Source organism: Ursus americanus, chromosome 1, assembly GCF_024610735.1.
Source record: "Ursus americanus isolate L20-20 chromosome 1, mUrsAme1.1.p, whole genome shotgun sequence".
Lineage (NCBI taxonomy): Eukaryota > Metazoa > Chordata > Mammalia > Carnivora > Ursidae > Ursus > Ursus americanus.
The window spans coordinates 87,328,461-87,607,165 of record NC_142127.1 but is presented as its reverse complement, the minus strand read 5'-3'; the positions used below and the strand labels follow the sequence as shown (position 1 = coordinate 87,607,165).

Below are 278,705 nucleotides of genomic sequence, written 5' to 3'. Positions count from 1 at the left end.
CACACACACACACACTCCTTTTCCCTTATCTTTACAAAAACAACAACATACCGAACTCCCTACTGGTTACCTTGCTGTTTTCTCTTAATAATGTGTCTTAGAGCTTATTTCGTGTCTATACAAAAAGAGCTTCCTCGTTTTGGGGGTTTTTACAACCAGATAGAATTCCATTATATGGATATGCCATCATGTATTTAACCAATAATGTACTGATGGACTTTGGGGGTATTTCTAGTTATCTGCCATTATAAACATTCCTGGAACGAATAATCGCACACAGGTGCCATTTCACACGTAAATAAGAATAAATTCTAGAAGTAGAATTGCAGGGTGGAAGAGTATATGCTAAAATGAAGCTTGTAACTGCAGGGGACGAAACCTGATATCTAATAGATTAAAGATGGCTCTTGCTACTTGTCTCCACCACAGTGACTGACCCACGCTGATGTCTCAAATCTGTCTCTTCCACCCGACAGTAAGTTCTAGCAAGGCAAGACGCTGTCTGTCTTATTTATCCTCTCATCCTTGGCATCCAGCCCCGTGCCTAGCCCATAGTGTCCACGACAGCTGGGAAAGGAAGGGGGAGAGGAAGGAGTGGAATAGAGGCTAGGCCTTGGGTACAGTGACTCCACGGGAGCCACGCTCCCCCAAAGGCCCCGATTCTATGACCTAATAGAATAAGAAAGATCAGGGCCTTTCTAAAAAGTCTCCAAAGTATACCAGAAGGAAAAATGAGAGTAACTCAACCCCAAGGTCAGGCCATAAGAGAGTGAACGCGCTTCCTTCTGAGATAAAGAGCTGTCTTAGGTGCCAATCTTCTACTTGGCCCGAGTGAGAACAATATTGTGGAAGCCAATCTCTCTCTATTCCGGGAAAGGAAAAGTTGAGCTAGAGTTAGAAAGATGGTCCGTCAGGGGAAAAGATAATCAACCCTCTGGCCTTATTTCAGTTTTAACTAGATCCACATTTGCTCTCCAGCTTGACAGAACGATGCTGAGAGATGCCTTTCCTTTTCATCCAGATATTCCCCAGATGGCTTCAGGAGTCCCTGAATGGTATGTTTGGGCACAAATAGGCCCATGGGGTTTTTAAGAGGACTTACCCCTAAGCAAATTCAATAAAAAAAAGTGGCAAGTCCTTGGCACTAGCTAGAATCTTCTCCTAACCCAATATCGAGGCCTGATGCACGTTCCAAGAGTGGAAACCACCCGGAGGCCCTCAGTATGTTCTGAGTGTATGAATGGCTGAAGACAGAGGGAGAGAAGTGTGGGAAGACTACCCCAGGGATCTGAGAGCTTCTTCCCTTCCCGACCCAGTAAAACCAACCAGGCTTGAGAGGAGGAAGGAGAAGAAGAAGGACAAAGCAAATGGGGTAGGAGAGACCTGCTCCTGACTGGAGAGAGGTGGGTGACCCTGGAAGGGCAGCAGGAGAGCGGAGAGGCAGGAAGTTTTCTGCACTGTGGTTCGGTCCGACCGAGGGTGGGGCTGGGAAAGGAGGGAAGTGGAGGAACGGGAGGAGAGAAGAGTGGAGGGAGAGGCGAGGCGAGGAGAGGGGACGCAGGAAGACCTCCAGGGCTACTAGGCCGCTTCTCCCCCAGGCTGAGAGGAGAGCATGCCTCAAGCTCCCTGGATCTTCTTCGTGGAAAAGGCAGGTCTTCCCAGAGGAAGACCACAGAGGTCCCTGACAGGCTGCCTCCTGGGAGGTTATGGAAACAGGGGCTGTGGGCAGGCCAACTGGAGAGGCGTTTCGGCGACGGTTTGCCCTGGTATGTGAAAAATTTTTCCTGCTTAGATAGTTGGCAAACATTTTAGAGGCAAAATGGAATTTATTAACAGAAAATATTTGTCAAGGATTGCTCCTTCCCCCTCCCTCTGTTCTTTTCTTCCTTTTCTTCCTTTCCCTCTTTTTTTATCTTCTTCTTCCCAGGGTGGAGGACTTCATCAACGAGGTTCTTTCATCTTCTTTTGCGGTTTGGCTCTTCAGGCCTGGCTTGAAAGAAGAGGGAGCTGGCATTAGGGGAAATGCTCAGCCCTCCATCTACAGGATGGCCGCCTTCTCTCCATGCAGCTGTCAGCCTCCTGCCCCCAGAAGAGCCTGGACTGACGTGGAATTGTCCTTCGGAGGAATTCCTTCCGTTCACACTGGTGTGGGCTTGAGGCCCCACAGACCTGGGCTTGAATCCACAATCCACCACTTATTAGCAGCGTGGCTTTCATCTTTTGGGGCCTCCATTTCCTCAGGAGTGAAAGGAGGGAGTATGATCCTTACCTCTTGTCCTTGTTAATGAGGATGAAATGAGAAAGTGTATGTTAAGTGTCTGGAAGAGAGTCTGGCCCAGAGGAAAACCTCAATGGATGCTAGCTCTGTTGCTTCTGGTAGAGGGCAGAGAGTCTGTGGTAACCTGTTCTCACAGTTACTCGGCCAAGAGTCAGAACATGGCAGCGGCGATGGGTATCAGTTAATAGGAAACCTACAGTCAACCAGAGGCAGCAAAACACGTGATGTTTATCAAGGGTTCACTAAGGACCAAGTGATCTAAATGTTTTATCAGCATTATTTAATCCACACTCCTGTCCTACCATTATTCCAAGGTTAATAGTAGTAGGGTGGTTGAATCAGCATTTGAACCCAGCATTTGAATCTGGTTCTCCAACCCACTTTGTTAACCATAACGAATGTTCCATCCCTGTGGCAATGAAAGGGAACCATGGAATAAAATCACTCTAGAAACTGAACAGGCTTGACAGATCAGCTTTTCCAGATTTGTTTGTAGAGGAGGAAACTTAAGCCCCGGGAAGGGAAATTCTCACCCAAGACCATGTAGTGGTAGAGCCAGGACTAGCAGCCCAGCCTCTGGAATCTCAGGCCAGTTGTCTTGTCCCTGAGAAGAGAGGAATGGTCAATGTTGCCGGGGAGAGAGACTGCTGGTTGGCCACCTGCCCTTGAGAAAGGCAGGTTTTCCCTTAAATCCTCAAATTTAGCCCACAAACCAAACCTTTTTTAATCAGCTTTGATTGGGTGTCTGCCATGAGGGAGGCATCGGGGAGGGCATGCACCATGGGGGAGACTGAAGATGGAGGACCCCTCCTGTGTGGACCTGGGAATGGGCTTCCGGCCCCATGAAGCTCATCTCTGATGAGCTGGAACAAGGCAGCTGAAGGAACACGGAGCAAGAAACCAATGTTAGGCTCTGTGTGGAGATCTAGAGGAAGGGGGACCTGTGGTGTGTCTCCTGAGGGGTCAGGAAAGACTCATTTGCAATAATCCTAAGAACCCAAGGGCTGGGCTCCATTTTCTTCCCATCTAGTCAGAGCCCAGCCTCACCTGTACACACAGATATAGCCAACCAGTTCTTAAAACATTGAAAACATCTGTACCACTTGGTAAATAGCCTCTATCCTGAGCCCCGGTAGTGCTCTTGGCCACCCCAGTGTCTCCACTGACCCCTTTACACACACCCCCACCCCCGGTCCAGCAACTCAACGGTTAACACTTGCCCCAGCAGAGCCAAGCCTTCGGAGTTGGCTGTTACAAATGGTTTAGGACTAAATTCATTCTTACTGGTTGTTTTTTTTTTTTTCTTTTTAATATTTATTTATTTATTTTAGAGACCGAGAGAGGGCAAGAGGGAGAGCCTGAGTGGGGGGAGGGGCAGAGGGAGAGAGTGAACTTCAAGCAGCCCCACACTGAGCCCCCCAGGCGCCCCTCATTCTCACTGTTTTTAACATTTGAATGTCACCTCCTGCTGACGCTCCCCAGATGGAATGAGGCATCTAAACAGAGCCACAGGGGCCCATCCCCGGGGGCTCCCCAGAGGACAGTTCTCGCTGAAGAAATCTGAAGGGGGAAGAGATGCAATTTAGTGGCTGGGAGAGTGTGGGTTTGGACCAAAGCTCTGATTAAGGGGCAGTCCTGCTGCGTGCTGGGGTTTAAACACAGGGTTCAGGCGCCTCCCACGTCCCCCTGCCCTCCGCTGCCCCCGGGGCCCCTCCTCTGCGACGGCCTCGGAAGGCCAGCCCGGTAGCCAGCGCCGCATTATTAATACTCCTTGATCTGCCCGACTCCCTGCGGCTTCCCTGCTGGCGGCGCCCTCCCTCCCCTCATTGCACACGCTTGGGGCTTATGCTCCTAGACAACACGTGCTGCAAGAATGCAGGTCAGAACAGCCACACAGGGCTCCCCAGCAACCCACCGAACCCTCTGCCCAGCACGGGCCTCCAGAGGTCAGCCAGTCGGGGCCACGGTTTCACCAACACGCAGACATTTTGCAGAAGAGGCTCCATACCTTGCCGGGGATGGTGTCCCGTGTCTTATGACAGGTGGGAAAGGGTTCCTAGGGTCCCCTCAGCTCCCCCGCCCCCACCTTCCAAGGGAGAAAGAGCAAAGTGGGATGGGAGGGGGGTGAAGCCAGGCAGGCCCCTTCTGCGTTGCTGTGGAAAGGTAGACGGCAGCTCATCCCACCGGCTCTGGTTCACATCCCTGTTCTTCCCCTAAACCAGCGGTGTGGCCCCCGACAGCTTATCTCAGCCTCTCAGAGCTCAGCTTCCTTGTCTATAAGACAGGAATCACAAGAACGACGAGGCCTTAGAGGGATCAGATGAGGTCTAGAGGGAAGGCCTGTGCCCCTGTGACTATTGTCAGCGCCCTTCTCTTCCTTCATCATGTGAAGACGGACAAGGAAACAAAAACTCTGTCCCAAGCTGTCCAAATATGCATGAAATTAGCTCAGGAGTTTTTTCTGCCGGCTAGAGACTTTCTCACAGGCCTTCACCTGTCTTTTCTTCCCTCGGGTTCCCCACCTCTGGGCCCCCCTCCCCGGGACCAAAACAATGAGAGACGCTCAGACAGTCAGGAGATGGTTCTGGAGAAGGAGAAGGCAAGCAGACATCTCAGAGGGGTGATCTCTGCCATTTTGTACTCTGTTCATATTAGGAGCCCCCCAACGTTGAGTGTTTCACCCGAAACTTCTGCTTCTAGGAAGATTAAAGGTACAAGGACACGAGACACATACACACAGATATTTGATGCCTATATTGATTTGACATTCCAGTTGTGATATTATATATGGAATATATAATAATTGTGTATAACATATTATACATATTATAATGACATAGGTTGTGATACAATAATATTCAATACATATTATATATCCTATATATAATATAATATTATAATATTATAATAATATAAATACTATAATAATAATATATAATATAACATATCATAACCGGAATGTCAAATAAACAATGCTGAACAAATTAAATAATTAAATAAATAAGTATTTATTACTAGAATACTATCAGGCCATTAAAAAATTAGGTTTGGGGGGCGCCTGGGTGGCACAGCAGTTAAGCGTCTGCCTTCGGCTCAGGGCGTGATCCCAGCGTTATAAGATCGAGCCCCACATCAGGCTCCTCCGCTATGAGCCTGCTTCTTCCTCTCCCACTCCCCCTGCTTGTGTTCCCTCTCTCGCTGGCTGTATCTCTCTGTCGAATAAATAAATAAAATCTTTTTTAAAAAATTAGGTTTGGGAAAATAGAGAGAGAGAGTCTTAAAATATTAAATACAGTGAAAAATCAAGACATAGAACAGTATTTATGGCATGATCTCAAATATCCAACAGATGTTTGAGTACAGAGGAAAGGCTGGAAGGAAATTCACCAGAACGGGAAATCTGGTCAATTCTGAGTGTTGGAATTGGAAGAGAGTTTTGTTTTCTTCATTACAAAAGTAATCCATGGCCATCGTAGAAAATTTGAAAAATGCGAAATGGTATAACCAGAAAAGGTTGGCTTTATTTTCAAAATATTTTAAAAGAAAAATGGTTGGTTTCCAGTGGCCTCACCAAGAACATCAGTGATCGAAACGATGAGCTCCTCTGCTACCTGCTACCACCTCCAGCATTTGCAACACACACTTCACCCATGCAGGCACACGTGCACACACGTACATGTGCACACGTGTGCACACATGCGTGCACAACATGTTCACATACGTGTGCGCACGTGTGCGCACCTGCTTGTGCACACAGGTTCATGTGTGCATGTGCACATGCATGTTCGTGCCTGCACTCACCCGTGCCTGTGCACGTACATGCGTGTGCACGCATGTTCACACATGCATTCACATGTGCCCACCCTGAGATTTCACCAAGGCATGCGGTGAAGTCCCCTGCGGCCAGTGCAGGAGCCTGTGGCTGGGAAGAAGCTATCTCCTGGAGGGAGGGGAATAGACTCCTGGGAATTCGATTCCTCCCAATCACCATCTTCATTCAGAGAGATGAGCGGAGAGTCTTTGCCAGAGAAATTAGAGCCAATGGAATGGCAGGGTGGCTGCTGTTTTAAGAAAAATAGAAGCAACTGTCTGGGGGGACTTGAGGGTTCTCGCTCCCCAGCACCTGTTAGGCCAGTCCTCTCTTGTCCCATCACAGACAGCTCCGTGGCTCCGTGGCTTCCAGGAGCAGCACGTATGTGTTGTGATGGCCCACCTGCAGTCCGGGCAGGGCGTGCTGGGGACAGTGTGCCTCTGCTCCACATGCCGTCAGCGAGGCATCTGGACCGGGGGGCCCCAGGACGGCTCGCTCACAGGGCTGGCATGTTGGTGCTGGGCACTCAGCCAGGGCCGAGGTCTGGGAGCGTCGGTTCCTCTCCACATGGGCTCCTCCTCCCCACGGGCGGCTTTGGCTTCTTTGCGGCATGGTGGCTAGATTCCAAGAGCCAGCATCCCGAGAGACAGGAAGTGGAAGCTGCCAGCGTCTGAAGGCCGGGGCCCAGATATTTGCACTGCACCCCGTGCACGCTGTTCATTTGTCACATAGTCACAAGGCCAGATTTAAGGGATGGGGAGACATCCCACCTGTCAAGGGGAGGTTGGATCAAAGAATTTAGAGGCCGTGTTTTTAAACCGCCACAGAGGGGCACAGACAAGATCTCTTCTTGGGGGGCTTCCTTCAGGCCAAGCTGTTCACGTCATCATGGCACTCACGAAAGATGGGCGGGATGAGAAGTTCGTAGGGTGAGCCATATCACACCACATCCATAAAGAGGCCGCCTGCTCTGGCCTGGGAAAAGAAAGCCCAGTATCTCTCTTTCGCCCACCTACCCGAGGGGCCAACAGAATGGATCCCTCCAGCCCCTGGGCTCTCCTCCTTCTGTCCCCTCTGTCCCTAGCAACGCTGATCCACCTCCTGTCCCTGACGATCCTCGGGGCCTGTGTGAGCAAAGAGAATGTGCTGTGACTCCTCAGAATATGCTAGAAGCCAGATGGCAGGAGAATCAGGCCACTTCTCTCCAAGCGAATAATAAAGGGGACAAGGGAGCTAACTGTGCTTTGTCCAGTCAGCGTGCGGCCCTGTGGGACTGCCCTTCCGGTGGGACTGTGACTCCCTAAACCGCTGAGAGAGGACCTCGCGGATGGAGTGCAGCCCCTCATACTCAGAGCAGGACCCTGAGGCTCAGAGCAGGAAAGGGGCGGGCCTGGAAAAACGGGGCCCAGCACCCGGTTCTCCGGACCCCAAGCCCAGTGGCCCGTCCACCAGCCCATCTCTTAGGGCTCATCTGTTCGCTGCTGCTTCGGGAGCTCCCAGGGCGAGGGAGGAGCTCACCTTTGATGAGAATGTGTTGCTAGCCCAGAAAGCCCCACCGGGGGCCAGGGCGTCTGCACATTTCCTCTAGGAAGCCAGCAGCTGAGAGATGTGCAGAGTCGGGGTTGTCTGGCCCCCATCCCCCACCCCGATCAGCAGCGCGCTCAGCCCCACCCGAAGCGAAGCTGGTCTGACGTCCCCCGTGCCATCCTCTGTGAAGGCGGGGACCGTGCTTTCTATGACATGACCTGACACCCAATTACAAGAACGTGTTGCATAAATTCCCGCTAGTGGAAAGGATGGGGAAAGCTGTGGCTCCTTGTGCCCCTTCTCTCTCACCCACAGCAGCCCGCGTGCCCCTCGCCCCTCAGGGAAGAAGCACCGCCCCAGGCTGGGAAGATGGGGCACCTGAGTGCAGGGGTCCATCCCGCGCGCCGGGAGCGTTAGAGGCCTCCCACGGCCATCCAGCACACCCCGCCAGGTCACCGCACACACGGCTGTGCAAGTCGGAACCTGCCTTCGGGCCCCCAGAGGAAGGAGCAAGGGAAGGCTGACAATCTGCATGGGGCCAACTTGCCCAGACCTGCCCTGCAGGCTGCAGGGACCCCGTGCCCCTCGCCCTTCCCCCACCTGCACACAGAGCCGGCCCTCCCGAGAGTTCTGGTGGAGGATCTTTAACAAATATTTATTGACTATTAGGGATGTGCCTAGAAGGATTACAGAGCCTGGGAAAAGAGTGAAAAACCAGGCAAACCAAACCCCTGCCCCTGTGAAGCTAGTGATCTCAGGGAGGAGACAACGTCAGGTCAGGGGTGGTGAGCTCTCTGGACAGGAAAGTAGAGAAGGCCAGAGAGGGCCGGACAGGCTGCTTGCGATGCTCCGATCTGGGAAGACCTCTCAGAAGAGGTGACGTTCGGGCAGAGACCAGAATGGAGTAAAGGACCCACAAGGAGAGCTAGTGGCAGCAAGACTCAAGGTGAGGAGGGCGGAGCGTCACCGCCCCCTGTGGGGAGGGCCATGGTCCAAGGCTGGAATGGCACCGGGATAGGGAGGGGGAATAGGAAATGAACCTGGAGAGACCGAGAAGGGCTCCTGCTCTCCCTGCACCGGCGGAGAGCCTTGGAAGACGGACTATGAGTCAAGCGTTTGTCCTACTCCGTCCTCAGAACCACCCTTGGTGCGCACACAGAAGTCACCAGATCACAGTCGTTAGCGGTGAAATGGGATTTGAACCCAGGACCAAATGATTCCACAGCCCATTCTGTCTCCACTGTGGCTTGTCACCTTCTGTGAAACAGGCTTTTTCCTTTTCAACAACGGAGGCACTTCCATCTAAGCAGTGACTGAATGGAACACATTGACCCGTGGTCTGGGCTTTGGACAAACCATGGCCAATGCCTGCCCTTTGGGATCAGTCCTGACCCGTGCAGACGACAGAGACTGGCTCTTACCTGTGCGCTGACCCCTCACCTCGGCCTTCTCCCCCGGGCTCCCGAGGGGCTGTGGTTCGTGTAGCCATGAGGTACCCAGAGGCCAGAACAGAGAGAAACAAGACTCGTCGATAGGCCCGAACCCTCCCTTCCTCCAGGTTCCTGGGCTTTCGAATCCCCTCCTTTGGAAGTGAAGGAGGACTGAGGAAGCAGGTGAAGACCATCTCAGGGACGGCATCAGAGAAGCAGAGAGCACACTGCCATGTCTGGAAGCTCAGCGAACTCTGTGTCAGTTCTGCTGTAACGCTCTGGAGACCTTCATTTTCTGTAGGGAAGGTCCTTGAGAATCAAGGTCAGGGAAACACAGACTACTTGAGATGGGATTAGTCAACCACATCCTTCCTCGTCCCCCCAGAGAAGCCCAGAGGATGGTCAAGTAGAGGCCAGGCCTTGACCTATCTAATCAGAAAGTTCCAGCATCCCAGGCAGAAAGCACAGGCTGAAGCCAAGTTCCTTTAACTCAGCCAAAATCCCCAAGCACCAGGCCTTGTCTTTGTCCCGTTGGGACATGAAAAAGGATTTGAGGAGGGTTGCCACTTAGTACAAAAATTACTTTCCCTTCCAATTCTAAAGATTCAAGATATTTTTTTTCTACTCATTTCATAGGGAAAACCTTACACCAAACTTCCTTCCAACATTCCTCCATCCTTCCTGTTCTTCCCTCGCTTGCTTTATCGTCCTCATCAGTGTTTGAGTGCTCACACTCTCTCCCTCTCTCTCTTTCTCTCTCCCTCTCTTCTCTCTCTCCTTTTCTTCCTCTTTCTCCTGTCTTTCTCACTGTCTCCTTCTCTTTCTCCCTCTTTCTCTTTCTCTCTCCCTCTCTCTCTCTTCTCCTCTCTCTTCCCTTTCCCCCTCTCCCTCTCTTCTTCTATCTCTCTCCCTTCCTCACTCCCTCTCTCTTTCTCTCTCCCTTCCCTCTCTCTCCCTCTCTCCATCTCCCCCCCTCTCTATCTCTCTCCCTCTTTTTTTTCTTCACAATGCAATTCATTCAATGGAATACTTTTCTTTGAGGCTCAGGGGGAATTTTCTGACATCGGGGAACGTGGCCAAGGTGTATGTTTTTATCTGAGTTCTATCTCAAGAATGCTTCGCGACCCTGTTCCTCTGACGATAATCTAATCCCGTGCAAGAGCAAGAGCCCCTTCTGCTGGGACACTAGCCTTGAGAGAGACAACTAGCCGCTATCAGAGCCTCCTCCCTGGTTTTTCAGTTCAGAGGCCACATCACACATCCCCAGGCCATTTCTTACCAAGCAAAAATTTTAGAAGAACCATGTTTCCCAAAAAAGAAATAGGACGTTTTTAAAGACATCAATCATAAAATGTGCTCTTAGCGTCTGAAAAAAATTAGGCACTGGAGTAGATCGATCTGGGGTAAAGTTTTCAGGTTGGGAATAAGAGAAACACACGTAGAATGTTCAATGCTAGCAAAGATGCTAAACGCACGTCAGCTTCACGCGTCCAAGTGTTTTTCTGATTCAGTGCATTTAGGAGTGCCCTCGGTCCCCCTTCGAATAAACACAGGGAGTAGTGAAAAATGCTTTGTTATCAAGCAGCCCTGCTTTCAAATCCTGACTCAGCCACTCACCAGCTGTAGATGTAAAATACTGCTCTGAGCTTTGGTTTCATCTCCAGAACACAGACAAAAAGTATCCAGCTCTTAGGGTTGAAAGGATTCAATGAGATAATGTCTTAAAGCCTTTGCTAAATGTTAATTTCCCTCCTTCCCACATCCTTGCTTCGGGTGCGGCAGAGAGATCATTCCAACAGGTATCGCCACATCCTCACCACCAAGATTACAACCCTATTGAGAAGACAACACTCAGTAATGTATAATGAACTGCAAATTAGTGGGAGACTGGAGGTAATCAACACGCAAAACGGCACGTCAGAAAGGGGATGGCCCGGTTGGGATCACAGAGAAGAGGGACCTCGAAGGATCGACCGTTAGCAGGAGAGGGGAGGCTGGTGGCTCAGGCCCAGGTGGGAAGGGAGAAAGAGGGCGGGAAGACAGGCCGGACCAACCGGGGAGGAGAAGCCACGGAGGGGTGCCCTACAAAATGCCCCGGCCGGAAGGTGCAGGGCGTGGTGTGGAGACATGGAGAAGCCAGGCAGAGGCAGGTGTGCGTGAGTTCATCGGAAATGAGCTTAATTGCAGGGTCTGCTATCATGAGATCAGAGTTTTATGGAATGCTGAAGGCCTCCTCCCTCCCCAGACACGAGGCCCCGCAGGAGGGGCACGAGCAGAGAATCACGAACAGAGGAGGGAAGGGTAAGGTTCCCCAGGGGCTCGGATGTGGGGGACACAGGGGAGAGAAATCGCCGATGAGCCCGGGTTTGAGTCAGGATAGCAAGGGAAGTTTGCTGCTGACACCAGAGACAGAAGGTTCTTGGACAAGGGGATGGACTGAAGAAGAAAGCCTTGCGGTCAGTGGGGGGGGTAGGGGGGGGTCTGCAGGGAGACAGGCTTGCGGGTCCCCAGGAGTGCACACCCCTGTGGGGCGGTCTACTTGACTCTACCCCCTCCTCCCGCTTTCTTCCAGCATCTTGTTTCCTAAAACCTCAACGGAATTCCTAACTGGGTCTGCCTGGATGCAGGACATTATGCAAGTGTCCAGAGGAAGCCAGAGCGTGTTTTACACCTGTGTTTCCCGAGTCTTAGTTGAGTCCCCGAAATAGTCCGCTAGTGGTCCCTTCAAAGGGCTCGGACTCCCTCACCTTTTTGCAGCAGAAAATGAAGAGTTTCTGGAGAGCACGCGGCCCCACATCAGGGCAAGTATCACGACTCACGGAGAGTCAAATGCTAGAGAGAATTCTAGAATCCGAAGGCAACTTGGAGATGTTCTTTTATGTGCTCTTGAGAATACCCTTCACCAACTTTGTGTATTCCAGACTTCTCCCCCCCAGTTGGGAATCTGTCGTTTCTCCTTCTGTAAGATACCCTTTGATGAGGGCTCAGAGGTCCCTGGGAGGCACCCTCTTGCCCATGCCTTCTGCCTCCGGGGAAGCCCACCCTTATCTACAGCTGCAGTTTACCAGGACTCGCCTAGCATCGCTGTGTGGGATTCTGGGCACCGGAACAGTGAGCAGGCCTGGAGGCAGCCAGCATCAGGAATCGAGGAAGAGAGTTCCAGATGGAAGCAGCAGAGTGTGAAGATGCTTGACTGCAGGCCAGCCCCGGGGCGGGGGGAGCGGGGCGGGGGCTTGGAATGCCCTAAAAGGTTCCAGACCAGTGGAGAAAGGCTGCTAGGAACGGCTGAGAGCATCGGCACGCAGACCCAAAGGAACGTCTGGTATTCAGCCCCTATGTTAATAAGATCTGAGGAATTACAGGCTCCCCTGGATGGAAATCACCCTCACCCTAAAATTCTCATGTCCACACTTCAGCCTCCTGCCAAGATCACCAAAGCAGTGTTTCACGATCAGAGATGGAATCTGCCAAAGCTCTTACAGGTCATTTGTTCAAGACCCCCTAATACTTCCATTGCCTTCTACGCAATGTCAAGAACAACAACAACAAAAAAAAATCAAACTTCAGCCTTCTCTGAACTAGAAGGAAACAGATAAATGCAGGGAAAGTAATGTATATTGATGAAATAAATAGAAGTTAGAGAACAGAAAGCACTTCTCAGGAGTGTGAGAAGGGGTGAAGTATAGACCACACCCTCCAAAGTGAGTCTCAATGTTCTTTGATGGAGACAACAACCACACTAGCCTCTTCCTCATCTATAATATGGGGGAAACCATTCTCTACCTTGCATTATTGATATCACAGAGAGTGAAGCCCACTCTAGATGCTACAGACCTTGACATGTCAAAAGGACCCTTCACCCCTAGATCATCTTCCAGAAGTCCTAGATGAGTAAATGGAGCCAGCGCCATCTATAACATGCTCCCAGACTGTGCTTATCCTTCTGGCTACCAACACCCTTCCTGCTTTCAGATGATAGCTTATTTCCTTCACCAAAGGAACCATGACTTGACCACTCCCAGAACTTGGTGTTCCCAACCAAGCACTCCAAGACAGCTGGAGTCCAAGGATCCACGGATCCCACCAAGTCCAAGATCCCAATAAGGTCCAAGGATCCCACCAGCCTCCATCAGAGCTCCCAGGTAGCAAGGGCAGACTCATCCTGGAGACAGGACCAGCCCCATGCCTAAGCCAGGGCAAAGAGAGAGCCTGGAGGGCTGGTTTAGAGCCAGAAAAGCTTGAAACATCATCTTAACTTGTGTGTTTGAACTGCAGCCTAGGGAACTCTGGAGTCCTGATGAGGTGTTTCAGTGGGGAACAGGGGTAGGTCAGGATTAGTTTCGGGTCCCCTACCCCTGCCTCGACCACGGTAGTTCTGATGTTACCCATCTTATATACTAGGGTTCCATGTATGCTTTTGTTTATAAAAGGGATCCTGTGCTTCTAAAAATGTTTATAGAACATCTGCCTGCAATAATATATCTTATAGATAAAGAAACCAAAGTTTAGAGAAGAAAAATTAATTGTACTCAAGACTTCTTTAGAATCAAATACCAAACCCAGCGGAGGCATTCTATTGAGAAAGTGCCCATGCTGTTGACCCCAAACTATGTGACATGCACATCAATCCTATGTCTCCTTATATTTTTGCTGAGCTCTCCCCCTTTCCTAAGTACTGCCGGGACAGGCACAGTGCTCTTTAGGAAATGTCCTCTGTGTATCCTCACTCGGGGGCACCGCAGACCCTCCCTTCAGCTCTGTTTTGTTCATCCTCCATCATCAACACTCTGTATCATTGGCTGATCTAGACTCTGAACACCTCAAGGGCAGGAACCAGGTCTGAGTCCATGAATCTGTTCAGTCTCTACACAAAGCACAGTGCCAGCAACAGGAGAAGCTCAACAGATGGTCCCTGAATGATGAATGAATGAACGAATGAATACTTATCCTGCACAGACATAAATCCCCTGGTTTCTCTTCTCTGAGTAAGTTAACTTCCTCCACAGTCCCCCCCCCTTCTGGGTTACAGAGGCTAATGCTGTAAATTCTCTAAGAGAAAACTGGGCAGATGTACTCGGGAACATTTAAAAAACTAGGCTGGCATTGGAGAGGAAACAGCCAATATATTTAGCTACCCATGGCATGCCAAGGCCTTATTGAGACAGAAATAAGCACTGTAGGAGGAATCTCAATTAAATATTTTTCTAAGCCGTCAGTTCTGGGCTTTGCCTGAACATGGCTGTAGAGCAGGGGTGAAGCATGGGACAGAAAGCCAAGAGGACTCTGAGTGGGGCTTCTGAACCATCTTGGAGCTCAGCTGCCTGCAACATAAAGCTGGTGACTCCAGGGGTAGGGGACTGGCCTCCCTTCCCTAGTCCAAGGATCAGGACAGCCTACTTTCAGGTACTTTCCAGCATCCCTTACGTTGGAGGGATGCAGCCTCTCCTCTACACCTCTTCAGAAGAGGCGCCATATATCTGACATCTTCCTGTGAGGTGCACCCAAGCATTTCCAACGGTCAGCGCTCCCTGGGAATCCTGCCTCTTCGAGACAGTATTCCGGGAGTCACCTGAGGGGAAACAATGACATTTTGGGGCATTGAACTCTGCCGTGCGTCCTTCTTATCTTCGTTAAAATACACAGAGGCAGGAGGATGACCAAAGTGACTGGGGCACGGGGCCGGGCCCTCGGGCCGAGCAGGGAGGGTGAAGGAGGGCACCTGGTGGGGGCACAGGCCGTCCAGTACAGAAGGCAGATCCATCTGCCAGGGTGCCCACATGTGAGTCATAACAAACATCCTCCTTTCTTCATATTTCAAATCATACTGTTTTGAAAACAGCTTTTCTCACTTAAAAATGTATCATCAACCTTTTTCCCATGTCACTGAGTGTTCTTTTATAACATGGTTTTTAACATCTCTATGGCATCGTGCTCTCATCTGCAAGTCAGACTGTATTTAGCCAACCTCCAGCTGTTAAGCATTTAGATTGTTTCCTATTATTATGACGCTAAGACGAACACCCCCGGGGGTGCAACGCTGTGTTCACTCCTAATCGGTTCAAGAAGCAGGATGGCCTGGTGGTTAAGATCAAGGGCCTCGCAGCTGTTCTCCCGGATCTCGATCCCTTAGCTCAAACGACATAACCTCTCTCGGCCTTCTTCTCTTTGTGAAATGACGATTTGCCCGTGGGAAGTATGCGTAGTACTGGCAGGATTGTCCTGATCATTACATTAGCTATTAAATACAAAGTGCTGAAAGCGATGCCATCCCTGACCCTGTGTCATGGGGGAGAAAGTACTCAAGCTTTAATTACAACGCCCTTGGGGTTTATTTCTTGAAGAAGAATTTCTGGATCAGCAATTTTATACATTTTTAAGGCTTCGGAAATGTCTTGACCAATGGGCCTTCTGAAGGATTCTACCAATTTATATCCCACCAGCAGCTTATAAAGATGTCGGGTTGCCCACGGTCTTCCACATCTCTTCTTTTAAGATACCCAAGATGTCTGCTCTCACCAGCCCGGACTTCTCTATAGCTGTAGGATTGAGCACTACTGATTCCTTTTTCCTCGAAGCCCTCTAGTCCCCGGTTCTGTCCCCCGGAGCTTGCTGGCTTCTCCTTCAAGGCCTCTGATCTGCCTCCATGTCTGTTGTTCTGCACACTCCCCCAGGGCCAGGCAGTACTGGGGGTTTCCTCGGTTCCGGCCTCAGCGGTTCTCAATCCTCTGTCCACATTCTCTCTCTTGGAGGTCTCATCCCCGCCACCCACACCCTCAGCTTGCTAATTGACACATCTTGTTCTCACTCATCATGAATGTCCCAATCCCACATCCCCACGTGGGTGTCCATCATCTCAAATCTTCAAGCCCGATGCCAAATCCGCCATATCCTGCTCCCTGTCACCCACCTCTTTCAGGCAAGCTCTTGGTTTCCATCTTCCTGTCACCAAAGCTTGAAACTTCAAAGATACCTTGGATTTCTCCTCCTCAAACATCCAAGCAGTCATCAGACCAATCTATCATTTTTTCTCAGTAGCTCCTAGTGTGTCTCCCCCTTGCCATTTCCAACGCTCTCTCCCTCATTCAAACTTCTATCGTAAGGCAGGTCGTCTTGTCAACCAGCTCTCTCCTTCTGCACACTCCTTCCTTTGCTCAACCCTAGAATGGATCTCTCTAGACGCCCAGGCACGGCCCTGCTCAAGGATCCCTTGCAGTTCTTGCTGCCTGAATAAAGCCCACACTTCTCCACTTGGCATTCAAGGACTTCAAAGACCTCACCCGACCTTATATTTCCAGCTGTGTCCTCTGCACATTTTCTTTTGCAATTCTCTTTGCCTGGAATGTCCATGTGCTTTAATTCCTATCCATCCTCGAATCATTCTCTTCCCTGAAGGCTTTTCCGATCTAGCCTGCAACAATAACTCGTTTTAGTTAGGACAGCTGCGCGACAAGTAATGGTTTGAGAAGCACTCAAACTGTACAACCACAAGGATATTTGTTGGCTCCCGTTAAAGGAAACCTGTAGGTAGAGTAGCCAGTGGGGTCAATGGCAGCAAACACTCTTGCTAACCAACATCTATTTGTCTCTCCCTCTTTCCTAACAGAACTTAAATTTTGTTCAAAACCCCACCTCTCCTTCACACAGCCATGGGCTCCAGGGGGCTGACCTCATTCTTAACTTGAGTAAGCAGTGATTAAGGACATAGGTGCTGCCATCTGAGTTCAAAACTTAGCCCTGCTGCTTCCTAGCTGTGTGGTCCGTGGGTAAATTATCTAAACTCTATTTCCATTTCTTCCTGTATAAAATGAGAGTATTCATAGTATCTCTCCTGGAGCATTATGATACAGCACTTAGGAGAGTGCCTGCTACATAATCAAAGTTGTGTAATGGAGGGCTTGCTGTTTTTACCCCAACTAAGAAGACGATCATGGGGGCGCCTGGGTGGTGCAGTCGTTAAGCGTCGGCCTTCAGCTCAGGGAGTGATCCCGGTGTTCTGGGATCGAGCCCCGCATCAGGCTCCTCTGCTGGGAGCCTGCTTCTTCCTCTCCCACTCCCCCTGCTTGTGTTCCCTGTCTCTCTGGCTGTCTCTCTCTCTCTGTCAAATAAATAAATAAAATCTTAAAAAAAAAAAGACAGTTTTGAAAAAAAAAATAAGAAGAAGAAGAAGACGATCATGGCGTCCCCGGGGCACTTGTCAAAAAGTCATGAGGGTAGTCTGCTAGGGAACTTCGGGGGAGATTTTGCGAATTCTTAAGAAGGAGACACAAAGTTTCCAGACTGTGATTTTCTCTCTTGTGCCATGACCGAAGTCTGATGTCTGGGATGTGCAGCCCAAGGCCGACGGGCCTTGGTGTTGATTGAATGATGTCATCAGGGGCCCAGACTCTCTCGTCTCATTGCTCATTCCTTCTTGCACGTGCTGGCTTCTTGCAAGCAGCAAGTCGGCTGCAGCAGTCCCAGCCATCACGCTACAAGGCATAACAGCTACCAGAGGAATAGAGAGGCTTCCCCTTCCTGTGGCTCTGTAGGAGCAGAAGTTTTCCCAGAGGCCGCCAGGCAGACCCCGTTCCTGCCTCATGAGCTAGAATTGTGTCCCGTGGCCTTCCTTGAAGCAACTAATAGCAAAGGAAGAGGATTTTCTGTAGCTTGAGCAGAGCAAGTGTAGAGCTGGGAGAGGAGTCATCATCCCCTGAGACAACAATGCATTTTCCAAAAGCATCTTTACTGGCTCCTTGGTCCACCGGAAGTGGTATCAAAATAAGGGATATCCATGTAGGGTTCAAAAGACCTGGGTCCTGGTCTGCATACTGCTGTTAGCTAGCTGGTGGTCTTGAGCAAGTCACTGAACTTCTCTGGGTCAGTGTGTTCGTCCTTAGAGAGGGAATACATACCCCGCCTTGTTGTAAGGTCCAATGAGAATCTGTGAGAGAGAGCACTTCGTGAGCTTGAAGTTGCTCTACAAATGTGAAGGGTGTGAATTCCAAAGGGCTGTTGTCCTCTTTGACCAATCCACACTCTCAGGCAAGAGAGCTCTGAAGTCAGCAGCAGCTCGGGAAGTGAATCAGGAATCTCTGTCTCCGTCGGCGCAGCTGCTCTGTTGGGCTCCCACCTCGCGTACCCCACTCTCGCTCTTGGATCTGCAGCCCCACCAGGGGTCCATCTGTCCATCTCTACCCCCGTAGAGGCAGGGCTCTTTTGGACTGAGGAGTCTTTGTTTTAGTTTTCTTTCTTTTTAAAAAACATTTTTTATTTGAGTATAGTTGACACATGGTGTTACATTGGTTTTAGGGGTACAGCAGAGCGATTCAACAAGTCTATATGCTGCGCTACCACACAGAGTAGCTCCCATCTGTCACCGCACGACACTCTTATAATACCATTGACTCTATTCCCTATGCTGTGCCTTGTATTCCCATGACTTACTCATTCCATAGCTGGAAGACTGGATCTCCCACTCCCCTTCAGCCATTTTGCCCATCCCCCACTCCCTTCCCCTCCAACAACCATCAGTTTGTCCTCTGTATTATAGATCTGATACTGCTTTTCATCTGTTTATTCATTTATTCATTTGTTTTGTTTTTTAAATTCCACATGCAAGTGAACTCATATGGTATTTGTGTTTTCTGTCAGTCTTATTTCACTTAGCATAATACCCTCTAGGTCCAACCATGTTGTTATAAATGGTAAGGTCTCATCCTTTTTTATGGCCGCATAATATTCCATTTGGACTGGGGAGTCTTTAGGGAAGACTCCTTTGGATGCCCATCCCTATCTGCCTCACATCTCACTGTCAGGAGGGCTGTAATGTTGCATTTTCATCTAGAGGCTCTAGGCTATCTTTCCTTTGACCCAGTCTCTTGAGATCTGTCAAGGTTGGGCAGAGAAAGTTTTAGAGAGAAGCTCTTACATGCAAGACCTCCAGAGTCAGGCAGTCTCTGGGTTGGAGCCTGGACTTCGATGCTCAGTAGCTGGTTAATCTAGGCAAATCCTTTAGCCTTTAAAACTAGTTTCCCCATCTTTAAAATGGAGCTATGCATGTCTACCAGGCTGCTCTGAACAAACATGGGACCCACTCAGCACGATGCCTGGCAGGTAACAAGAGCTCAGCAGGCAGAAGGGAGGCTTTCTAGTCTATGTGTAACAATTACTGGGGAAACTTGCAGAACCTATCTCAAGCTCTTCTCCAGCCCTTGAGCAGCTGGGAGTCTTGGAAGAGAAGAAGGAGATCTGGGTCCCACAGCTGGCGCTTCCACCGTAAACTGTGTGCTCTTGGTCATCCCCCTCCTCACTGAGCTTCCGTTTCCTGATCTATCAGGTGATGGAGGCTGCCCTCTGAGGCCCCTCCTTAGGCAGATGCTCATGGACTCCTTTTTGTGGCTCCCAAGTTCTTCCATGACAAGACTTTCAGAGTCTCTTCCTATCTATCCGATTTTCAAAACTGGCTCCTGGGACAGTCCCAGCGTCCAGGCATTTGCTCCAGGGGGCTCCTCACCTTTTCCAGGTGTGAACACTACATCTCCAGATGGGTGCTGCTGCCACCCCTTCCTTCACTGCCATCCGGGCTCTTCCTGGGTTTCCCGGCATGCCGTCCCTCCCCTGCCCCCACCCCCACCCCCACCCCCACCCCCAGATCTCTGTGTCCTCTCACTTTTTGTGTGCTGCCAAACTTCCTGGCTCCCTCAGCCAGGTAGAAAAGCAGTTTAGTTCGATCTGATCTGGCACTTTCTTAGAACTTCCCCTGTCTCTGGCACATTTCTTGTGTTTGGGCAGGACTCAGAGAGCTAGAGAATTCCTCTCCCTCCTTAGCGTGGGTCCTCGTGTTGGCATGCCAACAGCCCCAAATATTTAAAGCAATCATGAAAATGAGCTCAGAGTCCCATGCCAGCTCCTTGAAAGGAATTAGGCTAAAAACAGGACAAAGGAAGAGGTGAGGCCAAATGGAAAATGCCATGAAAGGCCCTGCCCAGCACGGCCAGGGCCCAGAATCCTCCTCCCAGGCTCCATTCATCTGCAGCCAGGCACTGTGCTGGGCACTGGGGATGCAAAGGGAAAGGGATTGTCATGTCTGCCCTCGGGGAGCCGCCAGTCCAGCCGGGGAGCCTGCACCAACAGCCCAGCGCTCTACAGGCTGGCAAGGATGGCCAAGATGCCACCAGAGGTCCCATGGGGCCTCCAAGGAGGGGGCATCGGCTCCACTGGGGAAGGTCAGCAACGCATCTCCAAAGCCTGGGCCCAGGACTGACTGAAGACAGGCAGCCCCCAGGGTACGAGGCAGAGGACGTGCTTCCAGGCAAAGGGGAAGCAGCAGATAGAAAAGCACAGGAGCAAGAAACAGGGTGGAGGGAGGAACAGAGTGCTCATGCGTAACTGCTTCGTGAACTGCGGAGACCCCGCCTCTCCCCCGGGCATGTTTAGGCACATGGAAGACGTCGGACAGAGAATGGAATGAGACCCAGCCCTACAATTTACGAATTAAAAAAATGTTGTTGACAGAGATGGACACTTGGATGCCCAAAACCAGAAAGTCTTGAGCAGAAAGCCTTTCTGAGCAGGGGCTTTGAGGGCGAGCCAAGCCTGGCGTGTGTCCGGGAGGGTGGTGGGGCCGGAGCGCTCCCATAGGAGCACCTTTCCTGGGATCCATCTCGCTGGATTGCTGGAGGGGAGATGGGATTTCCCAGGTCACTTGAGTGATGGAAGGGAGTCAGCTTGGCAGGCTGGGAGAGCTGGCAGTGCCCCAGGCACCTGGCACAGCCCGGGGGAAGGTGCCAAGGTCAAAAGCAGATGCTGGAGTGAGTTGTGACGAAGGGAGCCCCAGGGCCTCCTGGCTACCAGGAGGAGATGGGAGAGCTGGGCCAGGCCCGGTGCCTCGTCCTGCTAGAAACCTTCACAGGCCTCACCGTAGGAGTGCAGAGTGTCGTGGGCCTTAATCTTGGGGAGCTGGACAGCCACAGGGCAGCCTCTTTTGGAACGAAATGAGCAAAATGGGGGCCTCTGGATGGCTCAGTCGGTTAAGCATCTGACTCCAGGTTTCGGCTCAGGTTGAGATCTCAGAGTCATGGGATTGAGCCCCAGGTAGGGCTCCCCGCTCAGCGGGGAGTCTGCTTCTTTCCCTCTCCCTCTGCCCCTTCCCCTGCAACAGTGCTCTCTCTCTCTCTAAAACAAATAAATAAATCTTAAAAAAGAAAAGAAAAGGAAAGAAAGAAAGAAGAAGAAAGAAAGAAAGAAAGAAAGAAAGAAAGAAAGAAAGAAAGAAAGAAGCGAAGTGAGAGTGACCCAAGCAAAATGATTGTCAGGTGCTATAAAAAAGGAAATCTGTTACGACCAAGACATCCACTAATAACAGTGGTGTTATTAGCATCATCACCACCGTTATTTATTTAAACGGGTCCAGCATTACTAAGCACCTACTGTATGCAGGCCTCCGGTAAGCTCTTAGGCACCTCATCTTCACAAGAACTTCAAGATATCAGTATCCTTACTGATTTCATTTTACAGAGGAGGAAACATCTTTCCAGGAGGCTAATCCAAGAGGCCCTGGAACTGGGCAGTGTATATTTAAAAATGGAAAGTGTTAAGGGCTGAATTATGTCCCCGCAGATTCGTAAGTTGAAGTCCTAACCCCTGGTACCTCAGAATGTGGCCTTATGGAGAGGTAGAGTCTTTAAAGAGGTGATTAAGTTACAATGAGGTCATTAGGGTGGGCTTGATCCAACATTACTGGGTCCTAATAAGAGAAGAATTGGATGCAGACAGGTGCAGAGGGGGACCATATGAAGACTCAGGGAGAAGCCCAGAAAAGAGTCTTCAGAAGAACCCAACCTGGTCAGCGCTGTGATCTTGGGCTTTTAGCCTCTGGAACTGAGAGCCAGTGATTTCTGTTGCCTAAGCCCCCGGGTCTGTGGTACTGTTATGATGGCCCGGATGGACGAATTTAGGGAGCAATGGCCCAGGAGTGCCTCAGAGGAACTAGAAGAATCAAGTCTGGGACAAGCATGTGGTATCCACAAAGAGGAGCTCACCACCTTTGCCTCGTCCTCGGCAGTGGGGAACCTGAAGACCCTTCAGCCTCCCCGGCTCCAAGGGTGACAGGCCCCAAATGGTTTGGAGCTGTGCAGAGCGACGCGAGTGATGGTTTCCTCCTTCCCAAGGTGAGGGCTCGAAGTCAATAGGATCCAAAACGGGGTTTAAAGAGATTAAAACACGAAACCTGGGGCACCTGGGTGGCGCAGTCGTTAAGCGTCTGCCTTCAGCTCAGGGCGTGATCCCGGAGTTATGGGATCAAGCCCCACATCAGGCTCCTCTGCTATGAGCCTGCTTCTTCCTCTCCCACTCCCCCTGCTTGTGTTCCCTCTCTCGCTGGCTGTCTCTCTCTCTGTCGAATAAATAAATAAAATCTTTTAAAAAAATAAAAAATAAAACACGAAACCTAAAACAAGGCAAAGCCGTCATGATCTCTCCACTCTAGAGGCCTTTATACAGCAAACCTCTATGAGACGTGGGGTCAAGGGAGCAGATCAATATATATACCTGGCTTGAGAAGGAAAACTGGTGCCCAAAAGGAATCCCCGTTCTCACATGAAATGCACTGGAGCGGGGAGGTTGGACCTCATGAGCGACATCTTTAGGATGGGTCAGTAACTGGGTCAGTTGTCACTATATCTGGGCTCCTGGATTCCTCCAAGCAAGTTCATCATTAAAGGAAAAGGCAGCGGGGTGCCTGGCGGGCTCAGTCAGTAGAGCGTGTGACTCTTGATCTCAAGATTGTGGGTTCGAGCCCCATGTTGGGGGTAAAAATTCCTTTAAAAAAATAAAATCTTTAAAGGAAAAGGCAAAGATAGAGTCTTCAGGTTTGGGTAATCAAAATTGGTCCAGTCAGAGATTGGATGGGAAAGAGGGTTTCGAGAATCCCGATCATCCCCTGATGTAGGTTCTGTGGAGACCCAAGTCACCCTAGCATCTGCAGTCGACATGGAAATCACCAGAAGTACAGAAGGGTGAAGCCTCCGGGTTGCAGAACAGTGGGGCCTGGAGATGGGGGGACGCAGGGGAGGCATCCTGAAACTTTAAGAAAGTTGGATTTCTGTGTGGAGAGCAGACCTTGAAATAGGTCCGGGCTACTAGGACAGACAGAAGGTTAGCCAAAGATGGGGATCTGAGACACTCTGGACGAGGTGTGGGCTTCGAAGGAGGAAGGAGATGGACCCCAAAAGACAGAGAAAGGTGCTTTTTCCCATGAAAAGTGTGAGACAGAAACTCAAGAAGGTTCGGTGGACAGCAGACAGGAAGTCTTCAATGAAGAGTTTAAAGCTGGGAGAGGGGCCTGTGCCGCTCGGGGGCGGGGCGCGTGCTGCACGCACACATGTGGGAGTCATGGGCCTTGCATGAAGGGGCTACCTGGTCAGACATCTCCTGGGAGGAGTAGGGCTAATGGAATCAGAGCTAACAACAGTGCGATTTGGAGAGAGCTGGGGGTGGGGGCGTCCCCCGCAGGCATCTGCCGAGGGGAAGGGGAAGCAGGGATGAAGGGTCAGGAGAGAGGTCTGCTGGATTTTCGATCAGACCTATAGTGTCAAGTTTCAGCTCCAGGAGTACCAAATGTCTCGTGTTTCTATTTTATCATTTCCACACCCGGTTCCAGTGAGCGGAGTGCACCATCTGCCCAGCATCGGGCCAAAGAAAGAAGACCTGAGAGGAAACTGCACTGGGACGCAGCGTGATGGGTCCGATATGCCTGGGATATGAGCTGAGACACGCGTGTCTTCACTTATCTAAGTATTAACATCCAGCTCCGTCCGAGGCAGGACGTTTCCCGTTTGCTCTGGCTGAGAGGCAGCTCCGAAGCGAACCAGGCTCCCGGGCGTCTCTCCCGCGCTCCTAAATCACGTCTCCTCCGCCTCCCCCGTCACTGCAAATGATTCTCGTGTGTTGACAGGTTATACAGTTCAAGACACGCCAGCAGCAGGAGCCCGGGTCTGAGCAAGAAGGACGCCGGGCCGCGGGGAGGCACCCTGAGATGGGCGTTCAGTGACAGGGGCAGGAGGTGACCTGCCCGCCCTTCCCCGCCGGCTCCTTCTGGGCCCCGCTGACGTGTCCTCCGCAGTCCCCGGGGGGCAGAAGCCCATCTCGGGCAAGTCACGTACTCTTTGGACCTTAGTTCCTTCGTAGGAAAAGCAGGCTTGTCATGCCTCCCTTGTAGGGCTGTAGGGAAAGTGAACATGTCACAGAGGAAAAGCCCCTAACACAGTGCCTGGCACACGATATCCACTCAAGAGATGCTTTAAATAATAGTAGTAACAGTAGGGGAGTCTGGCCGGCTCCGGCCGTCGAGCGTGCAACGCTCAATCTCGGGGTGGTGAGTTAGAGCCCCATGTCGGGCACAGCGCTTACCTACACTAATACTAATGGTGATGGCTTTCAGCATTTCGCAGAGATGACTAACTTAATCCCTCACCAGCCCGTAAGGCAAATTCCACGACTCTCTCCGCTTCACAGAGGAGGACACTAAGGTGCCCGGAGGTTTTGCAACGCACCATGGTCCGGGAGCTGGCAGATCTGGGACTCCAGCTCCGGCTCCAGAGGCTAGTTGTGAACACAGGAACCAGTTCAAAAGTTGATGCCGCGGTGGCCGGATGGCTGGGGGACGGGGATACGGAAATCCCCAGAAGAGCAGACGGAGCGCCGGGAATTCGGTAGGGGTAGGTGAGCAAGCAGCAGGCGGACAACCTGGAGGCTGGGAGGTCTCTCCCCGGAGCTGCGCAGGGAGCAGCTGATGTCAGTCGTCTCGTGTCGGCCCCAGAGCCCCAGCTTCACTACCCCAGCCGCCAGGGCCGCCTCCCTTACGGACGCAGGGATAGTATGCCGTAATTCGGAAGGGCAGAACTGGAAGGGACCTCGAGATCACCTAACCCTGAATTTCACATTTGAGGGAACTGAGACAAGAGCGGGGATGGGACCTGCCCAGGGTCACGTGGCGTCCGCTGAGACACCTGCGTCCAGGCCAGCCCTGGAGTCCCTGTACCCTGTGGCCTCTTCTTCACCACAGGAAAGTCACGTCTGGTGGTGGGGAGTGGAATGACGGCTGAAAAAGCAAGTGGGAAGAGCTGAATATATTGCACGGCAGATGCTTTACCAAGAGAAGGTCTTCCTTTGCCACAAGGAAGTTTCTATTTTCCTGAGCTCAGGGCAGTCACCGGGCCTTGCTCCTCCCCCACCGCGCTTGAAGGCACGGAGCGGTCCCTGCGGGGACAGGACCCTTGTACAGAACACATTGTCCTCGGGCCCAACAGGCCACTTGCTGTTCCCCGAACGTGCCTAGAGCATTCCACATTCCCGCCAACAGACATTTGCTCAGCTGTTCCCTCTGCCTGAATCCTCCCCCACCCCTGCCCTTGCTCCCCCATCAACACTCGGAGAAACCCTCCCCCGCTTCTCTCTGTGAAGTGACCTGACCGTCACAGCCATAGTGGCTGTCTGGGCTCCAGTGGATAAAGTCCCAGCTCCCACACCAGCCAGGCCCAGCTATGCATCTCCGTACAAGTACCTTACTGGTCTCCCTGTCGCCGTTTTCCCACTTCACAAATGAAGTTCACCGTCCCCTCTCCCTGCAGGGTTACGTAAAGGAGACCAACAGATGCACAGTAAGAACTTAGCACAGCGCCTGGCACTCCACAAATGTGCTTTCCCTGGGAGGTCCTCCGCACGCGGCTCCGATTCACGGGTGTTTGGGTTTGCACCTGATCTCCCTCCGAAGGAGACACCAAGCTTGCCGGCGGGAACTGGGCCAAGTTCCTCTTTCCAGCTCTGCTGTACCCCAAGCCCTGCACAGAGTAGGCACCTGAGAGCACGTGTTCAGTTGAAGCAAACTGGACACAAACAGGATTTCGACGTAGCCAGGAGCAGAGGGTTACAGCTTTTGTAAGAGGCCTGTGGTGACTGCTATTCCAAATAGGCTCAGAGGTTCGGAGTAGAAATGGAGAGCCGGGAACCGCTGTCAGCTCCCTTACGAGTTCTCTCATGGATGACAAAAGCAGCGCCACCCACCCCCATCCATCAAGGGCTCCCCATCATGCATGTCAGGTCCTGGACACTCGCAATCTCACGCAATGCTTACAAAAACCCTATGAGGTAGACACTCTTATCCCTATTTCCAGATAAGGACACTGAGGCTCAGAGAGTCACCTGGCAAAGATCAGATGTCAGGTGTGCCACTGAGCTGGGCTTTGGCTCTCGGGCTGTCCGACTCCCAAGTCCACACTCTTCATGCCAGGACTCTGAAAACTCCCTCACCATTTGCCCCAGGTGCCTGTTTCCAGATGGTCATCAAGCTAAGAAGGGTTTTTCCACTCTTATATAGTTGGGGGAGAAACATCAAAGGGAGACTAATATTTTGTGACATGCAAACATTATACAAAATTCAAATGTCAGTGTCATAAATAAAGCTTTATTGGGACGCAGCTAAAATCTGTTCACGTATGTACGGTCTGGCTGCGTTTGTACTGAAACAGAAGAGTTGGAATATTTGCAGGAGGGATTGTGTGGCTCTCAAAGCCTAAAATATTTACTACCTGGCTCTTTACAGAAGAAGTTTGCCGACCCCTGCTCACTGCCATGCTGCCTCTTACGGATAAACTTCCTGCAAAGGAAATTTCCCTTTCATAAAAGGCACCCATCCCTGTGACAATCCAGCTTGGTCTCGGATTCTGACTTCCCCTTTGCATGCTGGCTCCGGGTGCGGTTTGCAAGGCAGAGCTGAGGGCAGCCTCCAGACTCCGCCGAGCAGGGACAGGCCGGAGCAAGCTTGAAGGAGAAGGAAAGGGATTTAGACCCAGAAGTCAGCTCGATGTCATTAATGCCTTCACACACACACCCCCTCCCCGATTCATGGTTTCCTGCCACATCTTGTTCGGCGATGAACACGCCCGGGCCCCAAGCAGGGACAGGCGGGCCGGAACGCATGAAAGCACAAGGGCCCCATGCCCCACGATGCTTTATCAGGCTTTCCTCCTGGCCAGCCGGCAGAGGCCCCTCGGCAGAGCCCTCCCTGGGGCACCTCAGGCAATTCCCTCTTGACCCAAACCTCAGTCTCCTTATCTGTAAAATGAGAGAGTAGCTGGGCTGCTCTCTTTCCCACCTGCCCCACACACCTGCAGAAAGCAGGCCCTCCCCTTCAGATTGCATAAACACTCTAGGAAATTCTATGACACCACTTGGCCTTCCATTTCCCCCCGGAGGGGGGGGTTCCAAAGAGCAGATTTTGCTCTCTATGACAGTCCTTCTTTCGGCAAGAATTTTTGAGCACCGTGTGTCCAGTTCTGTAGGGCATAGAGGAAGCAAAAGTAACAGAAGCTTTCCGTTTGTTTCCAGATACAGAATGCACCGGATAAGAAGCTACAGAACAATCCAGCAAATTGAGATTCCGTGGACCAATGCTGAGCGCCAGTTATCTATTTGGCATGTTCCAGGTGCATTCATACCCATGCTTTTACTTAAGCTGAAACACGCTCCTGTGGCCCAAGCCGCCCTCCTTAGACCCATTTTCCAGATAAGGAAACAGAGACTCTGAGAGGTTGTTGAGATTAAGTGGCTGTTAAGAGGTGAGGCTAGGCTTTCAGTGCAGGTCTTACTGGTTCCAAAACCCGTGTAGTTTCAGAGAACAGGGCTGCCCCCTCCACTGGGGTGCAGTTGGGTGCCTCAATGGATGCAGGATGAGGATGTTAAGACAAATTTCTTAGAGATGAAAAAAAATTTGGGTTTTTTTGAGAGAGAGAGAGCATGGGGGGGCGGGCAGTAAGGGCAGAGGGAGAGATAGAATCTTAAGCAGGTTTCACGCCCAGCACGGAGCCAGACACGGGATTCGATCTCACAACCCTGAGATCGTGACCTAAGCTGAAATCTGAGTCAGAAGCTTAACCGACGGAGCCACCCAGGCGCCCCAAGAAGAAAAATCGTGACTGAGCCCTTACACAACAACAGAACGGTCGTTGGACCAGCGATCAAAAATTCTTCTAGACCCAGCTCTGCCTTTGAAAGAGCTCTGTCGCCCTGGGAGAGATCGTTTTCCTCCCTGAGTCTCCGTTTGCCCATCTGCGAAACCACAGTGGAGAAGCTGGACAAAATGATCTCGAAACACCGCTCACCTTCACTGCTTCTGTCCAGATGCTGCGCCAGGCGCACGATTCACTGTTCAGCTCTGGCTCTGAATCGCAAATCTCAGCCCTGATGCCAGCATCACAACTTTAAGAATGCAAAGAAACCCTAATAAAGCTCAGAGAGCTGAGCTATATGGGTTCAAACCACAAAACTAAGTTTAAGAAAAGAATGGAACCTAAGCACGTTGTTTAGATGGTGTCCTCCCCTCCTAATTCCATCCTGCTTGCATTTCGTGGAATTTGCTTTCCAAGAGTAATCTGGGCTTCTGTTGAATTTGAGTTTTCCATGCCTCCTGCAGCAGGAAATGAGACGGCATGTCAGAAGGGAAGCTGGGGTGGGTGGCAGGGGGAGGACTGAGGCCTGAAGGATGGGAAGGATTTAGGCAAAGCGTGGGCCCCAGTTCAGATGAAGAAAGAGGGCCGCCTGGCTGGCTCAGTCGGTACAGCGTGTGATTCTTGATCTTGGGCTGGTGAGCTTGAGCCCCACGTTGGGTGTAGAAAAATAAAATCTTTAAAAAAAATAAATAAATGAAGAAAGAAAGGGAGGAAAAGAGGAAGGAAAAGAGGGGAGGGGGGAATCCTGAGGCCTTTTGAGGAAACAGTGAGGTCCCCGGTTGACTTTGATGGGCATTATCTGGGGGGTTAGGAGGAAGAGACTGAAAATACAGGTGTCCTGAATGCTTTCAGTGAATTAAAAATGCGACTTGACACTCCAGTGGCCACAAGTACACCTAACACCCAGATCTTGATTTCTAATATCAATCTGCAGAACAAGGAACCAGGGCTCCTTGGAGAACTGGCTGATTCTAGGACTGCCGTGCAAAAACAAAAACAAAACAAAACAAAACAAAATACACACACACACACACACACACACACACATTATGAACCTGGAACATCTTATAATGCCAAAAATAAGGAAGTGCTAAACAGTATTTTTTAAAATTGTTAAACCTGCATTAATAGGGGTATGTCAAAGAGACACAGGAACCAACTAAAAGAGCTCCCAATGGACAAAGCTGGAAAAAAAAATCTGAGCCACGAAGTAAAGCAGTAATGATTTCTAACCCAAGTGTAAAATAGCCACGAATCTGCATAGATATAAATATATATGATATAAATGCGTGAATAAATACATAAATGGGGAAGAAGAGAAAAATGTCTCTTATAGAAGAATTCCACATGATTTATATAGATAATCCTCTCTTAAGGGCAGGGGAGCATAACCCCCCACTCTGTAAGGATGGGCTTCTCATAGTGACTTCCTTCCAAAGAGCACAGCGACGCAGAGGGGGAAAAAGAGTAACTTGTCAGTGAAGAAACTTGACAAAGATGGCTGCCTGGTCGCCATGTCCTCACAAGTCTCTTCCTCTTCTCATAAGGGCACTTGCTCTGTGGGATCAGGGTACCATCTCAGGTAACCTTTGTCATCTCCTCACAGGCCCTGTCTTCTACGTTTGAATTCTGGGCCCACACAAGCATCCAGTCCATAATGCTTCCATACAAACCAAACAACATGTGAAATTTTGTGGGCTGGAAAATAAAGAGATACCAGAAGAAAAAACAGCAAGATACTCACAGATTTTTAGTTAGAGATACATTCATGAGAACACTATTGTAATAGCGAAGGATTGGAATAAAACCAAAGATTCGTCAATAGGATGTCTGGTTCAAATAAATTCTGGTAGAGCCTACGATGAAAATACTCCACAGCAGTGACCAAGCAGGAATGAGGACGCTCTCCGTGTAATGCTGGGGAAACAGCGGCACAGAATACGGCTAAGTAAAACAAGGAGGTGTGTATCTATTTAACTTGCAAAACTTTTGTGCATAGAACATGGGAAAGTAGGTATGTTTGCATGCTGTCATATGTGCACAGAAAGTCTTGGTTATACAAGAAACCAACGGGTTGTGGGCAACGAGGAGGGAGCGGAAATTGGGTGATGGGGACAGGGCGGGGGAGGGGGGGAATTCTGTCTTCTGTTTCTGTTGCTTCACTTTTGATCATGTGACTGTTGTACTTATTCAAAAAATAGATTGGAAAAAAAACAAAACGAGATGATTTGTGGAAAAGTATTAACCTGAATAATAGTGACGTGCTACGTGAATATGACGAAAGTCAGAAAGGTCCTAGGCCAATAATTAGTGTCAAAAAACATGGCCAACCTCATTGGGCTGCCACAGCGCAGTGGAGCCCTGGTGGGCGGGTTCCTATTGATTGATTATTGATCACCCTTTAAATTTTATGGGCTGAAAAATAAACTAATAAAAGAGGAAAAAGCAGCAGAACTGCTCACAGATTTTTAGATGGGGAAGACACCAAGAGAGCGTCTAACTGGAGGACCTCACCGAGCAAAAACAAAGAGTCAGGGAAGGGAAGCGGCTTGTCCGGGCTTGTTGGCAGAGCGGCCTGAGAGCCCCTAGGCCCTGGGCACTCGTGCTCCTGGAAGATTTCCGTCACGTCCGTCACGTCCAAATGCACCCACACTGAGGCAACTTTGCCCGCACAATCTCTAAAGCAGATTTCTAATTTTGCTTTTGAAGTGGTTTGACTACTAGCAACTTTCTAAATTTATGGTTGCTTATGATTCCAGGGTATTTTAATAGTTGTGTTCCCTGGGATTCCTGCAAAGTCAGAAAACCTCAACTAAAAATTGTTTTCCCAGAAAATGTGTAAATGCTATATTTAATAGCTAATGAGGGTGACAGAAGGAGCAGTTTTAATTGAACACCTATTAATTTCGATCTTGCAGTTCGCTTATCCTATCTTTTTTCCCGGGACTTAGACGTTTCCGAAGTCCTGCCACGCTCCTAAGCAACAGGCACTGCGAGCTAATGGCACAGGAGGTAGGAACCCACACTCTCCTCCTCCCGGACCAATGCACCCCGTGAACATGGGTCTCCCCTACCCCAACGCCCCCCCGCACCCCCCCCAGCACTGGCACTGTCAGACAGAGGGCTGGCCTCCGAATACCCAGATGCTGCTCATTGGTGGACGTGATAGGAGCCCAGGGGGTCCCGCCCCCCACCCAGCCCCACCCCACCACCCCCGAAATAACTTGCCTCTTTCTGCACCTCCCATCAAACCTCCCCTTGACTCCATAAATCACCAAGACAGCACAAAGCCCCCTTCCGCGGTTTCCCAGAAGAATCGCGGTAAAGTGAAACCCGGGGGCAAGGGTGGTGTTCCCGTGGGCCTGAGCCGGGCATGGGTAGAAGGAAATGGAGAGGGTAAGCTAGGCACGGAGGGCGGATGCCCGCCAGGCCTTTGTTTGCAATAACAGCACCACCAGCCCTCCTGCGGCCTCATTTTCATTTCCACTTGAGGCTGGGGGTTGGGGAAGGGGGAGCGCTTTGGAGAGGGGGTTCAGTGCCGCAAGGTACTTGAGGAGGAAGGTGAGGAATGGCTGGAAGCAGCCCGATGGCCAGGATGAGAAACCTCCCAGACATAAAGTCACAACTTCTTTCTCCCTTTAGGGACCCAAGGGAAGACTGCACGGCAAGACAGAGTCAGATTCTGTCTGGTATACCGGATGTGGCCGTGCAGGGCCGGCCCTGTGACCGCTCTTCTCCTGCACCTCGAGAGGAGAGCGCACAGGAGACAGAGGCCCCCAGGCAGAGAGGCACTTACCCGGTCCTCGGCATGTGCAAGTCACTGACGGCATCCAGTATCCACTTAATTAATTCCTGCACTTGCTCCCTGCTTAGCCCACGTCTCTCGGTGAGCAAGCAGAAAGCCTTAGCTTAACCCTCTGGTCAAATCTCACAATTATGTTACCAGCTAACCCTGTGGCTTCTCTCTGGTCCCAGGTATTTTGCTAAGCACTCCACTCTTGTCTCATTTAAATCTCTGAGCAACTCGCTGAGATGGGGATCATTATTATCCCCATTTCAAACATGGGGAAACTGAGGCCAGAGAAGTTCAATATCTCCCCAGCATCACACAGCTGGGAGAGCCAGAATTATAAAAACCCAGGTAGTGGGGCTTAAGCCCACCCTCTGAACCAGTCCCGTCTACTGCCTTTTAACTGACTTCTGATGGCTATCGCAGGTGAGCTGGTGACCCGTGTTCACGCCCATCGTAGGATGGGAGACGACTCCTCCACTGGACCCTGAGTGGTCGTTCATGAATCCCCTATCCTCAGGGAGGCCCCGTCTCCGTTCTCACTCGCTACCACTCCCCCCATGGCACTTTGGTACTGTGCAGCTGCTATGAACTGACTTTGTACATGGTCTCCTTCGAGGCCCGTGGCCACCCTACGGGAGGGCAGGGCAGGCCTTTCCATCCTCACTCAACACATGGGGCAGTTGAGCATAACAAGGGGGAAGAGACTTGTCGAAGGTCACTGCAAACATCTGGCGGAGTTGGAATTCTAGCCCAGTTTTCTAAAGCCAAAGCCGTCTGCTCTTGCCTGTACGGCACGGGCACACCCAGGAGGGGAAGGAGACCCTCCAGGGTCCTTGGCTTTATGGCTGGTCCTTCTTTCACCAGAGGTCAGAAAACAGTTCTCTGGGATTCTCCATAATGACCGAGGGTGGCCATTCCTTCCCAGCCGAGACTCCCTCATTAATCATCTGTTCCTTCCGGTCTTGCAGTTCCCACTGTGGGCCTGAGGCTCAAAGCACAAACATGTCCCTGGGGAGGGTCACGTATCAGCCCCCTAATTCTTCCACCTGGAGAAAGTTCACATTCTCTTTGGGACAGAAAAGAGACCACTGACGGGGGTGAGGGAGACAGCTGAGGGGAGGGGAGGGGGCCAGCAGGCTGTATAAAACCTCTTTCTAGTTTTAACAAAGTTGGTCCAGCATGCTATAGACAGCGTGCTGAATTCAGGAAGTGGGAGGAGGCGGCCTCCACCTTGTGACATTTTCTTTGATCTTCTCTTCGGCTTTCTGTCCCTCACACTCACCTGGACCACCCATTCTCGTTGACCTAGCAGTGTGAGAGGATGCCAGGATTCAAGAGGGGGAATCACATGATCAGGGCGGGCTGCAGGGGACTTTCTGGAAAGGGCGAGTTCTCTGTTAGAGGCAGTCTGGCTGCAGATGAGGCAAACTCTTCATCCAGACCCTTAGAGGCAAAGGAATAATCCCCAAGGCTAAAATCTCAAAGAGGTCCATCAACTTTCGGCACAGCGAGCTTACCAGCTACCTGATGTGACCTCGGGCAAATTGTCTATCCTCTCCAGATTCAGTATCTTCAACTGCAAAACGAGGCTAGCGAGAGACCTACTGCCACAGTGTTGGGTGAAGATCCAACGAGACCATCTAAGCTCTCTGTGAACTCCAAGCCAACAGAGAGGCCATTGTTTCTCAGTCACTGATCGCCTGCACCCCTAACTGGCTGTTATGCACAAAACGAATATCCGATTCTGCCGTGAAATTGTTTTATTGGGAGAGATGAGAAGGCAATGAATTTTAAAAACAAAACATTGGCATAGGAGAGCTGCCTTGGAGAGCCAGGAGTACACTGAAGCCAATAGCAGTCTTGACAAAGAAATGCCAAGGCCTCTAACCTTTGCACCCCGCTTCAAAGGGCATTAGCCCCTGACCCACGGGTAACACAAATATTTTTTACTTCGATGTATTTCTTAGTTCAATACACTCGTCCCGTTTTTCCCTAGGTCCTCTCCACATTTATCAATATTATGGCTGCCTTTCCAGCAGTCGCCCTTAAATTTGGGTGTGATAAAAATATCATAGGCATTTGTTTAAATAGCCAGTTTCTGGGTTCTACGCCTAGAGACTCTGGCGCGGGGCTCACAAGTCTGCACCTGTGGGTGACCCCAGACCTGCTCCTTCAGAACGCCAGCTTCAGGTTCGTTGAGTCCCCAAGAGCACAGCCTGTGTCACTTAACTGCCCGCTGTATCACCAATGCCCAACACTCAGAAGATACTTGCTAATAAATGAGAAATGCCGGTAAGGCTGAACAATTACTTCTTGAAGGACAGAGTACTTTGTCCCCAGAATCATTGCACAACTTCAGCCTGTTGCAATATTCCCGCCCCTGCTTAAGAATAAAACTCCCACACGGGGCGCCTGGGTAGCGCAGTCATTAAGCATCTGCCTTCGGCTCAGGGTGCGATCCCGGCGTTCCGGGATCGAGCCCCACATCGGGCTCCTCCGCTGGGAGCCTGCTTCTTCCTCTCCCACTCCCCTGCTGTGTTCCCTGTCTCTCTGGCTGTCTCTCTGTCATATAAATAAATAAAATCTTAAAAAAAAAAAAGAATAAAACTCCCACAATATTAACCTTCCCATATTGAGTTTTTCTGACACCCCCAGGCTAGAGCAAGTGACCCCTCTTTGTGGTTCTATAGTTCGCAGACCATACCAGACCTTATCTTATATTCTATTTGCTGACTTTACTGCTAGTCTTCCCCTGACTTGGAGGAAGTTTGCCCCTTTCACTGAGGACAAGGGCTGTGTCCCCCCTCTTTTGTGTTTCCACCGTCTGGACCAGTGACCAGCACTAATCGGCGATCATTCATGAAGGAACCACAAAGGGTAGCAGTGGGATGGGGTGGATGGTAAACACTTTGGGATTGGAGAGGGAAGTGAACCCTCTGGGATGTCCCGTTACAAGCACCCTCTCATTCTAGGATGAGTCCCATGGCTGTGTGTGGTCGGCTTTCAAGGAATGGAGATTTTTAAAAAGATTTTATATGTTTATTTTAGAGAGAGAGGGAGGGGGTGAGGGAGAGAGAGACTCTCAAACAGACTCTCTCCTGAGCACAGAGCCCCACACGGGGCTCAATCTCACAACGCTGAGATCATGACCCGAGCTGCAACGAAGACTTGGATGCTTAACCCACTGAGCCACCCAGGCCCCCCAAGGAATGGATTGTTATCTTGGCCATGGTTTGGGGGTTTTGAGAAATTATTTCAAGGAGTGGGCATCAATAGATGTTCCTTTTAATGCTATGTGAAGGGTCTTTTCATTTTTCATAATAATTCTGACATCTTAGCGCAGGTGTTTCAATGGGCTCACATTGGAGGATCCCTCACACTAAGATCATATTCGTTTATGCAGCAGATCATCATAAATTGTATTGCTCCACGATACCCGGTTACCTCCTGTAAGAGGATCGTGCTTACCCACATTGCTCAACTGCCATATGGCCATGTGGCTTGCGTTGGCCAGAAACAGAAATCTGGGCAGAAATGATCAGAGTCACTTCCAGATGGACGCCATAAGAGTAGGCTTGCGCTCCAAATGCCCAGGTCCAGAACAAGGACGATGATAGGAGCAGAGCCCCCAGCCAACCCACAGTGGACAAAGAGTATGAGCAGGAAATGAACATTTCTGCTGTAAGGCCAGGCATTTGGGAGTTGTTACTGCCGCATAACCTGGCCTTGCCTGGCTCATGTCCAGATGCCCACGTCTCCCTTTTCTTAATCAATGAAAATGTGTACACACGACTAAGCTGGTTTTGTGATTTTTTAAAAAAAAAATCTATTTCTTAAGATTTTTTTAAAATTAATTTGACAGAGAGAGACAGCCAGCGAGAGAGGGAACACAAGCAGGGGGAGTGGGAGAGGAAGAAGCAGGCTCCCAGCGGAGGAGCCCGATGTGGGGCTCAATCCCAGATCGCTGGGATCACGCCCTGAGCCGAAGGCAGATGCTTAACAACTGCGCCACCCAGGTGCCCCAAAAATCTATTTCTTAAAATATGCCTCTGTGGACCTCAGTTTCTGTAAAGTGAGGGGAAAAAGAATAACATAATAATAATAACATAATAATAACAATATAAAAGATTAATTGAATGCTTATCATGTGTCAGGCTGAGCACTTTAGGAAAAGTATCTCTAAGGTTTTATCCTTACAACAAACCTAAGGGGTAGGTATTGATATTATCCTTGTCCTCATTTATAGACAGGAGACAGAGCTCTGGAGAGGTTAGGAAGCTGCCCAGAGGGGTAAGGATTCTAAGGATAATTAGTGATGTAATGCAAATGGTCTAACACAACAGCCCAGTCTCTTGACCTCTGTGCCACATCTGTGGGGTCATTTCTAAGATCCTGTCTATCTGGACCTGCTAACAGTCTGTGACATCACCAGATGGTAACAACTAATGCCCTAGGTCTTCAATTTTGAAACCAAGACCCATTTTCACCACTGCCCGAATCTTATAGGGTTAAGAAAATCATTTGTGCTGTGCTCTGAACATCTTCGAGGAAAGCACCGGAAAAATGGAGCGGGTATCCCCTGTTCACAGAGGAGAATGAGCCTCCCTCCAGGAGCAGAAGGTCCATTCCAGACACCTTCCTGTCCAAAGCCACTGCCTTGCTGTGGGAGAAGTGTGCCATCAAAGCAGAAAGCTTTTCTGCTCTTGCTAGATTTTTATAGAGAGATGAAAATCACCAGAGAAGTGGTGACCGGGGAGGGGGTAGTCTCTCTTGGGGAGGCCGGGGTGGGGTGGGGTGGCTTCATCATGTGGCTCTGGACTTGGGCTTGCAGCCTCTTGTCCCAGGGAATTTTGTTCATTCTACCCTACTAATCCTCACCACAGGCCCTTCTCAGCCCCCTAAGTAGGGTGCAAGGGATAAGAATTTTCCCAAGAATGGAAACCCTACTATTGTCATGGGATGGCATTGGTAGAACACATACAGGCTTTCTATAGCTTGTGCCCAGACCCTCCTGCTTATCTCCCTTCTTCTGTTAGACAAAAAGACTTTTTTGAGATGACATTTTTTACTCTCCATGGCCCTTTCTCCTGATGACCTGGCTTTTGAGAATGAAACAATTTCAAGAGTTCAACTGATCTGAATAGACACTGATTCCTTCAGAGGAACAGAATGTCAAACCAAGGGCCTCTAGAGTCTCTCAGCCCCTGGGCAGTAATGAATCTCTCACCCACAAAGCTGTGGCCAAGGCAATGCGAACTCCACCACGGCCTGCTGCAGATCCGATCCTGGGTTCTTGTCATGGAAAGAGCCCAGAATGAGGCTTTTGGCTCTGTTGTCATTGTCCAGCTCTTATGACTGTGACAGGTCACTTCCCTTCTGTGGGTCTGCATCTCCTACTTTTTGAAATGTTGGAGTCGGAGGAGACAGCCTCTAAGTTCGCCCCAGGCAATAGGATTCCAGGCTACCATGATATCTGTGGTTCTGGGGACACTGGCATAACTGTCATGCCTGAACAAGCAAGAATAGCATCATAGGTTTACCTCTTCCCCTCCACTTGCTCCTCCCTAAGTGTTATTGGAAGGTTGATGTCTCTTTAATTTCTATCCCTCTCCTTACCCACATCCAGCTCTCTTCCTGCCTCCACTACCAGTGTATGCAACCTATGTATGGATGAGGAAGTACACCAAGATGCCACCTAATGTCATCAGCCACTTTGTTTTGACCTTCGGCAGCCCTGGCAAAAAGACATGGCTGAATTGCCACTGGAGTGTATCTGAGAATGTCACCCACCTACTTTCACCTCATATTCCATTAGCTGAGTTAATGGAGATTTGGTTCCATTTTGACATTTTTAAAAGAGTAAAAATGCAAGAGGGACAAGACTGGGAATTTTTAAGGCCCTAAGCACTATGATCTGAGTCACCTGCGTTTTCCTATGGGAAAGCAATCCACTGACAGCTGATGGTCAGTGACATCAACAGGTCAGCTCCCTGCTCAGGCTCCTTGGACCACAACCCCAGTGCCCTCCATTCAGATGCTCCTTGTGATGCCTTCCTTTGGGCCACTAAATTCGTATTCCCTTCCCAGCGTCCTGCAGTGCTCCCCAGTCCCCCCAGCTGATCTTGGCCCTGACTCATTGGTGCTGACTCAACAAAGAAAAGCAGACCCCTCAGGCAGCCGGATGGTGGACCCGGGCCAGAGCCTGCAGGAGTGGGCGGGAGGGCAAGCAGAGGCGGGAAACCCATCAATCAGCCTGTCACCAAGTCTTTGCCGAGCCCCCCACCCCCACCCCAGGACTTGGTCCCATGCCAACCTGCACGGTGGGGTCCCAGAAGAGAAAGGGGAGAAGACAGGAGTCTTTATTCTGTTACAACTAAAGATACAAAGTTGGAGCTCTTTCCTTTTGGGGGTACCGGGGAATGTAACCCACCATCACTCCCAGGAGCAGAGCTTGAGGATGGCCAGTCAAGGCTGCCATAGTGGAGTGTTGGGGAAGATTGAAGGGGGCAGCCAGGGTAGGGCTTTGAAGCTGCGTTTGCAAAGCTTTGGATGTAAGATTAAGATAATGTCTGTGGTTCTAAAGAAAGAGAGAGGAAGCAAATGGAAATTATGGGGGGATTTTAAAGCCCCCAAACCCACACCCTTGGTATTGCCATCGCCACTAGCCCACATCTCTCTCCTGCTGGGTGTGGGACACCTCCTTTGAGTTAAAATATTGTTTTTAAAATGTCCCTGCTGAACTGAGCCAACTCTGCTATTCAGAAAGTGACTCTTGAACTCCATTTGTACCCAGGATGGCATTTACAGAGGGGAACACAGGCCCATGAGGGACTGAGGGGCACGGAAGAATGTGGAGGAGGCTGCACTTTCTAATCCCAGAGTCCTACGACCTGGAATCCTGCCTCAACAATTTACCAGTTGTGTAACTGAACTAGGGGCAGTGATTCAATCCCTCTGGGGCCTGGTCTCCTCATCTAGCCAAGAGGGATAAGGCAGCCCCTCCCCAAGCCTTGCTAGCCCTTCACGTGCATTTCCTCTAGGGAAATGCAGTGTGGGCACTGAGTGGAGAGGAGAAAGGGAAGAAATAAGCTCACGGTGGGACAGCACCAGGGACGACATCACTTTCTCACTCTTCTGGGCCAGACTGGAGCAAAACCCACCAAGGGCTCCCTCTGCTGTCCGTTCTCTACACTCACCGTCCTATAGAAAATAGGACATGCCCAGATGCCTCAGCCTGGCGCGCAGAACGTGCACGTGCCCTAGCTTCATCAGTGCTGTCCTGTTGGTTAACATTATCTCTTGAAAACACTCTTTCCTCTCCTTTCTGTTATACTTCCCCGAATTTTATGCCTTTGTCTCATGCCTAGGTTGGCCCTCCCATCACCAAAATCCTTCATAGTATGCGACTCTCAGAGAAGCTCTTTATCTGAAAAAAAAAAAAAAAAAAAAAAAAAGAATAAACATTCCCTGAAGTTCGAGCCAGTAAATAACAGAGGGAAAGTTGAATAACATGACTTCTGGGTCCAAAGCTCATCCTTCTTCCACATTATCATCCCCCTCTGAAGTGTGTGACCTTAGACATAACACTTAACTTCCCTAAGCTTCTTTTTCCCCGTCTGCAAGATGGGAGAAGCAATCACATTGACCCATGAGTCTGGTGTGAGAAGAAGGGGAGACCAGCAGGAGGAAAGGAGAATCGGCCACAGGAAGAGTGTGGTCAACACTAGCTACGGTCTTAAAGAAGTGTATTCAAGTACCTGGAAGTTCAGCATGGCTGGTGCTTAGAGAGGAAAAAGGACCTCACGATCGATAGGGTTGGAAAGGAGCCAAGTCATGAAGAGCCTCGTAAAATATGGTCCCACACTTCCCCAGTGCAGGGCTGTCGTGTGGACTAACTGCGGTTATATGGGTCGAGCCCTTAGAACACAGCCAGGCTCACAGCAAGGTGTATGATTAGGTATTTCTAATAAAACCTAAAAGTTAATGAATAAATGAATAAAACCAATCTGTTAATCATGACTTAGAAACTAAAGCAGGGAAATTTATGAGAACAGCCTTGAGTTGATGAGTTAAAAAAAAAAGGTGCTTGGAGAAAAGGAACATCAGGAAAGAGAAGATCCTCGCGTCACCCATATAATACTGGCCTTTGCATCTCAGCAAATTATACCATTTCTTGTGTGTGCGTGCTCACATGCACACGTACACGCACACACACAAACACACACAGCTCCCTCTCCAGAGGGAAGTCCCTCTCCTACTGGCTCCCTTCCAAGTCATACTTCTACCGAGCATCCCATTGGCTCTGCCCAGTGGTGGCGCCATTAGGGTGTCTCCCTGAATCAGTGTAACCTTTTGACCCACTTTTTGGGGGGCCGCGTTCTCACTTAGCTTCCCCCATTGGTTCATGTCTTCATTGCTCTAGTTACTCAATTACAAAGCCCAGTGTTTTGTGACAGTGTATTTAATACTTTCCTCCTTTAAAAATTACTAAACTTTCTAAAAAGAAAAAAAATTCTTGAGGACTCTGAAAATGTGGTTAGAGACCTGCACACCCTAGACTGAGACGTGCTTGATAAATAAAATCTTACTCAATTAAATATATTTTAATGATGCATTACCAATGAAGAAATTTTGTTTTTACAACTGGTAAAAATAATTTTCGATATTATTACCAAAATGAAAATACTAAAATTTTTTCTTCAAACTAGCAGATCCTAGAAAATACACCCAAGTCCATCTTGATTATATATTTGTCGCAAAAGACAAACTGTAGTTATTAACTCCTTTTGGTCTCTCTCTCTTTTTTTTACCTTAGTCGGCTTGGTCACACTATGGCATCCTGGAAATTTAAAAATAACTTGGTACTTACTAAACTGTAATTTTACACAAGCTCTTAACCATTTTATATATGCCCTCAAGATGAATATTCCAAACTTTGCTTACCTGTCAGGGTATGTTCCTTTCTCCTCTACATTGCATCGCCCCCTAGCGGTACATTTGATGCTTTGCAGCCAACACATGCTGACCAATTTCTCTGCTTTGAAGGAATATAGATTATCTGTAGATGAGTACTTTTCTGATTTACAGATTAGGTTCCCAAAGAATATATGTAAATCCACTGGGTTCTAATGCCAAAGTGCATTATATAAACCTTCAAAAATATCTAAAGTACTATACCTGACACCTTACGAAGTTTGTTTTCCAGTCAAGACACAAAACAGTGAATATGGTGATACACACGCCAAATGATTAGTTTCCCCCGCTGACATGTGTAGGGATACATCAATGTTTAATGGCAAACCGGAAAACAAAGGGAGCACCAGGCTTTTAGTAACAGAGAACAAACCATAGACCAAGGGGGTGGCTCTAGTTCAGACTGAAGATTTTTTTTTTTAATGATTAGCATCTATTATACTTAGAGTTGCTGAAACTTGTTTTAAGTTTTCCCTTCATAAAATATCTATTATTTAGAAATTAACTAATTCATATGCTTTCTAGCTTATATTGATTCCAACTTGGCGGGTCTTCTTGGTCAGTTGGCATTGACTTTGTAGAATTTATCAGTTCTCCTTAATTTTCTCTAGTCAGAATTTCCTCCAGAAATTCTGAGCATCATCACCTAATTATGTCGTGTTTTGTATCTTCCCCAATGGCCCAGAAATGCTGAAAAATGCACACATATTTTCTATATGTGTAACGATACAGCAGTCTCCCCTTACCTGAAGTTGGGCTTCCCAGTCACCCACAGTCAGCTGCCGCCTGGAAGCAGATGATTCTCCTACTGACATAGGGTCAGAAGGTCAGTGGTAGCCTAATGCTACATCACAAAGCCTAGGTCCTTCCCCTCACTTCCTTCCATCAGGTAGACATTTTAGCATCTCACATCGTCACAAGAAGGGTGAGTAGAGTGACCACATTCATCTAATTTTTATTACAGTATAATGTTATAACTGTTCTATTTTATTATTGTTGTTAATCTCTTACTGTGTATAATTTAGAAATTAAATCAAATCACAGGTACGTATGTGTAGGAAAACAGCCTATAGGGTCCAGTAGTATCCACGGTTTCAGGCACCCACCGGGGGGTCTTAGAAAAGTATCCCCCACGGGTAAGGGGGGGACCACTGTATACATGTCCCTCTTTATCCCTAACAATGCTTTCCTGCCTTAAGGTCCACTTTCTCAAATATTAAAATAGCTTTCATTCCATGGATTAGTGTGTGCAGGGCATATTTTTTTCATCCTTTTACTTTAAACCCTTCTGTTTCTTTAGTTTGTGTCTGTATCCTTTATTATGATTTCTTATTCTTTAGATCTGTCTTTCCTTAATCTTGATACTTTGTGTATGTAATCCAGCTTGACTAACTTTATCTGTCAAGTGGAGCATTTAGTCTATTTGTATGTAATGTTATTACTGATACATATACAATGTACACACACATGTTGCACATATGTATACACTTAATCTACCGCCTTACTGTGCACTGTTTGTCCTACTAGTTCTGTCTTATCCCCTGAATGCTTTTTAATTCTGTCTCCACAGTACTGTTAGTTATACATTGTTTCTTATTTTTTTACTGATTACCAGACATTACAACACATATTTGATTTGTAGTTTGACCCCTTTCTGAACAATGCAAGAACTTTATAACGTTTTAACACTATTTACTCTTTCTTGGCCTACATGCTGTTTCTTTAATACTATTATACTTTAATACTATTACCCCCAAATTATTGTTATTATATATACAGTCTATAGTCACTTGTATTTACTTACGGTGTTCCTTTTTGTTCACTTTCATTGCTTCGTGCATCTTCAAGTCTCCTCCTTAGATTATTTACTTTCTGTCCAATGGGTGGGTCCGCAGTAATAAAGCTCTGTGGTTTTTTTGTTTGAGATTGTATTTTATCTTCATATTTTAAGGATATAGTTGCTGGACACAGAATTTGACGAACTCTGGAGATATAAATTGTCTAGTAGAGTCTATTGTTACGAAGTTGACTGCCTTAGGGGCACCTGGCCAGCTGTTGGTGGAGCACGCGACTCTTGATCTCAGGGCTGTGGGTTCAAGCCCTATGTTAGGTGTGGAGATTTCTTTAAAAAAAAAAAAGGCAACTGCCTTAGTGCTTTTCCTCTCCTAGCTTCTTTTAAGACATTCCTTTTGTCCTTGGTATTCATAATACGTTATCTTTTTAGGTATGATTTTCTTTGTATTTATTTTGCCTAAGGTTTACAGGAATTCTTTAGTCTATGACTTTCTAATTTTTTTTAATTGGTTTTGGAAAATTCTTAGCCATTATCATCCGTCCTCTCTTTCTTCTTCTGGGACTCCAATTACACATATATTAGAACTCTTCATTGTATCACCTATGGCTCTTACACTTACTTGTTCCTTTCCTTTGTTTTTTGTGCTCATTTCTGCATATTTTCTTTTGATTTATCTTTCTAGTCACTGATTATCTCTTAACCTGCATCTCATTTGCTGTTAAATCCATCCATGGAGTTCCAGTTTTAGCTGTTAAATCTTTCAGTACAAGAATAGTCTTTTTTGTGTGTGTGATGAAATTCTAAGTCTTGTCTTTTACTTCCTTGTCTATTTTTAAGCAGTTATTTTTAAGTCATTGTCTAAAAACTCTATTATTTGGATACCCTATATATCTTTCTCAGTTTCCTATTGTTTCTCTTGGTTTACTTTCTATTTTTTTTAGTAATCTCTACACCCAGCATGGGGCTTGAACTCCCAACAGAGATCAAGAGCCGCACGCTCTCCCGACTGAGCCAGCCAAGGCGCGTCTTTTGGTATTTTAAATGAAACTGTCTTGTCTCCTTGTTATTTTTACTTGGGTGCCAGACATCATACACAAAAAAGTATAGAGACACCTTGAAGTTTAGGGTATCTTTTCTTCTCCCAGAGAGGATTTACATTTGCTTCTTGTGGGCAGCTAGGGCACTAGTAATTCTAATTAACTAAATCCAGTCTTTAAGATGACTTGGATCTCACCTTCATCCCCCTGTCGGCTTGTTTATTTCTTGTTCATTTCTCTCAGAGTGTAGGCTGCTGGGAGTCTTACTTCACAGTGAAATCTCACCAAATCAAAGGAAGAGCTAATACCAAAGCAAGAACCAGGGCAACTTCAGGAAATCTTAAGAGGTAGCAATTCATTGTCTGTTTCTTTGGATACTTCCACTAAAAGACTCAATTCCAACTAGCTATCTCTCTGTGTGTTTTGCTGCACAATCTATACATTCCCAGAAGAAATAATTTGATCAGTTATACCAGTCTGTGTCACGCGACCATCCTTTTGTGGCCAGAGGAAAGGATCCTGTTATTGGTAACTCCACTATAACCAACTGGAATGGAGGAGGGAAGTTGCTCAAAAAAAAAAAAGAGAGAGAGAGAGAGATTTGGAGAAACAAAAAGAACATGTCTTATTACAGAACATAAGAGGAAGGAGTAATAGATGACACAGGCTAGGGAACAAATTTGGAGAATATGATTTCAGCTCCAGAAATATCCAAACAGATTATTGTGAAATATCTGATTTGGTCAGGGTCTTGGCACAAAACAGATGGGATACTCAAATGGGGTAATTGAGGGGAACTGAATAAAAGGGACTAAGGTCAACAATGTGGGCAGGATTAAGAGAAATCATGAATGAAGCCCTCCAGGATCAATAACAATGGGGACCCATTACCACCTTAGGCCTGCAGGAGTAAGGGGAGAAAAGTGGGCACTAAATCTCAGAAAGAGTAGCTGTAGAGACGAAAAACTGCCTAACAGAGCTATACTTCCCCCCCCACCAAGATTTTATTTGAGAGAAAGAGAGACAGCACAAGCATGGGGGTAGAGGGAGAGGGAGAAGCAGACTCCCCACTGAGCAGGGAGCCCAACATGGGGCTCAATCCCAGGACCTGATCCCAGGACCCTGGGATCACAACCTGAGCCAAAGGCAGACACTTAACTGACTGAGCCACCCATGCGCCTCAAGCTGTACTCTTTAGGCCATTATATTTGAAGCAACTCTGCAAGGAGCAGGGGAAATAAATATCAAGACTCCACTTCCTTCTCAACTGCCAAGTCTTCTGCTGGTGCCTCCCATTTACTGAACCTAACCAGAAGCCAGAGAACAAGGGAACCCATTGCTACAGCCCATATACGGCAGGGAACCTCCTGGAGCACAGAGCTGGGTGGTAAAGGTGATATATCTGGAGAAACTCCTTTCTAGCTTATTGGTTCAGTGGCATAAAGAGCCCACAGTGATCAGAGACTGGTCTCAAGATTTCAATTTAAATAGAATTAAGGCTTTGTTCCCTGAAACAAACATTACTTCCTTAGGCACTAAGACCTCCAAATTCAAGGTCATAAGCAAGGGAAGCAAAAATGCCTTCAATGGGTCAACTGGCATTAATTCTCAATGGTGTGAGTCCCACTCCCATCCCTGCATTTCTTGATCCGTGCATCCTGACTAGGGGAAAGGCACCATATACTGTGTCCTTTAGGACAGTACCTAGTTCATCATGAGTTCACTTCCAGACGGTTCTATAGCTAAGCCTTTGGCAAACATGTCTATTAAGCAAGCCCTCTCTGGATAATGGGGCACATGGTAAAAATTATTTCTGTAAGTGTGAGCCAGTTGATGTACTTTCTTCACTTCCTTCAACTGGCAAGAGACTACACTGTATGGGATACAGTGATAGAGAAGGCGTTCTGCCAAGTTCATGAGCGGTGATGCTGGCAGACATACTGCAGGCAAGAAAGACAAATCCACACCCATAATACACATCTATCCCTAAGAAGACAAACTGCTGACTTCCGCATAATGGCAGGTATCTAAAGGAATCACTGGGCTACATGGTCCCCCTAAGGAATGGGGCCGTATTAGGGCTCAGCACTGGCCTCCCTCATTGCGGTTCGCCACTCCAGCAGAGGCAACAGACTGGTCACCCTTGGTAAGGGAGGCCCAGCTTTTTGAGCTCATACACAGGATCAATCTCTGTTATTATGATTTTGTTTCTATGCCTAATGAACAGGCACCAAGGTAGTGGCTGGGGAAAACAGACGACGGACCTCCACAGAATGGGTTATCTTACTTACCTGGCCTCGTGAGAGCAATATCCATAGTAGGTATTTTCTGGTGGGCATTTACACGGGATACAAATATCATCAACTCTACTTGTTCTAATAATTCTATCCACATATCTTTTCCTTTAACATCCTTGTCACCAATCCTTGACCCTTGTTCTTCCCAACTCTCTGACTAGCTGGCCATTGTCCAAGCCCATTGCGTAGGGAAAGAAAAGACCCTGGGACAGGTTTAAGTTGTGGTCCAAGTTGTTCTGCTACTTAGTCTCTATCATCTAGCAAATCTGAAAATTCCATTTTAGAATAGAATGCTGCTGCATGAATCTGATTTTATAGATCAGGTGACATCAAGTTTATAATGGGTAGTTTCAGTTGCACAGATCGATGATGCACGTTCGAGCATTCTACCAGGGTCCAGTAACAAACAGGAGGTACTTTTCAAATGGATAATAGATGTTAATAGAAGTAGTTAGCCCCGAACTTCTAGTGTACTGATTCTTTTGGAGCATTATAGAACATCTCTGCCATTAACCCTTCCAGTATGTTCGAATTTGCTAAGTCACCGACTAAATAACAAAGTGACTTGGACCTGCTCCAAAGTCCTTGCTTTCTCCAGTCTCACCTCAAAACTGATAGCCTTACAGGTTACTCAGTAAATGGGACAGAGAAGTACATCCAAATGTGCTGTTTTGCCTCCAAAATCCAAACAGATAAAACATTATGCCCCTTTCTTAACTGGGGCTAAGGTGATGAAACTTGTCTATCACTTCAGAAAGGATATCCCCCAAAGATGACCTAAACTACTGTATGCATGTCTACTGAGGCATGTAAGGTTCACAAGACACCCTGACCTCTCAGTCCAACTGTGTCCTTAGTGTAAGACAGAGAATATGTGACTTGACAGCCACGAAGCAAAACTAAAGTATACTGCTGTCCCCGGGTGCCTAGGTGGCTCAGTCGGTTAAGCGTCTGCCTTCAGCTCAGGTCATGATCCCAGGGTCCTGGGATTGAGTCCCACATCAGACTCCCTGCTTAGTGGGGAGCCTTCTTCTCCCTCTCTCTGCCCCTCCCCCTGCTTGTGTGCTCCCTCCTCTCTCAAATAAAATCTGAAAGAAAAAAAAAAAAAGATTAAAAAAAAATATACTATCCCTGTAATATGAAGGTAAGCTAATTTTGATTACACTGCAAATAGGGATGACGGGAAAACATTAGCTAGGTTAACAAAAATATGTCAGGGCCAGATGTGTTGATTTCCTCCAATATAGAACTATATTCAGAATCATAACTGGGGCTCCCGGGTGGCTCAGTTAAGCATCTGCCTTTCGCTCAGGCCATGATCCTGGAGTCCGGGGAATAAGCCCCGGATCGGGCTCCCTACTCAGCAGGGAGTCTGCTTCTCCCTCTGCCCCTCACCCCACCCATGCTTTCTCACTCTCCCTCAAATAAATAAAATCTTAAAAAAAAAATCAAAACCAAGATGGCTATTATGATACCATAGCTAGTGACAATTTCAGTTATTTGGTGGTACCATTAACCTGTGATTCCCCAGGGATTCCTTTTGTTCTACTATCTTGGTATATGTGTTTGGGGGCAGAAAGTACAATTTCTAGAGGTTTGCAGCATTTGACATTTCTAATCTAACAGCCCTCCCTCCACTGGCCAAAGGACAACTGAAGGTACAAGTTACTAAGTCTATCTATCCCATTCTATATCCTGAGGAGGGTGTAAAAAAACACAGGATGGGAATCATCATTCCGAAACCCACAGATGACTCGCTACATCATGTTATCATCTGACCTCCGTACACTCCTAGTCGGACCATGGCCAGTGGCCTCAGGTTTCCCTGGGGAAGAACTGGAGAACAGCTTACAGGACACCCTGTGGCCATGCTGTAGTGTTCTTCATTGAGCTGCAATTTGCAAGGTGGTTGAGAGACAAAATTCCAATGTTACTTTTAAATTAGATGGTTTAATAAGAACACAATCTAAATGATAATTCAAGTTTTATGTTAAAGACACTTTCCCTTCTCAATAGCCAATCCAATTTCCTGCTGGAGATTTTTCCTGTTGTGTGTAGTCTTGGGGAGACTGTCCACATACATGCCAGGGGATGGAAATGTAACCCCAATTAGGCCAATTAGATACTTTCTTCAGGTTTTTCACTCCTAAATGGTGTCAAAAAGACGAAACACAGATCTGATCCCCCCACCAGGGATTCCTTGAGAGGACTTTCAATATCTGCCAGTGATAACTAGAAAGATGCCCTGGTTTCTTCCCCTTACAAACTTAGTCTTTTTCTTCTATCCTGTGAAGCACTCTATAAGCTGCCGGTAAGATCTCTTCGGATTTAATTAGCCCGAGTCAGTCTGTATTGCCCACAACCAAAGAACTCTAGCTGAAACAAGTCAGACTTGGGACAGCCCTGTGAACCTGGCAGCAGGGAGTCCATGAGCTTTTCCTGAGGCTTAGTGCTCCGCCTTTGTGTAACTCCGCTCCGCTATCATTTGATTCAAATTCTCTGAAGAGAGTTGACTGGTTCCATTTACTCTTATCAGATGTCCATCCCTTTTCCCATAGTGCTCAGGGCAATCCTTTTATGATTCCTGTGCAAATGCAGTCAACCACGAATTTATCTTCCCCACAGCCGGGAGTAAACTGAAGAGAGATTAGTAATCTACAATGAGACTAAAATACCTACTTTAGTGAAGCACCTGGGAAAGTTATTGCTTGAAACAGCACAAACCTGACCCACCATGTACATACAGGAACACGAGAAGTTTACACACACGAGCAGCACAAGCAGACTGAAGACAAAAGAGCAAAGTAAACCCCACCCCTACAGGGAGTATCACAAGAGCCTCCGAAAACGTAATCCTAAAAGTGCTCCATGATCGGCACGTCATGTGGCCACATACACATATGCGCACGCATGCATGTCCACGCGCACGCACACATGGTGTGACACTGGCTTCCTGTTTTCAAGTTGTCTCCTTTCCTTTTGGACCAAAAACTGTACCTTAAGCGATTCCTCAGCCTGAACCCCACATCTTTTCCTCCTTCTTCAACAGAACTCCTCCTTCTATCACAGGCAGTTTCCCTCCCATCTCCTCTGACCTCACACCCTCACCACAGCACCAGTATCTTTGGTACTCCTCTCTCCATGATCCAGGATTCCACTTATCCTGGGTTCCTGGACCTTACCATTCATCAGTGTTCTGGAACCAAAATTACCTAATCTGCTGTTTGAAAGAAACACCATTATATCCATTTACAGATGAGGAAACTTAACGTAAAAAAAGGGGCAAACTTGTCCAAGGTCACTCACTAGCTAGTAAGAAACCTAAACTACTTCTGACCCTAGTCCATGTTCTTAATCACTAAGCTACACTGACTTTCTACTTGTTTCTAAATACATTTTAGAAACATTTTGCTGAGCTCTAAAATAAGTATATTGACCAGATGTACACGTTACTTTCAAACACTTTTACCATGTAGTTTTTCAAACCAGGAATTTGTAATTAAGTGTAATGAAGCATGCTGTTTTGCCCTGCTAGTGGGCTGAGATTGGCAAGCATGTCTTGTCCCTATTTCAGGGAGTGGTCAATGTATGCTGATCAAATGAGGTGTCTACCCTCTAACCCCCTTCTTCATAAGCTGAAACACAAAAATACCTGTGGGTCTTGGCTGTCAGCCACACCACTCACTGTCCTGACACTATTCTCAAAGGCTCTGGCCTACAGGGTTGACCCTGGCAGGACATATACTTGACCCTTGACTCATTTTGGCTAATTTATCCCAAACACATAATCTATTTCCCTGCCCTGTTGTTCAATCTTGGCCCAAAGTGCTAGCAACAACAAAACGGCTTTTGGTTTTCCTGAGGAAGACAGTAAAAGTAAAAATACGTTTAACTTCGTACAGACTGCTTGGTTCTGGCTGCTACATTTCAAAACTGCTGCTGCAGATGTATTATTTCCAATCTGAGTTGGGCCCTTGTAAAATCCCCTCTCAGCCCCAGCTCTTGGTTCCGGGATTTGAACTCTAGTCCTATCTCTAAGTAGCCCCCATCCTTCATCTCCAAGCCCAAAAGAAACTCACAATTAGATGTGTTTTGGCTTTCTGACTACCTGTGCATTTATCACAGCACAGACAAAAATATTTAGGATACAATGAGATAGCCCGTCTAGTGAGGAACATGTGCCTTATTCACCTTAGTATCCTGATGCAGTCGGTTAAATGGCTTAAAAACCGAAGGCTCTGAAAACAAGCGAGGGTTGCTTCCTAAGAGTAAAATGAAGGTGGGGATCTTTAGTCTATAGAGAGGCAGATTAAGAAGAAACATACTCTTTGGGGCGCCTGAATGGCACAGCGGTTAAGTGTCTGCTTTCGGCTCAGGGCATGATCCCGGCATTATGGGATCGAGCCCCACATCAGGCTCCTCCGCTGTGAGCCTGCTTCTTCCTCTCCCACTCCCCGTGCTTCTGTTCCCTCTCTTGCTGCCTGTCTCTATCTCTGTGGAATAAATAAATAAAATCTTTAAAAAAAAAAAAGAAGAAGAAACATACTCTGAGCTCATAAGGCAGCCTAGCAAAGTGGGAAAAACATGGACAAAGGAAGGAGTCAGAAACCTAATTTTCAGCCCTACCCTCACCACCTACCATAACCTTGAGAAGGTCACTATTTCCTATCCACAAAATATTTACTATTTCAACAGCCTTCTAACTAGCCTCTATGTTCCCATCTATTCTTTAACTATCATAAAAAACATATTAAAAGTACAAAAATTTCTAGTATTATCAATCCTGCAGCTAACCACACAAGGGTTCAAATCCCAGCTCCATCATTTACAAGTTATGCAACTTTCTCATGTGTGTAAATGGGGATAGTATCTACAATTCATAAAGTTGTCTTGGGATTAAATGATATTCAGTGCTCAGACTACACAGGCTCAACAAATGTTAAAAACTACCTCACTGCTTACAAATTCTAATGGTTCTCTATTACCTACAGCATCCCATCCAAATTCCTAACCAAAGTAACACAGAAGGCTTTCAAATAAGATTCTCAATTAGTAAACCCTAGCTCCCATCATATACTCCATTTTACTACCAGGCATTGTTCTGGAAACTGAAGCACAGGTTAAGTACCTGGACCACGTACTACAGAAGCAGTTTGGCTGAGCTGGTATGTATTAATAACCACAGGTACCTAATGTTTATTTAACTCCCTATGCTAATCCAAAATCTGGGGATTCTGAAGACTTGTGTCAAACATTTCCATGAAGTCTGAAAATCCTGATTTGTCAATTCAGGTCTTATTGCTACTGACCCACCAAACTCACTGATGTTTCACAGCACAAAAAAATCAGTTTACAGGTACCATTTTGTTACAAAAATGAGAGCCACACTTTTACTCATCAAATACTTAAGGCTACTATGTGCAAGGAATTATATTAGGTACTGGGGATACAATAATGAACAGAACTGTTGGCAGCAACAGTAACACAAACCTAGAGTTACTGCTATGGGTCTAATAAGGGCTTGACACAGAGCATTACCCTGATATAATGTTTGTGCCAGAGCCAAAGTGGAAATAAAGGTAAAAAAAATCTGTGAACCGATGTTATAGAGAACTTAAGCAAGCTAGTAATGGGCCAGAGTTATGGAAGAGAAGGACAGCCCATGAGAACCACAAAGGTTTTAACTCTATCCTAAGGACATAGGAAATTCATGTTTTCATCATGTATCAGATTTGCATTCCTCAAGAATTACTGTCTTTGGTGTATAGACAAACATACCTGTTGGGAGGTTCCTAAGGACTCCTTACCACAGATGGTAGCTTAAGACAGGGCTGAAAAAAGGCAAACCAGGAAAACTGGCAAAGAATTAAGTGATGGACTGAATAAAGGTGAAAAAAGGTTAATCATCACCATTAACTATTCACTACTTGAATTCCTCCACAAAACTTCATGTTTATTAGTGTAATTGACCATCTATATCAACTTGAGTAATTCAATCCTGTCCATCCTCCATGCAAACTGAAAAATGGAAAATGGTGTAGACATTTCAAAATTTGTCCTAAAATTCTATTGTTTCATATTGTTTTCTGAAGATGCTGATAAAACGTGTGGTCAGAAAAAACATCCATTAAGTTAGGAGGCAGTATAGGTCATCCTACCTTTAGAAACATAACAAAATTAACCATGATCCAAAAACAAAAGTCCTCACAATTTTAATTAATGTATCTCAAAAAAGTTGAACTGGCAAGGATACACCTACAGAAAGAAAGACACATATCCAACCTCTAAGACTTGTATTTTATGTCATCATTTGACTACAGGGGGGGGAAAAAAGGCTGTATTAGGATAAACCATCTCAGCACGCTTTTCCAATAAAAATTAGAAGGATTTTTAATTTCCAAGTCTTTTGAGAAAGCAAAACTAAAGCAACACAAATGGAAAGATCTAATTAATAAATTTAACAACTAGCCAAAGTAATTTTCTTACATAAATTAACCCATTTATTACAGGCTAGCAATGTTTCAAATGGTGGAGCTTCTACTGGTCTTTCAACTCCTTCAGTCTTCTGATGGCAGACTTTACTGTGACGGCAGAAGTGGTGCTGGAAAGAAAAACAAAGTTGGTTCTAACGTAATTAGTTACACTAACATGTGAAATGGCAAATGAGTAAATCCTGCCTCATTTTTACATTACAATCTTGATGATGATGATATCTTTTAACAATTAAGAGTCGTGTCTTCAGGCTTTTGCAGAATTAGACAGGCCACCTCATGCATATGATCTCTCAAGCAGCATTAAAAAAAAAAACAGGGAGGAATGAATGGTTGCAGGAGGCTGACCTAAACTCATTGAAAGGGAATGGACAGAACATCGGAAAAAACTAATAAATTCAAAAATGGTATCAGAAATGAGAGATACCAAGAAAACAGTGTCAAAATAGGAAGAACAGACTCAAGTGTATTTTGTAAAGACAGCTCAGAAAATTCTATCAGAAGATTCTGGAACTGTACCTGGAAAACCCATAAGCACCACATATGGTGGGTACAGGAATGCTAGTTCATTTAATCACAACCAAGAGCACGCTAGGATCCATTTGTCTTTTTGACCTCATAAACCCCTCACAAGACCCACTTATATAAAAATGATTATTTCAACACTTTCCAATATTTTACACTGCCGCAGTTTTAACTCAACTAAAATTAAAATTTCCACTCTTCAACCATGCTAGCCTTATCATTTTATACATGGGAGGCTAGTGTATTGGACGCACACATCTAAATACTGGCTAAATGAAGAATACCTCAGCCTTCAAGGTCAAAAACAAATTCCCCTGAATCAGAGACCTTCAATGGTGGCTTTAATTTCCAGAAATGGATTAACTCAAGACTCCACTCAATAACCAGCACAGGTAGATTTATCTCAGCAGCATCACCTGGCACTTGTCAAGGGGACAAAGCTGCCGAGGTCCAGCCAGTACTGTTTAGAATGGCAAAAGTGTCATGGTCCAGGTGGCCTCAAGTTTTCATATGCAGTAACAAGCTACCTAGCCTCATTTGTATAAAAACAGCTTGTAATACAAGTCAAGGTTCAGTATAGATTCAGTCCCACTAAAGGATCTGTACAGTATCATTATGCTCACCGTGATGACCCTTGGGACTCTATAAAAATCCAAAGTCATGTCAGACTTTTCTATTTCAGTAGTTTTGCTTCTATTCTTTGAATAACTGAACATAAATCATAACTGTCAGTGAGTCGTGAAAAGTAAAACAACAAAAAGCGTTCTTACCTTCACAGTCTCGTTAGGAGTTAAAACTAGCCCACCAGCGTCAAACCTGAAATTTTGACGTGATCCACACACTTTCAAATACCACAAAGAAAAGGGACTCACTTGTAGGTCCAGGCGCCGCCAGCGACGGTCTTCATGCAGGAGCCACAATGCCAGATCCCCACAGCTCGTCTTTTCATCTTGGTCTGTAAAAGACAATCCATTTTCTCTATGAACCAATAAAAGCCTTTTACCTCACTAACACCCAGGAGTCTAAATTACACTAGGAAATGGGTGTATTTGGGGGCACTTGCGTGGCTCAGGTCATGATCCCAGGGCCTGCTTCTCCCTCTCCCCCTGCCTGTGGTATCTCTCTAATAAATAAATAAAATCTTAAAAAAGAAAAAAGAAGAGAAGAGAAAATGGGTGTATTTTATGAGGTTCTATGTGTTCCTAGTACCCGAAGTTCTCTAATGCAAAACTGGCATTCGTCAGGTTGCTGTATTGCCAGTGCTGTCAAAGACACCCCCCCATTCCTCCCCAAACAGTACTCCTGCACACCATAAACACACACATTACAGGAAACTCTCCAGCAACACCAGTAGACAAAACTGACAAGAGTCATTTCCCACAAAGCAGGTATGGCTCAGGCTGGGGCTCCTTGTCAAATGTTTGACCCTTTGGTTCCCAAGTGTTAACGGAAAGCATTCTACAAACAGTTACCAACAACCCAGCACACTCTTCACAAACTTCCCTCAGCAGCGGGCTCACTTCGCAGGAAAGCCTCCCCCTCCCTCTGTCCCCCCACCGGAGACCTCCTTACTTTGCCACAGAAGGAGCAAGTGTACTTGGCGTGCTGGCTTATTTCAATCTTCTTCACCATTTTCCTGAGGGAGGCACCATAACGGGTCCCGTATTTACCCACGATTCCGACCTTCTTGGTGCGTTTAGCCTGAAAGGAGCAGAGAAACCAGCCATATTAAGACCCGGGAACGGAGCCTTTGCCCCCACTCCCCATCCCAAACACCATTCCTCCAATTACCCAGCCCCTGCCAGTGACCTAGGTCCCCCTCATTCCATCCTGCAAAAATCTGAGGCCAGAGCGGGCCCGGCACTCCGAGGGCACCCTGTTGAACCCGCCCGGATGGGCCAGGCGCCACCGAGCTGCGCCCGCCCCTCCGCCCCGCTCTGCGTCCGAGAAGGGCGACCAAGGCGCGAAGCCGAGGACGGCGCGGGACAGGGCCGGCGAGCAAACGCCGGGTGAGGGCAAAGATAGCAAGAAAAGGTCAGATGCGGGCAGATAGACCTCTAGGCCTCACCGGCACCAACACTCACCATGTCGCCGCAAACCAGGTCTGAGTTTAGAGAGGAAGAGACTCAGTGCGCAAGCGCAGTTTTAGGCGAACGGGCGGAAGTGGCGAATGGGAGGCCCAGCTAGGAACTGAACTCTATGGTCCGGAGGTTTGTTCGCTCCCGCGGCCTTCTGGGGAATGTGGTTTTTTTGTTTGTTTTCTGTATTAAAATTTTTACTGTTTAAGCGGTATAAAGAGATTAAATTATTTATCACAGGATTATTGCTAGGGATGGAAGGAGGTCAGTTCGTTACTTACTTAACTGGTTTCTTGTGTGATGAGTGGTAAAAGATGGAAATATTGGACGAGTGTTCTCAAAATTTAGTCACTCAAACACTGCATTTCCAGTTTTTGCTATACCGGTATTGAGTGTTTTATCATTTATTTTAAAACCGAGTCACTTTTTAAAAAACTTAACAAAGTGAAGTTTCGTCCTAAGCCAAAGTTATCTATGGAGTCCTGGGCGAATGTGCTAGGTGGGTATTTTTCCTCATACGCATTAAAATCAGCACATAAATTCTCAAACGAAAAATGTCCATTGATGTAGCTGTTGATATTGACCCCCACACTACACTTTAAAAGCATTATGGAAAATGTCAAATCCAGACAAAAGTGGGAAAAAATCGTATAATATACAAAGGCACATCTTTCAAAATATAATAATTACATCCCTTCTTTAAGAAATGCTTCATATGGGATATCTGGGTGGCTCAGTCGTTTAAGCGTCTGCCTTCAGTTCAGGTCATGATCCCAGGGTCCTGGGATTAAGTCCCACATTGGGCTCCCTCTGCTTGTGCTCTCTCTCTCACAAATAAATGAATAAAATCTTTAAAAAAAAAAAAAAGCCTCATAGACTGACTTGGGGAGGTTGTTTTTAATGTTCTAATTAAATAAAAAATACACACTTTCGCCAATTAAATTATATATTGTACTCCTTAGCATTACATTCTTGCCTTTGCATATTGAAAACATTAACCTCTCCTTAAAAACTACATCAAGGGGCGCCTGGGTGGCATAGCGGTTAAGCGTCTGCCTTCGGCTCAGGGCGTGATCCCAGCGATCTGGGATCGAGCCCCACATCAGGCTCTTCCGCTATGAGCCTGCTTCTTCCTCTCCCACTCCCCCTGCTTGTGTTCCCTCTCTCGCTGGCTGTCTCTCTCTCTGTCGAATAAATAAATAAAATCTTAAAAAAAAAAAAAAAAACTACATCAAGAAGAATGCTGCCTAGAGACACGGCGAGTGCCTTGTTTTGCACACCACTGCGACTGCGCAAACACATACCCCCCACTGAGAGAATAGGACGTGCTCAAAATCTCCCAGTTCCGCCACCGCCTCCAATACCCTCTGCCCCTTTTGGGTGAAGAATAGCAAGGGGCAGAGGGAGCAAGTTTCTCCTCCCTCAAGAGAGAGATGCACTGCCTATTGGGGATGATTTCTGGACACTTCTCCACCAAAACTGTGCCCTGCTTCTAGAAAACCATAAATTAAAGCAAAATACATTCCTATTGGTGCAAACAAATGGGACGGGTGGAAGAGGAGTTGAGAAACAAGCACTCCAGTCGTCCTCCTGTTCCGGTCTGTGTCTGCAGGTTGAGCAGGAGTGGGGTTCACACTTGGCCTGGGTCAGTGTATAAGCATGGCCAGCTTGCACTCACTGAGGTGAGCCCCCACCCCCACCCCGGGCTGGCCTTGTTCAGATCATCATTTAGCAAATTTACCACCCACCCCCATCCCCTGTGTAGCCTCCTACGTCTCTGCCCTTCAGGGGATCTGAGAGAGAGCAAGAGAAGATAGAATGCATGAGTAAGAATGCAATAGAGTGGCTGAAAATGAGACACTCCATAATAGGAGGAAATTGTTCATGCTCAGAGCAATTTTCTCAAAACTGAACAATTCTCTTTAAATAGCAAGCTTGAGGATGTGCAAATAGCACTCTCATGAAATCGGCTCTAAGTGGCTTCAGAGAACTGCACACAAAGTCTCGATTTGTCTTATCTGTGGGCTTATAAATCTCCATCCCCATTAGAGGACCATCAGATGCAGAGATTAACTATAATATGTATCCATAAAAGTCTTAGTGAAAATCTCTGCTGAGTCACCCCTGCTCATCGGGAGCCAGCAAAATTCACTTTCACCCTTAAAAAAAAAAGAAGTTAAAAGTTGCCTCTAGAGGAGAGTTCCTTTAGCTGTTGAGCCAACCAATTCTCTTTGGGGCAGTGGAACATTTGATTCTTGAAGGAAATCTGAGGTGCAAACATCATCCCCAGTTTATCTCATGATGGAGACCAAACGGGTTTATCCTGGAGTCCCAGGCCCCATGCTGTTCCTTTACTTTGTGCCCAAAGAGCCCTTGCTTGCCCTTCACTGAAGTGCCTGGTGGCCACAGACAAGAGTGAGTTTGCACAATTTTAAGAGTCCTGTGGGCCAACCTCCAACAGGGGGCAGTAGGCTCGGCAAGGGGAAGGCCAGCCATGCCAAGGCCAAGTCCTAAACACCTAGAAAGAATCACATGTCCGAAAAGAATTCAGTATGCGGATTCATTCCTTCTTCTCTTCTCTCCACACATTTACATTAAATTCATCATTCTAGTTGTTTGCTTTTAATGGATATTTCACAGGGCATTGACACAGGTCATGCATCCATCAGGATGGGAGGTACTTGGTAACTCTTAAAAGAGATAGGGTCATTTGATATGAAACAATGGCCAAATATATTATGTGACACGAGTCATATCTAATATGAAGAGTTTGATTCAATTTTTGTAAAAACAATTCTATGTGTATTTATATATTTATATGCATTGGGAATAAATTACCAAGAGCTCCTTCCCAAATTGTTTGTATTAGTTATTACCTGTAGGAAGTAGGGCTAAGAATAAGAAGGATGAGAATGCATGGCTTCCATCCTTTTACTTACACATTTTTATTTTTTTATTTTTATTATTTTTTAAGATGTTATTTATTTATGTATTTGAGAGAGAGAGCATGAGTGGGAGGAGGGGCAAAGGGACTGGGAGAGGGACAAGGTTCAGAGCCTGATGTGGAGTTCCATCCACGACCCTGAGATCAGAACCTGAGCCAAAATCAAGAGTCGGATGCTTAACTGACTGTGCCACCCAGGCACCCTGATTAGTCAATTTTTACATCAAATTTATAATAGTGAAAAGAAGGCACTGCAAAGCGCTGGAGGAAGGGGCAGTCTTTTCAATAAGCAATGCTGAGAAACTGCATATTCATATGGAAAAAAATTAACCTTGACCTTACCTCACTCCATGTACAAAAATAAACTGCAATTGGATTGTAGATCTAAACATTAAGAGCAAAACAATGAAGCTTCTAGAACATATATTCTCAACTGTGGGGTTATGGTTTACATGAGTGTTTATTCTGTAATATTTTGGTAAGCTGTAAATTTGTCTTGTGAATTCTTTTATGGATGATATTTCAGCCTAGAAAAGGGGAGCTAAAAAACAACGACAAAGAGTGCCTGGCACTCAATAAGTCAGATGAATGGGTTGGTGGGGTGGATGTGGGCAGAGGGTGTTGCAAAATCAAATAACTGTTGGCTGTCATAATACCCCAAACACTGTGACTCACAGGCTTCTCGATGTTTCTGCTAGGATTAGGAATCCACTTCCTTCGCTGGGACCTCACAGGAAAAAACAAAACCAAAACTGCAAGCATGACAGAGTGTTCCAACAAATTCTCTTTAAGCCTCCTTGACGTTGTTTTTTCAACCTTGTAATCCTACACGTGGCAAGAAGTGAGAGGATAGGGCAGGAGAGAAGGTTGGACTTCTTTTCACCCCTTTTGCGGTTTAAATTTCACCTACAAAGAGCTTCAGAAAGCACCAAGGTTCCGGGGCGCCTGGGTGGCTCAGTTGGTTAAGCGTCTGCGTTCCGTGGCTCAGGGTGCCAGGTTTCCGTGCTCAGCAGGGAGCCGGCCTCACCCTCTGCCCCTCCCCCTGCTTGTGCTTGCACACTCTCGCTCTCTTTCTCTCAAATAAATAAAATCTTAAAAAAGAATAAAAAAGGAAAGAAAAAGAAAAGCATCAAGATTCCAATAGACAAGAATGCATAGACAAGGCAAAACCCAAGAGCCAGCAGTGAGGGGACAGCACCTCCAGCTCTGTTTCTTAGCTCTCCCTCTGACCTAGAAAAAGGCTTGTGGGAAGCCAAGAAGGAAAAGACACGATTAATTCAGTACAGACGCATCAAGGCTTACAGGATCACTTGCTCCCTCTAGGAGTCTTCCTGATGCCAGCCCTAGAGGCAGAAATTAACCAGGGTCATCCAGGGTGTAATGACCCTGGTGAGGGTAGGCAGAGCCAGCTCCCGTGGGCCTGGGGGGCCTTTCGTAAACCCCTGTAAGGGGCCAACTGACGGCAGGGACAGGAAGTGGGATGAGATAGGCCCAGATTTTCTTCATTAGAACTGACATTTCCAGAAAACACAGTGGATGGTGGCAGGTATGTGTCTGGACTGACTGTGAAGTAAAGAAGGGAAAAGAGTTAGTGCAGAAATCCTTCCTTAAACCCAAAGCCAGTCACTCTCTATAAATAAGCCCAAGTGTCTTTTCTGAATCACACAGAAATGGCTGGATGGTTCTCAACAAATTCTGGAGGTACATTTGGGATGGTAGAACTTAGAATACACAGGCTTCATGGTATAAATAAAACTTGCTTTGGAGAACCTCAAGGACATCTCAGAGATGGCGAGTCTTTCTCCAGAGCAGCTGAAACTGAGGTTTAACTAGAGGCTTCAGACAGAGGCTCAACAGGCCATATTTACTAAGACTCCAGAGGAACAGTGATTTCAAACACGCACACCAAGTTGCAAGGACCAAGGGCCAACCCTCCCAACGGCAGCCGTCCATCTGACACCTTGTGGCTGGCCCCGAGGTGAATAAAGCAGAGATTTATTCCTTTAACAATGGCACCGATTCTCCCAAGTACCCGTTGCAGACTAACCACATCCCTAGAGTGAGGAGGAACTCCTAATAGGAGTAAAGAATGAGACGCTAGGATCTCATTCTCTGGTACATTAAAGAACTTGACCAAACTCCAGCAGAGCTCGTGAGAAAGCTGCACCCAATCTTCTTTGAGTGAGCAGCAGGCAAGTCTCTGGAAACGTCCACAGACTCACAGAAGAGAGCTTCGTTAGGCTCCTCAATCCTTGTGATGTCAGGGCCGAGACAGAGGCTGTGGGTAGGCAAGGAAGAAATGCTCCTTTCTGGAACTCTCTCAGCATCTAACTGTGATCCAGAATCTTTCGGCTTCCTGGGCCTGAACTCATGCCACAGGTTTTTCCCTAATGAAGTGACTGTGTCGTTTCCATTAATGAGCCACTAGGACTGCAAAAATCCCTGCAAAAGACTTGTGAGCAACGTTGAGGCAGGATTTTAGCATTTCTTTTCGTACAGATCCTGTCCCCACTGGCCCACCTCCCAACAGGCCACCCAGTGCAGGATCGACTGTACCCTTATCCAGATCCACACTGATGGCTGTGTCCATGGCCGATTGGTTATGGACGCCAAAGGCAGCAAACCTGAAGTGATATAGTTGGTTTTCCAGAGCACCCACTCCCGAGGGAACTTAGGACAATTTATTTGATGACACAGCAGTCATTGCTCTTAATTACTCTTAGACAAACATTTATATTTTAAGTGGCCGTTTGGGACAAAGTTAGAGTAAACTTTAGACAGACCCATTACTTGTCCTCTGGAAGCTTCCCACAAGTCACAGTCACTATTATAAATAAACTGGTACAGCTAACAAAATGTAAAAACAAAAGAGAGCTGGGGCTAATAAGGTAGTTAAGACTTCAGGTGGCCTAGAGGATTGCCCAGCCAGACAAGCATTCTCTCTCAGCCCTGTGACTCTGGATTTTTTCTAAGTAACACTGGGTCATTCTCGTTTCAGGAGGTGATAGAGGAAACCAAAGGCCTTATTATCTATGGAGACCTGGCACCACGGCGGACTCCTCCTGGCAGGATACGCCGATGGATAGCAGGCTCAGCTGCTGGTCTCCACAGTCCTTTCCAGAAAGACAGGAGAAGCTACTCATGCCCCTCAGACGTAGGTGTTCAGGCTGGATTTCCTGGGGAGCTCTGACCCTGCAGAGAAGCTCACAGCAGATCAATACAGTGGTTAATAGGAAGCTCGGTAACCAGACGCCAGGTTTGAGTGAGGAAGGCAGAAAGTCAGCCAGTCATTTCCCAAGGCCAAAGCCTCCCACAGGACATGGCCCCGCAGTCCGGATCGGATCATCCTGACATGTCAGTATGCCTGACCACCCCAGAGCAGCAGTGAAGGGGGCTGGGTGGCTCTCAAAGAACTCTCTTTCCGTTGGAGCTGTCTAGACGCCTTGGGAAGGGGACTGAAAGGCACAAGAAAATGGTGCATTCCAGGGTCTTGTTCTAGTTAGAACAGAGTTAGCTGGGAGCCTGCAGGGAGGCCAGCTCAGGTCTACAGCCAGGGCTGAGCTCCTCGGGAAGGCGGCCACGCAGTCAACTGCTCACAGACCCGCCGAAGCACCCCCGAGCCTGCTGGTGTAGGAAGTGTGCACCCACCCTACAGTGGGCTCCGGAGGGGGTGGCCTGGCTGGAGGTCTCGCTCTGCCACTTCCTAGCTGGGACCGCCTCGGCTCGGCTTCTGCATCTGCCCAGTGAAAATCAAACTACCTCCCTCCAAGGTGGGGTTCGCCGTGTCAATACCTGTCAAGCGTCGGGCCTGGCCCGGTGCCTGGCACCTAGTAAACAGTCCGAGAGTGAAAACCATCCAAGTCTAACAAACAAATGCACACGCGGTCGCGCTGGAGCCACTTGGACATCTTGCCCTGCCGCCAGGAAAGCTGCGCTAACTCGAAACCTTCCCTTAACCCTGGCCTGCTGTCCTTCGACAATACCAGGTAAAACAGCAACCCCTTCCTTTTTGAAACACTTTTTAAATATCCCCCTCCTGGACACCCATTTTGGTTTTCTTCCTCTTTTTCTTTGCTGTTTGGTCTTCTTTTTCTCTTCCCAGCCCTAAATGTTGGTGTGCTCTGCGGTTAGATCTTTTTTTCCCCAAAGCCACCTTACCTGCTCAATCTCACCCAGTCCCATGACAATAAACACCACTTATATCTGGTGGGAGCAGAATTCACAGCTCTGGTTGGGACCTTCTCCTGCCGGAGACCCAAATCCTACAGCCTACATAACCTAGCCCCCTGGATCTTGCCACAGGTTGGGTTTCCCAGAAACACACACTGTGTGGGGCACAAGGTGTTTATTAGAGATTGATGTCTGTGAAGGAAGGGGGGAAGTAGGGCAGGCAGAGGGAGGCGAACTGGAGCCTCAGACAGCCCAGCGGGGAGTGGGCAGCTCTGCAAGCAAATACGGGCCCAGCAGAGGTGTCCTGCCTCAGGCCTGAGTGCCCAGCCTTGTGTCCCCCTTGTTCAGTCATTGATGCAGGCTACTCCAGGAAGGGTATAAACTCCAACAAAGTGGCTTTCTGTGGACGGAGACCAGCTGGAAGCTGTGGCCAGCTGGAGGCTAGTTGAGCTCCCTGAACCTGGGCAGGAAGCTTCCCTCTGCGAAGGGGGAGCTGGGTGGGGTGTCTCCATCTCAAACTCAGCAAGTCCATAACCAAACCCTCGATTTTGCCCCACCATCCAACCTACCTACCCTTCCTCAGCTTTTTTTAAAAATCTCAGTCAATGGTACTACAAGTTTGCTCAGGCCAAATCCTAGGTCTAAGTGTTGACTTCTCCTTCTCAAATGCCTCTCGGTCAGTCCATCTCAAATTCGTTCAGCTCTGCAATCACAACGTATCCAACCCAAGCACGTCCCACCTCCTTCACACTGCCACTCAGCTGGGCCACACCCCAGTGTCACCCTGTGGTCAGCTGCAATAGCTCACTAGCCTCCTCTCAAAACTGTTCCCCTGACCATCCTTCCCGATCTATTTTCTACACACAAATTGGAGGGGTCTTTCATTTTTTAATTAATTTATTTTTTAAAGATTTTTTTTTTTTTTATTTTAGAGAGAGAGCGTGAGCAGCAGGAGGGGCAGAGGGAGAGGGAGAATCTCAAGCAGACTCCATGCCCGGTGTGTAGCCCGATGACGGGCTTGATCTCACGACTCTGAGATCACGACCTGAGCCAAAATCAAGGGTTAGCCACTTAACCTACTGAGCCACCCAGGCGCCCCTGGAGGGATCTTTGAAAAATATAATCAGATTGCCTCATATTGCTGTTCAAAACCAGTCAGTGGCTTCATGTTCAAAATTAAATCCGGTTCTTTACATGACCTACGGGCTCCACATCATCTGGCCTCCGTCTGTCTCTTCAGTGACATCCCCTATAATCTTCCCACAATATACCCCACACCCCTCACCACTCTCTAAGCCTGTGCTGGCCAACACAGGAGCCACCAGCCACAGGTGCACTTGAAACAAGCACTTACATGGGTCTAGTCCAAACTGGGAGGTGCTGTTAGCATCAAATACACACCGGGTTTTGAAGATTTAGCATGGAAAAAAAAAAAAGAGAGAGAGAGAGAACACAATAGAAAGTTTCTAAGTTTTTAATAGTGATTATATGTTGAACTGACAATATTTTGAAGATCCTGAGTTAAAGAAAATACTACTAATATGATCCTTCTTTATTTTTTAAAACACTCTTTTAAAACATTAAATTCACACGTGTGGCTTGTGTTATATTTCTATTGGACGGTGCTGCTCTAGACTAGGAGTTAGCATATTATGCTTTGCAGGCCAAATTGTGCCCACTGCCTGCTTTTCTACGGCCCGTGGACTAGGCACGGTTTTTACAGTATGTAACGGCTGAAAATAAATCAAAAGAATAAAACTTCGTGACACATGAAAATTGTATGAATTCAAATTTCAGTGTCCATAACAGAGTTTTATTGGAAAAGAGCATAATCATTTCTTTCTGGATTACCTATGATTGTTTCCGCCCTACAGCGGCAGAATTGAGACAGAGACAACCTGGCCCACAAAGCCAAATATATTTACTGTCAGACTACTGACAGAAAAAGCTTGTCACCTCCTGCTCTAAACGATTACCTCCTTACCATTACTTTTCTTTGTAGATGTATAACGATTCTCTCTCCTGTGCTACAACTTCTGCAAAGGTACGAGCTTTCTCTCTTGGTGAGTTACTGCCAGCCCCTAGAAAGCTGCCTGACACAGATCAGGTGCTCTATAAATATTTATTGGAACAGTAAATTTTAAAAATCCAGATTTCAGGGGTTGCATAGGAAGCACCTCGTTACTTTAAGAACATGAATTATCACTACTACAATCTGCTGTCTCTATTTCTCAGCCAGAAAAGCTAAGGTTAAGACCCCAGCAGATCCACACAGAAAGGCCAGGAAGGAAATGCTGCCCCATGGCCTGGTAACCCGCCGGGCTGGAGACAGACGCCAGCACTGCTGTAACGTCAAGAGGAGCACAAGCTCTAAAAACAAAGCATCTTATTTTATTTCCATGATTTTTAGATGCCTTGGTTTTTGCCCCTCTTATAGGGGAAACATAAAGCTGTCAAAGTTATCAAAAAATTCAAATCTCCTTTTCTTTACGGGGCTGCCCGTCGACGTGATTTCATCCACCGAGTCTCCCAGGTCCTGGGAATCACTTCCAGGTGCGCCAGAAGCACTTCCGGGGTCAAAGGATTCCGCTGCCTCAAGGAGCTCCATGTCGCTTCCCTCTTCCTCAAAGGACTGCTGGAAGAGGTCATAGATCTTCTGCTGCTTTGGGTCCTTCATTAAAGAAAACAAAAAAGTTAGAAAGCAGGCTCCAGCACCGACTCTCCCGGTGCCACTGGGGCTGGGGTAGAGACATGGAGGTGGGGGCTGCTGGTTTTACGGCGTCAGGTGCCGCAGGACGGCCCGTGCAGACCAGGGCGGCCGTACTGCCTGACATCATTTCTTCCCTGCTGCTTGTAAAGGAAGAAGGTAAAAATGGGAAGAAAGGGTGTGAGAGCAATAAAGAACCTGCTCTCAAACTATAATTGATGTTGGAAATGTCTTCTTCCTTCTAGCTTTCCAAATCGGTATTGAAATAGCTCCCCAGCTCTCACTTCCTGCAAAGCCCTTCTCTACCGAGGTTTAGTTAAAGTTGCAGTTCAACTGCCAAACTCGTGTGCTCAGCCACGGCTTACACCTAATTTTCGGAGTGGTTGATAAAACATACCCATACTTGATATATGGAGAAGTAGATTCCCATACTTGTTTCTGACTATCTGAAATCTGCCAATGATTAAAAGGCCCACCAGCTGCCTCTGTGCACTGACGGCCACGGTGTAGTGTTAAAAGCATACCCAGCAGTTACAACCACAGCACGCGATGGGCTCTCTATCACCCCTTTGCTGATCTCTCCCAAGTATGAATTCCCGACCCAGACCGTCTTTCAATCCAGGTGTACTATCAACATCTCCCCTGACATCCTGGTTCCGTTAAACTAAAGCTGTTTAAAATCAAAGCCATCTCTCCTCTCAATCCTACATCCTCAAACCAGCAATTCTCTCCGACGCCTAGTTCTGATGGTCTACTGACATTCTCCTCGTCTCCCTGGCTTGTGATCACCAGGGCATCCTGAGTGCCTGTCTCACACATCAAACCGGCAGCAAGTTTGCCTCTCCCATCTGTTTCCTCTGCAATGTTCCATAGACACACTCTTTTCCTGGGCCACAGCACTCGGTACCTGCACGGATTTGCAGTGGCTCACCGGTGCTTCCCACTGCAGGCCTCTCCGTTTCAATCCCCGGCAGGTCTCTGCCGGGCTGATTTCTGCCCTCGGCTGTGCTTTGACAGGATTTTCTCTTCACATCCTAGAGTGTGTCTACCTCATCAATGCTGAAGTAGCTTCCCTGGCTTTTCAGCCCCTTTATAATCAGGTCTCTATTCCCTCACTGCTCCTTAAGAGAAGCCCCCCTCCCCCTGCCGCTGCCCCTGCCGCGGCCGCATTGGTGATGGGAGACCCCTGAAACCTGACTGCAGCAGCAGCAGCCATGTGAGAACTCCAGATTACCCAGTGTACCTGCACCCAAATGCCCTCGCCTTTCTGGATCCCAGCCTTCCCGAGGAGGAGTGATATTAAAGGTCATTAAGGTCAGCCTCCCATGATCCACACGTCCTCCTCTAGAAATATCCTCACCAGCCTCTGTCTGAACAATTGCAAGGTTGAGGAAATGCTGCCCCACAAGGCAGCCTGTTCAAGTAAAATCACTATTAACCTGCATTTGATTATGGTGGTGGCAATGCCGTGCTCTAACTCAGAGCAGTCCTGATTAACGGAAGCAAGGTCCAAGATCCGATTAGTATCTCACTTCCCCTCTGGGGAGGCAGGCTGTCTTAGTGACACATAACTGCTTTTGCTTTAATCTCCTCTGAGGAGGCAACATTTTCTTTTTCTAGTAGTGGATGACATTTTCAGCCCATTTTAATTTAAAAAATGGATATAATTATTAATAAAAATAAGTATTGATAAGCGGCATTTGTATTAGAAATGTATTAGAAATTCTTAACTAATTCAGAGTGAGGGTAAAGGCAGTATAAATAAATGAGTTCTAAATAAACTCATTATTGAGTCTGAGAAGGTTGAGAATCCTTTAAAAATAAGGCTCCTTCTTTTCAAAGGGCATATAATAAAGTATAATATATAATAATAAAAATAAAGTATAATATAATAAAAAAATAACCAAGGCTCTGTGAAAATATTTATCATTCAACTGAATTAGAGAGTTCTTTTAAAAAGCTTTAAAATACAGTTGTTTCAAAATTAGGTTATTAACTGCTTACATCTATGAGGATAATTTATACTCTACATTAAAAAATATAATCTCTGGGGGTGCCTGGCTCAGCCGGAGGGGCATGCAACTCTTGCTCTGGGCGTCATGAGTTCAAGCCCCACGTTGGGTGTAGAGATTACTTAAGAACTTAAAAAGAATAAAAATATGATCTCTGAGTCTTATCTATCTCAATAATTATATTTGGAAGGAAGCCTTTAGCTGCTATCTCAGCGTAAATGAAAGCTCAAATCCTCAGACTCTCTAGTCTTCCTGTCACTCGAAGATTTTGCCAGTTTCACTCAGACTCTGATTCTGGGGAAGTTCCATGAAGAGAAGACACTTCGGTTTCCAGATGAGCTACTGTAAAGCCACCTTTCTGCATGAGGCTGGGTGAAATCCGCAGGCGTGAGCCCCACCTTCTCTCTCCGGACCCAAGGGCTGAGCAGACAACTTAACTCCACCCGCCCCAGTGGCAAGAAGCCATTTGCTGGTATTACCTCGTAGAAGTAATTAGTAGCTTCTGTCATTTCTGAAAAATTGGTCTCAGAAAGTCCGGCCTCACCCAGAACTTTAATCTTCTCTTGAATTAGGGGCCTGTTGGGGAAAAACGAGCTGCGGTGAATACAAGCTGCGCAGACCCAGTGGGCTGGTGAAAGGGGATCACCCTCCTGTGTTCACAGGACCGAGGCACGCTCTTCCACTTCTTTGCAGCTCTCAAGGCGCCAACGCCCAACCTCAAATATTTGCCTCCTCTCAGTTGTAAACCAATTTAGGGTTCGAGTCAATCAGGTTCCAAATTCTTTCTACTGGAAGATGTAGAGGAAATAAATGTCTCATTACAACAAAATTCTGAACCTGGTGCTGTTATGAGCTGCCCAGTGAAGGAACCCACAAATCCAAAGATGCGGGAGTAGCGACAACCTACACATTATGGCAAAGGTAAGACCCCTTCGTCATAAGGCTGGAAACAGACGAGTAGTGGAAACTAATGAGATAATCAAGAAACTTAGGATGGGATACATGGGATTTGGAAGGAGCACGTGGGGATTTTTTTGCTTAGGTACCAGACATGAACCCCGGGGTTGAACTGTACTTACAGCACTATAAGACAGCCTTACTGTACCAATACATGCCCTAAAGGGGCAGAGGGGGACACCACCGTCTCTCAGTGTGCCTTCACGGCCGGACGGAGTGTCTTACGAGCAAACCTGCACCCACACTTCATCACGATCAGCTCCCCCCTCCCTTGTCTCAGGCCAGTGGGAAAAGAGCCACATCCCTTTAGTCCTCATGCACCCAGCAAGCCGTGAGTGAATGGTGTGAAGGAGGACCAACATGTTCATGGTGGAAGTGGGAGGGCATGACTCCTGGGTCTTCTGCATGGGTCCCTGAAGACACTGGCAAGAGCAGAAGCGGTTAGGGAGCGAAGGAAATACATCCCTGGCATCAACCCTTGCTCACCGTCCCCCGTGGCCAGCCATACCAGAGGTAGTCGTCAGCTGTGCCTCTCGCCACGAGATAGTGGATGCTCACGGAGCTCGCCTGTCCGATTCGGTGCACCCGGTCCTCAGCCTGGAGCAGCACCTGTGAGGTCCAGGGATCAGGATGTATGCAGGCCAAGGCCTGAAGCATGCAGCCCCCTGCCCCTGAGCCCACCACACCCTCCCTCCTCAAAGGACTTCACTCCATGACCCAAGTCAGCAGGGAGAGCCTGTACCTGCAAGCAAGCTGCCATCTAACACAAGAGAGAACCAAACCAAACCAAACCAGAGTTCGGGGGGAGCTAGAATCTGCAGCCGGCCAGCGGTGGGCACAGCACTAGGTGCCGGGAGGAACAAACAGCACACGCTGACTCTGCTAGGAGGCTGTGCTGAAGGGGCAAATGGAGGAAGCCCGGCGCACCTCCATTCTTCTCACCGTGAGAGAAACCAGGACCTTCTCAATAAACATATCGCAGCCAAGGGAGAGGCCATGTATGATTAGGGGTCAGGTGGTTCTTTAATATGGTGGTAAGCCCTATAATAAATAACAAAGCCCAAGAGCATTGTTTCTATTATATATGTCTTCAGCCTCGAAGTCCACATCACGAAGCAGTGCCCTGTGTGGCCAATGCCACATACCTGCTGTCACAACTCTCCACTCAGGAGATAAGGCCAGTGGAACACCTACAGCACTTGCCTGCTGTGGCCACGTGGGCTAAGCAGCTTGCAGTGATGGCTAATACGAGGGGCACAGACGGGAAGGCCAGAGGCCTGGGCTACGGCTGCTGTGGCCACAGGCTCCCCTTCGGGGACAGCTGTGCACCTGAGCTATCTGTCCCCCATTTCCTCACAGAGGGATGACTCCTAAGATTCCTCCTGGCCTTCTAAAACTTCAGTATTCCCTTCGGTAAGACGGCGTCGATAATCCGACTACTTAGGAGACTGTCGTGAAGCTCTAGGAACAAGTCAATAGATGTGTGAGTCTCCGCTTCTCTTAAGACTGATCCGTGGGAAGTATAAACATGTTTCTGCGGCCTAACAGAAACGGATGGAAGAAGACAAAACTGGTGCTAGGGAACAGCTCCCGGGACCCTGTCTGCCCAGACTGACACTCGCTCCTTCCGTCCCCCCAGCCACGCACAGGCCTGGGGAATTCAAGGCTCCCGTGTCCCTTACCCCAGGGTTCCAGAACAGCTCGGCAAACACCACCAGGTCAGCCGAGGAGAAGGTGAGGCCCATGTTGGCCGCGGTGATGGACAGCACGGCCACGGCATGCTTCTCGAACAGCTGGAACTGCTGGCACAGGTCCTCTCGGTCTGCGGAGGACGTGGAGCCGTCGATGCGGATGTGCGGCACTTGCTGCAGGGACAGAAGGGGAAGGGAGAGGGGCTGCACGGGGCCTGGGGCTCGGCGGCCGGGCTCCGAGGACGGAGCTGCGCTGCTGTTCTGGCTCAGACCCACCCGAGCGCCTAGTCTTCACTTGACGCTGCTTTCGGAGCTGCTTGTCTTTTCATTTCAAATTGAAATTTGTGTTGAGAGAATTGTAGATTCCCATTAGTTGAAGCAAAAATACAGAAATTCCTTGCACATTTGGCCTCGTTTCTCCCAGTAGTAATATTTTGTTAAACTATATCACACCCAGGATATTGACTTGCATACAAGGTGCTGATCTTATTCAAAGGTCCTGTTGTATTTAAACTCGTGTGTGTATCCTACACAATGTCATCACTCATGTGGGTTTTCACAAATCTGCCTTCACAGGCAAGACACTGAACAGTTAAGGGGCACCTGGCAGGCTCAGCTGGTGGAGCACACAACTGCTGCTCTCAGGGTTGTGAGATCAAGCCCCACGTTGGGCATCGAGCTCACTTAAAAAAAGAAAAGAAAAATGAAAGAAGAGACACCGAACAGTTCTAACACCACAAGGATCCTTCTGTGGCCCTTTCACAACCACACCCACCTCCCTCCTGCTCCCTGCCTCACTCCCAAGTCTCTTTCACTTCAAGAATGTTGTATCAGTGGAGTCATATGGTGGGCAACATTTCACTCAGCGCCACTCCCTGTAGATCTAGCCAGGGCGTTGCGTGCGGTGGTAGCTCCTTCCTTTCCTACTGCTGAGTAGTGTTTGGTGGTATGCGTGTGCCACAGTGAGGCCTTCACCTCTGGAAGGACATGTGGGCTGGCTCCAGTTCGGGGCTACTACAAATCAAGCTGCCATGAACATCTGTATAGCAGTTTCCATGTAAACATAAGTTTTTACTCCTCTGAGATCAATGCCCAGGAGTCGACTGCTGGGCCGCATGCTCCCTGCATGTCCAGTTGAGTTTTATCTTCTTTTAAGGGGCATTTATCCATTTTTTTCTAATGATAAAGACAAACATTACAAAGGAAATACAAATAGCAGGACTGTTACTGATCTATTTTTTAAAAAGATTTTATTTATTTATCTGATGAAAAGAAAGAGCACAAGCAGGGAGAGTGTCAAGCAGAGGGAGAGGGAGAAGCAGGCTCCCGCTGAACAGGGAGCCCAACTTGGCGCTCAATCCCAGGACCCCGGGATCACGACCTGAGCTGAAGGCAGACGCTTCACCAACTGAGCCACCCAGGCACCCCTATTACTGATCTATCTTTGCCAGGCGCTCTCCTCTTAATGTATATGAAAATCTTTTAAACACAAAGTTTTATATCCTGCTTTTCTCCAATAAACATTATATTGTAAATAAACTATTAAAATCTTCTAAAACATGATTATTAATGTCTGTATAATATTTCGTTATGTGGTAATAGTATAATTTATCCATTTGTGTATTTCTTCATATTTGGGAGATTCTTTTTGTTTTTTAAAAATTTATTTATTTGAGAGACAGAGAGAGAATATGAGTGGGGAGAGGGGCAGAGGGAGTGAATCTCAAGTAGACTCCCTGCTGAGCATGGAGCCTGACTTGGGGCTCGATCTCACAACCCTGAGATCATGACCTGAGCTGAAACCATGAGTCAGACACTTAACTGACTGAGCCACCCAGACACCCCTGGGGGATTCTTCATTTTCACTAAAAAAAGATGGGATGGCGAACATCCACCAACAGGTGAATGGATAAAAATCAGGGTATACACATACAACAGAATATTACTCAGCAATAAGAAGGAATGTACTGATGACATGTGCAATAATAGATATGAATCTCAAAATATGTTGAGAGAAATCAAATTTAAAAAAGAGTACACACTGAATCATTCCACATTTATATAAAGCCCTAAAAATGCAAATCAATTTAGACTTGCAAAGCAGATCTGCTTGGCCTGGAGATGAGAGGGCAGGGAGAAACAGGAGGGATTACAAAGGGCACAAGGAAAGTCCTGGGGCCAACAGACACATTCACTATGGGCTTGAACTCTCAAATCTGAGATCAAGATCTGAGCTGAGATCAAGAGTCAGACGCATAACCACCTGAGCCACCCAGATGCTCCTTCGCTGTCTTGATTCTTACCAAACTGGACGCTCTAGGTGCAGTTGATTGCATGGCAATTATATCTCTATAAAGCTATTAGAATAAAATAAGTTTTAAAGGACAGGTTAAAATAAACCTGTTCATGGTTCTTTGCCCACATTTGGTTATTTCCTTAGACTAGACTACTAAAAATCAAAGTACTTTGGCAAAAGGGAGAGACTTAAGGATCCTGATATTATCGCCAAATTGCTATCCAATAAGTAATGTATGAGCATGTCCAGCTCACTGCACTGTTATCAATAGTGAGGGCTGCACATTTTTAAAACCTCTGCTGAGGTGATAGGTTAATTTTCATTTATCTGATTTTTTAAATGGAGTTGAATTTTTTCATATCTCAGGTTCTTAAAGGGTCCCATGACCTCCACGAAGTTAAGAACCATGGATCTACATTATTATGTTTTCTGGCTAAACAGACTCTAATTTAACAGTATACCTACTGACAAACATTTAGGTTTCTAATTATTCAATATTATAAATAATAACATCCCTAATCTTATACATTAATCTTTGGTCTCATTTTTTCCTTAGGATAAATTCCTGGAAGAGGAGCTTGGAAAAATTTGAGTGTGCATTAAGTTACTGGCAAATTGCCCTCCGAAAAGGTATCAAATGTACAAAAAAAAACCCATGGTCTAGCCACTGTGTATATGTGTGACAGAACAGATCCATAGTTTTAGGTAATTTAAATCAATTTTTTTTTCCTTTGTGATTTCTTTCATTGTTTTTATGATTAGAAAGTCATTCCCTATCCAGTGATCAGCTATACATTCACCTACAGTTTCTTCTAATGCTTTATGGTTTTAATGAGCTCTGATTTGTCTGAAATTTAATAAACAGCGAAGTCGAGTTTCATTTAAGTATTCCACCCAATTACTTAGCCAATTGCCCGAACTTTATTTGTTGAATAAATTAAGCCTAGGTTTTGATGACTCCTTGATTATACATTGTTTTTTTCTACTACAGGGCTATTCATCTAAAGAGTTATTAATACTAAAGAGAGGTATACATTCTATTCCACCCAACTGATCACCAGTTCTGGGACCAGCATGGCTGAGTTTTATAATAGATTTTAATATCTGGAGGCACAAGTCTATCAACATTGTTCTTCTTTTTCAAAGTTGCCTTAGATATCTCTCCTGCTTATTTTTTGAGACTCCTTTAGCATAATAATATAAAGCTCCCTTAAACTACTCAACTGGAATTTTTTATTCGAATTGAGTTAAACCTACGAATTCATTTGGGAAGGACCAGTATTTTTACAGTGTTTGCACTGGAGCATGGCCCAAGTCTCTCCAATTCCTCATTGGTGAGGTTACCCCTCTTGGTGAGGTTACCAGTAGGTACTTTATATGCTTTTATTGCTCTGAATAGGATCGTTTTCCCATTGTATTTACTAATTAGTTATAGCTGGTGCATAAAAATGGCAATTTATTTTAGTATATTTATTTGGAATCTAGGCACCCTACTAAACTCTTATGCATTCGGATAGTTTTCTAATTAATTTTGTCTTGAGTCTCTTTAATATAGTGACAGCTCTGATTTTTCCTTTCCAGGGATTATAGCTTTTAATTCCACTGGCTAGCTTCCTGCATCACACCATATACAAAATTCAAGCCCAGGTGGATTAATGAACTGCCTCTAAAATTTTCAGGAAAAAAAAAATCACAGGAGAAAATCTTTATGACCCTAAGAAGGGAAAGATTTCTTAAATCATTCATAAAAATTAAAAACCATATAGGAAAAACTAATAAACTTGCAATGTATTTCAGTTATAACAACTAAAGTAAAAATGAAACACTCTGCTCAATAAAAATTCAACAAAATGAAAAGAAAAACTTTAACTGATAAATATCCGGAATTTATAAAGAGTATTTCCAAATCAGTAAGAAAAAGACAAACCATCTAACAGAAAAACAGGCAGAATATTTACAGAAGAGAGCCTGAAATCACCAATAAGCATATAAAAGGACACAACTGTTAGTGGTAGTCAGGGAAATGCAAATTAAAATAAGAATGAACTGAGATTTCATTTCACCAGATTGGCAAAAGTAAAAAGTCTGATAATACTAAGTGTTAGCATGCAGAACAGTAGGAATTTCCAAATGCTGCTGGTGCGATTATAAATGTGAATTACCACCTTGGGGAGAAATCGGACGATACCTAGTAGAGTTGAAGACAAGCCTATCCAAAGGCTATGCAAGATCATGCCTGGACATGCCCATGTACATAGACATGCATGTCCGTGTGTGCGTGTACACACATGTATATGAAAGTATTCATATGATAGCAAAAACTGTAAATAAAATTCCGTGTCCCTCACCAGAAGAATGGATAAACTGTGCTACAGTCACCCAATGAGATACAATTCTGCAGTTATGGTGAATGAGCTTTAGTTATAATACAACAGAAAAATCTCAAAAATAACATTGAGCAAAAAGGCAAATTTCAGGATACTCACACTATGCTGCCATTTATGTACGTTATAAAATACATACAAGAGGAGACTGTATATTAAGAATACATACTTTTGGAATAAAGTATGACAACATGGAGGGAAGGACTGGGGACACTGGTTACATTCAGGGAGGAGGACGGAGAATGAATCAGAGGGCTGCTGAGGGGCCTAAGTATGTTATTACTTAAAATACACAGTTTGAAATAAATATAGCAAAACATTTAATTTGTTAAATCTGGGTGGGGGACACACAAGTGCCTGCTATATGTTTCTCTGTACTCCTCTCTCTGTTTGAAACATTACAGGGGTGCCTGGGGGGGCTCAGTCAGTTGAGCTACCAGTTCTTGATTTTTGGCTTGGGTCATGACCTCAGGGTCATGGGATCGAACCCTGTCTCGGCCTCCACGCTCAGATTCTCTCTCTCTTCCTCTGCCCCTCCCCCACTGCTTGCAGTCTCTCTTTAAAAAAAAGAAAGAAAGAGGGGCGCCTGGGTGGCACAGTCGTTAAGTCTGCCTTCGGCTCAGGGCGTGATCCTGGCGTTCTGGGATTGAGCCCCACATCAGGCTCCTCTGCTAGGAGCCTGCTTCTTCCTCTCCCACTCCCCCTGCTTGTGTTCCCTCTCTCTCGCTGGCCGTCTCTGTCAAATAAATAACCAAAAATGAAAAGGGAGGTGAAAATACAATGTGTTTAGCTGTTCTGATTTAATTCTACATGCAGAAGCTGGTGAAGATTGGGCAGCATTTCCATGTGAAATGCTATAACTTCACAAGTTTTGTTTCTTAATTTGATGTGTTTAGTTTCAATGAACATCCTTGGAAATCTTTCTGGATATCTTTCATTCAATGTAATAGGGCCACACACTGTACTGAAATCTGCACGTTGCCATGGATGATTTAGTAAAGCCACTTTGATGGTAATAAGGAAGAACAAGAGGAAGAGAGGAGGGTATTCACATAAATACTTGTTTCCCCACAAGAGAATTTCTGCTCCCTCCTTTCCTGACAATCTTATAATTATTTACACAGAGCCATGAAAGATCCACAGCTCCCAGTGGGTCCTTGTTCTTAAAGCAAGGCTCCAGGAGCAGCTGTAGGGAGCAGGGAAGAAGTTAAAGGACACCGCTGGGAAGTACTTTGACCCCAGTTTGGTCCTACAAGCAAGAAGAAATCTTTGGAAAATCTTCAGCGATGTTTCTGGAAACGTCATCTCACTTCTTTGGTTCAGATCTGCCCTCAACCTGCTCAGAACAACTCAGCAGCCGACACACAAACAAAAGAAGCATCCTGTGTTGAATTTCGAAGGGAGCTTACCTTTCTCTCAAGCTCTCTTGTAATTGCACTCAGGACTACCTTATGGTGTGCGAACACTAGAAACTTCTCTCTTCCACTTTCCAGGAGGTCCAGGATATATTCACTGCATTTGACAATGAGAGCACAATAAATTCAACATACACTTATCTAGTTGAAATTATTCCACTGCATCTTTAGCAGACACCTTCGAGGTGTCTCCCCTTTCCCTCCCTTTCTCTGAGAACTGACCTCTTGCCCTACCCTGCAGGCCAAGTCACCTGAGTAGAAGCAAAATTAGGAGCTGTGGGGAAGCCACCTTCTGCCACGTGCAGAAAGAGTTCTTCCATGCTTTTAAGTCGTCTCCCATACGCAAATAAATGAAAGTATCACTACATTTTATGTGTCTCTGATATGTTACTGAAACTTTCTTACTATCTGGGATCACAGAAGATAATTAACAGTTTTCACTTTTGCTGCTACTATCATTGTAATGTGTTTTCAATAGAAATTGAAATGTTGTCTAAGATCTGAAAATGCCTAGGCAGGGGATTACAGGATTCTTGACAGTAATCAAATTTCTGGAAGTGTAATATTGAAACGTAAGTAATAGTACTGGAGAGATGGTCAGGGAAAGCTCCCCAGTCCCCTCACACAGTAGATGGCAAGCTACATGGCCAACAACTAAATCAGTGGTAAGGGAATTTTTTTCTGAGGCAAAGGAAGATGGAGTGAAGAACCTTATTTCCTTGCTCTTTATTCTCCTCTTGATTTACTTCTCTCCTCCATCACTGTTTTTTTCTTGACTTCCCACCCCCATCTTTAGCTGTGGCCCCGAGGAAGGCAGCTAACGCCAGGAGCTGTAGGGGGATGGGGGTCACCCAGTCAGCAGACTCTTATGGCTTCCCTGCGATTTAATGCCCTGCAGGGGGTTCACAATCCCAGGACAGGTCACTGTTCCCACATGGGCAATGGGAAGGTGAGCCTCCTTGGACACAAACAGTAGGTCCAGGATATATTCACTGCATTTGACAAAAAGGACTCACTCGGCCTGAGGCCATCCTCACATGAGGGTATGTCTGGATACAGAACAGACACTGCCCTCCTTGGAGAAGGACAAATCTCAAAGGTTTCCTGTCACGCAGGTGGTGACCTGTCCTCTAAGCATCTAAGAATTATTTTCAAGCAACACTACGGCCAACCAGGGCATGGATTTGAGTTCAATTTGTGAATAGTTGGTACTAATAGAATCTACTTTAATTAGTTTGAGACATAAAATTTGCCATGATACAAGCAAGAAAGTTTATTGCTACAGCATCAGAAAGTCACAAGGCCATAAAATCAAGCTGGACAGCTCATTAACAACTATAGGTCCCAGGTTTCCTAGTTCCTCTCTCTCTCTCCATCTCAGATGCGGTTTTTTATTTCTATCCTTCTCAAGCCCCTAAGCTACCAGGCTGGAAATGTCTGCCTACCACCGTACCACTGGCTTTTCTATCAAAAGATGCCCATTAAAGTTAAAACAAACGAACAGCAGCAAAAAGGGGAAGAAAAACAATTAGCAGAGGAAACTGCGGTTTTAAGATTTATAATCTAATTTCCACTTACTAGATGTGTGACTCTGAGGCCCAGAAACATACATGAGATTTACTCCATTTCTCCATTTTAAAAATGGGGCCAGTTTGACTTACTTGACTGATCGCGCAAAGAGGCTGTAAGTGTGAAATGAGTTAGCAGATGTCGAAACTGGTTGGAAATTAGAAAGCACTAGACAATTTATCACGGAATTCTGAAAAAGTATGTGTAAGGTATATTACAGATGGAATGTTTGCACCCCCCCCACCATCAAATCCTGTTGAAATAATAACCCCCAAGGTGAGGTTAATGTGAGATGGGACCTTTGTGAAGGGATAAGGTCACAGAGGCAGGGCCCTCATGAATGAAATCAACATCCTTATAAGAGACTCCCCCCCTCCCAAAGAACATCCTCACCCCTTCTGACACTGGAGGACACAGGGAGAAGACGGCTATCTGCAAGCCAGGAAGAGGGCCCTCACCAGACACTACATCTGCAGCTGCCTCCATCTTGGACTTCTCAGCCTCCAGAAGCCTGAGAAAAAAATTCCTGTTGTTCAAGCCACCCAATCTATGGTATTTTTGTTACAGCAGCCAAACGCACTAAAACAAGGTAGTTCCAAAGTTTATTTAAGAGGTGCAGGAATGGCCAGATTTAAAATTTCTAAGAGAAATGGGTGGTTCTGGGCCCAGCACTCAACAGACCCTGAATTTTGTAGGTCACAAACAGAGACAGCAAGGAAAAAGGATCACACCCTTGCCATCTGTTATTTAGCAGCTTGTGAGAAATGGGTTGGAGGGGGCGATTCTGATGAGTTTCTGAGAGAGAAGTCTCCAGGTTGTAAAACCACATCTGGAGTTCATTAGTCTCCTAATAGTCTCATAAATGAAAAGGGCAGTGCCCTGAGGGTGAAGGAGAGCTGGCCAACATTCAGCAGTCTTTTGGGGGGATAGATCTTAGATTTGAATCATGTGGTGAACTCACTCTCTTACTGCATTTAGGGGTGCAGAGGGAGAGGCCGGAGAGGCTGGGGGATCTGGAGGCTGAGTGAGAGGGTGGGGTAGGCTGTGTGTGTCTCAATTTATCCACAGAGCTTGGTCCCCACAGCCAAGCTGGCACCGCTCAACCCACGCTAAATTCATTTTCATTGTAATTAAATCACTTGGACCATTATCCTGCCAGAGTCTCACATGAATGTTAAACAATAAAAAATCAGGCAAATGCACGTCATGAGAATTGCCTCAAGTTTCTACCACAGTGAATATTTGAACATGAGTGGGTTTTTCCTTTCTTTAAGAAAGGCAGACAATTTTTCAAGTCAGTGAATACATTTAAGAATAGGAATTATGACTTCAGCCTTAGTTTAGAAGGCGGAAGGAAAACTTAAGTGTGACAATGGCCAACTTGCCCATATCTTTTGAACAAACTTTGACAGTTGCCTTTTTATGTAGGTAAATAATGGCGGAGACTTCACGTCTTTGGAGATTGCCTGAGACTCCCCGTAAGGCAGCCTTCCTGGTCTTCCATGAAACCCCTCACTTGTGTCTACAGGCAAGTGCCCACAGGTTTCCTACTAAGGGGAAAAGCTCACTGTAGTGCTTGGTCAACCCCACCCTCCCTTTGTGGCAGCAGCTCTAGCTTATTGGTTAAGACAGGAGCTCTCGAGCACCCCAAACTCTACTGGGCACTGCTCCCGTGACAGGCCTGCTTATGCCCTGTGGGTGATGAGGCTACGCTGCCCTGAACTTTGTACTGAAGGCAGCTATAATTCCAGGCTCTCATCATTTCTTGCAGAGCAGTAAAACCATGCTGGCGGATTAAGGTAATAGGTGTTTCTTTTTAAAGATGAGAGGGAGACAGAGAGTGGGAGAGAGACGTAGACACTTGGTGGCCACTTACATGACAGATGGGATTTTAGCTTCAGCTGTTCTGTTGAAGAAGAGAAGGAGGGCTTCTTTCTGCTGCCGTTTCTGTGGAGAGAGAAGTCTAAGATTGAAAGTCTGCTACTCTGCGAACCCTGGGATGAGCTGATGAGCTTGTAATTATCACTGCTCTGAGCTTTACAAATCCTAACACCTGTTGTCGGAGCTGGGAGACCCTGACTCATCCACTCAATTTAGCAAGCCATGGGAACTGCAGGGACTCCAGCCTGTCATCGGAGACATGGCCTTATAGGTACCCTGTCATCTCCCAGGACCTGTTGTGGCCAGTGAGACCAGGAACAGGAGAACCCTTGGGAAAGGCATCTCGGCCACGGATCCACCATCCACACAGGCTCACATGATTGGCTGAAATGCAGCCCTCGTTAAGCTACGTGAACCACTTCCTACAGCCTGCTGACAACTTACACACGATACTGACCCAAGGTGCTTTTTGCCTCCCTTTTTCCTTCTGCCACACTGTGCCCATACCCAACTAACGAAGCTTGCTTCTGTACAAGACTTACTGAATCAATTCCAACTGACCCCAACGAGTGTATTCTAGTATCATCTCAAAACCATTATTCACGTGTATTTTGGCCTGCCTCCCACATAAGGTCATTGACCTCCCAGGAGAAGAAATCATGTTTTCTTTATAGTTGGCATCTAAATAAATACTAATCAAGAATGCTAGCACAGACGAGGCACAAATAGTTTCACAATATTATAGGATAACATTTACCATCACTCTGGGTCCCTAGAGATGACAGACACTCTTAACCATCACTGCTATGGTGGCCCTCTCCTTCCACTAGCAAGCAAGGATTACAGATGCCCCTACTTCTTTGTGCCCAGGCCCCGCGAGGCCAGTGACTGACATGATAGCTTCTTCATGTAACAAAGAAGTGAGCCCACAGTAATAACATCCATGGCCCTAAACTCGTTAATAACTCAGGAAAGCGGCCACAGCCAGGCTGTACCTTAAACAACGACACCACAGATGGTGGCACAAGCTGCCTGGTCCAAACAGCTTTCCGCCTCCCAACCATGTCTTTCCTCAAGGACTTGACGAGAAAGAAGGAAGATGCCAGAACCACAGGAAGCCGGGGCGGGGGGCGCAATGACAGGCTAGTGGGGCCATGTCATTGTTGTGGCAGTGGTGGCCACCGTCCCTCCTGCTTTGTGACAGAGGTCCAACTGGACAAACTTCCTGAGAACTCCTGTTGGAGATGCGACTCCATGACAGTGTGCCTTAAACTTTCTCAGCTATAGACCCAGCGTAGACTCTGACGAAGCTCTGGGCACACACATACCTTTTTCCTTCTGGACAAAGAGCTCACAGACATCCTGAGGTCCATTCACGTCCCCTCAAAGGGTCCCTTGCAGCGGACCAGCCAAGCCCTCTAACATAATGCAGTCCCTGGTAGGATACACCAAAGGGACAGAGCCAGGCTTCCAGGCACTGACCTCACCCACAGTGGGCATGCCTCAAGCAGAGGGCACTCCAGTCGTCCTGTCTTCACATTGACTCCCATGCCCTTTGGGAACCACCACTGCTCCTGTCAGGTCCTTCCCTCCCACCCACACTTGCTCACTCCACACCTGCTAAGCAGAGAGGGAGAGGGCAGAACGAACAGATGGGCAAGTGGCAGAAAGCACATGAGAAACCTCACCTGTTTGAGATTTGCCACTGAGCGCTGATGAGATATGGGAAGCAAACCCCTTTATCACACTCGGTTGCGGGGTCGGTCCAGGGGGCACCTGCGGGGATGACTTCGAAGTGCACCCAGACCCATGTTGCAGCAACTCATTCCTTCACACCTACCCTCACCATACAGTCCACCTTCCCGAATTCCTATGCAAGCTGCTTTCTCAGTGTCTGGCTACTTAGAATACAGAGCTGAAATGACCCAAATGTCCAACTCAAAATTACTAGCAAAATTCTAATGTGGCCAAGGGAAAAAACACATATTGTGCTTTAAAAAGACATTTAACAGCACAGAGAAGTGTTCAGGATGTGGTTTTGTAACCTGTTTTTTCCTCCCCACCTGATAGGTGTTTATAGGGTACCAATTCTGCTTTTAAAAATATGTTACTTATTGTATACGTAAATTATATCTATATCTATATATAAGTGTATATGTAAATAATGCATATTTAAAGCAAAATATACATACATTTTATAGAAAAACTACCCAAATGATATATGCCAAAATTATATGATATAAAAGATGGGTGACTCTTGTTTATAGTATAGTAGTAAGAAACACTTGGTTGATGTTACTTTAAAGTACTTTTCTTTATCTTTCAGATTTTATGCAATAGACAGCTATTTTAATATAGGAAAGATCAATAGTTTCGTCTTAAAAAAAAACCCAAAAAAACCAAACCTCCCTAAAACTGAGTAGACACAATACTAGCGCATTAATGATCTCACTTCTTTTGCCAGCCATGGGCCAGGAAATTTTAAATAACTTGCGTTCTTTGTTCCCAGGCTTTTACTAAATTAGATCCACTGGGGTTTTGAATTTATTTTTCCTGTTGGAATTTGAATGTATTGTCAAACGGCAGAAGGGTGAACTGATACTGTCACCAGGAAGTCTGTGTGGACTTGTTCTATTTTTCTGTTCCTGGTCTTGCTGATCAAAAAATTACTATAGACAAAAGAGGATTAGAGTCAGCTTTTCTTAGTCTGTGAAGAGATATCTATTATTTCTGCTGAAAATAAGAAAGAGCTTTCGTTGTACATTATATTTTATAAATGGGCCGCTTCGCCTTGGCTTCTGTGATTTAAAGCTTTTTAAAAAATGTCTTCCTCCAGATGGGAAGGTGTGAGGGAACAAAGAACCGTTCCTTGACGGGGCAGCAGGCCTTTGCTGGAACCATGGTAATGCGCAACACCGCAGGGAAACTTGCGGCTACAAAGTAACTTAAGTGGGAGGGGCAACTTTTTATAGATTCACAAGCCTTCCTTACTTGCCTAAAACCATAAAACCACCATCCCCCATTTTAACTTTTTCAACTCAGGATTTCATAGGGCTTGGAAGGGATGTCAAGGGCCACCTGGTCCAGCTCCCGGCTGACCCTGGCTCCCCTTCCTGAACGAAGGGAGGCTGTTGCCTCAGATCAGATCCACGGTTGACAGCTGTACCACACCAGTGGCTTTGGGGTAAGAAAGGTTCTGCTGGTTTAACGAGCAAAGCTCCTCAATTCATCTTCTACTTGGATGTTCCACCACAGAAATGAATTTACATTAAAGAACACAAAAGGGAACCACTTTATCAAGGATTTATCTTGTCATCAGGAAGAACCTAGTATCCGACTTCAGTATCATTCTGCAGGTGATCTGAAACTCTCATCAATTTCTCTCTTTTAGGAACAAACTCCCAATTTTCCTAAGACTCCAGGGAAACATAGCAACTCCCAAGCCCTGGACTGAGAAGAGCTCTGGGCTCTTTTTCTGCTGGATTCTTGAATTCCACTGCAATCGAGGTTTTTCATAATCTGCACAACAATGTTACGACTCTGGGGTGAAGAAGCAGAGAGAACAATCACCCAACAGGAGGAACTCAGAGCAACTGACACTGTCCTTAGGGACCTTTCCAGCACCAGGCCTAGGAGGCACATCATGGCTCCCCTTTTTAGGTTAAGAAAATATCAAAATATCCCAAAGAATTTAGGGGATTTACACAGCTACTGGAAGTTAAAAAATACCCAACATTCCTGATTTCCATGGTTTAACCTAGTAAATTTCTTTTTCTTTCTTTCTTTCTTTCTTTCTTTCTTTCTTTCTTTCTTTCTTTCTTTCTTTCTTTCTTAAGATTATATTTATTTATTTGACAAAGAGAGAGAGAGCACAAGCAGGGGGAACAGCAGAAGGAGAGGGAGAGGGAGGCTCCCTGCTGAGCAGAGAGTCCAATGCAGGGCTCGAGCCCAGGACCCTGAGATCATGACCTAAGCTGAAGGCAGACGCCCAACGAACTGAGCCACCCAGGCGCCCCTAGCCTAGTAAATTTCACATTATTGCCTGTAAACTCAGAAATCAAACCTCCAGGTTGCATCTGACATCATCTTTAGATAAAGCCCCCTAACCAGAGGCAAGGAACTGCATAAACTGGCAAAAAACTTCAAAAATGATTTCAAACCTTGCTGCACTAAGAAAAAATTCCCATACTTCTTTTGGGGCATATTGCACAATTTAGAGCTGCCTCTTGGCCACTCGATGTGCTGTTCCTCCTCAATTTCAAATGTCCACTGACTGCTTTTTCTGTTGTCTACATTGGCTGGTCTCTGCCTGGTTTCGGAGGGGGACCAGGCACAGGTGAGGGGGTTCTCTGAGGAATTCCACAAAATACAGATAGCCTTACTTCCACCACATACACAAGGCACTAAAATATAGAATATTTATAAACATTCAGATCTTTGCACCTAAAAATATCCCACTATCTGAATTTCCCCCACTAATATATTTGCTATACTTGTTCATTGGTTTTCTGGATGGCAGAGTTCACTCATGGGCAACAGTTAGTAGACATTAAAGATTTAAGAGAATTATAAGAAAAAGCTTAAAACTAAGAAAAAGAATCTCCACTCAGGGGTGCCTGCGTGGCTCAGTCAGCTGAGCGGCTGACTCTTGATTTCGGCTCAGGTCTGATCTCAGAGTCTTGAGATCAAGCCCCATCAAGCCCTATGTTGTGCTCAGCAGAGAGACTGCGTGGGATTCTCCTTCTCCCTCTGTCCCTCCCCCAGCCCTCGTTCTCTCTAATAAATAAATCTAAAAAGAAAAAAAAAAAAAAGAATTTCCAGCCATTGAATTTTTATCTCTAGAAATCAGATAAAGATCACCAACGGTGATTTTAGCCACAGAATACCTGCTTCTGCCTGTGTTCCACTGAAATACAGTTTGAGAACCACTGGTCTGTACATCCACATCAGTGTTGGGGAACTTTGTTGGAAAACCCCACAGCAAAGAGATCATGCCCGCTCAGTTCCTCCAGACTACCCAGATTATTAGATGTAACAGAGCATAAATTAAATACGGCTTGACAACTTACCAGTGCACTCTTGTTTTTTAAAAGTTACCCATCGTCTTGCTCATAACATGGTAAAATAACATAAAAAACCCCATGCACTCTGTCTCTTGTCATTCTTACTTATTTTGTGCTCCCCCAGAAGGCTTGGATCTCATCTTGATCTAAGTTTCCTTCTACAGCGTAATAACAAGCCCAGGTAACGCGTTATGATAATGTCAAAAAATGTCAATGACTGTTATTTTCTTGGCAATGAAAACTGCAAGTTTTTTTCCCAAAAGGACAGAAATGGAGCTGGTGTAAATTACTTTACCGCACTTAGCACAGTGTGACACTAAAGACAGATATGAAAGTGTTTTGAAAAGATAAAACCACCACAGTGTTAAGACCTTAAAATACAGAGGTAACAGGCTTGGTTACAGCCTCAGCTCTGCCATGGAGCAGCCATAAGACATTGAGTAAATCACATTCTCTGTGGGCCTTGGTTTCCCTTTCCATAAAATGGGGATGCCAGCTTCTTGCAAACCATAAATGACTATAATAAGGATTAAGAGCTAAGAGGGTTTTAAAACCCTACTTGTGTTATATAAATGTTGATTTGCTATTTTGACTAAAAGAGGATTAATATATATATCGAATACACCTAGAACTAATTTCTAACTGTTAATAGACTAAGTAACACTTACAAGACTTTAAGACATTCTCAAAATACACTAAACATAAATTCCAATTCTCTTTGAGGGATTCAGAATACACATCACCATTCTACAACTGCTAAGGGGTTTATTTTTATGACCATCCGTCAACAGTAATCTACACGTGTGTAAAGCCGCAAATTAGGAAGAGATTTTGGAAGCAGACTAGGTAGGCTGAGAGATGACATGGGCTCACTGTCCTTGCCCAGGGGCGTGGGAAGAGGTCCTGGAAAGGCAAGCTCAGAGAACTCTGGGTAGACCCCCTCCCGGAAAGGACACATCGACTTCCAAATCCCCATCTCAAGCCCCACACTCACGGTGTTGTTCATGGTGGTCATTTCCTTGGCCGCAGCAGCCAAGGCAGCTCTGGCCTTGGTGCTGATCCGGGCAGGGGCAATGACTACCATCTTGCGCTGCTTGGGCGGGAGCTGGGCAAGGACATCGCACTTGAGGCGTCGCAGCATGACTGCCTCCTCCAGCAGCAGCTTCAGCTCACCGAGGTTGGAGGAGCCCGAATAATCCCATCCCCAGGGCTGCTGTGGAGGGAGAATCAAGACACACAGCCAGTTAGGTTCTCCTAGGTCCAAGTTAACCGGGCCGTGACCTCAACCGGCTCACAACCTTCTCTTGCTGTGGCTTTGTTCAGACAACTTCAAGTGGCTCTAAAGGACGAATGAAACCTCATATAACACAGATGGGAATGAGGAAGGAAAAGAGAAAAAGAAAATCAGGAATAAAGTGTGCTAAAAACATCTATCTTGGTGTTCTACACGCTGAACTTTCTAGCAGCAAATGCAAGATGCTGAGAGATCTGGTGTCCATTACGTTTAAAAACAAACAAGACGCTTAGCTTGTCAGACTAGTCCTGTATTCTAAATAAAGAAATCGTCTTCCCTTGGACTTATCCTAGAGTCCACTGCACAATGTAACAAATCACGTTTTCAGTAACATCTTCATTCGATGAGATGTATTGAGATTTAAGAAGCTGTTGTGCCTGGAGTACAGGCTATCCCAGCACATCCAAGTGCAGTGAGATGAATGCGGTGTGTTGCTGCTGTTGGTGGGGACTGAAGGGAGGAACCAAGAGCACAGGCTTTTGCCAGTCTGGCTGAGACCAGAGGTGGGTTTTAGGGTACCCAGGCAGTTCTTCATAAAAATGGTTTCTTCACTTAGTAGCTCATGGGAGGCAATGAGCAAGAATATCTATTCCCTGTCACATAGCTAGAGAAGATTTAAAATGAAAACCGTATCTTTCACTAACAATCTTACTCGAAAAAGAACGGATCTACAGTCCTCTAGAAAATGAGGGAACCAAGGTGTCTGCTGCCTTATGTTTCCAGCTGCTTGTCTCCCTTCCTGTCTCAACCTCCCCTGGACCATAAACCACCTTAGGTAGAAGCTAGGCTTGTTCATTTTCGAGGGCCAGTGGACCTGGTCTCTAATTGTGAAGACACGGCGGGTATCCTCTGCTACATACAGAATAGGAAGAGATGGTCAAAGGCGGAGAAGTAAAATGATCAAAAACTGCTTCTTTTTTAAAAAAAGATACTCTGAAATCAACTGGAAGTTCTCAGCAAATGCCTTCATGCAATGGGGTCGAAAATGAGTTCAGCAAGGGGCATTCTCTTCAGTGGCTTCTCTCAATGCAAGAAGCTGGCCACTGGGCGGGGGGGGGGGGCGGGAAGCAGCCCTGCCCTGTGGGCTGCATTAAATAAATCCTGCTGGGAACAAGTGGATACCATAATTAATTTGGACAGCATGCTCCTATGTCAGCTTTTAATCTTGTAGGTTAAAACCCAATAATACCAAAGATTTAAAATTTGGAATATTCACAATCCAACAAGCTTGTATTGAAAATTTACCACGTAGCAGGCATTGGGCTAGGTGGAAGGAGGGGGAAAGGCAGTATGTGTGTTTGCTTTCTTGGTTGTTAGTGGTGGTGGGGCGGGGGGGACACAGTGAGGAGGAGAGAAAGGATAAATTTAATAAGGATGGCATGAAGACTGGGGAGATGGTGGACAGAGCCTGGGGACACAGGAAGGGACAGTCTGGGGGTAAAGGCAACGAATTCTGTCTTCAGCTCCTACCATCACGAGCTAAGTATTATACCATGAGTCCAGATAGTCGAGGAAGAGAAGATCCTTTTCAGAAAGTGGGTCATTTGCAAACAGGAACGAGGTACAAATCACTCTTGAAGAGTTTCAAGGGACGACGACAACCATGTGGAATCTTATCTGGATTGATCCGTGGGGAAATGCACTACGGATGTTGTGTTTTAAACAAGTGTATGGCTTGAAATACATCTAATAACAGAAATTTCCTGCCTCGATAAGCAGCCCAAAATGGTTTGCAATTAACTTTGCAAAGCACTACAATTTACATTATAAGTACTTTGTTTGATGTAAGTGGATATTTTTAAAGTACTTGAAAAGTTTTTTGGAAAAAGTATTTAAAAAATAAGGCAGACAATCTTATTGACATCACAAACTTGCATAGCAAGGCTTTTTCCTCAAGACGGCATGCGTCATGGGTAAGCAATAGCCATTTCTCCCATGTCAGCATCTTTGATGCAAATAGCGGCTCGGGAAGGCTGTCATTTGATCACAAAACAGGAATCCTGAAGGCCTGAACTGATGGGGTCTTAGAGTTGGGCTGGAGCCTCTGCAGTGGGGGCACCCCCCGCAAGAAAGAAGTCAGGCAGAGCTTGGGTTGTGGCGTCGAGGTTGACGAAGTTACAGCAGGACAACTGGGGAAAAGGAGACATGATCTACCCTTGAGAGAGGGGCCGGAGTCTGCCGTTCTAATTCAGGGCCATGTGGACCCCCGTGGGAACGGAGTTTGGGAGTTCCTGAAGTCTGACCTTGCGAGACAAAGGTCTGCCGCTGAAGGATAAATTCACTGCCCTGGCCACTTTCAAAAATAAAGACGAGAAAGGAAAACTAGTGACTCCTCCCTCTGGTTTTCTGATTGTGAAAGTTCCAGAGCCTGGGTCAGAGAGAGCTATCAGGGCACACGAAGAAGATGCCAGCCAGCCCCACCCACATCCCACCTGTTCGTGTCCTCGAGGTCGCCCACCAGGGCTTGTGCTTGTACCTCCCGCCCCACGGCCAACCCAGAGCCTGGCACCCCAGCAAACAGACGAGCTGTATCCCACTGGCGGGCCTGCAGAGCATGCAGAAGGCACTAGGGGCCAAGAAGGAGGAGTCCCTTCCCGAAGAGAAAGCGGCCCAATCCCAGAAGAAAACAGCTCAGCTGAGTAAGGAAAAAAATGAACACCTCAGCAAACAAGGAGCTGATTCTCTGCGTCATCCTTTCTCGAGTTATTTTTGGGGAAGAACACTGGTAATGTGCACAGGCTTTGGCCAACCCAGTTATGGCTGCCTGACACTGAGAGGCACCCCCAGCTCATGAAGCGTGCTGAGTCTGCCACCAACACGCTGCTGCTGACGGGGAGGGAGGCACGGCCGTGGACGAGGAGAGAGAGGAAATGGTGGAGACTCGGTGAGGAGCCTTCTCTACCGAGGAGGACAGTGTCCCATGCTTAGCTGGCTCGATCAGACTGATGAACGCTGAGGGATTCAATGGCCCATCAGGAGGAAGGCAGGATCGGTGAATAATGTCATTTAAACATTTAAAAAATGTCGATTTTCTGGCTTACAAAAGTAATCCATTTTGGTGTACATTATCTTCCAATCATAAATGAAAGAGAGATGGGGGGGAGAGGAAGAGGGGGTTAGGGAGGGGAGAGAGAGGGAGAAAGTGGGAATGAATGAATGAATGATGGGGAAAATTCCGCATCCTGCTTTTTTTCCCCACTCTTGTTATTTCCCCAAGTCATTAAATACATACTTTTTTCAGTGAAAAGAAATGAAATCAAGGGTTTGATTGCAATGGCATTCTCGGTTACAAGCTCCCTCTGCCATTCTTGGAGACTGAAGCCCCGCAGACTGGAGCCCCAGAGGCGCTTGCCCCATTGGCACTGTGTTCCCACAGAGCATCTGTAGCTCAGAGGCTTCTGGCCTATCAAGCAGGCACAATTCACTGCAATGAGTCGCTGTTTTGGCTGATGAGGGCCCACCGAGGCAGCTCCAGATCACACTCCCCACTCTACCTGTTTGGAGGCCTTATGTTGTTTTTTTCATGGGCCCCAGCCGCACTCCTAGCTCGCCTCCGTGCCCTTCTCAGAGCACCGGGTACCTATGCATCACCCCCGGTCCCCTCACTGGGAAACACTACCCCAGAACCACAAGCATTAAAAATAGGAGAGACTGTTCTTATTCTCAAGGTCAGAATTAGGGGCAAAGCAGGACAAAAATCTGGGTCTGGCTCCCTGGCCAGTGTACTTCTGATCATACCATGGCCAAAGAGAAGGAAAAAAAGGTAAGTATCAGAACTGGGGAGAGGGATGGGGCAGTGGGGGATGGGGAGAGGAGAGAATAAATACCCGCTTGGCATCACAGTAGCGAAGTCCAAACGCATGAAACTGAGGGAAGAAAGTTGGCCTGACCCCGATGATCTGGGTGTAGAGCTCTGCGGGCCGGGACATGGCTGGAGTGCCGGACAGCAGGATCACCCTCTTCGCAACCTGGAAGACAAACAGCCAAAGTGCTGAGAGCACACAGAGGAGCACCTAGGGACTATCCCAAATGGCCCACTGGGATTGGAGCTGGATGCCCCAGGAAGAGCAAAATTCCCTGGAATGCAGCAAGAGCACCTCTCCCTTCCTGGGCACCCTGACTGCTGGCAGTTCTCCAGTTTACTCCCCTCAGAACCCAGGGAGATCTAGATTCCAATGACACCACAGGCTGGCCTCACTCCAGATCCCAGTGTGGCCCATACCTGGGAACTCTAAGCAAAGGTACTGTGGCCAGAGAGAGAGGAGCACACACGTTCCGAGAGCTTCATGGTGTGACCCACGTAAGCAGCGGGATGCCACTTCCTAGGCTGCCTTTGTCACAAGTCCATACATCAGGACTCGGCACATGATACTGAATTCCACCTCCCTCACTAGACTACGAGCGTCTTGAGATCAGGGCTAGGTTCACCTTTATCTTCTGGAGCACGGAGCCTGGCACAAAGTAAGCAACCGACCAAAGTTCACTGTATGCTGAGAAATACTCAGCTAACCAGTGTTCCCGGGAAGATGGAATAAACTCAAAGAATCCAGCATTGGAAGAGGAAGGGGAAGGGGGGAGAGAGAACAGGTCTGACCTGCTTCCAGATGGGATCTGACATCTGAGTTGAACTTCCAGTCGGATAATGACACCGAGGACCAGCCCTTTCTCACTGCCAGGAGGAAGAGCCAGGGGTGGCCGTGATAAGGCTCTACCTGATTTTCTTCGGGGACGAACAGGCTATCGCTAACTCAGCTGCACAATACTCTGAGCCTGGAGCTCCCTGACTTAGCTCATTTTGCAGTTAATAAGGACTTTAAAAAGCGGGACCCAGATCCATGTACCCTAAACTGAGCTCGGGTCTGCAGCAGCCTGCTCAGCAGTGGGGAGGACAGAAATAAATGGTCGACTCCAATGATGAACTCCAGGTTCCTCGCCAGCCTGACCCCCACCTGAGCCGTGGAGATCAGACTGAAATATCCCACCTCTTCCTAAGATGGGCAAGAGGATGAAAATAAAGGAGACACTCCCCACTGTATTAGGACATGGAATGGCCAAAAATTCCTGGAGGTAAAATCCATTTCAGCCCTGAGAAGGAAGCCTACCGGGGAGCTCAGTTGTCTAGAAACACCTTGTTAACCACTGTAACCTTGAGTTAACGAGGGGAGCGTAAGGCAATGGCATGCAGTAAATCACCTAGGGGAGGAAATTAGGTTTTCAAATGGATATGCTGCCTCATAAAAATAAATAAATAAAGGTGCAACAGAGGGAAGAAAAATGATTCTTTATAAATATACAGTATATACAATTCTCAAGATGCACTTTTGCCCTCTCAGTGACTGCCAGTACCTAATTCCATTATGACAGCAGAGCTATGAATTTCTCCAGCTACAATTTTCCACAGTTCAATTACCCAGGCTCCTAATTTCCTGCACGGTTTAATGCAGACTCATTAAAATAACAACGAGCTTCTTGAATGACGTCTGTAGCATCGCCTGCCTTGGCCCAAGATCATTTCAATGCAACGGGGAAAATGAGAAGTCTTATCAATAAGAGAAAATCGGCCTATCATCCTAAACCGATACCCCATGTCGCTGCTGCTGCCTGGGGATGGAGCCTGGGCAGAAACAGCTCACAGATCAGGTGACAGAAAATAACTCTCGGGCTCTCGGTTGGGTATTTACAGGACAGAGTTAATTCGGAGCGTGTTCTCCCATACACTGCCCAGACTAGGGGTGATGAGACCATTGAAAATGGACGTTTGTAGGCGTTTAAAAAGCAGAAGTAGCATTATGGAAAAAGAATAAGGCCAGCTTTGAAAAGAAACCAGAACAGCGTTTTATCTATTCTGGAATGATTTAGCCTGCTCCCTACTCAGCCCCAACATGTTGGTACTGTCATCACTGTCACCCAAACGGCCTTTAATTCTGCCCAGCTGCCCATGATTTATGGGTCACCCTCCATGTCGGAGAACCTGCAATCTCAGAAAATAGAAATGCATAAAACTACGTAAATGCACACTAAACTGAACACTTTATAGTCGACTCCTCTGGCTAATGAAGGAGAGCAGCACCCAGGAAACCCATCATGGAGCAAAAAAGTAATTTCTGTGTGATGTCCTGGAGAAATGATGTGATTCACAGGAGCAGACTCTGTTGGGGGCAGATGACCTTCAAAGACAGGGTCAGCTTCCCCAGGGATCAAGGTCATCAGTTCAGCCCTGAGGAACAGGATGCTAGCAGGGTAAGTTAGTATAAATAATTTGCCAAGGAGAATCCAGTCCAGCTCAGAGTAAATAACCTACACATAGATTTTTAAATATGAGCCAAGAGAATGTTCTGTTGCAGAGAAGAGCTGAAATTATCGTAAGTTCATACAAGAAGCAGCCTGGGGATTCTGCAGCAATTTCTGTTGTTACCTCTTTTTTTCCAACTGAGCCAATAACTTTACTGAATTATTCTGACTGGGTATAACACACTTACTCACCAAGACTCCGGACTGGGGAAGAAGTCATGCTCCCCAAAGCTGAGCCCTGTTCTCGCCCCAGGTTATTCCTAATGGTAAAGTTCGGTCTGTAGGCGGAGTCCCCTGTGATTTAGCAGTACTACTTGAGAAGGCTGGTGATGTCCAAGAGAAGGTTGTGCCCATGCCACCCAAGTGTCCTGATACACACATTAGCCCCATGTGGTGGGGACACTGGAGCTACGCTGTCATGAGTTCAGAAGTCATTATAGAATCTTCAAAAACAAGGAGAATGGCAAACAGTTCGGGGGCACGTGACTAAAAGTACACAGATCAAAAACAAATGCAGGATCACCGTCACGAGCCAAGAAGCAACAGAAGAGTCAACACCCGTGGTTAAATCTAAACCCTGAGGACAAGAGGGGAAACCCACTCTTCAGGAGAAATCCAGTGACTGGAATCTGGGGAGAAGATCGAGGTTCTGTTCTTCCCTCTGCTCTCCATGACATGCAAAACCAAACCAGGACAAATGGCATCATTATGACCCCTGTTGACCAGAGGTCACTCCAGGGATCAGCAGAGGGCCACCTACCACTCAGTGATACTTCATAAATAGCCTTTCTGAGTCTCTGGTTGGGTCAGCATATTTCATACAAAACGGTTCCTTCTAGGATCTAGCCTTTTCCCAAAAAGAGACAAAGTTCCAGTCACAAGTCTGAGCACTCCTGCCAACACCAAACTGATCTGCATGAGAACCAGAGTGCTTTCAAGCTAAGCAAGCATCACTGCTTTGATAGTAATAAAATACTGACGCCATGTGAAAGGTAACTAGTTCTCAGGGAAGAACGGAAAGAAGGAAGGATGTGACTACAGGTGTTCTGGTTCAAAAATACCAAAATATATGCGAATACATCAAATGGCATAATTACAGCTAATTAAAGTTACATTGTTTTGACCTTCCAGGCATGCATGGGCATAGGTGTTATTAATATAACACACACGCTCAAATTAAGTATTAAGTATGTTTTTTTCCGCCGGGAAAATAGTCTATTCTACCTTAAGTGTTAGACTCCAATAATTTCCTTCCTGATTCTGTGATAAAATGGAGGAAATTCACCAGAACAGCAGGACCACAAGGGACTCCTCCTGCGGCCTCGTCACACTGGGAGAACAGACCCTCAAATGATACCACTCTCCCTTCGGGCTAAGAGGGGCAAAAAGCCATCTCTTCTAGAGGCGGAGGGACTGGGTTCTCTACACCTGCTTGTGTATCATGTGAAAAGATGGTCACCACAGTACTATATGTGATGGCCAAAGCCTGGCTACGAAGCCATCAAAAGGGAGCAGATGATACATATCATGATAGATTTATACAATACAATACTACCTGTAAGAATGAGGTCGAGTCATCTGAAATGAGGTGGGATGACTTCCAAGATACACGAGTCAGAGAAAAAAGGCAGGAACAAAATAGCAGTCGAGGAACACTCTAAGGAGGGAGGGAGGAAAAACACACGCACCTGCTTAGCTGGGCACAGACTAAGTTTTAGAAGTAAATGTGAGAATCTGGTAACTCTGGCTGCCTTCGGAGACAGAAATCAAGGGGTCTGGAGCCCAGAGGTGGGAGAAAGAGTTATTTTTCACTGTACACCCTTTTGAATATATCATCTACTTAAACTCCTTTAACGAGAAAGGAAAAAAGAAAAAGCTCATACATTTTAGGTCACTACTCTCGTTTCATCTAACCAATCAATAGAGACATAAAAAGGACCTACTCACACAAAAAGAGAAATAGCTATTTATTAGGAAAGGATGGTGGGATTCTGAGGCCTTTTTCCCTCTAGAGAAATAATCGAACACCGGTCTGACAATAAAAAGTGCTATAAATCAGAGAAAAACTCCAACATCCACCTCGCTGCTCTAAAGCAAGAGACTGACTACCTTCAGGTCGTTGTCTTGAGGAGAAGACTGCGTGACTTGGGCTGAGTGGGAGTAAAGACAGTTAAGCCTGGCCACATGGGCCTTCAGAGGCATCTATCAAAAAGTGAAATTTTTTTTTTTTTAAGATTTTATTTATTTGTTTGACAGAGAGACAGCCAGCGAGAGAGGGAACACAAGCAGGGGGAGTGGGAGAGGAAGAAGCAGGCTTCCAGCGGAGGAGGCTGATATGGGGCTCGATCCCATAATGCCAGGATCACGCCCTGAGCTGAAGGCAGACACTTAACGACTACGCTACCCAGGCGCCCCCAAAAAGTGAAATTTTGACCCAGCAATTCTGCACGTAGGAATTTGTCCTAATAGGTCAAAGTATGCAAGCTACAAATACATCGATGATGTTCACTTGCAGAATTACTAATAATAGCAAAACAACGTCCAACACTAAGGACTAAACTATGGGATGCATCCATCCAACAGAAGGCTCTAGAGCCATTAAAAATGATGACCTTGCTCTACAATGGACATGTTAATGGTGGTCTTCTCTGTTGGAGGGAGTTAAGGTGATCTGAATTGTTTTTTAAAGATCTTATTTATTTATTTGAGAGAGAGAGAGAGCACAAGCAGGGGGAGGGGCAAAGGGAGAGGGAGAGGCTGACTCCCAGCTAAGCAGGGGAGTGGCTCGATCCCAGGACCCTAGGATCATGACCTGAGCTGAAAGCAGACAATCGACCGACTGAGCCACCCAGGCGCCCGTGAATTTTGTTCCTCATGGCTTTCTGTCTTGCTACTTTCACACGTGTACACAAAAAATAGAACTACCTCGCTTAGTAGCCCAAACAAAGAGTGCTGTGCGGAAAGAAAGGCGTCACATTTCCCAGGGGACCACAACACCAGTTTCCTACAACCTAAGCCACGTGTGTCCTGAGTGCACCTGCTATCACCATTCACAAGACTCACATTTTCAGGACACAATCCAGCCTGGCCAGCTCACAGACTGTAGGATATCACCTAACTACCTCATCGAGCACATTTGCCAAACATATCTTGAAATATTAATTATGTGAATATAGTTCTCGGAGATGCACAAGTTGGAGGAACAATCGAGTAGTACTAAATTAGACCCTTGCGTGCCTTTCTAAAGGCATGTTTTACTTCTCCGAACTCTCCTCTTGTTCCAAAAATACTTAGATCCGTCTCCTTCCAGTATCTAGATCAATAATTCTCAACAGAGATGGAGAGGGGTGATTTGCCCCTCCCGGGCACGTTTGGCAATATCTGGAGGCAATTTTCCTTGTCACCCCTGGTGTGTGGGTGGAGGGACTACGGCACTTAGTGCGGGGAGGCCAGGGGTGCTGCTAAACACCCCATGGCACACAGGACAGCTCCGCACGGCAAAGCACGATCCAGCCCAAAGTACCGGCAGTGCCGAGACTGAGAAACTCTGATCTAGATGGAAATACAGCCGAGATGAAAGGTCTGGTTGGCAGAACAGCATATAATGCCTCAGTGCCCCTCCACTCAATCCCATCAACAGCCCGGAATCCTGTGAAGTCAACGTTACCGACGAGAGGGGCTTCAAGACACCTCCATACACAGCAGGCCATGTTCAAGGGTCTTATCTCAGAGTGTTAACTCATCCGAGTTCTACAGCAAATGCAGGGTAAGCTCTACTAGTTAACAGCTAAAAGATCTGTCTTAAATGCAGCACTCTGAAATACGCCATGGTATTAAAGATATAAATGCTGCTTTAAAAGGTCTGACCCAGAAGCACATGTTTCAGAAACAAGTATGTAGTCCAGCTTGCCTGGCCAGCCAATGACCGCAAGAACCAGGTGGCTGCTCAGAAGCCTTCCTACTGGGGCACCTGGGTGGCTCAGTCGGTGAAGCGTCTGTCTTCAGCTCAGGTCATAATCTCAGGGTCCTGGGATCGAGCCTTGAGTCGGGCTCTCTGCTCAGTGGGGAGCCTGCTTCTCCCTCTCCCTCTGCCCCTCCCCCCACCTGTGCGGGCACGGGCTTGTGCTAATAGATAAAATCTTAAAAAAAAAAAAAAAAAGCTTTCCTCCGTACCTGTAGTGACACACCCTACCTATGGCAAGCTTCTTCTAAGCTATCAGGGGCACAGATTTATCTAGGTACCGCCGTAATACTGGAACCACGGTAAGATCTGTTAATATTTTTCTTTTCTATTTTTTTTAAAGATTTTATTTATTTATTTGTCAGAGAGAGAACACACAAGCAGGGGGAACGGCAGGCAGAGGGAGAGGGAGAAGCAGCTTCCCCACTGAGCAGGGAGCCCGATGCGGGACTCAATCCCAGGACCCTGAGATCACAACCCAAGCCTAAGGCAGATGCCCAACCAACTGAGCCACCCAGGCACCCTGATCTGTTAACGTTTTTCAAAAGAAAATATATTGAAGCCTCCAAAAAGAAGGGTCACCACTCTGAGAAAAACATTTCATTACAGTGTGTCCATCAATATTTATAAATAATGTGAGCAGAGAATCAAGGTTTTTAAGTAAAGGACTTTTAAGTTTGGAGCACAGGACATAATCCTGCTTTGGAAGGGGTATCATGCTGTTATTCCTAAAACAAAAGAAAACAAAACAAAATTTGAAACGAGTTAGATAGTTGTGCTCTACGGGGAACTGGAAAAATTAAGTTAATTTTCAAATGTTAATAAGCTTCGCCAACATTTAGCATATTTGTTTTCCCTAGTTTACGTACAACGTAAAGCTTCTTTTAAGCAACGAAAGCTGTGGTATGCAAGTGCGGGCACAGCACAAGGGCTGCTTTAAGGAAGACACGACAGACACGGAATTTTGTCTGCTCAGTCTACACAGACCAAAGGAGATTCTCCCGAAGTCATCTGTGAGAGGCTTCTATCTGGTTCTAAGAAAAAAAGCGACTTCCCTAATTGACTAGTGTTCCCCAATATTAAGAAAAAGCTCACCACAAAAAGATGAAAGGAAGTTTGGGGGCCTTCCCGCTGTCTGGGGAAGGGGGCCCGGAGCGCGTGCCGGATGAAACACGGAGCTTACGTCGCGTGTCAGAACAGAACACTCTCAGACACAGATCTGAAGCTACGCTCCATCCACACGCTGCCCGCTCTGAAGCCAGGGCTCGACCCACCAGAGCACGCAGGCCTCAGTGTAGGCCCGCACAGTAAGGGCTGTGGATGGCTGACCCTCTCGCTAACCAGACAGGCTTAGGGAGGCCCAGGGGGAGGACATCAGCTTTGAGGCACGCCTCAGCTTTCTAGGGCTTCTTGCTGACACCTGATGGCCTGGTTCCGAGTCTGTACGACTCCTCTTCCTTGGTTCTCAGCGCAAGAGAGCTCTGTCCCCACAGTGACTTAGCAGACAGGCCGTTTCTCCTGAGCTGTTCAGAGGGCATGCCGCTGGCGGCCCCCTCTGCCTTGTCCGGGAGCCCAAGAGGACCTACGGTACAGCCCCCATCCAGCCTGTGACCTCCGACAGGCCTTCGTCTCCGACAGACAGAAACGACTGCACCGACCACCAGCTCCTTAGCAGGAAGTTAGGAAGAAAAACGAGTCTGGTGCTGAAGCCCTTCAGAGTGATGCCCAGAGTGGACGCTAAGTCACGTCCACGGCCCACAGCCCCTCGCCCCGGACGTAAGCCCTTGCTCTCCGTGGAAGGCCAGGCCGAGCAAGATACAGCGGGCCCTCAACGCCGAGTGGGCTCGGGCTCCAAGCCAGGTCTCCATGGGACTCACCTTGAGGAGGGGCATGGCCGCGCGACAGCGGGCTGTCTTGATGTTCTTGAGGAAGTGAGATTCGTCCTGAAAAGAAAGGGTCACATAGGTGAACAAGACCAAATCCTGAGTGGATGGAGACAGAGCCCACGTCAAGCCTGACCCTGGCACGGCGTCCCACCGAGGACGCCTCTGGTAGTTTCTTGCTCAAGGACACAGCTGTGGGCCTCGTAAGCACCCAGGCTGTGCTGCCGCTTCTCCACTTTATCCTGGGCGAGTTGCATCATCTCCCCCGACGGCTTTCCAACTGTGAAGCGGGGTTACCGCCTCGCAGGCGGTGCTGAGCAAACTGCCGCGAGCTGGTTTGCTGCTTAGTAGGACGCGCCTGGCGTCCGCACAGCACAACGCCAGAGCAGGCCCACTGTGTGCCTTGCCCCAGGGCGTGGCACTGGCGCCCAGCTCCTGCTCCCAGGGCCCCCCAGACAGCAAGGATGTCAGCCACACCACAGCGGAGCGAAGTATTAAGTGCTGTCACTGAGGAAGGGTGACAAAGTACGGAGGAACTCAAGGAGGGGAAGAAGACGCAACTCCCGTCCTCAAGGCACTGCCAGGTTTACAACATGGAGGTTGACGACAGAGCTCTGCGTTCTATGCGTGAGCAAACTAGAATATGGCATAGTCTCTTTTCTTTCTTTTTTAAAGATTTCATTTTATTTTTTTTAAAGATTTATTTATTTTGGGGGGAAAGAGAGAGAGAGTGTGCAAGCAGGTGGGGGGCAGACGAAGAGGGAGAGAGAAACTCAAGCAGACTCTATGTGAGCGTGGAGCCCGATGCAGGGCTCAATCCTGCCACCCTAAGAGCAGACCTGAGCCAAAACCAAGAGTGAGGTGCTTTAACCAACTGCGCCACCCAGATGCCCCACAGATTTTACTTTTAAGTAATCTCTACAGCCAACATGGGGCGCGAACTCACAATCCTGAGATCAAGAGTCACAAGCTCTACTGACTGAGCCAGTCAGGTGCCCCTGTCATATTTTCTAAAGCCAAGTAAGTAACTAATACATTCTTAGGATTTGGGGAAGAAACTTCTATTTTGGTACACATTCAAATTACTTGCTGTGGACCTGAGCAGACACGGCATACATACAGGTACATGTGTGCCTGTCTACGGTGCCAGTTTCTCCATCGATAAAATGGGTAAGACACCACTACCTAACTTATCAGGTTGCTGTAAGACTTAATGGGCTAACACACACAAAGCCCTCAGAACAGTCCTGCCACTGAACTCAGTAAGCACTCAGTGGTATCGGCCACCCTATGATGGGGACGCTAAGGGGATCCCGGCTCTATCTCGAGAGGTGATTTGTAAGAAACCTCCTGTCCATTTCAGCTACGATGAACCAAAATGTCCTCAAAAGCACAACGGAGAGGAGTGCAAGATGAACCCACAAATGTCAGAGCATCTATTCTTAGAAACCTGGGGTGTAACATTCATACTCCTATCTGATGATGAGCCCCCGCGACAGCCAAGAAGGAAAGGGTTTATAGTGAGAAACAGCAGGAAGTACAGAGGATGGGGAAGGGAATGGACCCTTTTAACCAATGGGCTAAAATGTTCCATTATTTATAACTAACCACAAGGAATGGCTTACATCTGAATTCTCTTCTAAGAAGTGTGACATCCTAGAGCTGACACTTTATTCCTTCCTATAACATTTCTCTGAAATCAGAAGACAGGGCTCTTAAATAACTGAAGACAAACTAACACGGGTGGTAAGTGGCTTGCCAAAAATCATATGGCAGGTGGAAGTGTTGAGCCAGAAACAGAAACACATGATGCGGTCCAGCTTTGATCAATGACGTCCCATCCTGCTGGCTTCACGCCTGTGGGCAAATCATGTGAGCGCTCTCATTGTCAGCTCCATCAGTGGTGAAAGGGACATAATGTCTGCCTCAGGGGCCATGGGGAAGATCGGCAATTATGTGTAAAGTACTCGACAAAGGAGAACACTCAAGAAATGAAGGCATTATTCTTCCTACACACTGGAGAACCATCACCATCATCCTGGGATACTTTTAATGTTTGCATTTCATGTATACGCTAACATTTTTTCAAAGCCACACCTGAATTTGTGCCAAACCAGAAAGGACTTCCTCAAAGACTCATTACCCTTACAGCTGTGAAAACATATAAACATGGAAGTTTGCTTAGGCTAGGAATAGAGTATGGTTCTTACGTTCAAATCATGATAATAGATCCCCGAGGCCAGCAACCGTGCCTTCTTCCCTTCCCTGAGCTCCCACAATACTTAGTTCACACATCTATGAAAGCACTAAAACGTATTCTAATGCTCTGTGCGCGTGTCAGTCTGTCCTACTGGACTGGGGTATCTTGGAGAATGGGGCTGACTTTCCTCCCGCCATACCCTCAGTGCGTAGCAGTGCCCAGGGTATGGAGCTGGTGCTCAACTGTGGGCTGAACACATGGATGAACAAGCGTCCCCTCACAGCCAGCCCGTGCTGAGAAAGCCACAGCTCTAATGCAATCTTGCTGACTTTTCTGAGCCTCCTACAAACTCATTCCTTTCTCTCCTTCTAGGTAAGATATGAACTACCACATTCTGAGCATTGGGATTTGGGAAGCCACTGTCAGCAGAGAATTCTATTTTTAAGAGAAGGAAAATACCACAGGCTTTTAAAATGCACACGTTTGAATAAAGAAGAACCTTTCCTATCATCCAGAGGCACTGGGTTCCCCTGTTTTGCCAAGAGGAAAAACAAGGGTAAACTTGGCGCTGAAAATCATCCACTGCGCTCTGTGCGTGTGTTACCTGCACTGGGGTTGGGAGCTGCACGCCTTTTCCTAACCTTTATTTGTGAGCCACGTGAATACACTGAGTTCTGTCCCGTGGCCGGCACCAGGCCTCTCTAGACTTTCCTTACGGAGGACTTGAGGAATGAAAAGAAGGAAAGCCAGTTAACTGAAAGATGTGAGGTCACATCTGGGCGCAGAACTTGAGTAAAGCCTACTTAAGGAAAAAAAAAAACCAAACACCAAAACCTGTGAAAAGTACAGCTAGCCCTTGAACAGCGCAGGAGTTAGGGTGCTACCCCCCTGCCTCCTGCAGTCAAAAGTCAGCATGTACTTTTGACTCCCCCAAAACTTAACTACTCATCCAGAAGCCTTACCGACAACATGCACAGTTAGCACGTATTTTGTGTGTTATACGATTACTAACTGTATTCTTCCAATAAGGTAAGCTAGAGAAAAAATATTAAGAAAAATTATAAGGAAGAGAAAACACATTCACCGTACCGTGCTGTATTTACTGAAAAAAATTTGCCCACGAGTGGACCCATGCAGTTCAAACTCATGTTGTTCAAGGGTCAGCTGTACTTTTTTTTTGAGGGGGGGTAAGCGAGTGTCTTTATATTGGCTGGAAAAAAAACTTACTGTTTGATCTGAGCCCCTTGGACAAGAGAGGGCACCAGATGAAGGCACACGCCCTTGCCGTCCGGCGGCCCGGGGCCCCCAAGCTGGCCTCCATCCATGACCTCACGTCGGGGAGATGGGCTGCAAACCCCCAGCTCAGGCCTAGTAAATGACACTTTCCAAAGCGCTCCCCAGGAGATTCTAATATGCAGCCAGGGCTGAGAACTGCTATTGAGATGAATAAAATGTCAGTTTCCCACAAAATAAGGATAGTGATTTCTATTCTCCTAGAAACAGAGGGAGGCTCCAGGAGAACACAGACATGAAAGTTCTCGGAGCTTTTAAGAAGAAAGCTTCCCCAGAGATGAAGTACTTAAAGACTCTGCCGAGTCACTTACAATGATGACAACTTTAAAGGGGGTTTTTAGCTGTTTTTCTAACTTGCTCAGAAGGTCAAAGCTGACAATGTTGACCAAGCCAGCTGTCAGGCGGTCCTTGCCAGTCACCACGACGTTGATGCGGTCCGGGCTCAGAGACGGCAGCCACTGAAGGAAGGCCTGGGGATGACAGAGGAGAAGGAAACCTGGGGGATCCAGCCGGCAGCTGCCCGCTGAGGCCCCAGCCCACCCATCAACGGCACTCTCTCAGTGAACAACGTTAATACTCCCTGAAAAATGAACTCAGCGCCTTTCTCTCCACACCCTCCTGTATTTGCTGGCGCCCTTGGGCCCATGAACAACAATTATCTCCACTGCCCTCCTACCCATCCGCTCCTTCGCTTTCCACTAACACGACACTGCCTGCCTTTGTCAGCAAGGGCTCGTAAGCAGTCACTGTGGCATCTGCGGATCTCAGGCCTCGAATCTCTAACTAGATGGCAGGTTTCTGCAGGGCAAGAATGTGACTCTTTCTAAGAGGAATTTTATAGAGGATTTTTTAGCAGATCCTGGTACATACCAAAGACATTGATAATGACAAAAATACTTATCATCTGCTCTCTCCAGAAATCTTGCCATCCCTACCCCAAGCCAGTGCCTGGAGCCAACGGAAGGCTACGAGGTCCCTGCATGTCAGCTGACACCATGGCAATGTCGAGGGCTGGTTCTTCCTCCAGTTTTGGTCCTGCTCATAACTAAGTGACCGCCTGATTCTTTTTTTTTTTTGAGAATTTTTGAGGTGCTGGGGGAATTTAACACACACCAAATAAGTATCTGTTGAACTGTTCATTTTTAGAGGCGGGGGGAATTCAGGTCACAAGGACAGGGAAAAAAAAAAAGAGGTATTATTGCAATGCACATTTTTAAAGTTTTACTTTCTTTTCAGCTGGAAGGGCATGTCTGGGCATCAGGCTGACCAGTGACAGGCAGAGTCGCCTCTTGTCCACCAAGTGGCTCACGGGGTGCTTAGTAAGAAGCCAAAGTGGGAGGAAGCAGACAGCTGCCATGAGTAGCAGAGAGCTGAGAAAAGCTACAGACGATGAATGAGATCTCCTTTCTCTGTCAAGTTTGCTTCTATGGGCGTTCATTCACTTCCTGGAAGCACTCCGACCCCTGGATTTACGGTGGACAACGCTCACGGCCGAGTTCGAATGCCACGTCCACGTCAGGTTCTTCAGCTCTAACAGCACCCGGCTGACAGTGAGCATCCTGCCCTGGCCACTTCCTGCGGGGGCACAAAACCTGAGCTGACACCTCAGGAGACGCTCCTTCAAGGTCCGATAATGCCTCCAGCTACCAGTGAGCCTCCTGCTTCAGCTCGCTGAGATTCAGTTTTATCATCTGTAAACGGGGTTAATACCGACCGCGGCCACGCGCACACAGCCACTATGGGATTCAGGGAAATAAAGGAGGCAGCTATTTTGAGACGTCAGCGTGGTACCGGTGAGCGGGGTTAGCAGCAGGGGCACGAGAGGCGCTCAGGAAGCTTCTGCTGCCAGATGGAGGCAGGTCTGAGCTTGTAACCCCTCGGCTTTCTTCCCTAAAGGTATCCCTGATTCTAGTTCAGGAAACCGTGAGCCTGGCCCCCGAAGACCACCTCCTCCCCTTCCTCCTTCAGCTGACACAGGATCTTCTAAAGCTCCCCAGGCCCTGTCCCCAAACTGTTATTTGATTGCTTCAACACTGAGGACACTTCCTGGTTGAAACCACAATACAAAGAGAACTGACCTGCTCCCAGGTGAAGCGCACAGATGACGGGACCACCACCAGCAGCGGCCACTCCTTCCGGTAAAAGGCCGCAATACAGATGGCTTGGATGGTCTTCCCCAGGCCCATGTCGTCAGCCAGCAGCAGGCGGCCTCTCTTCGCTACGGCAAAACTGAAAGCAGATGAGGGAAGGACAGTGGCGTGGCACATCTGTCAGGGGTGGTAGCTAACCTGCCGTCAGGCCACCATGTAAAGCGATATGCGCCACTCGGTGTGGGCCACCACAGTACGCAGCATGGACCCTGCACCCCCGGAGAGGGAAGACAGGAGCCCATCAGGGGACACCATGACAGTAATACTACTACTGAAGAGTCAAAATAGGGACAATGTGGAATGGTGGTCAAAAGGCAGAGAGACGCTCTACAAGACAACAGGGTCATGGAAGCCAAGGGAGGAAGCTTCGAAGAGAGGCGGCCCCCTCAGTCCAGTGCAGACGAGACGGGGGGGAGCGAAAGAGGGGGAGACTGGGAAACAGCCCCTAAACAGGGGCCAGGAGGGGTGGTCTTGTTCACATGAGAGGTCTGCATGGAAGGGAAGGGAAGAAGGAAGAGATGGTGGCATCACAGCCAGGCTTTCTCAAGGTCAGAGAGGACGTTTATGCACATGGGCAAAGGGAAAGAGCTGGAAAAGACTGAGGATGCTGCAGAAGAGGACAGGCCGAGGGGAGGACGGCGCCAGGGTGTCTGTCTACCAGGGAGGACCAGCCTCAGCAGCTGCCGGGGGCCCCTTGGCCCTCCAGTGCGACAACTCCTGCTGATGCCTTGTGAAGAAGGGCACGCTCTTTCACTCTCCGGGAGCCCGCCTGGCCTGGGGGGCACCCCAGTTCCACCGCTTCGCAGCTGGGTACCTTCCCACAAGTTATCTCACCTCCTCGTGCCTCAGCCATGAGATGGGGAAAAAAGGGCCCAACCCCAGAGACCGTCGTCAGGGTTTAACCGAGTTAATGTTTCGAGCACTGACTACAGTTCCTGGCACCATCGTACGTGCTGGGGAAGTGTTTCTCTTCTAACTACTATTCCACGAAAAAGAGAAAAATAATCAAGATGAACACTGAACGGGACTTGCTTGACTCACAAATGAATCAGTGAAAAGGGAAAAGGATCCCAAGTGCCAGATGTCTGGTCTCCTGATCCAAACACCAGCTCTCTTTCATCTGAATTCCTGAAAAACTGATCATTTGCTCAGAAATCTGAGAAGAAGCCTGTCAATGCGCTCTTTTTCTTTCCTTCTCACACAGCCAAGGCAGAGAGTGTAGCCCCTTCTGATCAGCAGTGGGTACGGCTGACAGGAGTTCCAGGCTGCGGGGGCCTCTCGGAGTTGCTGGAAAGAGCGTTTCTGCCCTTCAAAAGCCAGCGCTCAGCAAAGGCGGCAAACTGAGCAGTGCTTCTGCGGGTGGCAGGAGCCAGCTCGCCCGGCTCGGCGGGCGACACACGTCATGTCACAGCACTGTTCTGTCCCCCAGCAGCCACGGCGGAGACCAGGGGAGGCAGCACCCACCCCCTTGCCCCCCCGGACTGTGACCACCATATGCCTTCAGTGGCAAGGAAGGAAGCCCGGCGTGGTGCCACCTCGACCTCTCCGACAGACCCAGCCTCTTCTCGGCACATCTGCCTCGGTTAAAATCTTCTAGACTATTTCCAGGATCAACCGTCCAGAGAGATGGATGGGGGAGGCAAGTGTGAAAAGATACATTTTTTACCTCACATTTTAGTTTACAGAACTGACGGCCAGGGCGGACGGGGCACCTAAGCAACACACCACAGAGCACCCTCTGCTTCGGCCGTTTGCAGCGTCCCTCTGGTTTGTCCATCCAGTCGTTCTCAAAGCAGAAGAGCCCTTGAATTTCGTGGCCTTTCCTTCTTCCCTGCCTTGAAGTAGCCCAGCTAAGGAACAAAGTGGCCAAAGAGGAGAACAAAGGAAATGTGTGCCTAACGGAGAAACAAGCACACAGCGAACGCCATTTCCCACAGGACAGTTGGTAGAACACAAGTGCCATGCTCGTCAGCACAAAAGGTGGATTCCAGCTCCAATTTCCTTGCACTCTTGGAAGCTGAGTGACTCTGGGCAGATGACTATCGTGCTGGGTCTCACCTCACTCATCTGTTAAAAGGGACCCTTTAGATGTTAGAGGAACCTGATAAATATCTAAAGACTTTGCTCCATAAATTGAAGGGTGTTTTCCTTGTAGGTCTTACAAAACCAACATGGAACTGCCAGCCCTTTTCCCTCAACACCAAAATCCTCTTCTTCAGAGAATGAAAGTTAAAATCTGGATTTAACTGCAAAGTTTTGAAGAAAGGCTGTAAGTCCCATTAGTGGTTTTAGAACCACAGGGAAAAAGACGGAAGCTGCTGGCCAGGCTCTGGTTCTGGCGCACGTCAGGCCGGGCGGGCCTCTACACGGAGCCTCTCGGCAGTGACGGCTTCGCTGGCAAGGTGGCACATACCACACGGGCCCAGGATCTCTAAGGGGGCCCAGAGGAGCTTGGACAGCGAAGACAGAGGCTGCCCAGGGGTGTGGGTCGGCAACCTCTCAAGCAAGATGAAGTTATGCAAAGCGTGTTATCTGAGACAGATGGAACTGGGAGGGAAAACGAGGGAAAGGGTATGAACAGAGCTGGGCCACGGGAATGCAGGGAGGTATGACTGTTCCGAAATCGCAGAATCCTGTCTGAGACAGTGGCCAAGCTTTTACCAAAACTTCACAAGCAGGCTGCCTGTGGGTCCATGATGATTTACCTTCTTCCCTTACCTAGGGCTTTACCCCCAGCCACACCGTCGAAGGACAGATGAAGCTCTGACCATCTCTTTCCTCTCCTGGACCTCTAGTATTTTCACTAGAAGGCAAGTTCAAACCTGTCATTTGGCTTCTCCCAAGAAGCTCTGGAAACAGGACAGGTCACGATTTGGGCTTATCTTCTTTTCTGTCTATAATGAGAACATCCTGACTTTCTTTTGGAAAACCACCACCTTCCACTCTCAGTCCAAGTAACTTGGGGGGTGGGGCCCTACCAGCTGGCTCCAGGGATGGGCCTGTCATCCAGTCTCACCAATAAGACTCCCCAGCCCACAGGCCACAGCAACTGGTCCCAGCATCGGCACCAGACTTCAGGCCCTTCAGTGTCAGCCCCACCAGGAAAGAGGTGCTTCTGCTGGTGGCTGAGCCCTAGCCGCCACACCTGAGGAGCACCTGGCTGAGAACAAAGCGAACTCAGGAGAAACCTGAGCTGAGGGTGGGACAGAGTCCTGATGAGATCTTTGGAGACCCTTAGTTTGCTACTAAGCGCACTGAGAAATCTCTTTTCTGGAACCCGTCTGAGTTCGGTTTCTGCACACCTGCAATCCAGAGTCCTGATTAACTCATGGAATTTGAAATCGATGGTTATAATCAGGCTTAGCTTACAACACACCTGGCTGTGTAATGCCTAGATGCTTCTCGATGTCCATGAAAGATGAGTGCTCTTAAAAGAAGGAGCATCTGAACCCAGTTAGTATGAGTCATGAAGTCCAGGAGAGAGGAAGACCCAAGAACCTACTTGACTCCCGCTCTTTGGAAGGGCAGCAGATTGGACACGAGCTTGGGGTCCACTCCAGAAAGGTCTGCCTCGGGGATGGGTTCTGTGAGACAGGGAGAGGTCTTCTCCAGCTGCGACGCGAATGCCAGGGTGAGTGTCGTGGGCAGAGGGTCCAGCTGAACTTGCGGAAGGCAGCGCACGCTCTGGACTAGAAAGAAGGACAGAGCTGTGTGACTTGGAGGGAAATGCCCACGAGAGCCAAGGACAGTGAAGGGGCTTTGAAATACAGAGCTCAGTGGCTGGAATTCTGCTGTGTGCCACCTTCTCAAAAACATAACTAGAGAGAAAACTTAGGCTGACAGTCATATCCTGAGCAAGTACATAAACCTAGAGAGCGAATGCTCCCTCTCTACTCCCAGTCTCTGCAAATAAGAGGGCAATCACGAATGCCAAATTGATTTTCTACACTACGTGGACCCTGGGAAGAATTGCAAATGTTTCTGTGACTGATTCTTTTTTAACCTAAAGTAATTTAAAAAATTATCTTAGTATTCCCATTCAAATAAATAAGGACCCACATTCTTAAAAATCAGTCCCAAAAGACCCATTAAAAAAGCAAGATGTAGAATGAATAAATCTTGTCTTGCTTCCATTCTCTTCACGTTTTCTTTGGATTTTGATGTTTGAGAAGTTGAGAATTTTACTTTACCTGCTGCCAACAGGCAAGGAATTGCTGTGCTCTGTTCAGCGAGAAAGATCAAGAGGAAAGGAGGGCTATTTACAAACAACGACAGCAATGACAAAGGGCAGGGTCCACGCTAAAGCCACCAAGTGATAAAAATGTAAGTGGCCTTGCACCCTGGTGACCCTTTCCCTAAGAGAACACTGATCTCCCCTGGAGAGAGGGGAGTTTCAGCAGTGACATCAGCAACGAAGCACCTGGCAAGTCCCTTGGTCTGGAGGGGACCTGGAGGGGACCTGACCCCACCGATCCTCGAAAGCAGGTGCTGGCAATGGCAAGCTAAGGCCTGTGGGCCAAACCGGCCTACTGCCTGCTTTGTAAAGAAAGTATGACGGGAACACAGCTGTGACGACTTGCTTATCCGGGCTTGCCACCGTGGCAGAACCGAGCAGACGGGAGACCACGTAGCCCACAGAGCCTAAAAGTCTTCATTATCTGGTCCTTTACAAAAATAATTTACCAACCCCTGCTAAGCTCAGAGTCTAAACTATTCTTAAGAGTGACCATCACTCTGACTCTTTCAATTAAAGCTCATATTTAGGGGTCTTACTTTCCTTCTGAGTGAGTGGTTCCAGACCCCCCATGTAATGGATGGGGAAACCACTGTCCTTTGAAAAATCTAATTGGAGGAGTAACTACTGTTTGCAGATCTTCGATTGCTCTTTATCCTTTACCTTTGCACAGGTACCCTGGGAGTCACTGCAACCCTCCAAGGAGCTAACTGTTCTCAGGAATTTAGTAAAAGAAACCAAATAAGAAGCCGGGTATATTTCATTTCTCCCCAATATTATTTGAAATTCTAAGGTGGTTGGTTCTGCATTCCATACGGTCGTGTGTTTTCCCAATATCCTCACAAGGTATTCCAAGTTCTCTGCCACACCACCGATTGACTACCATTGCAAATACTGATCTGAATCTGGAGGGCTGAGCCATCCACCGCTACCTTAAGTTGCTTTGTATTCTCCATATTTAAATCCATTTCCATTTTCGCTAAATGTATATACCAGTTATTTCTGGAAATGCTTTGTGTGAACAGAATCACCACGATAAGAAATTAGGTAAGGTTGGCGGCTTTAATATAAAAGACTTCCCATATTGATGGAGAAATACATTTTCTGCCTCCAAATTAGATCTGAACGTGCTGATTTCTGCACACTTCAGGAGACTGAGCGCCCCACGTGCTTGCAGAAACCATTTCATTTTAATCCTGGTGATCGCCAGCACTCAAATACCTGATGGAAGCTAAGAAAAGGCCTGATGATCCGGCTGGTGTGAAATGTGGTGCTTCGTAAGCATTATGTTCTTCCAGCCGTTCGAGAGGAAAAACCAACCTCCGCTCTGTCTCCCACCAACTACTGCCTCCATAACCCTATGCGGCTAGTTCAGCCGAGTGGCTGTGTTTCTGAGGAAGCCCCCCAGTTCACGGATGTCCTGTCCAGGTGCTGGAAGATGACAGGAGTGTGCTGTCTGGCTTCATGAGTCATCTAGAAATCGGTTCTGTAAAACAGCTCTTTGGCAGAAGGCTAGTGAGCCACACAGCAGAGAGATGTTAATGTTTTCAAATAGCAGCTGACAAGACAAGATCAGTGAGGGGGATGCAGAACCCTTCTGGACTGTGACAGCCCGGGGAAAACAAAAGGCCTTTTGCCAATTTCACAATGGGCAAAAGTCCTCAAGTCCCTGAGAAAAAAGGGAGGAGGAAAGCTCTTAGATTTGCCTTATCTGGAGAAAATAATCGTCACCACGTCAGCAGTGAGCATTCATACGCTCAGAAGGTCTTATTACCATTTCTTAATGAGTTTCATATGCACACGTTCACTAGCTCGGGGTCAGTAAGCTAGCTTCGCACACAAGGAACAAGACCTGGGGTGGGGGAAGAGGCATGGGGTCCCCACGTTCACAGTCTGTGAGTCTGCAGCAAGCCTTTCTGCGAGGAATCAAAGGCACTTCCCTTACAATGAATTTCTGTCAACAGGGCAGATACGGATTGACGACCCCTTTTTTCACTGAAAGGATACGGGGGACCCAGAATGTGGAATCATCTGCCTGATGTCACCTCGTAAGTCACACGAGGAGGAGACGGAGGGAAGAAACCCAGCTCTTCCCTCTTGATGACAGCCCTGGCCTGCTGGGCAAGATGGGCAAAGACTCGGAGGTCCTCGGCAGGAGCTTTTCTCTCCTGGCCTGACTGGGACCAGCATGGCTGGGAGGCCCAAGTCCTCAGGGGGCCAAGCAGGAATGTAAGTTGTGCCAGCTGCAGACCCACTGCAGGCGTGTGACAGCTTGGTACATGGGTGACAGATGGGCATTCCAGGACAGGCTGAGCCGTGCCCACGTCCCCCCTTCTCAGGCATACTAGAACCTACCGCCCCACCCATGCAGAGCACAGAGACGAATGGTGAGCCCAAACTGGCTTCCCCTTCCTATTCTTATACCCATACCCACATCTCCTCCCTGGGTCAGTCTCCAAAGCGCTTATTAAATGCATGCACGCCCAGGCCTATTACGAAGCCTGTAACCACTCAGACCCTCCGAACCTCACTGATCATCTGGTTTTAGAAGTAAACCGAGAGCCTGTTCTTAGAGGGAATCTACAGTGGCTCCCATCTACGCTAAGCAAACCTAGTTCACGTCTGACGCCCAAACTCCCCATCTAATACGTCTTTCACAGGCTTTAGGAATTTGACGAGCCGTCATGCTCTGATGGAAGAGGGGACCCTGCGTCTGCCTGGGTGACTGTAAAGCCACCATCTCAGCTGCCTGGGAACATCTTTCCCTTCACTTGTCCTGTGCATGAGCATGTGAAATTACCACAGGCGGAGGGTCGGGGGAGGGTGGGGAGGGGAGGTCCTCCTTTAATATATGCTAAATTTAAGGCAGATAATGAAAGCTTAACTAGCATGATATAAAACAAGCAAGGTAGGCATCTCACTTAGTTTATTGTGTTCTTCCAAGAGAAAGTTCCACTTCCTGGTCTTGACATCTGCAATGACAACAAACAAACAAGTAAGCGTGACTCCCTGCGCCCTCCTGCTGCGTCATTACTCATTCATTCCCTGGTTCCAGAAATCTCCAGTAAGCTAGGACGCTGTGCCTGGTCCTGGTCCTGGCACTAGCGATACAGAAATGGAGAGTACCTGCCCTCAAGGCTTTCACAGAATTCAGCGAGAAAAGACAAGCAGACACGGCAACCTTACTGAGCTGTTAAGGGGATGACGAAGGGTCCCATGGGGACCTATGGGCATCCGTCACCGGGAATGGCCCGGGGAAGTCAGAAAAGTCCTCCATTTCCAAGACAGGGGTAATAATAGTAGCTTACATTTATTCAGTGCTTACTTTAAGCCAGGCACGGTGCCAAGAGACTCACACGCGCCATTCCTCTGCTCCTCATGACCCTAAGAGCTGGACACTATTATTAGCTCCCTTTCATACACCGGAAACGAGCTGCACATGGTCAGAGGAGCCAAACAGCCTACGTTCAAATCCCGATTATGCCACTTCCTAGCTGTGCGACCTTGGGCAAATTATGTAACTTCTCTGTGCCTCAGTGCCCACACCTGAAAAATCAGGACACTACAGCCCCTGCCACAAAATGTTTACGATGGGGCACCAGTGGCTCAGTTAAGATTCTCTCTCTCCCTCTACCCCTCCCCCACAAAAAATAACTAAATGAAAAATAAAATGCTTATGAACATGTGTTTGGTAAACAATGGGCGCTCAAAAGAAAGCTGGTGATTATAAACTGTTATGATTGTTGTTATTAGTATGACACCCGCTGCTGATTAATATAGTGCAACACATGCTATGTACGATACGGACCTAGAAGGGCGAGCATCTCAGTACCCAGCACCGCCTAAGTTCTTACAGAGCTTCCCTATCGCTCTACCTTCGGAGAAAATCATGACAGCTTCCACTAGACAAATGCCCTGTGCACAGCAGACACTAAGTCTTCTCCGCATGGTCACTGGGAAAGCAAGGGGGCGAGGGAACCGGCGGCCTCAACACAGTGAGTCGGCGTCAGGGGAAAAAGCAAGGTAGCCCAGGTATAATCTGACAGATCAAAGGCCCACAGACGACCCCTGACGTGGGAACTGTACGGGAGACTCCTCCTGACAACAGCCGGATCCTGACCGTGGCAGAACAGCAAATGGGCAAGTCTGTGAAGAGTAAGTATGGCAAAAAAACCCAATCATGGTTTCTGCATGTCTGGGTGGAGGCAGGACGGGGTGCCGATATTTTAGCCATTCACCTTCCCAGCACAGGAGGCCACGTCAGGAGTGTGATTTCAAGGGTCCCACTTGGCAGAATGCCCACAGGCCATCTGCACTGGCCTGTAAGGGTGACCCCACACGGAAGCCGGACATCCAAGGGAGCAGAAGGGGCAAAGAACGCCGGCTCTCGTGCGTGTGGCCCGTCTCATGACTCAGGCCAGGCCCCGGCCTGCCTCCCCTAAATCCTATCAGCAGGCTGCCCCTGTGAGTTAAAACTCTCCCCGCCTAAGGAATACAAACGGAACAGCTGGCATCCCCTCTCCTACGGAACCCCAAACCCCGAGGGAAGCTCACCGAGCAAGTAACTCTAGAGAGCCTGCTTCCATGACCTTGCCCGGACACAGGCTCTCAGGACCGGCAGCTGTTAAGGGTCTGCTTCCCACTTCCCTCAGGAGAAGACTAACACCATTTCAAGGATTTCCGGGAGAAGAGCGACCCATAAAAGCACGTGGTTTAGTAAAGCGACAAGGCCCAAGCTGAGAATGAAACCCAGCAGTTCCAAATTCTAAACCAACTTCGGCTCCTGATTCGGACAGGGCACCTGTGAAGAGCCTCACAAAAACAAAGCAGAAGTGCTCTGCCCTGGCCAGTGGTTTTCCATGCGGGCCATCCAAGGGGATTAAATCAGCGTCTCGGGGGGGCACCGGGCACCAGCAATCGCTCGGGGAGCGGGGCGTGGCACTCTGCTTTACCGAGCCCTCCAGGCAGTATGGATGCGTGTTCCAGGCTGACAAGCACGGACTCAGTCTACCCAAGGGCATCTATTTTTATGGCACATGCCTGTGTCTCCAGCTCTCCTAAGGACAAAAATCATTTCTGAACATTCAAACAGAGAGAAAAATAACCTGCCCGGAGATCACAGACCACTATGCATCCTAGGAATCCGGCAAGAGCCAATTACTTGCCGTAACTTCTGGACTCCATCTGCTTAAACAGCGCCATCAGGTCTTCGGAGTAGCCGATGTCTGCCTCGAAGCGGGCCCGGGAGATGAGCACGCATTGCCCTTTGACGAAGGCCAGGGAGGGAGCTGAAGGCAGGCAGGTGTGGGCCACGCCCCCAGTGGAGAGTGACTCCCTGCTGTCCTCGGCCCCTTCCAAAGGCTCCAGGGTGACCGTGGGGAGGCTCTGGGCTGCTCTCACTGCGGAAGAAAAGGACAGATGTGACCAGGTGGATGGTTAGATCAGGAAGGCTTGCAAGTGCGCTTTCACTGGGGCACTGGGAATTCCAGGCTTTACTGAATGTAACTTCTGCTCCTTAAGTATTCAAATTACAAAACCTGCAACTCAGAAATGAACAGGAGAAGGAGTCTTACCAAGATGCTCGAACTTAATGGAAATTGCTGCTGCTGTGTCAGAGAAGCCACTGAACCAACGGCCCAGAAATCACCCCTCAACCCGACCCCCAGGTCACTGCTCTCTCCTGCTTGGACAGCCAGGGAAAGAGACACAGAACCATCAGCCCACAAATGCAGTTTGGAGTCTGATTTTATCTCTGACAGATGCATTTTATAGATTAGCAGATTTGACTACATAAAATTAAACTGTCAAAAAAAAAAAAAAACCCAAACGGAATTGAAAGGCAAAACTACCAAATAAAGATTTTTGCAAGAAATTAGAGGAGAGCTGGCACTTGAGAAAATACTAAGACCACAAAATAAGAAGACAGAGATGTCATGAACACAGAAGAGCGGGGGGGAAATGAGTAACAAACATCTGGAAAAATGTTCAACTTCACAAATAAGCAGAGAAATAAAAAGCCGCTTTTATTCATCAAATCTGCAAGATTAAAATTAAAAAAAAAAAAACAACCCAGGTATCTGCATTGCTAGCCGAGAATAAAACCTTTTGAAGAACAATTTGGTAATCTAGAACAAGAGTCCTAAACACTGATCATGATACCACTTCCAGGAATCTGCCCAAACCAACAAGTGAAAATACAGAGATTTATGGAGAAAGGTATTCCTTACAGCTTTAATCCTGGGAAAACTGGGAGCAAAGACAAGTGAAACAAAAAGGAAATGATTTAAGCCATTTATGACACATTTATACCATGGAATGTTACACAGCTGTTACTTTTTTTTAGGGGGAAGTTTTGGAAAAAACAGAAATACGAAAACGAATATTAAGTTCGACAGTATGAAATCATTTTCTTAGGGCTCAAAGTAGTCCAACAAGGGATACCTGTATTGTCATTGCTCAGAATTAGCGGCTAACATTCCCCATTAAAATAAAAATGCTTCTGCTGGAACACTACGTAAAAGAAGCAAGATAAAAATTGTATTACATAGATAAACTGTGCATGTCTTAACACACAGAAAATGGCTGGAAGAAGCAAAACCAAATGTTAATAGTGGTTAACTGAGTCAGGAGAAGATGGGGGAACAGCTGTTCTTTGCACGGTCAGATACTTTCCACGTTTTCTACAATGCATGTGTGGGGGGGTTAAAAAGGCAAAATCCACAGGTATACCTAAAGCAAAATGACAGAAAGACTGACAGTCTTCACACGTTACGTTGATAAAAAGGATAACCTACTAGGAAAGCACATCATAAACCTATCTGGAAACGAAACAAGGACAGAGGGGAGCCACATTCGTGCCGAGCACAGCCTCACACAGCGTTGCCCAATCCCCATGTTGCACACCTGCAACAAATGTAACCCTGTGTGTGTCAACTGTACTTCAACGGGGGGGGGGACAAGGACGAATGCACAACCCCACAATCATTGCACAGCGTTCAAGGGACATCTCAGTAGACAGCAAGTCAAGTGTGTGAAACACTGGTAAGGACAGAGATGAACTAAATAATTCATAATCAGTAAAATTCATCTAAAAGCTATATAGAGAATTTTGTGTCCAATAACCAGTTTTTTAAAAAGGCGTGTGGCATTACAAAAAGCAACCATACCACACAGAAAACCAATCTGCAAAAGCAGAAGTTATCCAAGTCACCACGCATTGTGAGTACGGTAGTAAGAAAACGGTAATACAAAAACACCACGGCTGCGAAAATCACTGGTTTAAAACGAGCAAAAATGAGAAACTCGGGTGTTGAAACCTGCAATCTTTTTTTTTTTTTTTTTTTTTTAAAGATTTTATTTATTTATGTGACAGAGAGACAGCCAGCGAGAGAGGGAACACAGCAGGGGGAGTGGGAGAGGAAGAAGCAGGCTCATAGCGGAGGAGCCCGATGCGGGACTCGATCCCGGTACGCCGGGATCACGCCCTGAGCAGAAGGCAGACGCTTTAACGACTGCGCTACCCAGGCGCCCCTGAAACCTGCAATCTTAACCCAGAGTACAGGCTCTCCCCCTCCCAACACCCAACACAGGGATTAAAATAACAGTAAAAGTGAGCCCCCCCGACCCCCACAAAAGGTCACCACAAAAGGACACCCCCCCAATGCCACACACTTAAAGAGGTGGACGCCAAGGAGAGACGCAGGAAATCGTGCAGGGGGCTGTCCCAACCCCTCTCCCCCCAGAAACTGTGCCGGTGACTCCAAAGAATCCTACCCCAGCCCCACACCTGCAAAGAAGTGAAGTGCACCTTCACCTTTCCCCTTTTTGAACTGGGTGGGGAAAGAGAGCATCGAAACGCTTACAGGAAGAGAGGAGGAAAACGGGAGGCCAGAACACCCAGGGCTGACGTGTTGGCACGGGTAGAGGCTCCAGGTGCTAAGAGGTGACGAAAACCATCGTGTAAGAGACAACAAAATCTCAGAAGACAGAGGGGGATGCCCTCGAGGGCTCTGACAATGGACCACACTGGATTAATGGGGTTCACTGGAGCCTGCCCGGGCTACGCCCTCTCCCTGCCCCCGCAAGCGAACCACACGAACGAACGGAGAGCTGTGAGGACGTGGCTGTCTGCTGCTGAGCCATTCCTTTCGGGGCGGCAGAGCTGCCTGTCACGGCTGGAGTGGCAGCCCCATGGGAACACGCGCTCTGAAGTCAGGCTGGCTGGGTCTGAACCCCAGGTGTATAACTCATTGGCTGGGTGACCCGATTTCAGTTACTTATCCTCTCTGGGCCTCAGTTTTCCCACCTGTAAAATGGTTGTTGTGAGAAGTAGAAGAGTCAGCGCATACAGGCGTACCTCGTTTTACTGCTTTGCTCTATCGCACTTTGCAGATACAGAGCTGTCTTTACACGGTGAAGGTCTGTGGCGACCCTGCAGGGACCAAGTCTATTGGTGCCATTTGCCCCAAAGCATTTGCTCACTTCCTGTCTCTGTGTCACATTTTGGTAATTCTTGGCGATATTTCACACTGTTTCACTATTATTACATTTGTTATGGGGGCCTGTGATCAGTGATTACAACTTGCTGAAAGCTCAGGTGAGAGCTGTAATGTTGTAGCAATCAAGTATTTCTAAATTAAGGTTTGTACATTGTTTTTTCAGACATAATGCTATTGCACACTTCACAGATTACAGTATAGTGCAAACATAACTTTTACATGCACTGGGAAACCAAAAAAGTCATCTGAGTCACTTTACTGTGCTACCGGCTTGATTGCGGTGGTCTGGAAACAAACCCACACTATCTCGGAGGATTGCCTGTATAAGGGGCTTAGAACAACCCGGCAGGGCGGCTCCAGTATGTGCTAGCTTTCGTGAATATGGTGACCTTCACCCAACGAGTCGCCTCAGCAGGCGGGCCGTGAGTGAGAAGGGAGAGGAGCACTGCGGTAGTGCCCTAAATGCCATCTAAACCATGGGCGAGAGCGCAGCTGATGCCCCAGGGGCTTCTCAACACCAGGACTTCCCTGCACGCAGGGCAAGGACATGCCTACTTACTCAGGGCACCGTAGTCAGTCATGCTGAAGTTCCATGTCTTGGTGGCAGGATCTGAAATGAAACACAAGCACTTGGTTTGCCCATAATGAGGCTGATGACTGCTGTTCTGAGTTGTACTGAGACATTCACGAAAAGCTTGTTTAATGAATGAATGAGTGCTCGGTTCAAAAAACAGTCGACTGAGAGCCCCTATGGATGTACAAAAATCCGTGGGGGACAAAGAGCAAATGTGAACGAGGACAGTGCTTTTACTCCAGATAGTGGGACTCATCAGGCCCGGGAACGTTATGGCGTCGCCTAAGAGGGCAGAGGACAGAGGCGGGACTAGAACCAAGCTCTCTGTGACCCAGTGTAGTCAGGCCAACAGCAGTAGGAGCACGCTCTCTGGGCTGAGGCCGAGCGAGTATATCCCAGCTCTGCCCTTCCACAAGAACCAACGTGAGCATCTTACCTCACCTCCCTGAGCCAGTCCTATCCCCTTTAAAATGGACATCACATTCAGTTATCTCAAAAACCTGTTGTTACCCGTAAGCGCTACAACACAAAGCGCCGGCAGGGGAACTGGCCTCTCAGTAAATACTCATCCATTCCCCATACGGCCGTGCGGCGCCCCCAAGTTTGGCAGCTGTTGGAAGGAACGTCTCTTGCAAAAGGCAACATGAGCTCAAATGAAAATGTCAACAACTGGCCGGACAGAATGCGCCAATGCACTCTCTTCATATTTATGAGAAACTGTTAAGATTAAGAGACTCTAAAAATAGAAAAAAACCATGTGAAGAACAAGACCGAAGGCTCATTACCGTAACTTCTGCTGGGAAGCCGCTTAAAAACCGTGATGAGCTCTGCATTGTACCCGATCTTCACCTGGAAACGATCCCCACTCCTTATGCACATTCCCTTCTGGGAGCTTCCTGCTTTGTGGAGTGAGGCCCCCAATTTCTGAGGGCGTCTGCCTTCTGTCCCAGGTGTCGCACTTCCCGAGCCACAGTTTGTGTCAGAAATGTTCTGCCCCGAGGTGCAGGGCCTCGCTGCCTTGGCCTCTACTCCAGGATCCCTGGGTGGCTGTCTAAAGAAAGGAGCTAGCGTCTTCTGGAAACTCTTGGCTTTGGCCAAAGGCTCATGAGCTGTGTTAGCAAAGGGTGTGGATTTGATCTCCTGTGAAGCCTGAGGATGACCTTGACCTAACGTACCACCCAACAGCTGTTGGGTGGGGACCTCTGGAGGACTCTGTGCCAAGGGAGGAGAGATGCCAGTGAGAGTCATTTGACCTGATGGGCCGTGGCGCGGGCAGGCTGGGGACACATCTTCTTGCCTCTTCCCAATCCCCTTTGCCTGCCCTGGAGAGCTTAGATGAAAACTGTGGAAATTAGGAGGTCTTTGGTTACCATTAGATGAACTATTGAGATTCTGCTGCAGGAAAACGACACCATGGTTCACTGGCTTAGACGGATCCCTGGGGAGGTTTGGGGGAGGGCCCTGCTTGGACTGGGAAGAGTTGGTGGCAATGGAGGAGCCAGAGCCTGGGCTCTGATGCTGTTCTGCTAATAATTTCTCAGCTCTACGGGCCAGAGCCTTTTGTCGGTTCTCTTCAATTTTCTTCCTCTGCTCCTCTGTAAGAGGCAAGGACATTTTAACTGGGAAATGCTTATGCAGGGACGTCAATCTTTAATCAGGAACTTGGCAAAAGCTGAGGAAGGAAAAACAATATTGAAATAAACATTAAATATATTTATTTTTCATACTACCTTGATTTTAACAAACTTTCCTCCAGGAAATGCACAATGTGCACAATCGAGGGATATGTTAAAGGTTTCTTTTACAATTACACACACACACACACAGGGATAATAGGTAGCATATACTAAAAAAGCAAAGAGCAAGGTGAGATCGAATCCAAAACTTTTTTTAAAAAGGTATTTTAGCTGCAGCATTATTCTCCCTCTCATCCCCCCAGCCAACCTGAGCTAGCAGATCCCAAGGAAGGGTATGCAGTGCAACCTAATCTATCAGATAATGAGAAGGATGACGTTTCAAACCAGAAGCAATAATGGATTAGACTGACATAGACCAAAACAGCCACGTACCATGGTGTGACACTTGCTAACAGACTCCTGCCAAGCTGGAAGAAGGAAAGAAGCATTAGCCTCACATAGACTGCACACTAAATTCAGCCCTTGAATTCAATCCTGTTATTCCTGGCAAACCAATCTGCAGGTGGCCAGGTGCAAGGCACAAAGCAGTCAGCCTCGGTGCTTGCCTTCTAAAATGCACCACCGTGGAGCAACGGTGACTTTTTGGAAAAATAAGCAAAGGAAAAAAAAAAAGGTAACGCATGTTCATTGTACAAATTCAGATGCCACACAAAGATGTACAGAAAAGAGTAAAATCAATCTGTAATCTCACCACCCATCAATAAGCACTGTTGGTGGTTTAGAGTCGTTTAAAGTGACTTTTTTTTCTACTCATATCTGTAGATACATGCCACATATTTAGGAGATATGTGTATTTATTACAAAAAAGGATCAGTATATATATTGCTTTGTATCCTAATTTTTTTTTACAATTAATTTACTCAGGACATTTCTCTATGAACAACACAATCTTTTACAATTTTCTAGGACCAAGGAGCTGGACCCCAATTTCTCTGGCTTGGTTCAGACCAAGCCCTCATCCAACCTACTGCCGTGTAATGTTTACAATGATGACATGGGGATGACTCCAGCAGCACTGTTGAGACTGAGAGGGTTCAAAGCTTTCATTGCTGCTGAAGACTCCCTTCGGGCAGAGCTCCATGGTACCCCCTGAGACCTCTCACCTCCTCCAACCCCCCGTTAGGAAGGATTTGGGAAAGGCTCTGCTCCCGGGGCAGAGCTGAAGCCCTCAGGCTCCCTGGGTAACACACTCCTAACTTTCCAACCAGGGCTCCCCTACACCCCCAAACACTCCAGGCCTAGGGCCGGGTGCGCAGCCTCCACGAGGCAGGGGAGGGGAGGCCAGGGGATGAAGACGTATCACTGATCAGCCCCAAACGCTAAAGATCCTACCACCCAGACTCCCCGCTGCCTCACTTTGCCGGGAGCGCTGCTCCACCAGATTCTGCGCGGGCGCTACCCGCCACCCAGGCAGTAAGGGAGCGCCACGCCCCAATGCCACCCCTATTATCTCCACTTGGATTCACCCGTCCCTTGGCCCACTCCCTCTTCCAGGTGGCATTTGGTCTCGTCCGCCTTCTCACCCGTAAAGGCGTGGAACTCGAGCCACGTTCTCGGCCACCCCGACCCCAGGAGCGTCTCCAGAATTCTACCCAGCCAGGTTAGCCTTCCGGGTGGGCAGTTAGGAGCGGGTATTTCAGCGCCGCCACTTCGCCCGCCTTATTGCCGCGCCTGGGCCTGGAGGGGGAGGGGCCTGGTCACCGCAAAACTACGTTTCCCAATGGACAACGCGGCCGCAGTTTCGCTTCACAAAGTGAGAGTGATGAGCCGGGAGACTGGACCGGTGCTCCAAGGTCTTCCGGGATCTGTAGTTCGGGCCAGGAGCCTGGCGAGAAGTAGGCGATACGCAACGACGTGGGCGGGGCGGGGCTGGAGTGATGCAGCCTGGGAATTGTAGCCTTTGTTCCCACAAAAGTTTGGCCAAACACCGCATCTCGAAAGCCTGGAACGCTGAGGTTTCCAAAGCTGGAGTCTCGTGGTCTCAACGGTCTCCAGAGGGGCATTCCAGACATTGATTTGGTAATCTCTTAATAAAAAAATATCTCCTGGAGCATCAGTTCTAGGTATTGATTACCTCGCAATTTAAGCCCCACCCATTCTCCCAACCGTGACCTGACCTTCCCGGACTAGGAGATTTGGCGTCATCATCATCATTGTCTACATTGGTGGTTGTGCTGACCATTTAATGTAAATTGTCTTATTTAATCCTCACGATAACATTATGGAACATGTATTATTCGTATCCCCATTTTATAGATGGGAAAACTGAGACAACTCTTTGCTAACTTTTTCAAGGCTTTGTTAGGCTATTTGTGATGCTGATTCTGAAGTCCCCACTCTTCAGGGAAAATTACTAAACTGACTTATCAGAGTCAGTTTACCTCGTTTCTGAGCATCAATACCCCTTTCCTCACACAATGGACTCAGTTATTACATATTGGTGGTAAATACAATATTTCTTTATTATCAGTGTACACAAATGTTGCTATTCAGTTTTCAAACATGACTCACTTAAAAACAAAGAGGTAGATCTCTGTTTAAAGATTTGAAAAAATTGCCAAGACATAATGTTAAGAAAAACAAAGCACAGCAATGTGTATAGATTGAGCCATTAGGAAGGAAGGAAGGAAGGAAGGAAGGAAGGAAGGAAGGAAGGCAGGCTGGCTTAACTATAAATGCATATAAACTCATAGAAAAATGTCTGGAAAGGAAACATCAAAACTCACTCTTCTTTTTAAGCTATATTTTTCTGAATTACTTGGATTTTCTTATAATATTTATGTAGAACTTGTGTGACTTTTGAAACACAAAATCATTTTTGAAACATGTTTTTTCTTTTTTTAACTGACAAAGACATTGACCTGTCTTTGCCCACTTGAGTGACATAAAGTACTAGAAAGTGGGCCAATCTCACTCTACCTCTTCTATGGCCACGAAAGCACGGTGACTGTGCCTCCATTTTCTCCTCTGGGAAGTTAAGGTAGAAAACACCACCACCTTGCTAAATCTTGTTGTGGTGAGGATCCAAGCAAGATAAGAGAAGTGCTTAGTGAACCGTGAAATCCCAGAAGAGATACCAGATGGATGTTGCTATTATTCGAGGTAAATCTTCTTGGTCTTTCATTTCTCTACACCCAGCATGAACTTTCTACTATACGGATTTCTGTTCAGAAATTAATGAACACCTTTCCCTGCCCTTCCTGTCCCCCAACAGAGTCCATTAATTTGCCAGGAAAGTTGGGTGCTGTGCTCTTCACCCGTGTCTGCCCCCTATTTATATAACAGTCATTTCACTCTGTCGTGCTCAGTCATCTCGCCTGGAAAACGACAGATTGCCCTTTGATACCTGCTAAGAGGGCATGTGGACAAGTGGAACTCGGATCCTAGATCTTATGGATCTTATCCCTCAAAGTCCCAATTTGGTAAGTCTGGCATTGGACTAGAAGTTGTGATCCCCTTTCTAGCTCTAACTTTCTAAAATTCTAAAAATAGGGGCGCCTGGGTGGCACAGCGGTTAAGCATCTGCCTTTGGCTCAGGGCGTGATCCCGGCATTATGGGATCGAGCCCCACATCAGGCTCCTCCGCTGTGAGCCTGCTTCTTCCTCTCCCACTCCCCCTGCTTGTGTTCCCTCTCTCGCTGGCTGTCTCTATCTCTGTCGAATAAATAAATAAAATCTTTAAAATAAAATAAAATAAAATTCTAAAAATAAGAATTCAGGAAAAAAAGAAAAGAAAAGAAAAGAAAAGAAGGAAAGAAAGGAAAGAAAGAAAGAAAGAGAAAGAAAGAAAGAAGATCATCTTCAGAGAGCAGTATAACCAGGTACCACTTAATATTCACATCTGCTTTGCCAACAGCATCATTTGTTGAGGACTCACTATGGGCAAGGGTTTTTTTATTTGTGTGTTTCTTTCTTTCTTTCGTTTTCCTATGCTTCTGAGGTTCTTGAGGTAACTTATAGTGAACATTCACTCATAAAAGGTTTGAAGGCCTGGAGGAGAGCACATGAGCCAAGGGATAGAGGGAGAAGAGAGGCTAGCTGAGGCAGTTGAGCTCCAAATGAACTCACCCTCCCGGGCAGCTAAAGCAAAAAAGTCAAAAAGTTGTGCCAGGCCTTCAAGCAAACATCACACAGCTGAAGCTTCCCAACACGGGGCAGCTGGGCAGCGCCAAACTGATGGGAAGCATCGCCTGGTTGCCATAGAAACACACACGCAAAAGGACAATGTAATGAGTATTTTGTAAAGTTAAAATCTTTTTAATGATTAATATAATTACGTATAATCGCATAATTATACGTAATTATATAAAATGATTTGTGAGTTTGTGTCGGAGTTCTTAATGTTTACCTGGTTTTCTTTAGTAAAGCGATGATGGTTATAAATACTTTTATTTACCAAAGTAAAAAATTGTTTTCCCCTGAAAGAAAAAAAATAATGTTTCATCTGTGAAATCCAAAAATCTGACAAGACACAATTGTAAGGGAGTCCAAAGATGAGTAAGAGCTATTACTGTCTCTCCAAAAGTTTACAACATCTGGAGGACAGAGACAAATAGTTAAAATTGTCAGATTTAGCCAAGGTCCTACAATCTGTCTCAAATATTGCATGGGACAACTCATACTAAAAAAGTATTTGTTGTTTATCTGAAATTCAAATTTAACTGGGTGTCTTATATTTTATCTGACAACCATAAAAACAGTCCACTCCTGTTATCAGTTAGGCTTAGCTACGCTGCAAACGAACATACATTGATACATAGGTGATTTACAGATATATTGATATGTCAAATTTTAAAGCTAGAAGGGACTTCAGAGTCTATATCGTTTCCTAGGGGAGGAAATAGAGGTCAGATCAGCCTTTGTGTGCTGTAAAAATGCACCCAGAGAAGTTAGCTTTCATGATGTCACGGGCCAGGCAGAGACCAGGATAGGAAGGGGAACCTCAGTCCCAGTGTGGGGTTCTCTCTAGACACTAATTCCGTAGCTGTTGCATGCTTGCCCTTGCCTGGTAGTATGTGTGGGAACCTACAACAGCTTAAGGTCCCTCTCCCTGGAGCTTACGTGCTAGTGTTATAGGTGGTGGGCTTCCCACTTCCTTCTGTTTCTGATCCTCCCCCCCCTCCCCTGGAGAGGGCTTGACAGCTCTTTGGAGAGAAAGCTTTCGACAGCCTCCTCAAGGGCATGTCGTTGCTCAAGTTAATTACACCTAGAGCACTGTTACAAGATTCCGGAGCAGATGCAAGACTTTGGGTGGATAAGGAGGCTGTTCCCTCCTCCCATGCCGCCAATCGGCAAAGGCATTTACATATCCAAAGCACAGAGGAGCAATGTGAAGGTTTATAAGCCAAGAAATTCATCTTCCTTAGCGGTTGTTCCGTTCTGATGGACTTAATTGCTCGGAGTTTGACAGTTCAGTGTTTCTCCCTCGTGGTTCTGTCTTTCCCTAGCTCTCCTCTCCCTCAAAACTTTAAATGTATGACGAAGACCGAAACTCCAGGATTATTTCTATGCTGTGCATTCCGTATTTTGGTGTGAGTATTCTCCAAGAGTCTTAATTTCTCTGTTTGGTCTTGGTGGCTGTGATTACTTCACAAGCTTCTCTCTCAAATCTGGCACATTTTCTGCCCAGGATGGCTTTGTATATCCTTTGCCAAAAGCATCCCCCTCAACACCCTCATCCAGTTTTTTTAGAACTGTAAAATTTCACTTTTCCCGTTCCTCTAAAATCGCAAATTCCTCTTTATTTATCCATCCATTGATATATTCATTTAACAACAATTCAAGGACCTACTGGGGGCCACATACAGTGCAAAGGCACTGGGGTTGCCAACAGTGAATAAGAACCTGACTATGTCAGCCTTTCTCCATAAAGCTTACAGTCTATTTGGGGAGACAGACAAAAAAAAAAGAGAGAGAGAGAGAAAGGAAGGAAGGAAGGAAGGAAGGAAGGAAGGAAGGAAGGAAGGAAGGAAACAGATAAACAAAATGATAAGGGCCTGAAGGACCTAAACAGAGGGTTCAAGTAGAGACTAAAGAGGGAACTATTTCAGAGTAGTTAGAAAAGGCCTCCTGGGGATTGAGGGGCAGGCATTAACCTTGAGACCCGAAGGAGGAGAGGAGCAGCTCTGCAGATATGGGAGCAAGGAGGGCTCTGAACCAGAGGCAAAGGCCAGCAGGACTACACCCAGACAAGAGAGAGCTGCGTATGTTTGCAAGGCTGAGTGAAGACCAGTGTGGCTGCAGGACAGTGTGAGACTAGAGGGCTGGAGAGGCAAGTAGGACAGATAACTTCAGGGTCCTGCAGGCCAGGCTGAGAAGTTTGGATTTTGTTCTGATAACAGTGGGAAGCCACTGAAGGACTCGGGCTGCAATGGTGTGATCCGAAGATTGCTCTTGCCTCTGAGCGGAGCGTGCCCCAGAGGAAGGCAAGAGTGCCAACAGGAAGCCCTTTCCGGAAGCTGTGGCAGGGGTCCAGGGAAGAGATGGTGCTGGCCTGGCTGGATGCTCATTTTGGAAGGCTGCCTGGAGGGAGACTCCAGCACCATCTCTCCTGAAGGAGGCTGAATGTCTGAGGCCAGCACACACCCGCACTCGGGGCTCTATCGCTCACCTCCCACTGGCAGCAAGAGACCTGAAATTGGCTTCAAAAATCAGGGTAGTATATGGAACTCTGTCAGGGACTGTTGTTTTTTTCTGCAGCTTCCTTGCCGAAGTATGAATTGGAACAGTTCCATTTTTTCATGATTATTCATGGAAAATGGGGGCACAGAGGAGCTAAGTAGGTTCTTCAAGGATACAAGTAACACTGGGGTAAGCAGCAGCTGAGATGTCCTACTTCCTACTCTTTATTCACTGTGCTCCTCCATGGGTCCTACAACGAGGGGACAGCCACCAGACTTTGCTCAGTATTCTGCTCTTGATATAGTTTCATCCCTCCCATGGGAAATTGCTCATGTGATGACACCCCATTTGTTTCTACAGAGGTGTAAATACAATGTTGGATTGTCATTGGCTTGGTGCAATATCCCTGAAGGCCACTAGGGGGCGGGTAAGAGTCCATGAAAGCTGGCCAGCCCTGTCATTGTTACCTGTCACTCTTACCTGTCCCTCTGGGTACCTGTCCCTCTGTATAGGTCTCTTTTTACATCCTGCGTCTCCCTGTTTATGTTTGTCTCTTCTTACGTCTTTTTCATTTTATGTTACATTTATTTGCTTCTTATTTTCTCTTTATATTTCTGCTCCTCTTGCCCCATATCCAGTCTGCCCACAGCATGGAACACAAGCTTATTTCCAGTAGTTTGGTGTATGTGTTGAATTACTTCCCGGTTTTCAGTTCTCAGGGACTGTAAGTGAAACACTTTAGACTCCTTTCCCCTAGCCTCCCCTCCGCTTTCGTTTGTTTGTTTTACTCACATGGTCATATCTATTGCCTCCTCTGCTTCCGTAGAAAAAGAAAGGGGATCCACTCCTGACCCAAATAAAACATCACACAAATAAGAGGTCATTCAACTGTTGAAGAAGTTCAAGAGTAGGGGAAAATTGAAGAGGCCTTGGAGGCTGCATCCTATCTCCACAGTAACCAATAGGGCATCTAAATAACCACCCGAAGTGTGGAGTTCTGACGGATGGGGGGAAAGGCCCTCCTTCCCTTATCCCGTATTTCGGTTCTTATTGTCAGAAGACTCACCAAATTCTCTGCAAGTTCAGATTTGTTCTGTCCGCAGGAGAAAGATAAATGGGAGGAACTGCCAGCTATTTTATGTTCTGTTGACCCGAGGGGCTTGCCACCCTTCCCTTCCATGAAGCACGCTGCAGGTTCGGGCATCAGGGTGATGAGGACACAGGGCTGGCTCTCTGCTGCAAACAGAACCACCTATATTTGCATTCAATGGGGGCCAGCACAGACTAAATCAGAGGGAAGGAGCAGTGCCGTTCATGGTGAAGGTGAATTATCCTGAGTGGTGAAGAGAATGAGTGCTTTCTAGGTAGTTTACGGTAAGGACCTCCTACTCCTGGACGCAGTAATGGAAAACCACGGGGCCATCAGATCCATTTGAGAAAGAGCATTAGCATCCAGTCCGCTCACTTCCTTGGTCCTCCAGCACTTGTTTTCGGGAAATCAGCTCTCTCTTAGCCATCAGTTCAATATTATTCTAGTTTTTATTTTATTTTTCCCTTGTCAGCCTCTGAAAGATCAGGGACTCTCTTCTTAACCCTCCTCGTACAGCAAGTGATGTGTCGTCCAGTGTGTGTTACACACTCAAGGCTTTTAGACTTCCGGCACAAGCCTCTGCTTCTAAGTGATGAAAGTAAATCCCTATCTTCTGCTACCCCACTTGCATTCGACAGACAGTTCCGGAACTCCTTCTCAGCACCCCCTCCCGCTTGCGCTTGCAGTGAGCACATCCTTCTCTGCTTGTAAATAAACGAAACAGTTATTTGCCTTTTGAAAAATTTAAAAGGCCCATTTCACGCTGTCAGTTGGAGAGATGGCAGTTTAAAATATTAATTAAAACAACTATATACTTTTTGGACAGGCAAGGCAGTCACATGATTCAAACTCCAGACACACGCAAGAGTCCATACAGGGAAATGCTTTCTTCTGGCTGGAGGCAGATTTAACGTGAAGCTACAGAAGCCTCGGCTTCAGGGACCCTCGTTTGCCTAGGGTCCTTGTAACTGGCATTTCCCCCCCTTTATTTTTGGAGGTCAAACCCCTACTTATTCTTCAGAGGCCAGTTCAGATAGCACGGCATCCGCTTAGCCTTCTTGGTCCTGTACCGAATTCTGTATTCATGATCTTGCATTGTTTTTTTCTCTAAAAGCTTCCCTAAAGAAAGGGGGGGTAATCAGAAGGGAGAATGAAACATGAGAGACTATGGACTATGAAAAACAAACTGAGGGCCTCAGAGGGGAGGGGGGTGGGGGAATGGGATAGACCGGTGATGGGTAGTAAGGAGGGCATGTATTGCATGGTGCACTGGGTGTTATACGCAACTAATGAATCATTGAACTTTACATTGGAAACCGGGGATGTACTGTATGGTGACTAACATAATATAATAAAAAATCATTAAAAAGAAAAAGAAGTAAACACAGTCATCTGAAGAATAAAATATTGATGAGCTATGTAAGGAAAAAAATTTTTTTAAAAATAAAAATAAAAGCTCCCTTGCCCCCCAAATTGTATGCGCTTCAGTGCCTCCAAAACTTGACTCTGCCTCTACCCTCATCCCGGTCTCTTAAACTCCCCATTCCCTTCCCAACCAGCAACCAACATCAGCCATTTCTTGCATATTTTTCTGGTATATTTTATGCACATTTAAGTGAAAACATATTTATCCCTCCTTCCTTTCATATGAGTAGTAACAGGCTATACACACGGTTCTGCACTTTGCTTCTTGCATTTGTTTAAAGCGAGTGAATTTCTCTTGTAGTTGGTTTCCTCCTCTGTGAAATGGAAATCATTACTTATCCTGGAGACTTCCTGTCGCAGTTAAATGAGGTAATGTAAAGCCCTTAGCCCATTGCCTGGAACATAGTAAATGATCAATGGGGGTAACTTATTATTCCATGGTTCTTAATTAAAATACACAATGAAGCTACAATAATAGAAACAGTGTGGTACTGATAACATAATAGCAGGTGGATGAAATGAAACAAGAAGTCTCTGCAACTCTGTATTATTTGTGTCCGTGGGTGGAATACAAACACTGAAAAGAAAAAGGTGGTCTGGAGGAGTTTAAAGTCTAGGCTAAGAGAGAAGAGGTGTGTCAAAAATGCAATACAAAAAGAACAACTTGCTGGGAGGAATGGCGGGAAGGTGGTTTGTGCCCTAGAGCACTGGGGACCGCAGAGCCAGTGCAGGACCAAGAAGGCTAAGCGGATGCCGTGCTATCTGAACTGGCCTTTGAAGAATAAGTAGGGGTTTGACCTCCAAAAATAAAGGGGAAAATGCTAGTTACAAGTGATGAGGGAACAGAAGGCAAGCTGAGGACAAAGCAGAAACTGACACCCCGCAACCTCCCCCACCCCCACCATGGAATGTACGTGACATTCCTCAGGCACTCCTGGCTGCCCTAAAGAAAAAAGAAATAGTTAACCTGTAGAGATCACAATCCTGCAAGACTTGAGTCTCCCTCAGTTTACAAATGTTTTAGCAGTCTACAAGAACAAATCATTTCTGTCAATAACCTAGCTTCCAGAAAGGAATGTAAATACAATTAAATGTCCTTACATTCTGCAGCCTCCTGGAAGTTCCCAACTATCTTCATGTGAATGCCTTACTAGAGGGGTAAACAACCTGAACTTGACAATGGCAAGGCCTCCCGGTATCCTGTGAGTCTTCTTTAACACATGAAAGTATTTTCTCAACCTCCCTTTTTCCTTACCTCCCCCAACCCCAGAGTATATAATCAGCCACCCCTCACAACCCGGGGCAGCAGCTCTTTCTGCCCACAGTCCCGTCCCCGTGCTTTAATAAACCACCAATTTGCACAAAACACATCTCAAAAATTCTTTTTTTTTTTTAAGATTTTATTTATTTATTTGACAGAGATAGAGACAGCCAGCGAGAGAGGGAACGCAAGCAGGGGGAGTGGGAGAGGAAGAAGCAGGCTCCCATCAGAGGAGCCTGATGTGGGGCTCGATCCCACAACGCCGAGATCACGCCCTGAGCAGAAGGCAGACGCTTAACCGCTGTGCCACCCAGGCGCCCCTCAAAAATTCTTTCTTGGTCGTTGGCTCCGGACTCGACCGCACTGAACCTCACCTATATTCCAAAACCACATCACAGGGATGACCCAATCTGACAAAATCACAAATGTGGAGGAAAATGTGGTTAATTAAATGAAATGTTTAAAAAGAGTTCCAGCGTCACAGGCTAGTTTCTGGAATGACATGATCTTTGGGGTCCTTTGAACAAATCTAAAGCAGTAAGGGAGGGCCAGGAGTCCCTTGGTTCAGGGGTGTCATGTGGGCTTTGATTTAATTTGACATCTCAGTCTCTCAACTACAATTTAAGTTGGGGGGAGGGTAGTATCAATATTAACTAAACCAATCCCTCATGAACAAACTCAAAGTCTAAATCTTTAGCTAACACTTTATCAATACCATGTTCTAATTACATATGAGGTTTTGAAAGCATGCTGCGGAATGATAATTGCTATAAAGCAGATTTTAGTCACCGGGATTTATACATAATAATTGCACAGATGAAATAGGGGGCTTATTAAATAGTGTCATCTGATTGCAACTGCAGTTCGTGACAGTGCCTGGAACGATGGGCATCCCCAACACTCCTCCTGCCACTGCCCCTGTATAGCAAGGGTGTAAGGAACACTACGTATGCAAAATGGTCCATAGGTCATCCGACCACCCCACAAGGTCAGCTAGGGCCTTGGGGAACCTGAGTATCAAGGTACGTGTTAGATAAAATACTTGATTCTAGAAATTAAAAACCGTATGGCTGGGGCGCCTGGGTGGCACAGCGGTTAAAGCGTCTGCCTTTGGCTCAAGGCGTGATCCCGGCGTTATGGGATCGAGCCCCACATCAGGCTCCTCCGCTATGAGCCTGTTTCTTCCTCTCCCACTCCCCCTGCTTGTGTTCCCTCTCTCGCTGGCTGTCTCTATCTGTCAAATAAATAAATAAAATCTTTAAAAAAAAAACAAAAAACCGTATGACTAAGTCAGCTTCTAGGCCAGCCCGGACCCCAAAGTAGAATCCGTTCTTCACCGCTCTGTGATTAGATGGAATATGTTTGAGAGCTGATGAGGAAGGGAGCCCCCAAAGCTGGCCCACCGGCATGTGTAGGGTGGGTTTCTTCTGCCCACCTGGCACCTCTTTTTCCAGCTCCTCCTCTCAGTCTAGATTTCCCTTGGCCCCCCAGACCTCACCCAAGCAGCGTATGCTCTTGGGTGATCAGCAAGTCATTTAAGGAAAAGCCTTTTAATTAAAAGGAGAGCAGCAGATTACTAAATCAGAGTCATTTATTACCCTGCCATCTGGCCAGAACTCCTCCCGGCCCCTCTTTTACTCCAAGCCTGCCCAGGCATAAAAAGGGACAAAGGGAAAGAACAGAGAGAAGGCCTGTCTCTGCCTGAGCTTGGAAAGGACCACCCAGACCCTCCTGAAAGCAGGTGAGGGTTCTCGGGGGATTTCTCGGGGGATTTCTCGGGGTCTTTTCCGTACTGTGGAAACCGGGTCTCAGTTTTCTCACCTGTAAAATAGGGACAATAAAGCCTGCGTCAATTCTCCGGAGATGCCTGGTGCAATGACGGGCAGAGTGGATGTGCCTGGGGAGACTTAAGTTGACTCTGACACCAGTGCATTAGTTTTGTTCTGAAGGTGGGTGGTGATGACGGGTGGGAGGGGCACCTGTGGTGGTGGCAGGGGGGGGCAGGAGTCAGGCAACCGAAGGTTTCTTCCCAGTTGAGCCCCAGCTGGTTCTTCTTCTGCTGTGACCCACAGGGGCATTCCTGGAGCCCCTAAGTGAATGTCAGGGAGCTCTGGGAAATACATGCTCCCTCCAAACCTGGATGTCAGGACGTTACCCTAAGGGAAATGCAGCTCGAGACTTCTGTGTCTGGTTTGGGCATAATGGGGGGCTGGCAGACAGAGAGAGGCCAGCACCAGAAGACAATGAAACAGACACTAAAAGTAAAATCACCACAATGGGACAGCTATGAATGCAGGCTAACGCAGGTGGGCATGTTGGAGACTCAGTTACCACAAGCAGCATGGCTGTCAGTGATCCAATCTTCCTGTAATTTGCCTAGCAGTCCCATTCTTACTGTATACTGAGCGTATACGAAAAACCATTTTTCTAAAAGTCCTTCCATTTACATGTAAAACAAATCCCATTTTAAAGATCAGATGATCATAAGTAAGTTTCCAGCTCTATAAATACAGGGACGGTGGAAAGTCATGGGGAGCGTGGGGTCCAGCACGTGCAGGATTGTCTCGCAGATTGCAAAAGGTCAGGCTGCACCTGTGCACCTCTCTATCTAAGCCCACCCCCTCTGTGCCAGGAGCGAGACGCCTACCCAGAGCCAAACATACCACACTCTTCCAACGTGCTCGCTGGAGGGGTCATCCTGTGCTAGACTAAAAATTGTGATTTAATTAATTGAGTGAGTCAAATTAATTAAATGCAAAATGTGAATCAAGGTAAATAAAAGGTAAAAAAATGAAATGAAAGCAGAGACGTTTTAAATGTAAAAAAGAACCCGTTGAGACAATCGAGGAACTTTTGAACTGGATACTAGGATGATATGAAAGAATTGCTGCTGATTTTGCTCAGTATAATAATGAAATAATTACTCATTATTGACTAATGAAATAATGAAATTGAATGTTGAAAAATGAAATAATCTCATGTCAGAATACAGACAAAAACATGCATACAAAAGAGCAAATCAATCTCGGGTTAAAACCTCAGTAGTGATCATCCAAGTACAGTGTATCTATGAGCTTTACAGAAAACATTTCTTGGGGCATCACGCTTCTCTGGGAACTTCCTCCATATAACACAAAGGTAAGCCCTGAGTTGTGGAGCTTGTATCACCTCCACCGCCCCCCACCCCAACAGGTGATTGGTCTTGGTGAGCGTGGGGCCCACCTGACCCAGTTCAAGCCCATCAGATCCCCTTTCACAGGAACTTGGCATTTTGAACTGAGAGATGGGACATTTTAGGTGTGGAAGATGAATTACATCTAAAGCAACTCCTAGTGAAAAGTCCTATCCTTCCTGCAAATTCCATTTCTTTGTGCTCAAGTCAGCTAATGTTATATCTGTTAAAGACGCTTTGATTCTGGGGACAAATGACAATCAGGAGGAGATTAGCAGATTGAAGATCGACTCCATAGATGAGGTCCCCTGGAAGTTACAACTGGAGAATTACTAGTTTCTTCAGTTTAGTTATATTTAGGTAAACCCTGTAAAGGGTATTGGGTTGAACTTGGCAAAGCGGCAGTCTTTGCGTATGTTAGAAATTATCATTTAAATAGAATAGCTGTGGTAGCCGAGGCTCCAAAAGGGCTGCTCGGTATTCCCACTCTTGTTTTAGGGCCCATCTGTGTCACCAGTACAATATTGCAAATACTGGGTGTGGAATGTGACTTCCTAGGCCAGGTCAGGGAAGACACTGAGGCTTTCACCTTGTCGGTCTTGGGTCACTCATTGGGGTTGTGGAGCCGAGAGGCCAGTCTCTGTGTCCCAAGGAAACTCAAGCTTCCCCACATGATCTGTGCTGAGCAGCGTCCTGGCAACCTGCTGCCTCAGACACTTCGCATCTGTGGGGGGCTCCCCTGGAATCACTCTTCCCCCAGACATGCAGGGACTTCTCCCTCACCTCTTTCAATGTTTGGTTCAAAACTCACCTTCTCAGTGAAACCTTCCCTGATCACTGTATTTAAAATTTAAAGTCTTTTCCTCACCTGGCCATTCCCTCCCCCTCCCCTGCTTTGTTTTTCCCATAACCCTGTTCGCCATTTATATTTTACTTACCCATCTTCCTTATCTTTGGCTCCACAAGGATAAGGATTTTGTGGGTTTGTTCATTGCATCCTCAGGGTCTAGAAGCTTTTCAATAACTCTATTAAGTGAATGAATAAATGAATTAATCTAGTTAATTTAAAAATGAAACACATTATACGGGTTCCTCATAGAAAAATTAGAAACTATAATAAGTCTTAAGAATGAAATAATACCATCATCTGGAAATACCCCGTGCTGACATTTACTATGGATCCATCCTGACTGTTCTCTTCCACGCCCTCTGATTGTAAGCAGTGGAAACCCACGTCTGCTTGCTCCAACACAGGAATATTGATCAAAGGCTGCCATGGACTCCAGAGAAACCTACAGGGCACAAAGTGTCACTGGGCCTCAAGGGAACTAAGCTCCAACAGACACCAAAGCTGCTCTCTCTGACTCCGAGGGGCCTGACGACCTCTCTCCCAGGGCATCTCTGCTTTATCGGTCCACCTGCTTCAATCTTCTATCTCCAAAGACCGCTCTCCTTTGCTCACTCATTAGTTCACATGTGGTCCTCATGTCTGCTCTGGGGCCTCTATGATTTTTCGGTCTCACTGGCTCCATCTTTCATTGTCCCAATTCTGACTTCCAAGAAGACCGCCTACTTAGGCCAGGAAGCTTCATCCGGTAGACAAGGTCACAAATCTGTATTAGTTTGCGAAGGCAGTCATAACAAAGTATCATAAACCAGGGGCGTAACCAACAGACATTCCTTGTCTCATAGTTCTGCAGGCCCGAAGTCCAAGATCAAGATGACAGTAGGGTGGGTCCCTTCCGAGAGCTTGAATGGAGGATTTGTACCATGCCCCTTCCCTCTTGTGGTTTGCTGGGATCTTTGGCATTCCTTGGCTTCTGCTATATCACCACCATCTCTGCTTCATTCTCTCACGGTGCTCCCCTCGTAGGTATATGTTTGTATCCAAATTTCCCCTTTCCATAAGTCATATTGGATTAGGGTCCACCTTAGTGACCTCAGCTTACCTTGGTCATCTACAAAGATTCTATTTCCAAATAAGGTCACATTCACAGATACTGGAGGCCAGGATTTCAAAATCTTTTGAGGAAATACGGTTCAACCCATGACCGTCATATTGAAATAGTAGATTTGCATCTTCCAGTGGCCGGACTGGAAGCAATGGCACTTGTCTGGTACCAATGTTGTTTTCTATGTAAATATATATATATTTTTTCTTACAAAAATGGAATCATACTGCATGTTTTTCCTTCAACAATGTATTTGAAAATGTCCTTGTGTCAGTAGCATATTTTACCTTGTTTTCAATGGTGGCATTGTATTACACTATGCAAACATATCATAATTTATTTAAGCAATCTCTTATTGTTAGATTTCTTCCAATTTTTTGTTAGTTTGTGCAATACTGCAGTGAATATTTTTGTCTCTAAGTCTTTGTGCACACTGATAATTATTTCCTTAGGATAAATTGCCGGAAACAGAATTAGTGGTTCAAAGAATATGACATTTTAAAAGCTTTTGATATATTTTATCAAGTTGACTTCCAGGAAGTTTGTTGAGAATGTCTGTCTCCTCACCATCTTTGCCAGTATCCAGCAGAGTATTTTTGGTCAACCAAAGTCAGCGAGATTATAAAATATCTTATAATGGTTTTATTTTTCTATTTTTGGACTGCGATTGAAGTGTTTCTGTGTATTTATCGGTCATGTGCCTTTCTTGTTTGGGAAAATTGTCTATTCGTTTACTTTGCCTACTTTTCTATTGACTTTATTTGTTCTTATTGATTTGTATTAATTTTCTACCTTAGACACATTAACCTACTCTATGTTGTAACAAAAAAACTTTTTTAATGGCTTGAGTTTTATTTCCTGTCTTGTTTATAATGTTTTTGAAATACAAAAGTTTGAACTCTATCAAAATTTGCATCACTAGTTTCTTTCAATCCTCTTATGCTTAAAGTTTCCCTATCCATAGGGAAGGACAAACAATCATGTATATTTCCTTCTATATTTTCCCCCCAGTGGTTTCTATTTTTACATTAATAGTGTTGGTCTGTATGCGCTCATTACCTCTGGTAGATTGAATATGGCTGTAAATCCTTCGTTACTCTTATCTCTGAGAAGTGGAATCTAATTCTTCTCTTGAATCTGGTTTTAGTGACTTGATTGAACAATAGAATATGGTAGAACTAATGCCTTGGGAATTCCGAGGCAAGGTTAGACCTTTGTTGCATGGGCTCCTAAAATCCCCAGTCTCCATGTAAGAAGTCTGACTACCTTAAAAGCTACCTTGCTGGGAGAGGTTATGTGTAAGCACTTGGCCATCCCAGCTGAGCCTAGAATTCTAGCCACTTGTACCAGGGCAAACTCATTATCACCAAATAACCTCTGTCAACACTGAATGGAGCAAAAGAACCATCCAGCCAAACCCTGCCCAAGGTCTGGACCCATAAACCCATGAGATATAACACATAGAGTTGTTGTTTTAAGCCATCACATTGTAGGGTAATTTGTTACGCAAGAGTAGATAACCGAACATTACCTCTTACCTGCAGTATTGTTGTTACAGAAGCTATGAGATGCAAGAAAAAGCACTAGAGTTGCAGGGAAATGAGAGTCAAGAGCTTCAGCAAGGATATTTTCATCCATTGGTAATGACTGATGATATCAAAAGTAGCAAGGTTTATAGTTGACATGTACTTTGAGGCAGATAAAAAAGCAAATCAATCCCAACTTGAGCATATTTTGAGAAAAAGCTTTTCTTAAATAATTAAAATCCATGGAGCATTTTTAATGTACCGTACACAGTGCTAAGTTCTTGACACAGATTTTTTTTCATTTAGTCCCCAAAGGACTCCCTGTGAGTAGCTGCCGTTTTTGTCCCCATTTTATAGACAAGGAAATGAGGCTTTGGGAGTTTCAATAATGTGCCTATGGTCACAGAGCTAGAACTAGGATTTGAATCCTCCTGTGTGAGCCTGCACGCTTGGCCACAGGGCTAACCTCATTTTCAGGGTGAGGCTCTGATACCAACTTGCAGAAAGTGTCCCTTTGCTAAGGGACAGGTCTGGACATCAGATCCTATCAGATCCTCCCCCCCACCAGATCCTACCATATAGATGTTCTGCAAAATCAGAGGGTTAAATCAGATAGTCTCCGACCTTTTTTCCAGATCTTACAAACTGGTGGTTCCTAAAATTAAGCCATGGGCCTGGCCACAATGGCAATGCAAAGGGAATCAAGCGGTGCGCTCCCTCTGAGTCCGGGGTTCAGAGTGCCTTTTCTTACCCAGGGTCTTCTGTTTCCAGACACCTGGAGGGATGTGGTAAAGTCACTTAGTCAGGAAGGGCCCTCAGGGGAGGAATCATGTCCAATTCATCCCTATATCCCTAGAGCCTAATACAACGCCACGCCCCTCAGGACGTGTTTGATACTATAAAAGAAAAGTGCCTCAAATTACAGTGGCCTGAGCTGAGGCCCTAGCCCTCTCAGACCATTCCAAGGGCTTCCCAGAATGCTGCCTTACCCATTATTCAGAAACAAGTCTATGAGGTTATTTCATTTTTTTTAGCAAATAAAATAGTAAGATTTAATATGACAGCTATTACTAGTAGTATTTTCAATTGGTGAGGAAGAGTGTACCAAAAAAAAAAAAAGAATTTTAATAAAATCATGAACAATCCTCTAGCCTATTTCTTTCCTTTCTTTTTTCTTTTTCCTTTGTTTTTTTTCCCCCACCTTTGCACATTTTTAAAACATTAATATAATGTATTATTTGTTTCAGGGTTACAGGTCTGTGATTCATCAGTCTTACACAACTCCCACAGCTCACCACAACACATACCCTCTCCAATGTCCATCCCCCAGCCTCCCCATCCCCCCGCCCCTTCACTCCAGCAACCCTCAGTTTGTTTCCTAAGATTAGAGCTTCTTATGGTTTGTCTCCCTTTCTGGTTTTGTCTTGTTTCATTCTTTTATGAGGTTATTTCATTCCGCTTTCTCTGCAAGCCACTGCTTCAGCCACTGACTTCACATTCCTCCTGGGTACAGGGGCGCTGTGACTGCCACTGTTCCTACTTCTCCAGCCTCAAGAAAGGGGATGCTGCTCACTGCTCTGCTGCTGGGTCCCAAACAGGTGCCCGTGGCTTCCCTCAGCTCCGACAGCATCCCTGAAGTCAGGTTATATATCTTTTTTTTAAATTTTAGAATAATTTTTTTTATTATATTATGTATCTTAAGGAGAACTTTTTCTAAGTCTGGGATTAATGAAAGGAAATTATGAAGACTGAGAATGGTCAAAAACTCTTGCCCCACATCAGGCTCATCCTTTAAATTCGTTTCTTTGCTTGGCCCCTGGCGGGCCTCCATTGACAAAGGGCAGCTCTCCCCCTGCCCGGCGGTACTCACACCAGAAATCTCCTGGGGCTATTCTTGGCCTGGAGGCACAGCTGAAGGTGTACCCTGAGGAGAACAAATAGGCTTTTCTCCTTCCTAATGGAAGTCCCTCCTCCTTATATTCTTATAGCTAACAACTGATTAAAGTCTTGCCAGGACGACTGACACAGGGAGGGTCCATCTGCTTCAAGGGCAAGCCACGCCCTACCCCCCTACCTCCCCCACCCCCTGCCACCAGGATGTGTCTGGCCCAGATAAGACAATCGCAGAATGGTCAGATGCGAATTCATTCCTTCAGTCGGGTTCTCCAGTCTTACCCATGTTGCACCTTGTAAATGAATGCATGAATTATCTGACCAAACCCAACGTATCCACCCCGATTCCAACCCATCAACCCAACACCAAGCATCTTCTTAAGTATTCAGAGAGCTTCCCCTTCACACCAGAGCTTATAAATTCTTAGCACAACTCCCAACCCCATCAACACTACCCTCCCCTCCTCTGGCCATTGTCTGTTCCCCAAGCCCAAGGCCATTAATCACTCTGCTGCCTGCCTGGCCTTTTCTGTCAGCAACCTTTGCCTCTGACCCTCCCTGTCCATCTTTCTCCCTCGCCCCAGCCTCTGATAGCGCAGAGCGCAGAGCGGAGGCTCACACCTGTCGGAATGGGGCGGACAAAACCAATCAACAGGGTTAGGAATCTCTCCCTCTGCCCCTCCTTGCCCTCCGCCATTTCATCCCTCTACTTCTCAGGAGCATGCCCGGATTTTAAATTTCCTTCTGGGATTGGCCCAAGGGAAGAGATGACAAGAGGAAATGGGAAAGGATTTAGGGGAAAACAAGAACAACACGAATAGGAGCGCCCTGCAGAGCTCTGGAAGGATTCTGATGGCCGGCTGCGGCAGACACATGGAAAACTTCTCCAACTTGGACCCAGGTTCCCATGGGGGAAGAAACCTAAATAGGAATGCAAAGGAGAGGCGGAATGTGATACTTTGCTTGTCAGCATCGTCACCTTATTTTTGTGAAAGCTTGCTGCCTAATTTCTTCAAAGGCCTGGTCATATGGCATGAATGAATTGAGTGACTGGTGTCTCAGTCAGAGCCATAATTGTAAAGTAGGCCAGTCTCGTCTTCTCTGAGCTCCTGGCAGTATTAGTTCTTTGTGCTAAAAGGAGCAGACACAAGGGCCTCCCTTCCACTCCCAGGAAACCTGCTTTCACGGTGACCTGCTGGGAAACATGCTCCATCCTTTGTCATCTAAAACCTTCGAGACTCTAATGGCAGGAATTGCGGGCCCGATAAGAAGGGAGGGTGTCATAGGCAGGTGGGTAGAGGAGGTATTTTTAGGCAGCCAGAAACCTCAGAGAACCCATCAAATCACAGAGGCCCGCCCACTCCACCTGTGCCAGCTTTAAACTTGGATTGAATTTTTGGTGGCACAAAAGATTCTGTGCCTCCTGCCACTGGGAGGGCCCGCTCTCCCCCTCTGCTGTCTCCAGTTACTCCCCCCTCCAGCATCCAGCTGGCTCTGGCTCAGCCCGAAGGAGGGCAGGCAATTGGACCAGCCTCACCAGACGGGCCTTCTGTCCCAGCTGACGATGAGGGTCCAGGCCGTCCCAGGGCTTCCCGGGGCTGCTGACACAGCTGCTCTGTATACTAAAGCACATGTTCCCTTGGGTGCCACCGACTAAGAATGTTTGGATGCCGGGAGAGTGGTTTCTAGCACTTCATGAAAGCCCGGCCAAGTCCCCAGGCTCTGCAGGGACCGTTCCAGAAAATGAGACTCAATATCTGGCAGGTGAAGTGAGGGAGAATGAATAGGGGGGGAAGAGTCAGGACACATGGTTTCTGGTCCTGGCTCTGCTACTCAGGAATTGTGTGACCTTGGTCATCATTCCCCCTCCCTGACCCTCAGTTTCCTCCCGTGCAAAAGTAAAAAGTCAGATAGGATGTATCTAAGTTTACTTTTAACTCTTTCCTTTTATGGATCCAACATCATTCAATTTGATCAAATAGCTACATGGAGCATCTAGGCAAAATCTAGGATGAGTCAGTGGGATTTGAAATTGTGAGTTGTCCATATTTGAGGCCATACTTTGCTTAATTTTATTAATATTTTCAGCAGGAGTATTTTTTATACTTGGGAAGGTGGGCTGGGAAGGTTGGGAAGTACCTTATTCCACTTTACTTTCTGGTATATACACAGCTAATTCAGATTAATTTGGGTGGACCGGTATCTTAAGTACTCACATCTCTTGTTTACTTTGAGGTGACTTTCTGATGTTAGAGGCTCTATTCTTCTTCCATCTGTATCAGTTAGATCATTTTTTATTGCAAGGGACAGAAAACCCAACTCGAATGGAGTAAACCAAGCAAGGAAAATGTATTGTCTCATACATCTGAACCATTGTCACTAAAATACATTTCTTCTCTCCTCTCGGCTCTGCATCGTCTGTATTTTCTCAAGTCTTAGGTAGGATCTTCCTTTGTTTTTTTTGTTTTTGCTTTTTTAAAAGATTTTTAATTTATTTATTTGACAGAGAGAGAGACAGCCAGCGAGAGAGGGAACACAAGCAGGGGGAGTGGGAGAGGAAGAAGCAGGCTCCCCACAGAGCAGGAAGCCTGATGCGGGGCTCAATCCCAGGACCCTGGGATCACTCCCTCAGCCAAAGGCAGATGCTTAACGACTGAGCCACCCGGGCACCCCGGATCTTCCTTTGTGATCACATGAGAACATCTAGAAACTCTCAGGGTTACATACAACCATATTAAAGTCTTCGCTGGCTGGGATAATTTGAGCTGCAGAAACAGAAAATCTGATTCAAGTTAGCTTAATCAATAAGGAAAATCTTCCCCTTACACAACAAGCAATCCAAAGATGTAGCGAGATCCAGATTGGTTAATTAAGTGCCTCGATAATGTCATTGAGGAGCCAAGTTTTTCTACTCCTTTATTTTCAGTATCAATTTTTCTCTCAGAATGGCCCCCCACATGGTCACACACGGCTGTTGGAATTCCAAGTGTCATATCTAGACGTTGCAATGCACAGCAAAAGAAGTAAAACTTCCTCTTCCTCCAGCTTTTTCTTCAGAAAAAGGAAATGTTCCCAGAATCTCCTAGAAGACTTCTCATGTCTTATGGGACAGAATTGTTCCACTTGCCATTTTTCAGCCAACCACTGACAAGTGGAATACAATTATCATGTTAGCTTAGATCAAGGTTTTCAACCAGGGAGGATATTGTCTCATAGAGACCATTGGACAATATCCAAAGACACTTTTGGGCATCTAGTGGGTAGAGGACAGGGATGATGATAAGCATCCTAAAGTGCTCAGGACACAGCCCTCACCACAAAGAACTATCTGGTTCAACATGTCAGTAGTGCTGAGATTGAAAAACTGTGGCTTAGACAATTACCTAGGGTGGAATGGTGATCCCTGCAAAGAGTCAAGAGTCAACCACAATGTCTTCTACAGTGTTCTATCTGGAAAACAAGATTTCTAAGGAAATCTCTAAGGAAATTTCTAAGGAAATCTCACTATCATGTCCATCCCTGAACCAACTACTGTGTACAGGAGGTTGAGGTGCAGTGATTGGTTTAAGCCGAGGCGCATGTTCCATGTCTGAGCCAGGATGAGTCAACCCTACTTGACGCTGAGAGTGGGGAAGAAAGGGTGACACTGCGGAGAGATCTGGGGATGGTAATCAAGATGAGGTGAATAGATGCTGGGCAGCAAAAACAACAGATGCCCATCACCCACACTCCTCTCGTCAAGAGACTACAGAGGCAAGAACTGTGTTTGTACTTGGACTCAAAATAGCAGCAGCAGCAGTGGGAGGTCACTGGGACTGTCTAGGAAGACTCTGGACTGGCATCAGGGAATTCTTCATTGCACACGGCAGGTAGATGTCCTATGGCTTTAATTACTTCCATCCAGGCAGTACTTTTCACCTAAGGAGGTGCTCAGTCAGCCTGGCAAAGTGAAAGCAGAAGAGGCAGAGAAGGGGGAGTGAGTGGAGGAGGTGGTAGCTAAGAAGTGTTCAGAGAGCTGGGGCACAGGTGTGCTGTGTGTCGCCAACCTCAGATGATTTCTCTGTCCTGAAACTGAGCTCCATGGACTGCATCACCCAGGCCCCTTTGCCCTTTGGCTTATGGTTGTGTTTGGTCAATTGTTGGTATCACCAGCAGATGAAAGGGAGGGAGGAGAGATTCAGATATTTATTCCTCCTGATTCTTCCTTGCTGTCACTGTTTTTACAGTGGCTACATTCCATTATGACCAGTGCTTCTGTTGATCGTTCTTCTTTTATGATGCTTCTTTTATTTAGACTCCATCATACCACTTCCTCCCTTTGCTCCTTCAAGCCTACAGGTGGCATTAACTCCTGGACATTACCTTCTTGAGTGACTCAACAGTCCCTATCGGTTCCCTTATTCTTAACTACATGTCTGTATATAGTACCTTCAGTAGAAGTCTCTGAGTGTGTTGTCTGGTTCCTGTAAGAATCCTGACTCATACAATAGGCAGGTGGCAGAAAATATGGAAAGATGCCAGATGTCCATTGCCAGATGAATGGAAAAGGAGGTGTGGTATATATATACAATGGAATATTACTCAGCCATCAAAAAGAAGGAAATCTTGCCATTTGCAGTGACGTGGGTGCAACTAGAGGGTATTATGCTAAGTGAAATAAGTCAGTCAGAGAAAGACAAATACCATATGATTCCACTCATAAGTGGAATTTAAGAAACAACACAGATGAACATAGGGGAAAGGAAGGAAAAATTAGATAATATAAAAGTTGAGAGAGAGGCAAACCATAAGAGATGCTGAACTCTAGAGAATAAACTGAGGGTCACTGGAGGGGAGGTGGCTGGGAGGAAGGGATAATTGGGATTGGGCATTAAGGAGGGCACTTGATGTAATGAGCACTGGGTGTTATATGCAACTGATGAATCACTAAATTCTACCTCTGAAACTAATAAAAAAAATAGGCAGGTGGCAGGTCCAGGATCCACTGAGCCACACTGTCATACCAGGTATCACATACCTTGATCACACCCAGTGTTCTATAAGTCTAAAGGATAGTCACTTACACTTATACTTTAGGACCTAGCCTTCTTGGGAAGCCTAATAGTTAAAATTATGGATTTGAAGGCTATTATCCCTCTCTGCTTTCAGCCCCTGCCAACATTTGTACCCTATTGTCTAAGTAAGTAGAAAGTGTGCAGACAATGCTATAAATCATAGTGCTACCTACCATTTCTTGAACACTTATAGGATGCCAGATACTGTCCCAAGCACCTTATATGTTTTACATCATTTAATTAGCACAAAAAACTTATGGGTTAGATACTATTATTTTCCTGTTTTATATCTGAGAGAACTGAAGCTCAGAGAGTTAAGTAACAAGATGAAACAGCTGGTAACTATGGTCATTAATACCAGTGATCATCAATATTTCTGATTCTTTCCCCCCACCTGGATACATAGATTTCCCAACATTTTTGCAATTGGGGAAAGTCTTGTGACTAGCATTCTCAATGGGTTGTGACCTTGAGTGACAAGGTACTTCTGAGCTGACATATTTCAGAGCTGGCATGTGATCTTCAATTGTCATTCCTTTGCCTCTGCAGTCACGGTAGCATGTTGAGCTGGGATGCCATAAGCTTAAAGCAGCCTGCACTGCTGAGCACTACATGAAGGGAGCCGCCCTGCAGAATCACTCAGACCTGCACTCACTTGGTGGAAAGGCAAAGTAAACGTTTACTGTGTTAAGAAACTGGAAATGTGGCCTATTTGTTACCGCAGCATAACCTAACCTGTGCTGACTGAAACAGTGGAGGTGCTGGGATCAAATACAAGTCTTTCCGAGCCAAAAGTCAGTGTCCTTAACCACTGGACAATACTACTTCTCTCTGCCTCTTTACCCAAGAAGACTTCTTAGAAGTTGTCACCCTGGAAAAATGAGAGAAAGGGGACACGAGAAAGGAATGTGATGAACCCTCTTACTAGAAGAATAAAAGAGCTGGGAAAGAGATTAGTAGAAAATCATGCCTGTCTTTCCTTTGGTCATTATATTTAAAAAAATAGTAAAGAAAAAAAAGGGATTCCTTGGAAAATTTTTGTAAGTAGGGCCTCTGGCATTTTTGTATATGGCCAGAGAGTTAATTATGGTTGTTCCTCATTGGAAATAATTTTGCAGCCCATCTCTAGGGAAGCATAAATGGGAATGCTCTCTGCTTTGGAAGAGAAGTTCCAAGCTATAGCCCTTCTGCCTGCAAGTGGGATAGAACCTCCATTCAGGTCACTGTCTCCCTGTGTGGCTTTTCTCCTTCTTAGTTCAATAAAGACAATTTGTTGGTTTAAGAGTGTTTATTAATCTCAACCACCTTCTCCTTCCAGACTTCTTTTACCTGCCATTCCCAAATCCCAAGATTGACAGGCCATGTCTTTGTTTTGGAAAGAACCCAGGTACTGAGGCCAGTGTCCTCATATCTAAAGGTACTTTGTGTAATAAATCACTGTCCCGCAAGGTTACTAGGAAACCTGAGTTTCAAGGGATTACTTTGAAAACCAAGGTGCTTAAATGACCTTGTTTTCTCCACTGAAGAAGATAATTCTATTGTGGGGGGAAAAAGGATTGACAAGGAAGGTGGCACCAGTTGCCCACATATTTATATACCTATGGATGAGAACATGGACCACCCAGTCTTACCCATATTCCCAAGCATGTGTATATGGGTCCCCAAACTGGAAACAGCTATGAGAGGATTTGCTAATTAGCATCATGTTTACACATTTATTGTCAACTATAATTACTTGTTTATTAGAACAGAGGCTTCCCTGTTTATTACAGTCATTATGGTTTGTCAGTAAGAGATAATGTGCTTGAATTTCACAAGTATGTATGAATTGCACAAATCTTGCCAGTCCTAGCTAGGACCAACTCTCAATGAAAACGCTCAGAGAAGATAATTCTCAAGGAGGCACAGAATTTTATCTCAGCTAATAAAAAGTTATCCTGTCCAACAGAACTGCAAACTTTCTCCTCAGCAAGGAATTTGTAGCAAGCTCCCTCCTACTTTCTGTAGCCTATGCTTCTGGTCAGTAGTGTTACTGCCTGGCACTGTGCTTGGCACTTACTTGGTATGTGCGTTCTTATCATTCTCATCACACCTTCTCACATAGGGATCCATGGTCCCATTTTCTAGATAAGGAAACTAAGGCTCAGAGAGGTCACATGACTTGCCCTGAGAGACACACCTAGGAGGAGCATCCAGGCCTTTCTTACTACAAAGCCCATGTCTTTGTTCATTCTACACACACACACTGCTCACACGCATGTTCCCCACATAAGTGAGTTGGAAGAGAATGTTGGCCGAGCTCATTTTTCTGGGGCACACAACCGCAGGGGTGTATGTAAAGGGGAATTGCTGGGTGACAGGACCATGACGTAGAGTCCCAAGATTAGAAAGCAGAGCCGAGGTGTGACAGACATGTTAGTGTAGGGGAGCTGGTGATGGGAGGAGGTTGTGTTGTTTGCTGAAGATGTTAGAAAACATGATTCCCAGCTGGAAACTGAGAAGACCAAAATTTATTCATTTGGCTGTTATGGGTGGGGTTGGACAATCAGGACATTAAAAATCACTAGTTAGGTTTCTGATTATTTGTAAACCTTTCTGTTTTTGCAGATGCTTTGGGTGGTGGTGATAGGAGGCAGAGGTTGCAGCGTGGAAAGCATGCCATGCCTTGAGCGGCCTCTGGCTGTGTCAGCACAAGGAGTCAGGGGTCACTACAACTGTAAGGGGCATAGCCAACTGTTGAGAGCTCACTATGTGCCAGACACCATGTTGAGCGCCTACATCAATTTTCTCATTTAATCTTTATATCACGCTGCAAGGTTGTTTCTATTTTGTGTACAGATGAGGATGCGGGCACAGAAGCGTTGAGTAAGGTGGCCAAGGTCACACAACCACGAACTATCAGATTCTAGATCAGTGTCCCACCTTATCTGCACTCACAGAATTCCGAGACACGCCCATACACTATACGCTTTATTATCCTGACTCCAGTGTATGCGAATGCGTCCTGGATTTCAAGAGGCAAATTTGTGTTTTCTTACTTTCTTATATTGAGGTATTTACTTACACAGGAAAGTGCACAGATCTGAAGTGGATAGCTTAACGGATTTTTATACAGTTAAATACTCATGTGACAGCTCTCTATATTCACAGCTATATCTAATCTGAAAAGGTAGAGATGATAAATATTGCCGGAAGTGAAGATACAATTTTAAAATTTCCAGGTGGTATTGTTTAGAGTATAGTGATATAGCAAGCACATGGATAGCACTACGTGCATCTTCATGGTATAGTTTACGGAGCTCAGGTCTTCCCTCTTGGAGGGCATATGAATCCAGGCACTCGGGATGTATGAAGTGCAAGGTGGCATAAATCAGGATACTAAGGGGCTTTCTTTGGTTTCTATTAACTCTGTTCCACATCTCATGCACAGATAAACTTTTGTGCTCTCCACATAGGAGAGACGACATATCCAGCTAATTTCCCAGGACAAGGATGGTATATAAATTCAAGGTTTTATTATTGCTATGTATGTATCTGAAAATCAATATTTCTATCTGTCTGGCTATCGATCTACATGTGCACATCAGGCAGCCATTTAAAATAGGCTCTTTTTAAAGCCACGTTGCATTAAGTGATTTCTCTGTTAAAATGGGTTATACATAGCAGATGGCTAAAGTTTGCAGGGCGTGGGTATCGTTGTACTTGTGTGAACTGGGGGGGGGTGTTCATGGTATAAATACAGATGATATTTCTGCTTGGGATTACATATGTATGTGTACATCTCAGGTGCCTATAATTCCATGCATAGTCACATGTCACTGGAATAAGACAATAAGTTCCCAAAGAGGGTTGGTTGGTGAAGGGCTTTGTCCCCACAAAGGACAAAAGCCCTCATGTTCTGGGACCAGGTGTGGGGTGGACACATCAAAGGCACACCCAGTGGAGCTTGGGGAATCTTCAGCTGAGACCACTTCTTCCTTTGTCCAAGGATGATTCTGAGCAGGCAACTGCCCTCTCAGCACAATTGAGAAGCAGCTTCTGTCTTTCATGTCCACTGCCTCATTGCAGGCTTTTTGAATATTTAATAATACAATTTGCCTTCCCAGAAACAGAGCTTGGAGAAGCTTGAGCAGACATTGGTACAGTAGGTGAGCAGGAGGGCTGTGATGACATGGAGCAGGCTGGCAGTCATTCCCCTCCAGGAGCATCCTCAAACTGAAAAGCCCAACAGATGGCTCTGAGCTAAGAATGTGGCCGGGAAAGGAGGCCATGCAGGTGGTTCCAGGCACCAGGCAGGAGGCTTAGAGGGGAAGGGGAAGTGCTGAGCTGGTATCAAGTGACCATGGCATGTGGTGAGAGGGAAACCAGAGACTTATTTTCCACAAATGTATAAGAGCTTGGCTCAAATTCAGGCTACTGCAGTGTATTTCACTGAATGGCGAAGCTGGAATGAACCACATCATTCTTCTGATCCCAAGCTGACATTTTACGGAGTGGAAAACTGAGACCCAGAGAATAACTGATCTCTGAAGTCACACAGCTGATTAGAGGGCAAGCTGTTTTTATAACCCAGGAGTCTGTTTCCATTTTTGGAATGGTTGGGTTATGCTGCAGTAACAAACAGCACCACATTTCCAGTTTCTTAACACAGTAAATGTTTATTTTGCCTTTCCACCAAGTTAGTGCAGGTCTGAGGTCTGAGCGACTCTGCAGGGCGGCTCCCTTCATGTAGTGCTCAGCAGTGCAGCCTGCTTTAATCTTATGGCATCCCAGCTCAACACATGCTACCGTGACTGCAGAGGCAGAGGTATCAGGATTGAAGATCACATGCTGGCTCTGAAATGTGTCAGCCTGGGAGTACTTTGCCACTTGAAGTCACAACCCATTGAAAACACTAGTCACAAAACCCTCCCCTCTTGCAAAGAGAGGTGGGAAATACAGTTTTCCATGTATCCAGGAAAGGGAAGAGAATCAGAAATATTGGTGACTACTGGAATTAATGACCATCGTCATGTATTAGCTGTTTGATCTTGGGCAAGTTGCTTAATTCTCTGAGCTCAGTTTCCTCTTCTATAAAGTGGGGGAAATGATAATATCTAACCCACATGCTTTTTTGGTACAGATTAAATGAGATAAAGCATATGAAGTGCTTGACACAGTGTCTGGCATCTTGTAAGTGTTCAAGAAATGGTCTACCTCTAGCTCTTTCCCTACTCAGCAACAAGAGTGACCTTTTAAAAATAGGAATCTATTACCTAAAATCCTTTAGTGGCTTCCCAGTTCATTTAGAATTAAATGCAATCTCTCTCACCATTGTTACAGTCTCTACATGATATAACTCTTGTTCTCCTCTCCAGTTTCATCTTCCATCACCTCTTCTCATTCTTTAGCCTCCCATTGCTTTGGCCTTCTCTCTATTCCCTTAAGAAACTACACCATTCCCACCTCAAGCTCTGTGCTTTCTCCTTCTCTAACTGGAGCACTGCCAGATCTTCACATCATTAGTTCCTCTTCACGTCTTAGATCTAAATTCAAGAAGCCTTCCCTACCCTCACCATCTATTTCCCTCCAGTCTACACACAGGCTAGTGGGTCATTCCCTATCACATTACCCTGTTTAATTTCTTTATTATTATTATTGTTGTTGTTGTTGTTGTTGTTGTTTTAAGTAAGCTCCATGCCCATGTGGAGTCCAATGTGGGGCTTGAACTCATGAACTTGAAGTTAAGACCTAAGGGGAGATCAAGTTGCATGCTTAGTGGACTGAGCTACCCAGAGGCCCCATAACCTGTTTAGTTTCTTTCTAGCACTATCACCATATGAAATTAACTTATTTATTTGTCTACTTCTCTGTTTTGCACACTGGGATGAGAACTTTGTGAGAGCAAGGCCTTCATCTATCTTTCTTCCTATTGTATCCCCGTCACTGAGAACGGTCCAGAACTCCAGAGGTGAATGCACAAATCTCTCCTCAGCACTTTTCTGTATCATTATGTTCCCTTTTTTCGATGTCTATTTGGAACTTGCTCCTTCCTCAATCATGTCTGAAGAAGAATATCAACTCCGAGCAGGGAAGTGGCCACCCTGCCCACGTAACAGCTGGTAACTGGAGTGTGGGGCCTGACTTTGAGCTTTATCTTCTAAATCAGTTTCTCCACAGCAAACTCAAGTACCACCTGTTTCAGAATTGCCCAATGAACTAGTAGAAAATACATACCCTAAGTCTATAATAGACAAAGAAGTCAAAATCTCTGGAGGCGAGAGTCTACTGGGAAATCTGCACTTTTAACAAGCACCACAGGTCATCTTAGAGGCATACTTAGGCTTCAGAGGAGCTCTCTTAGGTCTTAAGTTCAGTCTACCAACTAAGCATACAAAATACTTTTGCTTTTTCCTGGTGAGTTCTCACATTTATACTTACATTGTCTTGTGAATTATCAAACTGTCTCTCTGAGGCCAGAGTAGAGTGCCTTGGGGCACAGAAAGCATGGGCGCAATGACTGATGTTCTCAGTGCCCTTATGTAAGTGTTATCAATTGCTGTGTAAGAAATTACCCCCAAACTTAGTGTGTTTCTCACATTTGGGACACCTTTTTGCTCATTAGAAACTCCTTGAGAAGAACAGGGTAGGGTGACATGAGTCAGGGGCAGAAGTAGAAGAGAAAATTAAAATCCATTTCAGATGACCCCTTACCAGTGGCTCAGTGAAAGGCTTAGATAAGGAGGAGACTGAGGCTGTAATAATTGCTCTAGATTCTTGAGATCCACAATTGAAAGAGGTCTCTGGCTTGGCATAATGTCTTTGGTGATGATGATGATGGTCATAATCCATTTAACAAGTATTGAGCACCTACTACATGCCATCACTGACCTAGGCACATGGGATTGAAATGAAACAAACAAACAAAAAATTCCTGCCCCATGAGCTCAAATTCTAGAAAAGGAAATGGAAGGCAATGATGCTAGCTAGCATCTCCTTTCCTGTCCAAAGCATTTCCTTCTCATGAGTTCTTAGTCATGAGGGGCTTAGGCTACACCAAGTCCTCAGGTTCAGTGAGGGATTTCCAAAACTTTATTTCTTCCAAGGCTTGCAGATGGGTATCTATTCAAATACTCGTGTATTTCCTTACATGCCGGGAAATGGACTCTGGTTAAGAGGTAGATGTCTCTCTATGTGTGTGTTGGGGTGGGGGCTGTGATAGAGTACAGAGGGTTTAAAACAACCACATTGATCTCATAGATTCTGTAGATCAGGAATTCGGGCACAGTGAAGCTGCGTCCTCTGGCTCAGCTTCTTTCGTGAGGCTGCAGTCAAACTGTTGGCCAGGGCTACAGTTATCTCAAGGCTCAACTGGGGAAGGATTCATTTCCAAGCTCACTCATATGATTGTTGGCTAGATTTGGTGCCTCGTGGGCTGTTGGACTAAGGGCCCTGGTTCCTTGCTGGCTGTTGGCTGGAAGCTATCCTCAGTTCCCTGCCATGTAGGGCCTCTCCATAGTGCAGCTCACAACATGGGAGCTGGTTTCCATCAGAGTGGGCAAATGAGAAGAGCCAGAGAGAGAATGAGAGCAAGATGAAAGTCAGTCTTTTGTAATCTGATCTCTGAAGTGATATGCCATCACTTTTGCTGTATTCTATTTACTAGAAGCAAGTCACTAGGTCCAGCCCACACTCAAAAGGAGGGAATTACACAAAGACTTGACTACCAGGAGATGGGGATCATTGGGAACCCTTTTGGAGGCTGCCTTAGCCTGAGTTTTAAACATGGGACACAATACGGCAGACAGATAATAACTGTGTGGGAATTCTATGTGGCATGGAAATTTAATTTAAAAGGCACTGTTGGGGCGCCTTGGTGGCGCAGTCGTTAAGCGTCTGCCTTCGACTCAGGGCATGATCCCGGCGTTCTGGGATCGAGCCCCACACCAGGCTCCTCCACTAGGAGCCTGCTTCTTCCTCTCCCACTCCCCCTGCTTGTGTTCCCTCTCTCGCTGGCTGTCTCTGTCAAATAAATAAATAAATAAATAAATAAATAAATAAATAAATAAATCTTTAAAAATAAATAAATAAAAGGCACTGTTGCATCATAAGAAGAGCATAGACTTTAGGTTGAGAGAGGCCTGTCAGTTTTGGTGTTAGAATCTCAGCTTTGGTATACACCAACCGTATGATCTTAGACTTAGTTATTCTGAGCCTCAGTTTTCTCACCCCCAAAATGTGGAAAATACCCACTTACTAAAGAGTTTTAAAAATTAAAAAAATCACTTGGGTAAGGCATTTATTAAAATGCATTTTCCCAGGTCCTCCTCAAGAAATTCTTATTTAGTAGACCTAGGTGGCACCTAAGAATTTCTATTTTTAATAAACACGCAGGTATTTCTAAGTATGTATGAAAAAGGTATGTGGTCAGTACATGGTAGCTATTAATATTTTGCTTAACTTTAATTCTGCAATTATTCTTGAGGAACTATATGTTTGAAGAGATCCAACTGATAGAGTAGAAAGCAAACTATACTGAAGATAGAAGATGTAGGAGTTTGAGCTCTTGTCTGACACTTACTTTGTGGGATCTTGGGCACAGAGCCACCTAATCTTTCTGGACCTCTTTTTTTTTTTTTTTTTTTTAATTTTCTTTCCAGCCTCTGTAAAATGCCTTCCAGCCTGAGTACTCTCTGTCTAGATAAAGAAGAAACAACAGCATTAGTATGGGATCACTTTAGCACTCCCCTGGTTGGAGAAGCAAGAGCAATGGAACTCCATAATAAGCCTTTTCTGAAATCTTCATCTCCTAATATTTATTCCTGAAGACTATTTCTTGGAGCCTCTCATTCTTCTATGCTTCTAATTCATGTGACCCCAGCATCTCTGTATGTAATGAATATATCTGAAAAACAACCTCGTTTATAAGAATAAATCTATTAAGGAGCTAAGAACTTTCTGGCATGAAATGAAAAATATTGATTGCTTCTCACCTGTTAGCAATGAAATCTCATCCAGTTAATTAACCTGCTCAGAGATAAAGTTTATTACTGCCCTTCACCTTCAGCTCCAAATCTTTAAAACCATTAAAACAAGTAACTGGTCAATGAGTAAATCTTCTCCCAGATTAGCATTCAGGCCTTCTGTGATCTGGCTCAAGCCTACCTTTCAAACTTGACTTCCAGCTGCTTAATTTCAGGCACCTACTGCTCCAGTCAAATGGAAGAACTAAAGTATTCAGCATCCCCTCCTCTGAATTCTACATATCTTAACTCAGTTCAAATGTCACTTTTTGAGAAAGGCTCTCTTGGAGCTCTGGCGTCTCCACTTCTCCCCACCTCTCCCAATTGCTGCCAAGGCATAAACACAATTATCTCCTTATTTTAAACACTCCCCAAACTTTTTATACCTTTGTAGCGTTTATTATTTTGTACCTTATATTATGATTATGTACATATTTATAGTACTAGACTCTACTCTTGGAGATACAATTCCAACCAATCCATTTTTGTGTTGCCATCTTCCAACACAATGCCTTGCCTATGATTGGTGTTCAGTAAATGTTTTTTGAATACTTGAATGGAGACCCATTGATTTAACATTTTCTTTTTTTTTTTTTTTTTTTAAAGATTTTATTTATTTATTTGACAGAGATAGAGACAGCCAGAGAGAGAGGGAGCACAAGCAGGGGGAGTGGGAGAAGAAGAAGCAGGCTCATGGCGGAGGAGCCTGACGTGGGGCTCGATCCCAGAACGCCGGGATCACGCCCTGAGCCGAAGGCAGACGCTTAACCGCTGTGCCACCCAGGCGCCCCGATTTAACATTTTCTTTACTGTGGCTTTTACTCTTGGGGCTCACAACCATTGTTTCATCAACAGCATAAGGAGACTTTAACTCAGCGAGGTGTTTTTCAGGATTTACATAATATTCAAAACAGAGCCCTCAAGCCTTCCAGTATTTCTGAAGACAGCCCTGTTGTTGCTCCCTATCCTTAGCAGCTTTCTGTTTCTAGAAATCGTTTTCCTTTCAGTGGAAGGATTGGGAAAGACAGTCTTATGGATATCACCCCTTTCTATGACTCTGAATATAGGTTTCATATGGCTCTTCTATTTCCTGCCCCAATTTACTTGCACAACACACTTGAAACTAGTATTTTATGAGTATTAGTATTTTACAAGACCCTGAAATTCAATTTTAGGTAAAGCAGATATTCGGTCATGTCTGAGAGCACTCACGTGAATGTGTTTAGGTTGAAGGGGAGAAATAGGGTAGCTTCACTGAAACAAAAAGGCCCTTCTTTCATTCAGCATTCATTTTCTTGATCATGCACTAGGCTCTAGGCACTATGTTATATGCTGATGATACAAACATAAATACTGGTCCCTGCCTTCAAAGAGCTCGGTGTCTTATAGAGGGAGATGAATATATGATGAGATCATTATTATAGAGTGTGATTTGCACAACGTCAGAGTCAGGCACAGGGTGATGTGGTGCGCAGAGAATTTTCTTTGAGAGCAGATGGATTTTTGTAACAAAGAAGTTCTCCTTTGCAACAGAGTGGGTGTGCTGATATTAGTAATATACATATTATTTTGTAGTTGTTTTTGTAGTTATTTTTGTAGCATCCTCTTCCAACCACTCACCTTGGGCCAGGTGTCAGCATCCATGGTGGGTGTTGAGGCATGATTCATACAAGCAGCCACCCTGGCTTAATCAAGACCCAGACTTAGGTCCTTGCTCCTTAGAGCTTATAGGAATAAATCATTCAAGGAGATGGCAGCAAAGGGGTAGTTTTCTTATGATTCATAGGGCTGAACTTCATGCCAGTGATATTTTGGTGCAGAGATTTTGCATGCTTCTCTGTCTATGGCTCCAATATTTCTAAAGGCATTACCACAGCTGTGTAGATGACTCATTGGGTTAGCTTGTCCAAGTCTATGACCCAGGAGGTGTGTGTGTATTGAGCGGGGGTGAGGTTATGAAGAAAGGCAAGAAAGCAAGCCTAAGTTTTAAATGACCAAAGTCTACAGCTGTAAGTACTGAGTTATTTGTATAGACCACTTTGAGTTTTCTTTCTCTTGCTCTTCACATTTGGGGACACCTTACTACTCACTAGAAACTCCTTGACATGGATGGGGTAGGGTGACATGAGTCAGAAACAGAAATAAAAGAGGAAATTAAAATCCATTTCAAATTACCTCTTGTCAGCAGCTCAGTGAAAGGCTTGGATGGAGGGAGGCTGGAGATATTGGTTAGGAGGAGGCTGTAATATTGCTCTGGGTTCTTATGATTCACAATTGGAAGAGTTCTATAGCTTGGAGTAATGATGACTTTGATGATCGTGATGGTGGTCATATACCATTCAACAAATATGTATTGAGCACATACTACGTGCCATCACTGACCTAGGCACATAGGATTTAAATGGACCAAAACAGCAACAACAAACAAATCCTGACCTTTGGAGCTGAATTTCTGGAAGAAACTGGCAAAAATGGTGCTGGCATCCCCCTCCCTATTTGAAGCATTTTCTTCTCATGAGTTCTTAGTCATGAGGGACTTAGTCTCCACCAAGTCCCAGAGTTAGTGAGAGAATCACAAAACTTTATTTTTTCCAAAGTCTGCAGACTGGTATCTGCTTACAATGTTTATGAGCAGGGAAGTGGACTCTGGTTGAGATGTAGAAAGCTCTGTGTATGCGCGTTGAGAGGGCTGGTGATAGTGTACATTGGGAAGAAATTCTACAATCTTACTATCCACACTGATACTTTCCAGCTGGGGGAAAATGTACCCTGAATTGCTCCTTTCCACCCCACTTGCCTTTCTCCCTTTCTTGCTCCCTCCTCCCTTCCTTCCTAAATCCCTCCCTAGCCTCCTTCCTTCCCTTTCCCTTGGTCCCTCCCCATCCCCTTCCTTTGAACAGTTCTTCTCCTCTCTCTCTCTCTCCCTAGCCTCTTTTCCTCTTGGCCCCTTTCCCTCCTCCATCCCTCCGCGGCGTCTGCGTCAGGCCCCTACTTGCGTGACGCGCGGGGTCTGGGTGGGAGCTGTCCACTCGCCTGGGGTGCTGAATGCAGCAGCGGCGGCCGCGGCGGCAGCAGCGGCAGAGATAGCTGAGAGCCTTCTCCGCTGCAAGAACCTTGTTTCCATTTCTCGGACGGTCAGCTCACCGCCCCGCCACCTCCCTTCCAGCACCACCCCTTTGGGAACTGAGCCAGGGGGGCAGCAGTCGCGGCGGCGGGTGCTGAGCAACGGCGGAAGACGAGACAACACCTGGCAGCAGCCTGGAATCTGATTTGCTTCCTCTCGCCTTTTATAAGAGATATATTTATATACGGCTTTGAGGAGTCGCGAGGACCAAGCCGGAGCCAAGTGCTGGCTGTCTCCCACCTCGGCCACACTGCTTCGTTTCCCCCTCCCTACCTGCAACTGGCACCGCAAACAAGCCTTACCTCGTTGCATCTGCGAGGAGGTAGCAACAGCGAGCCCAACCAGCCGGAGGCAGCGGAGAGGAGGGAGGGGCGTGGGGGGGTGGCAGAGAGCCGGCCGAGGCCGCCCTTGGTGGGGGTAGCGGGGGCAGAGCTGCCGTGAAGACCCGGCAGCCGCCCTCCTCCACCCCCACCTCTCCAGAAGCACTCTTTCCTGATTATTTGAGAACCGAATTATTATTCTTCCACTAGTTTTATTTCATTTTTTATTGCCCCCCCCATCCTCACTCCCCAGCCGCCCCCACCCCTACGCCTGCCTCGCCTCTGGTTGCATGGCAGCGCTGCCCGGGCGCGGGGGCTCAGAGCCGGCCCCCAGGGAAGGAGGAGGAGGATCATGAAGCCGGGAGTCGCGGCCGCGCCGGACGGCGAGCAGCAGCCAGAGGACGAGCCGGAGCAGCCCCCGCCCCGGAGACACCGGGACGCCGAGCAGCATTCACTGCCGCCGCCACAGCAGCATCGGCGGCCACGGGCAGACTCGGAGCAAGAGGAGGAGGGCGACAACGGCCCAGAAGAGGAAGAGAAGGCGCGGCCACTCACCCGCCCGGATCTGCCCTTCTCCCAGCCTTTGCCCCTCGCCCAAAGGGACCTTTGATGGAGCCAAAGGGAAGGGGCCGCGGATTTACAGACTGCCGCAGGGGTGGGCTGGGGGCTGAGATCATGTAACTACTCCTTCCTCTGGTCTCTTCCCACACGCCCCTTTTCTCTACCCCTTCTCTCTGCTCCACTGCCTCCTGTCCCCTATACACACACCCTTCCTTTAGCCAGGATCTTAATGCTCAGGAAGGACGCGGCTCTGCAAGGGTTAAAGGATCTTTTCTTTTTTCGCCTTTTCTTTCTCCTTCCTCAGTCCATTATTTTCCCACTTCTGTTCTCCTAATTGGCTTTTCCCTCTTCTGTGCAGCCTTTTGGCTGCAGAGGCAAAGCACAAGCCCCTTGCCCAATTTCACCTGCAATCCCTCCCCGCCCCGCAATAGCTCTCTTAAAAGCAACTCTGGTGCTTCTGGGGATTAATTGCCCCAGTTTTCTGCCCAGGAGAATTAAAACTTCTCCCAACCTCCTCTCCTCCCCACCTACCCACCCACCCCCCACAACCAGTCTCCTGCTACCTGAGGAAAACTATCTTTTCTCTCTGCACATGCAGTACTCAATTTTTCACTGAGCTGTTTTGCCCTAAGCCCAGTTCAGTCCACTCCGAATTTGATTTATAATCTTCCCCACCCTTTTATACAAAAGAAAAGAGATTTCTTACTGCCTAGGAATTTGAGAGGAACTGAAAATATCTTCTCTTGGGAAACTTTCTGACAACTAGACCTTGATCTCAAGGCCCAAAGAGCCCTTCCTCAAATTTTTTTCTTTTATCCCTCTTCCCCTGCCATACCCCCAAGTCAAAGGCAAAAAGGAGAGACACCCTGAGCAAAGCTAAGGTTGGTGGGGGGGGGGGGGCAGGGGGAGGCAAGAGAACCTTTTTTGTTGTTGTCTGGCTTTCCAGGGAGAGTTCAGAACCAGTGACTCACAGTTCTCAGTCCTGGGGGCAATTGATCGGCTACTTTGAGGGGGTGTAAGAGGAGCCAGTGAGAAAGCAGTTCTCCCCCCCCCCCCATAACACAGCTCTGCTGTGGACCCCCCAAAACAATTCTACTCTCTTTCTCTGAAAAGACTCCAGCTGCCCCTCCTGGGCTCTTTGCTTCCACTGGGCACATGCTGATGCCCCTGAGTGGGCTGCTCTGGTGGTGGTGCTGCTGCTGCTGCTGTGCCTGGTACTGCTCTGGATTGTGTGCCCCGGCTCCCCAGATGTTGCGCCACCAGGGTCTCCTCAAGTGCCGCTGCCGCATGCTCTTCAATGACCTGAAGGTTTTCCTACTGCGGCGCCCCCCTCCAGCGCCCCTGCCCATGCACGGCGACCCCCAGCCTCCCAGTTTGGCGGCCAACAACAACACCCTTCCGGCTCTGGGTGCCGGGGGGTGGGCAGGCTGGAGGGGTCCGCGAGAAGGGGTGGGCAGGGAGACCACGCCTCTGCCACCTCTACCACCTTTGCCACCTTCTTCTGTGGAAGATGACTGGGGTGGCCCAGCCACAGAGCCGGCCACCTCACTGCTCAGCAGTGCCTCCTCAGATGACTTCTGTAAGGGGAAGGCTGAGGATTGCTACTCCTTGGGCAGCAGTCTGGACAGTGGCATGAGGACCCCGCTCTGCCGCATCTGCTTCCAGGGGCCAGAACAGGTGAGACCCTTTTTCCCTTTTCCTGCTGCCTTACGGTGTCTCCAGATCTTGCAGATTACTACTCGCCTGCTTACCTTGGGGAACCGCTGTGCTGTCTCTAGTGTGAGGAATATACGTTTTAAGGGCTCCTCAATGATGCTTCTTGTGGTTAAGTTTGCCCAAAAGGTGTCTGGTTCCTGGTAGAGCGTGTTTGGTGACTCAGTTGTACCCCAGTTTTTGCATTTTTCCTTCCAATGCTAGTGTCTTCAGTTCCATCCAAAAATTCCATAAGCATCCTCAGAATAGAAGATTCAGAAGTCAGAAGTGATAACATGAAGGAACTTGGTGATACATTCATGCTTGTGGCCAAGATATCTTTTTATCTGATTTGTTGTTACCGACATTTCCCCCAACCCATCTTCAGTCCCAGATCCAAACATCTTCCCTCTTCAGAGGGAAATGTGCAGAGATCATCTCCTCTTTCCCTATTCTTATAGACTGACACACAACAAGCCTGACCCTATTCTTTCACTTTGAACTACCCCCTCCCATATTACACTGACATCCTCAGCAGCATGTTTTAGTCAGTGAGGAAGAAATGGGGAGAGATTCTAGGTCCAAGAAGTCTCTACAGTTTGCTAAGATATTTCTTGGCAGACTCAAGTTTTTTCCTAGGTTGAGAGCAAATAGGCAAGCAGGTTGAGAGTGAGTTTAAGGGATATGCAGAAGGAGGTAAGGAACCTTGTCATATCTACTCCCCTTCTCAGGCCTGAAGCACATCAACTTAGAATATCCCTTAAACCCTCCCCATCTCGGACAGGGGATGCCAAGTACAATCACGGACCAGTCTTCCTAAGTCTGAAGGTCCTCCCTTCCCTGTTCATTCAGATTTTCACAGATAGACTCACCCCAGCCCTTCCAGCTCCACTTCCAATCTAGTGTCTGCTAGAGGCTGGAGATAGTACGTGGACATTCTCCTAGAGTCATGAATTATGGCAACACTTAGAATCCCAGTTAGAAAAGCATCACCTGAAAAATCTGATCTAGTTAGTGATGCTGGAGAAGGAACACTAAACTGCACCTTGGTCAGAGTTCTGTGTTTGCATCAGCCACTTTTTCAGTAGCTTCCCAGAAGTGGAGGGAAGACTTCTGGGTGCTTCCTGAACAAGGGGCAGAGCAGTAGGATGCCATGCCAGTGATCCTGAGGGGGCTCTGGCTCTTGCTGAAGGCTTGCTCTATGAGGGACAGGTTTAGCTGATATTTTCATTCATTTTATGTTTGCTCTGAATGGGCAACATACTTCAGGGACAGAAGATGACTGGGGCCACAGCCTCGGCATTATAAGAGGAGGTGATGTAGATCTCAGTGTGAATAAATGTTTCTAAGGGGCTAAGGGCTGGGTTCCTCCTTCTTGTAACTAGGCTTACTGAAGTCCCAAATGAAGTCCCGTCCAGAGTTGAGGACTCTTGTAGGTGAGGAGGTCCAGGGTGCCTGCTCAGTGCCCTTCTTCCAGCCCTTCTCTCCACTTCCATTGGTGGGCGCAAGGTGGAGTGGCTTGGCTAAGAGCAAGAGTGAGGCCTCACTTTGGGATGCTCCTGATCAACCTTTTGCCCCAATCAGGAGCCTCATCTTTTCCAAAACAAAGAATTATTTAGCTTCCAAACTTCTTAAGCTGTTTTCTCCCATATGGGTTGGCTTAGGTCTGCATGTCACAGGGGCTGCTGGGAGTGTGGCTTCTGGCAAAAACACCCTTGTCTCTAGAAAACAGCAGGACTTGGAGCCTGTTCTGGATGGTATTTCACTGTGTGAACTTCTTCAAATCTCTTTATGCCTCTGGGCCCCTTTTCCAACTTCTGTGATTTAGAGGCACCTTTTTCTGTCCTCCTTTTTTCCTTGTAAGTGTGTTGGGAGGATTCAGAATATAATGAGCCTGAAAACATCTTGAAAGGGATTAAAATATAATGGCAGGTATTTTGATCATGGAAAAGCAGTATTTTGTTGAAAAAAAGAAGAAGAAAAGGATCTTAGGAACATTATGAAATACCCACACATAATATGGGGCCTGGGCAGAGGTTAGGAGCTTTCCTTTCTTGTTCATTATTTTTATGGTGTGTCCTAAATAAAGCACTGAATAAAAAAGCTAACACCAATAAAGGAATGGGCTCTATTATTATGTAGAAGGAATAGGGGCATAGTGTTGTTATTAAGAATGGATTAAGTCAAGCACTTCCTGCATATGATGATTACATTTTGGGGGCTTGCATTATTCCTGCAGGAGCCAGGAGGTTTTAATGAGATCGTGCTATAGTAGTGATAAGAGTAGCATGTGTTAGATATGAACATCTTTTCCCTCTTTTTACTCAATTTTCTTCACAGGATTTCAGTGAGGAAGGGCGACAAAGGGGAGATGGGGAAAACCCTCTAGAGTAGAAAGAGAGACAGACAGAAAGACAGAAAGTGAAGAGCTGAGATGTCAGTGTCTTATTTTCTGTTCAGGAAGCCAGCTGTCCAGCAATCCTGCACCTGTGTCTCTGAAGGGAGAGCAGTCTGCAAACTCAGTAGCTGAATGTCTTGGTCTTTTCTTTGCCCAAACAAAGGAACCAAACAGCTCCCTAGTCATTTGCCTGCTGCTCCAGGGGCTAAAACACTGCCCCAGAGGAAGACCTGATCTCTTCCTGACAAGGGCTTGTATATGGTAAAGGGCAACTGGAGGGTCCAACCACTTCCAGGTTTGCACGTGTCTATAATGGTCTTTACATTCATTCATTCCTGCATGCATGCATTTACTTTAAAAATGTTTATTGGGCACCCACAGTGTGCCAGATACTGTTTTAGGCACTGAGTATCCAGGAGTGAACAAAACAAGTGAGACCTCTGCTCTCCTGAAGCTGACATTCTAGTAGAGATGCAGAAACAGACCAGTCAACTCGTAGATAAATAAAGCGATTTCAGATGGTGTTGAGTACCATGATGAAAGTCAAACAGGATAATGAGCTAGACAAGAATGAAAGGGAAGGTTTGGGAAAGATGCAACTACATTAGAAAAAGTGACCAGGGACAGCCTTCCCACGAATGTGCCATCTGAGCTGGCCCCCTGAGAAGGACCCCCCTGATATGCAGGCCTGGGGGAAAAGCATTCCAGGTGGAGGAAATAGCAAGTTCAAAGACCTAAGTGTGAAGAAGCTTAGCATGTTTGAGAAACAGAAGAGAGGACAGGAGGAGGCAGACGGATGGTGTGTGAATAAATGCTTTGAGAGCCAACTTGGCTGCATGCTGGAAAGCTGACTGAGTAGCCACTCCCCTCCTCTCAGCCATTCATTCAGGTTGGACAGGGGTCAAGGACCCATGGAAGTGTGGGACAAGAGCCCAGCTGGCAGCTCTTCACTCTCTGTTTCTGGCTGAAGCAGCACTGGTTCACTTCGATGGACCATGGTGGGTAAGCTGAGGTCTCTGAAACCAGATGGCCCCAGTTCGAGGCCTGGACAAGTAGCACAGCCCCTCTGTGCTTTAGGTTCTTCCTTTGTAAGACAGGGATAATAGTGCTAGACCCCAACTAATGGTCATTCTGAGCATCAGATCAGTCAGCACGGTTAGAGCCATGCTGTCACAGTGTTTTGCTGTTATTATCTCAGAGGCTAGACAGTGCTCCCCCTGCCTCATTTAAAAGCAACAGTATGCCCCCAGCTCCCAGTCTAGGCCCTGGCTGTGATTGTGGTCTGGTGGTGGTAGTAGATTGCTCCTTGTGCACTCACAACCCTCTAGGCGTAGAGTACTGCTCCTCTGTTTCCATCATCAACAGTCTTTATTAAGTAAGTGCCTACCTATGCCTGCTGCTCTGCCGAGCAGGGTCTGGAGACACAGGGCCAATGGGGCCCTGCCCTCTGGGAGTTTCACAATCTAACCCAGACATCAGAGAGACTGATGGAGATCAAGAACACACAGGGGGTTGCAGGTGAATTATAGTAATATTGGATACAAGAAAGAGATGTGTGCTTAAAAGCGGCTAGTGTGTGGGGTGCTTTTTCAGAGAGACAGGTGGGGGGAATGTGCTACCTTTTCCCCAATTAGTCAGAGAAGGCTTCTCTGTTGCTGCTGAAGACCAAGTGAGAAGCAATGGATGTAGGCTGAGTTTAGACAGCTGGAAGCAGAAGAGCTGTGAGACACAGGGATACCTCGACAGAAAGGTGAAACCATCTCCTAGGCAGGGTCAGCTGTGGAGCACCTAGAGGTGGGTACAAGGATCAAATCCACCACAGCAGTGGTGGTGGTGGGGCACCTGTTTTGGACCAAATGGAAAAGAGGAAATGAGTCTGGAAGAGATGAACAGGCTTGGCCTGTCTCCCTTATTCTTCCTGGGCTTTGCTTCCATGGAACTCCACATTCAGAAGGAGAAAGAGTAGTGTGAAATATTTTAGTCAGTGTTTTGGGTCCTGGGAGAGTAAGAGAAGAGCTTTGCAGTGCTCAAGGGAAACTGGAGATCCCAAGATGCTATGAGAACCCTGGGAATGGAGATCAAGTAGAGCATTTTAGGAGAGACCCATACAGTGTATTATTTTTTAGTGCTATGGTTCAATTTTACATTTGTTTGTGTCTGTGTATGATCATTTAATTAATATCAGTCTCCATGAAGAACAGACCCATCCCTAACATTTATGGACTCTAGAACAAGAGTATAGATAGAGGCTCACATACCATAAGCCAGAATACTTAGAAGTAATAAATCCAGATAACTGTTAAGTAAAACGAATTTTATCCTCCTATCCCAGCAAATAAAATGTCAAAACAACCTGGAAGACAGGTTTGAATTTAGAATTATTGGATTCCTTAGAATTCTGTGCTAGCCATTTGGGAGTATCCTGCCCTTGGTCTACAAGCCACTTGGATTCTCTTTCCACTGCTGGCTACATCTGGCAGCAGGGTGAGCCTTTGTTACACACGTGTGGACACTCCTGCTGGCTTGCTCAAGCTCTGACCATACCACCCCTAAACAGCTGTCCCTTGCCCCTCTTCCTTTGAACCTGAGGAAGAGAAAACTTGACCGTTCTGAGAGCAAGCTCATGTCTGAACACATAGGAATTCTGGGGTCCCAGGTAATCGGAGCATGTTCTAGAAGAGAGGCATAGCTCCTTGACTTCATGGATTTCCTACGGGAATGGTGCAGCTGAAGAAGGGTCAGAGTGGGGCCTTCTATAACAAAAGACCCTCTTGCCTGGGTCTAAGGCACTGCAAAGGGACTGTAAGATCCCTAGAAGCAGCAGCTTTTATGCGTTTGCTCATCATTGGGTCATCAGCTCCCAATATGGTGCCTGGCACCTGCTTCATACTCTGTAAGTTTTTGTTGAATGAATGATCCTCTAGAGCTCACCCAGTGGGGAGCTCCACAGGTAGGAGAACTGGGGAGAGGAGACTATAAGGAAGAAAAACACTTGCTGGCATCAACTGCTGAAAATATGCTGTGCAGAAGGGGCAGACCTGTTCTGTGGAATCACAATGGGCAGTGCCTTGGCCAGTGATGAAGTCTTCAGGGAAGTCAACTTTGGTTTTGATAGTAGAAAGAACTTACTATCAAAGCTCTCCCAAGATAGTATAGGCTGCCTTAGAAAGGGGGCTCAAATGGGTGACTGGAGCCAGTGACCCTCAAGATCCTTTCTGAGCTTGAAAGATGAGATTGCTTGAGGGTCCAGAGGCATTTTTAATATAAGCATAAAGAGATGAACTTGCATCCTTTTTCAATTCAAGGGGTCATCTCATCTCAGTATCTAATCCCAGTGTAGGCAATACATGGCATGTACAAACATGTCTTCAGCAGAGATCACAAAGAATAGTCCCTGTCCTGTGTTCACAGAAATCCTGAGTTTTTGGCAATCACGAATTTACACCAAGCACACACCACAGTGGGAAAGCAGCATGTCATGAACAATAGGCAACAGATACCATCGTGGACCTAAGGATGCAGAACCATCCCAGAAAAGGGGAAGCCCAATTGGCACCCCCCACCCCCACCCAGAGTCATGAGCAGGTATTGCCATTTTCCCCTCTTGGGTTTTCCACTGTGGTTTTTCCATTTCTACTTCAGCCAGTCCTGGTCCTGTTTAAACTGAAAGCTCCGAGGACCCTTTCCTCACCCAGGGCTCTCACCAGTGCTCTCGTTCTTTAGTGGGAAGTGATGTAAGGATGTTCAACCTCCACCGTCAGGTCCTTGGCTGCTTTCCCGATTTAGCTATCTATTTCTTACATGCACATACATGCACACGCATGCACAGGAATAAAGCACTGAGTGCACCTGTCTCACTTTCACAGACAGAATTAAGGATTGGAGGAAGAGAGGCACCTGCTGTCTTGACAGTTGTGGAGTGATTCTCACCTCGATTGTCTGTAGATCCTCTACACAGGGTTTACTTTGCAGTCATCCTTCCTCACTTGGCAGCCTGTGTCTGCTTGCGGTGGGTTGGCTAATTTATTGGGTGTGGCTTCTAGCTGAAGCCCCCATATAGAAAAGTACTTAATAAAGCTAGTAGTGCAGGAGTCAAATATGGATTTCTAAAGAGCCTGGGAGGTTCGAGAAAGGCCGAATACTGGGATTCTCTCTCTCTCCTCCCCTCCACTGCCACTCTCCTCTTTGCCAGCTGGTGTGTTGGAGAAGCCCAGCTGTGGCCTGTGAGTTGGGGGAGGGGGAGCAGGTTAAGGGGGGAGGGGCTACTCGAAGGAGTGTGGGAATGAGCGAGCTGCTTCTTGTTTGCTGGGAAGGAAGCCAAGTTGGAAGTGAGCCCGGATGTAAAGGAGCTGGCAAGTGAATACTGTGTGGCCTGAGCTGCACACCATCCCCCTACCGAGATGTATCCTATGTCAGATAGAGTCTATGTGTGCATATTGCATAGAGTACACACTTGATACCTCCCTCTGTGTATGTTAAAAGTAAAAATGGGGTGCACGTGGGACTGACTGCCTCATAATGAAATGGGCAAAACTGATTTAGTTACAATTTGAGTTCCAGGTAGATGCAAACTGTCAGCAAAAAAGAGGACCCGCAAATAGAGGCTCTGTGGAACTCCATGATTCAAGCCCCAGTCTTGGGCCCAGTTCGTTGCCCTCATGAAGATTTCTTCCGGGGTCCTGCTCAGAGATGTTGAGGTGGACAGATCAAATTAGTTTCCTTCTTTATGGAAAGGTCACTTAGGATGGGGTTGAAGTCAGTCAACATCAATTTCTCCAAAAGAAGCCTCTCGAAGCCACCCTAGTGGCTAGCATATGACTCTGCATACAGTAGGGGCTCAGAATGTGCTGATCCCTTGGTCTCCTTGTTGGCACATGTTCATTCCAGACTAATAGTGCTATCTTTGGTCCCTAGTGTACCCATGGTAGAAGGTATATTTGTGTGTGTGTGTGTGTGTGTGTGTGTGTATGTGCACATATGTGTATGTGTCTGTATACAAATTAAAATGCCAAGCAAGAGGGATATGGATGCCCCCTTGAGACCCCCCTCCGCCCCATCCAACCGCCTTTTCAGATTCTACACTAACAAATAGTGATGATTCGCATCCTAGTAATCATAGTGACTGTTTTCCTGGCTTGAGTACTCTTGGCCAGGAGCAGACCTGTTCTTGTTCTCTTGCTGGACAATGGGAGGAACATAGGCTTCGAAGTCAGAAAAACATGGGTTTAAACCCCAATTTGGGCCCTTCCCAGCTGGGTGACCTTGGGCAAGTTACTTAATCTCCCTGGACCTTGATTTCGTTGTCTACAAAACAGGAATAAAATATTCAGCTTGAACACTCATCATAAGTGGTGGACATGCTCCATTAAAGTTCTAGGCACACAGCAGCTGTTCATTAAATGGGAGTGATATTTACCCCCATTCTGTCAGTGTGGCTCAGAGACCTGGAGTAGGGTTCCCAGATCACGCTGCTGCCTTTCCTACTACTCTCTCTTACTACAGCCTTAAAAAATCAGATGCTCTAAGTAAGGCTGTGCTTTGACCACAGTGCACCCCCGGCTGTTTTTGTGCCTGACATCAGGGATGCGTGCTCAGATCCCCAGTGTGTCTGTTTAGCTGGCTTCCTGCCTCTGTATTGCCTGATTCAGTTCAATCTCCCTGCCCTCCTGCCCTGGTCTCTTACCCCCAATAAAGTTGTCTTTATCTATCGCCATCATTGCTATGTTCCTGACAGATCTTTATTACGCAGCACTCTCTTCTTGGCAGGAACTGTGCAGAAAGACACTTTCCTGGACTCTGAGTCCCTAGAGGTCAGGAGCAGGCTATGCACACAGAGGAGCACATGGAGGAAGTGGCAGAAGAAACGCTTGCCCAACATGTGACAGCAAGGTGTTTGCGTTCAGGGTCATCCCTAGACGAGGGCTTCTGAAAGCCTGGGATGAGATGGATACCCCGGACAGACACCATGTTAAATAATGTTGATCATCAAGTGAGAACGTTGTTCTCTTTTCAGTTCGTTCTCGTGCCTTATGAATAGGTCTAGGGGAAAATCTCATTGGAGCGATACTATGTCTTTAACACCCTTTTAACACTTGTCATTCTTCTTTGTAAACAAAGAGAAGGCATCAGGCTCGGAGTCTTTGGACAGAGTAATATCTAGCTGCAATTTGTTTTGTCTGCGGCTGTGTGTGTCTATTCTTTTTTAAATACATTATTTTTTTAAAGTGGGTTTAGGTTTGAAGCAAAGCTGGGCTGAAAGTACAGAGTTCTCATATACTCACTCCTCGCCGACCCTCCACCCCAACCTCATCCTGAGCCAGCGTAGTGATTTGTTACAATGGGTGAAACAACACTGACACATCACTATCACCCAAAGTCCATAGTTTACATCGGGCTTCGCTCTCGGTGTTGTATGTTTGAAGGGTTTTGACAAATGGATAATGGCATGTATCTAGTATATATGGTATTATTATAGTTTCATGGCTTAAAAATCCCCTGTGCTCCACCATTTATCCTTTGGCTCCTGCCCCCGAACTCCTGGCAATAGAGCCTGGCCTCTGCCAGGATGTCATAGAGCTGGAATCATATAGTGTGTAGCCTTTTCAGACCGGCTTCTTTCACTTGGTAATATGCACTCAGAGTTCCTCCATGTCTTTTTGTACCTCGATAGCACATTTCTTTTTAGCACTGAATAATATTCTACCATATAGACACAGCTTGTCTATTCCTACTTTGGTAAATGACATCAGTTTTTTACTTATGGTGGTGACAAAGGTCTCCTTTAGAAATACATTTATTGAAGTAAAAAAGTAAGACATTTAGAGGAAATGTTAAGTACGAAGTAAATAATAGTGTAGATGGTACATGCATACCTTGAAAGTGACTGAAGTTTAGGTGACATTGACCTGGGTTGCATACATTATAATAGTTCTGAAACATTTGTGGATACCAAGAAGTGCCTCAAGAGGGGGAGAATGCTGAGTCCCAGGCCATAGACCCAGGGTAGTGCCCTGGAATCTGCATTTTCAACCACTGGCTTTGACTATTCTAATGCAGGTGATTCAGGAATACTGTGTATTAGGCAGCAGTTTGGAGAGGCAACCAAAGTGGTGGGGGGGTAGAAAGAGATGCCTCCCCCAGACCTGAGGTTACCAGGCATACAAGGAACAGGGGAGTGGGCACTGGGGGTGGAAAGAAGACACAGGACCCTGTGACAAAGAAGGAAGTGACATGTGTCACTCAGGGCAGAGACAGGAAGGGATACCTCTTGCCTCTCTCTCTTTTCCTGCCTCAGTGATCTGAGAGCTATAAGTTTCAAACAGGATAGCTGCGAGATGGAAAACGCTAACCCACCCAGGGCTGTAACACGAGGGAGATGCAAACTTTGATTATATTAAGATGCTGAGACTCAGAGGTTTGTCTGTCGCCCAGCTAATGTTAATTTCCCCGGCTAATACAGCCATTAATTCGCACTTCTGAATTATGTTCAGAGAGTATTCTTGAGCAAAATCAAATCAGGGGCCTCCCTGGGGAGGTCCCAGAGTCCCAAGGCAAGACAACAGAAAGTATGCAGCTTGCCGCCCCATAGCTCACTGAGTACCCACAATGACATGCGTCAGCTCACAAATGACACATCGCTTTTACCTACAGCTCATTGGCTGGATCTGGAAACATGGCTCTACCCAATAGCAGTGGGGATGGGGAGTGTCATCCTCCGGGGTGTCTGGAAAAAGAGGAAACTCGGGTATGGTGAGCTCGGTGCGTCTTTCCCTCAACAGCATTAGTACCTCTCTCTTAGGGTTGTGAGAAAGGTAGATGAGAGAACACATATTGAGCACGTGGAAACTGCGTGACCCACAGTGAGCACTCAGTAAATGCCAGTAGTTTTGTCACTATCTCCTCAGTTATGAAAGGAGGAGGTTGTCCTCAGAAATATCCAGGCCCCTTCTAGTTCTGCTGTCCTCTTTATGCCATATCATGTGGAGGAGCAGTACTTGGGGCCGGCAGACCAACGCCCCGCTCGACCAACAGCAGTCTCCCCAGAAGAATGAACTTAGAACTGGACCTTCAAGACCAAATCAGGGGAAGAATTTGGAAAATAGGGCAGTGAAGACTGTTCCAGGTATAGGAACAATGGAAACAAAGAATCAAAGATGCTTTTGCAGGAAGTTAGCACCGTGGGTAAGAACGCAGGGCCTGCAGAGCCCAGCAGAACTGCTTCCAAATCCCAGTGTGGCCGTGTAGTCGTGGTATGACATTGGGCAAATCACTTACAGACCCAGAATCTTCATTTTTCTCCACTATAGAATGGGAATGATAATAACAGGGTCTGTCTCAGAGGTTGCCGTGAGGTTCAAATGATATAACTCATGCAGAACTCTTGGCATGCTGTGGAATGCAAACATACGACACATTTGCAAATGTCCAATGAACATTAGCTCTTGATGTTGTTATCCGGTCTTACTCACTTCTTCAAGTTTTCTTTGAGAATTTCTTGGCGTGTGTGTGACTGTGGCTGCTGATCTCGGGAGGTGCTGCCAAGACATCATTGGGGCAGATGAAACTGAATAGCACTGCTGGTAGACTAAGTAGAAATGATCGCACAGATAATACGTACTTTTTAAAAAAATGTGTATGGAAGCCATCGTGATGAACAAAATCAAAAGCTTCCTTCACTTTAGTGTAACATCTTGTCCAGAAGTATATTCTCAATCAACCAATGCCCAAAGTACTAGTCAAGTCACTTGAGGCTGTGTGAAAGTGACCCATTAAAAGGGAGCTAAGTCGAGGGACCGTCTACAGCACAACTAACCAGTACTTTCCAAAAGTGTCAAGGTCATGAAGAATGAAGAACAATGAGGGAAATGTCCCAGATTAGAGGAGTCTAAGAAAACACGACAGCTGAATGCAATGTGTGATCTGAATTGGATTCTGTACCAGGTAAAGGACATTAGTGGGACAGTTGACACTTGAATAAGGTGTGTAAACTAGTTAACGGTATCGTATCAATGTTAAGCTCCTGGTTTGGTCACTGGTCTGTAAGATGATAACCTTTGGGGAAGTTGGTTGAAGGGTCAATGGGAACTCTTGGTGCTATTTTTGCAAGTTTTTTAAAGAATCTGAGATTACTGCCAAATTAAAAGTTAAAAAATAAAAATAATTTCAATGGGGGTAGTCGCTTATCCTTGGAAAAACTGGGAATTACTAGTACAGAAAAAAGACCATGGGTTTGGTGGTTACAAAAACCTCATTTAGAATTTGGGCTCTAGAACTTCCTAGCTGTGGGCTTTGAGCAAATCATTTAACTCCTTTGAACTGAAGTGTCTTTTGTCTGTCCCATGGAGCAAAGTAAAAATATTTCATAGTATTGTTGCAAGAACTTGAGCAGACAACACCTACCGCAAGGCATGAAGGGGCTCCCCATAAACATGAACTCTGGGTGCTCCTTCCACCTCTATCCAGACAGGACGGTAAACAAGCCTTGCACCTTTTCCTGGGTATAAGTACTGTGTGCTAAGTGCTTTGAGACTGACAGGGTGACACCTGAGCAGTGAAAGTGTTGAGTGGGCAATAAAGTTTTCCCATTATGGGATCTTAAGCATATAAACAGAGTTAATAATCATCAGCAGAAACAGCACTGGCCATCATGCAGTGTTCTTTAACAGTGGTTAACCTAACACCCCAAAAGGAATGCTTTGGTGCACTGAGTCAGTGTGGGTTGTCTATTTTGATACACCCCGTGGTGATCCCTCCAGGAACCACAGAATTAAGCCTCCATGGAGCTACGTGCTGCTTGAGAAAGAAAAGCTTTCTAGTACTGGGGCTCTGAGTTCTCCAACGTGTTTAGAAAACAGCTGTCCAGACCAGGCAGCTGCCTGTGAACGAGAGCTGGCACCCGCGAGAAGCCAATGTGTCCACTCCTGTGGGAGTGAGCGAGAACGCTGTGGAGGTAAGGGAGTGGGTATGGGTGTGCCCAGGGAATACGACTATTTAATTCAGAAGAAAAAGGCATTTGAGGGTGTTGGTCCTTTCGCTGCTCCAGCCTTTTGCACACCTTTGGTCCAGAGAGAGCCCGGAGGGTCTAGTATTTGCAACATCAGTGCTGACATTTTACGTAATACTCGCTGCCTTGTTTCTTGCTTTGGACACCCAGTAAGAGTTTGCAAGCAAAAAAAAAAAATCAGTTTGGGGCTTTGGAGGAGTATATGATACAATTTCAAAGGTTCTTCCTTTCCCCCAAAAAACACATATAGAGAGGTTCTTCATGATTTAAATTGATTTTTATCTTTCCTATGAATGTAAAGGAAGTAAAGTATTTATTTGACATGATAGCTGAAATTTGCTTCCAAACAATCCAGTGGCTATAGATAATATAAGACTGATCATGTGTTTAAAAGTGTTGAAATTGGGTGATGGGTTTATTGTACTATTTTATCTACTGAAAAAAATGTTTTATTACATTATATCTTATGTATACTTATATGTATTATATATTTTTTCTACTTTTATATATGGTTGAAATTTTACATAATAAAAAGGTAGGACATATTATTTGCTATAAAAAGACAGTTAATAAATAGGTTTTATAAAAGGGGAGGTGGAGCTAGCTGAGGGTAGACGGGATAGCTTTGGGCACAATAATGCTGGGGACCCAAGTCAAAGACAGAACGTGAGTATGTCTCACCATGCACTTCATTAGTCTTGCTCAATGAGGGGAATACATTTGATGACCTCTTGAGGGATCTTCCAACCCCAAAGGTCATGATTTAAGATGAAAATGTCCTGTCATCCATTTCCTTTCTGGTCTACCTGGTGTGATGGCAGCAAAAGGATCAGTGTGACCACTGACTCATTACAACTGCGTGCCAGGCCCTGGGAATGCGCAGACAAGAGGTGGAGCTCAGAGTCTAGTGTGAGAAGCAACCACAAGACAACATGATGGGTTCCTCGAACCAGGATTGCATTCATGGTGCTGAAGGACCCCACAGGAGGGGTGGCTAGTGATGCCTGAGAAAATGGGACAAGGATTGCCAGAAAGCTAATCTCTGAGTGGACAAATAGGGCTGAGAAGGGGGAATTCTCCCGGGGAAAGTATATGCCAAAGTACAGCAATACAAGATCGACCTCATTCTTCTCATTCGAAACATATTCCTTTCCACTTGGCCTAATCCTTTCTCCCTCTCATTGCTTTTCAAATTGCCCTGCTATGTTTTAAGACCCTATATAGCTTTCCTCAGAGAGCTGGGTGGATTAAAGTGTGGGCAGGGTGCAGAGAGGGGAGGGGTGAATTTATTCCTCTCCAGCAATTACTCTCAAGGCTAGCTTCTCTGGGCTGGGTTCTAATGGCCTTTCTCATGGTCTGGCTGTGCTCAGGACCACCTGCCTGGGAATAGTAACGCCACAGAAACTCGCATGGTTAATTGAACCGAGTTTTTATCTGGAAGCTTCAGGAAAGTCTGGAAAGACCCGTGGGGTCCAGAAACTTCCTTATCCTCCAATACATGCAGAAGCACTAGCTCATATTCTTGAGGTAAAGAGGGAAGGGCAGATGCTATTTTCCTAATTTTTAGAAGTGAGAAACCCGGATCCAGAGAGGTGAGGTATTGTGCTCCTATTTTCAGACTGGGAAGTACCAGTAAATACCTTACAGGAGAAAGCCATTCATCCTTCCCTCACTCCTCTTTCAGCCATAAAAATGCTCATTCATTCACTTCCTAATGCACTCCTATACTGTGTGGTAAAGTGTTAATTTACCAGAACATCTGGAGAATGGAAGAGACTAGGGAAGGAGAATGGGCAGGAATAGGGTCAGCTCATGGTTAATTTCATTTTCTAGTGCATTCAGGGATAACCGTACAATTTATATTATAACTTTTATTGTCGAGAATCTTTACAAAACGTAAGTCTACCTTGCAGGGTGTTTGAATACTGCCCAAATTTCTTTTATGTCGAAGGATTGTTGTTTAACACTGGGCTCTGTGGTTAGAGAAGGCAAAGGGAATGAAGTTCTAGCTTCACAGACCACAGACATCTTGCTGAAGTTGGTGAGTGGATTTTATTGGAACTGTGATATCAACTTGTTTCATCTTCCTCCCACAACAGGGGAGTGAAATTTCTAGTTTCTTCATTCAGCAGATATTTATTGAACAGCTGTTTTATGCCAGAACTATGCTGAGGGTTCTAGATATGCTAGTGAACTGGAACCTGGCTCCTGTCCTCCAGGATCTTGTCCCGTAACTGTAGGGGGTGTGATAACAAGGCAGAATGGTGAGGACTGATAGTCGTGCCAAGTGCAAATGCCTGCAGGCTTGAAGATCAGGGAGGCCTTCTCACAAGAGGAGATATTGGTGCTGGACCTGAGGTTGGCCAAGATAAGACAGTGGGAGGGCATTCCAGGCAAAGTAGGAGCTTTTCCAAAAAACTTGGAGGGAGGAGAGGCGCGTCACCTCCAGGAGAAATGGAAAAGCCCAGTGAGTTTCAAGACACAAGCATTCACTCATTCTCCCTTCTTTGCATCCTCTGGGGAATCAAGTTGGCTGCCTCTCTAGGGTGTCAACTGTGGAAGCTTTGAGTCTCGCTCAGCTTGGGGCTTCATCTGTGCCAGCCTTGGCCTAGTCCTGCCTGGCTTCCACCAGGAAGCTGCCTCGCTTAGCCTTTTGAGGAAGGGGAGACAGGGGTCCCCCTCATTGTGGGTGCCACCATGGTAACCACCATCTCAGGTTGCTGGGGAGGGCAGCCGGTTGACAAAGAGGGTGTAGAGGCCCCAAAACTGCAAACATGTGGAGCTCTGTGTTTCACTGAGGTTGGTAAATAGTGTCTCATTCAAGGCCCAGGCACAATTTCATCTCAGCTCTCTCTAAACTAAAGGCCATTTTCTGGTCAGAGAGTTAAACAAAACAGAACAAAACAAGTCATCAGTATAGCACTGTCCCCATCGTGCTTCCAGACCTTCATCTTCTCCAGCTCTCCCCCCATCTCTCTGGGCTTGCTCCTATCTGTGGAGATCAGGGAGACACAACCATGGTACTAAGTCTGTCTCTCTTTTTCCCTTGTTAAATTATCATTCCTTAGTTGCCATCAGCATCATTGCTACCTACCTTCATGCTAGAAAATGTTAACAGGTTTTGTTGCTTATAGAAGAGTATGTTGGGAGAATGGGATGTTCCTTCATTTTTGAGGTCAAGGGAATCAAGGTCCAAAGAGGTTACATGATGTTTCTGTGCTACTGTTTCGCACACACACTGGACTAGGCGTAGATATTATAGCCGCGAACCAAACAGACAAGGCCTCAACTATCGTGGGGCCTAGAGTCTAGAGGTGAAGTCTAGAGGCATTACAGGCCCCAGGTCTTGCTAGTGGTCCTGGCAGGCCTTGGCCATCCCAGGTGAACTGCTCTAGCTTCTTGGCACAGTTCTGTTTGAAGCTCTTGCTTTCCCCCTCCTGGATAATGCTAACTTCTTGATCAAATTTCTCGTCCCTTTCCCACTGCATTTCTGCTTCAAATATGCACAAGACGTCTTTTTTCTGCCCTTGGTGATGTCTGGCACGAAGCTGAACTTCCAGTGGTAGCAGCGAGATCTGTGTTATGCCTGTTGTTGTTCTATGAACTCTCCAGACTCTGAGCAAATAATTAAGGAGTAGGACAGAACTTCAGCTCCAGTTACGCTCCAGGAATATAGTAAAGTCTTCCAGGACAAAACCATGGAATAGAGAATACCATCCCTTGCTCTCCTCATGGATGAGAGGGCAGACTCAGAAAGGTCAGGTAACTGTGTTGGTTTGTAGGGCTGGAGTTTAGATTCTGGGATCCTGGCTCCTAGTCCAGTGTTCTTTTTTTTTTTTTTTTTAAGACTTATTTATTTATTTGAGAGAGAGAGAGAGCATGAGTGTGCAAGCGGGGGAGGGGTAGAGGGAGAGAGAATCTCAAGCAGACTCCCAGCTGAGCACAGAGCGCAATGTGGGGCTCCGTCTCAGGACCCTGAGATCATGACCTGAGCCTAAATCAAGAGTCAGACGCTTAACTGACAGCTACCCAGGCGCCCCTCCAGTGCTCTTTCTACTATTTAATTAAAAATAATGAAATTCAGTACTTATTTGTTAAGCACCAATGATGTGCTAACCATGTGCCAACCCTAAGAATGCAGAGAAATAAACATGGCTCTTTCTATCAGTGACCTTCCTGTCTTGTCAGGCTGAAGTATGTCAGGGAATGCATAAAATTAATGGTGGAGAGATGTTCTAGTTACAGCATGGGCAGAAAAGAGGGAAGGGTCAACTCTGCTTGAGAGGATCAGAGGTGGGCAGCCTTCATAGACAAGAGCCTCTAGCCGGTGCTAGGAGACTGGGTAAGAGTTCACCAGAGCCCCATGGAGGAAGAGGCACCCTGGCACCGGCAAAGGAGAGGTGGTGTGGCATGTGAAAGGAGTACACATGTCAGGGGACAGGATGCTGAGGACCAGAGCTCCTTGAGCACGCGCAGTGTGTGGCCTCCACTAAGGCTGCTCCTAGCAGTAAAGGAGGCAAAGAAACATCCAGACCACACCCTGACTCCACAGAATGACCTGTGAGCAGTTCATTCTCCTGCTTCTTACTGACATGGAAACAAGCTAAATGCCTACGGTATGGTGACAACCAAAGGCCATTGCGATTTGGACCTAACCTCTCCTTCCAGCCTCCAGCCTCCAGCCTCCAGCCTCAGCACCCTGACGTCCCATCAGCCACTCCAGCCAATCCCCACTGCTTGCCATTTTCCATTCTCCAAACACACCCCTTGGCTCTCTCTGCCTTTTGGTTTCCATTCAAAGGCTTTGTGTCACTTGCAACCTCTTTCCCTTTTTCTTTCACCGCCAGCCCAAACCCTAACTGCCTCCTCACCTGTCACCCTCACCTGTCACCTTCTCCATGAGGACTTCCTCCCACACTGCATCTCATCCTGGCTGTGCTCCCACAGATGCCCTCACCACAGGCTGCCTGCCCTGTTATCACCATTGACCTTCATTTCCTTTCCCCAGTGGACGGTGAGCTCAAGAGAGCTGCTGCCACGCGGAGAGCTCCCCGTTGTGTCACTCACTGCGCCTGGCGGGTGCTGGGGCTCAAAAGGCAATGTCTTTAACAGAATCCAAGTCAATTAGGTATTGAATACTTTCATGGATCCACTCAAGAAAAGCATTTTTTTTTTCTAACCAACATTTTCTGCTTTCTGCTGCTAATGTGAGTGCTATGGACTGAATTGTTGCCCCCCCCCCCAATTCACACATTGAAGCCCCAACGCTCTGTGTGGTGATATGTGGAGACAGGGCTTTAGTGGGGGGTAGGAGGGTTAGGTGAGGTGGGGCTGTCACGATGGGATTGGTGTCCTTACAGGAAGACACCTTAGAGAACTGTTGGCTCTGCCTCCGCCACTTGCCGACGCAGCAAGAAGGTGGCCGCCCGCCCGCCAGGGTTCTCTCACCAGAACCCAACCATGCGGCCGCCCTGATCTGGGCCTTCCAGCTTCCAGAACTGTGAGAAAGAAATGTCTGGTGTTGAAGCCACCAGCGTGTGGTATTTTGTTACGGCAGCTGAGGGAGGGGAGATCTAGGAAGCGTGTTGTTAACCGTATCTCAGTGGCTGGCACCTCACCGTCCCTGTCATTCCTTCAACACAGTCGGTACTGCTTCTGAGACTGGGAATCCGTTAGTGAGCGGTGAGCCATGCCCCGGCCCATGAGGAGCCTACCTGCTCGCTGTCAGAGGCAGAAACCCGAGGACGCCACACAGGAGGACTTGAGGGACATTCAGCAAACCACTGATGTACGGTCTTCGGGGATTTCAAGATCCTAGAAGAGGAGAAAGATTGAGGGACTGTTGCCAATGGCAGGAGACCCAAGATAAATAACCTGAAATGCAGTGTGGGAGCCTGGAACCCAAACCATGCATGCTCTTGGGAAAACTGGTGAAGTGTGAGTGGGGTCTTCCATTTGGTAATCGTGTTTAGCAACAGTTCTGGCTCTCATAGTTGTATGGTGAATGCGTACGATGTCAGCATTGGGAGACACTCCAGAAGGGATACACAGAAACTACCATTTTTGCAACTTTTGTGTAAGTCTAAAAGTACTTGAAAATAAAAAGTTTAAAAAAAAAAAAAAAAAGAACCTGAGCATAATGCTCGATTCCTCTCTTTTCTTCTGCCCTTTCTCCATCATGGGCATTTTCCTTTTTTTCTCTTTTTAAGTAGGCTCCATGCTGGGCATGGAGCCCAATGTGGGGCTTGAACTCATGACCCTGAGCTCCAGATCTGAGCTGAAATCAAGAGTTAGACACTAAACGGACTGAGCCACCAAGGCGTCCCTTCATGGACATTTTCCAACCAACACATTCATCCATTACTTTTACTTCTATTCTTTTTTTTTTTTAAGAGTTTATTTATTTATTCATCCATCAGAAAGAGAGAGAGACCACAAGCAGGGGGAGTGACAGGCAGAGGGAGAAGCAGGCTCCCCGCTGAGCAAGGAGCCTGATGCGGGACTCGATCCCAGGGCCCTGGGATCATGACCTGAGCCAAAGGCAGATGCCTAGCCGACTGACCCACCCAGGTGTCGTCCCCTTTTACTTCCAAATATCTTTCCAATCCATGATTCTCTGGGCCTGGACAGCCACCGCCTCAGTCTGAGCTGCTCTCTTCTCTCTCCCTGATTCCTAAATCTCTGCTTTCACTCCTGTTTTCTCCATGTCTGTTCTCTACAGAATTGCAGTGATTCCTCACTCACATGGCCTTCAAACTCGGGACCACATCCCAGCTCCTTGACCTGCTTTACCAGGCCAGCCAGCCTCTGCCTACCTCTCCAGATTCTTTTGTTGCCTACCCTCACCTGCTGCCTTCCGTAACTTTCCTAGAGATACTGACCTTCTTTCTGGTTCAAAGGAGCTCCCATGCGCTTTCTATCCTCTGCAACCCCTCATTCCTTCTGCTCAGGAAGCTCTCTGCCCCCTCACATATGCACTTCTCCCCTCGCCTGATTGGCACCTCCCATCCTTCGGAAGTCTCTAGTTCCTGTATGGGTTGGGCACTCCTCCTGTAAGCTTTGCGGATCCTGACTCAGCCCGGTGATCACAGCACCCACCCCACTGCGCTGTCATTGCTCCTGTATTCCTCCCTAGACTGTAATCTTGTTGAGGGCAGGTGTTGTGTCTATTTGGGTCCTATTGCTTCCCAGCATCTTGCACAGAGGTCAATGGATTTTTGTTGAATGGATGCACCAACATTTCTAAGCATTAACTTTATGCATCGAAACCCTACCTCCAAGCTATGTGTGTTCATGAGGGGGTGGTGGGTACCGAAGAAACAGATCTTACCTTTGATGGGGGGTGTATGTGTGTCTAGATTCATAACTGTCTCCTGAGCTTTCCTGCTGTAATCTGAAACCAGCCCCCATACGCAGAGGGCAGGGAGAGACTGAGGAAAGGGGCAGGCCACCCCAGGTGGCAGATGGCAATTTTAATACTAGTAAAGGGAACTTACATACGAGGCTTGTCTTGGGTGGCAGGAAGGTGAATGGATCCCTGCACCTGCCTTCCAAATCTTAAAAGCTTATAAAGAAGCCTTAACTGGGCTCAGCTGGGTATAACGTGCAGGTGTTTTTAACACCACCTCACTATCTCAAGGCTCTGTCTTTGGAGCAGCCTCTGAGAGCTGGGAAAGAAAGTGGAACCCACATTTCAAGGACAGGGGAGGGAGTGAGTGCCAGGGTCCAGCTTTCAGGTCAATGGGCAGTCATGTCTTTCTGATCACATTTCCCAACTCTGTGTGTGTGTGTGTGTGTGTGTGTCTGTCTGTCTAGAGTGTGCAGGGTAAAATCAGTTCTGAATGTTACTTGACATAGGGTGACCAACCATCCCAGCTTCCCAGAGGACTGAGGAATTTCCCACAGTGCGGGACTTTAGTGCTGACCCTGGACTAGTCCCAGCTGGACCTGGACCGTTGGTCATCCTACAACAATGCTCCAACGAACCGCACCGTAGACTGCTACATCCAGGGACAACACCTCAGATACTCAGTGTCTGCTTGCTGTATGTTGAGAAACACTTGTTGATTGACTGATAGATGCCTGTTTCCACACTCTAGGAGAAAGCAGCCACCAGCTGTTTGCCAGGCTGCCTAGAGTCAAGGAGGTGTGATCTCTGAGACCTTCCTATTAGAGCTTACACAGGGCAGGAGGGAGAGGTTAAGTTAGATCCCTAGCACAGACCTTCTCAGACTTTAAAATGCGTATGAACTTCAGGGAGTCCCTGCTGGGCTGCAGCATGATTCCGCCTGTCTGGGCTAGAGCCTGATGCTCTGCGTTTCTGGAGGTTCCCAGGTCAATGCTGATGCTTCTGGTCCACAGAGCACACTTTGAGCACAAGGGGCTCGTGCTCTCAGTGTTAGCTGGCATATTAGAATTATCCGGGGGGGAGGGGGCTCTATAGATGCCCAGACACAAACCCTAATTAAGTCAGTCCATAGGGTGGGAACAGGCATCAGTATTTTTACTCTTCCCGGGTGATTCCAATATGCAGACAGGGTTGCAAATCCCGGGGGGGGGGGGGGGCAGGAAAGAGAGAAAAATACTGCTGATGATAAGGGCTGATTGATTGGTCCAGATGGGCTAGGCTGTGCTGTCAAGCGATTTATTGGAAGTGGAGTCAGAAATCTAAAAGAGGGAGCTTATTTTGGAAAGCCTGGAGGCAAGATTCTTTAAAAAAATCAGGGCATGACGGTTTGTGTTCTTTGGCCGTTTAGCCAGCAATCAACGACACTCCTTTAACCCCCAGGGTGATGGAGTCCAGTGCACAACTGTGGGGAGAAGGCGCCCTGCTCTGAAAGCAGCTGGTAGGAGAGACAGAGGTTTTCCGAAACCCGCACCAACGGGTTTCAGACGAGTCATCTACACTGGTCTTCCAGCTATTCAGAATGTCTCTTCTTCCCTTGCTGGTTGAGGTTTCCTAGCAGCTGTTCCAAACATTGCCCATTCTCATCAAGTTGCCCACCTCAATCTGAGCAGATGAACTTGCCTCCTACTTTCCTGAGAAATGTGGGGTCAGCCATTCACATTCCATCATCTCCCCACTTCCACCTGTCATCATTCTTCCTTCACTTTTGCAAATGTCTGTCTTTACTTCATGTCTCCCCCTCCCTCCTGTGTGCCTCCTTCCCAAGATGACCACCGCAGTGCCCTTTGTCGCAGCTCACCCCAGCATCTTCCATCTGCCCTGGGACTCCGGGTCATTCACTGCCACCTACACATGCACGCATGCTCTCGAACATTCCAGTCACGTCCTCTTCGCTGGCCCCGCTCGTGGGCACGCTGGCGTGCTAAGGTCTTCAACATCCCCGAAGGTGTAGTGTGCTCTTTAATCCCCTCGTGCGCTTCTGTTGTACAGTCTGGTTTCCACTCCACCACTGACTGAAAATGTTCCTTGGAAGGTCCCTGATGACCTAATTCTAAAACCCAGTGGCCTCTTCGAAGTTCTCCCTCTGCCCGTTAGACTCCGTCAGTTATTCCCTCCTGGCCTCTGGACTTTCCTCTCCTGGGTCTTTGTTAACGCGTGTGCGCGGTGCACATGCGCACTGGCCGCTCACGGTCCCACCCACTCCGCTTCCGGTGAAGACTTGTCCAAACTGCGGACCATCCTCTGGCAGGTGTGGGTCATGAAGTCAACTGCATGACTGCATTGTAGCCAGCGTTCTCTCCCCCCCTCCCCCGCCCTCCTAAGAAATACACCGGAATAGGATAGGATGAAGTTTCGAGTACATTCCACGTAGGAAGGGTAAGTATTGTTAAATGTATATTTTTGCTGCAGATTAGTTAAAAAAAAAAAAAAAAAAGTTGAGAAGCTTCTGTTCTACTTTGTCTTTCTGTACTGCCAAACCGGGAAGTGAAAACGACATTCCCACACCTCTGCAACATTTCTGAAATCACAGTAAGACCATCTCTGCGAACTGAGCCCTCCTGCCAAATTCCCTGTACTGCCGATGGTTTCTCCCGGGTTCCCATGCCGCATCCTGCATCCTACGACTTCCCCCTCTCCTTCTCCCTCGGTGCATACCTCCATGCGCACTGAATCAATCACTAGGGCCCACTCGGAAGACTTCAGCGTCCATCCCCCCTCCCCTGCATTTCCCCTGGCTTCCACTGCACTCAGAGATCTTTCCATTCAGACCCAGAATGTTCCAAGAGACTTCTAACTACTTTGCCCACCTCCAGTTTTAGGAAGCCCCCCAGTTCAGTTACCAGCCTGAACTGTCATTTGTGAGCTGTATGACCTCAGGAATGTTGTTTGACATTTCTAAGTTGTGGTGTGGTTACCAGCAAAGTGGGAATATTTAATATTTTTCTCACAGGGCTATTCTCAGGATTCACTGAAAGATATATAAAGAGTATATATAAAGCTGGATGAAGGATTATAAACAGTCTGACAAATATTAGGAGCTCAGCTATTAGCTGCAAGTCTCCTAATTCATCAGACACCCTGCTATCAAACCTTCTATGGCTCCCTATTGCCCACTGAATAAAATACCTCAACTCTGGTCCTAGTCCCCTATGAGTCCTTCAACTTGGCCACAGCCTTATATTTAAATCTTCACATTCTACTAGTCCCTGTTTTTCTGGACAGCAGGACATGTTACCATTCCTTTCACAGACATGCATATTCCTGTCTTCATGCTCTTTTCCTAGGCAGTTCCTTCTGCTTGCCTGGTCCCTCCCCTAAGTTCCACCTGTCTCCTCTCTCTGGCATTCCAGTACATTCTTGCAGCAGGGGAATATGAGAGCCTTCCCCTCACTGGTGGCCCCACTGGAGACTGTGGGAGCTGACTGGATTCGAGCCCAGGTGCTGCAGGTGTCTCAGAGCACAGGTGCACTGCTGCACATGCGAACCAGTTCCTAAGGCCCAGGACAGGGAAGAAGGTGGCATGTGGCTCTTTGCACAGGCATACGGAAAATAAGACCTCAGCCCACTCCTTAACTCTCTTTTCAGGGTCCCAGATTCACTCATCCTCTGAACTGAATAAGCTTCAGAGTCTCTCTAACGTCTACAGCCCCATTCCCACTTCTATAGAGAGATCGGTGCCCCCTTCCCTGCCGCCCCCATTGCAGCATCCTAGGCCAGTCACAGCCACCTCAGCTCCCTTGCTTGTCCTTCTGAGGGGCACCTCAGCCCAGCTTGTCTCTTTGACAAGACAGGTGCGAACTGGAGTGCCAGAATGTGCACCAGAGGGGGTCCTTTCTCCTCCTAGATGGAGGCAGCCCTGGGTTCAACAAGCTGCTCTCTCTTGTGCTAGATAGGTGCCCTGGTGACTTCTGTCCCCATAGACAGCTGAGCCTTGGTCCTTCTCACCTGTCAACTGGAGGGCAGAGCATAACCTTATGGGTGGTTGTGAGGATTAACTGTAGTTGTAACCTGTTAAGCCCAGCCCAGTTCCTGGTGTCCAAGGCCACAGGGCTCAAACTGAAGGCTCTCTGGGGGTGTGTGGGCAGCGGTCCATTTTCTTTGACTGAGGTTGGGTATATTTTTTATTTTTTATTTTTTAAAAGGTTTTATTTACTTATTTGACAGAGAGAGAGAACATAAGCAGGGGGAGCAGCAGGCAGAGGGAGAAGGAGAAGCAGGCTCCCTGCTGAGCAGAGAGCCCGATGTGGGGCTCGATTGCAGGACCCTGGGATCATGACCTGAGCCAAAGGCAGATGCTTAACAGACTGAGACACCCAGGTGACCCTATATAATTTATTTTTTATAAAAATCATACACACACACCCTAGAAGTGATTCCTCTTGAAAAGTTGTTAGATTGGAAGGCCCAGAATCATTGGGTCTTTTCTTCCCAGTCATGGGCCATTGCTAAGTGGCAGTTGTCCCTAACCAGGGGCAGTTTGCTATAGTCCCTCCATAGGTCCCTGATCTGACCCTCCGTGCATATGGCTGATATTTAATATTGCTGCGATATTGCAATGTTTGACAGCTGGCTCGTGAGCAGCTGCTGTCTGGGGCTCTACCATCCCTACTGCCCTGGCTCTTCTGCTGGGATTAATGCTCCCTGATCTCACCAAGATCCAGCAACTAAAGGGTTAATGCCCAGCACAGCCGAGCACCTGGGACCCTTGTCAGGGCTCCAGAGCAGCTGATTGGTTGGTGTTTGTGCAGGTCCCGTTATTATTTTGAACAACATCACTGCTCAGATACACTAGAGCCCATGCCCCAGGTTCACCTCTGAGTCCCCAGCATTGAGCAGAGGACCCAGCACACAGTGGGTGCTTGTTTGTTGACTGGCTGACTGATGGACTCTGCCTTATCTTCTCAAAAGTCTTAGTTTCCTTGTTATTTTAAAAAGATTTTTTAAATTTATTTTTGCAAGAGAAAGAGAGAGAGCATGTGCACAAGCAGGGGGAAGCGGGGGCAGAGGGAGAAGCAGACTCCCCACAGAGCAGGGAGCCCGATGCGGGGCTCGATCCCAGGACCCTGAGCTGAAGGCAGACGCTTAACCGACTGAGCCACCCAGGCTCCCTAGTTTCCTCTTGTTAAGGAACAAAAAGTCAACTGAGTCAATGTGAAGATCTAACTGGAAGGCCCAAGGAAGCAGTTCACGAATAGAGCAGTGTCCCGTCTACCGGGCAGAAGGGGGCTCCAAGGAGCTGTACAAACCGGAAGGTTTTTATAGGAAGGAGGGTGTCGCGAGGAAATTTCTAGCAAAGGGGAAGAAAAGGTCACCTTCCCTAAGGGGGAAGGGCAGGGGGCCTTATTAGGTGGATTATCTCCTCTTCCTGGAGGGGGTGCGTGGAGAGGGCCTGTGTGACAGATGACCTCATTGATGCTGATCAGAAAACTCCTGCCTGACTGGTTAAGACCTACATTTCTGGGGGAGGTTGAAACTGCAGCTAGGTTGGGTATCACCCCAGTTTGGTGATTTGGCCTCAGTGACGCCATTTTGGGCCTGTGATTTTCTTTTTAACACACCCTTTTGCTTTCCCCTCCCCTTCTTTGGAGGCTAACAGGAAACTGGGTCAGCCTGGATCCTGCCCTTTTACTCAGCTCTTCCTCCCAAGTCCACACCCAGTTTCTGGGGGTGGGCTGGATTGGGTCTGGTGGTGTCCCTGGACCCACGGCTCTCAGCAGCAGGCAGCCCTATTCCAGGAGCCAGTGGCAGGAGAATACAGATGGTGCCTTCTGCCTTGTGGGCAGTCAAAATGTAGTCATGCACAAGAGACCGTGGGTGTAATCAAAACCATTTTATTTCTCAGACAATGGAAACAAACAGAACAGCAATCTCAGTCAGGACATAGAAGGACCAGCAGGGAGCACACAGATTGGAGGAACTGCAAAATGGTATAAATTAATGAAAATGGTTCTGCTGGCACTTCTCACTGCCTGCCTGCCTCCTTGGAATGGTGCTAACAATCGCTTTCCTGGGGCCCAAGCACTTGGGGGCCGGCAGTCTGGGAGGGCACAAGCTTGAGCATTTGCCCTCAGAAGGGAGTGTCAGCAGAATGAGGGGGAGGCAAATGGACTGACAGCCACGGAGCTGTTCACAGCCTGGACAGAAAGGCGCAGATGTCCAGTTTGAGAAGCCAGGAGGCTCCCGGGTGAGCCCTGGGCTGCTCCTGGCTGGCTGGGTGACCTTGGGCAAGTTGCCTCACCACTCCGGGACTTGGTTTTCATATCACTGGATAGACAGGCTCCTGGAGTTTGCAAGTCCCTGCCAGCCTCTATATTCTGTGGCCCCCGAATACTTTTTCATGCAGACCCCCACCCTCATTTTCTCTGTTGAAATTCTTTGGCTTATATATTTCTCTCCTACAGCTGGGAGCTCGTCCTTAAGGCCAAGGGTCATTTCCTTTCTCTTCTTGATCATGAGGTGTTAAGAGCATGTAACGTGCTGAGTCTGTGGGGAAGGACGGACAGAGGGACAGCCTCGGGGATGGCCAGGACTGTTGCAGGCAGTAGCTACTTACAAAGGAAGGGTGGACGTCAGATTAGGAAATCACTGGCTTTGGCTCCGGGTGGGGTTCATTACATTCGCACTGAGGCTCCGACCTGGAACCCACCCCCCCCCCCGCCCCGCCTCTTCTTTTTCCTCCCCCAGGGAAAGAGCTCTGGAGGGCATCACGTGGGAGCTCCTGGCTGAAACCGCACCGCCAGCCCTTCAAAATCATTTTGGGTGTTATATTCACGTGCTACCCTATATTAAAACAACAACAACGCGCAGACGGGAAAGGCTCCCCCCCCCCGCCCCCAGCCCACCCAGAGGTCCCTCATTTGGGCCATGAAAACGAAGCATGGTCCCCAGAACCCGGGCTGTAAAACCGATCTAACAGCGGAGATGCTCCAGGGAGGGGTGGTCCGAGCAGCAGGCCCCACCCTCTCGACTTCCTGTTTCCTTTGTCTGGGGCGCGGGGTCTGGGAGAACCGGGCTGCGGAGGGGTGCGCAGGAGGGCTGGAAGTCGGGCTTCTGCACCCCAGACTCGGAGGGGAAGGGGGCGGCGCTGGGGGCGGAGCCACGGCGGGGAGCCACCTGCCGCTGGATTTAAGTTGATTTCAATACACCCCAGCGGGAGGCCCAGGGTGACGGTGGAAATTAAGGGCACCGCACCCCCCACCAGGCTCCCTGGTTCTCAGTGGTCCTGCTGAGCCCTGGGTGATAATGGGGCCTCCCAGAGGGTCTCCATAGGATCCCTCGTGATGCCAGCTTTATACTTGAGAGACCCCGATAAAACCCAAAGCCCCAAGTCCGTGCCTGCCCCATAGTGGGGAAACGAGTGAAGGAAGGAGCAGATGGATGAATGACCAGAAGTGCAGATGAGGATTTGAAAAGGACTGCGAGACTGCCAGACTCTCAGTGTTAATGCCACTTTTGCTCTTGCTGAAGCAAAACACTTCTTAGCTGAGCAGCCAAGAGAGTAAAGCATGTCTTGAAGGAAGTGGGGGGGGGGGATGAAAGAATGAATGGATTTTGTATTTTGACATATTTACTAAGAAATGTGGAAGCTGCGTTGCCCCTGCTAATTAGAGTCAGAGCAACCTGATTCCAGGGACGCGCCATGCCGCCGGAGGGGAGCCAGGGGGATGGGGTGGATTTTCCAAGGGGGATCTCGGGCTTTCCTCCGTTGAGGATGGAGGACTGTAGGAGGTGGGAGGGTGGGGTTGAGGAACTGAGGAGGCGCCCAGAAGGGCAGGGTCACTTCACATGTTGGCATCTTCTGCGACAGGCCAAGCACTCTCTTCTTTCACAGGTGCCAGTATGATGGGTCTGCCGCTGGGGAGCGCCGAGAAGGGAGTCTCGGTAACCAGGTCTGGCCTTCCAACTATAGCTCAGGAACTGAAATACTAAAGGTCAAAGGACTGGTCCAAGGTCACTCTTGTGTTCTTTGTGCTTCACTCTCCCCTTTCTGGAGACCCTTTCTTTCCGCTCTGTTCCCTGCTGTCCAACCCAGGGGCCACAGAGTGGTTGGAGACCCAGACCCTAGACTCAAACTAACTGCCTGGTTCTTCAAACACCTCCTTCCCCAACTTGCTGGCTGTGTCTTTGGGAAAGTTACTGTCTTCCGGGCCTCAGCTTCTTGTCTTGTAAACAAGAGATAATAATGGCACCCACTTCATAGGGTTCTTGTGAACATTAAACAGATAATCCATTTAAAGACTTTGACGCGTCGCAAGTGTGTAGTGTACGTGACTATCATCTTTGAAGACTTGGGAGTCCAAAGGCTATGAATGTCTTAGCTCAGCCAATGAGAAGCTGTGTGACTGTACGGATCAGGGTCTGTTTAGGAAGAGAGCCCATGCTAGTTAGTTCAGGAGGGAACTCGTTATGGTGGTGGTGGTGGAGCTGTAAGTCCAGCAGGAGACGTTGAGGAAAGCAGAGAAGCAATGTAGTTAGGTGGTACCCTCTCTCAGCTGGAGGGACAGAGGAAGGGGGCAGGTTCCTGCCATTCAGTGGGATCTGGGGCCCCAGAGGAGGGGTTGTATGGAATAGGAGATGCTAGAACTCGGAAGTCTACACAGCTACCACTGAAGTTGCTCCCTGAAGCTGGGAGGGAATGAGGACCGACCCTAGCTTTTCCCTAACTCCCACCCTCCAACCTCCTGCTTGGCTGAACCAGTTGGCCATGGAACCTGAAAAATGTGGTTTCCAGGGGTCAGTGCCCTGTGAGATAGAGCAGAACAGGGCAAGGCAGAGAGTGACCCACACAGGGATGTGGGGCGCATGACTTACCCTAAAATAGTGTTTTAAATTGCTTAAGAAAAAGTGGGGAAAGGGAGAGGAGGCTTAGTGGTTGACCTCGTGCGACCGATGTGAGCCTTCTCTGGGCTACAGCTGACAAAGCCCCCGTGGTCATAGCAAGCATTCAGTAAGTGCAGGTTGGGGCTCTGCCTCCTTTCTGGTAGTTACTCATACGTCTTCTGGAAGGGCTGACCTCTGTGACCTTACACCACTTTGCTCAAACTTGAAAGTCGACCATTTGTCACACAGTGCAGTGCCGTTTGGGATCAGATATCTGTTTCTTCCACCAGAGGAAGAGTTGCTAGGAGTGACTTCCTCCTCTTGGCACCCCTTGCTCCTAAAGGGCCTGCCATTCAGTAGTTAGTGGGTGAAAGCTTTGTAGGTCAACATACACTGTGTAACTGTTCAAAACATTCTCCAAGCAGATATTCTCCAGTTGGAGTTCATGGGATATGGATTTCTGGAAGTAGTGAGTCACCAACAGAATTTTAGTGGAGGGAAAGAAAAGACAAGAAGAGAGGCATGAAGTTCAAGGAAGATGAGAAGTATGACATTTTGGGAGAAAGACATTGGGGCTTATTCAAGGTCACACACATAGTGAGGATCGCCAAGTCTCCCGGCTTCTAAGCTAGTAGGTGATTAAAAACTTTAGCTTTTTTCTCTTTATAAGTAAGTAACATGTTAACTGTGGAAAATCTAGAGAAGCCAGGTAAGCAGAACAAAGAAAATAAAAATTATGCATAATGCCAAGCCCTAAAATAACCACAGTAAATAGTTTGGAGTTTATCCACTCAGTCGTACACATATGGCATTTTTTTTTCTTGCTAAGAGTAGTATCAATCTGTTTTGAAACCTATTTTTTTAAAGATTCTATTTGTTTATTTTAGAGAGAAAGAGCACATGCACTCAGAGAGGGCCAAGGGGAGAGGGAGAGAGAGAGAGAGAATCCTGAAGCAGAATCCCCACTGAGTGTGGAGCCGGACTCAGGCAGGGCTCCATCCCAGGACCCTAAAATCATGACCTGAACAGAAATCCAGAGTCAGAGGCATAACCAACTGAGCCACTGACACACCCCTGTTTCGCAGCCTTTTTTTTTTTTAACTTAACAATAATGCTTGAACAACTTTCCAAGACCTTAAATACTCTTTCATAGCACAAATTATAAAGCATCATAACAGTCCCCTATAGACAGTCACTTGATTTATTTAACTCACCCCCTCTTATTGAAATTTTTGCTCGTCTGTAATATTTACTGTACCAGAAAATCATATGAGGAAATCTGTATAGCCTAATCCTTTTGCACATTGTCATTATTTCTTTAGGATAATTTCCTGGAAGTGGAATTACTGGTCAAAGCACATGCACATTTTTACAGCTTTTAACAAGGATTGCCAAATTGCTTTCTAGAAAGGTTTTTTTTTTTTTTCTTTTATTTGCCTTCCCATTTGCTGTAGAGGAAATGGTTCTGGGTAAACTTACCAACACTGAATTGATCTAATATTTTGCCCAAAATCAATTAATCAAATGAGCCATTTACAAAATGGCTAGTTAGGAAGATGATAGGTAGGTAGACAGATACATAGATGATAAATAGATAGATAGATAGATAGATAGATAGATAGATAGATAGATAGATGATAGATAGATAGATTGACAGGGCAAGCCAGAGCCAACTCGTTAAATGGCCTATTAACAGAAAAAATAATTTAACAAATGTACTGATTAACATTGTCATAAAGCAATTTCTATCGCATGAGAAGGTTTTCCTGTGCCTGTGGAGATGGCGGTCATGTGTGAGCGCACCGGTCTCATTTTGTCCTTACAGCAGCAGTTTAAGAATTGCTGTTTGTTAAAATGATGGGTTTTTGTGTGTGAGAGTATCCTTAAATTTTATTTATTTATTTTTAAGTAATCTCTGTGCCCAATGTGGGGCTCGACCTCACGACCCCGAGATCAAACATCACCTGCTCTACCGACTGAGCCAGCCGGGAGCCCCGAGAGTATCTAATAATCCAAAAAGATAGTTTCTCATTAGAACCTAGCTTGTTGGCGTTGTAACTAGGAATCTTCCTGCTTTTACTGATTTCTTCTGAAATCCTTTTTTACACCACTTTCTGTTGCTACACTTTTCACATTTTTATGAGACTTCAGCTCATTTCTCAATGGTCCTTTGATTTCTAGTGATTAGTAAACAAAATTTAATATGTGATCTGGGTACTACCGTCACTTCTTAGTTCCCCTGTTAGCTTAAAATTGCCTAGCACTTTTCGGGCTGGTAGCCAATTTACTTCTTATTTTTCCTCAATGATTGTATAATGATGGTTAACGTCCGTCATATTTGAGGGAGTTCTCACACTGCTCATTCTCTTCTGGATTCTTGTTCTCTTTTGCTGCTGCTTGCCCTTTCATGTCTAGCCTTCCACAAACTTCTACCACGTCATCGCATTCCAGTTGCTCCATGTTAGAAGCCCACACCTCAAGATTTCTTGTTAGATGGGACGGTGCCCTAGGATTTCTTGGTGGGGATATCTTTTAACCTTTCTCAATTGTATGCATTTTTAGCATTCATTTACTCAATTCCCCAAATTGCGCATCAGCCTTAATACGTTCCTAGCAGTTAAATTTTTACATTTCAGCATTTCGCCTGTGATGAGATCGTTTTGGACACTTGTGCGTGTCATGGTCTGTTTTTCCAATCTTGAGTCATTTGGGAGCCTTCTTTCATCAGCTCCTCAAATGGCATATCAGCTTTGATTTTGAATTTCTGGAATTAATGGACGCAGTTGTTTCTGCCTTTTTCTTGCTTAGCCCATCTTCTGGTGTTTGTAAGATTTGGGGCCAATGACCGTTTGGCTCCATTGTCAGCAACTTCAGATTTATGGCTCAATGTACAGTTGATTTTGTGGTTCTGCTCTGTCACTGGTATCTTCTTTCATGTGTTTTGACCAATTTTGCCTTGAGCCATGAACTATATAGGTTTTCTGGAAATTGCTACCAAGCTGATCTTCCTGTTTATTTCTTCCAACATTCAAATCATACATCATTACTAGAAATAACACATAACCATTTGACCAGTGAGGGGTGCTCTGAACGTTCCACCCCATGCGGATCCTCAGAGTATTCTGGAATCCACAGGTTACTTTACAGGAATCTGGTCAATTCGTTGATTTATTGGGCTCACTGGCTATTTGGAAAGTCCATGTTTTAGCAAATTCTTTTCTGATAAAATGGCCTGTTTCCTTGCAAAAGTCCTATTTTCTTGCATCCTTGCCAACTATATTAGTTTTCTATTGCTGCTGTAACAAATGGCTACAAACATCTTAGCTATAAATAGCACACATTTATTTTCCTACAGTTCTGTGGTTTCCAAGTCCAGTAAGGGTCTGTCTCACCAGACTAAAATGAAGATGTTGGCACGTGGTGTTCCTTCCTGGAGGCCTTGGGAGACCATTTGCTTCTGTTCATCTGGGTTGTTGGCGGAAGTCAATTCCTTGTGATCATAGGACTGAGGGCCCTGTTCTCTCGCCGGCTGTAAACTGAGGGCCCTCTCCGCAGTCAGAGCCCACCACCTCCCTGAGCTCATGGGCCAGTTTCTTCATCTTCAAGCCAGCCACAGAAATTAGTACCCCTGCTGACCCTCTATGACCCACGCTCGGCCTTCCTCTTCGACTTTGAAGGCGGGTATGATTAGACCAGGCCCACCTGGGTGATCTGGGATAATCTCTTTAATTTTTTTTTAAAAGATTTTATTTATTTATTTGACAGAGAGAAAGACAGCCAGTGAGAGAGAGAACACAAGCAGGGAGAGTGGGAGAGGAAGAAGCAGGCTCCCAGCGGAGGAGCCTGATGCAGGGCTCGATACCAGGACTCTGGGATCATGCCCTGAGCCGAAGGCAGACGCTTAACAACTGAGCCACCCAGGCGCCCCGGATAATCTCTTTAATTTTATGTCAGCTTTGTCATGTAATGAAACATAGTCACAGGCTCCCTAGTTTAGGATATGGATATCTTTGGGGGACCATATTCTGCCTGCCATGCCAACATTAGCGATTATTGTTAAAAAAGAAAATCAGCTCAGCTAGGCTTGTTTCAGGCCTAGATTTAGGGGAGTGGGGTAGGGGATCAACGGTTTGCTTAGGCACTGTGTTACAAAGACATCCCCCCCCCCCCCCAGTCCTGGATGGAAGGGATTCCAGGTGTGGTCTGATGCTGCGGACATCTAGGGCCCTGCTTACAATAAGCAGGAGAGATGGCCTAGGGACCATCTAGGTGTCTCCCAGGGTCCAGCCAAGCTAAATACAGCAGAATGGAGGGGAAACAGGTGAGAAGAAAGCTGGAGGATTTTAGAGAAAATGGGGTCAAAAGAAATTGTTTTAGATCAGAGAGAAATGTGTAAAGCGGGAGGAACTGAGGGGTTGAATTTATGGTTCACGTCCCTTGCAATCGCTGGGACAGGGAGTAGAGCTTACCAAACAGTGTCCATATTTGTTGTATGGGGTTCACAATCCCCTGGCAGGGAAGACCAAACTCTTCAGCTCTGCAGAGTTGTCTTAAATTTAGCCAATCCAGTGGGATTACATGGTATGTCATTATGTTTAAACTGTTTTTTTCATGATCACCGAAGCGGAGCACTTTTTCATAAATTCATTGGCCCTCTGGCCATCTTCTTTTGTGAAATACCTGTTCGAGCCTTTCGTCCCCTGTTCTACTGAGTTATCTGTCTCTCTCTTTTTGATTTGTCAGAACCTTTACAGGTTCTGGATTTAAGGCCTTTGCATAGATGTGTTTTGTATTTGTCATATATGTGTTTTGCAAATATCTTCTAATCTGGGAGTTGCCTTTTAACTTTCTAAATTCTCTGGATAAACTCAAGTTCTTAGTTTTACCAAATCTTCCCCCAACCATGGTTAATGCTATTTGTGTGCTGTTTAAGAAAACTTCCCCCATCCTCCAAATCATGAAAATATTCTTCTTTGTTTTCCTCTGAAAGCTTTATGGATTTACTTTCACATTTAGAACCGCAATCCATCTAGACCTCATGTTTGTGTCCAAGATGAAGTGGGTTCAAGATTCCCCCCCTTTTTTTCCCATATGGATATGCAACTTGTACAGTACCATTTACTGAGAAGACCAGTCTGCCCCCCGTAGCCCTGCAATTTCACATTTGTCATAAATCAAGTAATCATGGATTTGTCCTGTTTTGGGACACCTTTCCACTAGTCTCTTTGAATTAGTTCAACACCACGCTGAATTAATTACTGTCATTAGTCTTCATGACTGGTGTTGCAAACAGCTTTGTCCTTCAAGATTGTATTGGTTTTTCTTGGCCCTTTGCATTTCCACATACGTTTTAGAATCCACATGTCAATTTCCACAGAAAAGATGGAATTTTGATTGGTATTGCATTGAATCCATAGACGTGCTTAGGGAGATGAACATCTTTATATTTTATTAAGTTTTTCTCAGCAAAGTTTCATAGTCATCAGTATAAAGTTCTTGCATGTCTTTCACAAGATTTATTTTTTAAGTATTTGATATTCTTGATGCTATTTTAAATAATATCATTCTAAATGTTTTACTTTCTGTTTACCACTGATGTATAAATTGATTTCTAGTAGCCCTAAAAATCAAGAACTTTTGGGGCGCCTGGGTGGCTCAGTCGTTAAGCCTCTGCCTTCGGCTCAGGGAGTGATCCCAGGGTCCTGGGATTGAGCCCCTCATCAGGCTCCCTACTCCGCTGGGAGCCTGCTTCTCCCTCTCCCACTCCCCCTGCTTGTGTTCCCTCTCTAGTTGGCTGTCTCTCTCTCTCTGTCAAAAAAATAAATAAAATCTTAAAAAAAAAAAAAGGGCACAAAGCATTTAAAAAAAAATCAAGAACTTTTGCCAGATCATTTTTAATTATAATCATTTATAGATTATGTTTTTTCTTATGCACGCAGTCATATTGACACAAATGACAACTTTACCTGTTTTTTTCCCAATTCTTATACAAATTTATATCTTTTCTCCATTTATTGAAGTGGTTAAGTCTTCCAGGAGAGTTTGAATAGAAATAAAGGTACTGAGCATTTCTGTCTCATTTCTGATTTCAGAGGAATATCCTATAATAGCTCTCCATTAACTACTATTTTTGCATTAGGATTTTTGTAGCTATTCTAGAAAAGATTTGGAAATTCTCTTCTAGTCCTAGTTCACGAAGAACTTTAATCATTAATGGCTGTTAAGTTCTATTAAATCTTTTCTTCTTCATCTAATGAGAGGGCCATACAATTTCTCTCCTTTATAAATAAACAAACGTGTTTATTATGTTTATGAAGTGAACTACATTGACTGGCTTTCATTTGTTAAACAGTCCCTGTGTTTCTGAATAAATCTACTTGGTCCTAGTGTGTTGTTCTTTTTAGGTATCACTGGATTCAATTTGCTGATATGTATTTTATTTGGGATTTTTGTGTCATGTTTATGAAACAGATCAACCAGAATTTTTCTTTCCTTTTAATGTCAGATTTTAGTATCAAAGCTATACTGGCTTTATAGAATGTAGTATTCTCTCTCTCTCTCTCTCTCTTTTCTTTCTTTCCTTCTTTCTTTCTTTTTTCCTTCCTCCTTTCCTTTCCTTTCCTTTTCTTTCCTTTCCTTTCCTTTCCTTTCCTTTCCTTTCCTTTCCTTTCCTTTCCTTATGTAATATTGATATTATTTATGTCTTAAATATTTGGGCTAATTAACCAGTGAAGCCATATGGGCCTAGAGTTATCTTTGTGTGAGTTTTTAGTCAAACATTTATTTAGTAGATCTAGGGATACGAGATGTTCCGTTTTATGTTAGTTTTATAAGTTGTACTCTTGGGAAAGTTGTCTATTTCACCTGAATTTTCTAAACCTTTTAGCATAGGGATTTTTAATATTCTGTTATTAACTTTGTAATGTCTTAAAGGTCTGTGGTGAACTTAATTCCCGATATAGATAGCTTGTGCTTTTTTTCCTCTTTTTGTCTTGACGGGTCTCGCCATTGGTCTATCCATTTTATTATTCTTCTCAAAGATCCAAGTTTTGGCTTTGTTGGTCTTCTCTAATGTACATTTGTTTTCTGCTTCATTAACCTTTGATCTTATTTTTATGATTCTCTTCCTTCTACTTACTTTGGGCTTAATTTGCTGTTCTATTTCTAAATTACTCAGTTGAATGCTTAGATTACTGATTTTTTTTAGCCTTTCTGTTTTCCAATATAAATGTATTAGGCTCTAAGTAAAGCTTTGGTTGTATCACATTTTTTGGGTACGTCACACTTCTATTAATAAGAGTGGAAATTTCCATGTGATTTCTTCTTTGACCTGTGGATTCGTTAGAAGTTTATTACTTAATCTCTAAACATTTGGTGATATTCTAGTCTTTTTTTTTGTTTTGTTCTTGATTTCTGGCTTAATTGGGCATGCCCAGAGAAAATTGAGTGATTTCAGATCTTGGAATTTTCTTACAATTTGCCTTTTAGCACAATATATGTTCAAATTTGGAAAATTTCATGTGCACTGGGTAAGAATGTACATCTTGTCATCAGTATGAGCAGTGTTTTACCTCTATCTCTAGTTCAAATTTGTTTGTCTTTTTGTTTTTCAGAACTTTCATAGCCTTACTGATTTTTTTTTTTTTTTTGGTCTGCTTTTTCTATCTGTTATTAAGAGAGATGTGTTAAGGTTTTCCCTTGTGACTTTATTTCTCCTTTTAGTTCTGTCCATTTTTGCTTTATATATTTTGAGTTATATGTCAGTTATCTATAAATTAAGAATTGTTATATATTCCTGATAATTGATCATATTATCATTATAAAATGTCTCCAGTAGTGCTTTATGCTGTAAAATCTACTTTCTCTGATATCAGCATAACTACAATTTTCTTTCGGTTAGTGTTGACATTCTATCACTTTTCATCCTTTACTTTCTATCTTTTATGTCATTATATTTAAGGAACATATAATTGGGTTTTTATTTTTTTAATCCAGTCTGATAATGTTTATATATATATATATATATATATATATATATATATTTTTTTTTTTTTTTAAAGATTTTCTTTTTAAGTAATCTCTATACCCCACGTGGGGCTTGAACTCACAACCCTGAGATCAAGAGTTGCTTGCTCTATGACTGAGCCAGCCAGGTGCCCCAATAATGTTTATATTTTAACTGAAGTATTTAGTCTATTTATATTTAATATAAGTACTTACATCATTGGGTTTATATCTACTATCTTTCCATTGTTTTCTGTTTGTCCCACCTGATTTATGTTCCCCCCTCTTTTCCTGCCTTCATTTGTATTAATCCAGTATTTTCCCCCCTTTTCAGCCTTTTAGTTATATATCCTTTTATTTTTCTGGTGGTCAGCTTTACTCACTATAGTCTAATATAAATTGGTACTTTTCCCATTTTTGAGACAATGCTAAGAGTTGTCAGATCTTAGAACATTGAAACCCCTTAACCACTATCTTAGTCAGTTTGGGTAGCTAGAACAAAGTGTCGTAGACCTGGTGGCTTATTGCAACAGCAACTTATTTCTCACATTGCTGGAGGCTGAGAGTCAGAGAGGGCGCCAGCTTGGTGAGCGTCTGGTGAGAACCCTCTGGCAGGTTGCAGACTGCCGTGTTCTTGTTGTACCTTACATGGCAGATAGAGGGCAAGAGAGTTCCCTGGGGTCCCTCTCCCAAACACTAATCCCAGTCGTAAGGGATGCGCACTCATCACCTGGTTAGCGTCTTCTAACACCAAAGCACTGGGGGTTAGAATTTCAACATATGAGTTTGGGAGGGGCTCAAACATCCACTGGAAGCATTTCTGGCCGCTTTTCTTTTTATCATGGATTTAAATCCTACAAATATTTTAAAACCCCATACGATATCATTGTTATTGTTTTGTAGAGTCAATATTCAGTTTTATTTATCCACATATTTACTCTTCGAATTGCCTCTTATCTCTTCATGTGTTTTCCATAAACGACTGATAAGCTGTGGATGGCGGCCTTGCCACCAAGATGTGGACGAGGGCTCTCACCGCCCCTGCAGTCAAAGCTGGGACGTAGCAGGGGAACAGTGAAACAGGACCATTACCTGGGTTCTGCCAGCTACGTAGACTGAGCTCCTCACTTCATAGTTCTGAGCCTCAGTTTCCTCATCTCGTAAAAACCAGACTGTGTACCTGCTGGTCTTACCTGTCTTACGGGTATATTCAAGGTTAAATGAGATAGTAAATGTGAAAACACGGTATACATTCTAAAGCAGTAGCTATAAACGGACCCATGACCAGTGGGCTGGAGCTGAGCAGTGCTCCCTGTCTGTACCCCACCCCGCCCCCAATTCTCAAGACACACCCACATGCACTCATGTTGCTGAGTTTCCACTCTCGGCCCACATCTTACTCTGTGGCCCTTGCTAAGGCATTATCGATATTAGTGGTTACTACTCATTTAAAAGTCAGAGACTCACAGGGACAGAGTTTCCTCGTGTTAAGCGTTGCCAAGTACTGCAACAGGTGACTGAGGGCGGTTGTAGAAACACTTTCCTTTGAGACCTAAAAATAAAACAGATTTATGCACAGCCTCTCCTGAATGCAGGGGAAGGGGCAACATGACTGCACTAAGTTCCTTCCAGGTTTTAAATTGGTCTGGGGGTGGGGAGGTGCTATTTTCGAAACTGTATGTTGGAGGGAGAGAGGGTGGAGATTTTTTTATAGATAAATTACATATTGTAATATAAGCCAACGTTTGGGAAGCAGAATGTTTCACTAAATAGACAACAGAAAGAGCACGTCACTTTTGTTTATCAAAAAGAGGCATGGGTTTGTCAAGACGTATTGAACTGTCTACTTAAAATCTGTGATTTCCACTGTATGTGAATTATATCCAATTTTAAAAAGCACACAGTAAAAACAGAAGTTTAAAAGGGAGGCATGGGGTAAATTACGATTCTTACTCGTAGGAGGCACTTACACCATGCTAAGCACCGTGTACGGATTAACTGGATTATTCTGTCCGCTCAATACCCTCTAAGGTAGGTCATGTTATGATCCCCATTCGGCCAGGTGTTGACACTGAAGTTCACGGTCACCAACTTCTTCAGCTGAGAACTGGAAGAGCCAAGTCTTGAACTCCCCATTGAAGGACTCCAGTGCCTAGATTCTCGTCTACTCTATTCTATGTTCTAATCATCTGGATGATTGTAAAGAAGGCGAAGATTAATTACTGTAAGCCTGAGGAGGCAGAAGCGATGTGAGTGTAAGTTACTGAAGTACCAAGTTAAACATCTGTTGATGAACACACTTGGCTTGTTCAATTTTAGGTACACTCGTTCAGAAAACCCACGCTGCTCAGACTTACCACTGGGAAAGGGCCCTTCGAAGGATTGGTAGCTCTCTGCCAAGGAAAATTATGACTTCTTTGGCCTTGATAGTAAAGAGCTTTGGTTTCCGACAGGACATCTCATGGCAAAAGATGTTTTTATCCTTACAGAGAATACCCTGACCTACCCAGGGAGGTCATCTGTATATCCCAAGACTGGGGGTCCTTCAGTTGAACATCTGATGCTAAGAACCCTCCGCATAGAAAAAGTGTTTGTGTACCCAAACGTATAAAATAATACTACAGTTTCAGGAAGCTCATAGATCCCCTGCGGCTCACTCATGGGCCCCGTGTTAAAAACCTTTGCTCAAAAGCAGAATGAGGCCAGGTTCCATCAACCCAAACAACCTTCAGCTTCTCTGATTTCAGGGACCTCATCGTCAGTCGTCTGGTGTTTGTTTTCTTCTCTCCTGATGGTTTGATGCCCACCTCTTGCTTTCTCCTTGTCTACTGTAAACACGTTTCCCCTCACTACTGGTTCTGGTAAACACATTCCAAAGACAAGCTAGTTTTGCTGGTTCTCATTCTCGTTACTCCCTTTAGACTTTTCTAATCATCTTTGGTGATTTACCTTTATTCACCAGGACACACACACACACACACACACCTGATTATGCATCATTGTGCACAACACTTTTATCATCCAGTCCCTCCTTGTTTCACAGCTATCTCAGTTACAGAGACTTGGAGAGCAGAGGTCTGTCCACAGGTCCACCATGTACGGATGGGACAGTTGTTCACTGGACAAGGGTGTCTGATTTGAGTTGGGGGAGCTGGTCCTCAGGGTAGAAATCTGGCCCATGCTTTACTCTTCTAGCCAGGTGTCTTGGCCTGAGTTGGGTCTTCGTGGGGGAATGGGTGTCTTTTTCTGGCTCAAACAAATGTGGTGTATAAGACAGTGGTAGTCCTGCCTGATTAACAGTGTCACCAAGGACCCCAGAAGACTGATATACCAGAGAATAAAATACCAACGTCCCCATTCTGGTTTTGTATCACCAAGTCACCTTGTCTCGTCTTACTCCTCGATGAATAAAACTTTCAGTGTTCCCAGAGCTACATTCACCTGGAAAAATGAAACCTGAAGGATCCATTTCCTGTACTGTCCCGTCTCCACTTCACAGGATTCAGGTTTCTACCATGGAACGCTAAGAGGGAGAGAGGGTGAGAATGGCTGGATAATTCTATTTGCATTCTCCCTCCTCTTCTGCCTACTTAATTCCCAGCCACCATTCATATCTTGGCTCAAGCATCCCTTTTTCAAGGACAGACCAATCCCCTCTTATATGCTTTTCTAGCATCACACAGCTCTCGTGCATTGGACGTGCCACCGCTGCAATCCCATATTCTTTTGGATGCTACTGTATACGGACATATGCTTCATGAGGGTGGGGGCCATTCTGTTTGTGTTTATTGATTGTTGCCTGGCACATGGTAGGTGTTCAATCAAATATTTGTGTGAATGGATGAGCGATGGGAAGTACTTAGTCCAGGTTGTGGGAAGCCTTGCAGTTTTGACTGGAGTTAAGGCCCTCATACCAACACTAGGAAGTCCATTTCCTAGATTAAACGACCCTCTTGTCTCACCCCAGCTTTCTGGTTTGAACTTCTATTTGTGTATTACAGCTCTGGCGTTTTAACATCGTTGTTCTCTCCACTCTTACCCAACTTCAGAGAAAATTTTCAAAATCTTACTTAAATGAAAGGAGGCTACACTCTACACCCTTAGCTGCTCTAAGAGGCTATCTAGTGGGGGGGGGGGCTAAAATCAGGAGCTTCGGAATCTGGTAGAGCTAGGCTTTCAATCTGAGTGGTCCACGCGCTGGCTGTGTGATTTTGAGCAAATGGTTTACTGTCTCTTAGCCTCAGTGACTTCGATCTGCAATATGAGGTAATGCTGTCTTCCTTGTAGGATTAAATGAGTGAAGTTATGTGATATGCTCATCAGAGAACCTGCCCCACTGAGTCCATGAGCATCTGTGAGAGCCCAACATGCATTTGCGTGCATCTCCAAGGACTCAGGATACAGAGGCACCATCCTGCCCCTGAGGTGGCGGATTCATTCCAAGGAAAACACATGATGTATTCTGCAAGCATTTGCAGCAATCACGAATTTGTTGTTTAAGAAGAAAATAAGTTCCACCGTCCCATCTCCCTAACATGATTACTTTGATTTATGTGTGTTCCTTTTCTAATGCCTTTGCTTTTAACAATCTCCAAAGAAGTAGTTTTAATAATTTTTCTTAGTCACATCATGAAAGTTTTGGGGAGAAAATCTCTTTAGTTGTAAGTACTTCCCGTTAGCTCCAAGTTTCACCCATGACCAACAAGACCCTGAGGGATGAAGCCCCTGACCCCCTCTCTGATGTCATCTTCTGCCATTCTCCTGTTCACAGAGGCCTTCATGTGGTTCTTTGCTCACCCCAGACTGCCACCACCTCAGTACCTGTGAGCTTGAACTCCGTCTGGAGCGGGGTCCCCCTGACACTGCCTTGCTTCGTTCTGCCACTGTTCAAATTTCACCTCCTCAGAGAGGCCTTCCTTGATTTCCCACTAGTAGCTTCTATCACTCTCTGTCCCTTTATCCAGGGGTAATTATCCTCACATCCTTTATGACCCCTGACATACGTATTTTAAAGTATTGGTTTGTGGTCTATCTCTTCCCACTGGGCTGAATCACCTGAGAGCAAGGGTGCTGCCTGGTCCCTTCACTGCTCTGTCTCCAGCACCGAGAGCCACGGCTGGCCTGACAGACACACGTCTGACTCCTGGATGACGCATCTGCTTTGGCTCCTTTTCCCTTACATTTTGCTCAATGCAGGTGGCCAGGAACTACCTGCCTCCCTTGGTATAACATTCTTTTAGGGATGAGCTGCTCAGATATAAGCACTAACTTGCAGAGCCTGGAGATTAAAAACGTAGATGGACACCTGGGTGGCTCAGTCAGTTAAGCGTCTGCTTTTGGAACAGGCCATGACCCCAGGGTCCTGGGATCAAGTCCTGCATCAGGCTCCTTGCTCAGCGGGGAGCCTGCTTCTCCCTCTGCCTGCTGCTCCCCCTGCTTGTGCTCTCTCCCTCTCTCTCTCTGACAAATAAATGAATAAAATCTTAAAAACAAAAACAAACAAAAAAAAAACAAAACCAGAGAGACTACGCTGCTTTCCATGGGTAGCTGTAGTGAGCTTCCTGCTGCGAGGAGGGAAGATGCTCTGATGGACAACAGCCTATCATTTCTGCTGCGGGCCTCCCAAGGCAGCTTCAAGGGCTGGATGCATTTGTTTGGCAAAACCCTTTCTTCTTCCTGGTAACCTTATTATTATCGTTGTTGTTGTTGCTGTTGTTGTTGTTATTGTTATTGTAGTAAGAACACTAGACATCAGATCTACCCCCTTAAAATTTGAAGTGCACAATACAGTATTTTAACTATATGTGCTGTGTGGGACAACAGATCTCCCGGACTTACAGCCTCGCGTTACTGAAACTATACCCTTTGAACCGTAACTTCCCATGTCCCCCTTCTCCCAGCCCCTGACGGCCACCATTCTACTCTGCGTGCCTATGCGTTTGACTATTTCAGATACCTCATATAAGCGGAATCGTGCGGGATTTGTCTTCCTGTGAGTGGCTTATTGCACCTAGCTTACTGTCCTCTAGGCTCACCTCGTTGCCGTATGTGTCAGGATTGCTCCTTTTCTAAGGTTGAGTCCTGTTTTCACCGCATGTTTATACTGTGTCTGCTCGGTGAGGTCATCCATTGAATGGCACTTAGATCGTTTCCATGTCTCAGTCATTGTGAGTAACGCTGCAGTGAACAGATAGCTCTCTGAGTTCCTGATTTCAATTCTTTCGGATATACGCCCCAAAGCAGGCTTGCTGGATCTAGGGTAGCTCTATTTTTAATTTCTTGAGGAACCTCCATACTGTTTTCCATAGGAGCTGTGCCATTTTACGTTCCCATCAACAATGTACAAAGATTCCAATTTTTCTAATTTGTCTTTTTGGTAATAGCCGTTCTAACAGGCATGAGGTGATATCTCAGTGTGGTTTTGATTTGCATTTCCCTGATGATTAGGGATGTTGGTTATCTTTTTGCGGTACTAATTGGCTCTTTGTATGTCTTCTCTGGAAAAATGTCTATTCAAGTCCTTGGTCCACTTTTCAGTCAGGTTATTAGTAGTTTTTGTTTTTGTTTTCTATTGAGCTATGGGAGTTTCTTACATATTTTGGGCATTAACCCCTTCTAAGACATACGGTTTGCAAATATTTTCTCCCATTCTGTAGGTTACCTTTTCACTCTGTTCATTTCTTTGCTATGCAGAAGCTTTTTAGTTTGATGTAATCCCACTTGTATAATTTTGCTTCTCTTTCCTGTGCTTTTGGTGTCTTACCCAAGAAATCACTGCCAAGCCCTATATCATGAAGTTTTCTCCCTGTGTTTCTTCTAGAAGTTTCATAGTTTTTGGTCTTACATTTAAATCTTTAATCCATTTTGGTTGATTTTTGTGAATGGTATACGATGAGGTTCAGTTTCATTCTTTCACATAGTGGATATCCAGTTTTCCTAGCACTGCTTGTTAAGGCACTATCCTTTCCCCGTTGTGTATTCTTGTTATCTCTTTTGAAGATGACCATGTATGCATGAGTTTATTTCTGGGCTCTCTGTTCTGGTCTGGTGGTCTGTGTATCTGTTTTTGTGCTGGCGCCATATTGTTTTAATTACTGTAGCTTTTGCAATGTATTTCAAAATCAAGAAGTTGATGCCTCCGTCAGAAGGGGTTCTTCTTTCTCAAGTTTGCTTTGGATTTGCAGGCTCTTTCGTGGTTTCGCATGAGTTTTAAGATTGTCTTTCCTACTTCTGTAAAAACATGCCGTTGGAATTTTGAGAGAGGCTGCACTGAATCTGTAGACTGTGTTCAGTAGTACAGACATTGTAACGCTATGAAGTCTTCGCATCTAGGAATAGTGATCTTTCCAGTTGTTTGCACCTCCTTTAATTTCTGTCATCAGTAATTTTTAGCTTTTTGTTTTCTGGCAATTTTCACACGTGCTTCCTTTATCTACTCAGTGTCACACAGCTGGAACATGGCTGAGATTTTTCCCGTGTCTTCCATCCCCACCAGCTGCCCTACAATTGCAGAATTCGCTGGAGAGTCAACATGTCCCTTGTTCCCTCTTCCATTTGTACCCCTCACGCCATCACCACACGACCTGGTTATATCCTTTCTCTCCTTTCTCTGCCTGTGGAGAAGTGTAAAAAGAGTCTGCTTTAAAAGGAACAGAAAGCTGATGTACATCAGAGCCCAAAACGGCTCCTCGTTGGAGGGGGAAGGGTGTTTAGTGACCACAGGCTCTGGATTTGATGTTTTAGAGCCCAACATCCCTGCTGCACGGCCTTGACAAGACGTGATGAAAGCAAACTACGCACAAAACATTCCCATTACCCTAGAAACTCCTATGGAGACGAGAAAATAACACTGCCAACCAATGGGGTAGAAATAGAGATTCTGAAACTCAGATGATCCCTAAAACTTCATCCTGGCTGATGTTCTCACGTTTCCACTTGTCCCAACCCCTCTTTCATCTTTCTGTAGAGCCACGAGCAAAGGGCGGCATGGCCCCGCTGCCGTGTCCACTCTCTGGGGTCAAGTACAGTAAGGAGGAGGCAGCCAGAAGGCAGATGCCAAGAAATGAAAGGAAAATATCCCCCATACATCATATCGACACCCCAGCCCCGCCCCAAGGCCATCCTATCGACATGGATAATTGAGATACAGTCACACAGGGGGTAAAAATGTTGTCCGCTCCCTAAAATAACAGTTTAGTATCGGTGATACCTTTCCCTACACTCCCAGGGTAGTAGTTCTCAGTCTAAGTATAAAAACCCCCAGGGGTGGGTCAGTGAAAATGCAGATTCCTGATTCCACTGCTAGAAGCTGATTCAGGAGGTCTGGGCTGGGGCCGGGTGATTTCAGTGGGGGTGGTTTTCTACAGGCCACATTTTGCCAAAAACTGAACTAAATGCTCTCAAACATATCTCCTAATTCAGAGACATTCCGAGACCCTCTAAGGATAATTAGGTAATATTAACAAAAGCTAAGATGGCATTTTAAAAAAAGACCTTCAGGTGACCTACGAGCGTTTGCTTTAACCCTGCAGGAGGCAGCCAGAGATGGGAGGCTGTGCTGTGCAGTGTTTCTCTGATGTTAACGTGCGCACGAATCGCCCATGGATCTTGTTAAAATGCAGATTCTGATGCAGGGTCGGAGGTGGCATCTGATACCTCACGCTCAGCGGTCTAGTTAATCCCCAGTTTCACCTCCTATAACGTGTGTATAATACGTCTCATCTCACAGAGGAGTGATGATGGGAAAGAAGTCTGCGCGGCAGAAAGTGCTATTTACAACAATGACCATGAGAGTTGGTCAAATTTAAAATACAGTTGAAGCCATATTTAAGCCCAGGGGTCGAGTCTACGTCTGGATACACATCGAGTTTCCACATTCATCTGCCTAATTAGCACTTAGTGAAGAAGAGGGAATACGGCCTGACAGCCCCCTCCAGTCCTCTGTGCGGCCCTCCTTGGGGCGCCCTGAGCAGTGGATGACAGCCTTAGTGGAGAGCTTTAAATACCCCGATGCCTCAGACCAATTTCATCCAAATCTCTGGCGATGGGACTCAGACGTTGCATTTCCCGGAGCTCTTCAGGTGGTTGTAGTAAGCAGCCTGAATTGAGAACCACTGCCTGGGAATTTGCTGGAAATCAGAATCTCCCGTTCTGCCCCAGACAGATGGAGCCAGATTCTGCATTTGAATGGGATCCTTGGGCAAGTTGTGCACACACACTGGACATTCTGCCACAGGGCAGGTGTCCGGCCAATGCTTTACAAGAGCGCAGGTCCTGTATAAAGACGCCAATTAGAGATTACGGCTTGCTGGGGGAACCCTCACGTCTGGTGTGTACTTAACAGAGTCAGAAGCCACTCCTGGATTAGCTGGGGCTCCAGCAGCTAGAGAGCCACACAGCTCTCATCTCCACCCTTCCTTCTAGGCAGTCATCCCCTCCCACCCTGGCCCACCCTTCACTTGCTACCCCCCAGGACACCTCCAACGTGCTCAGCGGCTAGTCTCTCAAACATGTCCATCTTTATCTTCCGCGCTGGGATTCTCAAAGCGGGATGCACAGAATGCCGGCTCTGAACCCGTCCCCCCCCCCCCCCCCGGTGTTTTTCTAAAATGCAGACCTCCGAGCAGCATCCCGGACCTGCGGGGCCCGGAGCGCGCAGCTCTGGGAGAGCTTCCGCCTCAGTCTTCAGAGTTTGTGCCACGTGCCTTTCTTCCTTGCTCTAAGGATAGGTTTGGGGTGTGTCTGTTCTTTTGGTCGCTGTTCCTCTGACCCCTTTGCCCCCTAGCTCCCCACATATTCTCCAAGGCTGCACATTTCTTTTCTCCAAGAAGGCGGTTTCCTTCTTCCACCATGCAACGCTTTTTCCTAGAAATTCACCTTTTATCTGCATCTTGAATCAGAGAGCTGCTCTGTTTTGCAAGGTTTTGCAATCCTTGGCCTTTTTTTTTTTTCATGTTCGAGAAGGACTTGGGGGGAGAATAGGGCCTCCTTTATTACAGGGGAGTGAGCAGGCAGGGATCCCACCACAGGGAGCACAATTAAGAACGTTCCCAGCAGGAAGGCTGCTCTCCGGGAAGCACAGAGAGCTGTCAGGACAAGTGACCTTTGTAATCACGCCTGACATTTCACAGCCTTGAAGGCGGAAGGGCTGCCCTTATTCCGGAGGCGTCGTGTCGCACTGTGTCACCCCAGACACCTGCGTCTGAGGCTCTGGTGACTTAGCTTCCAACCGGGCAATGAATCAGAGCACGCAAAGGGCTTTGTTTCCCAGGAAAAGAGAAAACATTGAGCAGGGGGCTTATGTGCACGGGGTGACTGTGTCTAAGCCGGGGATAGAACGGGATTGGAAAAGGATATTGCCTCCCCGGGGGGATTAGCCCTGCTCCCAAGGCTCAGGTGATGCTGATCAAACAGACCTGCTGCGAAGATGCCAAATAGACAGGATCATCTTCCAGCCCTTTCTGGCCCAAGGGGACCGTGATGACTCACTGCTTACCCACCCCAAGATGAAAGCTTTACTTTTTTTTCTTATGAAAAAATACTAATGCATGCTTCTTCTAAGATGACCATACAACATACAAAGGTATCACAAAGAAAGTAAAAATCACGTGGAATCCCATCAGTCAGAGATAAGCGTTGTTCACATTTTAAGGACAGTTCAGTGCATACGCATATTTTAAAACAAAATACAATGCCATCGTCAGTATTGTTTCGTAACCTGTATCTTTCACCTAACATCTTGAACGCAGTTCCATGTCAATAAAATATAAATTTTGAAATCATTCTAAGATCATTCTTAATGATTTCACTGTATCCCACTGTACCAATCAATCTCTGGAGGTTGCCTCTGGCTTTTAAGCATGACGGACTATACTATAATGAACAGCCTCATTGTTAAATCTTCCTAAGGAACTGAGAATACTTCCTTCTGAAAAAATTCCTAGAACTAGAATTGCTGACTTGAAGAGTATGCATATCTTTAAGACTTTTGCTCCCTGGCCTCCGGAAGGGGTATAGCAATATACATCCCCCCAGCAGGGGGTGGGGCAACGGCTTCTCTTTATTCCTCTCAATTGTGCTCACCAATCTTTGCCAATTTCACGAGTGAAAATGGTATCCGATCATTGTTTTTACATGCATTTCTCTGTTCAGTAGAGGAGTTTAACAGCTTTTCCTCTGCGTATTGGCCGTTTGTGTTTCTTTGTTTTGTGAACTCCCTTGACCTTTTCCCCCCTCTTGGGGAGCAGTAGTCTTTCTGATATTTGGTTTTGAGGGCTTTCTAAACAGGAAAGATAGTAACGGTCATACAAGTCGCCGTCATTTCGCTTCATTGGCCATTGGTCTTTATGTGCTTTCTGCCACGAAGAAGTTAAACATTCTGATGTTGTTGAACTTCTGTGTTTCTAGCGTTTTTGGAACCACATGCAGAGAGGGTGTCTCTATTCCACGGTTATAAATATTTATCTGTATTTTCTTCTGGTGTGTTTTAGCTCTCTCGCCTCTCAGGGTCTTTTGACGGCTGTCTTCTGCCTGGAGTGATCTTCCTTCACTCTGCAACGGGGTGGCGCCTTCCCATTCCTCAAGTCTCAGAGTAAATATCTCAGAGAAGCTTCTTCTTGTTTTGTTAATGGAACCTGAAGAAGGTTCTCCCAGCTCCTGTTTTTCTTTCTCCGAGCACCCTTCCGTTTTCTTTCATGAGCTTTATCAAGAATCACAGTTATATATTTCACTTGTCTACTTACTCGATATTTGCAACTAGACTGTCGAGTCTCTGGAGCGCAGGAATGTCTGTTTTGTATTCCCAGCACCTAACCTGGTGTCTAACCTAGATACACGAAAGACATTCATTAAAAGTTGTTGAATGTTAAATTCATCTAGAATTTATTTTGGCATAAGGTTTGAACTAGAGATCTAATTTAAGTGTTCCTAAATAGTATCTTGTGATTACAACGCACAACGATAATGCAGATTGGTTCTCTTATAATCCCCATTTCACTTGGAAACCAGAAGCAAAACCTAGGAAGCAGGAGGGGGAGAGAATCAATGGCTCTCATTACCGTGGCTCTCCAGCCCCACTGGCTCCTCTCTCTACAATAACTTCCATTTCTCCATTATTGCCTTGGCCCTAAGTGCTTCCCATCATGCTTATTTCAGGGCTCGCCCGGAGTGGACCCTTAATTAATGCTATTTACTGACTGATTCAAATCATCTAAATGGCAGGGGCATCAGTTATCTTTGACGTGTTTCATACAACATTCACATCAGCCTTTGGGAGCCCAGAAAGATCTCTGCCCCCTCCATACCCTCAGACACTGGATTTTTCTGCATTCCTTCCATATCTAGGGATCCCATCGAATAGTTGTGAATGAAGACGAGAGAGATGGGTAGGTAGTCAGAGACAGCCAGTGAGAGGAAGACGACAACTGCCCCCCCCCAGCTTACATGTGCTTTTAAAGTTTTCAAGTGTCATCTCATAACACACGTCCTCGCTCCTTCAAAACTGACCTGTGCAGATTTCAAGGGGCAAATGGCATGTAATTAAAAAAAAATAAAAGAAAGAAAAAAGAAAAGAAAAAAGAGGAAAACTGACCTGTGGAGTAGCTATGGCGGCTTTAGGGTCAGGCCTGAGGAGCCTGTAACTTTTACTTACTAAAATTTGGGATCATGGGGCGCCTGGGTGGCTCAGTCGTTAGGTGTCTGCCTTCAGCTCAGGGCATGATCCCGGAGTCCTGGGATCGAGCCCCATATCAGGCTCCTTCACTGGGAGCCTGCTTCTTCCTCTCCCACTCCCCCTGCCTGTGTTCCCTCTCTCGCTGGCTGTCTCTCTCTCTGTCAAATGGATAAATAAAATCTTAAAAAAAAAAAAAAGAAGGATATACTGAATTGAATAAAAAATATATAAAAAAATTGGGGATCAGTAAAGTTTTTCCAATTTATGAAAGTAATACACCAGGCAAAAGTAATGGAAGAAGTCACAAAAGAATTGGTTTTACTCTTTTTAAAAACTGCTGTAATGAACCTAAGAATGTTCATCTTTACTAATAATCAAGGAAATGCAACTTAAAGGAGCAATTAGATACCATTTACCTCTGGAAAAAAATGGAAGAAGTCACAAAAGAGGAACCAATTTTACTCCATTTAAAGATTGTTTTATTAAATCTAAGAAATTTTCTACTCTACAAATAATCAAAGGATACAACTTGGAACCATAGTTAGATATCATTTGCTCCTAATAAATTCATTGCAATATAAGAAATTATAAAATTATATGTAATGCTGAGCCAACTGTGGTAAGACAAGTGCTTCATAAACTATGGGTGGAGGATAAATGGACGCAATGTTTCTGAAGCGGAATGTGCCAGAAAGAAGCAAGAGCCTTACAAATGTCCCTACTCTATCGCCTTCTAATTTTACTTCTACAATGGCATCTTCTACTACAATGCTCATATCATGTGGTTATTTATTAAAATAAAAGTATGAGAGGGGCGCCTGGGTAGCGCAGTCGTTAAGCGTCTGCCTTTGGCTCAGGGTGTGATCCCGGCGTTATGGGATCGAGCCCCACATCAGGCTCCTCCGCTATGAGCCTGCTTCTTCCTCTCCCACTCCCCCTGCTTGTGTTCCCTCTCTCGCTGGCTGTCTCTCTGTCACATAAATAAATAAAATCTTAAAAAAAAAAAAAGTATGAGAAAACCAAAGTTTTGACAATAAGGACATGGTTCAGCCACAGTTTGGACTATTCTGGAATCATTACCAATAATATTAATTAATGACATTGAATATGTTCCTAAATCTGAGAAGTTTCCAGAGTTTGATTCCAGACTTTATTTTTAAATTGTATTTTATAGGAGAACGATTAGAAGAGACATAATAAAGTAGTAACGGTGCTTACCTCCAGGTGGTAAGATTAAAGGAAATCTTTTGTTTCCTTTTTCCTAACTCCCAAATTCTTTATAATCCATTATATTACCATTTTTACTTAAAAGAAATCTTCTCTCCTCTTCTCCCTTCCCCTTTCTTGGTGATGGCCTTAGGCTACATTCATTGAACGATGGAATCCAGAAAAGAGAAGTAAGAGCTCTCTTATATACCTCTCTTGTCACCCTCAAGAGCATATACCTACAGAAGTGGGTTAATAAAAGCGCAACATGATGAAGGGACTTAAAACGACAAAGATGGTTAGATACAGGGGCAGTGTCAGCAGCCAGACTGGCTATCTCTATGTACCTGAAGGTTATGATGAAGCAAAGAAAGTAAATGCCTCTGTGTCACCCCAGAAAACAAGACCAATGGCTGGAGATAATAGACAACTAGCCGTGGGTTCATTCTAAGACAGAACTTTGTAATGATTGGGACTGTCCCAAAGTCAAAGGGGGGCCTTGGTGAGGAGAGATACTCACTGCAAGGGCCGAGGCTGGGTGACCACCTGATGGCGAAGTTGAGAGGAGTCTGGAATCACTTGAGTGGTGGTACCTTTCAGGGTCTCATCTAGGCCGATGATTCTGTGCTCTGCCCATCATAAAATGGGGAAGAGGAGAGCCTTGGAGACCTCATTCCCCTTTCTCTTGTCTGGTTCCTCAGCTCCAAGCAGGAAGGCACCAAAGCCATTTGAGGTGAGTGGTGTATGATTGGGGATGGAATGGAATGGGGCTTGAAGATCAGGGAAATGGAGCTGTATCAGTTAGCACTCTAGGTTGTAAGTGACAGAAAGCCACCTGAAACTGCATTAAGCAAAATAGAAAGTGTATTAACTAAAAAACCAGGGAAGCTGAGGTGAATGGAACTGGGCACAGCGTGCCTGGAGCCAAGAGGTTTTATCTCTAGCAATTTCAATTTCAATTAGTTTTTTGAATTTAATAACAGTAATTTTTTTTTTTTGAATTGCCATGGTATTTATAGGCTGACTCAAATCATTTAAATGGCAGGGGAATCAGATTTCAATTTCCATTCTTTGGTCCATGTCGTGGAATCTGTCTCCGTCATGACACCAGCTTCTTCATGTGGAGGCAGGATGGTCTCTGACATCGTTGAGTCTGTGTTGTACTCACAACTCATGAGCTCAGACTGAGATAGTGTCTTTCTCCAAAACTTAAGTAAAATCCTTAGGAAGACCTCCTTTGTTGGTTTTGCTCATGTGACCCCCTTCCTAAACCAGTCACTGTGTTCCAGAGTAGCTGCCCCCTGATTGGTTAGCCCGGGTTACATGCACGTGCCTGGAATCTGGGTGTGGTGGAGGCAAGTTAGCCTTACGCGGACCATGTGGGTTGAGAAGCAAATGTAAAGGAAAGTGTCCTATGTCCACTATAGGGAGTTCTCTCTTATTTTAAAAATATTTTGGAAAAGGAGATGTACCAGCTGCCACGGAAATCTATTTCCTGTCCATACCATCTGGTAATCCTACCTCTCTCCTAGCTTGAATTTCTTCTGCTATAATTTCCACCCATCTTGCTCTGTTCCACCTTCAGGGTAGATTTAGATCAAAACCTCTTTGCTCACAGACACACCGTGAGGATTAATCAGGTTTTCCAGAAACCATCTGTAAAGTGCCATGGGATCTTCAGAACCAGATGCTTTGTAAAGATATGTTGCCATTAGAATCAACTCTTCATTTTGTATGCTTATGGGGAATGCAGGTGAGGACGGATCAAAAGGTAAGGAAATGGAAGTTTACAAACAGCACTGAGATTTCACTTTGGCCATGATAACTATTCTTTTCCCTCTCCAAATACTATGCCTCTGCCATTCATCAGGAGTAAACGCAAAGAACAACCATGATAGATTTGAATGTCCGTACCTTTCTCTGAAAGGAATAAGAGGAGGTGGGGCCAGGGGGCCAGGAGTGGCTAAACAGGTTGTATAATCCAAACCCAACCAGGATGAGCACCCCAAGGATTAGCAGCTGGCTATATCGAGTGGCTTTCCTTTTTAAGCTTGGGTTAATGAGCTATGAATGATAGATAAGTGTCTGGGCAGTAGGCAGACGTCAGAGTCTGGGCTCCACTGTCAACCAGCAGCATCTCTTTCTGAGGACTGTTAGGGACAGATGCTAGGAAGCACAGGGCTTAGTGGGAGGGTTCTGGGAGCAAAGTGCAGGCCTGGCTCACTAGTCACACTTCAGGGAGGCCTGGGGACACCGTAGGGCTCTCCCATCCAGTCTGCTTATGTGGTTAGATGGGCGCATCATCAGCCTGCATGGTGGCTGACACAGGAAACCTGTGTCCCTGGCTGTTGAGGGCAGCAAGGGCTGGAGCCCAGGACAGGAGCTCCCTGTGCCTGGCTTTATTTCTTTAAAAAAGTCTCCCCCAACTTTTAATTTTAAAAACATTGAAACATATAGAAAATTTGAAAGAATATTACAATGAACACTCATATAACCTTTATCCAGATTCATCATTTTGACACGTTGTATGTAGATACAGGTATCTAGATAGGTAGATATTGAGATATTGAGATAGATAGATAGATAGATAGATAATCAATAGAGAGCTATGGATGGATATGCTATATATACGTAGGAGATATATAGTACATATGGAAGGTGTGTGTGTATATACACGCATGCACTTATATACATATATGTATATGAATGTACATTATCAAAAACTTTTCCCTAAATCACTTGAACGTAAGTTGCTGACTTCATAATACTTGACCGCTAAATATGTCTTCATGAATCTCCTAAGAGCATGCTCTTCTATAAAAGCACAATACAGTTATTACACCCAAGAATTTAGAATTGATACAGTGCTAAGAGCTAATATACAATCTTTACTCAAATATCCCCAAATGTCCCCATAATGTCCTTTAAGGTGAATCTAGTTCCCTACCTTTGTCTATTGTCAGAACATTGACATTTTTGTTTGTTTTTTTTTTTTTAAAGATTTTATTTATTTATTTGACAGAGAGAGAGAGGGAACACAAGCAGCAGGAGTGGGAGAGGAAGAAGCAGGCTCATAGCAGAGGAGCCTGATGCGGGGCTCGATCCCAGAATGCCGGGTTCACACCCTGAGCCGAAGGCAGAGGCTTAACAACTGAGCCACCCAGGCGCCCCAGAACATTGACATTTTTGAAGAGTGAAGGCTCCAGACCCATTGTTTTATAGACTGTTTCTCAATGTGGATTTGTTTGATCATTTCCACATGATTAGATTCAAGTTAAATGCATGAATTCTTAGCAGTGTGACCTTTAACAAGTTACTCAGTGACGCAGAGCCTCGATTTACTGATAATATTACGTACTTCGTAGGGTCGTTGCGAGAACCAAGAGAGATAATATCTAAAGTTCTTAGCACAGGAACTGACAAAAATAAGCACCTAAAACTTGTTTGCTCTATGATTAGCACCCTCATTGACATCACCATCCAGAGCTTGATAGACCTTGTTCCCAAACAGGTTTTCATCTCCCTGGGAAACTTCTGGAATCCCCTAGCCCCGTTCTTCCCGTCTGCAGACGAGGAAGAAGCCCTGCTCTGAATAGCTGACTGGCCCATTGTGAGAATCAAATAAGAAATAGGATCACACAGTGCAAACTGGAATATGATATAAACATGTGAGGAAACAGCATTCTTATTTTCTTCATTTACGTACTTTAAAATCACCCTCTTTTGTAGAAGATAAACCCAAAGTGGGGGCTAAAATGAAATAAGCATCTTTTAAGAACCTAGCTCCCGTGTTTAACGAGTGCGATAGTTCTCAAATGTTTTAATCAGCAGAACTTCATTTTTAAATTAAAGTCACGAAAACCCAATATATAAAGTAGATGAAGAGAAAGATACCTTGAGTGCAGTTTGGGGCAAAGATGGAGTACTCCGGGGCCTTGGGTCATCCCTGCAGAGACCCCGGGCTCCGGACCCCAGGCATCATCATAGTAGGACCTTCTCAGGTAGCCTCGGTCTCCCCGTCGGTACCTGCTTCGAGTCATTTCATCCTTTGTCCCCTCCTTCTCAATCCTGGCCTATTTCTGCCTAGGAGTGGTATTAACTATCCATGCCAATGGCAATTTACTCAGTTCATTATTCGTCATTATTATTTCCTTATAGACACCTTTCCCTGGAGATAGCACTAAAGGCCTTGCACTCCGGAGACAGACGGTGACAGGTCACATAATGAGGCATCCGTGATGCCCGCGGGCAGAGCGGCTCCCAGCCTCAGTGTGACCGGCACCCGCATGCTCCCCACCTGAGCCTGAGGCTGAACGTCCTCTAGTCCCGCCTTGTCTGCAAACCAGCCAAACTCACTCTTAGTGCACAGGACTCCATCGGATAACGCGCTCCGGCCCTGCTCATGCCAGAGCAGCGCCGCGCATGGTGGGACAGAAAACGGACCTGAACTCAGTTCCCACTGTGTGCCACCAGGTCACCTACTTCTCTCTTAATTTTCACAAGGAACTTGTTCATGGGCACCCGGCCATGGCAGAGTGGGATTCAAACCAAGGTCCTTTAGACTCCAAAGACTGCACACCCATCCTGGGCCAACCCATTTTCTCCAAACTTGTGAAAACAGTCTGTGGCACATGGCATGGATGGATCACAGCAACCGGCCTCTCCTTCCAGCCTTTCAACATCGTGAGAGATTAGCAACGTGCGTTTGCAGCGTATGTGCCAAGTGCTGCTCGTGCTTTCTGTATATCACTCAGGTCAACCTTCCCATAACCCCATGAGGTAGGGACTCTTCATTTTGCAGGGAAGGACACTGAGAGTTTCAGTGACTTTACAGAGCAATGTCACACTGTTAGTGTGATCAACTGAATGTCCGTTTTCCCCACAAATCCATATGTTGGAGGTCCTAACCCCGATGTGATGGTATGAGGAGGTGGGGCCTTAGGTCATGAGGGTGGAATCTTCATGAATGGCATTAGAGCTCTTAAAAGGGAGCCCTGGAGTTTGCTCATCCCTTCCGCCCAGTGAGGACCCAATGAGAAGATAGCCATCTGTCTGACTCTCACCAGACACTGAACCTGCTGGTGGCTTGATCTTGGGCTTCTCAGTTTCCTAGAGCTATGAGAAATAAATGTTTGTTGTTTAGAAGCCACCCAAACGAGAACATTCTGTTAGAGCATCCTGAAGGGACTAAGACAGCTAGTAAGTGGCGGAGCTGAGATTTGAACCCTGGGCAGGCTACCTCTAAGAGCTAGGCTTTCGACAATTATGCTAAAGCTGAACAAGGGTTAATTGCTAGCTCCAATTTACCGACAAGGGAGCCAGGAGGTTTGCAGGGGCTGGGTGACCTGCCCAGGGTCACGTGGTATTCACTGTAGGACAATATGCTGGGGTCTCAGGATAATGTGGAAAAGAGGCCAAAACTTGGTTTATGAAATAAAAGTAGACTCTTTCCCACTGGCTGGAGTCAGGGCAAGACCAGCAAAACAGGAGCTGCAAAAATAGGCCATGTATGCCGAAGGGTGGAAGTCTGGAGACAAATTTAAAGTCAAGGCTAGGAATAGTTGACAAGAAGACAAAGCATGGTAACTAGGGCCAGACAAATTTATTCCAGGGAAATTCCTAGGGCAGGGAGTGAGGGTGAAATCCTGGTGGGGACTCTTTTGAGGGCCTGTGACCCCATCTTTTGCTTAGTCTAAAATTTCTAAGACTTGAAAAGTGCAGAATTACAATTAATGATTAACAGCTGGGGCCATATTTGGAAGTCAATCTTTTGATCAGATCAAGCCTGAAGCCACATGGGCAGAACGGCATGTGGGACACTGTGGGGTGGGGGTGCTCCTGGAGGAGGAAGGTTGGGCTGACAGTATAGCTGCTGGGGAGCCTGGAACTTTCGTCAGGCCAGGAAGGGAGACCTTGCTTCCTCTGGTGCCCCTTCCTCTTGTGGCCATCCGTCTTATCGAGACGTGTGTAAGAATGTCCGTAGTAATTCCAAACTAGAAACAATCCAAAATTGTATCACCATTATGATGTATTCATACAGTACAATATTCTACTGCAATGTTCGAATTCCTGCTGTATGTAACAGCCTTAACCCCTTGGCAAGCATGTTCCGCTAAGTGCCCGTCTAGCACGGGCTTGGTCAGGGGCGCACCAGGTCGAAGCCGAGCCAGGCTGGACTCGGGCGAGAACACAGAGTGTCAGGAAGGACTAAAGCAATTGCTGAGCCTGAAAGGGAAGGCTGGCCAGGCAGAACCTGGTTAGGGCCAGAGAGCTGGTGTGAAAGGGGCTGTCCATTGGACAAATTGGGACAGAGAAGGAAGGACTCCGCACCCGAGGGACACAGAGGACTAGGCAGAGAAGGATGCCTTTGCCATTGGCCAGAAAGGGTGGTTCAGAAAAGACAAGACCTTTGCCCACAGTGCCTGGGGTGAGCTTGGGGGGAGGGCATGCATGCTTTTAAGAGGGAGCGAATGTGACCTTTGACAATATTCTCCAGGTAAGGCTTCTGTCTTAGTCCATTCAGGCTACTGTAAGAGAATACCATCAACTGGGTGGCCTAGAAACAAAATAAACATGTATTTCTCATGGTTCTAGAGCCTGGGAAGCCCATGATCAAGGTGCCAGCAGACCCAGTATCTGGTGGGGACCTGCCTTCTGGTGCATAGATGTGTCCTCACATGGTGGAAGGGGTGAAGGACCTCTCTGGAATCGTCTCTAGAAGGGCACTAATCCCATTCATGAGGAGTCCCACTCTCATGACCATTGGCTCCACCACCTAAGTACCATTATATCGGGGGTTAGGCTGCAGCATATGAATTTGGGGGTGGGACACCAACATTCCACCTGTAGCAGCTTCCGCATTACGAAGACCCAAACTCTAAACCAACTACTGTTTAAGTTGCAGGCTGCCTGTATATCGTCTCTGTGGGACAGAAAAGCTCTGAGAGTCAATCAGCAAAATCTTTCAAGAGTCTCACATGGTTCCCAGGGCCAGTGTGGTTCCTGGAGTCAGCATGGCCATGTAGTTATGTGCCCCACGACTCCAAGGGCTCCACTCACATAGCCTACGATGGGAATGGTGCTTTCTGGAGTTGTGCTGTGTATGACCTACCCAAAGATGTGCTGCAGCCCGGCCTGTGAGGTCAGATCCCCCTCCCCTCCCCCTTCCCACATGGCTCTCCTTCGCTCTGTGTTCTGGCTATTTTAATCCCTTATATTTGCTGTGGTGGATTAAAGATGGCCACAAACTCTTTGACACTTGCTCATTAGCGATGGGGTCCATGTTCCCACTTCTTGAAGTGGCTTTGCAACTGCTTTGGCTAATAGAATACAGTAGAAGTGATATGGTTCTGGGTTCTGGTCGAGGCCTTAAGGAATTAGGAGCTTCCACTTTCTGCCTCTTGGAACACTCTTGGGAGCCCAGGGCTGCCATGTACGAAGTCCAATGACTCTGAGGCTACCATGTTGGAGTGGCCACATGTGGGCCAATGGTCCCGACTGAGTCCAGCTTCCAGTCATCTTCATCAAAGCCCCAGACGTGTGAGGGAAGCTATCATGGGCCCTCCAAACCAGCCCATTTGCCAACTGAATACCACAGAATGGCCTTGGTCAAGGCCACATGGAGCAGAAGAAGTGCCCATCCAAGCATTTCCACATTTCTGACCCACAAAATTATGAGATTGGTAAAAATGGTGGTTATTTTAAGCTGCTGGGTTTTGGGAATGGGTTGCTACGTAGGAATTAATAACAGGGACCCTTGCCATGTTCTCTCCTGTCCCTTCTCTCTGGAATGTACTTCCCTCCCCTCTTCACGTAGTTACTGTCTGTCTTTCAGCCCTCAGCCTGCTTATGGCTCCCTCGGGGCAGCCTCCCGTTGGGTGACACCATGTCCTCTTTTTCACAGCGTTTGTCAGAGCAACAGTTTTACATTTGTTTGTGTGATTATTTCATGAACGTTCGTCTCCCATGCTAGACCATAAGCAGGGACTGGATCTGTTTTATTTGCCACGATACCCCCCAGCATTTCGCACGGCGCTTGGCACATAATAGGCATCCACAAGTATTTCATGAATGGATGAGGTAGTGACTACGTGGAAAGGTGGTCCTCTTCCTACTCCATGTTGGTTGAAACCTGTTTTTAGTAAAGCTAACACAGGAGCCACGTGTGCGCAAGTGGGTGGGGATCTGGAATCCTCCTGTCATGTCAGTGAAGACAGCTCCCCTTTTACTTATCTTAAATAGTGGCATCCCTCACAGGATACATTTGAAGAAAAGTTTCTGGCTATTTTAAAAAAAAAAAAGTATGTTTGGAAACCACTATCCTAGACCTGGCCCTTCCAGTCAGCTCTCCCTTGCTCCTTCCCATCGCTTCTTCCCTTCTTTTTCCTCACAGAAACTTCCATAGAACTAATGCCTGGCAAGGGTTTAAAAATAGAAGCCCATCTCCCTCCCTCCCTCCATTTCCTTTCCTTCCCATCCCCCTGTAATTTGCTGTAAAAAAGGAAACTGTCTGGATGTGCTCCACTGGAAAGACATGCTCTTCCTCACTAAATAGAACAACGTGCCGACCCACGCCCCAGCCCGGTGGTCACCTCCTCGTGTGTCACTGTGAGTGGCAGGGCTGAAGGGCCCGGCCTCCTGGGCAGCAGCCTGCTCCCCTGCCCTGGGTGGGACTCCTTCCCTCACACACACTCGCACACAGTCACACACACACACACACCCACACACACTCATACACAGCCACACCCACTCACACACTCACACCCACTCACCCACTCGCAAACACTCACACAGTCACACACACTCACACCCACTCACGCATACACACAGTCACACCCAGGCACACACCCACTCACACCCACTCACCCACTCGCATACACTCACACAGAGTCACACACACTCACACCCACTCACACCCTCACACATACACCCAGGCACACCCAGTCACACACACTGCCACCACCAGCAGCAGCACCATGTGTCACCTCCTTCAGCCTTCTGGCTGGACTCAGGGGCACTTGTGGATGTGAATGAGTAAGGACACACTAAGGTGCTGTGAACAGGAGCTCCCCCCCCCCCCCGCCCGCCACCCCGGTACTTCCCCGGGGCTGTGGGACGCACCTACCGCAGAGGGAGGAGAGAATGAGTCCTGTTGCTCCCGGCATGGGGACTGCAGTCCAGGGCAGTCTGGAACAAAGAACAAGGGGCGCTTGTAAGTGTGTGACAGACAGACAGACGGACAGAGCAAGACGGAAGGTACCATGGGATGTGCGTGCAGCCAGTGAACTCAGTACGATGATAAATGAGGAGGGAGCTGCTGTGATACGGTAGAAACAATGAAAGGTTTTAATACTCAGAGCCGCGTTTTCAATTCCCAGGTTCGTACAGCCGCCGTATAAGGCTGGGCAGATGACCTCAGCCCTTTCAGCTGTAGCTCACTGATGCACAAACGGGCATAATCACACTCAGCTCTCAGCACTAGTGTAGCTCAAATGAGGTCACATGTATTTGATGTCTGCGTGTACTAGGCAGTTAATAAACGCCCTTGCTCTCACGTGGGAGGCCGTCTTCACTCTGGTGGAGACTCAACAAACACTCAATACAAGGAAACTGAGAGCGGCCGAAACTGCCCTCGGTAAAATTTATAATTTATTAAAATCTGGCAGAAGATCACGGTTTCTTGAGAAAATTCAGATTGGCAAATTTTGATCCAGAAAAAATTAAATTTGGAAGGATTTTAAAGGCCACAAAATAAAACTTTCGATGGCGGAAGCTATAATTAGCGAATTTTAACATGGACCCAAAACCAACTAATCGAATGGTTAACACACATTTTACTTATAAAATGAATTATCGCAGTGAGAAGTTTCAATAACATTAAATGAGAAATAGAAAAACTGGTAACAGTTTAACTGCTGTATATTAAAAACGATTGATCGAAAATTAAATTGGCTTAATGGAATTCTCTTTGGAAAATACATTCTCAGGGAGTGTGTATCAATGCCTATATAATTCCCATTAAAACTTTGCACCTGTAAACATGGAATCAAAATGTCCTTGGGGTTCAAATGGTGAAATCGAAACAATCTCAACCCAGATGACGATGACGATGATGACGATGATGATGATGACGATGACGACGATGACGATGACGACAATGACGATGATGATGATGACGACGATGACGATGATGATGACGATGATGATGATGATGACGACAACAACGACCATGACGACAACAACGACCATGATGAAAAATGTTTAGGTGAAAGTGGCTGGCGTGGGGTTAGGTAGATATGTTGGGATGTCTTGATGAGAAAGGAGTGTTTGGATAGAAGATATGCTAGGATAAGGTTTGCATGGTCTGTTGCCTCTTTATTCTTTAGGGTTTATGCTTTGTCATTACTCTGAAGGGCTAGGGCAAAAGGGGCAAGGACGGGTACAGCAAAATGGTTGGCAATGACCAGCCCTTAATTCCCTTCCCACCCAGAACAGCGCCCAGTACAAGTTGCTCCATCCCCACATGGGCCTATGATAACTGGGCTGAGAGGTGGGAAGCCCAAAGTCATGGAATCGGAGCTCTTTGCCATGGAGTCAGAGTGTTAATATGTGGATGTCTGCCAGCTTAGCTGGGTCCTGCCCATTCATTCCACTACTTTTCTTGGTGAGTCTTTTGGCAACTCCTAAGCACCCCACATTGGCTTTCTTTCTTTCTTTTTTCTTTTTTTTTAGGGAGGGAGAGAGAGGAGTGGGGGATAGGGGCAGAGGGAGAGGGAGAGAGAGAATCTTAAGCAGGCTCCATGCCCAGCATGGAGCCCGATGAAGGGCTGGATCTCACAACCCTGAGATCATGACTTGAGCTGAAATCAAGAGTCGGATGCTTAACCGACTGAGACACCCCAGCACCCCCCAAGTTGGTTTTTTAAACTCATGTCCACCTCCTCTTCATTGCCTCTGTTCCATTCTTCTTGCCTCCGGCATTTTTGGCTGAGGGTGAGAGTCAGGACAAGAAAAGTGATGCTCATGGTGAGTAGAGATAGGTATTTATTCCAGAAGAGGCAGGTGGGACATGGGATGGGAGAAATTGTTGCAGGGGTGATGAAGAGGGCACTCGGGCTGTGTGCCATGACCACATGAACGTTCGGACTCAGCCACAGCACACAACCTTGAACTTACATCTGCCTATCTCCTTTTCTTCTCCACGCACTAATATGGATGCACAAGCCATACAACATGGTCGTTGTCCAGTCTTTTGCAACACCTCTTCACCATGCCTTGCACAAAGCCCTGTTCTCTGGCAGCTTGCAGTCTAATACTGATCATTGCTCTAGCAAGCGTTCACTGGTTGAAACTATTAAAAAATACATGGGGTGCCTGGGTGGCTCAGTCGGTTGAACGTCTGCCTTTGGCTCACGTCATGCTCCTAGGGTTCTGGGATTGAGCCCTGCGTCGGGCTCTCTGCTCCACGGGGAGTCTGCTTCTCCCTCTCCCTGCTGCTCCCCCTGCTTGTGCGCTCTCTCTCTCTCTGTCTGACAAAGAAATAAAATCTTACAAAGAAAAACAAACAATGGGTAGCCTTTAAGGTAGTGAGCTCCCTGTCACTGAGAGGCTGGTGAATCATTAGGAATAATACAGGGGATGCTTGCATGCTGAGTTGAATGGCTCCCATGGAGTCTGTGAGTGTTTTTCACTCTTCTAGAGGCTAAGACAGACTTAACTGATGGGTATTTAAAGAGCAAAGACAAAACAACAGAACAAAAACATAAATAGATGGTATTGACCTTACATCACACACCTGTCGGGAGTAATTCATGTCCTTGGTCGGATGGGGGTGCAGGCTGCTGTAGGAGTGGGAGGGAAGGGGTAACAACCTTAGGAGGAATTTTGCCCCAAACTTCCCTGCAAGGTTATGCTGAGGGAAGTCTGGAACCATGATTTAAGGACCTTTTACTCTGGGTGGTCCTATTTTGAAAAGACATAATTCAGGCCAAGAAAACTTGTAAGAACTCAAGACATAGACCAGAAAGCTGATTTAGGCTTATAGTGGAAGACACTGCTTGTCAATACCTAGAGTGCTTCTCTGCCCATGTCCAAGGAGCTCATTCTGGGATCTCAGGTAGCTGAGCAGCCAAACAAAAGATAAGAAGCTTGTTAAGTGAGATGCGGGCCTGAGGAAGGAATTGGATGCTCTGTAAAAATAAGTTGGGGCAAGCAACAGGAATCTACCCTTCTCCACTCGGGGGAGCTGCCCTTTTCAGTGCCCTGAGGACTCCCACGGCTGCATGCTTCTCCCTCTGCTGTACCGTAGGCGTACAACCCAAATCACTCTCTCTGGATCCCCTGCGCAAGGGTGCTGGGATGGGCAGGGCGGGGTTTCCCGTGGTTGGTGGTGCCCCTCCAGGCGACCTCCTCATCTGTCCCAGCAGCGTGCTCACCTCGATCACAAAGAGCTCCTGCTACGATACCTTCAGCCTACTTCACCCTCAAGCAACTCCTGGAGTCTTGCGTTGTGTTGCATCTCTAGACCCTTTGTAGAAATTATAGAATCTTAAAAAGTCAGAAACTGTCGGATGCTGGTAGAGGTTATTTAATCCCATAGCCCCATTTAAATAATGAGAAAACAGAGGCCTAGGGGAAGAAAGGAAACAGACATGTCCAAGGGGCAAAAGGAGTGGCCGAGACTCAAAGCCAGGCTTTCCTCTAGCTTAGCCCCAGAGTTCCGTCATCCCTCACACCACCAGGGAGGCACCCCTGTGGGCATCTGCAGGCCCTTGAGGCACTAGCTTTGCCACCTGTCACCTCACCCCCAGTCAGGTGGCCCAGCCATGTTTTCTAGGCCCTTGGACGGAGAAAGAACAAGGTCTGCCTCCACTGATGTTGTCAATCTCTTACTGATGCAGGAAATGTGAGAAAGACCGTCCTTTGAAGGGGTGATCCGATTTGCACCACCAATTACTTCTTTTAATGGCTGTCCTGTTAATTTCCCCAACATTGACGGTCCAACTGGGAGAAGTTAGGCACAGGAGCTGTGCACCCAGCTGTGATCTAGGGACCAGGTTTGGAGGAGGAAAGGGCTCTTTTCAATCATGGGAAGCCTCTTCTGTCTTCTAAGGGCAGGAATTAATGTGACCTTCCTGGGGCTCTTTTTCCCAAAGGTCCAGGACTTCCGTCTGCTGGTTTTAGGAGATGAAGTTCTCACCTCTTCAAGGAGGATGCTGTGTATTGGCCGTGTCTTTTATTCTGGCTATTTTCATTTCTATGTTCTGAGCTTAAACCAGAAAGCCGTCTTGCTCCCCAGTAAGGAGATGGGAGGGATGAATAGGAGAGGCACAGTGAGGATGGAGACGGAATTGAGGTTTTGCGTTTGCTTCGGTTTTAGAAGCTTGTCTTCATATCTCTACAAATTATAAAGTTCCGTTTTTAATGGTCTCCTTCAATGTATCTCTCTTACCCTAACTGAATTTTTGATAAACTTTTAATAAAAAATTGATAATAAAAATCAAAATACACAATGGAAATAAAACTGTTCAGTAGTTATAAATGATGTTTAGTTGCTTCAAGTTTTAAAGATGAATGAAGTCGTTTCCTTAAAAATTCTGAATTTTTATCAAGCTCTCATCTCACAAAACAGTTTTCTGGAAGCATTGATTTTGCTTGTATATTTTTGGGGTTTCTGCTTTACTTCTTACCTGCAGGTTCATCGTAGCCCTGGGTCGGCAGCGCACGGTGGGTCAATGACCCGCTCCACCACCCTGCCCTTCACTAGCAGTAATCACGAAAACACATTTATTGAGTCTCATGTAGGAGGCTTACATCTTACTAGACTTTCCAGCTGTCCTAGTAGATAAGTACTGCTATTGCCAACATTTTATTGATAAGAAAACGAATCTACGAGGTTAAATAACCCGCCCAAAGGTCTCTGAAAACCACAACACCCATCACTGTATGTTTATGCTAACAAGTTTACATTGTCTCATTTTCACAGACACATCCGCTGACCTACACGTCATCCCATCATCCCACGTTCTGTGTGTGTTCCAGGAAACGCCATGGCAGAAAATACACACGTTGCCACAAGGACATGTTTCCCCAGACATTATCGCATTCATTTATTTGAGTGAAAAAATGTGAACATGGCTCAGAAACAACAGCACAGGAATGCCGTGCCATTGGTCCAAATGGACACACATACACACACTGGGGGACTGAGCTTATATTTGGAGAGTTCTCTGAGGTAGGGGGGAATGATTTTCTTGGCCATGCAAGTGACAGTATGTAGTGCTTTTCTTACGAAAGTCAGTGGGTGGCCACAGGGATGAACAGGTTTCCAGGCCAGATACATGTATGCTGCCCACACCAAGTATAGTGTGTGAGGGAGTACTTGACCTTGGAGGGAGTCCAGCCCTGGAACCTGACCAGTGGTGTTGCCTCTGGGATGAGCCCCGAACGTGGCCGGTCTTTGCTACCATGCATCTCTTTAGGGCTTTTCCCCGATGTTCTCTCACCTGCTTCAGGGGAGAGGACCAGCTCTTTCATGCACCACCTGCCATGATGCTTTCACAGCCAATTAAAATTCTATTCCATTCCCAGCAAGGGAGCTGGCAGCCTTGGGTCTCCCTAGCAGGATGGACCGGCTGCAATTAATGTCTCTTCTGGAGCCTGATTAGCTAAGGAGAGGCCAGGATACTTATCCTACCCCCAAGGCCACCTATAAATTAGGAAATGGAGGTTCCCCATCTTGTTGCCTCTATTCCAAGTCATCAGTTAATGCAAAAGTGTTAACCCTTTCTTTTTTCACTTTTGATATTGGAGCTGGGTCAGAAAGCCAAGAGGTCATTTGACAACTGGGCAGTCCCAGGAACACAGGAAGCAGAGACCCCCCAATCCCTTTACTATCCAAATTCTAGATGATTGGAATGAATTGAGGGCCTCCATACTGTGTTAGCCACAGTCTGGGAGCTGGAGATTCAACAGAAGACACAGGCATAATGTTTAGCGTTATTATGTTGAAGCTTTGAATGTAGAAGGTAATGCATAGAAATAATGCATTTAAGAGAAAAAAGAGAAAGTCTAAATGACGGAAAAGGAGAAGGAAATTAACACATATGGAATGTTTATCGTGTGCCAGACACTGTACATATATTATCGCAAGGAATCCTACAAAAGCTCTGCATTTTTATAGATGATGGAAGTAAGCCTCAGAGAGGTTAAGGAAATTGTCCAAGGTCATAGAGCTAATGTGATAGATTGATTCTACTAATGGCCTTAGATCTTTACGCTTCCCTATAGTCACTTCCTTTTGGTAATGCCTGCTCATGCTGAGTCTGGAGCAGACCACATGACTTGGCCAATGAGACATTACAAACTTAATGTAAACAAAGGCTTGAAAAGTGTTTGCACATCTGGGCCGACCCTCTCTTGCTGGCAGGAAGTCTTCCGGCATTATGTGAACAAGCCCAGGCAGTCCTACTGGATGAGAAGAGACATGTGAGCAGAGGGGCGCCTGTCCTAGGTCAGCCAGCCTCTAGACAGCTCACTCATGCAGGAGCAAGCCCAGCCAAGCTCACCCAAACCAGATCAGCAGAACTACTCAGCCAACTTGTAGACTTGGGACAAATAATAAGTGGTTGTTATTTTATACCACGAATTTTGGGGTGCATATGTAGGAGTATAGTTCGCAGCTGAAACTAACCGACACAGCTAGTAAATGGCAGAGCTAGAAGCTGATTGATCTTAAAGCCTGTGCATTGTCCATTCATTGTGAAAAGACAGAAAAAGGCTGAAACTGTGGCAGGGAAAATAAGGCCAGATGACACCTTTAACAGCAAAGTTACCCAGTCACACAAGGGTATCGCTACATCCAGTGAGTGTACTAGGTACTCATACCTAGCTCTCTTAGGGGGCAATTATGTGGGTGAGGGGTCTTAACTGCGGGACCCATTAGCCCCAGGTGTCTTAGTCTTGTAGCCTGCCATCACAGAGACTGAGCTATACTGGGACTCTTGGCAAGAATACTCGGAGCCATCCTTATCATCATCCATCAGGTCCCTGGAGAAGGAAGAGTGCCCCCCATCCCAGCACCCAGGCTAAGTTTCTGCAGCCTCCAACATGCCAGGTGCCCACTGGTTCTCCTTTATGGTTGAGATTCTCCTCCAAGATTGCCTCAGTTATCCTGCTGCAAATTTTGGACCTCACTCTGCCCCAGTACTGCAGTCACCTCCTGCTCGTCCTCCATACTGGGAAAGGAATAGACCGCCTGCATTTTCTGAGCCTTTTTTCTCAGGGTCATAGCCATGGTACTACCGCCCGTTGTCCATAAGCATGTGGAGAAAGGGCAAGACCTTGAATGTGAGGTAGTAATGGGAGGTACTGACACACTGTAATGACATGGATGGAAAATGGGTCATCTTGAGGAAGACCAGTTTGATAACATGTACCAACAGCCTTAAAAATGCCCACGCCCTTAGAATTAGTAATTCCATTCCAGGACTGTCTTTTTTTTTTTTTAAGACTTATTTATTTATTTATTTGAGAGAGAGAGAGAGAGAGAGAGAGAGAAAGAGAGAGCACGAATGGGGGGAGGGACAGAGGGAGAGAATCTCAGGCAGACTCCCCACCCAGTGTGGAGCCGACATGGGGCTCGATCTCACAACCCCAAGATCAAAACCCAAGCTGAAATCAAGAGCTTGATGCTTAACCAACTGAGCCACCTAGGCTCCCCTCCAGGGTATGAACCATGAAATCACGCATCATGATGAAAAATTTTTGATGACATAGTGTGAATAGAAAGATACAAGTTAAGATAGGCTGTATATTACATTCCTAATTTGAGGGAAACTATGTGTATGTGGGGGGCATAGTCATGAGGAAAATTTTGATATATAATAAATCTCTACATATTTTTATAGGACCTTTTCTCTCCCAGCTTCGGGACATGAGGATCCTTGGCTGTCTGGGAAATAGCAGGAAAACTTGCCTTAAAAACTTAAGCAACTGGTGAAGGTCTAGAAAAAAGTGGCTGAAATGATGCCTGACATGAGAATGGGATCTAAAAATAGGACTTTTCACTGACGGACGACTGCTGAGGGGAAGATGAATACAGTTTTAAACAATCACAAAGCCAAGGGGAGGAGCAACATGCATTTGGACCACCAAATCCCAGAACATGACTGAAATCCCAGAAAAGTCTTGATTGTTTGCCTAACCACCTTGTCATCTGAACAAGGCTAAAGAGAATTAAAAGGAAGTGATATTTTACATACCAGCCAATAATTAAATGAAATGCAGCCCAAAAAACCATGGCAAAAGCTGAGAATCTAGATGGCGTTGAGGAAGCACGTTCTAGTGTGTGTGTGGCATAGGCGGGCGCCATCTTGGGGTCTCAGCACCAAGGCCCAGAGCCGGTGCTCAACCAAGGCCACTGAACAGCTCCTAAATGAAGGAGACTACGGGCTATAGCCTCGGTCTTTTGAAGGGGAGCACTGCTGGTGCATAAATATCCCCCCAATCCTTGAGTGTAGAAGCCTGGGCTCTTCTATGAACTTTGGGCTTGTCTGCACTGGTTTTCTCTTCCCTTTCCTTTCCTTTCCTTTCTTTCCTTCCTTCCTTCTTTCCTTCCTTCCTGATTTTATTTATTTGAGAGAGAGAGAGAGCATGAGCATGGGGGAGGGGCAGAAAGAGAGAGGGAGAAGCAGACTCCCAGCTGAGCAGGGAGTGGGACCCCAGGGCCCTGGGATCATGACCTGAGCTGAAGGCAGACACTTAACAGGCTGAGCCCCCCAGGCACCCCTGCACTGGTTTCCATATATGGATCTCAAAGGGCACTGGGTAAGCATGGGAGGCTCTGGGGCCCCCTTTCCTGGCATTATCTCTGTACAGGAGGGGCACCTCACCCGTCAGGGTTGGGGACAGGTCCTCTGACCAGACGCTGGGGGATAAAGCGCAGGGCCTTTGAAGACCACCCCCTTCCCAGCCCCAGAAGTAAGGAATATAGAATTCTTTCAAACAAAAAGTAAAATTGCCAAGATGACAGAAGCTACAACCACTTGGAGCAGCCTAGCAGAAGCTTGGAGTCAACAGACCGGAGTCTATTCACACGCCATAGTAATTCAAATTCTACTTAGCGTGCTTATTCCTGACAGGGGAGCGGAGCCAAGACTTCAGGAATAGTATGCTTCCTTGTGAGGTGTGAAGAGAACGGGGCTGAGCTTTCAGCAGACTCCGGAATGGGGACCGCCCCGTGCGAGCCTCAGTCCGGCAGGCCCGGCAGCTCTGAACCCCCGGCCGGAGGCTGCCCCGCCGCACCACGGCCCCCCCTGGGCTCCGGGCTTTTCAGTCTGAACGGAGGGTGATCTGAACGAAGGTTGTCGCAAAGAGAAAGTCCCATACAGAGAAAGAACTGAAAATCGCTTCGGTGTTTACTCTTGACAAAGCAGGCAGAGGAAATTAGAGGGCAAAACTCTCTTTCCCTTCTCTTACTTCCCTTCTCTCGCTAAGCTCTTCGAGACCCAGATCATTCTAGCCTCTCTGCCCTGCTTTCACTTCCCCTCATTCCTGTGCCTCCAAGGGCAGCACAAAGCCCTCGGTTGGCCCTGTGAACACCTGTTCACAGCCTTGCCTGAAAAGGGGCAGAGAGGAGAGATGGCTGGAAACACTCCGACTTAAAGCTTTGTCCTTTACCCCATCACGGGAGGAAGGAGCACAGGCACGTGAGGGAGAAGGCGCGGGGAGGGCTCCTAGGAGACGCGGAGGCCGGCAGGTGGATGTGAGCGGGGGTATCCGTTTTGTCCTCCCCCCAGCCCCGAAATAGCAGGGCAGTTAGCAGCACCTGGAGGCTCCTGGCCTTCATCACACTGTTATTACCTTACGCTCGTTAGCCGGCCTCCCACGCAGCCTAAGTACTCACCGGTTTCAGACTGATGAGCTTCATTTACAAGGTGCCAGAGTGAGGTGCTTCGTAAGGTAGCAAACGGCCCAGAGCCCTTGTCCGCAGTGCGAGACCGCAGCATCCTCCGTCTGCCTCCTTTTGTTAGGATGTGGACGCTCCATGAGGCTTGGTGGGTACGCGAGCGACAGTAAGTAGTGACCTACAGTGGGCACCCGCTATGTGTCAGGCAGGGCTCTAAATACTTCTCGTTGTGCATTATTTCGCTGAATCTTCAGGAGACCCTAGGGAGGCAGGACGTGTCTTTGGTCCCGCCTTACCTCTGAGCAGACTGGCCGCGGTCACGCAGGTGATAGATGGTAGAGCCAGGGTTCAGAGCAGCCAGCCTGCGCCCGCTGGCCCCGGTAGCCGCGCTATGCAGCCTCGTGCACCGCAAGCGCCTGGGACAACGCCGGGCCCCCGGCGCATGCTCAGTGAGCGCGAACGACTAAGGCAGGCGTCGCAGCCGCAGTGTTCATCAAAGCGGAGAGTTACCGTTGACGGGACTGGGGCTCAGCATGGGCAAGTAGCTTGCACAATGGCCTTCACCCACTGAGGGGAAGAACCAGGATTTGAACTCAGAAGTGCAAGCTGGCATATGGGGCTTAGCACACAGTCAGTGTTCAACATGTGTTAGCTATTGGTATTTGTTTTTCTCTTTGTATCCATCAGAGTCTTAGAGTGATGCGGAAGACAGAAGGCTTGCTAAGAAGGATCTGGTCCAGGGCTTTGCAAAATGAGGCTTAGCCAACCTTGCTTCAAGACCGGAAGAGTGGGTCCCATGGAATCAATGCCTGGAGCAAAGCCTGGCTATCCTCATAACAAGCTTCCAGGTGGTCCTTAGGTACGCTGAGTTCTGAGAACCAAGGACTCAGGGCCTGGAGGGCTTATAGCCAAGGTCACTAGCCAGAGGGTGGCAGAGCTGGGGTTGGCACCCAGGAGAGCCCCAGCTTTTTTGCTTTGTAGGAGCCAGCCATACAGAAAGTTCTAAAAGCCTAGGGTTGTGATTCAAAACATTGACGAAGTACAACCCATCCTCCTCGTTCATTTGCACTTGTCACATCTGCTGCATCCCCTCCACACAGAGCGATACATTAATTACTGTGACGGAAAATTGATTTCTGTAGAATTTCACAACCCCTCCCAATAATACAAAGGTTTTGTACAACTGGAGCTGGGCATCCCTCTGCCAGCGTGTGGGGAGTAAAGAGGGCTGACGCCAGAGGGTAATTGAGTACTTGCCCTTTAACTTGCCATTGACTTGTGCCCTTGGCTTGGCCTGACTTGTGGGAAAGAAAGAGGACACGGTGACCTGGAATTTCTGCACTTCCAACCTGGCGGCCTGGAACCCTGGACACGGGCCCAGCCGGCTGCCATATGCAAATAGCCCCATTCTGGCCAGCTGAGGTTTATCGAAATTACATTTTCCTGTTGAGTCAGGCAGAGGACTGAGGGCACAGGAGCCTTTAATTTTAGCTCTTTGGTAACGATGGTGATGGCCGTGATGAGTTACACAGAAAGACAAACGGACAGCATCTTGCACATTTAGGTCATTAGAAATACAGATATGGTTATGAATATACACATAAGACATGACCGTCTTTCTTTCCGCCGGCCCCGTGCAGTGTGGTTTATCACGCAGCCCGTGCTTGGCTTTATGGAATTGGATGTTATTTAAATTCAATTACTGTGAGGTTAAGTTCTTCTTTCTAGTACCAGTTGAGTAAATTTAGAGGCAGTTAGAGGAAATAGGTACATTTGTCTTATACCAGTTAAATTATAAGGGGAAAAACATTGCAGGAATAAAATAATTATCATGAAAATGAAAAACCATGGTTTGGAGGGTTGGGTTTAGGTCTGTTTGTTTTCCTTGTCTCTGTATTCTTTTTTTTTGAACTGATGAACAGGAAGGCTGGAGATTTCTTCATGAAGAGGGAGGCAGATTATACGTGTGTGTGTGTGTGTGTGTGTGTGTGTGTGTGTGTGTGTGAAAGTAAGCTGCTGGTATGAGAGCAGAACTAGAAATAATTACGTGGTTAATTGGATTTAGTGTAGATAACTATAGCTCATTAAGGTCTTAAATCTTTTTTTTTTTTCTACTTAGAGTTCTTTCTTTTTAAAATCAAATTATCTTGCCACAATTCCTGATTTCCATGTGCAAGTGTTGACACACCGTTAGCCTCCAGAAACCAGGGTTTGGCCCTGGTGCCACCAAGAGCGGAAGTGAGAAGCTGGCCCGGCCTGGCCGGGAAGGGGCATGCTAAGTGCTCTGGATGGGGGACAGAGTGAAAAGAGTGGCCTGACAGGCAGAAAACAAAGAGCTGCCCATACGCTCTGACAAAATATGCAGAGAATTCAAAATTGCCTGTCCGTGTATAGTAATGGATTCTGGGGCCGTGGGGGTCTCTGAAATCATCTCGCGCATCCCCTGCCTCTGTAGATGAGGACGACACTTGCTTTATCATCGTCCAGGGCAGAGGGGTCACACCCGCGCCCGTTTATCCTTCTACCACAACCTTTGCTGGTAAGGAGGTCTTCGTGATAAGTCATTTCTCTCTCTCTCTTTTTTTAAGATTTTATTTATTTGACAGAGATAGAGAGAGCCAGCGAGAGAGGGAACACAAGCAGGGGGAGTGGGAGAGGAAGAAGCAGCCTCCCAGCGGAGGAGCCTGATGTGGGGCTCGATCCCAGAACGCCAGGATCACGCCCTGAGCCAAAGACAGACGCTTAACCGCTGTGCCACCCAGGCGCCCCTCATTTCTCTTGATCCTAATACTGGGATACATTGGCCTCCTGCAGGAAGAAGATGCCTGGAAACTTCTAGCTTTTCCTTCAAGGCACTGGCCCCATCTGTGCGCCTGCTGTGTCCCCTTTCTCCCCAGCCCTCGCCCGCCAACCCAGATCCCAGCTACATAAATAGCTGGCCGAAATCACGGGCCAGTTCGGTTGCGTCTGTAAAGTTGGAAGGCTGGGCTATTGATGAGCCTCGCTGTGAGGTGATCCCCCAAAGATGTGACGTGCAGGGAGTGGTACAAACCAGTTCTCTACTTTCCCTGTCAAGTCGACTACCCATCCTCACGCTACCCAGAATGGACTTTGGAGAGTCCCTACTTTTTTTGGTATCCCTCCCTTTTCCTACCCACACTCCCTCCTCATTCTTCGCCACAATCCCAATGAACTATTTCTACTCTTATGCCCATTCTTCCCCACCCAAGGACGCATGGCTGCTGGGTCTACCCTGGAGGGGAAATTCTAATTGTAAGACTTTAGGTCCTCTGTGTCTTCACAGTGGAGCTTCTGTAAGGCGACTGTAACTTTCCTTACTAATCCAGACTGCTTCTCGGAGAAAACTTTTATGTACTACTTTGCTTACAAAAGTCTCTCTCTCTTAATTTTGACTGAACCAATGTCAGATGGGGAGGGTCTACCAAGGGCTGGAGTGCGAGGAGGAAGTGAGGGGGGAGTTAGCCTGTCCTCCCCCCACTCTCACATCAGTTACTACCAGTGAGCACTGCCTGGAGTTGGCTTCTGAGGAGAGGGGCAAAGGGGAAAAGGGTTTCTGCCTTTGTGTTTGTATGTTCATGGGGGAGCCAGCAGGGTCAGCTCTCTGATGAACAGACTGCTGGGGCAGGAGAAGAGGAGACGAGCAGGTGACGCTGGCGCTGGCAGAGATGCTGTGGGTCTAGCCTGATGGACAGAACTGGTTTCAGAGCTTTCCTCGCCTTTCTCCTGAGCAAGGAGCAGCCTCTTTGAGTGGGTTTCTGTATCTGTAAAACAGGAGAAATAATTATTAGCCTCATTTGGTTATTGAGGTCGTAGGTGGTAGAATGTCAATGAAAGCATTTTGTTAGAATTGTGAAATGTTTATAACATTAGGATTATAAATAGGAGAATGTTCCATAAAGGGTGAAGAGAGAAGGAAGGAAACTGATCAGCGTTTGAAGTAGATGAGAAGGTGGGCTTAGAGAGAGGGAGCTCTGCGATAACCCCTCTTTCAACCCCTTACCCGTGAGCCAGCGTTTGCTGAGAGCTTGCCGTGTGCCAGGCATGGTGCTAAATCCATTCGCTTACTCCCCTCCTCCCCCAGTCTCATAGGTGAGCCCTTTTGTCTAATAGAAAGGACCCTCTGTGCTGCCAGCAATCGTACCTTATTTCTCTAGTCTCTTCACTCTTCAACTCCCCCAGATGACTGTTTTCTACCCACTCTCAGACCTCCAGTACCGCCCCCCTCACTCTCAGCCCATGGCTTTGCTTCACGTTTTATGTAGACAACGAAGACATCAAGGAAACCTCACCAGATCCATGGCTAATGCTCAGTTCTCATCCAACTTGCCCCATCTGCAGCCTTTCACAAGGGCTGGTGGCTCCCTTTTCTTGAAATACTTTGTCTTCTTGTTTGGCTGTTGGAACACACATGTTCCACACATCGTGGAAATCTGTGAACAGAGAAACCACTGGAGTGTTCCTTTCTCATCCCATTGACCCTCCCTCTCAGCCTCTTCTCCTGCTGCTTTCCCATCTCCCAAGCTCCGGCATGGTGACGTCCCCAGGGAGCAGCCGTGGTATTCCCTCCCCTTCCCTACCCACACCTGCTCCTTTGGTGATTTCATGCAGGTGCGTGGCTTTAAACACCATCTGTGTATCAATGACTCTCAAATTTATGTCTCGAGCCTGGACCTCTCCCCTTAACTCCAGACTAGTATCTACTGCAGTCTCGGAAGCCTATGTAACAGCATCTCAAAGTGGACTTGTCCAAAACTGAGCTCCCAGTCTGCCCTCCAAAACCTGCTCTTCCCTCATCTTTCCCATCCCAAATGAGAGCTGTTCTCCGTCTTTCTCAAGGCTCAGGTCAAAATCATGTCATCCTTGTTTTCCTTCCTCTCATCCACCCATCTAGTCCATCAGCAAATCCTGTTACCTGTATCTTCAAAATACATCTAGAAAGGGATGACTTCTCAGAACTCCCACTGCTTCCATACGGGTCCAGAACACCATCATCACCCATCCGGATGCCGGCAACAGCCTCCTGTCTTTCTACTTGGCCCTTCTGTCTAGTCTGTTTTCAAGACAGCAACCAAAGTGATCCTGTCAAACATGGTCAGATTGCGCCACTCTCCTGTCCTCAAAACTCTCACAACTTCCCATCTCATTCACAGTAAGGACCAAGTCCTTAAAATGGCCCACAAGCCTCTCCTGATTTGTCCCTCATTCTTCATCCTCATTGTATCTCTGACCTCCCTTTCCCTCACTCACTCTACCCCAGACACACCAGCCTCTTTGGTGTCCCTACAACATGCCAGGCATGCTTGTGCCACAGGGCCTTTGCACTGAAATGTTCAGCCCCCAGATATGTGCATGGCTTGTTCCCTGACCTTCCTCAAGTCTTTGTGCAAATGTCCCCATTTGGTGAAGCCTTTCATAATCACCCTATTAAAGTTTCAACCTGCTCCTTTCCTGGTATTCTATTTTCCTTTCCCCTGCTCATTTTTCTCTGTAGCACGTGATATCGTCTTAAGTACTTATCATTTATTTGTTTATATTTTTTATGGTCTGTCTGTCTCTACTAGAGAATTTTGGCCAGTTCCATTCACTGCTGTATCCTTGTCACGTAGAACAGAACCTGGAACATACTAGACAAATACTTGATGAATAAAGGAATGACTGAATGAGGCTCAGAGAGGTTAAGCAACTTTCCCAGGGTCACACAGATTGTAAGAGCCTGGATATACCCAAGACTTCCTAAGATTAGACTTCAAGCTCTTTACCATCACATTACTGTCAATAAAGTAAGATACCCCCAAACTGCACCCCAAGGCTAGGGTTCCTATTGCTCCTTTGTTCTGATCTTCCGGAGCTGCAAACCGCAGCAGGGCTGGAGTCTTTGTGTTTCTAGACTGTATTTGTTTCTTTCTGCTCAGTGGCAGGGATGCCCGGTGCCTGTGTGGGTGGAAGGGGAAATCCTGGCTTACCTGCCACTGCCATGGCAACCAGGTAACCTAAGGACTCCAGAAGCGAGTCCTTTCAGATTGAGATGGGGAAGAATCGAAGCAAGCTGGAAATAAACAGAAAGAAATCTGTGAATGGAGAAACCACTGGAGTCTTGCACCTGCAGCTTGCTGTGTCGTTGGCAGTGAGGAGAATCCATCCTGTTCTCTTCCCCACCCACCCGCTCAACCACAGCCAATGGCTGTGGATCAACCTGTCCTGCCTCCTGCTTCTAGCACGACCCCACTTAACCCCTCCAAGAGGTCTGTGCTCTTCTGTTCAGCATCCCCAGGGCAGGAGAGTCCCCCACCCCCACCCCAACCGGTGCTCTCTGCATCCCCCTTGTAACACAGAGGACAGTTCTGGGCCACAAGTCGGCAGATCTGTGTTCTGACCCCTTGTCCACTTTACAGGGGCAGACTCCCCTCTCTCAGAGGCTCAGTTGACCTTTTACCCAAGGCAGGGCTCCTTCTTATTTGCCAGCAGTGAATAAAATGGAGCTGTAGTAGGAAAAAAACCTATGAAATTAAAATCCTAGTGGAAATGTGAGTTAGAATTGCGATCCTTGCCCAAGGGGGTTTACTTGTGCCGGGCGCTGTCTCCAGCACTCCTGTGGGCATGTCACTCAATCCTCGCAGCCACCCGTGGAAGGCAAGAGTTGACTGCAACGGAAAGATAAAGAAGCCTCAGAGAGGTTGAGGGACTTGCCCAAGTTTGCACAGCTGGTGAGCGTGAAGAGGCATTCAGGCCTAAGGAGTCCATCTCCAAAAACCATGCACTTCATCCCTTCCTCACACCACGCCCCTTGGGGACCCGGGGATTCAAGAAGACCGAGTTTTCTTGCCTTAGCCGTTCCCTGGGCCCCAGAGCTCTGAGCAGATCATTGAGAAGTGTCTGTGCCTTTTGCATTTAATGAGCCCCTTTGATCTGTGGCGTTTGTTGAGCTCCGCGGACAAGATGGTAATAATAAAAAATATATAAATAAAAATAAATAAATAAAAAAAATAAAAATTACAAAATACAAAAAGAAAAGAAAAGAAAAGATGGTAATAATCGCCCCAGCCCAAGGGCTGGAGCCTCAGGACTGGGCAGGGGGGCTCATGCTCTGCCAGACCTGGTGCCCCTCCAGTCAGCAAATGTGCCCTATTGTGCACCTGTGATGTCCGGGCTCTAGGGGACCCACAGGAGCAGCCCAAATCCTGGAAGACACAGGGGACAAAGGCCAAACTCTGAGTGGCAGTGCAGGGAGAAGAGACAGGTGGGCAGCTGGCTGGCATGAGAGACTGGGCGGAGGGGCAGGGGGGTGGAAGACGCAGGCAGAGGCGTGGAGGGAGAGCAGGGACAGAGTGCCCAGGAGGGATGAACAGTGGGGTGGTGAGAGCTTGGCGTCTGGTGTCGGAAAGACCAGGCTTCCCATTCTGGCCATGCCACCGGCCGGCTCAGTGGCCTGGAGCCAGTCACTGAAGCCTCGTCTTCCTCTGCGCGGCGAGGTTTACCACTGCCAGTTCCCTGCAACAACACTTGAGCTTTCAACAGAGTTGACTGCAAAGCTCAATGTCATGGAGTCTACCCAGATCCGTCTGGCAGCTGGCTCATTTCCACTTCTGCTCTTGAAGACGCATAGACCTGACCGGTCAAAGATGGGAAAGTGTCCCCATTGAGGCCTCCTAGAAGCCTTAAACATAAAGAAGATTATGGCCCTTCTCCCAAATGTACATAAAAATATACCAGATCATAAAATACAAAACTTATGTAAATGCCAAGGTTAAAATACCATCTTTCCAGATTTACTATTTTTTTTTGCAAAAATCCTGGATTGCTTCCTTCATCAGAGTTAAACTTTTCAGCAGTTTTGGTGTCCTTGCTTTCTAATCCTTGTAGCACCCAAAGTGAGTTCCTCTTTTGCCTTTTGGGTTGTCCAGTTCCGGGGCGGCGGGGGAGGATGGGGGACGAGGAGCCCCTGGGAAGCCGGCACACATTTGGGCTCTGGGGCCCACAGCCAGGCACTGAGACCAAGCCCGGTCATGCCCTCCCCTTCCCCACATAAGTATGTGGAGGTGCGGGGCCCCCTACATGCAGAGCCACGCTGGGGAACCCGGGTCTTGTTATCAGTTGTTTCCAGCCAACAGCCCTTGCTGCCCTGTCTCCTGGCGGCTGCCTGGCAGCAAGGAGTACAGGCTTCTCTGTCGCTTGGCGGCATTGCCAGGGACCGGAAGTAATGTCTCTTACTTCACTGGCAATTTGACATGGCTGCTTAACAACCCGATTAATCAAACCCAGCTCATCCTGTTAGAATTAATGAGCCTAGGAAATGCTGCCATGAATAATGAGGGATTTGCCCCTCCCCCAGCACCTCTCCCCGCTCACCCCCTCCTATTTCTTTCTCCGAGCTACACAGCAACTACTCCGAGCTACACAGCAACCAAGGGCCCTTTAGACCTGGAAGGCTGTGGCGGGTGCCCAGCAACGTGGGCATCTCCTGCCTCTTCCACTCGCCCAGGCGCCACAGCTGCCCGCCTGGAACCAGAGCCGGCTGTGTCTGAGGGGAGCAAACCTGCTCGTTAATCAAAAAGATAGGAATGCATTTTGCCATCAACACTGCAAGGAGGGTCTGTGTCAAGCACAGCACTGGGTGCTAAGGTTGCAAAGGTGGATAAGCTATCGTCCCTGTAAGGGGTCACGGTGCGGTAGCCCAGAGACAAACGGGGGACGTGCTACCACAGTGGGCATGGGAAGGGCGGGAGCTACAGCGAAGGGGGCCCGTCAATACAGAAGGAGCAGCGCGGGGAACTGGGAAGGGTTATGCGGGGGCACTCTGAGCATTTCTGCTACCAAGTTCATTCATGGCATGCATATACGTTGAGTGCTGGGCACTGAGCTGGGGTCTGGAGGTCCACGACTGGACTTGGTTCCCAGTCTCATGCAGTAGGCATCTCCCCTGTTCCTCAGGACAGTGCAGGGAACCTGAGCAGAAACTTAAGTTTTTCATTTACCCATTCAAACACAGATGTTGTTGAGAGCCTTCAGGGAGTAGGGCTAGGCATGGGGGGGATAGGGTCCAAAGGTGAACAACCCCTCATCCCCGCCTTCCAGGGCTTCTCTGACAAGTAGACAGGCCTCAGATCCTTATGAGGATGCGCCTAGTGCTGTAACAGGGATACACCCAAGGCACTCAGCACAAGGCGCTCGACCTGGAGAAGTCAGGGGCGACTCCCTGTAGGAGGTAGCATTGGAACTATGGTGAAGATGAGAAGCAGTTTGACAGACAGACCAGGTACAAAAGAATATTCTAGACCTCATCCAGGCCAAGGTGTGGCCTTCGAGTCACAGGGGTTGAACTGGAAGGGAAAGATGATTCTGTGCGTCTTTGCAGGAAACAGCTGGTTCTACAGTCTACGGCAAAGAACATGATTAAATATGTTTTATAGGTCAGGTGCTTCTGTGCTTGCTTAGCCAAAATTAGGAGCAAGATGTGGTTTCCTGAATGATGGACTCTCCAAATTAGCAGGGACACGGTTTAAGTGGCCAAATTGCAAACACCAGTGTGGGGCTCAGGAACATCTTCTGGGTCCTTTGACAGGACTGAGCTGGAAGGGCTGAATCTACAGTAAATGAGTTGGGGGTGGGAAGGGAAGGCATAGGGAGTACGGAGAAAGGGAGCCCTGGGGTAGGTCAGAAGGAAGCCCAGGCTGGGGGAGGGGGTGGGCCCAACTGCTTACCTCTCTAGGAAAGTAAATGAGGAAGTTGAGTCGGTGGGATTTAGCGAGCGGAAACCATGGGCTCTGAGCTAGGAGGGGGAAAGGCAACACAGAGGGGGAGGGAGGGAAAAGGGAGGGGAGAAAGGAAAGGGGTTGTGGAGGCTCCCAGAGGCACTTCGGGGCCACCATGTCAGGCCTGGCAGGAAGCCAGCACCCACTACCTTCAGTCACCATCATTGACATGTGGTCACAGGGTGTTCTGGTGGCTGAGCCCATCTCTGTGGTCCACTCACGAGGGGCTTCAAATCCTGCCGCCATCTCACTGGACCAGTTCCTCGGCCTCCCTGCTTCCAGACCTGCCCCAGACAGGCTTTGCGGCCCCTCCCAGCCAGGCCCCAAGGACACTCCTGGAGGGATACACATCCCACTGCTTAGATCCCTGAGATTCAGGCCTGCCCCCACCTGCCAAGCTTTTGTCACTCAGGGACCCAGGGCAGGGGACTTCACAGAGGGACCTGGGTCTCCATGTGCTGGCCTGCAGGGGAGTATGAAGCCTCCGGACCACAGCTCCAAACCCGGGCAAAATGACCCTCACAATATATTTAGAAGACCTGCCTTTGTTGTTGACATTTCACTATTGGGAGACTCACATAAAAATTGCCACCCAGAAGCCCAGATCTAGGGGAATGGAGCTGCTGGTGGCTGTCCCTTTAACTTGGGGTCTGGGCCTTACATTGGCCCCAGTCCCTACTAGCTGCCTTGTGTCTCTTGGATGGTCTGTCTGGGTCTGAGGGCATCCAAGTTTGAGACCCCTTCACAGAGAAGTCCGTCAGACTGACAGATGGCTTTGGATGACAGAGGGTTTCCATAAGAATTGATGCACTCATTTCACAGTCACCCTAGGACTTGGGCAGCACCCGATGGTGGCCAAGGCTCCAAAATGTTAGTTGAGTTCTCTGAAGCTGCCTGGCTGTCCTGTTCCCCGTGGATTCTGGTGCTTCCCAACAAAGCCGGTGACTGGTCTAATGGTGTGGTCTGTCCTACCTGGGTGACCCAAACCATCACTCCAGCTGCCACGCATTCACCAGACCCCAGACCAGGAACTCACCACCCTCTGCCTCTCTGCCTGCAGGGGGAGCTGCTGAGCCCGTGCCGCTGCGATGGCTCCGTCAAGTGCACGCACCAGCCCTGCCTCATCAAGTGGATCAGCGAGCGGGGCTGCTGGAGCTGCGAGCTGTGCTACTACAAGTACCACGTCATCGCCATAAGCACAAAAAATCCTCTGCAGGTACGACCGGGGTGGGATGGTGCTTTTCCCTTAGAGTCCAGGGCAACCTGGAGAAAAGGAACAAGATGGGCTAGGTGGGCATGATCGCAGTGGCATGCAGGCGGATGGGAGGAGGGCTCCTGTGTTTTCTCCTCAGCCTTAGAAAGAAGAAAAAGGGATGGCGCAAAGACAGGAAAAATTTAGAAGGAAAGATGTGTGAAGAATTAGATGGTAGACAGGATCAGTGAGCTAAGGGATGGATGGGTGGATGGATGGGTGGATGGATGGATGGATAGATGGGTGGTTGGATGGATGGATGGATGGATGGATGGATGGATAGATGGGTGGTTGGATGGATGGATGGGTGGTTGGATGGGTGGATGGATGGGCGGATGGATGGGCGGATGGATGGGTGGTTGGATGGATGGATGGGTGGTTGGATGGATGGATGGGTGGATAGATGGATGGATGGGTGGATGGATGGGTGGATGGATGGATGGATGGGTGGTTGGATGGATGGATGGGTGGTTGGATGGGTGGATGGATGGGTGGATGGATGGGTGGTTGGATGGATGGATGGGTGGTTGGATGGATGGATGGGCGGATGGATGGGCAGATGGATGGGTGGATGGATGGACGGGCAGATGGGCGGATGGATGGATGGGTGGGTGGATGGATGGATGGGTGGATGGATGGGTGGATGGATGGATGGATGGATGGATGGATGTATGGATGGATGGGTGGGTGGATGGTTGGATGGATGGATGGATGGATGGATGGATGGGTGGTTGGATGGATGGATGGACGGACGGACGGGTGGATGGATGGATGGATGGATGGATGGATGGATGAATGGATGGGTGGTTGGATGGATGGATGGGTGGACGGATGGGTGGATGGATGGGTGAATGAAAACAGAAAGAAAAGAAAGGAGGGAGAAAAAGAAGGGAGGAAAAGAAAAGAAAGAGGGACAGACCAGAGGACAGATGAGAGCAGGATGGAAAAAAAGACAGAGCGGGAGATGAGAGAGGAAGACTGAGGGAAAGCTAAGGGAAGGAAAAGAAGAAATAAGGAGGAGGAGACTCAGCAGCCCATCCCAGACTTTAAGGGGCATTCAGTTCACCTGGAATCTTGTTAACACTGTTAACATGGTGACTCAGGAGTCTGGGGCAGGGCCGGAGATTCTGCATTTCTCACAATCTCTGGGTGGTGCTGATGCTGCTGGTCCATGGCCCACAGTCCTTGTGACAAGGGACCAGAGCAAAATGCAGAGGAGATGGGAGAGGGAGGCAGTGAGAAACAGAATGGAAGGAAGAAGGAAAAGGGGGGACTGAGAGGGGGCTACCGTCAGGGGCAAGGGCAGCGCGGCGGGGCTGGGGTGGGGCCTGCCACACGGATTCCACGGATTGGGACAGGGCTGCACGCCCGCCCTTCCCCACCCTCCTGCCCTACCCGCACACATCCCTCACCCCCAGCGCTGCTGGCGGGCCCTGCCCCACCTCGTAAATCCTCCAGACCCAACGGGGCTCTCCCTGCGAGGCGCACCCACATATAGAGAGCGCTTTGCTTCTGAAAACACCTCCGGACACGCACTGTCTGCCCGCTGAGCGGCCACATAACGGAGGAGCCCGCACACCTGCGCCCCGCACCGTGGCTTCGCTCCTCCCTTCTCAGGGGGAGGGGGCACAGTGGCTTCTGCCAGCCCAGGAGGGCGGTGGCTTGGTGCGACCGTGGGGCTGGGGTCTTCGCATGCAGGGACAGCCCGAAGCCTGGAGCTACAGCATCCAGGCATTCTAGTGTAAACACTGTGGCATTTTATGTGAGGCACTGCCAGGAATGAGTGTGTGTGTGTGTGTGTGTGTGTGTGTGTGTGTGTGTGTGTGTGTGTGAGTGCCAGCATAGGCCTGTAGGCCAGCAGGGGTCATCGTTTCTGGAAGGAGGCATTACAACTCCCAGCACCTCAGCCACGCTGATGTCTGTGAAGGGCTGAGAAGGAGACGTGCCTCTCCCTGAGCTGGTCCCATCTTTAGTCATTCATTTCAAATCTCGAAGTGCTTAAAATCGCGGTGTTGTGAGACTCCATGCCCTCTGGGGTGCATTCACTCCCTTCTCAGCTCTTTCAAGACTTGGGAAAGGGTCAGAGTCCGAATCCACAGGCCCACCCCAAAATACCCCCTTGGCTCATAAACAGGCACTGGACCTTGACTCATGAAATGAAAAACCATTTAGGGATAATTTTTTTCCTGGGGGAAAAAAAAGAAAAAAAAAGAAAAGGTTATTCTGATCTCTTAAGTATGGTGAGCACATGGCAGTATTGACAATACTGATTCATGAATTTAAGTGACTAACATGTCTTTCACTGTGAGTTTCTAGGCACTGGGGACTCCCTCTGATTCTGTTGTTCCTGGAAATGCTTGACGTGTGCTCAGTAAACGCCATTGCACTTTTCCGAATAGCACCAGAAGAAGGAAGTAGTTGGGCCTAGCAGCTGTATTGTATAGTTGTGGTCCAGGTTGTCCCCGCTGTGTGTCCTGGGCTTCTCTGGCCCGCTGAGAGTGAGACAGGTGCAGTGGAGCAGCTCGTGCTCCCACAGCCCAGGGGAAGCACCTGCAGCCGGGGTCGAGCAGGCGGGCCCTCCTGCAAGCAAGGGGAGCCAGGGCTGGGGTGCCAGGGCTGCCTCTGCTGTCAAAGCGGGGAGGCTTCTCCCACGTCTCGGGTCCCTCACCTCGCGGTCCAAGCCCCATACAAAGTGGTGAGAAACAGTGCTCACCGCGGCACGTTATCTCAGTGCTACTCTGCCAGGTTCCGTGCCTAGCAGAAGAGCCCTTGAGAGAGGCATCGCGGGGTGGCCTTGGGGCTCCCTGGCTGCTCCGCCCCCTCTCGGCTGCACCCGAATGTAGTTACATTAACGAACACTTGGTCAGTGCTCCCGGGGGCTAGTCGCTCTCCGTCTTCACGTATGTTATCTCACTCCGCACCGGAGACAACCCGGTGCGGAGGGCACTGTTCTTCCGCACAGTTTACAGATGACACGGTGGCGGCGCAGTCTGCCGCCGGTCACCCTGGCGGGGCGGGCTTGCACACAGCGGTCCGACTCCTCCGACCTTCGGTGCTCAGGCGCAGCTGTGCCCAGTGCGCTTAGCAATGTCCCACCTGAAAAAAAAAGAAGGAATGCCCCACCAGGACACGCGTCGCTGTATTTTTGCTCAAACATACTGAAGAGTGGAAATGACGGCGCCTGTCCCCCTCGAAGAGTTCTTTCATTCAACCCTCCCAGTTCTCTAGGGAGTGGGAAGGGCCAATTTGTCCATTTTTATGAAAGGGCAACTTGACAGTCCTATGACTTACTGACTTCTATTAGGTGACTGGAGCTCGGCCAGAACGGGGTCCTGACCCCTTCCTCGCCCACAGCCCCTTTCTGGGGTCGAAGGAAAAGCCCCGTTCTGGCGCTGCAGTTCCGGGGGGGGGGGGTGTCTCACGATACTGAGATCGGAACCTCGTTTGGAATGAAGCCCCCGTGTTGGGGGTAGCAGAGTCTCTGGAGCCCTTCTCCCCTCCCCAGCCTCCCTGTAAGATTTCAGAGCTCTCTTGTTCTCTCTTGCTGTTTGCAGCTCTGGTCCCCACCCCTCCCGCAGAGGCTCACATGGGACAGACAGGAGGAGAGTCTGTCTACAGCACCCACCCTGTTCCCTCCGCATCGTGCTTCAGACTGTAGCCAGGGGCCTGCTGACATTCTACAGCTCGCTTGGGCGACTAGGGATTAGGGTGGCTTTAGGGATTAAGGGGACCTTTCTGTGTCTCTATATTTGGGGGCATTGATGTCTGGTGCAGGAGGAAGTGAAGGTCGTTGATGACTCAGTGGTCAAAACCCAAAGCGCAGTCAGGAACCCTCTTCACGGACAGAGAGGCAGGCTCTGGAGAAAGCACTCGCGCTGCAGTATTTGAGAGGAGTCCATAGGATCAGGCCATCTTCTGGAAAATTCCCTTGCTTTGTGTAACCCCAGGCTGGGGGAAGCAGTGGAAAATTTAAAGGCCCAATTACCTGTAATGGGATGCTGTCTGTACAATTAAATGTAAAGGCGGATGTCCTACATCTAGAACAGCAAGTGAAATGTATTCCAATGGTTATAATTCCTGAGGGCCCGCTGGTCAGTCCTCCTGGAGCCAGACTCAGTGTTTGCCTCCATGCCATTTAGTGCAGAGGAAGGACTCACTATTGGCAGATGGAAAGTTGTCTGATTTTTCTGGGGGCTCAGGCTGAAATGCCTGCTGGGGGTGTTCTCTGCAGGGCTTTACACGAATCCTGACAATCAGAAGGTTGTCCTGCCCTCTGCCTTCCCAAATGGGATCCTGTCACTTCCCTGCTTAAAACCTTCGCATAGCGTCATGTTTATTCTTAGGACACAGCCAAAATTCTGTGCATATTCTTCAAGGTCTTCTCTTCTTATTTTCCCAGCTGTCTCACCCCACACTCCCTTTTGCTCTCTCTCTGCTCCACCCTTTCTGGTCTTCTTCCAGGTTTTCATACTCACTATACTTTTTTTCTGCCACAGGACCTTTGCACATGCTTTCTCCTGTGCCTAGAGCACTCTTCCCTCCTCTCTTTGCCTAATCAACTCCAGCATTGTTTCTTCTGACAAGTTGAATTTGCCGATCAAAGGCTCTCATAGTTCTGTGTGTCTCCCTCGCTTATGCCGATAAACTGTAGTTGTAAATAATTATTTGATCATCTGTTTTCCCTAGGCTATAAATTCCAAGGACAGAAATCATATATGTTTTTGCTTACTGCTTTATCTCCAGCACCTAGCAGAGTACAGATTCATTGAGTGAGAACATGAATAAATCCCAAACTAAAATCCAACTCCAGAATCATATAGGCCTGTGCTACTGAGGCCAGCCATAGAATCATAGGATTTCAGAGTTGAAACCCACCCACACCCCAGCCTTCAGTCCATCCATCAATACTGCTGTTAGCATAGTGCTTTTTCTGTTAAAAAATGTAATCTCAGTGCTCATATATAGTCAGTAAATTATACTGTTTTTCTTATCTCTCCCCCACATCCTGTGTCCCCTCCTTGTCTGTTGAATTGGTAATCTCTAGCATTTATATTAAATGACATGCCAGGTGTTGTTGTAGAAAATAAGTAAAAGAAAGGCCTGTGCCCTATTAGTGTGAAAATAAACAGTGTGGCTCTGAAAAGAATATTCCGGGCCCTAGAATACCACCCACTCTGGCTCTGCACTTTCACTTCCCCCTTTTCATTTCTCTGTCTGTATTATAATCAATTATAAAGGCCTTCCTTCCCAGCCACGGCTGCCCAGAACCCCCTCCCTACAATAACTTCTGACCATCTGCTGTGCTATCAGTTTCCTCCATATTTAAAGTGCAACATAAAACTCAGAAACTTGTAACAATAGCCATTGTACTCCAAGTTGAAAAGACTTGTATTAAATCCTGAACCCGAGGTAAGAGGTTGGGGTGGCAGAAGAAAGAGCGATGGGAATGGGATGGAAATGGGGTAAGGGCATCCAAGCAACAGCTAACCTGTCCTTGTCTTCTTTGCAGTGGCAGGCCATCTCTCTGACAGTCATTGAGAAGGTTCAGATTGCAGCCGCCATCTTGGGTTCCCTCTTCCTCATCGCCAGTATCTCTTGGCTTATCTGGTCAACCTTCAGTCCCTCAGCAAAATGGCAGCGCCAAGACCTCCTCTTCCAGATCTGCTATGGGATGTACGGATTCATGGATGTGGTGTGCATAGGTGGGTCTGGGGGCTTGTCTCTATGGGAAGTGGGGAGCCACATGCTGGTGAGCTAGACGAGTCTCTCGGGATGCCTCCCTCTGAAAGGTCAAAGCACAGGCTTGAGACCTCTAAGCTCGGGAGGAGCCAGCACTTTAGATTTGAGGGGTCAGTGGGGTGGGGGGAGGAGGCAGGCCAAAGGAGGAAGATCTAAATCTTTCCCAAGCAAATCTGCTCTTGCTCAGTTGAAGATAAGGGTAAGGAGGCTTGCCTCTAAGAAGACTTGAGAAAGGTCGGTTGGTCAGTCTGTCTGCCTCAAACGGAAAGTGGAAGCCCTCTTCTCTGTTGTGTGCTCCATGGTTGTCAAGCCATGACAAGGGATGACTACACCTTCAATTCCATTCACTTCCCAGCAAAATGCCCAGAAAAAGCCATCATGATACCTGCGCCCCCTTTTTTTTTTGGCTTTCCATGAGCCTCTCCTAATGCCTCAGATTTCTCTAGTCTAGTGGTTTTCAAACTCTATGTAGTCCTGATGTTCCACACACAGCTTCAGGAACCAGTTTTGGGGGTGGGCAATGGCATGCAGTGCAGACAGGCTCTGAGTCTTCAACTTTGCTTCACCTTGAGTTTCGGTGCTTTTATCCATTTACATATGTTTCTGTTCTAGATAAGTCTTTGGTGTTTTAGGAAAAACGTTGGAAACTCCATTTAATTCCTGCCTGTTCCCTTACACCATCCCCAAACCTATGTTCCTTCCTCTTCTATTATGTGAGGTTGATTGGCAAAGGGCTGGTCTTTTTGTTTTTCCCAACAAATGCTTGTGGTTTTCAACTCTGGAGTGGTCATTCAGGTGACCCAGGTCCTGGTTTTCTCTCAATGACACAAAGCACAGTTAAGCACTGGTCATATATCCTAACCTGGAAGTCTCAGGTTATTCCCTAGGCCATCATGCTGACAGCACTACAGTTCCACAGTTGTCTTCTCTGGGCTTTAGTTTGTATATTATATCAGATATGCTACACTGCTCCATTTGGCAGGAAAACATCTATTAGCTAGAATTTTGCTGGGAGAATGTTATGTGAATTTCTTTGGGGTTCTTTAATATTAGGAGTCAGAGAGGCCTGGCGACTTGCATGCTGATTACAGCAGCCAGAGACCAGTGATGCTGGCACTTGGATACTTGTCTAAGCATCTTGCCGCCTCTCCCTGCTAGCTAAGCCAATGCCTGAGCTCAAGAGCCTTTCTACAGACAGCCTTTTATGGCACCTAGACCGACTGCCTCGGTTTGGAGGACTGTGGAAGAGAGGACTGTGGATGGGGAGGAATTTGACTTTGAGCATTCTAATTTGGTTCCCCCTCCACCAAAATCCCTTCCTACCCTGCTGAGGCATGGCTGGTGGCTGCCAGAAACCAGGTGTGTCTCCATATGGAGGTGTACGGCTCTGGCACGGAGGGGGGCAGCAGCGGAGGGCCTGGAGGAGCCTCTCCAGCTGCCCTTCGTTCTCCTTCAGGCAGGCTTTTGACTGGTCCCTGATGTGCACTTCTCCTGGACTTGCTCTCCTGTCACGTGGTGTATTAGTCAGCTTTGGCTGCGGTAACAGGCAGCCCCAGAATTGCAGTGTCTCACAGCAGCAGGCCTTTATTTCCCGTGGCTGGGTCTGCACGACGGCCGTGGCTCAGCTGGGCTTGGCCCGGCTTAGCTTCTGACTCTGCGCTGGGCTCCAGCCCGCTCCAAGTGGCTCCTCATGCTGGGGCCTGGGCGAAAAGGGCAGGGACTGCTGGGGTGTACCTTTCTAGCAAGGTACAGGAGCACAAGCGCACTGGCGGAAGCTTGCAGGGCCTCTCGAAGCTTCTGCTCAATACTGGCCCACCGTCCCTTCTGCCCACAGCCCATGGGCCGATGCAAGTCATCAACGAGCCCAACACCAGTGTGGGGGTGGGCGAGGGAAGCATATTCCTCCTCCCCTGGAGGGAGCATGGGAGGGAAAGAGGAGCATAAAGACCACCTACATTCAGGGCTTCATAGATTTGAAGACTGAGAGAAGTGAAGGTAGAAGAGAGCATGAGATCAACCGGTACAACTCCTGTTTTGAAGTTGAGAGAACTGGGGCCCAGAGAAGGGAAGTGATCTGCTCAAGCTTGCTCAGCTGGGATTACAAGCAAGGTCTCCTGATCGGCAATCCAGTGTTCTTTCCATTATCCTCTTGCATCATAGAGCAGGAGTCTTCGGTGTCAATTATGGGACATCTGCAGGTGCCACCTGCAACTTTGAGTGCACCTGGGCCCACTTACAGGAAGAGCTCTCAAAAACAGGCCTGCTCCCTGTGGCTCTGAGCCACGCATCACCCCTGCTTGGGCCTTCCTGGCACCCTGGTCTCTCCTGCTCATACTGTCTCCCTCTGAGTAGGGCTCCACAGAACCATTGTCCTCTGTCTCTTTCTTGGCTCCTCTCCATCTGCCTCCCTCCAACCCACTTCTATCTCTCAAATTCTTTCTCTTCATATATATATGGCACTCAGTCACCGAATTTCTGGAAGAAGCACAATGAGCTAAATATTGAGAGTTTTCATATTGCTTTCCTTCCTTCCAAGCTTTTAGGAAAACATAATTTCCCAGGATGCAAAGCCACAGCAATGATCTGTCTATTCTGCTCTGACAAGCCAGTGGCTGCCTAGAGATAGCCATTGGACAGGAGGGGGCTGCATAGGGACCATAAGTGCTTTTATTGCCAACCCAAAGTGGTCAGATATATTTATATTTAGACTAGGTCACCTCTAAAGAGTTTAGACTGCTCTATCATTTTGTTGATTGTAACTGGAGCTAATTCAGTTGTCAGACCATTTCCCCAGGGGCAATAATTTTTTTCCCATTTTTCAGATGGGGAAACTGATACTGAAGGATTTGTCTTAGGCTGATTCAGGCAGCAGAGCAGGACTCTCAGTTTAGTGTTTTTCTAAAAGAGCTTGTCCATAGGAGAAAATTCCAGGAGGCAAAATCAAAAAGAAAGTAATGTGTGATCTAAAGAAGAGAGTGGAAGATGATGGACAGTAGTTGAAATGCACAAGCAAATTCTTGTGATGGTTGCAATGACGGTGGTTTTGATATCGGTGATGATAATCAGCGGTGATGATGGTCGTTTTAAGGGTGAAGTTCAGGTATGAGTCACTTCTCTTCTGTGGTGTTCTGGCCAGTTGAGGAAAAACGCCCCGTGCTGCATAAGTAGTTATAAAGTATCAGTCTCTCAGGGGCTCTCTGGTAAGGACAGTCAGGTGCAGCCCGGAATGCGGACCAGCACTGTTATTTATTTTTAGGCTCAGGTAGACACTTAGACTCACAGAACTACCAGACTGTACCCTTGGCACTGGGCTCACCTAGAGGAATTTAGGACAGGAGCCACAGCCTCCACAAGTCAGGTCCAGCTTACTTCTGCAGGGGAGTCCTTACTGCCCTCCATATCCTAGTCCAGGGCTAGTCTCTCAGCCCCCAGATGATAGCTCGGGAAGGAGATGAGACCCACAATAGTGGGTACAGGATCCACATTGACAGTTTCCCCACAAAAGTCATATGCTGTTACAAGTGTCACTGTGCTCAGGGAAGCTCAAAGCTCCAGCCTCCCACCAGGCATTCACAGTAAAGCAGCCACCAATCAGGGGTTACCTCCAACCTAGGGAAGGTTGTAACACAGCTGACACTCCACCTTCATCGGAATTCCAGGGAAACAAGCCAGAATGCCAACCCAGGGTCTAGTTTGTTTTGAGAGAAGGAGCAAGTATGCCATCACCTCTATCTTACCACCTCCTGCCTCTGTCCATGAATCTGGACTTCTGGCCACACAGACCTGTTTCCCTGAACCAGTGCAAGACAGAGGAGCTAAAACAGGGAAAGAGACCTGGCTAGGTGAGCCAGAAGGAAGCATAATGTGGTCGTCTTACTGCAGGAAAATGAACAACATGGACAAGAGAGTCACAGGGTGACACCTGTATTACTGTGGAGGTGGTCATCAGTTTTAACACTCAATTAGCTTTTTTTTCTATGGGAAAAGGGAAGTTTTCCTTCCAGAAGTCCTAAGAAAGTGGGAGAAAATGATGTGACAGAATGGGCAGAGGAAGAGATGATTCCTTACCAGAAAGTAGGTTGAAGTGATAATGGGAGAGATGAGTATTCTCAAGAAATGCTGATTGAAAAAAAATGTTGAATGAAAAAATCCATATCCATAGACCCAAGCTCCTTGGATGGTTGGAGCAATTCAGTACCTGGATAGAAATTTATCACCAGAAGGAGGAAAATGAGTCTAGCCCCGTGTTAGCTCAAAAGGCTGAGTAAGAAAGGAATAAGACCATCTGTTAAAACGAGTCCTTGGACTTTCTCTATTTTTCAGACACCAAGAACAATTTGTCTATTCTCTAAGACTGTTAAATGGCCTCAGACAGTAAAGAATTTGAGTAAACATGAAATATATAGTTCTAAGTAATCCTTACAAATAGGCTTACCTTTTATCAGAGGAGGGCTCTAGGGGAAAACTCCTGAGAGTGGGAAGGACACAAAGAGACACTCCACTGGGCACCAGCACCAGCTCAGCAGATATGCTCTGCCATGAAGCCAAGAGGATGCAGAATCTGGGATATGGTCACTTTGCTTCCCACGAAGCCACATCAGCTCCATCCATGGCTACGTCCATGTGGCTGACCTCCAGGGAAAGGCCTTTGGTTCTCACCAAAGAATTTTGCCTGAAATGGGTGCCAGGAAGATCTGCGTTCTCTGTTGGATGCAGCATGGGTCCGTGGTTGTGGACGATGGCTCTAGACTTGGTTATATCAGATGGTTGTACCTTTGGGGAGACAAGCTGCCCCTACAGATTAAATGTCTCTTGGGTAAAGTCCTAACTTCCTAGGCCAATCCGTGCCATTGTGAAAACCAAAACTAAGTTGCTGTGGACAGAACAAACCCCCAAACTCCTGCAAGGGCAGAGAAGAACCTAGAAAGGGCACAATAACCCTAAAAGATGAGCAGGGTAAGTATTACGATCCATATTTAACAGGTGAGGAAAGGCTTAAAGTAATTGTGCTCCAGGTCACATAGCTGAACAAATGGCAGAGCTGAGAATTAGACCAAAAACCCTGGACTCCAATTCCAGGGTGCTTTCTACTGCCTATTTTATCTCTGATTGCTCTGTGAAATTACAAATGCAGAGCTTGGATGGGGAGGCAGGTTAAAGGGAAATTGGTCCAGTAATACCTTGACCCACAGGGTAATGGCTGAGCAATAGAAATGTAGCGAGCCCTAGCTGCTCCTGTCTTTTATTCAGGGTCTTTGAGTTTAGCCATTGTTGTGCCTCCCTTTTGATCAGTGCTATTCTGACACCAACTGAGAGGGAGTTTTAAGAAATTGAGGTGAGGGTGCCTGGGTGGCTCAGTCAGTTAAGCTCTGCCTTTGGCTCAGGTCATGATCTCAGGGTCCTGGGATCGAGACCTGCGTCGGGCTCTCTGCTCAGCAGGAAGTCTGCTTCTCCCTCTCCCTCTGTGCTCTCCCTCTCTCAAATAAATAAATTAATTAAATCTTAAAAAAAAAAGGAATCGAGATGAGATTTGGGTAGTTTGTCGCCCTGTGAGACACTCTGGTGGAAGGAACTTAGGGCAGGGGAACCTACGCCTCCTGGTTAACATGAACTTAGGGAATCCATTCATTCGCTGAAAAAATATTTATTGAAAGGGCACTCCCAGTAAGAGAGTCACTTGCTCTTAAGGATCTTACATTTCACTGGGAAGGCAGACAAGTTAATCATTGATCATTTATGAGTCAGAAGGCACTCAGGATGGTCATAGCCATTCCTTCAGTAGCATTTCCTGGCCATCTGGTTTTGTTCCTGCAACTAGGGAACTTGAATAAAGTAATGAACGAGACACAGTCCTTGCCCTCAAGGAGCTCCCCAGTCTACAAATAAATCACAGCACAGTGGGAGCCAGGATAAGATACAGAGAAATGTGGAACAGAACAGAGAGCAATTAACTCCCTCTTGGAGCAGTCCAGGAAGGCTTGAGCCAGTGTATGGCTCCGTGTCAAGAGCGAGAGTGGGAGGGTGGGTGATGGGCCATAGGGATGTGGAGGTTGGCAGGAGCCGAATCCCACAGTGTCATGAATTATGGGCTAAGCAGCTCAGACCTCACCCTGTTGGTGGTAGGGAGGCACTGATAAGATTTTATACCAGAAAGAAGTGAGGTCAGATGTATGTGTGCTTTCAAGAGATAATTCAGGCAACGGTGGGGAGGATGGACCAGAGCTGGAAAGACCAGAGGCAGGGAGGGGCAGTTGGAAAATGCTTGTAATAGTCTGAGCAAAAGGGAAAGAAATGCAAAAAAGTACAGTGGGAAGAAGTATATGGCATGACCTTGAGAAGCACTGAGGCTGTGCATGAGATAAGACTGTATGAACTTCTTTGAAGCAAGTAGGAACCCCAGGGTCTGGCTTGAGTGGGGATACCACAGCTGAGCACGAGAATGGGACTGGCAATGGGAGAGGCAAAGGGGAACCAAAGGTAAATCTTTGGCAAAAGCACCAAACAAAAGGCCCATCACAAGCCTAAAATCCAGGCAGTGAGGTAAGAGGCATTTCCTAAGCATAGAGTTTGCAGTAGAAGCGAAGCAAATGGAGTACGTTATGGGTTGCAAAGAGGATTAGGCATTGCCAGGAAAGAGTCTCTGGTAGAAGAAGGAAAGGGCCTTTTATGGCCTCCCGTTCGTAGAGGAAGATTTGAGGGCATTGGACCAGTTCTGATGAGGATGGGTGATTAATGAGAAGGGGGGGAGGTAAAGAAAGATTTCTGTAGGCAGTTGGATAATCAAACTTGAACACGGGTTTGGGGGTCAAGAGTAAGAGGTGGGTAAAGCTGTGGGTTTTGATAAGACAGCTTAGAAGGAGCATTCAAAGAGTAGGTGGCTAAGGATGGAGACCTGGGGAACATTATACACTTAAAAGATGGATGAAGATAGAGAATGAGAAAAACAGGAGGGAATGAGTCACAAAACCCAGGGTGGTGGGTTTCTGGAGTGGCAGGAGTGTGCTACTTGAGGTTCTAGACCACGTGTTGCTCGGTTTCTTACTAACCTTGGGACCTTGAGTGATTTGCATAACCATTCTCCGCTTCCCTTTCCTCATCTGTGAAATGGGATAACACCATCCTCAGCATTGTTGAGAGGACTGAATACAATGGCGTATGGAAAGGAGGAAGCATTGATAAATAGCAGTGACCAGGATGGGAGACACTTGATCCGGGTAGATTCCCCTTGGAGTAGGCACTCAATAAAGGTTTGTGGAAACTGTTCAGACCAGAAGCCAGTCACAGCCTAGAGAGCCTGACCCCATGTCCTCACATAATTGAGAGTGGGCTGTTATATGGAGCAGTGCTTCTTCTTGAAGGTGTTTAGTTCCCTCACCTGTGTCCCTTCGATGAGAAGATCCGATTGCACAGAATGTCCTCCTGCCACCTGCCTCCCCTTCCGTCATCTCTAATGATGCTGTGTGCCCCGCAGAAGAGCTGACAGAGCCTCCCAGCAAACAAATGGGACAGTCTCTGCTCCAGTGGGTCAAGTTATTAGGATTTAACAAGAGCAAATTAATTAAGGTCTTTGGCACCAAAAACATTTTTTTTTCACTCCACAGACTCAAGAGATTGGCCACCAAAAAGTCAAATCTGCAAAAAAGAGGACCTCATCCTTAAGATGTTTGTTTTTTTACTTGTGAGTGGGATGTGGTCAGGGAAAAGAAGGACAGCATTTCCGAGATGGTTCCTAATCTTTAAAACAGTGGAATATGGTAATTTACAAAATTATAGAAAATCTTTTGTCAAAGCTTCCTCTGTCTGCTGTTCATTGAAGTTCTTTCCTATAATTTAGAGATATCTGGTGCCTGCCCTCTGAGATAAAGGAATTCAAATTCTAATTTATAGTAAGTGGGCAAAGGGTGGGAGAATCAGGACTACAAAAACATGATTTTTCAAACTTAATTTTAATTCACATTAACTAAAAAACACTTACCTGGCACAAAGATTCCTTCCTTTCTTCCTTCCCTTGGGCTAGAAATGACCCCATCTGTCAAACCTTTTAATTCCCTGATTAATAAACTGAAAATATGGAGAAGGCAGCCTAGTACCCCAGAAGAGGCTAGGAAGTAGAAAATCTAGGTCTGAAGATTAGATGTGTCACTACTTCTATGACCTTGGGCGAGTTATTTCTTCTTTTTATAGTTCATTAAGGCATCTATAAAATGAGACAGTTAAACCTGATAACTTGTAAGGTACTTCTAGGTCTGACATCCTAGGATTTTGAAGTCACCTCCACTGTAAGAAGATGTCATAATTGTCAGAAGTTGATCATGGTGGCAGTGGGGGGATTCCCAATCACGTTGGCTAGACCAAACAACTGATAAGCGTCAGCCACGTAAATGCCAAGATGATGTTCAGTCTCTGTTCCATTAAATGCACATGGCTTATCCAACTTTCCAGATGAACTGTTAGCTCATATTCCCCCCACCCCGGCCTCCCCCGGCCAGGGCATACTATGCAAGGCTCCCTTTCTCCACCGCTGAGCTGCTAGCTGCTCGGTAAGTGCAGACGACTGATGGAGAAGCAGACACGCCAAGTGAGCAGTGTCCCCTCAAAGAAGACCCCTTGGGAGGCAATTCATTTACTCCCGTGTGCCGACGGGGCTTAAAATAGTTTAGGAACACCTCTTGGGAGCTGTCTTCAGTGCCTACAGCATAGTCTTGGGAATGGCTTCAGGAGTGGCATGTATGTCTGTTGACAGTTTTTTCTATGGCTAGAAAAAAACCCCAATCGGGTAAAGAAGGTGCCTGCTTGAGCCAAGTAATATATTTTGGGGACAACGTGAAACATGACATTGAACCCAAAGCTGCTTTTCTCTTGTGGCCCCTACCCTAGCACTGCAGGTATTTATTTATATATATATATATATATATATATATATATATATATATATATATATATATATATATATATATATATATATATATATATATATATAATTTCAGTGGTTTAATGCAGTGGAAGCTCCTGATCAGCGGAAGGTTTTCCTCCACACAGAGACTCAGGGACCCAGGCTCCTTCCATTTTGTGACCACAGTCCCCTAGGCTTTTGAATCTTTTATTTCCAGCTAATAGAAAATAAAAGCAAGAATGGAGAAAGCACACACACACACACACACACACACACGCACACTTTCGCCCTCAATACCCATTCTTTTTTTTTTTTTTTTAAAGATTTTATTTATTTATGTGACAGAGAGACAGCCAGCGAGAGAGGGAACATAGCAGGGGAGTGGGAGAGGAAGAAGCAGGCTTCCAGCCGAGGAGCCCGATGTGGGACTCGATCCCGGAACGCCAGGATCACGCCCTGAGCCGAAGGCAGACGCTTAACGACTGCACTACCCAGGCGCCCCTCAATACCCATTCTTAAACTTTGACCTGACCAATGCTCACATGCAGTCCTGGTCACCCGGCTCCCAGTGAGTGCAAAGTGCTGTAATGTCATTCCTTCTCAGTGGCAACTCTATACTAAGAAAGAGAAGAGTGGGGTTTTGGTGGACAGTTAGTCATGTTTGTCACACACTGTGTCACTGAGAAATTTCCAGAAATGATCTGCACTAGGATAGCCTAAGAAAGAATACCCCAGTTCCCAAGGGTAGCCTTTTTTTTTTTTATGATTTTATTTATTTATTTGACAGAGAGAGAGAAAACACACACAGGGGGAGGGGGAGGGGGAGAAGCAGACTCCCCGCTAAGCAGGGAGCCTGATGTGGGGCTTGATCCTAGGACCCTGGATCATGACCTGAGCCAAAGGCAGACACTTAACTGACTGAGCCACACAGGTGCCCCCCCAGAGTAGTCTTTTAAAATCCTCGGATTTTAAACTCTTTTTAGATATAGAATTTTGGCACACTTGCTTAAATCAATTACTTTTGTAACTCTAACATAACTCCTTTAAGATGAAGTCATGTGAAACTTATTTCATAATAATGATAATAAAATAACCCAAATTTGCTATTCGTTATGTACCAAACACTGTAAAAAGTATTTTACGTGCCTTATCTTATTTACTTCCTACAACGTTATGATGTAGTTACTGGTAAAATACCCATTTTCCTGATAAAAAAAAATTAAGACTAAGAGGTAAATCACCCAAGGTCATACAAGTAGAACCTAGTTACATCTGATTTCAAAGCCCACATCCTTGGCCACTCTGTTATAACACTGTAACCATACATTAAAATGCATAGCACAAAAGACATCTTATTGTGAATTGAAATAGAAATTGTATACTCATACACAGAGACTATAAACAAAATTATCTCCATAGCTGCTCTCTCTGGGGTTGCCCATAACCTGGAGCATGGAGGAGGAAGGAGCCTAGACACATGGCACCGTTCTGTTTCAGATGAACCTGAGTTTATGTCCCACTACGTGTATAAGCTGTGTGTCTTTGGGCAAGACACTAAGCCTCTCTGAGCTCAGTTTCCTCTTCTGTCAAGTGGAGATAATACCACCTACCTCATAGAATTTCTGTGAGATGTAGAGTGTATTTGCAAAGCCCTTTAAGAGTGACAGAACATAGTAAGCATTCCATAAGTACAGACTACCATCACCATCATCACCATGACCTTCATCACCATCACCTAGAGTGGCTGAGAAATGCAATTTTGTCTGTATCTTTCCAGACAGAGATAGCTCTGAGCTTTTAGAGAACCCCCACAGAAAAAATCCACAGTATCTTGGGACATAGCTTCACGTACACACTTCCAGGAATGGACCCCTCACTTATAACAATGCAGGGATATTTGGGGTTCCAGGAATATTTCTCTTCCCTACCCAGTCCTACTGAGTTAAGCTCATTCATTTCAAGGAGTCTCAGCGCTCTTGATGATTTTTTTAGCCAAGGTCTTCTCATGGGTCTCTGCAATGCCTTGAGTGGGGAGAGGGGCTGGGATGGTTCTGGCTCTGATGTGTTTAGAGACATCCTGTACAGCTTGACCAAGGTCAACCAGTCCAGCAAGGACCCTGCTGGGGAGGGAATTCTAATAGAAGTCACCTCCAAGGGGACAGCCCCTCCCCGGACACTGACGAGGCATCAACAGGATAGAAACACAAGGGGAAGATAGCTTCACTTCACCCACATCAAAAGAGTTCAGTGCCATCTGTCCTTTGGGTCTTTATTGCTGAAAGAGTAACCCAAACTAAGACCCAAAGCATCTGGTCAAGGTGAGCCTGCCCAAAGGAGACCCATGGATCCATATCTCGCCACCTCCTCGGAGGGGCTCCCAGGAGCACGGCCTGGCTACACTCACGAGGAGCACGAAGCTGTGACCATGGAGAACTGCCAATGCCATCTCATGACAGTGCCTCCTAACCCCCACCCCCCAACACTAGCTAGTGAGATTGATTTCTTTCCCACACTTGCCTGCTACGTTCTTCGGTGCAGGTTCTGACAGGGCTGGGCCCTTGGGGGTAGCGTCGGGAAGCTGAGCTTGGTAGTGGTGGGGCTTCAGGGTGAAGTGTTGCCCCGCAGGTGTCTGACAGCGAGTGACTCTGCAGGTGGGGAGAATCCCTCCCCTGGCACTGCTGAAGGCTCCTGGTGGTGGCAGAGGAGCCGGGAGTGGAGGCTTGTCACATCTACAGAATCAGCTGGCCCCTAGAGCTCCTTTCAGCTCCAGCATCTTATTCATCTAGAAATAATGACTCAGACTGAGGATTGGGAAGGACAGTTAGGAGTCGGCAGAACAGGTGTTTGTGCTTGGGAGCGGGGTTGGCGATGGAGGAGGAGGAAAAGATACGACTGGGCTTTTTCTGTCCTGTAATTTCCACCCCCGCGCCCACAATAATCAATATCATGTGGCTTTGCGTGTTAAATGCGTGCTGGGTGCAGCCCCAAGCAGGAGCACGCAGGACTCATTACCTCCTGTAATCTCCTAACAACCCTATAAGCAAGGAGGTATCGGTCCCAGTTTACTGAAGAAGGACCTGGGGCTCGGGAAAAGGAAGTGACTTACCTAAATCCTCAGGGCCGGTAAGTGGCAGATGCTCTGAATGTCCGGTATGTGCTCATTGGTGAGGTGCCTCTGAACTGTGGGACCCAAAGTCCTCTGGGTCTAGAAGGGAAGTATCCATTTCTCTAGTTACCTCACATATCCATGTCTGTCCCATCCGGAACTAGAATATTTTTAAAAATTACCTATAGCTCTTGGGGTGCCTGGGTGGCTCAGTAGCTGAGCGTCTGACTCTTGGGTTTCAGCTTAGGTCATGATCTCAGGATGGTGAGATCGAGCCCTGCGTCGGGCTCCATGCTCAGTGGGGAGTCTGCTTGGGATTCTCTCTCTCTAAAATAAATACATAAGGCTTTTTAAAAAAGTTACATATAGCTCTTTATTTGATCAAAATTTAGAGCCTTCCATGGGGCAGTAGGCCAGGATAAGGACCATGGTCTAGGCAGTGCTACTCAAGTGTGGTCCGCACACTGGCAGCACCGGCTTAGGAATGCAAATCCTTAGGCCTCATCCAAGACCTATAGATTCATACTCTCTGGAGGTAGAGCCCAGGAATCGGTGTCTTAACAAGCTCCTTGGCTGATTCTGACGCATGCTACAGTTTGAGAAGCGCCGTTGTAGAGTTGTCTGTAACTTTCTTTGCCACTTAAATCAGGAAGCCAGCAGGAGATGAGAGGTGGGAAGGAGGATTTGGGCATTGCTGAGGGGACTAGAGTCTTCTCTGCAGACTTCTCAGTTAGCCTTGGCCTGTTAACTCCATACGTGATAAGAACCAGTTTTGTTTTTTTGTTGTTGTTCCATCACAGGTGCTCGGAGAAGCACATAGTAAGTACTCAGGAAATATTACCTAAATAGAATTAAATGGTATTTCACTGCTTTGGACACAGCAAGAGCCAATGGCCAAAACTCAGAAGGGCAGGAATGGGATGCTGGTCCCAACCAAGGATTGAAGGCTCCCCGACAGCGCTGAGTCGGGGTGAGTTAGAGGCAGGAGGAGCCAAGCAGACAGGACCACCCACTCACAGTGGCCACCTCCCCCCCTCCTCATGGGCTAAGTAAAGGGCCACTTCAGCTGGAGGTCGGTGGGAAGAGCTATGATGACAAGCAAAGTGTTCTGAGAGTGATGGAGCCTCCAGCGATGTGAGGAAGAGTTGCCCCCAAAGGTGGAGAGATGTCAGGGAGATGATGGTGGCAATTCTTCTGGAACTGGATTTTCCACAATACAGCCCAGGGTTGGGCACCTTGTAGGTGGTTATGGGGTCGCTATTAAATGAAACAGAAAACCCCAGAGAAGGACCTGATCAAAACGGACTGAATTTCCCGTATTGCCATGTGTTCTAATGGTCCATCTTCTTCTATTGCTTCTCCGCCTCCCTTCACCAATAGCTTTCTTTCCTCCTCTTCTAATTTCAGCCTCTCTCTCCATCTGCCGCCATTTCCAACCCATCTTCCTTCTCTCCCATCTCTTCAACCTCCCTATTTTCACCTGTCCCAATCGGATGAGCCCCGCCCACCTTCCTCCATTTTTGTTTTGTTTTGTGTTGTTTTTATCCTGCCATCCATGGAATCAGTAAGTGATTTGTAGAGCAGGAAGCAGAGGAAGAGCTAAGGGGAATGGAGGCGAAAGAGGTAGTTTGTGCTTTTCCCATTTTTGCCAAACAAGCATTATCTACAAAAACAGGTGCACCTTCCCCCCTTCAGCCATCTATCCATTAAAGTGGTTTAATTACTTCCTGAACACTAGACAGTTAGATAATTAGAAGGCAGCGTTCAGACCAAAAATTTAAGCCACCCTCTTCAATCAGGGTAAAATTGTCTGATCGAGAAGTTAATTAAGAATCAAGTGTAGTGGCTGTTATTGGAAAGAGTTAGTTTGGGGCTTCAAAAGATCCTGCTTCTCTCTCTCCCCGAGGCCCCTGTTCCTCCATCATCACCAAGGCTTTGTTAAGTTCCCGCTACTATGTTGGCTGCCCAACCCTCAACCATTCCTGGCCTCTGTCCTCGAGGTGCTTACAGTCCAGGGAAAAGAGCACTGCAGTGTTCAAATAGACTTGTGGAAATAATGAACACAGGACACGTATTCACAAGATTGAAGGAAGTGAATGGGGCTGGGTGATGAGACAGGGGGCGGAGAGGAGGCCTCCTTGGTCAAACAGGCCATATCAAGGGGTCCACTGGTGGTCTTCGGGAGATTTATGAACCCTTAAATTCATCTGTGTGGTTTTGTGCCAGGAAGGTGGTCCTTAGCCTTCATCAGATCCTCAAAGGGGCACATGACCCAAAAAATTAGGAACAACTGGGCCACAGGGAGACTGTCTAAGAAACCCTTGAAAACTTGTTGCCAGAGTCCAATCTCAGGAACTGTTGTCACACTAGAGGAAAGAGTGGCAGTGGGTGGCTATCTTGTCTCCTAGAATCACAGTGTGTTCAAGGTTGGAGAAGCTTTGAGATGTTTCCATCCCATCTCTTTGCTTGACATTGGGGAGGCTGGAGTGACTCATCGCTGTTTGCTCCTGTGAGTCAGCTCTTCCCCCCAGAGGCCAGGCCAGCAGCCTCCCCTACACTGACAGTTGCTGCAGGGTGAATGCCCAGTCTTCTCACTCCCCATCACAGGGCCCAGCCTCCCAGATCACCGTCATGATATGGACAAATCACCACTTCCCTCTTGCGCTTCTCTTCACTGGCTCCATCTTCCCAGCCCTTCCTCCGGACCTCAGGGTCCATCGCTAGCAGCTTCTGTGAGTGCTTCTTTCATTGAAACTGCTGTCTTCTGAGGACACTGTTTCTTGCGATCTCAAGTGGTAGCTGCTTTTTCTCCCATATACTGTATTCTATGGGGCCTGGAGGTGAGGTCCACATCCTCCTTGCTCCCCATTACCACTTCCAAAGCACCTCTCTTCCTTTATCCTTCAGAAGCCCCAGCCCCTTTGAAGTGCATGTCATCATATTTAACCTCCCCTTTCCCCTTCTTGATGCTGTTGGCTGCTGGCTGCCTACTCACTCCTCTCATTCCTGGGGGCACCTGGTTCATACACTCCCTCCCACCCTTCCTGTCTTCAGCGTCTCTGTGATCAGTGGCTCTCAGCAGAGGCGGTATTATCCCCTAGGGGGCATTTTGGAAATCTTTGAGGTTTTTTTTTTATATTTTATTTTTTTAATTCATTAGTTGCGTATAACACCCAGTGCACCATGCAATCTGTGCCCTCCTTACTACCCATCACCAGCCTATCCCATTACCCACCCCCTCCCCTCTGAAGCCCTCAGTTTGTTTCTCAGAGTCCATAGTCTCTCATGCTTCATTCCCCCTTCTGAGGTGGTTTGTTTTCTAATGTAGTTGTGCCCCAGAATTTGTGTTGAAATCTATATTGTCTGGTTATAAATGACTTCTCCTGTTTTTTTGTTTTTGTTTTTTTTTTTACGTTATCTGTTTAGGGTATTATATTAATTAAAAAAAAAAGAAATCACGGTAGCTTATTTTATCTTACGTATTTCACTTTAGGATAAGAAAGGGATATTAAACTATATTTGTTTTAAAAGGGGGGCATTTGGTTTGAGAGCACTGAGGATGGTTGATGCAGATAATGTGCCCAACTCCTTGGCTACCTCATTACTCCACAGGCCTTTTCCTCTGCCCACCTCAGCCCCTGCTCAAGTGGACCTTCCCTAGACCTCATCATCACCAAGAACCATACCCCTTCCAAAGTCTGGATTTAAACATCCTACTCTTTGAGCCTCACTCCCCACGCCATCCTTGTAATCATTGACTCCGGCGGTTCTTTTACTTCAAAGAGACCTCTTGGCATTGACCCTATCACTGTCCATTTTTCCTTATCCCTTTTGTGTATCGCTTTCCCCCTCCCCAGCCTAGACTCCACGGGCCAGTGTGATAGCCACTCCCTTGCGAACATTTGTAATTCTCATGTCCTCTCTTACATCTCGCTTGTCTGGGAGAAGTCTATATGATTAAACTCAAACTTCCCACTCCACAGGTGCGCCTAGCAGGTAGTGCAAGGCATGGAGAAAAGCCATACAACTCATTTAAATTTGTGGCCACAGATCTCAAATGGACACTCAACACTGTCAGACAATTCTTTCACATCTCCTTTGTGAATTCAGTCTCCTACTTTCCAAGATAATCATTTCCCACTTCTTCTTCTCTCCAGAAATCTTCAATACTTCCTCCTGTATCCCTTCCATCTTAGCTGATGACATCAGAGAAGAGACAGAGGCACTTGGATGAGAACTGCCTGATTTTCACATCTATCATCCTCCCTTCACCTGTGCCTACTAAGCCAACGGCCACTCCTCATTCCCCCTGAGCGGCCCTCTCGAGGGAATTTGAACTCTCTTTCTTGAAACACATCCTCCTCTAGACTTCTGGGTCTACACACTTGCTGGTCTCGCTTCTATACCATTTACTGCTCCTTTAGAGCCTCCTTTGCTGGCTCTACTTCCACCAAACCTCTATACATGAGAAGGCCCAGGAATCTGTCATTGGTCCCTTCTCTTATCTACCTTCTTTTCCCAGATCTGGGCCATTCCTAAGGCTTAGATTCTACCTCCACACTGATGACTTCTACCTCCAGGCCAGACCTCTCCCTAACAGACTCATATGCCCAACTGTCTACCTGGACCTTCCGATGAGATTTCTATCAGACATCTTAAATTACCATAACCAAAATATAACTATTAATCACTGTGGTTGGCTGAATTATGGCCCCCAAAGACATCCAGGTCCTAATCCCTGGAGACTGTGAATGTTACCTTTTATGGCAAAAGGGACTTGCAGATGTGACTAATGTAAGAATTGTGAAATAGGTAGAGAATCCTGGATTATTTGGGCGGACCCCATGCAATCACAAGTGTTCTTATAAGTGCAAGGCAGAGAGAGACATTGACAGAAGAGTAGGAGATGTGACATTGGAACAAGAGGTGGAGTGATGTTGGGAAAAGACAGGGCATGCAGGCAACTTCTAGAAGCTTAAAGGCAAGGAGATGGATCCTCCTCTCAAGGCCACCAGAAAGAACCAGCCCTCCGACACCTTCACTTCAGACTTCTGTCTCCGGAACTACAAGAGAATACATGTGTGTGGTTTAAAGCCACTAAGTGTGTGGTCATTCGTTACAGCAGCCGTAGGAAACTAATACAGTCATGACCGCTGCCACGCGAATCCATACCCCCATCCTCCTGCCGTCTGCATATTAGTAAATGGCACCACCAGCAAAAGCTCCTGCGTCGTCCAGATGTTTCTATCAACTCACAGTTTGCCTGTCAGCAAGCCTGTGAGCTCTACCTCTATGTATGTCCTGACCACACGATTTCTCATGGAACCCACTGCTGTAACCCTAGTCTAGGCCACCATCCCTTCCTGCTTGAATCACTGCATTACTTCCTGCTTGGTTGCCTGCTCCTATTCTTTTCCCTCATCCAGTTCCACAGGAGCCAGAATGAACTTTCTGAAGGGTAAATCAGATCACATCACCCCATTCCCCATCCCCCAATTAGAACTCTTCAGTGCTTTCCCATTATACTCAGGATAAAATAAAAATCCCTTGCCATGGCCTGTAAGGCCTTATCATATTGGCCTCTGCCCCCCCCCCCATCTCTCTTGGTACTTCCCATTCATCACTGCATCCTGGCCACACTGACCTTCTTTCTGACCCATGTGCGTTCCGTTCCCACCTCCTGGCCTTTGCTCTTGCAGTTCCTATCGCTAACATGCCCCCTCTCCAGATTTTTTTTTTTAAAGATTTTTAAATTTATTTATGTGACAGAGAGACAGCCAGCGAGAGAGGGAACACAGCAGGGGGAGTGGGAGAGGAAGAAGCAGGCTCCCAGCGGAGGAGCCTGATGTGGGACTCGATCCCGGAACCCGGGATCACGCCCTGAGCCGAAGGCAGACGCTCAACGACTGCGCTACCCAGGCGCCCCCCTCTCCAGATTTTTGCATGGTCCCCTCCTCATCATTCACACAGCAATGTAAATATCACCTCCCCGCAAAAGGCCTTTCCTGCCACCCTCTTGATAAAGCAGGACCCTTAGTGTCTGTAGCAAGTACCTATTTAACCCTATTTTATCTTCCTCATAGCATTTTGTCAGCACCTGAGATAGTCTCATGGGTTTGGCTACGTGTTTGCCGTGCGTCTCTCCGCTAGGATGTAGGCTCTGGAAGGGCAGGACTCTGCCTGTCCTGCTCACTGCACCAGCCCTAGTGCCTGGCACGTAGTAGGCACAAAATCAATCTTTATCTTCCTGGTTGTCTGGCGTGGCTTCTTTCTGGCTCTACACTGCTTCTGGCCAGTAAACCTGTGTCAAAGTTCTCTCTCCCGGGGGTGTCGTTCAGTAGCATTGGGCTATTTGTTACGTAGCAAAGAGTTAACCAGTGGAGTTCCAGACATCATTCACCAGGTACGGAATGCCCACGGGTACTGTTCATGGTGCCTTTGAAAGCACATGGTTCATTCAACATTTGCCAAGTGCCAGGTGCCATGGCTACGTGGTAGAGGGAGGAAAATACATTTCTATTATGCCTCAGTGGGTGATGCTTGGGTGTCAAGCCAAGTAGCAGAAGGGGTGGAGGAGAGGTAGGCAAAGGCGTTGCATGTAGGCACTCGAGAGTTTCACGAACCAGGTATGGCAGCCTTCTGCTTCCCCTTCTGAGGACTCACGGAGCCCAGGAATACAGGGATGGTAGCCCTGTGGCTCAGAGCTGAAAGGGAGGTTTGAAAAGAACGAATCAAACCGATACAAACCCAGCTTGCTCCAACGTCTCTCTTGGTTGACACGTACAGGGAGACTGTTCTTCCAGCAGTGATTTCCAGTCTCTCACTCAGCCTCCGCTTTCCCCTCTCCCTGCGCCGCAGGTCTCATCGTGCACGAAGGACCGTCGGTGTACCGCATCTTTAAACGCTGGCAGGCTGTCAACCAACAGTGGAAAGTGCTGAACTATGACAAGACGAAAGACCTGGAGGATCAAAAGTCGGGAGGCAGGACAAACCCCCGGACCTCCTCAGCCCCCCAGGCCAATGCCCCATCCTCGGAAGAGGAGGCCGGGGGCACCCCGGGCCCTGAGGAAGGCCCCGCCCGGGCGGCCAGCCACCCCTCAGGCCCTCTGTCCGATCACCACTGTGCTTACACCATCCTGCACATCTTGAGTCACTTACGGCCTCATGAACAGCGGAGCCCCCAGGGCGGGAGCCGGGAGCTCGTCATGAGGGTCACGACGGTGTGAGAGGAGAGGCCTGGAAGGGAGGCCGTGACCATGCACAGAGATGGGGAGGCTGGGCCAGGAAGGGGCCAGGGCCTGGCAGGGCCGCAGTCTGGGGAGCAGGTGTGGGGAGGCTAGGGGGCACCCCGGGGGCCGGAGCAGAGGGCAGGCAGAGGGTGGTGGGCCTTGAGGGGGCCCTGGAGGCAGGGTCAGTGCTGGAACGAGTGAGGCTGGTGTCTGGAGTGCTTTCGTGATTCCAATCAGTCAAGCCCCATCTTCCACAAGAGCAAGGAACTCCAGCACGAACTCGACAAGGAAGTGCAATGCCACCGGAACCGAAGGAAACACAAGGACAACTATCCCGGATGTGCCCATGCACGAAACACCTGGGAGAAGTGGAGGCTGGGGGAGGGCAAAGCCGGAGAGCTGGGGGTGGTGGTGTCCCTGTGTGCACGAGGGCTGGGAGGAAAAAATGCAAAGGGTGTGTTAATGAAAAAGCACTGTGGCCTGCCTTGTTTTCCCCTCGAGTTTGCTTTTGTTCCCCCCCCCTCCGCCCCGGGGCTGTGTTTGGGGCCATGGTGGGGAGGGAGAGGGATGGGTGTGGGCTGGCAAGGATGACAGGAAGCATTGGCGGCCCCTGGGCTCATCTGAGTGGGCAGGATTCCTGACTCAGATGGCTTTAGGGACTCCGGAGCCATGTGCAGGGAGGGAGATGTTGGAGTGAGCCCCCAGAGGGAGGGCGATGTCGGCTTCTCCCAATTTCAGAGGGGCTCAAAGAGGGCTTAGGTTTGGAGATGGGTGTCTTTTTGTGCCCTTGTTACTTTATTTTATGGTGGTTTGGCTCAAAGATGTTTACAAGAAACACACACACAACTAGAGGAAGTACAGATTTCCTGTGGGCATCTCAAGCACGGTCCTGCTGCTGTGGCTTCAGCCTTCAGAGCTGTCAGTCCAGGAGTGACTTTCCCAGCTACCCACCCCTGCCCATGGCCAGGACATGCTCAAAGTCATGCCTTCTCCTGCTTTGGCACATGCAGAGACCCAGGGCCCCCCAAGGGCAGAGCCCCTGCCACCCAGGGTCTCCCAGGATAGCTGTTGCAGCAGATGGGAGGAAGTCATCTGGACGTGCCCCAAGGAGTGGAGTGGAGACCAATCTAAGTATTCCTTGCAACTCGAGACCCTCCCCGGGGGGCAGTCATCCCTCAGTGCTACAAACTTCCTGGTCCCTCCCATGCAGCTAAGCAGGGCGCAGGGACCCTGGCAGGGATCACTGCCCTTGAGCCCACCTGCTGGTTCCTGGGACCTTGCCAGGGAGGCCACGGGGGGGTTGGGGGGGTGGTCACCTGCAGAGTTTCTCATTGTCAATGCACAATGGCCGCGCCATCCATGGGTATTAAAGGGACACTGTCAAGTACTTTTTTAAACTAGTTTTTAGGGTTTTTTAAAACTCTCTGTTGTTTGTATTATTCTCTTAAAAGCTTGAAAATAAAATTTCTTTCCCTATCATTAGTGTCCTTTTCCGTATGTGAGTTTTTCTTTCCTCTGTCCAGCTGGCCCTCTGTGGCACCACCTTGACTCCCCTCTCTTCCTCATCGGCTCCACCCCTCGTGTCTTCTTCCTCAAAAGAAATCATTTCTCTCTGAGGGTCTAGAGGGGGCAAGTGTGTGTGTGTGTGTGTGTGTGTGTGAGAGAGAGAGAGAGAGAGAGAGAGAGAGAGAGAGAACCAGGGACCCTGGCCTCTCACTGGCTTTCTAGCAGATGGATTCCTTCAAGTCAAAAAAGAGGATCAACTCCCAAACTCTCTTCAAGTTTCTGCCCAGGACTCCTAGAAGCAGAGACCATCAGTGCTCGAGGAAATTTGGAGAGATTTTTACCCCATCTGGTCATTTCAGAGAAGCCAAGAGAACCACAGGAAAGAGGTGTGTTAGGACCTCATTCCCCTGACAGTTTTTCATTGAATATCAGAAAAAAGCCCCCAGCGCAGGGCTCTGAGACAGGGCTTGCTTGCACATCTCACCAGGCAGCAGGCCCTTCCTCCCTTCAACGTGCCCGGGCCTCCGCCTCAGGCCAGCAGTCGGTCAGGCAATGTTCTCAGTGGGATGTGGGCGGGCTTAGGAAAGTTCCTCCCCGAATGGAGCTCATGATCCAGCAGGTCAGACAAGAAATAATAATTGGCGAGAGACCAAAGAACATGTACCAGGAAAACATACAGCAAGAGAAAACCATCAAAATGGGACAAGTAACTTGTGAGTCTACTTCTCCGTGCGTTCTAGGAATGGGTCATTCAGTTTAATTTATTATTTATGGAAAATGTAGATGCGTTAGATAGACTGTCTATTTCCAAAAAATATCAGAACGTAACAAAATATGCATGTCACCAAAACTATAGTGGTCCTCATGCTGTCTTTTTTTTTGGTGATTCCCAGGATACTTCAGAATCTTATGGCCATTTGGGGTCATTCAGGATGTGCTGTATGGAATAAGAGGTGATCGACGAGAAGTTCTAATAGGATTCTGGAGTTTGTTGGGTCTTGTTTACTACCAAGACCTACAGTAGAACCCAGCACACAGCAGGCGCTTAATAAGTATTCTGAATGAGCCCCCCCCCCCCAGGTGGCTCAGTCAGGTAAGCGTCCGACTCATGATTTCAACTCAGGATATGATCTCCGGGTAGTAAGATCGAGCCCCATGTTGGATTCCACGTTCAGTGGGGAGTCTGCTTGAGATTTTCTCTCTCTCTCCTTCTCTCTTTACCCTCCCCACCCCGCTCTCTCTCTCTCAAATAAATCTTTAAAAAATTTTAAGAAAATATTCTGAATCAGTAATACACTCCTGGAAGAATACAGGAGTACCTTAAGCATGCTGGACACATGCCACCTACCCTGTCACCTCAGACTTCAGCTCTCAAGAGCAATCACAGAGCGGGAAAGAAATGTCAACTTTTGGCTTCTCTACCCAATAGGACAGTAAATTCCCTGTGCCTTGGGAAATGGAACTTAGGCGTACAAAAATGAATGGATTTGGTTTTTATATTTTATATGCATCTCTGGGGAGCGAGTAGAAGTGCACCCTGACACCCAGAGACCATTGCCCTCTTCCAAATGCGCAAATCACCCTTCATACCACCAGACAAATGTCTAGATTTCAGAGATGTCACCGCATATCATCCACAAGTATGGCCCCATGCGTGGGACAAAATACTAGCTAACACCTGCTGCTCTCGGGATGTGCCGGACACCAAATTAACTACTGTGTATGTATCAACACACTTCGTACTCCAACAACCGATGAAGCAGATGCCATTATTATCTCCATTTTACAGATGTGGACGCTGAGGCAAAGAGGTGAAGTAACTAGGCCATAATCAGACAGAATTCAATCCTAGGCAATCCACTCCACTCCACTCCTACAGGACAACTGACACCAGTTTAAGGGAAACTGGGGTCAGCCCAATGCAGGGACGTCATCATGGTGGACATGGTGAACATTGGGGAAGTTGGGGAAATTGGGGCTAAATAGTTATAAACTATTTCTGTCCCCTACCAAGAAAACCCCAAACCAACCAACCAACCAACCAACCAAAACCCAATAAACCTGAGTGTAGCTATCAATTTTTGATGCTGTCCAGATAATTTCCTAGTTGAATGGATGCCTATATAATAGAAAGTTGGCTATTTCTGGGCGCTGGGGAAATCTGAAAGGACAATGGACACAGTTCAACCACATTTTTATGGACAAAGAGCCATAAAAGATCACAGAGTACTCTCCTTCTAGGAAAAAAAAAAACAACTAAAAAAATATCCTATTTGGAAATTAGGTTTTTGGTCCTGGTTCTAAGTGCAGAGTGATAGACTGGGGGCTCTGAGCATAGCCACAAAGCTTAGGAGGACCCCAGCATTTCAAAACCTTGTCCCTGTCCGTCAAAAATCAAATCTGTCAACATCTTACAGCACAGAAAATCAGAATTTTTTAGTCTCTATGAGATAATCTGCTATTTTGTTGTTTTGCGGGGTTGATCCAAGGACTCATGGCAGAGGGTACGGGCATGGTTTGCAACAACAATAACCAATTCCTAAGAGTAACGATGTGCTTTATAAGCAGAACTCATTATATTGTGGAGGAGAGAAAGCTAGGAGGCAGGGGAAAAACACATTTTGTATTACTCCCTCTCACATTTTCTCAATTACCCTGTTCCCTAGTAATAAGCAATCAAGAGCGATTTTCACCTGCCAGGGTCTGAGGCTATAGCAGTGATACTATGGTCCTACCCCCCCCCCACATTCCCACCCACGCTTATCGGCAGAATGACAAGTGGGAACTGGGAAGTGCCTGGGGAGCCACAGACAATTGGATGACACTCCGAGATGACCCTGAGTGATCTGAGTCCAGGCTCTGGGTTGTGCTGGGTTGGTGGCCAGCTGCTAAGCTAAGAACCCACCTGTGGCACCACAGGGAACCGCAAGTCCTTCTTCCTGCTGCCTCTTCCCCCTCGGGGTCTCCTCTCTACTCCTCACCCCAGCCCACCATGGAAACAAGAATCCACTAGGCGAAGGCTTTCTTCCTGCCCAAGCCCCAACCCAATGAGAACCGCAGCCCTCACGACCCTGTTGGCCCCTAACCACTGGTTGCCAGGGGTGAGTCCTTCCTCTTTAAACAGGTGACCCATAACCAGGTACCAAACCCCTCACCATCACACTCAGTTTTGACCCAAAGCCTCAGTAAACAATCAGGGAAGAAGAGGAGCCATGATCAGGGGGATGTCGGGAAGAAAAGAGAAGCAGGCTTACCCTGTGCCCTCTTCATCCGAGAGGGAAAAGTCCAGAGAGCAGAGCAGCCTCCACGCCCCTGGTGCTGGTCCCAGTCTGGTGCTCTGCGGGCACCCAAGGCCCTGTCGGCAAGAAAAGGCACGGAGCACCGCCGGGGCCGGGGGTGCTCTCCGACGGAGGGGCAGTCCTCTGCTTCCGGGTCTGTTAAATAAGGACTCAGGCTCTGCTTCTGCTAATCCCGCCCTTTCCCCCAGTCACTTCCGGGGGAATACTAGAAACAGCGAAACGTGTAGCGCTTTCCATATGGTCAAGACTCATCTCGAACTTTTTACGTATGTGAACTCATTGAATTCCCCCAAACCACCCGACAAGCTGAGAACAACTATTACACCCATTTTTTCAGGTGCGAAACTGAGGCCCAGAGAAGTTCAGCACCGGGGCTGGGGTCCTGTTGCCATTCACAGCTGTGCTGGTTTTTATACCGGGCAGCCTGGTGCTGTGTGTAGGGCTGTTAACCGCTACAGTATACTGCCTCTCGGGAAAGTGGGAAAGTGTGTAAAAGGTTTGTCCTGATTAGAGGGGCATGGGAGGAAATGAATGAGCCCCAGATGCCATCTGTGTCACCGGCCCCTCAAAGTCAGCCAACATCAGCTCCAACATCCCCATCCCCCATCCTACAGGAAGGCTGATGCCCTCAGCAGGATTCTTAGTAATTTGGATCTCAACATTTGTTCCAGTTGCTTCCTACTCCAATTTCCAGAATCTCTCTGTCTTACAGTGATTCCTCCACTGTGACTCTAGGTAAAACCCAGCCCAAATGGCGGACAGGATTCCCCCTCCTTGGCTCTTTCTCCCACCCAAAATTTTACTACTTGCAGTGATGTATATGATGGCTTTACTGGGAATTTGAAGGTAACTGAAGATTATTCACATTAAAAAAAAATATAGTGAGAAACTGCTGGGTGGAAGGTTCTTACCAGGTGGGCATCCAATACCAATCAGATACAACTATCTTCAAGGATCTCACTGACTAGTTCGTAGACTCTAGGAAGAGGCCCCACATTTCTCATCAAAAGCTTTTCTCATGAAAGAGCCTGAGAAGCTCACTCTTACTAACTGTAAATAAGTAAATTAACAATATTCCCTCTCCTGGGGAATCACCATTTTTAAGAGGAGATCATTTTTAAGCAAAACTTCTGTAAGTGGTGGAATTTCAATCCCCAACGAACAGGTAGAGGGTTGTGTTGTGTTCTTTTAGCCAGGTAGATCCAGCCATGTATGTGCATTTGACACAAAGACACACATACAGAACAGCCCCATGGAAAGTGTATGACAAATGCATTCCCTAGAGAGCGACCCTGAGTCGAGGCCTGTTGACCGAGCTGCTCTTTGGATCTCCGCAAGATCCGTGTAACAGGTGGAGATGAGCAGAAAAGGAAGGTCTCTCTCAAGCCCCCTGGGCTCTGGAATGTCACTTGGTTTGAGCAGCCTTAGGTAGAGGCTAGATTTGGGATATCACCACTCTATCCCAGCCAGTGGCCATTCCAAGGGGTGACTTGTTGAGAGGGGGACCCTCCACACCCTCCAACGCAGGCTACTATATCTTTTCAGAAAAGAGATGCAAAGGGGCGCCTGGGTGGGTCAGTTGCTTGAGCGTCTGACTCTTGATTTCGGCTCAGGACATGATCTCAGGGTCCTGGGATAGAGTCCTGCATCGGGCTCCATGCTCACTGGGCAGACTGCTTGAGATTCTCTCTCTCTCTCTCCCTGTGCCTCTCCCCCAGCTCTCTAAATACATATATACATACATACGATCTTTAAAAAAAGAGAGAGAGGTGGAGAAACTCTGGAATGGCCACTTCCTGAGCAGGCTGAAAGCCTACACCAGCCTAGTGAATCATGGTGACATTCCTGTAAGCCCTAGCCCCCATTCAAAGCCTCAAGACTGAAGCATTATCTCATGTTGTCCATCAGTCCTCAAGTCATTTTGGTGGACACCTGTTGCTTTTGTCCATCCAGTGCACAGAAACCCTCTTTCTCCCATAACGTGTGGTTTTGGTAGGGCTGAACCCCTGAACCCACTCCAGTCATAGCAGTGGGACTGTGACTCAGGCTTAGATGACCAAAGGATCTTATTTCTTGGAAAGAGGAATTGGTTCAGAAGTGGGTTCATGTCTGGGGCGCCTGGGTGGCTCAGTCTTTAAGCGTCTGCCTTCGGCTCAGATCCTGACCCCAGGGTCCTGGGATTGGGTCCCACGTCGGGCTCCCTGCTCAGCGGGAAGCCTGCTTCTCCCTCTTCCAATCCCCCTGCTTGTGTTCCCTCTCTCGCTGTGTCTCTCTCTGTCAAATAAAGAAAATTTAAAAAAAAGAAAAGAAAAGAAAAGAAAAGAAAAGAAAAGAAAAGAAATGGGTGTGTGTCTAAAGCCATTCCAAGTCTTCCAAGGGATTTTTCCATCAGAGCTGGTGAGAGACACGGTTTCCCTCCACTACGGTTGTTAGGAACCTGGGACCCTGGGAAAATGAAGGACCTCACTTTTTGCCACGGGGGAAGCTCCTGTCTTCAGGGCAAGGTCAAGCAGAGACGTGCAACACAAAGATCATCCTGACTCTCCAGGATCCACCACCGAGGCGTTTCTTCACTAGATCTCCCCGGACATTGGCTGATACACTGGCTTTTTGTTTACATTAGTCTAAGCTACATTTATACCATTTGCAACTTAAAAAAAATCGATGAATACAAAGATTTTCATACATCCCATGACAAAGCTTTGGTTTAAATCCACGGCACGTTGGTTGAGGGGCCAAAGGAACTGGAATGGCTTGCTTCTCTTTCCTGTTGATTAGGGCCCCAAATTTGCATTATGACAGTGTTTGCAACTATTATTCTCCCCTAATTATCTTTATGAATCTGTTCAGGGTTATCCAATGATTAAGTGAGAAGATAATATGCACAGACAAGCATGCAGAGAGTGTTCTTTTAAATAGTATCTTTTGAAAAATTTGTTAAGATTGCTGTGGTGGGGGGGGGACAATGAAAGGACCTAAAGAGAAAAACAAGCAGGCCTTAATCAGAACTCTGACTTAAGGGCTTAGGAATGGGAAGGACCCAGGTATGAGGCTACAGGACAGAGCCAGGGTGCCAGGATATATAGCAGGAGGTGGGAGGCAAACCTGGGAGCAAGATCTTGACCCACTGGCCGAAGCCAAAGGGACTCCCATTATCCCTGGTATTGACCATGTAGATGGCACCCCCCCACACACGTGTCCCCTTATTGCTAGTGCTATTGCTCTTACTGGATTAAGAACCCCCTGGTTCTGCACTTTATGAATGGGGACCTACAGAAGCAGCCAGAACCAGACCAGAATCCCTTGCCTCGTGGGCAAGTAACTTAGCTTTTCCAGTCTCTGGTTTCTTATTAAAATAGAGATAATTTGTCTCCCAGGATCTTTGTAATATCGAAGATAATGCATATAAAATTGGCAGTGAATAAATTATTGCTATCATCATTTTATTGTTCAACGGAGTACAAGGAAAGTTGTACCATTACCATAATGTATAAAAAGCAAGGTTAAATCAGAGCGAATATGGGTACCTGTCACCAACACGGTGTCTCATTTCAGTTTTCATTCAACTACAAGTAACAGACACCCAGCCAGTGGGAGCTTAAACAATTAAAGGTTTTTTTTTTTTTTTTTTTTTTTTTTTCCTGTAACGAGATATCCAGAGTAGGTGGTTGCTGGTGTCGGTCCAGGGGCTCAGTGATGCCACAAGTGACCCAGGCTCGCTCTTTCTGCTCCGGCAACATTAGCATGTTTATCAGTCACCCGGGGCTGTAACCTCACCATCTCAAGTGGGCAACTAGCTAGCTCAAAGCAAGAACGGAGAAGGGTGGCCCTGGTCACAGCCTTCCTTCACATCGGGAAAGCAACAGCTTTCCCAGAATCATGTTTCTACTCCTGGATGTTTCTGTGTTCGCGTGCACGTGCACACGCGTGTGTGTGTGTGAACTAGCCAGAAATGTATCCCATAGTTCCTCTTAGCTGCAGGAGAAGCTGGGAAGCGATCACTTGTCTTTTTCAGCCCCTGCTGCGCACTGCACAAGGGAAAAGCAGAGGAGAATGGCTGGAGGGGGGCTGGCCAGCGCATCTGCCCCACCCCGTGGGTAAGCAGATAAATTCGTAGGCTGCTTGGGAGGGCCATTTGGTAGTAGTCTATTGAATTTAAAATGCACATACCCTTCCAACCCAGGGATTCTAATTCTTTGGAATTCTAGAGAAGAGAGTAGCAGATGTTGCCTTCTCGAGGAGCTTGGGAAATGAGGAGCAGAGTGGTATCATTGTAATAATGAAACAAATTGGAAAAAAAACAAAGTGTCTATCAACACGGGAGTGATGAAGTGTGAGATACTGAAACCATGGGATGCCATCCACATCAGAGAGAATGCCACAGACCTTGAAGGACTGACAGGGACAGAGCTCAAAGCCACGCTGTCAACCAGAAAATATAATCTGCAAAGTGACAGGCACAATGATCACATATGTATGGAAGAACCAAAGAAGAACCCCACCCTCATTTCAATTTAAAGACGCCACATTCCGAAGGAATATGGAAGGGATACCGCCAAGCTGATCGGAGTTATTTATTTGTGGGAGAGGATGAGGCTGGAAATGTGAAGAGCAAACTTTCCCTCTGTTTGTGTTGTTTGCATTTTAATAATAAGGATGACATCGCATAATATTTGTGTCATTTTTAAGATTATGGTACATACTGTACAGAGTGAAATTTCAAGCAACCACTGAAAACAAAGATGAGAAACTTTCTAGAAAACAGGTGCCCTGTCATCGGAGGTGATCCTTGCTCATCTTTCCTGAGAACTTTGCTTGGGAAGAGGAGTTGCCTTGCAGTGGGTAAGGCAGGGGATCCCAAGGGGCTTCCACGTTTCTGTGCTTCTAGAGTTCTCTGCTAAGGCCAGTCTGAGAGTAAGGAAACTTGCGGTTGGGAGTTTATTTGCCGATGCAATGGGAGGCAAGGGCCGGGAGGAGGATCTCAAGTTGGATTCAGGCGTGGCCTCCCCCTCCTTCACTTTGGCCACGGGCCTCCAGGCCAGAGGTTTTCTGGCGAAGCATCTGCAGCAACCAGAGCTGTGGGGTTTTTGCCGCCAGCACACATTCGAGAGAAGAGCCTGCCCGGCTCAGACACGGAGCGCATCCAGCCAGGTGTCTGTGGGAGTGGCCTCCTGCTGGCCCAGCCCTGGCCGAACAAAGCTGCGGGCAAAGCCGGCCAGCAAGTGGGTTCTTTCCCCTTCTCTCTCCTCCTCCTCTTTTCCCACCTTCCAAGTCCTCTCCAGGCAAGAGCTTTCAAGAAGCAGCCAGACTATGCCTTCTAATAACAGATGACGGTGGACAGAGCAAACGATGTCAGCGCCCCCTCCCCACGCCCACTCCAGGCTCCAGCCCTCGGGAGCCGTGGGGCTCTGTTCGAAGGGGTCAGTCAGTCCTTGGCCCCGGAGACGTGTCAGCTGGGCACAGTCCCTGAAGGCTGCTGCAGGTCCGGCCTCCCAGGCGCCAGTCCTGGCCTCGGAGCCTGCCAGATGTGACTCGGGAAAGTCACGCAAGGAGACTGACGATGTGGAGAAACTGGCAACAAAGCCGGGGAGGGCTGCTTTCTGGGCTCTGAGGCAGATGGAGACCCTACGGAATCAGGCAGCAAACCAACAAACATCAAACAAACGAAGAGTTCTCCAGCAGCAACACCACCATGAAGGGAAGGCACAAGTGAGGCATGTTCTTTTTGTGGGTATTTCAATATTTTCCTAATAAAATTGGGAAATTTTCACAATGAAATTAACAACCCCCCCTCCCCCATCACAGCACCCTTCTGTGCCCATATGCTTGCAGTCTCGCTGGCCTGGAAGGCCCTTCCTCTCATACTCTTCGCGCGTAAGTCCTGCAGGTGGCACGTGGCCCACTCAGAATGCTACTTTCTCTAGGAAGCCTTCCCGGCTGCCTCCTCCTTCCTCCCCCACCCATAAGAACCCATCACGGGTTTCCCTGGGTTCTTATCTCGTTTTGCTCGTTCCATTCTGAGAACAGTGATTTATAAAACAGAGATCTGCACGCTGATCCCATCAGCCACCCTGGGAGTGCCTTCGAAGGCAGGGATTGTGATTCATTCATCTCTACCTCACACATGGTCTAGGACCATGGGAACTGATCATTGAACAAAGAGGTCAATCATTTATTCATTTCATGAACCTTTATGGGGCATCTGAATATAACAGGCGTCGTACTAGGCAGTAATGTTAACAAGATAAATAAGACAGGGAACTCACTGGCCTCCTGGAGTCTACAGCCTGGGAAGAGAGGACAGCCATATAAACAGATCATTCTAGCGAAGAGTTATCGGTGCAATCCTGAAAAGTATGCACAAGAGAGACGGGAGAGTGTGAAGGAGAGAAGGTTCAGTTCTACCCAAGCGAGGTTAGGAAAGTCTTCAAGAAAGAGGGGATGCTAACTTGGTACATTAGTTCAGGTCCAAGCCAAGAGAGTGTTACACAGTCACAGGCTTTACTGGTGCAGGGGACAGGAGAAGGCATGAGGAAGAGCCCTCAGACCAGGGCAGGCCTGACACCAGTGAGAAAAGGAGGATAGGGTAGAAAGAGTCTCAGACTTCTGGGTAGTTCCAAGAAAGGTGTGACCAGACCATTGAGGAGTCCTTGAGCCAAAGCCGCCCATTGGAGGAATTTCCTATCTCGTTGGATGGGGCTGCCTTCCTGACCCACTGTGCCCAGCTGTTGGCTGGGAGCAGCCCACGGGACTCATGGCCTTGGCATGAACGTGGCGGCCGATCCAGCAGGGCAGCTGCTGGGGGCCGCGTCCGTGATGGCCCCTGCCACAGGAGATAGGACTGACACATCTTCTTTATATTTAAGTATCAGCAGGCATATAGGTGTGGGAGAAGACAGAAGGGAAAATGCTCCAGGATGATGGATCTGCATAAGCAAAGACCCCAAAGCATGGAACGTTACTGGCCTATAAGAGCAGGGCATGAATGCGGTGTCGGCTGGGGCTTGTGGAGGGAGGAGGAAGCAAGAGATGAGGCGGGCTGGGTCGCAGCGGCTCCTGCATGGGGGTTCCTGCATGTGAGCAGTGCAGAGACATTGAAGATCGGGGGGTATTAGAGCAGATTGGGGCTTGCAAGGAGGCTCTGGCGGCCATGTGGAGGAGAGCTCAGAGGAGGCAGGCTGGGTAGGAGGCCCTGGCAAACACTTGGGAGTGACGTACTAAGGGGGTGGGGAGAAGGAGAGGGAGAGAGCAATGAATGAATGAATGGCAGGTTGGATGAGTGAGGGCAAGCAGTCAGGTGCAAGCTCGTGGACAGCTCTGCTGTGTTCAAATCCCTGCATCCTGCTCGGTGTAGAGCTGGAAACAGCTACAGTAACTCCTTGTCACCGAACAGTTCCCATTAGGTGAAAATATGCCGGGATATGTTACCGAGGAGAACAAGTCTCTCCCCAGCATCCTGCTCTGCAGAAACACAGGAACACTTCCCCCCCCACCCCGCAATGGCAGCTAGTCTAAGCAGGCATGAATGCAACTCCCCTCCCAGTTGGAGCACGAATCCCCAGGAGGCAAGGCCATCCTTTCTCACTTCATTCATTTTCAGGGCCAGCTGGTGTTGGCCTCATTGACTTTCACTACTGACAGTCTTGTTTGCTGGGTTTTCACAGGTGGCTACATTTCGTTTATTGCAATCCATTCTTCCACTTACCCCACTTTTGCTCCCCGTGTCATGTCCATCGTGATGGCAGGGGGACGAGAGGAGCTCTCGGCCGGTAGACGCCTTCAGGGAGGAGGCGAAATCTAGTTTCCACAGCTCAGCGCCCCAGCCCCCACTCCATCCCACCCCACCTCCTGGCTCTGGCAAAACTCGGTGGTGGGAGCCCTGACAATGGTAGACGCAGGTTTTTGTTTCTGTTTTTTTAAAAAACACTGCTGATTAAGCAAGATGGCCAGGCACCAGTAACAGCCACGACCAAAAGGATGATCTCCGGTCCAATCTCCTTCGTCTGTCCAAGCTCTCTATTACCATCTTGTATAAAACCAAGTCTAAAAACAACTTCAAGGATGTTCCCCACCCAGGTGCTCTGTTTGGTCCCGCCGAGCAAGGACAGTCAGCGTGTCCACTTGCTCACGCAGGGCCCCCAGGCCTCAAGGGCCTACCCCCAAATCTAAAGGCTCCATCCTCTTTCTAGTCAAACAACATCCTCTCCCACCTTTAAAATCCATTTTCACCTTCTGCCAGAAGCCATGTTTCCAGCAGTTCCTGTTACTAACGTCCACCCTCTGTCCACTTGCCGCTACTGGATTTGGTCTGAGTTCCTTGAATATTAGGTGTTTCTGTTCTATCTTTTCACCACTCTCATCCTCAAGCGTGGGAATGAAGGCTCCTTCCTCCTTTTGCGATTTCAAACGTCTGGAGAATGGTGGGTCGTCAGCACGCGATCGCTTGTGACTTGCAAGGCCTGGCTTCTATTTCCCCTCTAGGTCTGCTCTGAATTCTCAGGCCAGCCCTTGCCCCTGTCCCCTCCGTGGAAAGACCAGCTGCTGCTCACCCACTTGCCTTCTCAGGGCTGGGCTCCAACGTGTGTGACCTGTGAAGTGCTCCGAGAGCTGAAGAAGAAATAGGACAGAGAGACTCATGGCCATTTTCAGAAAGTGATCAATACTGGAAAAAAAAAAATCCTGTCTTACATTTTTTCTTGTATTTTTAGCATTCTTGTACACCCTGGTCCTTCTTACTTGGCTCTGCCACGTGCTGTTCTCAGCCCTCTTCCCTGCAAGTAGTTATGACATTATGCAGCGATCTCACATTTGAATTTAATTCACTCTAAGTGTATTGTTCAAAATATTTTACTGACTAGCACATGGTTCCCTGGGCCCTGACGCTGCACTTTGGTGGTGGTGGCGGTGGTGGTGGTTTGTGTGTGTATGTGAGCAGAACTGAGAGAGAGAAGCAATCCAGCGAATGCCAACTGGCAGTCTCTCTGGATCAATAATATTAACGATTTCAGGGACTTCCAAAGAGCTATTGCCAACTCTTTTGGCTTTTTTCAATACCATTATCACTATTACAAGGACACCCTATGGCCCTTTTACTTAGACACATGACAAAGTGCTCGGAGTGAGAGCACCGCTGATTTTTGTCTTTGAGGGCTGCAGCCTCAATGCTTCTAGAGGGGTGAGTGGTGGAAGCCAGGCTTGGCCTTAATCTGGGGTCAACGTTTCAGAGGGAGGGATGGCACAGTCTTCTGAAGGGACTTCATTTTTTGGATAGTACCCATGTGACCACTTACTCTGCCTCGCCCTGAGAATTTCCACTTGCCTTTATGAACACATGCTTAAAAAGATGTAGGAGTTCCCTGACAAAGCAAGGTAGTGTTTAAACTTAGCCCAGGTTCTGGCAGAGACATTCTGGCTCCACACTCTGCTCTGCCATTTACTGGGTGTGTGTTCTTCTCAAGGCCCTCCATTCCTTGGGGCCTTGTCCCCTGTTCCACGGGGTGTGGGAGTGGGAGGGCCTAATGATGAATGACAGCTGAGACTCCGTGCTGGTCATTCACAGTAGGGGCAGGGGAGCCCGAGGCAGGGCATATGGCTCAGTGAGGATATAAAGGCCTGACAAATCTATGAAAATGGTTTATTCATTCATCCATTGGACACACATTTCTTGAGGGCCTACTCTGGGTCAGGCATGACTCTAGGTTCCAGAGCAATGCTACCCAACAGATAATTCCTGTGAGCAACATACGTAATTCCCAACTTTCTAGTAGCCGCTTGAGAAAAGTAAGAGGAAACAGCTGAAATTAATTCTGATGATACGCTTTAGTTGACCCGCGATATCCAAGGTAGTATCATCTCAACATGTAATCGATATACAAAGTCTGAAGGGGACATTCTAGGTGTTCATTTTCATGATGAAAAGACACACCGCGCGTGTCTTACTCTTACGGTACGTCTCAGAGGGTGGCGACACAGGCTCTGACATCTGAAAACCTGCACTTGGACACGGCGATGGCTCACATTCATTGAGTTCTCATGAGGGGAGAGACATCCGGCAAAGTGCTTCCCATACGTGAAATAATTGCCCCCTACAGCACAGCTAATAGGTATTGCTTCCCTGAGAATGACCAAAAATGGAGGCCCAGAAGCTAGAAGTTCCTCCAGACCATATGGCTCCTGAGTATGAGCCAAGGAACTCGGTCTGTCTGACTCCGTGTACTTGGGCCTGTATTTACTATCCCATTTACCGTGTCCCCTGGGGCCAGTTCGCCCACGTGAATCTGTTAGCAGCATGCGGTGGCTTCTAGCTCCCAGGGCCCCGGTGAAGGATAAAAGAGGACTGTTGAAGGTGGCATGACACGCTTGCTCTCCCTCACTCAGGACACCGAGAACAGTCAAAGCCCTTTGATTCCTCCAATTTAGATGAAAACCACCCATACACTAATAGGCAGAAATTCAGCATCAGCCTTTTGGAGTCCTCTTGGTCCCTGGGAATTACAGAGTTCTAAAAGGACATCTTCCTGGCCCCACAGCCACCTGCCACTGTCCCCGTGTGCCCCGCAGGGCTGTGTGGACCGCTGGGCCTCCCCCAGCCGTTGGGTCACCCTGAAGCTGACCTGAGCTAACCACAGGACACCACCCTCCACAGTGGGCTTTTCAAGCCACAGCTCAGGGGCAGCACGTAAACTTAAAATTTCAAACTTTGGAGCCCACATTTGAAAAATCACATGAAAAATCTTTTCACATAAAAATCTAGATTTATAGTTTCTCTCAAAAAAAAAAAAAAGATATGAGGACACTCAGTCCCTAGTCCCACATGACTACCACTGAGAAGCAGCTGTCCCTTTCAGAAAAGGGCATGTGCCACCACGGGCCACCGTCCTCCCCACTCCCTACTGATTCCTGGCACTAAAGGAGATTAGAGTTTTCATTTATCATCACACGTTTGCTGTCGCTTTCACTATGGGGACCCAGCTGTCCGTGTCCGTGTCTCTGCAAGCCAGGAGTTCCCTAAGGCCGGCGGCTTTACCCTTCCCCCCCGGCCCCCCAGCACACTGGCAGCCCCCTACACTTGCCCGGTCCCAGGGCCCAGTCCTTCAGCTGCACACACAGCCCCTCTCCCCCCGCCAGGTGCTGTGCCAGGTAGACTCAGCCATCCACCCCTGCAGAACTGGCAAAGTGGAAGCTTCCTTCCATTTCTGAAGAGCCTTTGAAATACTGAGCATTTGCTCTGTTCTCCAATGAGACTGTTTGAGGCTGCGAACATGCTTCTGGGGAGGCTGACCCGGAAAACCCTGGTGGTCCGTTTCTCCTCTGCTGGGAGTCGGGGGGGCCTGCACGGTGCCTCACCGCGTTGTCCTCTGAAGGAGACCATGCAGGCAATGTGGCTAAGAGCACAGAGTTAGAGCCAAGCCACCTAAACTTAAGCTTGGCTGCCAGGCCTCCCTCCGTGGGTGAACTTGGGACAGTGACTGGGTGTCCCTGGGCCTCGTGCTCCCGTATGGGAATCCTGAACTAGAAGGTGCTTCCATTGGTCTGTGCCGGGGAAGGGAGCACTTTCATTCTTACAACAACGCCGACCCCGTTTCCGGCGGGTCACCCGGCTCTACCGTTTCATGGGACT

The 278,705-nt window shown here is 47.1% G+C and overlaps 3 protein-coding genes across 6 annotated transcripts; 1 reads left to right on the top strand and 2 right to left on the bottom strand.

Moving 5' to 3' along the window:
- Window positions 1-52,202: 52,202 nt before the first annotated feature.
- Window positions 52,203-55,099, bottom strand: RPL37A (ribosomal protein L37a). The gene is made up of 4 exons (XM_045806691.2): window positions 55,025-55,099; window positions 54,513-54,641; window positions 53,813-53,895; window positions 52,203-52,525 (listed from the first exon to the last, which is right to left on the bottom strand). Exons 1-4 carry the CDS (start codon window positions 55,025-55,027, stop codon window positions 52,462-52,464), a joined length of 279 nt encoding a protein of 92 aa, XP_045662647.1. The 5' UTR covers window positions 55,028-55,099; the 3' UTR covers window positions 52,203-52,461.
- An 8,491-nt stretch (window positions 55,100-63,590) lies between these two features.
- Window positions 63,591-119,894, bottom strand: SMARCAL1 (SNF2 related chromatin remodeling annealing helicase 1). Of its 4 annotated transcripts, none has more exons than XM_045806688.2 (18): window positions 119,706-119,893; window positions 118,555-118,589; window positions 117,271-118,157; window positions 116,471-116,521; window positions 112,579-112,812; window positions 110,335-110,385; window positions 106,682-106,868; window positions 103,108-103,258; window positions 101,341-101,499; window positions 97,531-97,596; window positions 89,229-89,369; window positions 85,102-85,320; window positions 79,040-79,110; window positions 75,589-75,691; window positions 69,491-69,673; window positions 68,317-68,417; window positions 67,331-67,427; window positions 63,591-64,803 (listed from the first exon to the last, which is right to left on the bottom strand). In XM_045806688.2, exons 3-18 carry the CDS (start codon window positions 118,097-118,099, stop codon window positions 64,564-64,566), a joined length of 2,883 nt encoding a protein of 960 aa, XP_045662644.2. In that variant the 5' UTR covers window positions 118,100-118,157; window positions 118,555-118,589; window positions 119,706-119,893; the 3' UTR covers window positions 63,591-64,563. The 4 variants fall into 4 exon arrangements, 3 of the variants coding, with proteins under 3 accessions (XP_045662644.2, XP_045662645.2, XP_045662646.2); XM_045806689.2 differs by lacking the exon at window positions 119,706-119,893 and adding an exon at window positions 119,539-119,692; XR_006781245.2 differs by having other exon boundaries at window positions 64,664-64,803; window positions 68,295-68,417; window positions 119,706-119,894.
- A 36,444-nt stretch (window positions 119,895-156,338) lies between these two features.
- On the top strand, window positions 156,339-262,325 carry MARCHF4 (membrane associated ring-CH-type finger 4). The gene is made up of 4 exons (XM_045806143.2): window positions 156,339-156,860; window positions 237,122-237,277; window positions 242,823-243,015; window positions 261,910-262,325. Exons 1-4 carry the CDS (start codon window positions 156,339-156,341, stop codon window positions 262,275-262,277), a joined length of 1,239 nt encoding a protein of 412 aa, XP_045662099.1. The 3' UTR covers window positions 262,278-262,325.
- The last annotated feature ends 16,380 nt before the right edge of the window (window positions 262,326-278,705 follow it).

Coding starts and splice junctions, on each gene's coding strand:
- RPL37A (XM_045806691.2), bottom strand. Junction 53,896..54,512: donor CTTGCTCCTTCTGTGGCAAA/GTAAGGAGGTCT, acceptor TGTCTTTTACAG/ACCAAGATGAAAAGACGAGC. Junction 52,526..53,812: donor GGCGGCGCCTGGACCTACAA/GTGAGTCCCTTT, acceptor TTTTCTTTCCAG/CACCACTTCTGCCGTCACAG.
- SMARCAL1 (XM_045806690.2), bottom strand. CDS start 118,099: ATGTCCTTGCCTCTTACAGAGGAGCAGAGGAAGAAAATTGAAGAGAAC. Junction 116,522..117,270: donor GCTTCCCAGCAGAAGTTACG/GTAATGAGCCTT, acceptor GTTTCATTTCAG/ATCCTGCCACCAAGACATGG. Junction 79,111..85,101: donor TGACCACCATGAACAACACC/GTGAGTGTGGGG, acceptor CTCTCTCCACAG/AAACGGCAGCAGAAAGAAGC.
- MARCHF4 (XM_045806143.2), top strand. CDS start 156,339: ATGCTGATGCCCCTGAGTGGGCTGCTCTGGTGGTGGTGCTGCTGCTGC. Junction 156,861..237,121: donor GCTTCCAGGGGCCAGAACAG/GTGAGACCCTTT, acceptor CTCTGCCTGCAG/GGGGAGCTGCTGAGCCCGTG. Junction 237,278..242,822: donor GCACAAAAAATCCTCTGCAG/GTACGACCGGGG, acceptor TCTTCTTTGCAG/TGGCAGGCCATCTCTCTGAC.